We start from the raw sequence: 286,730 nt of genomic DNA, 5'->3' as shown, positions 1-286,730 counted from the left end.
ATATTATTAATGTTATTCGGTCTCATGGGTGGATAGATGGACGCGAAAGAGTGGCATAAATGTTTCAGCAGTGGCCATGTCTGGAAGAGAAATATCAAGACAGTGTTATTGAATCTAAAGGCAGAGCAAACTGAATAATGGAAACAAATTATGTGGGTGTGTGAAAGAACCTGTTACACATGGAGAGGCAGAGGATTAGCAGTGAAATTAGAGGGTTTACCTGTTGTGATTGTAATACAGAGGTTATGAAGATTAATTATTCATCTACTTCTTCAATCAAATTGGAATCTCTCAGCTTTACTTGTAGATAGCTTGCTGGGTTTTTCTCACCCCTTGCCTACTTAATTCCTACCGCAGGCCTCCATCCCTGAGATCCACAGTAATGGTTTTGACTCAGCACAACAGTGTTCAGCAGGTTCCCCATAAACAACGTATTCAACTCCAGGCTATAGAAACCACAAATCAGGTTCAGCAAAACAAATCAGGTCTTTTGAACATGTGGTTTAGTTTTATGCTGTTAGAGACGGTCGGGTTAGCGGATTCCAGCAGACTCTGTGCTATACTGTTCTCCAGATGGCACCACACGCTGTCTCTCACAGATTGCATTCAGCTCTGAGATCCTTCATAAGTTCTGATGCCTCCCTCCCCCACATCCTCTCCCTTCTGAACTATGCTAAATGATGATCATGGAGATTATGTATTGGTTAATTCCTGCCAGGTCTTTAGAAGAATGCCCATGCTGTGTGCTTAATACTCAGCGGCGGGATTATGCAGACCCCTACATGTGGTGTTGTGGCTGCATACCTTCAGTCAGACTAAACCCAATCTGTTACAGATTTGGACTAAAGAAGAGAGGTGCAGTGAGCACAAGGGGGTTGGGTTGGGTTGGGCTGTGCGGTGCTGTATTCATGCTTTACAGTAAATTCCCCCCTCTTCTGTATCATGGGGGATCATAGTTAAACCTCCTTTTGGAGGCTGTATTTTTATCTGTGTGTATAAGAGCATATAAAAAGAAACTTGGCTTGTGTCAAGGCTGTGTGCTTTAATATTTTTTTTCCTCAATACTCCTTTTTTATTTTCCCTTTGTGGTTGAAGAAAACCCCAATCCCCCTACAGTTTCCCCTTGAAGGCGGGCCCAATTAAACACACATGTGGATTTTCATATTGAAGCTCATAAAGGTAAAACGCCAGCTATTTACATTACATTAACATAAGGAATGCTGAGTGCCTACATGTGAGGTGTGAATATCTCTATCAGAAGCAGATGGTCATCACTATTCATTATTCCAACACAAGTTGTTTAATTGACAAAGAATCTCTTTGTCAGGCATGATGTTTGATACTTGTAAAATGTATATGTCTATTATTTCCTGTTTGGGAAAAAGCAAAGCTATGAGCATATGGAGGTTAGTGATCTGTCTGTGCAGTATGTATCATAGGTTGATTTGCTAACAGGTGGCGTCCTTTGCCCTCACTTATGTTATATTCCGTAAATCAGATACCTTATAGGACTTTAGGACATTTGTGTGTGGCACATAGTAATGTATTATCACATTTTTAAACTTGCATTGTCTTTATTTTGTACAAATATCAATTTTTATGTAGGGGTAATGGTTTGAGGTGAGATTCTCGAACGTGCCACAAGGGGACAGCACCGTCTCTGCTTCAGTCAGGCGAAAGTTAGATAATAGTTAACAACTACAGCTGATCCATGCAGCTTTTTATGTTTTTACAGCATGGTAAGTGAAGTTACTAACGCTCAAAACAACCTGACAATATATTTTAAAAATAATTTCAGCCATTGGTTGTACTTCTTTAGATAAATGTTAGAGATATGTGTCTGTTGTAACTGTTGGAAATAGTGTAGCGGACATGATGAATGCTAGCACGGCGAGTAGCTAGCATACAGCACCGTGAGTACAACATGTAGCTCATTTTCAAGTAAGACTCCCGTCTGGTTTTAGTTGGTGAAAAATGCTTCTGCTACAGTGTGAAAGAATACATTACATTATTTTGTTTATGTTAACAATTTTGCTCCTTGTATCAGTTAAATACTCATTGCTAAATTTGTAGCTCCTTCAGTTTAAAGCTGCTGTTGGTATTCATAGAGTAAACATCTGTTCAGAGAGAGGGACTTCTAATGTCAACACTATCCCTCCAAACCAGGTTTCCTCTCAGCCCCCCCAACACAGATCGGCGTTAGCAGTCATGATAGTGCCGGACTCATAACCAATCAGAGGAAGTAGTAGGGGCCGCCCCTTAACCAATCAGGACAGAGGATTGGAGATTAATAGTCTCAAATTACTCCACCCACCGATGAGTACCGATGGATATTATGACCTTTTCTCCAAACCCAGCAGAAAAAAAGTAACGTTTTTTTACACAATGCCTACCAACAGCAGCTTAAATATGGGTTTTACCATTGAAAATATCAAGTTGTGAATGCAAATTTGGGTAATTTTACCACGAACCGTTCATCTTTACATTGATAATAGTGGCAAGAGTACAAAGAGAATGTGTTTATTCTAATTATGTGTATGATTGATATTCATTTGCATGCAACATATCTGGTATGTGTTTGAAAAATATAAAAGTCTGGCAGAAATGAGAGGAAAGGTAACAACCACAGTTCACTGATGCCGCTGTCTTTGTTTTTCACAGTCATTATTTTTATGTTGTTAGCAGGTTTCATCCTGTACCCGTTGTATGCAATGTCTGTTTCTACGCAAAGCTTATATAACATCTGTAGTTTGATTTACTGGTTCCTATACACTAAAGTGTAAAAAGGCCATTTGGCAGTAAATTGCACTCTTCAAAACTTGGCATGAATTGTCTGGTTTCACTTTATGATGCAGGCCCAGATGAGCCAACATATGTAAAGGTTTGTGTGCATTTATAGTAGTTATTTATTATCATGGCTATCAGTGACACAAAGTGTGGCAGTGCATACTGAATATGGTGAAGAAAAAGATGGATGTGAGTATAAACATAAACTATGCTGTTAAGTGGGAGACATACAACAAAAATGGCAGGTGATATATACTTTTATGATCCATAAAGGTATAATATCCATAAAAGCAAATCTGTAGTTTTAGTAGGAGGCTTGGAAAATGATGCCAATTTTTCTTTTTTTCCAATTTTTAGTGACACACTTCAAAATCTATGCCTGCCAATATCCCATAATGAAGGACAACTTTACCAACTGTGGAAAATGGGTCCAAGTGCTCTTGACATAAAAAGTTTGACCATTACAATAGCTGCACTGTGTTACTAAGGGGAGCTCGGAGGTGCTCTGCTATGCATTGCTGCTCCCTAGTGGTGAAACAGCAGTACAGATTGATCCTCTCAGTGAGTGCAGAGGGTAATTATGAGCTGTTGAAAAACTGTCTGAAGCACAACTCAAACAGAAACAAGAACAGAATGAAACAGAAGGTGTTTATTGTAATTTAAACAATTTGAATTTATTCAGCGTTCATTTCCTTAATCCATTTTTCTCTTGCAAACATTCTGCCAGCAGGTGAAGTTTACATGAATCTAATCTGCTAATCGTTTCATTACAAGCGCTGCTCATTAACTTACAATCAAGCAAAGTTAAAAAAAAAAAAACTACTGTTTGCATGAGAAAACAACTTTTTACCAACAGCCAATGAGTCAATGCTGTTATCAGTCAAACCACACACGTACCCATGCACAAAGGGAAGTAAACACACACACACACACACACACACACACACAAACCCACACAAACCCACACACCCATCAGACTTGTGTATTTGAAATACAAAGTAGCACAAACAGAACCGCAGAGCAGAAACTAGTGATTAGCTGTGCAGCAGAGGTATAATTGGAGCTTGTAATTACAGTATTGCCTCATTGTTCCTCTCTACCTCTAATTTACCGCATTTACATCCCAGAAAAACAATAACTTTGGTTGGGATCATAATGCGTAAATTACAGAAAGTGTTCACAGACAGAAAATAAATCTGTGTAGTTAAACAAGCTCAGCTATAGAAGCAATTAAAGCTCCTGTGAGGTTTTTTTCAGCAGTTATTAAACAGGCTGAAATTAACATTGGTGCCTCTGTGTGACCTACAAATGCAAACCAGACCATCAGTGACAAGACTGATCATTTCTATATAGTAACTTCTAATGCTGATAACCACTGCAGCAGGGTAGGTGTCAAACAAGGCAAGTAACAGCACACTACCATAACAGCAGCAGAGATTCACTGTTAGTGATATGTTTGCCTGTTAAAAAGGCTAGTCAGAAAATACTACTCACACATGAACAGGACAGTATCAGCAAAGATTGGTGGTCCAGCTTTGTCAACAGGGGGCGCCAAAATCCAAGCAAAATGAACATTCCTCACAGGAGCTTTAAATAGTCGAGGCCTCTTCTTTTTTTCTCTCACGTAATGTTCATATCTTTTAAAATGTCAGCGATGTCAAGTTAAGCATGAAAGACGAAAAATAGCTTCTACAGAAAAGACAACATTGTCTGGTGCTGGATCTACATTAGCTTTATAAATGTACGCAATTTAGCCTGGCTACAAGTGCAAGCGTCAAAGATAAAATTACATATAAAGTGCTGGAGATACCAGACACTACTTAAGCAATAAGTCTTGCAAAACTGCATATAACAAAAATGTAAAAAACTTAATTACATTGCATATTTGTTGCTATAGAAACATTTTCTTGTATAAAGAAAATGAAATACAAAACAAAATCGCTGAGATATCTAACTTTTCGCTCTAGCTGATTAAATACATCACAATTACCAATTACATTCCAAATTACCATGTGAGCTCTGATCAGCCTTCAGTTGTTTAAATTAGAGACGCGTGTTTGGATGGTCACCCTTCTCACCGGGGTCTGATCTGCACTGCGATTGGCTACCAGCTCCTGCAGCTGCAGCGCCCCACCGCCAATAAAACAAAAAGCTGGGCACACGGGACCGGAGCAATCGACATGACCCTCCCACAAAGGTCGCAGAGAGTGGGCATCATAAAAGGTGACCCGACCCTTCTCAAAGTCCAGGCACAAGCCAAGCCGGGGCGGCAGCGGGTAGGTGACACCTGTGGGCGAGGAGGGGCCGTTGCTGATGGGGTCTCGGGCACCGTTGCTGTGGTTGTTGTTGTGGTGGTGATAGCTGTGCTGTGGCAGGTAAATCTTTCCCATTCCCATAGTGAGGAAGCAGAAGGGTGGAGCAGAGTCCAGGGCATCTTCTGCTCCACTGTCATGACCACTGTCGGGATCATAGCTGGAGATGGAGAACAGATTGAAAGAGGTGTGTGAAAACAACTATGGATGAGTCATCTTCTTTTCAATTTACCTTGTTTTTGCTATCATCACCCCAAGTGGAAGATGAAATATTCAAATTGTGCCTTTACCACATATTTGACCTCTATTAGCGGCACTGCAACAACTTACAGAGATCTGAAATGTGAAAAAAAGCTCTAATCCAACCCTACTCTTAAAAAATGTAAAATCCTAATCTGCAAACAAACTGGAGTTATCAAATGATGCATTGGAGGAAAAAAGAGAAAATTTTCCCTCTTAAATGTGGGATAAAACCCTACAGCTGCTCACCGTGGACTTGCCATGTCTTGTGGAAGGTGAAACCACTCCTGCAGTTTAGATTCCAAACCAACTCCAACCTTGTAAAGTAGAAGACAGAAAAAAGAAAGTTCATTCACTTAACATCTCTCTTATTGAAAATATTCACATAAGAAACTAATGTAGTTCTCTCTTTTCCTGTTTACATACATTTTGGGTCAAAGCCCCCCCCCCCAAGTCTCATTTATTTACTACTTCAGTCTGGTGAAAAATTTCAGCATAAGCCTCACATCTATAATTACTAATGCAAAATGCATTAGGATGGGTATGCATAGCTTAGTTTTGGTACATTATTCAGAGGAATTGCAAGAGATTATCATGATTTTGCAACACCACCGTCAAAATTAACCAATACATAATCTCCACCGTGACTACCAACCTTAGCTTTAAGGCCCACCTTAACTCCACCTCTTTGCCAGTTTCTAGATAAGTCAAAATTAGATGGGGATAGCCAATCCAATATGGCGGCCATTATTGTTGGTTTATGGAACACCTCTCTAGAAACCAATGGATGACGTCACTCTTACAAAATGATACTTTACGGTGTTTAGTTTAAAACGTTGTACAGTTCAATAAATAAAATATGTCCAATGGGATTTTCTTACTTTCACTAAGTAAGACCCTGGCTCCACTGAGCATGCCCAGTAGTGCCTTCCTTGTGTTATAGCAACATCCCCAACCAGAAGGTCTGAGGTCAGGTGACAGGAAGTTAGGGCATGGTCAGCAGCCTGCAGCAGGGAGAGACCAGGCACACTGCGAGCACAGCGTTGCTCTTTACTGACCACCAGCCGGTCAGCATGGAGACCCCAGCGAGAGTCCAAATAGAAGTTTAGCACTGTGAGGAGAGAACAGAAGAACAGCAGAGAAGAGGGGGAAGGAGAAGAAGATGTGAGGAAGACAAAGAGACAGATGCATTCAAAAAAGACACAAAAGGGTCTTAACAAGTGAGAGGATAAGTTTGGGAGGCAGCAGATTTACAGTCAGAAAGCAGCTAGGACAAGAGAAACGAGGAGAATACAAATAGAGAGGAGAGACTATGGGGAATAGAGAGCAGGCATGCACCTCCTCCCACCAGCACTGGCAGAAAATAAGGGACACTGATCCATAAACTGATGAGTCAGGGATAAAAATACAGAAGGTATCACAAAGAAGCTCTGTCTGTGGGGAGTGCAGATTTTTTCCAAAGGAAGTACATAATACAGGGAGAACATATGTAACAGCAGAAGGGAAAAAACTGCCTACAGGGACACAAGGAATCCACCAATCACTGAACTCGACCAGCTAAAAGCCCTGGATCTGAGTCCGATCCATGTTGTTAAGCCTCATGTCTTAACAAACTGCAAACCTCATCAGCATTCAGACAGATCTCATTAAAGAGCAGGAGGCAGAGGGGTCATGGGTGTCGAGATGGGATGCATGGGATGACCACAAAGAAAAAGCGAAGAGAGATTATTATGTTCTATAGAGGCTGGGAGAAGTGGTCAAGAGGTGAGAATACACTTCTTACGTTCTGTAGGAGGCATGAAGGTTGGCGGCGTTGAAGCAGCGCAGAAGAGGATGACAAGTGCAAAGCTGTGAAATGGGAATAAAATGTGAGAGGAAGATGCAGAATTGGAAGAGGAGGAAAGTGAGGATGTGTTGAAAGCGGAAGAGTTGAAAAAAAATAGGAAATTGGAAGACAGGAACGGGCAGAAAGGAAAAAAAATGAATTATTAAGTGCAAATCATGGCATCATCCTTATTCTTGTATTGTGTCTGTCAAAAAATAGGTGTGAGGGGATAATGGTCAGTAGGAAACATGAGATATTTTTGTAGCTACATGTAATTCACTGAAGTAGCACAACAAGTTTTGAATACAGTCTTAAGCTGATCATGCTCATTTAGACAGTGTCATCTCGGGCTCCCAAATAATCGTTCAGACAGATTTCAATGTGTCAAGTCCAGAAATACTAAGATAGAGTGTTCATCATTTTAAGGTGTTCCATAAGGATCAGCTCTGGGCCTTTTGTGATTAATCAGTTGGATCAATAACATTGGCTCTTTCATAAATGATGTATAATGCACTTCGTTATGCAGATGATACTACGCTGTATTGTTCTGCAGGCTGTGTACAGCTGGCTGTGGAAGAACTACTTCTTTCTTTTAATACTCTTCTGAATGCACTTATCAGCCCTGGATTAGTACTTAATACTGAAGAAAAATGAATTCATGTTTTTTTTACAGGGCAAGAGATAATAATTATAACAGCCTATAGCTATCAGTGCTGAATGGCGGACATAATGAAAGAGTCCCAGTGTATGAATATCTCGGTATTTGAGTTTATGACTCATTTGCTTTGAAACACTACACTGAAAATCTCATCAACAAACTCTTGCTTCAACTTAAGCAAGAAAAATGAAGCAGTCTTTCTTTCTGTCCTTGATTATGTTAATTTAATCTACAGACACACTGCTTCCTTTCTCAAAGCACAGGACTCAGTCTATTAATCTGCTCTTAGATTCACAACTAAAGATCTCTCTGACATTCACCTTTGCATTCTGTAAAATAAAGTGGGTTGTCTTCTCTGATATGGAGGTGTATATAACACTGGCATGAATCTTTTTATCTGGACCACTGAACCCTTCCAAACTTTTTCTACTGACAAAAGCGCTTCAAAAAATCCTCCTTCAGATTTTGTGCTCTAAAAACGTGACATTATTTACCCCAAAATTCTCAAGATCAACATTCTCATTTCACTTCAACAAATCAAGATGGTTAATTCCAACTCTGTCACCACAGTATGCAATCGTTTGCAATGAGCATTGTACTTTGTTTTTTTTGCTTTTAATTGAGCATTTCTGTAAATCTCAACATCAAAGTAAATAAGGGAAACCTATGATTTTTAAGGCTGTAATTAAGGTTTGAATGAATTAGTTAGGAGTTCATTGCAAAATCTTGCAAAGAGCTGCAAGCAAAACCCAACACGTTTTAGAGCTGTGCTGTTTCACACACTATAAAGTGTTCAAAAGTATAATCCAAACCTCCTTAGACCCCTTCACTCCATTATGCACTTCTGTTGTTTGGGTAGATTTTACCTGTAGCAAACTCAAAGTCTCTACTCGTTCATCACAATTAGCCATCACCTCTGTGTGTCTCACCTGGTGCCGGAGGCGTGTGCAGGTACACCTCCTCACTGTACTCCCCATAGCCCGCCTTGTTGCAGCCTCTCACCCGCAGCACGTACACACTGTCCATCTCCAGCCTGTCGATCACGGCGCTGCTCCCACTCACTTCATCCATTCGTTGCCAGCCCCAACGGGCGGCTGCCAATCCTCCTCTGATCCCGCCTCTAGATGCTCCACCTGGAACCACACCTCGGCGGCGATACTCGACAGAGAAGTGCCAGGCAGGGGCAGACTCTGGAGGGAGTCGCCAGCACAGGAAGAGCTGGTCATAGGCCAGGGTACGCTGGGTATCAATCACTGGAGCCTGGGGAGCTGGAGTGGTTAAAAGCAAAGTTTATATACTTCAGTCCAAATGTGAAGTCTGAAATATATGTAGTGCCACTTATTGTTGGTTATGGCATTTCTGGTTCATCAGGTCATATACGCTTTGAAAGAAGTGAACAAAGCAACTTGATATTTAACGGTGAGACCCATGCAGAAGTGCCTTACACCTGCATTCTTATTAATAGCCAGCAGGGGGCGAATGCAGCAGATAGAGTGAACCATCTGATTGCATTGAAATGAATAACAAAACTGCTTTTCAGTGGACTTATACCGAATTAAACATTTTAAAATATATTTCAGGGGCATTGGTGGCCTAGCGGTCTAAGCGCCCCACATACAGAGGCTACAGTCCTTGTCGCAGGGGTCGCCGGTTCGATTCCCAGCGGGTTGACCATTTCCTGCATGTCTTCCCCCACTCTCGACTCCCCACATTTCCTGTCTCTCTTCAGCTGTTCAATCAAATAAAGGCAAAAAGGCCTTGATGATAAGTAGAGTATGCTGTAAAGCTACTATCTTGGTGGCTAGTCAAACAGAATACAATAATGTATAGACCTGGAGATCAAATATTTTCAGGTGTGGCCTTCCACAAGCTGCCTAAAGCTAAAAAGGCAAACTCCAAGTTGACTTCAGGGTGATTATGTCTACTGAAATATTATAAGAATAAGAAAGTCATCATAAAGACCCTTTCTTCTTTTCCTTTTTCTCCTTTCAACCTTTCTTATTGTGTTCTCCTACACTGTTATCCCCTCTCTTTCCCTTCCTCCTCCTCTCTCACCTTGGATGAAGTTCAAATCCGTCAGGAGTTTGAGTTCTTTAGAGACGTCCAGCTGGAAGTGTCTGAAGGACGGATCAGCAGCCAAAGTGAAATGCTGCAGGTTCTCTATCGCTTTGCACAACCTGGTGAAGTAAAAACAGAGAGAGTAAGTGTTGGAGGAGTGAAGGAGGACCAGTGTTTACTTTATACACCCACTGATATGGTAGGATGGGGAGACAGACTGATGAAGGAAGAGGTGTGTGGTATGTTCTCAGAGATATGGCTGGCGTCATACAGTATGTTTCTCATTAGCGTGATTAAAGACATTTGTGCATTCCTGGGGGACTATTTCCAACTGCGGATTGATACCTAAAAGCATTAAAAGTATACAGTAGTGCAGAGCAGTTGACTACACAAACCACTGGGGCCCATTGAATATGTATTGAATATTTTGAAAGTGAAGTAACTTAATGGGGCAGATGTGGCTCAGGGGTAGAGTGGGTCATTCACTTATCAGAGGTAAGGGGTTTGATCCTCATTTCCCTTTTAGAAACATAATTAGGAAAGCAAATAAACTCCTTTTTGTTCTATAAGGAATAGCATTCAGTGTGTCAGTGTTGGTATGTAGTATGTACTATGGTGATAAACTACACTGCACCTTATGTAATGTATAGTAGTGGACGGTAACAAAGTACATTTACTTGAGTACTGTACTTAAGTACAGTTTTCGAGTATCTGTACTTTACTTGAGTATTCTTTTTGGGGGGTACTTTTACTCCACTACAATTGAAAGACAAATATCATACTTTTGACTCCTCTACATTTCTATCAGTGCTCTAGTTACTCACTACTTTTGCTTGGAAGTCAGCTGATGAATTTTCTTTTCTGAAATCAGATTCCAAGGACCGTAAACTGTTCTTGTACTTGTGTTTGGTTTGTCTAAACGGTGTAGTCGTACCTCGGTTGAGTGTAGAGCAAATGCAGAGCAAACATTATTCAGATCAGTCCGTTCATTTAGTCGTGGTAATGATTATTATAGCAGAGAAGGATGATGATTCTCTACCGGAGCACCATGGCCATATTTTAAACTCACGTTTGAGGTTTTTGAAATAAAGAATGATTTGTATTGTTGTAAATATATGTATTGAATATAAATATAATTATCTAAATATCTATTTACCACCCAAACTTCATCACAGCCTACAGAAAATCTCCATCTAACCTGAGAAAGCATGTGGAGGTCTGTAGCTAACACACTTGTTTTATTCTTGATGAACAATTTAAACTTGTCTGTTCTTGAAGTAACTTAGTTTATATTTCATGTTAAAATTTTTAGATGTGAAATAATGTTTTCTAGATAAACAGAACATAGCAGAATGTGAACCCGTGTATTCTTGACTGCACTCATGCTTTGTGAATAAACATTTAAGATATTTTAAGAAGTACTTTGAATACTTAAGTATTCTTAAAGGAAAGTATTTCAGTACTTTAACTCAAGTAATAATTTGACAGAACATCTTTCACTTGTATTGGAGTAATATTTGACATGCAGGATCTGTACTTTGACTTAAGTAATGCTGTACTTTGTCCACCACTGGTAATGTATGAATGCAAGTGAAAGGATGAACACTCACTTGTATTATTAAGAATTGTAAGCGATCAGTAGACTGGAGCAGCAATATAAAAATGCAATCCATTTACTATTTAGTCTACAGAGATTTAGCTAAATCAGGCTTTGGCTACCCAGACAGTACTTGTTCACACGATTACTTCGTAGCTGCTTTTGGTCCTTTTATAGGATTTGTTGACTGTACAAAAGAAGAATTAAATAAAGTATAATTTATGACATTGTTAAGCAGATTGTTGTTTTGCACAATACAATTCACTTGAAAGAGAAAATTATGCATCAAAGAGTAGCGTCTTTCAGTTAGATTCACTTGCTTGGAGCAAATAAAGTCATCATTCTTAAGTTGCTTGATCGGTCTTGTTGTCCCTTATTTGTTCCGGGAAGGCATGCACAGTGTAATGATTTTCTTATTTGGTATCTGTCGAAATTGTAGTTGTGAGCATACCTGTTCACATAATAAAGTAAAGCAAACACAGATACAATCGAAGGTCTGTTCTGTCAAGACAGACAGCCATGCAGAGACAAACAAACAGTAAACCTGTTATGAGTCTGGCGAGCAGCCTGCACAAAACAGGGCTGGTCTGTTTCTTTCAGCAGCTCCTGGGTAAACGCCATGAGCCCCGCGTGCTCCATCAAGCTCCGTCGCTCCGCCACTTGAGCAGCCAACGCCTCGCCTCGTTTCTGCCGCGTCGACTCCAGAGCCTGGGTGAGCGAAGCATGGCGCTCGGCCAGAGCAGCCGTCAGATCCCTGATGCTCTGAGCCAGCTGCTCTCTGGCTGATACACTGTTTACCTGGTGAGGGGAAACATGAAGAGACAGGTTTTAGCACTTAGAGACACTCAGGTGTGCTACATGACAGCACCACATGGATTCACAAGGCCTTTCATGGAGACTAATTTGACACAATGTAAAACATGTTTGAAGTACATAAAAAAGATGAATGAAAAAAAGTCAAAATAGGGGAGTGATATTAGACACCAAAAAGTAGACACATTGTTAAATTAAACAATATTGTTTTGTCCTTGGTCTTAATATATATATATTAACATTACAAACCCTTCCACTGTCACATAAACATCTGAGAGATAAACAACTCTTTCAGACGGTTGCACATAGTCATCTACTCTCCACATGTTTATAACCAGTTTATAACCAGTTAATAAATAATTAATAACACTGTAACTTAGTTTAAAAAACATTTGTAAGCATAATGACTGTACAATAGCCAACCACCAGTAATAGGGAAAAGTTATGAAATAATGCACTCCATTTTTATATCAAGTAACTGCATGTATTTAGTAACTTGGTGATTTGTGGAGTTAAGGATTATTTATAAATACCTTTTAGGAAACTATGCAAACAAAGTTAGCTAAAGGAACCATGAGGCTAAACTAGATGGTTTGAAACATTTAAACAGCTCATGAATTATCTTAACCGTCCTGTTATGTTGCGGGTCAAATTGACCCATTTTATATCCAAAAATAAAATAAAAAAAGTGTTAAAAGTATTATTTCACATTTATAATGTCACAGTGGATGAAAGGCTAGTGGTATTCAGAGGTTCCTTCCATCATAGGTAATATATGCCGTTGAAACCAGCTAAATACAGCATAAAAATCTGGGCTGAATGTGACAGAAGAGGTGTCTCTTGTTAGTTTATGAACATCACTACATAAAAAAATAATAATTTCTAAATGTAAAATAAAATAAACAAAAATCGATGTCATGTAAAACCATTGTATTTATATTTACGGCTTTTCGATGTACATTAAAAAAAGTTTTAACATGAATTTCATAAAAAACAAGTGAGTTATCCTCATTGAACCATGATCCGTGAGAATTAAAGGACACAGTTGAAATAAATATTGATTTAAATGGTTAGTAATGCAGTTAATAATGAGATTTTAAAAATGTTTATTGTGATTTTTTGGGGTTCTGACACTTTTGGATCATTGAATATGCCCGGGTCAAGTTGACCCAGTAACATAATTGCTGTCCCTAAGAACGAACATAACAGAAGGGTTAAGAAACATTTCATAAATCTTTCCCAACATACCGTATGATAACATGCTTTTGGGTGTATTGATTTATTATTAGCTATTTTATACTTCTCTACATTACTCGTTAGCTAAATGTTCATCTACCTGTTGTAGGGTGGAGTCAAAGTCTAATGACCATTTAATACAATGATAAAAACTATGTAATAACTACATTGTACTGGCTTATAAATAATCATTAGATTTTTTATATAGGGTTTACAAATAGGGGATTTTATAATGCTGCTGTTAATCTTTCCAAAGTGTTGGCAAACAGAAGCTGGCTGACTTCAATAGGCACTCATACAAATCAACCAGCAGGAACCCCCAACAGTTTTTGGTGATATTAAGCTGCTGGCATGTCTTGCTTCCATGTTGGGCAACATTTTGTGGGCTCATAGTATTAATCACCTCAGTCTGTGTGATGGAACTCTCCAGCTGGGTAATCTGACTGAGGACTGTGTCCTGGTTGGACAGAATGTAGTTCATCTCCTTCGTAATCTTCTCCTGTCAAATACAAAACAAAAACACATCATTAAAACAACAGATCACACACCAAGGGGCTTAAATGTTGCACAGAGCCTGCTCTATATTCATACATACTGTATATACAGCATGTTGATGTCTCAGATGGAAGACACTTTTTGCCTTTTTAAAAGAATGCACCTCCTAACCATCACAGCATCTCCTCAGTACAAAGTAAATACTAGAGAAGCAAATAACAGGCATGCACACTGTTAACTAAATATATTGTTATAAAGTTAATTTTAAACAATATTATAACAATATTATAGATAATTTCAAAGATGACCATCCATCAGGCCGTCATCATACAGTCTTAATCGATTAATTTATGTTTAAAGCTCCAGTGAGGAATTTTGGGTTTGTGTGGATATTGGCGCCCCCCTGTGGACAAAGAGTAACCTCTATGTCTCTGATCTCGTCCTGTACATGGGAAAGTCGTTGTTTTTAATGAAACATGCTGTCTTTAACAGTCAACAGCATCACTCACAGTTCATAAGGCTTTTCTCTTAAGCATGCTGTGTATCGTCATCAGACATCTACCCTGCAGCAGCTGTTACAGACATCAAAAATAACTAACCCTGTTACTGATGGTCTGGTTTGCTTTTCTAGGCCATAAAGAGGCATTATTATTAACTCCAGTCTGTTAAACTGTGTTTCTTTAAGGTACTGAGTATTAAACTGTTGATTTAATCACAGGACATTTTATAGAAGCCCAGTGTAGACCAGTGTCAGACTCAGAGTGTGTTACCTTTAGGGCCTGGTACGCCTGGGCCACAGGGAGCACTTTGTGTCCGGTGTGGAGGCGGCGTAGTTTGCAGAGAGGACAGAGCAGCCGCTGACAAGTCCGACAGTAGAACTGTAGTTTCTCCTGGTCATGCTCCGGACAGGTCAGAACCTGAGAACACGAGACAAGTTTAAGTATTTTATTCATAATACAAATTACCTCACACCATCACTTTGTTTATACAATCAATAAATAGCTCTTAAACAGCATAGCTCAAATCTGAAAGTATTACACTGTTTATTTTGTTATTTTGTTTCATATTGAAAAGAACACTGCTTCCTATTTTCGAACAAGTTGCTTGTAATGTGGATGTAGGAATACAGTATTTCAGTTGAAAATCATTTATTACAAACTACTTTTATTGCTAGAAAAAGTGTTACTACTGTGTCTAAAAAATTAGGCTTGGATACAAAATCTTTCTCAACAGACTATGATTATTATTTCAAGAGGCTATTTATCCTTCATTGAGACTGATCCTTCTGTCTTTGATTCAGTGCATTTTTTAAGAATGTTTTTTTTAATATTTTTAAATGCCCTTATTAAGAGAAAGGGACAGTGGATAGAGCTGGAAACTGGGAAACAATAGAAACAGGGACGAATGACATGCAGCAAGGGGCCTTATTTGGGCCACCAGCTACAAGGACTATAGCCTCTGTATGGGGCACGGAAGCTGCAATCTCGAGTGCAGAAATATGAGGCCAAGTGCAAACAAAACTGCAGTTCCTCGAGTGTCCACTTGTGGCTGGATGCAAAAGCATGGGAAGTCCCATTGACACCCATGTTAAAATTATCTTTTTTTTTATCATTTGTATCCACTGTACGATTGGTAACAGTTTTTACACCTCATTAATTTTGAAGACTTAGAGTTGTTTAAAGATTTGCATACTTAGAGGCACAGTTGAGTTGATTTACAGACAAGCGCTATGTAACTGTTTGCTAGGAGGCTTACAGCCTGCCTCAGCTCCACTTCTTAGTCTGTTTCTAGGTCGACTGAAAGCTAGGTTGAGTCTGCATTTCCAATATGGCAACTGCCTCCATGTTTAATACAGTCTATGGGGGCATCCGATTCAACTGCTGATCTGAAAAAAACACCTGTTGTTGTTGTTGTTTGTATGTTTTTTAAACAAGCTACACCAAGTCAGTTGCCTTTTATGAGATAAACACAATTAAATGAATTGATTTAAAAATTCCCAAAGCTTGACTGATCATCTAAAAGTTATGAACCACTTCAGTGTTGCCAGGTGTGAAAAGTCCTCCTCCTTTAGGATGAAACTTAGTTATAACTCTGCTATTCAAATCATCAGAAAGGCTGACAAGTTTATTCACTACTGTTACTTTTAAAACTACATAAATCTTAAGTATTATTAGAATATTATATCATTAATAATATGAAATAATATTATATAATTATTTTCCCAGTGTCTCACCTTTGGTCTGAAGTTGAGTGTGGGCAGGATATGTTCATGTTGCGCCCGTGGCGTCCCCCATGGGTGGTACAGCTTAAAACACTCATTACAGAAATTGGACCTGCAGTCGGCGCAGCCTTTGGTGGCCTCCAGAGTCTGAGGAGGTTTACAGAACTGACACATGACAGCCACACTGCCAAGGCTCACTGTGTGTCTGTACCTGGAGGAAGATGGGAGGAAGAGTAGCAGGGAGAGGGAAAGAAAAAACTGATTATGCTTTTGACTCTCTTTGATTATTTTTATAAAATAAATAAATAGCCCGGAGAGATTTGCCGACATAGCTATAATTAAAAATACTCTTCAAATACAGAACTATAATAGACACAAGAAAGATTCTAACCAGATACAGAAAAATAATGAAGAAACTTACAAAATAAGAGGCCAAAAGAATTACTCTGAGATGTAGTCATGTTGAATTGGTGATTAAGTAGCTACAATACCAAGCACACAGTCAGCCATGACAGCTACAGTGTCAGTGCACGCTCTGCAGGATTCTTCACCAGCTCAGCTGCTGCTGAATAATTACAGTGAGCATTGGAAATGATCCCACACCTTCTGTTTTCCAGGTCGGAGTCATCCAAACACTGAATGGCAGTATCAGTGTGTCATTTAATTTGCACCTACCTTTGCTTTTTTTATTTTGTTTGGTAAGCATCTATGTGTGTGAGTGTGTGTTGCACCTACCTCTCCACTATCCGCTCCAAGGTAAGGTTGCGCAGACAGTCAGTGAGGCCCTTTTCTCCCAGCTCCACATCTCTGCCGCAGGGCACACAGGGGAACAGCATCATCAGAGGTGGGCCTTCCTTGCGGCGTCGCCCTGGATACGACCCATATCCTGGAGACCGGGGCATGGACGGGGAAGGCGGGTGGGGACCTTAAACCAAGAAGAGAAGCCATAGGGAGAGATAAATAAACAGTTGATGGACAATTTTCCAAAACGAAAAATAAATTGATCATATGTCAAGAATTCAGCAACAAAATGCTTGATATAATCTTTAAAACGGTTCTTCCTCCCTTCTCTCCCCCTTGACCGGATTCAGATTTATGAAGAGGTGCCTCATACCTGCCCGCAGTACGCGGTCAATAGGTCTCTGCTCATGTTTGGGAGTAGGCCTGCGGGCCTGACGGGGTGAGCGCATGTTGGGCGTAGAGGCTGGAGAGTTTGGCTCTGGGGGGAGCTCTGGAGGCGGGTAGCCGTTCGCCACAAGGACCTCGGAGGCACACAAGAGGCAGATGCTGTGCTGGCATGGCAGGACCACGGGCTGTTTGACGATGTCCTTACACACAGAGCAGTGCAGCTCGCGCTCCAGGCTCTTCATGTTAGACTGTCGGAGAATAGAGAGACTTTGATTTTATTCTTCTCACACCAAATAATAATTCTTAGACCTTCCATAAGATGTCAGAGATGTTTTAATACTATCATTCCCTTCCATAAACCAATTCCAAAACCTAGTCTTGGGTTTTGCTGATACAGAGTGCCCCTATGATACTACTGTAATGGAAAAATAAACATCATTTTGATGGAAAAACACTCAGTGCTTACATTTTGCTTTGAATGTCATTAACATCTGCTTATACAACACTGTTTTTGTTTGTTATTGTTTCACCATAATTTTCCTGAACGTGCAGACTTTTCAGGACCTAGCAGTTACATTATCGAACAAGCACATTGATTAGCATACTTGCTAATGCCTAATACATTATCGTTGGTAGTAACAGGCCGAAAAATACAATTATAATACAGTACATTCTAAAAAAAAACTCATATTGTTTAACAAAAGAAGACAAAGATTGAAAAGTTACACTCTGTAGAAAGCTAAGCCAACATTTTTGCAATATTTTGATGTGAATCCGAATCTATTTCCTTCGAGAGTGAGTGCAGAAGATCATAAATCAGACCAGGCCTCCCAGTTAGCACATCTTCTCCACTAGGCAGTTTCTGAAACTCAGCACTATAGACACATTAAAAAGACATCAAGAGCATCAGGCGTTAGGGGGAAGATGGGGTGATGGGAAAATCTGTGCCGGACATGCGACTTAGACCATCATTCTTGTTAAATATGGATAAAGACCAGGTATTAATTATTCAAGCACTGCACAGAGTGCATCTCTCATGGTGCAGCTTTGTATGTGAATATGAGCTGTTATCAAGTTTGTTACATCTATTGATGTTTTGTAGTCATCACATGAACATATATGTGTACAAGAAGATTCAATGAGCCATGATACTAGGAGGGAAGAGGGCATAAATACAGAGCAAAGGCATTGTGGATTACACAAATAGCGTACAAGTTTAAGCATTTGGCAGAAATAGAATTTACTAGTGAGGTTATAATCAGCTTGATCACGCATTGCAGATTGTTTCTCTGTATTTAAGACAGTGCTACAACAATAAACCTCTCTGCTACCTTCAGGCTATATAAAGCTGCGGGTGAAGATTTAGAGCTGCACCTCTGGAGCAGATAGCGTGCACAGTCCTGCTCAAGGACATGGATTTGACAGGAAAGGACACACCGGCTGTTGCACAAACCTGTGACTTCACAGCTACGGTCAGTCTACCCTGCCACTTCAATTGTGACAAGTGTACAGAGACCTGTTTCTCTATCCTGTCTTGCACCCTGCTATGTGTTAGTGCAGAAAATTTTTCATTTTTGGTTATCAGGTTGGCCATGATTTGTTTTTGCTTCATGGATGTCCTTGACTCACATTCTCAACCTCAATCTATTGCAAGGTCAGCAGTCATGACGTCCACGTCACTGACAGTATGAGTCAACTTCAAAACCAGGAGCAGACAAACTGGCAGACCATGCTGCATTGGGGCTTTGGGATTTTTGTCACTGTACTGAGATGCAGCAGTGGGGCAGTTTATCACAGCACAATACAAACAGCATCTAAATCCCTGGATCTGCATGTGGAATCAGGTGGTCATATGCATTAGATTATTGCATTTATACTGGATTTCTAGAGGCCCAAGAAGTCATAGAATGCCATACTGCTGGATGTCATACCTTTCATCAAATGAGGTGATACAGCTGTAGGTGCGTTGCCAAAATGAGATAGAATGAGGCTGCAAGGAGAAAAACTAACCAGACCCTGATTGAAGCGTTAAATTGAAATAATTGGATTAGTTAATGTAACCTAATTTCTCCCCCAGTTCCCCTCTCTGTGTCATTCCCCAATGTCAACTCCTGCAATGGCCTGCCTTTCTCTCCTCGTGCAGTACTGCTGCCAATTGAAATCTCAGGCTACCTGCAGGCTATATCGACCACAACGAAAAGAAGCCCTATTGTACCGATCTGTCATGAATTATGCGCACTGCCTCCGCTGTGCCCGGCGTGGTGAAGGTGTGAAACATGCGATGCGACAGCGCATCCTTACCTTCACCTGGAATCTAGGCGCCATGGCAGCAGCAGATTACGCGTAGCTATATATTTCCTGCATCAAGAATCTCTTGAGGAGAGGGGAGGGGCTTCAAGATTTTTTTCCATCGTGAGCAAAAGACCCTTCACGCCGGTAAGATGGGGTCTGCGTGAATGGCTGTGGTAGCTGCTTCACCATCACCATAAGGATGCGAACCTCAGGACGCGCGTTTATACGCGTAAACGTATGCACAAGCCAGTCAGCTGTAGTCTGTTTTAACAATCTCTGATTTTTTTTTTAACCCTCTAGCAGCCGATGTCACAACCAGCAGTGCCACGTACACACACACACACACACGCACACGCACACACACACACACACACACACACACACACACACACTTCTTCCTCCCCGTGCCTCTGCAGCAGCCCAATCCTGCATCTCGTCTCCATGGAAACCACCATCCAGTGAACCCAAAAAAGAGACGTACCATTTCATCTTGCTCACAAACAGATTTGTCATTTTAAAATGTGTAAAACATCCTCATATCTCATCTGAGGAAGAGCGCGTTTTCAACCACTTGAATGGCTTGTTTAACACGAGCTGTTGCACCGAGACATTGGAGGACCACTAGCAGCATCGAGGGAGCATAACGAGACGACCATCGGTTTTCCATGACGAGGATTGAGACAAACCCACATTTTTTCCTATACTGGCAATTTAATATGAAAAGGCACCTTTTAATCTGGCACCAGTGAAAACAGGTGAAGGCCTGATTGTAAGCGACAGAAATGGTGGAGACCTGCCGTAAATGTAGTTCTCCATTTTAAATACAAGCTGGAGTCCTTATTTCCTCACATTAAATAAAAAACCTTTGACCATTGGCTACATCCAGCAACAGATACAATACACACAGGCATATAAGGCTATACTCACACTGATACGAACCAAAGCTTCCATCGTTGATGTGGCTGTTTTCAAATCCATCTCTGCCATTTTAAGAAGATAGCTTCCTCCTGTTTTCATCATCTGGATATAAATCGTGATGTATCACGGTCACACGCCATTTGATGCATATTGAAAAGTAAAAACTGTCTGAATGTTGAATATTTTGACAGCTTACCGTGTGGAAATGCCACGTTTTAGATTTTAATTCTTTTTTTTTTCAAAACAGCCTAGATCTTGACATTTTTACGCACAAACCAAAACAAAAAAAGGCTGCGAGAAGCTCCATCGTCAGGATGATAAAAAATATTTCTATTGGTGTTGTCAATATATATCCACGATGAATACTACCAGATGCCTGTGGCTCTTATTCCTCACGTAGACATCCCTCCTCCCAACCTTCCAGTCCCTTGCCGGTGTACGGATGCCTTCGAAGGATGTGACTCAACGGCAGGGCCGGAGCTAGATGTCATGGAATGGGGGCTCATCCCCCAATGCCCAACCCACCAACCACTTATGGTAAGAACATAACTTAAATTAATAGAGTTGCCAAACAATTGATTTTTCAATCATGATTAATAGTATGATTATCCATTAACTTGAAATTAAACAGAAATGAATCACACATTTGTAGCTCTTCTAAATGTACCGTAAAGGAATATTTTTCAAAATGTTGATACTATTATCAACATTGGAGTGAACAAATATGCTTGCTTTATGCAAATGTATGTCTATTATTATTGCAAACATCCAAATAATAAAAAAAAAATACTGTTCAGAAAATTATCCAGAATAAGCTCAAAGGTCCTGCTTGCTCAAAAATATGCTCTAAGCTTAGGATGGAATGTCAAGCCAAACAAGCAACAACAGGCATATTGACCTGAATCTAAATTTGCTTTGTAATACTAACACAATCTATTTGTAACGGTTAAGTAAACAACCCCTGTTTTTCCAAGCAGCTCAACACAAAAAGATGGAACTCATGCATCACAACGATAGACACATTGTACACCGGTCAGTTACATTTTCCATCTCTCAAAGACCACTCCACGGATCCTTCACCCTTTAAGCAAATAATCTCACACAATGTTATTGTGTCTGTCCAATAGACCGTATAAATATGGGGCGTAGTATCCGTGACGTCGACCATCTGTTCCTGAGCGCTGTTTTGAAGCCAATTGACGGTGGCAGGCATATTGGAAATGCTGATCTCAACCAGGCAGAGTGTGACATAAAGGGGCGGAGTTTGAGCCTCCTAGCCAACAGCTATGTGTTCTCATCCGGGAGTCAAGTCAGTCATGTCCTTATTTGGGCAAAAACTCGTGTGACGATAGAGAAATGAGCTACATAGAGCCAAGCTGTTTTTGAACAGGGCTGTAAACATGTTTATTAATGCTGCAAAGATCGTCTTATTTGAATTGATGTGTATGTGGTTTCCGGTGTTTCTGCAGCCAGCCTCAAGGGGATTCTCGATGAACTGCAGTTTATAACACTTCCACATGGGCTTCATATTTTGAGAATGGAGGTTGCCTCTTGGTCTGACCTCACATGGGGGAAAATACAGCCAACTCTGGATAGTTTGCAACAAAGGTTTGTTTCTGTTTGCCCTCGAACAGTGTTTTTGGATTGGATTGTAAAATCTTTATTGTTCCTGGGGACAATTTGGTTTGCAACAGAAGTCCTCACAAGGATCATATCACAACATAGGCAAGACATGAAATAAACAGACATCAAACACAAATACATCACCACCTCCTGTTGTTTAAGCCAAAGTACCCTGGCAGACGCTGATATAACAAGCTTGTGGTGTCATAGTTGGCTGGTGAAGCCAGGGTATTGAACTCCTGCTCCTTCCATCTGCTCTCCATGACACATATTTGAGTGACAGATGAAAGCAAAGATCCCTCAGGTCGGCAAAGTCTGCAGAGCAGATTCTTGGTTAAGGTTGAAACAAGATTAGTGATGTATTCCTTTTTCTTGGTTCATGTATGGCTCTAATGACTTTCATGCAGTGCACACATTGCCACATTTCTCAACCATGGCATTGTGCTCTTTTATATAGCATCAAGCAACTAATCTAAATTTAACTTCCCATAAAAATGATCACTCATACATAAATCTGCATGATAACCACTAACTACAATGACAAAACCAAGACAAATCAATTTGGCATGTATTAAGATGTTAAAGTTCCAACCATGTCCCCTTTATTAACATGGAGGAGGCAGGGTTTATGGCCAGGGGTAAGAGTAGGCCGGGACGGTTCGACACTGCATACCACTAAAAGATTCATTGTGGAGAGCTGCTGCCTGCCAAACCCACATTCAAAACCAGTCACGGTTGCACTTTCAGCAAGAAAACACACCTGTCCAGCTGCCTTTCATTACTGCTAGTCAACGTGGACAAGGGCGTCTGCCAATGTGCTGCAGCAGACAGCCAAAAAAATTACTTGATATCTCCAGATATGGCAGACATTTGTGGCAAAATCTTCAAAGTAAAATGCGTTGCAGAATACATTCTGATGTTTCATAATAGTTTGTTTTATTCCAAGGAAAGAGACAGCAACTCAGACAAGCTGTGTGTGCTGAGGGGAAGATGAGGGATTGCTCTGTAACTCAGTTCAATGCTATGGGATTGCATGCCTGTGTATACTTATCACAGCACCTGCGAAAGGGTGCGATTGATTTATTGTTCTTGGATGTTTGATTCTTTCACAACTAGACTATGGACTTTAATGTCATTTGCACTGGGACAGGATGAATGATAAATGATGAATCAAGCATTGTTGTGGTTGGCTGGCACTCTGTCAGCAAGTTCTTAATGCCTGTGATTGTTTTTTAGAGATAATTTCAGGAAATATTTTAGGGGAAAATGTCAAAGAACAAGAATTGGAAGAATGTAAGAGCATATAAAAAAATAGAGCAGATATTAAAATGTTAGTATGTTTCTAATTGCTCTCTACTCCATTCAGGTACAAGAATATTGAAACATTTTTTTCAAAGATGCATGAAGTCGAGGAGAGATGATTAATATGAAGCGATGAAGGTTATGGTAGTAGAACTGATAAGAATATAAAATATTTTCACCCCTGTTGTGACCTGGGCTACAGCCAGTTAAAGAGAGCTCCAAATATTTTGGATCCATTTTTGAAGGATTTTCATGTCATCCCTCAATACAGTCTATAGAAATGAAATTTCCGGTTGCATGCTTGATGATGACCTTTGAATTTTGCTTATTGTTGTGCGATCAATTGTCTCCTGTGTTTTGTTGAAAGTTAGACTATGTGTGTGCATTAAAACTAGCACATGGTTCCTCCTTGGAGTGTGTATTTCTGGTAGATAATTTCATAGAGAGATTAAAGACTCTGTGCCCAGGGGTTCTTACATAAACAGAATGCAAAATCTATTCTCTTTTTTCTCTCCATTTTTTACTAAAGATGGTGATACCTAATTAGTTTTAAATACATCCATTTCACATGTGATTTATAGGTTCACCTTCAATCTACATGTAATCAAAGTTGATTGTCGTGTGAATTTAAAAGGAGTAGTAGATGTAGAGTAGCTACTAAAGCAGAAATACTTTTTTTTTTTTAAAGTACCCTAAAATTGTTCTGAGATCAAGGACTTGAGCAGATTTACTAACTTTCCATCACAGAAGTCTGTATAGTGAAAAACAGAATGTCACTGTTGTTGATTGATAAACCAGCAGTTTGTTTTTTGTAATTAGAATGTAGGCCCTATGCCGCATTACCAGATATCTCCACAAGATGGTGCCAACAACTTATTGGGATTTATTTTGACTTATTGATGGAAATTAAGAACATTTGACAAAAATTGTATTCAACTGTTTACAATAGAAACAATTTGTTGATTGACCCTAACATTAGTATACACAAATACCCAACTATATCTATAATACCATGTCAGGGCTCAAATTTTTAAAGTATATTTGACTGTCAATAGGCCTTTGTTGTGCTTTTTGCACAAGTCAAAGTTTAATTGTAAGGAATTTTATTTGAAACTATTTTTTGTCTTTGTTTGGAGTGTGATGTTTTGTTTTGTTTTTACCTCAGTGTGTTAAGGGAATAATCTGGCTATTTATTCAATCACTGCTGAGGTCCACATTTCTTTTTCTTTTTTAAATCCTCCATAACTCAACCAGTTTATGTGCATGGGAAGAGATTAAGTGTAATTTAACAAAAGCATACATTTTCTCAGATAGATAACACAGATAGTGCTCTTACTCCAAATTACACCCAGCATATAAAACATCAGCACTTTGTAATACAAAATGTAACCACAAGAGGGTCCAAAGTTTGAATCCCTTTATATTGCAGCTGGTAATAGTAGGCCTTGTGTATAAACCAGTATAAACCCCTACTGGAGTCATTCAGGTCCTATTAAGGTAAAAGTATCACAGTTTATTTGGGGATCACCTTTTGGAGCATTAACCTGGAGCTGTTACAGTAATAACCAAAGTTATCAATATTTGTACAGTTTTGTGTCTCATGAATCAAAGTGGATTAAAAATACAAATATATGTAAGTCCCAAGCAAATAGAGTACATACTTGAGCCAACTTTTTGTGTGAGATTAAGGCTTAATCAAATCACATTTGTTAGCATTCACTCAGTCAGTGAAGGACTACAGCTCTTATCTAGTTTACTTATCATGTAGCATGTGATCAATATTAGTTTGACCACAATGAACCCATCTTTGATTCCATCATGTTTTGTTATCAGTAGTCCAGCACCTTTTCTTTTTTTTTTTTGCTTTTAAAACTTGTGTTGCTCATTAGCTTTTTTCTATTCTGTGATCACCTTATCTATTTGTATAGAAGTAAGTCTGTAAAGACTCAACAAAGAGCTGAAAATCAGTGTTGCATTGTAGTTTTCATCTAGAAAATATTATTGATCATCTCAATGTCACATGTTCTTCTCTTTGGTCTTTTTAAATTACTTATCACACCAATGGGAATGTTGTTTTACTACAGCCTATATTGCTGTTGCGACTTGGAATGTGATATTGCCTTTATACCACAGTTTTCCCTGTAAACAGGTTCCTTTACTATTATTTACAAATAATTTACTGCTCTTTACTGGAAACCAGCCACTTTGGGTTATGATTATTTATCATATCTAAGCTGTGAAAGAAGAGTTAGTTGATAGTGGTATATGATCCTGAGGTACCTGCTTGATCCACCCAGACAAACACTATAAACTGGAATAGATCAACTTGTCGGTTATTATTTAGAACACCCTGAGCAGAGTGATTCATGTTAAGTCTGAGTGCTGTTGTACCATTTATCAGCACACCTGGAATACCTCCTGTCAGTGGCGCCATATAGGGGGGAAAAGTTAGGATGATTCTAAGGGCCCATGACTAACAGGGGCCCCGAAAATAATAATTTAAAAAATAATAATAATAATAAAAAAACATAATTAATATTTTATACAGAATAAGGTAATTAAAAAAACAGCTGTGCAAGTCAGACAGAAGTTGCACAGTGCACAGAGTGCGCTAAAGGCAGCTAAAATGTCTGGAAAGACAAAGTCTGGGTTCCAGAAAAGAAGGGAAAGAAAGGAGAGAGAGAGGAGAGAGAAGAAAGGGCGACAGTATGTCACCCAGTTTTTCTCCAGGAAAGGTTGGTATAGTCTTTGAGTGGTTAAAATCAACCTGTTTGCTTGTTTGAAGTCCACAATGAGATGAACTACGTTGTAGCTAATTACACTAAATGGGTCCCCCCCTCCCTACCAGACTCAGCAGCTGATATGTCAGCACGTGCACTGTCTCCACACAACTCCCAACAACCCAATGAACAAGAAGGTGAGCAACGTAGCATGTCAAATAGCATTGTTGAAGGGGATCTGTGGGAATCTCTTTTTCTCTCTCTATCTGTACTATTACAAAAGCCTGTGAAAACAAAGCTATAGCTAAGCTACATAAGCTACAGCCTATAGTCTGTTTTGGATGCTGTGCAGGTTGAAGCATTGAGTGATTTAGTCTGTTTTAATGTCACAGAGATTACTCAAATAATACCTTAAAATCAGATATTATGATGCTGACTGAATTTTAGGCGGTCCCACAAGGGGCCATTTGTTTAAGTAGCTTTAACCTCATAATAATTGTAATTAATAAACTTGATCCGCTATTGTGATATCCGACATGTTCATTTTGGTTCCATGATGAAGCCATGAAAACATAATAAAAGAAGGGGCACCTTGTGTGCAGGGAATCCTTCATTTTTGCCAGTCATACAGTGAATATTTGACTCCAAGAGGCAAGACTGCTGTAAAGGTAGAGTAAAGCTTTGACTGGGTCGATTGGATCCTGGAGATGTGGTTACAGCAGTTGCACAGGGTTCTTGTGGCCTTTGGTGATGGGGCCCTATGTGATATTTTTTCATGGGGCCCAAAATCCCTGGCGGCGCCCCTGCACCTGGTATACCTCCTGTCCAATCACATTGTTTGGCCGGAATTTACTGTTGTGTGATATAGCAATATGAATCAACTTTTTTGTGCAGTTATAATAAAACAAGTTGAAGATTTTATTGTAGATTAATTTTCTCGTCATAAATTCTACGATTGATATTGTGGCACCAAAAAAATTATCTTTTTTTACAGCATCAAATATCTTACCTGTTTTACTCGCTCATTTGACAACTTTACTAAACTCTCACTGTTAGCAGACATGTAGGTTAAGTTTGCCAACATCAACTTCAAAACGTGTTACGTAAATTAAAATGTTATCACCGCCTTTCACCGGATCCGCTATCTGACTGTATGATAGTTTGACTCATGATACACAGCAGCAGCCAGGGCGGGGCTTGACTATAAAGTCTGTCTCACTTATTCCCGACCTCTGAACATTCCTGTCTCTCCTGTGCCAACACTCGTCTCGGCTCTGCACGGTAAGAAATAAGGGTATACTCTGGTCTAAGTGTTGTGTCTCTGTTTAATAATCCGTTTATAGCCTGCAGGTATCTAAAGCCTAAAATCAGTTTGGGTGTGGTAGGATTGTTAGTTCATTTTTTTCTTTTTTTTCCTACCATACAAAGTCTTCCTTTTTAAGGATTTTTCATTACTGTCTAATTCATTATGTGAAGAAGCGCCTGCTGTTTTTATTTTGGACTTCATCTTTAAAAAAATACTTCTATTAGTGTTGTATTTCTAGAGTTTTAAAGTGAAGTTTTGAACCCACACTGTAGCACTTTTTAACCAATAAGGATTGATTTTATCAGTCACCTAAAATCCCCATCTACAGCTTATTTTCTTAAGTTTATCTCATTTTGCTCCACTGCATGCCTTACTTTTAGTAAAAACAGTTACATTTTCATTGCCAGGTAGGTAAGTTAAAAAGGGTGTGGTTTGACTGAAGGCATGTTCACATTTGAACTCTATCTGCTGTAATGTTCTTTCGCTTGCTGCGTTGAATTCAACCATTTTGCTTTTCCACACTTTTCTTTCCCTCATTTGCAGGAATTTTCCATTCCCTCTTTCATAAAAAAAAAACAAAAACTGTCTTCCCTCCCACTTCTCATTTTTCTTAACTGTACAGCCCATTGGACACAGTGTTCTGATATAAAGTTAGAGTACTTAAATCTATACAGTATGTTCAGTAGTAGCTTCAGACAGTTTTTTTTCCAGATGTCGTAATAACAGACTGTAACTTCTCATGAGCATTACTCATAGGTGGGCAGGGCACTGGAGCAAAGACCTATCTGTTGCTTCCCTTTCATGGGGCTGCACCACAACCTCCAGTGTAATTATAAAGATGATCTCTTTAGCAGGATGGAGGCAGACCTTGTATAAATTAACGCAAATCAAATACTTTCATTTTCAAAATGTCACAATATCCTCCAATAGAGCAAATTCCCCTTGAGGTGGCTGTTGACTTGTCGATCGAACTTTTCAAGTTTTAAAAAAATGATTGCTGTGGGGATAGGTAGCTCATTTTTTCCAGATAGATCATTAGAGGGACAATTCCCCTGTGAAAGAGTCTATTGAAAGGCTAAGCATTAGCTATCTAGCCTTACTTCAAATAAAAACATCCAACACTTTATAACCTGTTAGCTTCTGCAGACAACAACATTTTAATGAATTAAGAAACTTTTTTTGCTAATAATACTCTTAGCTAGGAGTTGAATGCTTATCTTAACTCTTTAAAGTGTTAAAGAATACAAAAGTAATGCTTTCGATTCAACTTCGTAAAAAACTACAAATCTGATAACACCAAATGACAAATCAGCATTTCAGCTCCCCACCTGGTAATGCCAGGAACAATTGGCCACTATGTAAATATTGGGAACTTAATTTCTTTGCATTTTGGATTTTTTTCAGACCACCACACCTCAGTAACCATGCCTTCAGAACTAGAGGGTGCCATGGAGTCACTCATTACAGTGTTCCACAGATACGCCTCTAAGGATGGCCGCAGCGGCACACTGAGCCGACGAGAGCTCAGAGAGTTGATGGAGAACGAGCTGTCAAACTTCTTAAAGGTAAAAAAAAAAAAGAGTAAAAGAGCATAATCACAATGTCAAGAATGTACATAGAATTGTCCTGCATTATCTCTTGTTGATGCCAGCCTTACACCTCTGTTTTTCACCCCAGTCTCAGAAGGACCCCGCTGCTGTGGACAAAATCATGAAGGACCTGGACACTAATGGTGACGGTCAGGTGGATTTTGAAGAGTTTGTTTCCCTCGTTGTTGGACTTTCCATTGCCTGTGAGCAGTGCTATCAGATGCACATGAAGAAGCATTGTAAAAAGTAAATGACAGCAGCAGGAGAAAGGAGAAAAAATAAGAAGCATTTCAGTTTTTGTAAAGACAACTTTTGCCCATTAAATTGACTGGGGAGTTTTAAAACGGTTGTGTCTAGTGGTTATTGTTTGTCTTTGTTATTTTTTTGCTTTCAGATGATCACACATTCTCTTATAGCTGGATATCAAGCCTCTTTTTTATGTATTTACATATATGAATATTAAAACTGAAACAAAATGACAGCACCATACCACAGATATCTTACATCTTTTATGGGGGCTAATTTCCCCCCTAACCTGAAGCCTCCTCAAGACATCAATACTGGACACTTTGGCTGTTATACCAGCGTCACTAGGTGTTGTGTTGTAATTCCCACCTGTATTTTATGCCACCTTGGTATGAAAGGGCAGCCAAACCTCTCCCTCTCTGTCTGATAAGATCCAGCCTATCGCTGCACTGAGGAATCTGCAGAATGTTTCAGTCCCTAACACGCCTCTGTGTGAGGCTGATTTTGCAACTCTGTTAATTATGATACATTCATACAGAGATAAAAGTTCAGCATGAAGCTTGTTGGTTCATCCGGACAAACCCAGGCACTGTGAAAATATGCAAGGCCTGAATCATAGGGTTCAGTTCAACACTGTTTTTACACAAAATACTTCTCAGTGTGTTTCATGTCTGGTGCAAGATGAATAACACCAGAGACAGAGAGGAAAGCCCCTCATTTTAACTCTCTGAGATCAAGTACCATAAGCGAAACTTCTCTGAGAATGCTTACTGACACATTCAACCAAATCTGTTAGCATAAATGGTTAAAATGTGATATCAGTTATGAAGCATTCTTGGGCCATGATTGCAATCCGGTTCCAAGAATCCCAGTGAAGACACCAGAACTTTCACAGTCTGACAAGAAAGCTTGCCTGGAAGGCTAAACTCTGGGCAAAAGAAATCTCATGATGAGCCTCTTAAACCCTGCACACGCCTCCTTGTGCAGAGCCTTGTTCTGAGGCCTACCAGTGTTCATGGTTACAGAGCAAACACTATGGTTGCTAGATTACGAATCTGTGGGTGGGTGTGTGTGTGTGTGTGCATGTGCTAGAGTTCATAGTCAGCCCTGAGTTTACACAAGAGCCACTCCCATGTGATCCACAGTAGAGTACACAGACGAGATTTCCAACTTTGTGGACTGTTTTCTTCTGTTCTGTAGTTGATATATTTTCTATCACACGGTTCATTCAAATGTATGTACAAGATGTATGTTTATCATCTGATCTCAAACAACACAACCATAGTTTGAGATGAGATGAGTAACTTGCCCTTTTTGATGAAGCAAGAAATCAGAGCTGTGAGGTCACTGAGCAGGCTATAGCTTGTAACAAGACTTAGTAACACTGGGGTCACCATCTTTTGATGCAATTTTAAGATATGTCATTTATTTCACAATGAAGGTGTGTATCGTTGAAGCCTCAGAGGGCAAGCAAACATTCAGTTATGTGTGCCACACCTTCCCGCGACCCTATGTCCTCTTTTAACATCCTGTTTGAAACTGTTACCATGGTAAAATTACATCAAACTATTGTGATCTTTTTATAGTTGATGATATCACTTTTAAAAAGGAGCTCATGTCTGCTTCTCTGCTTCCCTTTAAAAGCAAGTGCTTTGCTACACATGTACAAATCTTTACCCACCATGCAACAGTAAATCAACGAGCCAAACTGCTCAAAGTTAAAGCTATCAACACAACCAAACACCAGAACGAAGGAAAACGCTGGGCATGTCAGAGCAAGAAGAACACAGGAGCAAACACTAAAATGATGACGCCTGAATTCTATGTAGTTGATCAACTCTCAAGGTATTGCACATGAAGGCTCACTTTCTTACACACAATGCCTTCTGTAGCTGAAGGATTGAAACATTGGGAGTTTTGTGAGTCCTGCAGCTTGCAGAAGTCCCGATTCTATACTTCAAAACTTTCTCATGGCAGGTAGTTGAAGGCAGAGTTTATTATCACAGCCTGAATTTCTTTCTTTCTTTTATTCAGTAGTGAAGTGTGACTCAAACCATGGCTGAGACCCTTATCGTGGGAAGTTGTATTGTAAGATTTGGCTAAAAAATGTAATTTCAATGTTTGACTGAGTGATCTAGGGTTTGAGAGGTCAAGCATTTACTACAGTGTCACCAGTTCCATTCTGACTCTATCTCCATCTAATACATGCATGAGGTGAAGCCTGAATTTCTATATTCTTCTGCATTATTACCAGATTATGTTACACACTTGTTTCTGATTGGTCAAACCCCCATAACAAGGTAATTAATTATCAACAGCACAAATAACACTAGGGACAACGTGATCCCACAGAGGCCGGCACTTTTCACCTCTGCCTGTTGACACTGTGGCAAAAACATTAGTTGCCATCTCAAGCTGGTTTTGAGAGTGGGGAAATAATGGCAGTTACCGAGCACATATGGGAGAGCAGCCTGAGGAGCTGGACTCCAACCATCTCTGATAGGAAAAAGTGGAACAACTTCCTGTCCTGCAATCTAGCAGAGTTGGTGAATGCTATGTTGCTGCTCACTACAAAGTAACCTAAACTAGCCATCATGATAGCAGCAACAATGTTAAAAGTTGTGACATTTGCCTCAAGTAGTTTTAAAGGTGTGAGACTGCAAAGCTCTGAGAAAGAGAGCTGAATGAGGACAGAGATGTCAACATAAATATTCTTGCAGATGCCCTGTTCTCCTTATTTGACATTTTCTTTAATGTAATTGTTCAGTTCAATGTGAATAATAACAAACCAGCGGGTGAATTGAAATGTTAAGTTTAATGTTGATTCATTCTGCAAGGAGGCTGACAGGAATCCAGTTCCATGGAAGCGTCACTGACCATGCAACAGGAGAGATTCTTTTTTTTAATAAATGATTTTCAAAAAATAATAAGAAATACAAAGCTTTTAGAGTGAGCAACATCTAGATGATCTCTAAAAGTCATCAACTATTTTTGGGGGGAAGTCTTCTTTGCATTTTCGTCAGGTTTTTTAAGTACTGTTGATGAGGCCTTCTGGTTCTGTTGCGTGAACTTCAGTTATCAGTTATCCTTTGGTTGTTCACTAGATGGCAGCAGAGTACAACTGTGAACTCAATTCTGGACAGAGTTTTAGATAAGTTATTAAAACTGCTGCAGCTGATCTGCAAATATGTGCAAATCAGAACCACAGCTGGACATAATAGAGGAGATGGTTTCCATGGTCTCTGTTTGAAAACTTTGTGTGAGAAGAGGAACTATGAAAGGGAAAAAGCTGACCAATGTTTCCACAAAGGCAGGGGAAATCCAATATGTACAAGTACCTAAATAAATGTAGTTTCAGAAAACATAAATGTTGCGTCACAGTGAGTCAACTTCAAACCTATGATCTGTACTTAACTGAAGTACAATGATGTTGTTAATGAAAGAGGGGAACAATCGTACACAGACCAGAGAGGAGGGACAGAAAAAGACCTTTGATATCTATCTTAGTCTTACAGCAGACCACACACATAGAGAAACATGCATGCAGATTAGCCACAAAGCTACATTTTTAGGTGCCTGATTTCTACTCTCTGCAGAGTGACTCATGACTGCTTCAGGGACATGTCTCTGAGTCACAGCCTTCACCACAAAATTGCAAAGAAGAGAGGACCCACTCAGGACCATAACAATCCCTGCTCAGTGAGTCACTGAGCCCAAGGCTTTCATTTCGGGATCATATGCATCTCAGACAATTGAACACAAATGGATAAAGTTAATCATCTTCACACATAACACAATTAAAGTGACCCCTTGGTACATACAAATTAAACTTTGAAAATACATAACTGTGTGTTGATTCAGCCTTTGATTTTCAAGTGGAAGCACTTGAAGGAGGACACTGCAGCAGAACACTCACCACAGTTGCTCTGACCTTTTGAAAAGTCAGAAAAATAACAACAATTTGTTTGGGATTTGTTACACAGATGCATATAAAGTATGACAGCCTGTAAACTCAAACAGATACTGGTTGAAGTGAAATTATAATTTCAATGGCATTTAAAACAAAAAACTAATCATGAAGTTAGATTGTTTCTGAACAACTCCACCACTGTGTCTTTTGATCTTGATATAAAGAGCTGGGGATTATTTTTTAATTTTGAGTCTTGGCTTAAAATTGTATATTTTATTTTGAAAGATGAACAAAGGGTGCCCTTTAAATGAAGAAACTGCTGGCCAGCATTACATAAAGTGATTCAGTCTACATCCATTGCTCTACTATCGTCATGTTGAAAAGTAGCAACCTTCAATAAGTATGTTTTTTGGATCATTTCACTTTAGCACAAAGTATGACACAATATAAATGTTTACATCATATAAAGTATGATGTCCTTAATGCACGATATTGGCAGTAAAATATTAGAGAAATAATGTAAGAGTAACATCATTGTAGAGTCAGTAACAGCAGAAATGAATAACATCAGCTGTTTGTTGATTGCATTCTTAGCAACACCGGATATCACCAGTTTTTCTTCAAGAACAACTTTGAAGAGAGTCATGGGGGCAGCCGTAGGAGTGGTTGGAGATGAAAGAAGCATTGAGGAGGGAGGGATGAAGGGGTGTGGTGAAGTATAAAGCATCCATAGCATCCATTTCTCCATCACTACAGCTCCTCCAGGACCAACTCCGACTCTCTCTTCTCCTTACATCTAAAAAAATCAGCTTTGGTGAGTAGAAAGTCTTAACAATGTTTATCTGTTGCTTAATTTCATTTGATTGCATTTGATTGCACAAGCGTTCTTCCAGCAGAATTTTCCTCGTAATGCAACAACTTTATTGTTGTCTTGGTGAGCCATTTATGACTTCTTTTTCTTTCTTGTGAGGTAAACGTTGCAGTAGACATCGCTCATGTTGCTCCGTTAAAAGATATTTGGTCAACTTTGGCCTGGAATGCTTTTTTTACTGATGCATTGGATATCCATAAATAAGCATCAAGCTTTCAGTCTTACTGTGTTCTCAAACGTATTTAAACATTAAGACTTTAAACCTGTTGGTGTTTTACACTGGATTCCTCTTTAATTCCCTTTTCTTCAAACAATTTAATGTCACAGCTCACCACACCCAAAGACAGAGCTGCACCATGTAAGTCAGAGTGTAACCAGAATGGACTCTCTTGGGATCATGGAGTCAGTGGAAAAAAAGCTTTCAGATATAACATTAGAGGAGCAAACATCACTTTAGGGACTTTTGTCAAGTCTTGACCTGCTTCTCTACCCAGTTCAACAGAGTTACCTGGAGAGAACAAGCTGTTGCCATAACACCGTCTTGTGTCATCAGCAGAGACTACGCGTTAGAGACAGGTGACAGGGGGGATGCAAGTGGCTGAGCCCTGGTGGAAACCCAGGGTTTATTTTTATCTCTAGCTCAATGGAAAACACAGGCAGAGAGGAAAGCAATATTGTCAGAAGCTTCTTATGGCTTAATTGCTCTTTATGAGTCTTTTATGTGCAGATTTTCCTGTCATACATCTTTATTCAGCTCTTTGGTCACACTTTTGTTTGAAGACTCAACTCAAACGAGTTCATTTTGCACATAAAACTATAGCTGGAGAGACTTATAATCAGTGTATCATTTTCCAGAGCAATGTTCTGTCTTTCAACACCATTAAAAAAACTTCTTCTCAACAGAGTAAATCAGTTACATCCCTCAAATGAAGTGCCTTACATTTGTTAATTTCCTCTCCCTTCCCTGCATCTATGTATCATGCTCTTTGTTTCAATGCATTCCTAAGATAACTTTCCAAAATTTGACCACAGTGCCACATGATCTGTTCTAATGTGCAACATGGAAAGCTGAGCACCGTCCTTCCAAACTTCTGCAGCAAGTGATGTGCTTTCAGATTGTCACTTTTAAAGTATTTTTGTTCTTTCTATCCTTTTAAAACTAGTTATCATCATGCCTGATATCCAGATGGCTATGTCCCTACTCATCAACGCTTTTGAAAAATATGCCAAAAAGGACGGTGATAATCATGTGCTGAGTAAGGCAGAGCTGAGAGATCTGCTTCAGGAAGAACTTAAAGAAATGCTGGGGGTGAGTGACCTCTGACTTCTTTCAATCCCTCAAAACTTACCTAACATTTTTGGTGTATACACTCACCCCTTTCCTCCCCTGCAGAATGCCCCAGACAAGACAGCAGTGGACAGACTCTTCAAGGAGCTGGACGAAAATGGAGACAACAGTGTGGACTTTAAAGAGTTTGGCAAAATGATCTTCTGCCTCACCGTGATGTGCCACGAGTGCTTTACTTGTAAAAAGTAGGGATCCAAGCGCCACCTTGGGGCTGACATAGAGAGCTGCCGTCCTGTGGAAAAGCTGAGAAAAGAAGAAAAACATGCACTATTTACTGAAAATCACAGAAACACATATGTTGTAATCCGTATGACATGAAATAAACTTTTCTTAACTTGTGCACTTTTTGTGTTTCTACATGGTGCAGGGACAATATTTGGGATCATATTTGATGGTTGCACAGATATGGCATCTCCATAAGCTCATAAGGCCTTGAATCTCCTCCTGCTGCAGTGGAAGAATAATGTCACTGTTATCACATACCATTATTCTTAAAATATTATATTCCTTCCTCATCTTAATACACTTAATATATTCAACCATACTTGGTGCATGGTTCATATAGATTGCTGATAGTAAAGGTTTACTTGCAAATGTGTATTGTGTACGCTTTTTGCCTGGGTCAGTTTGTTAACTAAATAGGTATTTCTTTCTTGTGCAAATGTACATTTCAGAATGTGATTCAGTAATTTAAGTCTCTGTCCACCGTGAGTTGTGTTCCTATGATTATAGACAACATGAAAGCTCCTCACAAGTGACACCAAAACCAAACAGCAACTTCTAGTGTTGAAAAGTGAAGCCAATGCAGAAGTAGAAAAAGTGCAGTTCCTCGAGTGTCCACTTGAAACTGACCCCAAAAGCTCAGGAGACCCCATTAACACCCATGTTAAAATACACAAATTAAACATTTAAAAACTGGTCCATTAAACAGTTAGGTAATTTGTTATTCATATACACTATACGGGAAGGTTTTTTTTTAAATTATAATATTGATTATACTGAGGCTAAGGGTTACAGATTTGCATATTTAGGAGTTGTAGCTGTGTGCCAGGAGGCGCTTTTGCTCCACCTCTTGATGTTAAGTGAAAGTTAGTATGCAGACAAAAAGCCTCTTCAGAAACCAATGGGTACATCAATGGACCGGCTGCATTATAGGTCCTAAAAACCTCCGTCTTTATGTTAACAGATGCTGATTTATATCAAAGTGTCTGCTTTTCTGAGGAGTTAAGTTAGACGCAGCTTAAAGCCTAATAAAGCCTATAGTTAGGGCTGGCTCAGGCTTGGACCAGCTCTTAGGTATGCTGAGGCTTACACACTGGGATCCTGTCTTCACCTCTCTCTCCTGTCTGCCTGCCACTTACTTTAAGTCTTCCTGTCCCATTAAAGTTACTAACTATAGACCTTTCTGGAGTCCCTGTGCTCCCTTGTCTCGTAGGTTCCTCTGGAACTCTGCTGTTGACATGCCAGACTCACTCTATACCTCTTTCCAACCACAACTCGGCCTCAGCACATGTCTGTCCAGCATGAGTCTGGTTCTGTTTGAGGTTTCTGCCTGTTAAAGGAAGTTTGTCCTTGCCGCTGTTACTTGCTAAATGCAACAAATGCACATGGTGGATTAAGATGAGATCTGTCTGAGTCCTGTCTGTAAGATGCGACTGGATCGTATCCTTTCTTGGTGTTGGGTCTTTGTTAGTAACATAACAGAGTACGATCTAGACCTGCTATGTTGTGAGGCGTCTTCAGATAACATTTGTTGTGATTTAGCGCTATATATGGGACATCAAGTCTGTACCTCCACCAGCAGATCCTAAATATGCATACCCTAGCTCCAAAAAACAGTTTGTAGGGTATGAGACTGTGTAGTTGCCCATGCTGACACCCTGTCTACTATTAAAAAGGCCTACAATGGACACATAAGCATCAGAACTGGACCACCACTGTACGTGGGGCTACATAATATTAGACAGGTGTTCATAATGTTATGGCTGGTTAAATATTGTATAAAGATAAGACATAACTAGTTAAAACAATAAAAGGGTAAAGATAAATAGATAATAAAAATACCAATACAAATCAGTAGTTAGATAATACAAATGGAAGAGTGCAAAATAATAAAAAAGAAGAACGTACTTTATTAATCCCCAGTGGGAAATTCAATTCAATTCAATTTTTTTTTCACTTGTGTTATTTTTAGGTCATGCTACACGCACAGTTTTTGGTATATACATACAATGCACACACATGCAGTGGGCATGCACTTAGGGAGAGATGTCAGAGTGAGGATGCTGCCATCAACCAGCACACCCCCAAGCAGTTGGGGGTTCAGTGCCTTGCTCAAGGACACCTTGGCAGTGCCCAGGCAAGTGAACCAGCACCTCTCCAGCCACCAGTCCACTTGCCAAACTTCGTCCATACTGGGACTCGAACCAGCGACCCTTTGGTTCCCAAGTCAAGTCCCTATGGACTGAGCTGCTGCCATGAAACAAACAAAACAATATAGTATCAAAGCGAATATAAAGTGACATTAAAATGAGAAATTATATGAAGTTACAAAAAAACCTAAGCCAGACTAAATAGATGGCTTTTTAATGTATTTGAAAAGTCTGAATAGGTAAGGAAATTATTGTAGTTATACATTATAAATATATATAAAGGAGGGGGCAGAGCTGCCTCTTTTTCTAAAGGAGGCTCATATCCTTAGACATCTGCAGTAAGATGCTGCAGATGTTTTATCAGCCTGTGGTGGCAAGTGTGTTATTCTATTCCGTTGTCTTTTATCCTTGAATACACTTAAAATACTTCAAATTGAAATTCAGTATTTATAAGTAATAAAATAAGCAATTATATGCAATAATGAGTTTATACGTTTTCAAGTGCAAAACAGGAAGTTGGTCAAGGGTTAAAGTGTGCCGATAAAGTATTTTTAAACCACATCTCCTGATTTGTTATCTGTAAATCTTAATAACACTTCAGTGATGAGTAAGTTTGCATAGAAGGATAAGAGGGTGTACACATTCCAGACTCTCAGTTCCGCCTCCGGCAGGTCACGTTGAGAGGCCGTGTCTCGTGACGCCACCGAGGGGCGTGTTATCAACAACAGAGTCTGTCTGTGGAGCTAACCTCACTGAGGAGGGACACAGCTCGAGTGTTGTTTTGAATCTGCTAGAAGACACCGACTGGAAAGGGGGGCTAGCAGGGCCTGTGGATAAGATGGCGGATGTAGGAGGCGACGAAACTCGGACCACTCTACCTTCGGCATCCCGTAATGGTCCTGTGGTGGGCTCGTCTGCGGGCTCAGCAGCAGGCCAGAACACCACCACCGTGGTGGTCACGTCAGGTCCGCGGATGGTGAGGATCGTGAAGTCGGAGTCGGGCTACGGTTTCAATGTTCGCGGTCAAGTCAGCGAAGGAGGACAGCTACGGAGCATCAACGGGGAGCTGTATGCCCCCCTTCAGCATGTCAGCGCGGTTCTGCCCGGAGGTGCTGCAGACCGAGCTGGGATATCAAAGGGGGACAGGATCCTGGAAGTGTAAGTCAGCCTCGATCCATGCTAACTACCCGGTTTAGCTCGTTTGAAGCCTTTTAAAAACATTAGCCATCAAGGTAACTCTGCGTCACCTGTGCGTAATGACAACCAAAGTAGCCATTGGCATATCCAATTAGTTGTTTGTCTACTTCATGTATAGTCCGACCTTATAAATAATGTTCCAGTGTGGATAAATCAAGCTAACTAGGAGGCTAACCAGCTTACATAAGTTGGACAACAGGCTGTGCATGTTGATTAGCTTTAGCTTGCTACGAAGCCAGGTAGCTATCGTCTGGTTTGCGCAGTGACTCTTCCAGCATCGTTTGTGAGGACAACATCTCACTGACAGGTTTGTTGACATTGCATTCTCGTTGGCACAATAGTAGGTGTGTGTTTTAACTCTGACAGTGTTTCCACGCTGATTTAATATCATATGGTGTTTGGATGTACTTGCCTTGTTGAGACAGCCTCACACTCCTCCTACATGGGACAGTTTACATCCAGTTCATTTGTTTTAAGTGAAATGCTCTTTGTACTTGAGTGGCTTTAATCATGGGGACATTTTTGATAATGTGTTTGGGCTTGCTCAAACTTTCATGTCAATTCTGCAAAATTAAGTGAAAAATGTACAGTCAGATATTCATGAAATGTATCTATTGTTATTCCTTTATTCAGATCCCCATTAGGTGCCACTAACGCAGCAGCTACTCTTCCTGGGGTCCACATAAAACAAACATAACCTACAAAATATACATGAAATACAAAACTAAAAATGCTACAAACATAAGATAGAAAAACTGAAAACTAAAAATGCTACAAACAGGAAAGTGTTGGAGTGTTGTCAAGTGTATTTTGCTTTAACTTAACACATACACTACTGGTCAAAAGTTTGGAAACACCTTCTCATTCAAGGGTTTGTATTTATTTTAATTATTGTAAACACTGTAGATTAATACCAAAGACATCAAAACTATGAAAGAACATATATAGAATTATTTAATTAACAAAAAAGTGTTAAACAAACCAGAATATGTTTTGTATTTTAGATTCTGTAAAGTAGCCCCCTTTTTCCTTCATGACAGCTTTGCACACTCTTGGTATTCTCTCAGTCTGCTTCATGAAGTGGTCTCCTGGAATGGTTTCTAATTAACATGAGCCTTGTCAAGAGTTCATTTGTAGAATGACTTCCCTTCTTAATGTGTTTGAGACCATCAGTTGTGTTGTTCAGAGGTAGGGTTAGTACACAATGGATAGCCCTATTTGACTACTGTTGTAATCCTTATTATGGCAAAACCAGATTATTTCATAGTTTTGATGTCTTCAGTATTAATCTACAATGTCGAAGATAATGAAAATAAATAAAAAAAATTGTATGAGAAGGTGTGTCCAAACTTTTGGCTGGTAGTGTACATATTCAACAATTAATGGAGCTTGGATGTCCAGACAATGCTTTGCAGGTTGATTTCAAATATTGTCATCATCCATTGGTAGACCAAACTGTGACTTTTTATACCACCATAGTTGTAAGGGTGAATATGCAGTGACACAAAAAGCTATAGGCAGATTACTTATAGTGATCGAATACAGTGTTGGGGCCTATTATAAGCCCTATCACATGCATGTGAGCAGTGCATTCCTCGTTTTAACTTTTCTAAAGGTGAAACTTTGAATAAGGGAGAAGAGAAAGTACAAGAACAAGGAACACAAGCCTGCTGAGGCATCAGAAAGGCAACTTTTTTAGCCAACTTGTGTTTACTCCACTGTTGCATTTCTCTTGCTTCAGTCATATGACAGAGCCAGTGCTTATCATGTGACTTGTTAACCAGCTTGAGCATATTGCAACAACTCATACAAAACCAGGAGTAGACTGTAAAATGTGTCTGCTGTTCGTCAGCATTTTACTTCACAGTTATAAAGACAAGGAGAAGGAAAAATGCTGCCTCAGTGACAATAACAAGACAGCGTACCTTGTTTATTTATTAACTAACTTTACTGCCACATCAGATTAATCAAGGACTGCTTTGGGAAGAAACTATATGAAAGATTAATCATGCTGTGTTGAGTTTTATAAGGCTCAGCATTGATAATAGGCTACAGACTATAAAGTCTACAAATATTTGATGCTGTAAAAGTCCTTTACGCTTTTAATATCTGCTAACAGACTCTCGAAACTAGAATTTTGTTTGTTTGCTTGTTTATTATCAGTATTATTTCAGGCATCCCTTAAAGTTCTGATGTCTTGTAAGTGGAATTATTGAGTGATGGAGGTTAATAGATTTAACTTTTAAACAATGTTCGCTTTATATAATCATAAATGAAAATCAAAGATAACCAGCAAGTTGCAATGATACCTTGGTTAAAGATTGCCTATTTTGATGATAATAATAATAATAATAATAATTATAATTATACATTTATTTTATATAGTGCTTTTTAGAAACTTAAACACAATAGTTACAATGAAAGATATAACAATGAGACACCACTCTGTGTTTCTGTTTCGTCTAAAAAGACCGTGATGGGATCAGAGCAGCATGAGACCAAAACTTCAGCTTTTATCACACCTTTTTGATCTCTTCAGTCATTTCCATAACTCTCTTTTAACACCTCCACATTTGTATCCATTATAGTGTGCTCCTATATATTGCCTATGCAGACATGGCATGTAGTGCACAGACCTATGCTCCCTGCTCTTGCATGCTCCCTCCTCTTGTATGTCTGCCCCCGCTGATTCACATAGGAAGATTAACAGAGACACCTGATGCTCGTGCCATCTGGCCTCAGCAGAGCCAAGAAGGGAGGGTCACGCCAACCAAAGGAAAAGGAGACATCAAAGCTGGCATGGTTTTGTTCAGTACCCCAAAATTGTGTCTCTGAGTAGGGGATAAATACTACGGAGGAATATTAGAGCCACTGGGGGAAAAAAAAAAATCAAGGTCAATTTTTTTTAAATTATTATTAAGAAAAAAGTCAGAATTGTGACTTTAATCTCAGAATTCTGACTTTTCTCTCAGAATTCTAACTTTAATCTCAGAATTTTGACTTTTTTCAGAATTTGGACTTTAATCTCAGGATTCTGACTTTAATTTCAGAATTCTGACTTTAATTTCAGAATTCTGACTTTAATCTCAGAATTCTGACTTTAATCTCAGAATTTTGACTTTTTTCAGAATTGTGACTTTAATCTCAGGATTCTGACTTTAATTTCAGAATTCTGACTTTAATTTCAGAATTCTGACTTTAATCTCAGAATTTCCCTGTTTTTATTGATGATGCGGAAGTGGACATTGTGAACAGGCACAAATATCTTGGCACTTTTATCGACGACAAACTGACATTTGAGCACCAGGTCGACGCTGTCTGTAAAAAAGTCCACCAAAGAATGTACTTTTATCGGAAGCTCAGGGGTTTTAATGTCGACACAACTTTTATGAAGATGTTTTATTCCTGTTTTATTGAATCGCTTTTAACCTTTTCAATGGTGTCCTGGTACGGGTCAACACGTCTAAAAAACAAAAATAGACTGCAGGCCATAGTTAAGATATGCAGCAGGGTTGCAGGCACACCCCTGCCTGACATGTCAAGCCTCCACCGAGCCAGGACCCTCAGCAAGGCCTGGTCCATCGTGCCTGACCCATACCATCCCCTTTTTCTTGAATTTCGCCGGCTTCCTTCAGGCCGAAGATTCGCGATGCCGAATAGCAGGACGAATAGGAAGAGGAACTCTTTTGTACCGACAGCAGCTAGTCTGCTTAACGTGCCGCATAACTGTTGTTTCCAGTTGTTACTGTTGTTGTTGTTACCGTTTGAATGTTTTGATGTTGGTGTTGTACTGTTTTGTTTGTGTCACCGCTGACTGAAAGACAAATTGCCCCCCGGGGATGATAAAGAAACCTTGAACCTTGAACCTTGAACCTTAATCTCAGGATTCTGACTTTTCTCAGAATTCCAACTCTTTTCAGACTTCCAACTCTTCTCAGAATTTGGACTTTAATCTCAGAATTCTGACTTTTTTCTCAGAATAATAATCATAAAAAAATGTTTGACCTTAATTTCTTTTTTATTTATCTGGTGGTCCTAATCCTCTTCCATACAGTACAATGTCATAGTGAAATCAACAGAATGCTCATCGCCAATGCACACAAAATACAGTTTCTTCATCAGAGTCATTATAAAATGTGGTTGCATTGTTGTTTCACTTATTGAGCCACAGCTTGCTGATAGTGTAAAAAAAAGATGTTAAAGGAATAAAAGCGTTGGATTGATACTGTGAGGTTTTGAAACTGTGAGGAATATTTGGATCAGTACATCTATTTCCACAAGAGATGAATTTAAGTGTATTTAAAAGCAGCATCCCTAAACGATGCTTTACTGATTTCACACCATAGCAGCGTGATATCCTGCTCCGATAAGTGCTAAAACTAAAACTGTTTCCTTTGTGATTGAAGCGTTAAATCATCTCACATTTAGTTGTGAAATTTGACCATGTCCAAAACAGTCGGGATGATTGCATTTCTGATTTTATACCTCTCCATCCCCCTTTTCTCTTCACTGCCCGTCCTTCCAGAAATGGGGTGAGCGTGGAAGGTGCCACCCATAAGCAGGTGGTGGACCTGATCCGTGCCGGGGAGAAGGAGCTGGTTCTGGCTGTGCTGTCTGTTCCAGCTCAGGAGGCTGACGGACTGGAAGGCGGAGAGGAAATCCAACCTAACTATGACTACAGCGACAAACAGGCTGTGCCCATTTCCGTCCCCACATACAAACATGTAGAGCAGCACTCCGAGAGGTTTGTGGTGAGTGCTGGTTTGACACATTATGACAAAATTATCCCCCATGCAAGCACAAAGGCTGTGGTGGAATAGCAAATCTATGGATTGCATGGATTCTTGTATGTTAATGACGTCCTGTCTCTGTCTTGATGCCCACAGGTGTACAACGTGTACATGTCAGGCAGACAGCTGTGCTCAAAGCGCTACAGAGAGTTCGCAATCCTCAACCAGAACTTAAAGAGGGAGTATTCCAACTTTAACTTCCCTAAACTTCCCGGTAAATGGCCCTTCTCCCTGTCCGAACAGCAGCTGGATGCTCGCCGTAGAGGGCTGGAGGAATATCTTGAGCGTGGTAAGCTGATTCAGAGAAGTCAAGTCTGTTTTGATTTTTCATCACGGACAAAGAGAATTAAGCTTTGGGTATAACCAGACACTTAAAAGTCTTTAAAAACCCCAAATAATGAATACTTGAATGCAAATGTTCAGGAATTGAGATGTTACAAAATATTTCAAGCTCCCTCTGTGACCAGTTTTTCCAGCATACAATAAAAATGCTGTGAGTTTGAACACAAGATAAAGACAACGTGACATTTGGCTGTCCTTTTGTTTATTTGATTAACTTCAACCGCCACACCCCTCTCTATCTCTGCTTCTGTCTTTGTTCTATGTTGTCTCTAGTTTGCTCTGTGCGGGTGATCGGGGAGAGTGACATCATGCAGGAGTTTCTCTCTGAATCAGACGAGGTATGCAGCCCCTTTGTCCTTGTCATGATATGGATATACCTCTGTGAATTCTACACTCTGAGCTTTGAGTATATCTGTGAGACAGGGACTCTACGCACTTTCAAATGTCTGATAAAATTGGAGCTTTCCTCGTGTATCGTTTAAGTAATGTATGAATCTGATTTTGAGCATATTTCAGGCTGATTTAGGGCAATTAAATTCTTATGATGAAATAATGAATAAATCTGTTTAACTGCCTTCGGTGTACAAAAGGAGGCAATTTTACCATAAACAAGCATCAGCAGTGACAGCAGAGTTTGAATACTTGATAAAGTGTGGCAGCCCATAAGGTCTGCCAGAATGTACTTTAAACAGGAGAGCCAAAACAATCCAACACTAATTGCACTCCCTTTGTAGTATTTCTGAGGAGTGACAGACAAACGATACAGAATTAATCCAGCACTTGAGGAGGATTAGGATTTCTAACATTGAGGAGTTTTGTTTGTTTGTTTTTGATCCTGAAGTAATTTCCAGTAATTCAAAGCAAACACATCGATACAAGTGTACACACACACACACACACACACACACACACACACACACACACACACACTTGTTAATCCACACATGAGTAAATGTGGCTTCACAGCTGTTGTAAATTTTTGTCCCTTCCCTGTGCAGAACTACAACGGGGTGACCGATGTAGAACTGCGGATAGCCTTGCCGGACAAGACCACCATCTCTGTCAGAGTCCGTAAAAACAGCACCACAGACCAGGTGTACCAGGTAAGAACATGTGATGGCTGTCCTGCTGTATGGATACCTGTTTTCTGTTTTCTGATTGATTTCTGGCAGATGAAAAGCTGTCTTGATCTTAAAGTCCTGAAATGTTTTTTTCTGTAACTGACTGAGTCTTGTTCCTCCTGCAGGCATTAGTGTTGAAGGTTGGAATGGACAGTATTATGGCAAGCTACTTTGCCCTTTTCGAAGTCATCAATCAGTCCTTTGGTAAGACCTGCTCTTGATGCTTATTAGTGTTTTGCTTAGAAACTCCCAGAGCATTTTCACATACACTCTTATGTTTAATCTGAAACCCCTCTTGGGGATGACATCATCACATGACCTCCTATTTTCTAAATAAAGACCTGTGTCACGCCACTAGTGAGTTAAATTCATTGGGCCTAGGGGTGTGAGTGTGTGTTGCAGTTTTGGACAGCTAGGGCAGGTAATTTGGTGCAGGCTGGAATTTTTTTAATGACTCAACAGACACTTGCCCTTCTTTTCATCCCTTCTCTTATCCCTCTCTTTCTTTCCATGATTACTTTCAGTGCGGAAGCTGGCACCTAATGAGTTTCCCCACAAGCTTTATGTGCAGAATTACACATCGGCAGTGCCGGGGACTTGCTTGGCGCTCCGCAAATGGCTGTTCAGCTTTCAGGAGGAGGAGTTGCTAAGAGACAACCCGCTGGCACTGCACTACTGCTTTCACCAGGTAATAACGATAAGTGAATCCCACTTGCCATGGGCTTAAGGGAACTCAGCACAAAATTCCATCCTGTGTTTTTTTAATTCACTCAGAGTCTTGTGTTATCCTTTCTGTAATGAAAGAGTTTAAACTTGATGGAGGTGGTCATGAACCTTTTGACTAAGAACATTTCTTATTCTTTTTTTGTAATTAAGAAATCTTAAGACAGGACAGCTGTGGGAAAAGTAAAAACAATTACTCATAAAAGCCATACACTTGATTTAACCCTCACTCTGGGTTCATCGATGCACCTATGATGACCCACTCCAAATCCTTCAACCTTTTGTGTTTTAAAGGTTAGCCTTTTTTTTTAGCAATACCTAAAAAAGCTGACTATCAATAACCACATTTGTCATTTGAAACACAGGAAATTAGTTATAGCTCAACAAAATACGTCAGAAGCAGAGTCGTTACTCGCTGATCTTAGTGCATTTGTGGTGAAATGCAGACTGCAGGCTTTGTGCACTGATAGTTATTTGCAGGTTTCTGCACTTCTCATTGCAAGGTTTAATTTTGAACTTGCAGTTGCAGGCCTTTACCTGCAACTCCAATCCAAGGTAAAGCCAATCTAAATCCAAATATCAAGCTACAACCAATCAGGAAGTCCCTCAAATGCCACACTGAATGAAAACAAAGACTCTTGTAGTTTTAAAATGTCACAGCTCACAGACTTAACAAGGCAACCAGGGGACCATGATATTCAACAAGCCTGGGCTCTCTTTTCAAATAAGTTTTAAAGTTTAAAGTATGAACTACGAAATAATCCTCTAATGCAAAAGCACTTTCATTTTCCACAGCAACCGCCAGCAATGAGCCGCAAAGTTACAAAGCTGCAGACGACCGTAGATTTTCATAATTATTTGTAGATTCATCACCACAATTGACCCGTTTTACACTGACCAAATCTTGTTTTAAAAACACTAATAGCACAATTAGAATATGAAAATAAGTAACTGTGGTTTTAGTCGAGCTTGGTTTCTGGAAGCAGGTTATCTTATAATTTTTTAATGGATAATCCTTTTTGTGCAGTGACCTCAAAAAATAAATTCTGTTATATCTCTCCTTGTCCATCCCAACCCCTCCACCCATCCCCCCCCTCTGTCTGTCCAGGCATTGGAAGATGTGAAGAAGGGATTCATAAAAACAGAGGACAAATCCTGCCAGCTGCAGAAGCTGGCAGAGCAGCGCAAGATGGCCACGGTCAGTCCCACAGACCAGTCTTTGTTCGGGGAGGGGGGTTCAGGCGACAAACTCTTTTTGCCTGCTGACCAGAGCCGTCACCAAAACGTTACCAAATAAAAATGGACAGACAAGTGTGAAAGCCTTACACAGCATAGAGGACAACCCTGAATGGTGTAAAGTACTGATGCATGGTTTCACTGGAGATAAAGTCACTGAGTGTGTATCGATGTTTGTAGAACATTAACTGAAAGTGGCATGTGAGTTTCTTTGTGTTGCTACAACAACTATGTACCAACCGAGGATGACATTTCGACACTTTTAATCAATAGTGTAGAGCAACACAAGTTAACGTGAGCCTAATAGATCTAATTATTACAAATGTTGGCAGCATCATATTTCAGATATGATCGTGAAAACTTAACCTTTGGTTCAATTAATTTAGATCAGGAACGGAGCAGAAGAACCAGGGGGACAGTTTGCACACTCCAAGTCCGACTTTGTTTGAAAAAAAATGCAGGGCTTTGCCTTTTTTTCAGTATTGTGTATGAGGAGGGAGAAATTATCCTGGCTGTGCAGCTTCAACCCAAAATAACGTGGTCTGAAATCTGATGGATGCATATTGCATTCATAGAGGGGGGGGGGGGGGGGGGGGGGGGGGGGATCTGCTCTGTTTTTCTGAATTAACAACATACTGCTACAGTAAAATACCAACGGTACCTCAAGGCCACACAAGGAAGTAAATGTGCCTTGGTTCAGTTTAATCCGGTTTTATTTTACTTTAAGACATAGGGAGACACTAGTATCTATAAGTAACATAGATTGTTATTAGTTTGTCAACTTTGCGCAGGCACCTGAGGACTCTGCAGTTGTTTAGACGTAAGGCTTGTTCTGATCTGCTGGATGTTACAGCATTTCTCCAGGATCAACTGAGAAAATATGACATGCTTCATTGATACAGTTGTGCTCATAAGTTTACATACCCTGGCAGAATTTATGGTTTCTTGAGTAGTTTCTGTTGTCTTTAAGATATAAAAAGAGTAAACACAGCTGTTTGATAAAAATTTTGCCTCACCCAACCACTAACCATAAGTGAAAAAAAAGTTTTTCTCTTATCATTCATATTCTCTGAAAAATGGCCAAAAAAAAATCACAAATTCTGCCAGGGTATGTAAACTTATGAGCACAACTGTATGCAAAGATGCATCTGAAATGCATTCAAGCTGGCTACTTTGTGACTCAAGAGACAATCAGACAATTGCTGAAAATACTGATCTCCATGGAGTGCAACTGAGGCACCGGGTATCTCTTTAATTCAGAAAAACAGCTGATTTTATTTCCTCATGTGAATGCGATCAGTTCCGTATGGATCATATTCACATTCAATTTTTTATTCTCAGATGCCTAGTTTTTTCTTTAAAGTCTTCACAGCCCAAATATAACCATCAAAGTGGTAATTCGGTGATTTGCACCGTTTTTATGGGCTGAGAAGCCTACATTTGGGAGACAATCAATACAGAAGAGCTATTATTATTTCCGCATTAGACCAGAGTATTTACTCTGGATAAAAAAAAAAGGAAAGCTGAAATCAAACGAGCGAGGGTAGACCCGCAGGTCATGTATGTGAGATAGCTGCAGGTTACTTCTCTTTGTGGTGCTTCAAAGCCACTCCCCCACTGATTGATTGGACAGATGGGTAAAACGTGACAGTGACAAGTGACGCCAAAGTGAAAAGTTGAACATTTTTCAACTCACGAGGAACAAAAAAAAATGCCAAACATGCAGCACTCAGCAGGAATAGACACAAAGACTCTTGTTATGATGTTTGTAGCGTCATTCAATTAAGTTGGGCTCCTAATGTGAAAAATTCTAAAAACATGCTGGTGTCAAGCTTTATGTCCAGAGAATTTATTTTAGCGATGCCGTAGTTTGGGGTTCCATTCCATGCTGGAGCTTTATGAGACTCTTGCAGAAGATGTATAAGTGATCTCAGTTATGTTGCTGAAGTCTTGTTTCTAGAAGAATCTGTGACCGATGTGTGTGTTATTCTTCTTGTTCTACAGTACCTGAGTCTGTTGCGGACATGTGAGGGCTACAATGAGGTGTCGTTCCCCCACTGCTCCTGTGACTCCAGGAGGAAGGGACACGTTATCACAGCTATCAGCATCCATCACTTCAAGCTGCACGCGTGTACCGAGGATGGCACACTGGAGGTGAGTGTTTGTCTGCTTGAGTTTGTACGTGTTGACATACAGAACAAGATGAAGATGCAGCTTAACATATTTTGAGGAAACATGTTGTATTTCTTTTGCACCGTTATTGGAGGAAAAATTGTCGTACAAATTTGTACATTGTTTTCAAACCAGCGCTCTCTCTCCCTCAGAACCAGGTGATTGCTTTTGAATGGGCCGAGATGCAGCGCTGGGACACAGATGAGGAGGGGATGGCTTTCTGTTTTGAATATGCCAGAGGAGAGAAGAAACCTCGCTGGGTCAAGATCTTCACTCCTTATGTGAGTTAACACAACTTTCCTTCAAATGTTATCAAAGCAGCTCTAAGAGGATGCATAGCTAACCAATCAAAATGTTACTTCTCACTGTGACTCTGCTCTCTAACTGTGCTGAATTCAAACACTGGAAGGCTGAATAACATTCCTCTGTGCCGTTTCCTCCCAGTTCAACTACATGCACGAGTGCTTCGAGCGGGTCTTTTGTGAGCTGAAGTGGAGGAAACAGGTAAGGACCACTCCTTTCCTCTTTCATTCTGGGAAGCACATGACGCGAACGCAAAGTTTGAAATACAATACAGAAAGCCACCTACATGTTTTTCTTTTTCAGCCGGTTGTGTAACGTTTTTAATTTTATCTTCTCATTGATATGTTTTCTGTCAGGTGGAGGAAGAGGCGTCTGACAAAGACAACAAAAACTGCAGCAACAATGGTAAACAGCGTTTTGATTATTTATTTTTTGTCCTAAATAGAAGCGATTATGTTCCTTATATCACAGCTGACAGAACAAGCAATGAAGAGTTGAAGGCTAGATTTTATCTGGGGCAAATCAGCAACAAATATGTATTCAGATGAGGTGCTGGTTGCTGCTGTGAATGACAGCACCTATCAAGCAGCATGAATTATGCAAATTCCTATCTGACAGAAACTAAAAGGGCAAAGACAGGGAGAGGATTTCAAGTTTGTTACTGATTTTATGACTGTAAGTTAAAGGCTGAAATACATCTAAGCATTTTACTCATTCATAAGATAAGTTCAGTGTCATTAAATTATACCCTGCACTAAAACTGATGCATTCAGATATGCGTGTGTTGTTTTATTATGTTCTTAGTGCAGGTTTGTTACATTTTAAAGAGCCAAACACAGTCAAGGGGGGAACAAAAGCCTTTTATAGACATTTCACCGAGCTTCTCAGTGAGTTTAACAACTTAGAGGTGAGTAAATTCCTCTCTAGTGCTGTTGCAACACCCTGAGGTGAGATGTATTTGTCAAACAGTGAGGAAAGTACCCAGGATAGATTAATGGAAAGACATGTGACCAGCTATCAAAGCCATCTCTGAGAGGGATGTTGAAACAGTTTCCCCCATGTGAGGCAACACGAGACCAGCGGTGCAAGTATGTGGATAAGCAACTGCATGGCATGAGGGTGAGAGAGCAACTTTTTCAAGTTTCAGGAGCACAGATTCAAAAAAAGGAGAGCTGAAATGTCGTAGTCACGAATGAAGCACAGTTCAGGGAAGTTTGTAAGTGCCTCTGTCGATGAGAAATGGCAAGATCTGTGTTTTGTTGTGGCAGCAGTTTCTTAAGTCACATGACATGGCAAGAAAGAAAAGCCAATCTCTCAGACTTGTCCCCTGAACCAACTCTCTGTGTTGCAGAGTATCTGCCTCCTCTAGAGACACAGCAGAAGGGATGGCGCCACCTTGGGGGGGAGATCGCAACTTCCTAAAACCATTTCTCACCACTCAAACTAGAACTGGTCCACTTGCATCATCACAGCCACCCCCAGAGAGCGCCCATCGACAAACACAGAACTGAGTGACGGACTGCGGCGACGCACGCCCCAGAAACGAACTGGAAGTGACCGACTTTTGGAAACTGGAAAAGTAACACTAAACCGACCCCAGGGACACGCACACACACACACACGGCAAGAAGAGCGATGAAGGAAAGCAAACAAAAGCAAACATCCATGTCATTTACTAGATCTCCATAGCGTCTGTTGTTTTCCGCCCTGTGATGTGGGGGCAGGACACAAGCAAATTCTCGCCTCTGGTTGAGATGTAACTCACACACAGGATGTGTGAGCCGTCAGGGTCAACACAGCTGTACGGGAAGCATTTGCTCGAAGGGAGCATCTTGAGGATGAAGAGCTGCAACGTGGGATCAGATTATGACCCCCCCGGCTCTTCCAACAGGATTCGGTCTGGTCCTCGGTCCTACTTGAAAGCCTTCAGTGTGGCCCTCGTCTTCCAAACTTCTTCAGCAGTTGGTGGTGAAAGCAGAAAGCAAAATCATGCTTTGCACTGTTGATGGACTGCAGTAAAAATGAATGTTTATGAAATGTTCTCTGTTAGGCCAGAAGGATTCTGTCTCTGTCAGAAACCGGAGCGACAAATGTGTAACTAACTGAAAACTGATGTGTGGGGGGAGGCAGGCATTTTTCAAAATTATGTTTAACATTATTACTTCTGGTAAAATATAGAATAATATATGAGCTATAATAATTGGTTTCTTGATGTAACACAGTGAAACACTAACTGAATTGCATCCAAGCAGCTCTAACCAATATCCATTTTTCACCTTGTCTCCTGGTTCGACCCACGCAGCTTCACTACGACGTCTCTTGGCAGTTTGCCATTAATGTCAGTATGTGTATTTATCCCTCCGCAAGTGTTTTATCGTGGGGATTTTGCAGAGCTTAGAAGTCTAGAAGAAGAGGGCTTCTCAGGCTAAATGCTGTGTAGAGATGATCTTTTTATGACGAGGTTGATGGGCCAAAGCGGTGATGATTTTGAAACGGCACTCGGCGTGAATCTGTCCGTTAGATTGTGGATATAAGGACAGGAGAGTATCTGAGCGTTCAGCTGCAGTTTTCTGAGCGGGCAGCAGAGAGCAGCAGAGGGTAAGACAGATTTGGTTGGTAGGTTCAGAGCAGAAATTGAAATCCTCTCAGAGCTTCTTAAAGAGTGATCCCTCGGGCTCTGTAACTCACCCAAAAGTATCACTCCTCTGCAGGTTGTCCATTAGCCACTTCAGCAGGAGGACAGATGGTGTGTATGTGTATGTGTGTGTGAGTGAGTGTGTGTGAGTTGCACGGAGAGTAGGTGATGCATAAAGTTTTGCGACTGCAGCCACAGCATACTTAGCAATGCAGGCAGCTGTCTGCGTGTTCCTGCAACTAAATGACTACAGTATTAGTTATGTGTGTGTGCACATGACACGATTATAAAACTTAAAAATGTGAGAATTTTGTTTCTTTCTAGAATGCATTTCAGATATTTTCATGCAAATATAGTTCTTTCTTTCTGTTGAATTAAAACCGGTTTTGTCTCACTTTAAGTATTCAGAAGCAGGTTGACATGCTGACAAAAAAAAAAGCTCCAGAATGAGACATTTTGTGCAAGTGAACCGCTTTCACCTGGATCTAATGGAGCTGTGTTTATCCCACTAAGGGCTACAAGTATATCTTGGCAGATCCATTACTGACTCATGCTTGTGCTTCACTCGCCTGATGGCATCAACCCAAAACCTTGAACCGAGAATAGAGAAGGTTTATGTCAGACTGACTTTTAGAGCACAAGTTCAAGTTTCACATCGTTAGCAGATTCTTTTGTACAGTTGAGTTTAGCTATCAGTTCAATAAAATGTTTCATTCATGCCAAGGTTTAGTCATAATTTGCTCATTTACCTTGTGGCAATCTTATGTGTGTGCGTGAAGTGTGTGTGTGTATGTCCTCTGTGTTTATCATTGACATTGCTGATAAGCTCTTAGGCTGTGATTGGTCATGTCTGATGAGCTGTCGGCGTGAGAGCCGACAAATGAAGATGAGGTTTTGAGTCTGTACGACAGCGCAGAGATGCCAGACAGATGGAGACAAATGGGAGGTGTCTTCTATTGTCTAGCAAACATTCACCGCTCCACACATGCTTTTTCAGCATCACACACACACGCACACGCACACGCACTTGTCTCCCTGCCACTCTGTGTTCATGGTTTGACAAGCTCTCGAAATAAAACATCAAATAATGTGATTTGTCAACCTGTTGTTGCCTCTGTGCACGGGGCTAAGTCATACCACGGCATAAAGCAATACATACTATATATTAGTAGCATGTCGTGTGTTTTACGCACACACATACAGATGGCTATATTAAGAAATAAACTGCAGTGTGCAGATTGCTGGATGTCATTTCGACAGCTGAAGTAATAGCCAATCCAGAGATGGATGACTTAAGAATTGGAGCCGTTCAACCATGATGTTGTTTTTTTTTTTTTTTATAAGAGGCAGATCGAGGGTATGTGTTTGCGTGTGTGTTGGCTTCTCTGTCCTCTGCTCCTACTCTCTCCAGGTTGCTCTCCCGTCATCACAGGGGGATGCGGTTGCCTTGGCAGCACCACGTTGGCTCCACGCGCTCAGTGCAGCCTCTGTTCCTTTTATTCCCTTCAGCCGACTGACTCACTCCTCCCAATAATGTATTCAAAGCAGTGTTTTTTACTGTTTGATGTTTGTTCTCTGTCCCTGTGGCTCATGCTGCTGTGAATAGGCTTATAGAAAGCTAGTTTTTTTTTTTTCTTCATTAGACATATTTTTTGTGTCTTGATTTGTATTGTCAGCGCCAGGTGCCATTGTGTGCTCAGTCTCAGTCACAGGCAGGTTTGCTCTGGCTGTCGGTTGTTCTTTGTTTCAGCCGTGGGTGAGATAAATGTCATAGTAACAGTGTGGAGGTGAGAGAGGGGAGAGATGACAGGAATGTTAAAAAGCACGTCTTTGTACGGTTGGCCAGTGTTTGTTGTGTATGCTGTGTTGTCGGCCACCTGTGTTTAGTGTTTGAGACGCTGGACAGTCTTGGCTCGTAAGTGAATGATTTTATACAAAAAAAGGATTGAATTTCACACATGACTTAACATAAAACGAATGTTGGAGGGTGCAGCAAACAGATGTGCATGTGTGTGCGGCACATGCCGCTCAGAAAGTTCATCAGGACTGCCACTGAAATGCTTGTCTGAATCAAGTTGTTGAGTTTCCTGCCAAATTGGCACTGATTCCCCTAACATTCAGCGGCAGATATTGTCAAGATTTTTTTTTTTAATTCTACAGCATTTCAGGCTCAGAGTCCGATGTTAGCAGCAGCATTGTGAGGCTGCTCGCTCACTCTCTCTCTCTCTCCTCTGACTCCTCTGTCAGAGCCGTTTGTCTCATCATCTGTGCTTTTGTGTAGAGTTGATGTTCGTTGATCTCTGGAACAAGCACCTGGCCGGGACAGCATTAGCTGCTGGCTTTCCCATTACAGCCGCCATGTCCTGCCTCTAACTAACATGAGGGTTGGATGTAAGTGTTTGTTTAAAAAAGTGTTAGCCTTTGTGTCATTATTTTGTTCATTGCTTAGAAACACAGGGCTTCGTTCCATGGCAAGTAGGCAGTGACATTAAATAACTAAGCCTTGTTTGTCAGTCTTCAACATAACCTGTAAATAGTTGTTTTAAAAAGAAAAAGAGGATATCTCTTGGACAGAATGCACTCTTGTTTCTCTGACTCAAAACCTTTATTTATTTAAACAGAAATTATAAAGTTTGGGGAAAAGATATAGTGTACAAGGCTGGAGCCACCTTTGATCATAGATTCTGTGCAGGGGCAACGGCTGTATGGAGAATTAGCTAACTACACAATGAAACAGGATGTTTATAAACGTTAATTAACATCTGATGCAGAACTAGGCTACAAAATGGAGTTTTATATCTAAAAACACACATGAAGGTTTACTAACCAATATAAAAAAGAAAAAAAAGTTTGAAAATGTTGTGTAGAGTAATAAATTGTAACAATATTTTAAATAAAGTTATATATTGGGAAAAAAGAAGTGTCAGTCTGCTTGCATGTACTCTGTATGACACAAAGTGTACCACATGATGCTATTTGTAGCTGTTTGCAACATGTTATCTTTTAAGAAAGGTTTGCAAAAAAAACATCACACACCCCTGTTCTGTGGAGGATCTGCAGCCTCTCAGTTTCTAACCACATTATACATGCAGTGATCTCGGTAGGCGGAAATGCTGTGATAATGAGGTGCTGCGCTGCTTGGCTGTCTGAATGTTGTCTGAGAGCGGAGGTTGCAGACGGATGCACCAAAAACAAACATAGTGAAAGCTCCAAATGAGCCTACTTTCTTGCCATGTAGTGTTTTTTTGTTGAAGCAGTCGGTGGGGAAGTTGTAGGGTCAAACAAACACATTAGCACCAACTGTTTCCGACACAATGTTGTTATAGATTTTTAAAAAAACAGTATTTTCTTTGGTCCTGTGTTGTTTTGACAGAATATTTAGGGCCCGAGCACCAACAAGGTCGGCGAAGGCCCTCTTGAAACCCGAGGAATTATTCTTATTACTATTATTCTTTCTTCTGCCGTTTGAATGCCAAATTGTCTTGCCTTAATAAAAAAAATCCTAAAATTGGCGAAACAGCACCCCCTTGAATTTGCAAATTTCAAAGGGCTAGCCCCTCAAGACGGTTCAACATACATGCATGACATTTTCTTTTAATAGGTATCATGCCAAGACCTACAAAAAAGCCTCTTGACGTCGTGGTGAAATCCCAACAGGAAGTCGGCCATTTTGATTTGAAATTCTGACACCGATTCGCAAGGGTACGTATTTATGTAGATCGCTCCTACAATTTTGCTCCAATCAACTCCCAACCATGCACATTTTGAAGTAGACACATTGACGATTCAAAGTTATCAAACAGGGTCCATCACTCAACACACCAATGGACTCATTTATCTACTACAGCCATAGCGCTACCCACAGGAAATACGTTGTACTGACATTTACATACAATACCTGATCTCTTCCACATTTGACATGTTTCATCATGGACCCAGCCTGAACTCATCTATATACACATGTTTGTCATATGAATAGCGCCACCTAATGGACACAATGAGTATTAACTCTCAGGACATGTTTTTAACATGCTTGTGATCACAACTCTTTCTATAATGATCTGTGATGAACAATCCTTCAGAACATCATTAGGGTCACAGCAGCACCGACTGGTGACAGGCAGTACTGCAATGTACACTATGCTGATAACTGCATGGGTATGCTCACAGTTTCAGCCTAGGCAACACAGCAACACCTGCACCACAGCAGGTGGTGGCTTACATCAGGCGGTGGTTTACATCAGGCGGTCGCACACATCAGGCGGTGGTTTACATCAGGCTGTCGCACACATCAGGCGGTGCTTGTCCGAGGGCCCGCACATATCCGCTTGCAGTTTTAATCTCTTTTGTTTTTGTGTGTTTTCAGACGTGTCTTATTTTCCTACGTTAATGTAGACAATGTTAAATCGATATGACTTCTGAAATGATGTCATAGTTTTCTGACAGCTGTTGCCATGGCATGATGTCATAATCGACACCATGACAACTGTTGCCATGTCATGATGTCATAATCATAGTAGACATCAAAGGCAACATTCCTGTAAGTATACATACCCAGCAGGATTTAACTGTCCAGGTACTCAGAGCAGCAGAGCAGCAGATCAGAAAGATCAGAAAGATCAGAAAGATCAGAAAGATCAGTTTTTGAAAAACAAAGATAAATATACAGCAAAGAAAAGAGAAAATGCAGAGCCCAAACACCGAAATGCAGGCTTTACCGATGATCCCAACAGAGATCCTTCGCCCTATTGTGGACTTGTTTCTACACAAGATCACTCTCTATCAGTGGGCCAATCTGGAGGAGGGCTCCAATGACAGGGACACAAAGGAGATCATTACAGCGATGTGTGCGGATGTAGTCAACACTATATCCAAATATCTCCTTCAGCTAGTGGAGAAGAGGAGAACAAAGAGTACACCTAAAATGGCCTCTTCTGGATCGAGAAAGTCCCAGAAGAGCATTACAGAGGAGGAAGTCCAGGAGTGCATCGGTGAGTCTTTCTCACTGACTCTTGCGGACGCGATGGGAGTTACACAAGACATCCGTTGCAGCACAACAGAGACGGTGACCGAGCTTGTGGTGAAAGAGGTGGCAGAGAGGATAAATTCAGACCGGGCCAGCCAGGGAGAAGAACCACCGGCCACCAAAGGCTTCTCCAAGAGACTGAAGAAGATGGCGGAAAAAGTGATTAAGGTCATGAAGAGGATTTCAAAAAACATGACTTTCTCGCCGGAGTCCTCAATTGAAAGTGCAGTCACAACACCAAGAGACACAGAGACACAGCTGGAGGAGGAGATGGATGTAGCTGTGTTCAGCTGTGGATCATGCGGGACCCTCATTGCCCGCATGGAGGAGACAGAAACTATTTCACCAGACAGTCCCAAATATCCAATCTTTGAGACAGTGAAGTCTATCCTGGAGGAACAGGCACAGGATATCAGTGTCCTTGACAAAGACTCAGACTTCTCAGAGGAGGAAGTACGCCTCCTTAACTCAAGCTCAGACAGGGACTCAGAAAGCGCAGCTTCTTTTATTGTTGAAGTCGTCTGGGGAGACATTGAACCAGAACCAGAAGCCAAACCTAACAGTGACAGCCCTGGAAACATTCAATCAGAGGAAGCTCCCACCTGGAGGAAGATCGTTAGGCGGATTAAAGAATTCTTCATCCGTAAGTTCGCGAAAGAGTCTATCATCAGCTTTTTTGCTAAACTGAGGAAAAGATTTTCAGTTTTGATACCAAAGAGCACCAAAGCATCCATGAAGTTGCTGATCGACGTGGTGGATGGCCTTGTGGAAGAAATGATGGGATTGTACTCAGAGGAGATGGAAAGGAATGACACAGATATGATGTGTCTTTACACAAGGATGGCCAGAGACATCACCTGTGGGCTGTTTGAATTCACAGAGAACCGGCTCGCTGAGTTCATCTTCTTCCACCTGTCAGCGGAGAAAAAGCAGAAGGTTCACTTCATGGGATTTATTAAAACTGAAGTGGACTCTTTCATGAAGATGATGTGGAACTGGCTCAACCAGCAGGCAGAGCTGCACCAGAGGAGTAGCGACAACGCAACTGCTGCTCTCGAACAGATCAACAGATTTCTGGAGGGCACACCAACAGAAGAAGAAACTGTTCCTGCAGAGCCAGCTTCGTGGGAGCACAAAGGCAGAGAGAAGTGGGACAGACTGACCTTAGAGATCATGGTGACTGGGCTGGCTAACCGGATTCTCAAAAAGATTATGATTGATCATTCAAACGAGGCTTACCGGACAACAATCACAGCAATGACTGAGCTGCTCTGGGCAGAGATGGAGAACGAATACATCAAGATCAACCTTAACCCGAAGAACATCAACAAGACCCTGAATGCAGTGCACAAGCAGCTCTGCAAGGACGGAGGTGAAGAGATGCTCTGGAGGTGCATGCTGCTAGAAGCTCCAAGCATCCTCCAACACATAGTTGACACGCTGAAGGATCACCTGATGACACCAAGAGAGACCAATTGTGTAGCAGACTTCTTTGAGTCCCTTTTCAAGACCATGACCAAGCCATTCACCGCCATCTTCAAACGTGGCTAAAGCAGCAGAGGATGGGTGAGTGGGTGGGACAAACCTTTTCCACAGCTGAGCCCGGCTGCGGAAAAGGTGTGCGGTTTACCCCGAGCACTTCGGTTTCCCGCACATTCTTTATAAAACCTTTAAAAAAATAAAAAAAAAAACCCAAAAAATAAGAACGTCTTGTAAAGTAATATTTCTCTCTGTCCTGTCTTATATGTATATACTGTATATATCTATAATGTGCAGAAATATCCTTTGTCTGAGAACCAAAAGTTTTCTAATGCTGTCCAGGGTCCTGATTTCTTGATTTTTTGCCTCATGTGTGAATCAAAAGTTATATATGTGATCTATTTGACCAGGGGTTTTTGTTTGCCTTTGTTTATGTTTGTAGTGAAAATAGTGTCCAAAAGGGACACAAAGGTGCAAAAAAATATTCTTAGGAATATCGATATCAACCAAAAATAGAAAAATACTAATTAATCCAGATGATGTAAGCCTTGTCTCATTTAAAAAGTATATTTATTGTGTCTTTGACTCAATAAAATAGACATCATTTAAAGTATTGAGATTTCTTCTCCAATCACTTTACCAAAAAACATATAAGATCTAAAAGAAGTCCAACAGTGTTTCATTTAAGATATAAGATAAGATATTCCTTTATTCCTCCCACAACGGGGAAATTTAAAGTGTAACAGCAGCAAAGTAGACATTACAAAACAGTATAAAGTAAACAAGAGCCTATAAAATAGTAATTATTAAAAAGTTATTAGCAATTAAAATTAATGAAGTAAAATAAGAATATCTTATTTTACTTCGTCCACATCCATCATGGCAGTAAAAAGCAATATCATATTAACATTAGTGCAGAGTAAGTGAACCCTCATACTCATACAAGAACATTATGTTAGTGGCATATGATTGGCATTCAGATGCTCTAATAGAATATTATAAAAGTTTAAATTGAAGGTGTTTCATTCAATGTGTGTAGTTTATCATCCTATTAAGACATCCCATGCATTCTGCTTGTGCATCACAAGTTGTTGTTTTTCATTTTTTTCATTTTAATTTGATGCTCAGACCATGATCACATGGTATGGAGCCCCATATATATATTGATTTAAATGTTACTTTATTATTTTATTAATTTAACTGTTTCCATCCATCCATCTTCTTCCGCTTATCCAGGCCCGGTCGGGGGGCAGCAGCCTCAGCAGGGAAGCCCAGACACTCCTCTCCCCGGCCACTTCCACCAGCTCTTCTGGGAGGATACCGAGGCGCTCCCAGGCCAGCTTAGAGACATAGTCTCGCCAGCGTGTCCTGGGCCTTCCCCGTGGCCTCCTCCTAGTCGGACATGCCCGAAACACCTCCCCAGGGAGACGTCCTGGAGGCATCCTGACCAGATGCCCGAACCACCTCATCTGGCTCCTCTCGATCCGGAGGAGCAGCGGCTCTACTTTGAGCCTCTCCCGGATGTCTGAGCCCCTGACCCTATCTCTAAGGCTGAGCCAAGCCACCCTGCGGAGAAGCTCATTTCGGCCGTTTGTATTCGCGATCTTGTTCTTTCGGTCACTACTCACAGCTCGTGACCATAGGTGAGGGTCGGAACGTAGATTGACCGGTAAATTGAGAGCTTTGCCTTCTGGCTCAGCTCTCTCTTCAACACGACAGACTGGTACAGCGCCCGCATCACTGCAGACGCCGCCCCGATCCGTCTGTCAATCTCCCGCTCCCTTTTCCCCTCACTCGTGAACAAGACCCGAGATACTTAAACTCCTCCGCCTGAGGCAAAGACTCCCCTCCGAACCGGAGAGGGCAGGCCACCTTTTTCCGACTGAGCACCATGGCCTCAGACTTGGAGGTGCTGATCCCCATCCCCGCTGCTTCACACTCAGCTGCAAACCGTCCCAGTGCGAGCTGGAGGTCACCGTTCGATGAAGCCAATAGGACCACATCATCTGCAAAGAGCAGAGACGGAATCCCAAGGCCACCGAACTGGAAACCCTCCGCCACTTGGCTGCGCCTAGAAATTCTGTCCATAAAAGTTATGAACAGAACTGGTGACAAAGGGCAGCCCTGGCGGAGTCCAACCCCCACCGGGAACGAATTCGACTTACTGCCGGCAATGCGAACCAGACTCTGGCACCAATTATACAGAGACTGAATGGCCCTTTCCCAGGGAGGCTGAGGAGTGTGATCCCCCTATAGTTGGAACACACCCTCTGGTCCCCCTTCTTGAAAAGGGGGACCACCACACCCGTCTACCACTCCAGAGGCACCGTCCCCGATGTCCATGCAACATTGCAGAGGCGTGTCAACCAGGACAGCCCTACAACATCCAGAGCCTTGAGGAACTCGGGGCGGATCTCATCCACCCCCGGGTCCCTGCCGCTTCGGAGCTGTTTGACTGCCTCCACGACCTCGGCCCCAGTGATGAACGAGCCCACCACCAAATCCCCGGCTCCAGTTCCTCCTCGGAATGCATATTGGTAGAATTGAGGAGATCCTCGAAATATTCCTTCCACCGCCCGACTATACTCTCAGTCGAGGTCAGCAGCTCCCCATCCACACTGTAAACAAAGGGCCGCTTCCCCTTCCTAAGCCGTCGGACAGTTTGCCAGAACCTCTTCGAGGCCTACTGAAAGTCTTCCCCCATGGCCTCATCAAACTTCTCCCATGCCCGAGTTTTCGCCTTGGCGACCGCCCGGGCCGCAGATCGCTTGGTCTGCCGGTACCTGTCAGCTGCCTCCGGAGTCCCACAAGCCAGCCACGACCTGTAGGACTCCTTCTTCAGCTTGACGGCACCCTTCACCTCTGGTGTCCACCATCAGGTTCGGGGATTACCGCCACGACTGGCACCAGCAGCCTTGCTACCGCAGCTCCAGACCACTGACTCAGCAATGGCAACGTTGAACCGGGCCCATTCCAACTCCATGTCCCACGCCACCCCCGGAACGCGGTCAAAGCTGTGCCGGAGGTGTGAGTTGAAAACCAGCCTTACAGGGTCCTCCGCTAGATCCCCAGCAGACCCTCACTGTCCGTTTGGGTCTGCCAGGTCTGTCCGGCATCCTCCCCCGCCACCTGATCCAACTCACCACCAGGTGGTGATCAGTTGACAGCTCTGCTCCTCTCTTCACTCGAGTGTCCAGAACATACGGCCGCAGATCAGCCGATACGACTACAAAGTCGATCAGCGATCTGCGACCTAGGGTGTCCTGGTGCCACGTGCACTTGTGAACACCCTTATGTACGAACATGGTGTTTGTTATGGACAAACTGTGATTTGCATAGAAGTCCAACAACTGAACACCGCTCGAGTTCAGATCAGGCAGGCCGTTCCTCCCAATCACGCCCCCCCAGCTCACGCTGTCATTGTCCACGTGAGCATTGAAGTCCCCCAGCAGGACACAACTGTTTATCTTATTTTATTTATTTATTCATTCATTTATTTATTTTAATTAATTTAATTTAATTGTTTTATTATTTTATTTATTTATTTTAACTATTTATATCCTTAATATTAATTTGACACTTTAACTTATTTTAATTACACATTTTATTGTTGTCTATGTGCATTAGTCTCTATTTTAAAATCCATTTATTTTTATTTTTATATGTCCTGCCATTATTAGGGCCCGAGCACCTACAAGGTCAGTGAAGGCCCTCTTGAAACGCGAGGAATTATTATTATTATCATTATTCTTTCTTCTGCCGTTTGAATGCCACATTGTCTTGCCTTAACAAAAAAAATCCTAAAAATGGCAAAACAGTGCCCCCTTGAATTTGCAAATTTCAAAGGGCCAGCCCCTTAAGACGGTTCAACATACATGCATGACATTTTCTTTTAATAGGTATCATGCCAAGACCTACAAAAAAGCCTCTTGACGTTGTGGTGAAATCTCAACAGGAAGTCGGCCATTTTGATTTGAAATTCTGACACCCGATTCGCAAGGGTACGTATTTAGGCAGGTCATGCATGATAAGTGCCCCAGCCTGAACGTCTCTATAGGCAAATATTCACCAATACCATATAGCGCCCCCTACTGGCAGCAGAAATGTACATGTCCTACAGTTTTTATCCAATCAACTCCTGCTTCGCTCAGAATGTTGTCACATTGAAGATGAACATTTGTCAAAGGGATCTTCCTAAGTCAATGGATGTGGGTTTGGCAGAGGGTCACAATTGGAGGTTTTGCCTACAACCTAAAACTTTTATTTTTTCTTAACACGCAATGTTAGATCAGGACCAGGGCGCTCATGCTTGATAAGTGCCCCAGCCTGGATGCCTCTATGTGCAATTATTCACCTATATGTATAGGCCCCCTACTGGCCACAGGAAGTCACATCTTACTTTCACAGTTTCAGCCTAGGCCTAATAAAGTGCAGCACAGCAACACCTGCTGCACATCAGGCTGTGGCGCACATCAGGCAGTGGCGCATACCAGGCGGTGCTTGCACGAAGGCCCGCACATTTCTGCTTGCGGTTTTAATTACATTTGTGATGGTTTCTGCAAACAGTTGGTGTGTCCGGCTCCAATCTTGGACATCTTGGCTGAATCTTAATGTCCTTCCTAAACCCTAAGCCCTGAGCCCAACATCAAGACATGATAAGATCCAGTCCTATCTTACAGGTCGGACTCAGTCTGATTTCATCTTAATCCACCATGAGCAGAGCACTTTGCAGCATTTAGCAAGTTACAGTGGCAAGGACAAACTTCCTTTAACAGCAGAACCAGACTTGTGTTAGACAGACATCTTCTGAAACTGTGTTGGAGTTGGAAAGAGGGATAGAGAGAAATAAATAGAGTGAGAGATGATTGTGGTGAGACAGATAGTAGTAGTTGTAACAGCTGGAGTCTGGCACGTCCACAGCAGCAGCAAACGAAAGAAACCTACGAGACAAGGGAGCTCAGGAACTCCAGAAAGGTCTATGGTTAGTAACTTTAATGGTACAGGAAGAGTTGAAGTAAGTGTCAGGCAGACAGAGGAGAGAGAAGGGAAGACATGATCCCGGTGTGTCAGTTACCCCAGCAGTCTTAGCCTGTAGCTGCAAAACTAAGAGCTGGTCTAAGCCTGGGCCATCCCTAACTATAAATTTATCAAAAAGGAAAGTTTGAAGCCTACTCTTAAAAGTAGAGAGGGTGTCTGCCTCCCGGACCATGACTGGTAGACTATTCCAAAAGAAAGGGGCCTGATAGCTGAAGGCTCGACCTCCCATACTACTTTTAGAGACTTTAGGTATGATGAGCAGGCCTGCATAAAGAAACTGTGCAGAGGCATTTTCTACTTTCACACTCTCAGGGTTGCTAAGGAGGGTGAGTAAAGAATAATGTATAGACAAGGACAAATTGGTTTTTCATTATATGGGACCTTTAAATGAGGTTTTTATCTTTAAGTTGGCAGGAATGTGAATTAGCATCCAGGAGGATTTTTAGCAGCTGTTAAATGATAAAGCACTCAGGATGTGTTTATCAATGTATGGATTCTCCTTCTTTCCAGCGGGACTTGGCCAATGTCAAGACTGTCCCCTTCAAAGAATTACAGAGAAAGCTGCAGCAGTGCTCACCTGGGACCAATTATCTTCTGAATGAAAAAGACTGGCACACATAATAAGCTTTTAATGTCTCTAAATGTGTATTAGTCATACTGCGGCTCTGAATAAATAGCTTTAACTTTTACCTTTGTGAGCTGCCAAGCAAGGTGATGACAGAGGCTCGTTCTGTCTGAAGTTTCAACGCCTCATGCTGGGAGACAAAAGTCCTGTAAATTGTTCATGTGTGGGAGGCATTTATGCAAATGTGGTTCTTAGTCAATCGCTGGTGGTGAATGTTGAGTTCACTGCAAGGAGCTGAAGTTAGTTTGACAGCAATGTTTTTGTTTTTCTCAGCTTCCAGTCAGCAGGCTGAGAAGATGGGGAGTGCTGATCATGACAAGGAACAGATGTGACAGTTTTCTGGCAGGAAATATTTCAGACTCCATCATCGCCTTGTCTGTAGCGTAGAGAGGTTTTTAGATGAATAGAAAAGTAAACTACTGCTTCTTATCCTGAGAAAGAAAGACAGAGCACACTGTTATTGATCAGTAGATATAAGTAGTGCTTGTCTGAATAGTCAAATGTCCATTCTGTTTTTAAAAATGTACTTCTCTCGCTTGAAAACCCCCCAAAGTATGCAGGATAATGAGAATTGCCGTGCGGTTCATAACAGCTCCCATGACAAGATCGTGGTGGCTAATAAAAGGTCTATGGCGGCACATTATTCTTACCCAGGAATAGGAAAAGTGGCATTTTGATGGGTCATATACTGCACAGATCTTTATGTTGTTCACTGTTGTAGTCCGTTGGGAGGCAGTGGTAAACTGAGGTGAAGCATTACTCAACCAAAAATACAGGGCTTCTTAATGCACCCAGCGGAACTCAGCCCATAAAATGCTGTGTGTATTGGCAGTGCTGAGGTGAAAATACTCATCTTATTAGAGCTGTCTCACGTGGGACTCTATGCTGAGGCCGCAACCTCGACTTCAGCACCTGCCCTCACTTTACATTTTTCTTCTGTCAGACTCAGTGAATTTAAATGATCCACTGTAAATACACATTATCCATCAGGTGTGACTATTGACTGAAATGTAATCCCTGCAAATCCTTGTTAATACTATTTTAACTCTTACTGAGCCTCATTTGTATTCATACTGATGAAATGTCTCAATACAACAATAGAAGCTGTAACAGTCACTTAGCAACAAAAAATGCAGCACTGCTACCCTGACCCCAAGAAGAGTTACTGCCTTTATAGTGCATATTAAGTCTAGATGCTGCTGACACCCAGGAAGCACCAGTCTGGGGATTTTCAGGTTGAAATGTATGCAGCGATCTAGTTTAGTTTCATCAGTTTTGATTTTATTAATGCCAAGAGTTATGCATAATTAAAGGCATTCCTGATTTAACTAACCGGCAGGCACTGTTGCTTTTTGCTAGGCGTCATCTACGGCCTGAACTCCACCTCTTCGCTCATTTCTAGCTTAGCTTTAAAGGTCCAGTGTTTAGAAATGGGAATATCTAGCTGTCATATTACAGAATGAACCTTTCTGTTCCTAACCCTTTGCATCACCTAAGTGATGCTGTGGAGGATCAAAAGCTTGCCTGAAAATGGCAATTAGTTATCCAACAATGTGTTGTGTTACCTGCAGACAAAAAACTAAAAGACATAATTAAAAGTCATAAACCGTTGGCATAACCGTTTGCTCTGTGAGCGGGAGCCACAAACTGCAACGTTTCTTTCCAATAACAATACAATTTAAAACAAATAAACATTGTTAAAAATATTACATTACAGCAGGTTGTACTTTTACCTGTCCAGCAGACAACAGAATACTTTTGCTTCATCTCTTCAAACATAACTCTGTCATTAACTAATGTCTGTGGTCCCCCATTCCTCAATTTTCTGCTATCATAAAATTCTATAAATACAAATTATTTTACACAAAACAACAACCGCTCTCTTTTCTTCTCCTTCAACAACAACTGCTCTTTCTTCACTTCCTTCAACAACAACCACTCTCTCTTCTTCTCTGCTTGTCTTCCAACAGTTGAATTTCTGGTCCGGCAGCTAGGTACAGAATAACAAAACATGTTTTGCTCTGTTTTGTACGGTGGCCCTGATGTGCAAATCACAAAGGCACATCAGAAAACACAACGCCAAATCAGATGCCCTTGTCCATGTCCTTCCGGGTCAAAGAATAGACCAGTCCAATCAGCGGCGAGTCATGTCCCCCGTCATCAGTAGTTCCAGCAGGTAAATCAGAGTTCATAACTATATATAAATAAAATAAATAACAACAGATGGAAAAAATACATCGGTGGCGTGTTGGCCAAGCCGTTTCAGCACCCACCCCTTATATTCCTCATCGCAATGGCTGCAGGTTCAACAAATAAGTGATTGTAGACCTGATGTGTCTTTAACCAATGTTTAAGATGGTTGTAAATGTGGAGTAAGTGGGGCATTCCCATATTGGGACCAGTATGTTGTTCCAGATCTCACCTGCCTGAACAGACAGCAGAGATTAGCTAAATGTAGTCGGCCTATAAGGTATCACACAGACACAGCCTTTGTACAATTGAATTTAACAACTCTCCAGATAATGAAAATATGCATAGAGCTTGTTAGCATAGTTAGCTTGAAACACTTTAACTTTGGCAGCCTCCATGCATGCAAATCGTTCTCTTACTTTAAGTGAATTTTGCATGCAGGACTTGTACTTGACGTAGAGTTTATTCATGCAGGGATATTGCTTAATTTGGTGAAAGGCTACTTCTTCCAGTACTGAGGATCAAAAATCATCAGAATGTCTGTGTTAAAGCAGATTAAAGGGAAAGAAGGCGACTTGAAAGATGTAATCAGGAACTGCTTCACAGCAAATGTATATGTTTAAATGAGCTTGTCTAAATGTTTTAATGTCTTTTAAACTGTTTCAAAATTAATCGACTCCTAACTGAAGGATAATCTGAAAATGTAGACCTAAATCTGTCTGGATGCTGGACATGCAGAGTAAAGGAGGGGAAAAGTGACACTTCTTTCTTAACAGTCGACTGATTTTTGCTGTCAGGTTAAAATAATGTCCTCAGACACACAAAGTGGCTGCTTACCCAGCCGTCACACCTCAGGGAAAATGTGTTAAGTCCACTTTACTTCCGCTTGTGTTTCGGCTCTAATGGAAACGGTGCAGCAGTCTCTCCAGCATGCCATTCTTACTTTCACACAGAAACAGCAAACAGCTCTGGTGGTCTTAAGCTGTTGGATTTATTCCTTGCGGGTCTTTTGTTGTGTGTTCAGCCACCGTGCCAAGCCGATTGCTTTTTTTGTGTCAGTTCCTCATCTGGCGCTCAGAATAGACGAATGGATCTGGAATCCCAAAAAATATTATGTAACAAAAACTTGTTTTAATTATTTAATGCATAATTGAAAGCCATAATAGTTTCAAATAAAAACTTCCAACACCTTTAATGCACGGAAGTCCTAGATTATCCCTGTTTGTTTTTTCACTTATGTTCTTCAAATATTTTGAGTTGCACTGAATTGCAACATTCTCCAGAGAGAAGTGGATAACAACCTTTTAAGCTTTATATCACTTAATGAAGAAAGTCTGAAACTGTTGAGTCGTATCACATGTCAGCACAGCACAGCCTTGTCCTTAAGTTTGAAGTCCTTTTTGTCCCTCATTTTATCTTAAGTTACAAAAACCATTGTTGTTGAAAATAACTAGTGTATGGATTGATCGCATGTTGGTCTAGCTTTGCATTTTGGCGTTTTTCTGTCTTATACAGGGGAAAAAAGTACCTCAACAATTTTTGTCTGGAGGCTGCCAGAACAGCAAATGAGCAAACTTTATGAGAGATCAAATATTTGGAACATGGATTTGTTTGAAACATTGGACTTACTGGACAGTTCTTAAGTCACATTTTCTTTTTTTTTTAACAAATATCAATCAATCATAAATCATATCAATCATATCAAAACATAACAGGTCTAGACCCATCATACAGGCTGATATCATCTTAATCAACCATGAGCAGAGCACTTTGCAGCATTTAGTAAGTTACAGTCGCAAGGACAAACTTCCTTTAACAGGCAGAAACCTCGAGCAGAACCAGACTCATGTTAGACATCTGCTGAGACTGTGTTGAGGTTGGAAAGAGGGATAGAGGGAGATAAAGAGAGAGATGATAGTGGTGAGATGCATAGTAGTGGTTGAAGCAGCTGGAGTCTACAGCAGTGATCCAGAGGAACCTACAAGACAAGGGAGCTCAGGGACTCCAGAAAGGTCTATGGTTAGTAACTATATGAGACAGGAAGACTCAAAGTAAGTGACAGAGGAGAGTCTGTCTCCCAGACCCTGACTAGTAGATGATTCAAAAGGAGAGGGGCCGGATAGCTGAAGGCTCGACCTCCCATACTACTTTTAGAGACTTTAGGTACGAGAAGCAATGTTGGTATGCTGTCAGGAGTGTAGTGTTCTGGAGGGGATAATAGGGAACTATGAGCTCTTTAAGATTTGAAGGTGTCTGACCATTAAGAGCTTTGTCGGTCAGAGAAGATAAATCAAAAACCTAAACACTCTTCATTCCCTGTAGTAAATGACAAAGACAGTCTAAAAATTCAATGTTTTAAAAATAGCTAAAATTCTTGACAAACAATCAAAATACTTAGTGCAATATGTTCCTATGATCTATCAATAAATTAACAAACTACTTTATAGCTTTAAGCCTGACAAGAGATTCAAGTCGGGTTATCCAGGGCTCTGTTGCTTGAGTTTTGATCAGTCTTGCTCTAATCTTTTTCTTGTGTCTCCCAGTTTGACATAGGTGAAATATCAGGACGCTGAAGTGCCTCTTTAAAATAAATAAATGACTCCAGGAATCCTAGATCATTATTTACTGTGCAAGTGACAAATATAAAAGGTTATTGATCACCTCAACATGAAAAATAAGTAACTTAGCTACACCTTTTCCAATACTTACGAGTCCCCGAGTAGAAATTAGTTGAAAGTTTGAATTAGGTGACATGTCACTTACCTTGGAGGTTCATTTTCCATATACCATTAAGCAGTCAAGTAAGACATAAAAACTCATGCTAGTTGTGACGAGACAATAACAGGCGGGTAGCCAGTTCTGTAGAGAGCGTCAGCCACCCTTGAGTTATTGGATAAGAGGCCTTTGTTCATCAGGGCGGACGCCTTGTGTCCACTTAACCTTGTGACCACGGCGGCCTGCGCTGGTTAAACAGCGGTCTGTAAAGTGACTGAATGTGGCTGGGCAGGATTAATCAAGCCTAACGACACAACTGTAGGGAGGCTGCTGGGGAGGAGAGAGCATCAATCACCGTCTCTCTCTCTCTCTCTCTCTCTCCTCTCTCTCTCTCTCTCTCTCTCTCTCTCTCTCTCTCTCTCTCTCTCTCTCTCTCTCTCTCTATCTCTCATTCTCTTTCATTCACTCTCCCATTCTCTCTTACTCTCCCTCTGTTTCTCGTCAGCTGTATCGACCAGCGCTTTGGGCCCTTGGTAATTAAAAGGCATTGATCGGCCTCAGCCGCAAGATGTGGGGATGCGATCATGCAGCAGAGCACACTGGGACTCTTAGAGAGAACAGGTGTGCATCTAAATATGTTTCAACATGTGTAGCTAGTATGTAATTGTATGAGGGCTATGTGTACATTATGGATGAATGAATGTGTTTTCATGCCATGTGTATATCTCTGGCTGTGTAGCTTTTTTCGTCCAGGTTGAGTCATAGGCTGCTTCATTTGTATGCTTTGCGCTTATTGCATCTTTTTAGCTTATATATGGCCACCTCATTTACAGTCACAGAGCTGAGTGCTGCCTAATGTGCCTCCAGTGAGGTTCAGTGGACTTATACATATTGTAAAATATCATAAGGTCTCAAGGTTGGCCCACTCTTTCAACATTGGAATTGAGGAAAGAAAACAAACAAAAACAGCTGATTGATTCAGTGCATACGCAAACCCTGGAGCTCATCTTCCCCACAGAGAACACACACACACACACACACACACACAGACACTCCCTCTCTTCTTTTATTCCATCTGAGTGAACACAGTAAATCTAAGTGCTGCTAGATTGCTAGCGCTGCACATTTTTCAACCTCGGAGAGAACGAGAGTTAACAGGGAGCCTTTGCCTGGGCTGAATAAGGACCAGCTTATACTATAAATACACCCCTGACTCTTTACTCTGTCTGACATACTGACTGGATGACAGCGAAGGCCACACACATCCACTGCCTCCATGCTTGATGGACTTCAATGAAAATATGTCTCTAATTTCTGTTTATTTCTGGAGTATATATTTTCCTTGTGCTGTGATGTACAGCAGTGGCCTTTCATTTGATGTCTGTGACTGAGTTATACTTGTCTGAGCCCCCATCTCCCCTGACTCTGTCCCTCATAAATCCGATGAATTACCCAGTATGCCCTCCTCTTTCCTCCATTAACTTTCCCCTCCTCTTTCTCCCTTCCCCTCCCCCTCCCTCGTCTCCCCTTCCTGAACGAGTGATCAATTAAGGCCCTGTCCAGCTCCCACTGCGCGTCAGCACTTTCTTTCCTCCTCTCTTACCCTCTCGCTCTGTCATTTTTCTCTTCTTTTTGGGTGTCGGGCAAGACAACACAGAGAGAGAGAGATAGCGTGCAGACCAAAGGTTGTATTATAAAAAGAGAGAATCCTTTATTTTTCAGGATGAGAGATGATCTGTACAGATGGGAGTGTTTATACGTCAGTATGTGCTGGAAGGAGAGCATCCTTCTGCAAACTGCACAGCAGGAAGTTTACCTTCCGCCTGCCAGGAGAGTTGACATTAGAGAGGAAGAGAGAGGAGACAAGATGAAGAGAGGTATAGAGATTAATTCAAAGTGAGAGAGTACATGTGTACAGCCGCTGGAGACAGTGTAGGTCAGGATGTGGTCAACTTTTCTCAGGTAGAACCCATCATAACTCCCCTCATAGAAACAAAAGGCTCTGGATAGTTTGTGATGCAACAAATTAAACACACAAGTGTGAGGTGATGGTAATGCAGAATGCATAATTGGCATCCTTTTGAAGTAGGGTTGAGAATGAAGTTGTTTTGGTGACTCATTTGAGTTGTGGGGGTGAGACGTTGCATTAAAAAGCCAAATCTTTTCAAAATGAACCCTTACATAAACATCAAGAGATGAACTGAGAATAGAAGCCTGCCTCATTTAAAGACCAAAATCTTCAGGATTATGAAAACAAAAACGGGCAGATAACAAAAGAGAAGGAAAAACTCTGTCTGCGTTAGGCTTCAATGGGCGGTCTATACCTGGTGAATCTGCCATCGGACTCTATGGGTTTTCAAAAAAGTTTAAAGTGGCGGTACAACGATTGATGTCGATACTAAATGTGGGCAAAATTTCAAATCATTAGGTTAATCCCAGGATGATACTGAAGGCAGCTCTAAACATCGAACACATAACGCCAAATATGAACAAATTTGCTTTAGTAGGCGTCATTCATATAATTACTTTGTAAAAGTGTGGAAGCCATTTCTAACATTTTTTGATGAGACTTAACTGTGTAACCCAGAATATTCGCTGTTATGATAATGATGAAATAACCTCCAAGATTCAAAGTATCCTTTATTCTGTACATTAACCAATGATCTGACTTTAACCCACTAATGTTTTTCTTTATTATTAACGTACTGTCCCTTCTTTTATTATTATGTATATAGTTTTGTTTCTTTTTTGTTTCTTTTTCTTTTTTAAGAAATGAAACTCTGTTAAACCCAGGAATCTTTAAGAAGGAGAGTCAGCCTTCCTTTTTGAAGGTGTTGCTGGTATTGGCAACTGAGGACTATCTGTGGGTCTTTTAGATCTGCAACCCCCTGCCTTTATTATTTTTCATGGTGTCGCTGGGTGTCTTGTGTCTATTGTGTATGTGTGTATATGTTAAGAAAACCAAAGAAGTTATACTGTAAATAATGTAAAGCTACTACAAAGCTACCAGAGGGAGGATATAAAGCTTGAAAATCAATATAATAACCCCTCTTAAGTTTGTCCATGTACATTGTTCTGCAGCTATAAATACTCACTGGAGCATCTAATATGTTTTAATCCAGGGCTTAAAGAGTCTCCGACAAATGCTAAATTTTGTTACGTTTGATTCATGTTTGCCAGAAACTACAATGCCCGTCTGAGTTATGAGATCATTTAGCCCTTTTCAAGTGAAACATATATTCCTAACCCAATTTTAAGGATTATGTCTTTATCAGAAAGAAATGGTATTGGGCTGTGTGCCATGTATAGTGTAGAGAAGGGCTGAGACGCAGATTTAATACTGTAGGTTTTGCTTTTATAAAGGGATTTTGACAATTTGAATACACAGAGTAACTCCAGCCTTCTCTATTGCACTGCTGTTTGGTTTTCAGGATTTTTCCTGGCACTGTCAGACAAACTGAGGAGTCACTTATTTATATCTCTGCTTACAAAAAGAATGTGTGGTTGGATAGTAAGTTTACTTTCCTCAATTCACAGGTATAAGCATCTCAAACGGAGGCAAACACAGAGGTTTTTCATCTTGTTTTATACAACAAACTGACTGAAGTGGGTTATGCAGGAAGGACTCAAAAAATCGTACATTTCTACGACTGTAAATCCCCAAACAGAATAAAAGATGCTGCTGAGGACATTTTTCTGATATTTCTTAACTTTCTTGGTGAGCCGTGCCCCAAAGCTGTAACCACATGATACCTGATATTGGAGAGTGTGACGCCCCCCTGAAGGCAGTGCAGCTCAGAGAGACTCAGCAATTATACAGAGAGAGTTGTTCAAGGTACACTTGCAACTGGATTTCTATTGCTTATAGCAATTTCAAATGACTCATCCTGCTTTCATAATCCTGTACCGTGTCTAAATCACTCCCTCAGTCTTTAACTCTTGCCCTTTAAGAATAAGAGCTAAATAGTTCACTCATTACGGAGCAGAAACTTCAAAATTTATTACAAGTATGATCCTTGACATTTTGTCGAGACATTTTCACCTGATATTTTTGTTAATTTTCCTGTGATGTTATGCTCAGAAGGAAAGGAAAAAGCTGTTAGAGCGCTGTACTGTTCAGTCCCTGATTTTCAAATCTCTTAAATATCAGATATCTGACTAATTGTCCACATTTCACCAGATCTTGATGATAAGTAACTGAAAAGACAAGCAACGACAATCTGTTGGGAAATTGGGTTATTGACTATTTTAATATGGTGGCCATTTTTATCCAACATCCTACTCTGGGGCTGTTTTTCAAACCGCCTACTCTACAAGCAGTACGTATTGATTTGTCCAACATGTAGTGTGCAATATGTGAACAAGAGCAAAATCTGCAGTATGCCAAAAGTACCCGAATGTCGTACTGATTTGGGAAAATTTCTCGGTATGCAGTGGACCAGTCTACTTTGAGTACTGTTTCCCACAATGTACAGCGCTAACATTCTTCTAACATTCATCTTTAGGTGCATTACTGCCACCTACTGTGGTGGAGTTGTACCAGACGTTTAACGGTCCGTTACATTTACAGTGAAGTAATGCTTAAGAAATGCTGGTGAATCTTGTCACTTCCAGTCATCACAAAGGTGACAACGATCTAAAACCACTTCTTAACTTTTTAAATCATATGTGGATACTACAGAAGCGGTTTTGATATCAGCTTGTCCGTTGTTTACTTCCACTTTCTGAAACTGAAAAACTAGCAACGCCTGACCCAACCTCCCGCTAAACAGATCTGTCATACTACATACTACCTTTAGACAACTGCATACAGCAGATGTAGCTAGTATGTAGCAGGCGGTTTTGAAAGCAGTCTGGGTGTAAAGCCCAAATGCTACTTCAGCGTCATGTTGCTGTTTTTCAGGTTGAACGTTGTTTAAATTTCCTTCTTCATCAATCAGCTTATAGAAACAGAATAAGCATTCAAATTCTGGAGGGAAAAGTGAGAATATTTCAAGTAAAACAATCTATTTGATAACCAATTAGATACTATCAGTTAGCCGCTAGCATTAGCATTCATCAACTACAGAGCTAAAACTACACTTAGCAAGTAAAAGACTGATATCCTTTGTTAGAGTAGCACTACACCTTTGGAAAGTCATACATTCTTAGATAACGTTAGCTAGGAATTTACTTTCTTGCTGGAGTAAACATAGCTTAAATGGATTAATGCCAGCAGTAGATACCAGCTAATGCTATTATTAAACAGTTATATATTCTTCTTATATCATTTAATTTATTTTTTTCTACTCTTATTCTTATTGTGTTACGCTCTTGCTAACCATGTCTTGTGTTGCTGCAACAACTCAATTTCACCTCTTCAATCAATAAAGTGTTATCTTATCCTACATCACTTCCTAACTTCTTGTTAGGGAGGAAGAGGTTGAGTGCTAATATCAATGGTTGTCTAACAGTACCTGTAGGTGATCAAATACGTTGTTTCAACTTGAATTACGGCTCAATCTTCCCCCGGATTCAATCGATAGACACTGTACTGATTTGCAAACCTTTCACACAGCAGTATGAGGTTATGCAGCATTAAAGGTTTCTCCTCAAAGTGAGATGTTGAACAACAATGACCACCTTATATATATAAAGAGTTGCAATGCTCACATTTTAGGGGCTCCATATTTTGCAAACATTTAAAGAGAATAGAGAAACTCTTCACCTTGATGAAAACACTAAGGCTTTGGGGGCACAGCCAGGTTTAGTATAAGAAAGGTAGATCCTGTTGACTTGTTGATCATTGATTGTTTGTGCGTAACACAACTTGTACTGTGAGGTTGGACGACCATCCCTCAGAAAGTTTGAATTAAAATCTTTTGATGCCAATGGATTGAGCTAAGCTAGGCTTGCATTCATTTAAAATGCCAGCAGAAACACGACACAGAAGACAGAGTTCAATCAAACTTAAACTCAGGTGAGACTTCTCTAAAGGTTGCTGTTTTCTTCAGATGCTCTCTGGCTGAAGGTCAAACTTTATGTTGAAACATTTTAAAACACTGCTCTGGTGACTAAAGTCAAACTCATCTCCAAAACAGCTCTGTTAAAGTTTTGACTTTAATTTAAGATGGATGTGAAATCACTCGTAAAAACACCTGAAGGCATATGACAAAAATGTGATGAAATGTTGCGCTCCATTCAAATTTGTGGGTTTGAATGATCTTATCCTTTCTTGTGCCTCTCGTATTCTTTTAAAGACTTCTTATCTGAGTCTTTAAACCTTTAGTATGAAATTCAGTGAGGCCTTCAGGGCCTGCCGGATACAGTCAAATAACTACTCCATGAGTAATCACTGGTACAAGCCTCCACTGTGGTGCAGCTTCTGGCCAGTGCATCATTGATGACCAGTTAATTCAGTTTCCTGTCGTGATAAGCACAGCACACTGTGACCGCTGCTGAGCAGCTTTTGATCTCTGCTGATTGTTGCAGATTGGCAATCATCTCAAAGAGATAAGGCCTCGGAAATTTAAATGCAAGCAGAGAGGAAACTTCATCTTTTAAAAGCTGATTAGTCTTAAAGATTAACCAAGGTCTTTCAATTTGACGGTCATTAAATGAATGTGATTGAATGATAGATGAGATCCTCTTCTTTTTCTCCCTGCCACAGCTCCCTGATCCTCAGTCCGCTTTTTGAATATCCAAACATCAGTCTGCTCACTCCGCCTAACATGAACCAATGTCAAGAGGGATGAAGTGTTGCTCCTCCACTGCTCTTTGTTGTCTGTCCTTGTAAAAGTCTCTTTCTCTTCTGCCCAAATGCTCCTCCTCACATCACGTTAAACGATGCAGTCTTTTCTCGACATGTGGGAGTGAAAGACTGTCTTCACTCCCTGAGAAAATAAAACAGCCAAATGTCTGTCTTATTTATCTAGTCCAATCAAAGGTCTGTCTCTTTTCTCTCTTGCTCTCTCAATCTCCTCCTTGCTTTAGAATCTTTTCTACCAGAGCTTTCATTAGACTGATAGTCTTTTCTCCTCCTGACATATCTTCCTCCTCATTTTGTCTGAAAGTCACTGAATTCACTGCAAAAATCTATTCCACCTTGTCAACAATCTGATGAAGCACCTTTCTCTTCCTAATCTTGCTTTAAGTTCATTTTGTATCCCCTCCGTCATCTGTTTTCTGCGTTTATTTCAGCTACAAAACAGAATGTATTGCAAAGAAAACCATTTATTTTTTTCTATTTCCCAGTTCTCCCGTGATCTTAAATCACAGAGCAAACAGTCCACTGGAAATTGTGTTTCCTTGGATCCGGGCCCACTCCATCCTTCATCCTATATTTAATTCTGTTCATCCTTTCCTTCACGCTCTTCCTCCCCCTTTTTCTCCTTTTTGCTTTCAAACGAAGTCCTTTGAAATAGCGTCCACAAAGTTTGGAGCGGACATGAGGATGGAGATGGTGCATATGATGTTGAAAACGCTGAACGCAACCAGACACAGGCGGTCGATTACAGCGCCTGCAAATTTCCACTGATCAGCCACACTCTCAGACTCGTCCTGCTCTCGGAAACGGTCCGCCATGTAACGCACCTCCTCCAAGATGGCCTGCAGCTGGGGGTCTCCTATCCCTGAAGATGAACAGCCTCCAAGCCCTCCAGCGCCACCTCCAAAGCCCCCGCCGCTGGACACAGTGCTGGGGCAGCCTACAGTATCCATATTTGGTGTAGGAGGCGGCGGAGAGCTGCAGAACTGAGACGGGAGGTGAGGAGGAGGGCTCCCTGCTACTCGTGGAGGCCCCGTGGACAGGTTATTCCTCTGGAGAGATTCTGAGAGTATCGAAGGGTCGTCCATGCTCTGGAAACCCATGTACAGAAGGTTCCCGTTGTTGTTGGTGCTCGACTGGGCGTGGAGGTGAGGGTGCCCCGCGTGGAGGGGTCCAGTCTGGAGAGGAGCCAGGTTCTGCGGGTGCAGCGGATGAAGAGTGGGGTCAGGAGGGTTCGGGATGCTGCCGCTCTGGGAGCCTGAGGAGCAGCGTCGCAAATGAGGGGCACACGGTGGACGCTCCGGGTCGTCGTTCTCTCCTGGACGCTTCATGCGCAGGAACCACGCCACCCACTGAAGCAAAACAAGCTGAACCTGCAGGAAGAAAAAGGGGGAAGGAAAGATATGTCAAAATCAAAGTTAGGGACAAGAAGAGGCATAAAATGAAAGCATACAGGGAAATTCTGAGAAAGCTCTAAAGCACTAAGAGCCACCCACACATTCTAACCTTCACGTGACATCAGGTAAGCTTGCTAAACAGCCTCATTTCATTGTAAGATTGACGTCGTGCTGTTTTCAACCTTGCTTCTTGTCTCAGAATTCAGCTGCACTTGTTTAAGCAGAAGTATGAGTTCCTCAGGGATGCTCAGTGAAAGCGCCCCTGGCTACGAAGATTTTTTTGAACTCTAAATGAATTTCAAGCAGAGAGGATACTTTAAAAGGCAGCGTTGAATTTAAACAGAGGAATCACAGAGATTGAGTGTGAGATTACCGTCTCTTGACAGTAATGAGCGTGCAATAATGCTCCAGTAAACTGCAGCATTAGGATAAAGAGAAGATTAGCTGCTGTTAAATCTTGTTTTCTTCTCTATTTTCCACTTTCCTCTCCTCCAATAAAATAAAAAAACAACTCCCTTTGAAAAACACTACATGTCCCTTGAAAGAGCATATTGGCCTAACAGCATCCAGATGGGTGTCTGGTATCTAATGAGAAGCTAATGTCCAGATGACTGCTCAATTAGCCTCCACTGAGTGTTTGTTAACCGGCCAGGTAGCAGTGCTTGTCGTTGCTGCTGCTGTTGTTGTGTCCTTCCGTAGCTGCGATTATGAACTGTGCCAGTTCGATGCACTCATTTGAACCACATCAATTATTTTGTTAATTGGCCATCGAGTGTATGAAGAGGCCATTCATCAACAGAGTGTCCTTGTAATGTATCAATATAAGGCACATCTGCAGTCTTATGCAACTGGGCTAATTGTGAATGCATCGATTAATGCAGACCTGCCAGCTTGTGTCATCTGTTTATCTAAAGGACAGAAATAGAAGAAAGGGTTCCCAAAGAAAAGAGCAGTCATCCTCCTAACCAATCCTATAAAATGTCTATATTTAATGATGTTATTTTAGAACCTTTTTTCACATTTTACTATTTCATACATTCACTTTAGAGCTAAACTTTTCCGGAAAAGGGTCCTGATGCATTTTTCAGCATGAAGCAGAAGGCAAGAAAAAATAAGACGAGGGAGTCAAATCGAATCCGCCCACATATCCAGAGCTCTTTGAAACACTCTCCTGTTGAAGTCTGCGCTGAAGCATCTGATGAACACTCAGGCAGACTGACACCGCCGCATGAGTCATAGCCGAAGAAGTCAGAGAAGAGAACAGTGAAGGGAAACTGACATGGAGGAGGTAGAGTCAGTCCTCAGCTCTGACAGTTTTAGTCTTATTTCATCCATGTGTGACAGTAACGCTGAACTAGAGCAGAATAAAGATCACATCTGAAACAGGGTGACCAGCCGTTAACAGGATTTAACAAGCTGTAAAGGATGATGTATGTATCGATAAAGCACACAGGGTTGTGATGAAATGTTGGAGCTCAGCCTCACCCATTTGGGCATGGTCCCTCCATTTGGATCGTGGTGATGATACTGCAGAACGATGACTGTGGCGATGACTGACATCCCAACGATGATCATTATACTGGCAAAGTACTGACCTGGGTGAAGAACAGAATCCGGCGTTGTTATATATCAATTTAAAATCATGACGCAATTTGATGTGCTTCTAGTATTCCCTGGATGCGCAGTATACGTGAAAGATCATTTTATGCCAACAAGATGCTCCTGAAAATAATTAAGACCCAAAAAATGCAGAAAAACCCAATGAATCCACCACAGATCTGAGATCAGAGACTGAACAACGTGTTCATTATATCAGATTCAAAATGCACCAGCTGAGTTATTTATATCAAAATAATATGCTGAAGGCAGCGCTCTGGTGATTATGACTCCACTCTTTTATTTTTTTCATTTTAATGACCAGGATTTGTGTCTCTCGGCAAAGATGGCCATGCATCTGTCTCTGGCTGCAAATTTAAGCTCAATAAACATAATTTCCGGCAGTGCGCCCGCAATCAATTTAGCCAATTAACTTTTAAGACAAACAGATGGCGAAAATAAATTACACTCCTCTGAGGTTTTTGAACTTTGGCAGTTCTACCGCTGTGGAGTGATGTGCCGGAGCTGTGCATTTTTTTGTCTGTGTTTATGTGAAGTGTCCATCAATCCAAAATGTGTATCACAGGCAGAATGCAAAGATTTCTCTACACACACTACAGAGGTTATCTCAGGCTTATCACTGCAGTCCTTTGGTGGTGAAGTCTTTTGGGCTGACACTTTGATTCAGACAGTAACATCTATACTGCCGGAAGGATTCTATGGTGCTTTTCGACTAGAAGTTCCAGGAACTAAATGGTTTGCCATTGTTGTTTGCGTTTCCACCGAGACCCAAAGTCCTGTGGAGATGATACAAATCAAGTCAGTGACATATGGAGAGAAAAAAAAAGTACTGCCAGATCAGTAGAAGACAGTAAGATAAAGACGAAGATCATTTAATAAAGATGACACCATAGGTAGGTCCGCATCATCATGAGCGACACAACAGTTAGCCTGTCAGCATGGAGGAGATTCATCTTGTGCTGTTTGTGCTTTATTGCATTGAAAGTGGATTCACCAATTCAACATTTGAAGGAGGCAAATTGTGCATGACTTAAAACAGTTTTAAAAGCCATGGCAGATCGACCAGTGTTTCAGTTTAAAAAGCGACCATGTTCACTCTCAGCCGGATGCATCTTTCACAAACGTCTTTAGATCATCATTATTTACTTAACTAATGAGGATATTTTCACATTTTAATAAAAACTAAAATAGGATGCATTCCAGAGGACCAATTTTGTGTTTCAACAGCTGTTTTAAACTCAACAAGCTCTGAAAAGTTCAGATGAAGGTCTCCAGTTTACAGGGTCACTCTTAAGCCGTTTTGACCACAGGAACTTTACGCTAGAAATAGTGACCGCAGGAACCAGGGTCTAATTTTAGTTCTGGGGTAGTTAATCTCCCCCCGCTCAATTGAAGGCTTCCATGCTGGTCATGTGACTGAAAACTATCAATACCATACAATTAAGCAAACACTACTTTGTCCACAGGGAGCGCCAGAGTTCACACAAACCAAAAATTCCTAACAGGTGCTTTAAGGGAAATGTTTTGGGTTGTATGGGAAAGCTCTGTACACAGGTCTTGTCAAAGGAAAGATGAGAAGAGTGACAAAAGAGAGTAATAAATTCCATGTAGAAAACAAACATGCAGTTCAACACTTACCTATAAGAGGGACAGAGTCAGATGTGGCTGGCATGATCTCTGCAACCAGCAACATGAAAACCGTGAGGGACAGCAACACGGTGATACCTGAAGATAGATGGAAGATACAAACAAGAACTTTATTCTGGATCTATGTTTTTTCAGGCAACCAACTTCATGGTTCAGTTCAGTTCAGTCCTCGGTCTGAGTGCCAGTACTTTCCTCTGAGTCACTACATCAGTCTGTTTTCTGATAAATGATCACTCAGGTTCAGTTTATGTAAATGACCAGCTAATGCTGGTACAGTGAATTAAATCTTGACATTCTGTACCCCTGCTGGAAAAAGCACTTCTGCACAGCAAATGGCCATCATGAATACACACACACACACACACCTTGCACACTCCTGCTCAGAAACTCATCTCAATCTTCATTTATCCGCCTCCACACGATCCATCTCACTTCTCAAACCTGGAGAATTTAAGGAGTGCTTTGCTGGCATAACTCAGAAGCATTCAATTAAAAGTCTCAGGTCCAGAGATAAATTATGAACTCTCTTTAAGGATATTAAGGAGATTAAAAATGCTTCTTTTATGTTGTCTTTGTTCACAAGAAAATGGCACTTATTCTATTTAAAAGCAAGACCCGCCCACTTTGTCCCCATGTCTCCTCCATCAGAGGAGTGACAGAGTATTTTCCTGGAAGGCAGTGTGTAAGCTCTCTCCCTAAAATCAATTCACTAGCCTTAATTACATCAATAGGTTAATTGGCCGTGTGTGTAAGGCTTTGCATTTTTTGTCTGTGGAGAAATGCTGCGTAATGCATCCTGTGTGGAGGTTAGGGGTATGATCTGATGACGCTGTCGCTACTCCCCCCCAGTTCCCTCCCACTCAGACACTGAGTCCAAAAATCCAGATTTTCATTGCACCTGGTGAGAGATACAATGCGTACAAACAGAAGTACAATAACATGGTGTTTTCATGGTGCTCAAGGATTTTATAATTCTCATTATTTGCTGACAATTATTTGATTATTAAATACTTTTGTTTGAGTCAAAAGAGGTCTGAAAAAACAGACTTTTTGACTCAAACCTTAGTTAATCCATTTACAGCCATAGAAAGAAGAAAAGGGCATCAGAAATTTGGCTTCTCTGATTTTAAAATGACAAAACAAATCATAAGTAACAAAGAAAGCGACAGAATACCTTGTCATTGATCGATCATTTGCTACTTTGATTTTTTTAATTAAGCAAAGGAGAGTCTAGAGTCTGTGTTTTCTGGAGTTTGAACCGCCCTGCAAGTTGAATATCATCCATCTAGCGCTCCCAACAGCCTGAAACAGATAATAAGATGTATTTGCAGCTGCTGTTGCCTCCCAGCACATCTTCCTCCATCTCTCCAACTTATTATAGTTTGATTTCATCGTCTTCCACCTTTTCTTTCCTCATCAGTCTTCCCTCTCTCTTTCCCGTCATCCTCATTCATCCCTCCAGAATTCCTCCCCTGTCTGAGCTCCACTCTCTCAACTCACTCTTCCCCCAGCCATCCGTCTCTGCTCCTCCTCCTTCTCTTCCTCCTCCATTTCATCCTGTAATCCGTCTCCTCTCTCAGCTCCAAACCTTTTCCGTTTTACTCTTTTATCCTCCTCCCTGCTTCATTGACGCTCCTTCATATTTCTGCTTTTATTTCAGGAGGTGAACGCTCAGTTTTTGGGTTTCATGCTCCACTTACTTCTATATTCCCATCTGAGCATGGCAGCAAGAGATTAGAGTTGTTCATGGACGGCTCGGTTGCCCTTTAGCATGACTTTTCCAGGTGGTCATTGATGGAAATCTATCCAAACAGAAACGTGTTGCCCCTCCACGGTACATTATGTTTGTCCACCTTAAAGACTTTTAGCGCTACTGTCTGAAGTAATCAGCAATGACAAATGATGTTAACACTAAAAACTGGAGCGACACCTCGAGTTCAGCGACACATACCTCACTCTTTTCATTCTCGACAATCATCTGCCAAACACAGCCGCCCAGGTTTGCAATCTACTTAAGCTGCAAGACTTCCCATCTCCCCCTCTGCTCTTTCAATGCCACTGCATCCTGTATCTGTACAGCCCCGGCACCGCCCAAGCATCCACCCGCTCGCTCCAGATACAGGGCTGAGATATTTCCCCATCTCTGTCTCAGTTTCTCAATAAAAATATATCTGCAGGATTTGAAGAAGTCAGAGCCTTGATGCCAAACATTCATTTCCAAAGTGAGTTATCAGACTGAACTGCAGTTCCTTGAAAGATCCCCAAAGACTCCTACATTCAAATTTTAAACTTTGCAGCAGATGAAAGCATGTTTGGAGCCTGGTGAAAGGAGGGTTTGGTCTTAAGCTTTTTTACCCCGCCCATGACAACTATAAGAGGAAATGTATATAACTTACTTCTACAGTTACTCAATTACAGTAATTAATTTAAGGCTGTTTTCAATCTTAGTGACAGACGGGGGATTTAAAGGTGTGCGCTCCCTGAACCAAAATCTCATCTCTACGATACAAGATAGATAAGATAATCACCTTTCACTCAAACTCACTGATTCCCTCTGTGTCAGCTCCCTGAGCTAAGAACTAAAACTTTAACCCTCCTTGCTTCTTCTTCTTCTGTTTTTTGCCTGCATCTGCCTTTTGTCCAAACATTTCCTCCATGATGGCTCTTTTTTAATCTGCTCACCCAGTGAGATCTTCTCCCCGGAATCGGCCGGCAGCACAAATATGAGCAGCGTCATCGAAGACAGCAGCACACAGGGGATGAGCAGGTTCAGGGCATAGTAGAGAGTCCGCCGTCGTATGGTCACAACAAATGTCACATCAGGATACGGCTCTTTGCAGCAATCGTAGAAGGCCTCGTTTCTGTTGCCTGGAACTCCTGCAAGCCCAGAGACAGAGAGGAAATGACTCAATCTGTCTGAAGCTGGATGTTTGTGATGTTTGGATGTCACTCACCTATCAGGTCCCACTCTCCATTGGGCATGTAGCCTGAGATGTCGGCATCGTTCATCTGGAGGTCAAGCAGCCAGCCGTCATACGTCCAGGAGCCAAACTTCAACTCACACCTTTGTATGTCAAAGGGGAACCAGCGGACATCCACATTGCACGTGCTCATAAAGATTCCTGACAGAGATAAAGAGACAAAAGAACAAGGAGAGTCAATCGACTAAACGACAACACTGACCCTGCAGCTCCACGTAGAGAGGTGACAAGGGAAGGATAAGAGCACCACTTGTGATGAGCAGAAAACCTGCACGGAATACAAAGCTGCCTGTCAGAAAGAATCTTTCATTCATTTCATATCTATGCTGCTTGACTGCCTGACTTCTTAACTCAGCCAGCTTACAACTTTTATACACAACACTGCATTCAAAATAAGAGTGCATGCTGGAGAAGGATTTTTATAAACATTGTGCAAGTCTACAGAGAGTTTACTGTTTTTGAAATTGAGTTTGGAGGCTGCAGACGCACACTAGATTACAAACAAACCTCCATCAAAGGAATGTGTATTAAAAAAAGCTGGCAGCAGGATTGTTTTTCACGGGTTCACATTACTTTCCTGCAAAAATAGATGCCGTTTCCAAACACGGCTGAAGGACGGGTAACAGGAACATATGAGTGACACAGAAGAAATGCAAAATAAATGCACGCGTAGGCAAGCACAAAGACACACGCTTGCACCAGATATCCTACCCACCGAAACAGAGAACCACAATGATCCTCACAGTGGACTCCAGCCCTCCAAGTAATTACTGAAATAAACGAATCAAGTCTGTCGAGACATTCGGACGCACACAGAACCAAAATGTCAATGAAGCCTCCCAGCCCTCAAAGGCGTTCATTATGAGGCCGCCGACATGCAAATAAGCCTTCAGAGTGGAGTGAAAGGCGATTTTGGAGAAGAGAAAGGAGGTTAGCAGGTTGGATTCTGGATTCAAAGTGAAGTAGAGGTTGTAAATTGTCTTTTATTAACTCGCTGCCCTCTAGATCAGGTGAATGTTACCAAGCTGTTGCAAGAGGTTGAATTTGCTCCATAAGGGATGATGTCTTCATAATTGCTTCTGTTATGAGCTTCAAAGGAACTAAATAACTCTGATAGGGTGAAAGCATTTCCTTTGCAGTCCACTGATCTGTGCACACTCATGCAATCTGCTTTAAAAGATATCCTTGAAGCACATACAAACAAGACACCTGGATTTCTCTGCAGCTTGAAACAATCTCCCTCCCTTTCTCTCTCTCTCTCTCTCTCTCAGCACATTTACCAAATGAAACTCCATCACTCTGAATAGCGCTTCCATGATGGCATTACAACACCCACATGCAGGATTCCTGTTTGCAAATGTCAACCAATAGATATGAGCTTTAAAAAAAAAAACCCTGTTACATTTTATCTCCTGTTTTACCATTACGCCCGAACGTAACAACAGAACACCTTCTGCAGCTTCAAGAGACGATCTTCAAATGATGGTGTGCGGTAGACACCTGGCATCCTCCGCCTTGTGAATTATTTACTGTGTGTCAAGCCTCCCGCTCCAAAACCTGCCACCCACAGACCTGTTGCCTTTTATTTACTGTCAGTAACAGCCTGGAAAAAAATACCTCAGGAATTGCAACTTGGCATGTGCGAGGGAGGCAGAAAAAAAAATCTGGTTTGCTGTTCATTCTTCCACTTTTCCTGCACGCTTACTCTCCTGCTTTCTTTCTCATTATTTCCTGTGTTAAAACCTCTCCTCCTCAGCACTATTTCTTTATGCTCTCCCTAATTGGAATGAATCCAGATCGCAGCATTGAGGAGCTGTATTTACATTCAGCTGAAGCTTATTAATAAACATGGCCGCTGAATGGAATTGATAAGATGGCTTTCCTCCGCTTTTCTTTCAGAAGGCCATTCAACTCAGCCCCCTGCTGACATCAGGCATTCGATCTTGATCTGTCGAAATCTGATGAACAAAGAAACGACTCAAAGCACAAAAAGACACGTGGAAACCCAGGAGAGTTGACTTTCACACGCTTGCACAGGTCTTGCGTTTGGGTGAAGACAGGAAACGGAGGAGGCAAGCGTTTCCTATTTATAGGTATCGCTGAGAATCTGTAACCAGTGAGTAACCAGGGATCTTGTTTTATACTAATAAAATATTAATGTCAATGTACAAACAGGGGAGACGTGCAGAGACTGCAAAATGAGATGCTGCCATTGCACCGTGGGGAGACGAGGGGAGTGATAGGAAAAACTAGGGAGGGAGGAAAAAAGAAGGTCAGGAGGAGCGTAGAGACTCACCTGGGGGGAGATATTCAGCGTAGCCGCTGGAGTTCACCAGGACGTTGGTCTTAAAGGTGGAGTCAAAGTCATCATCTGCACTGGGGAAGGACAGAAGAGGGAGTGACACTACTTGTTGGAATATGTTAAGAAAATATGACGTGTGTGTGTTCAGGTGTGTGTGTTTTTTTTACCTGTTGTACAGCAAGATGTCTGGCGTCCACACCTGATCCGTGGTGAAGCGGAGGTTTTTCACACCAGGGTGTTCGCTCTGGTTCCACTGGAGATAGTGGTCGAACCAACTCTGGAACACACACACACACAGGATTAATATCATACAGGACCAAAGATGCGCTGCTCTAGCTCCAGTCCCCTCTGATGTTCAGTTTACATCTACCAGATTCCATATGAATAATAGATCTGAATCATTTTACCTTTCTATATTTCTCTACTGTCAAAGAGTGGATGAGTTAAAAACAGCTTCAGATCAAAGGATTTATAAAGTGTAGGTCATCAATTTACAGGATGAAGAACACAAAACATAGATCAATCAAGATTTTACTCAACGCAGCATGTTATTGGCATTGTCTCAGGCATCCTTACCATCCGTAGCCATATGTTAGTGGTGAGCACCTGGTTCTTCTCATCCTGAAAACATAAAAAAAAGAACATTTGCACGTTTCTTTCACTTTTAAAAATGTTTGCGCAGTAAAATCACAAGGAAGAAAGTGGAATCTTATTTTGCATGCTTTTAGAGATTCAAAAAGTCACCATGTTACCTCAAAATTCAGATAAAAACGCACAACAGATAACAGCTCAACGACATTGTTATCACTTTGACTATCAATGTCAAAATCACAGTTTCAGGGCAATTACCACAAAAGTAATTAGGCACTAAGAAGAATTTCCATAAATTTCCGTATTAATTGACAAAACAGAATGGTACATTGAATGCACTTATGTTGCATTCCTCACACACATTCACACACTGATGGCAGAGGCTGCTGCACAACATGAACACCATGTTTAAACAACGTCTTACTATGCAACTGGGAGCAATTCAGGGTTCGGTGTGTTGCCCTAAGTTCACTCCAACATGTTGACAGTTGGAGCTGGGGGTTGAACCAGCAACCCTCTGGTAACAACAGACACATCCACTGAGCAACAGACACTTACAATAAACTAGAGGCTGTAAATGCTTTTTGTTCTCAAAGAATGTAGAAATAATTGGGGTGCCATTGTGTGCGCCCCATGTGCACAGGCTAAAGTCCACGTTGCAGTGGTCGCTGGTTGGACTGCCGGCCTCGAACCCTTCCCTCACTCTCTTCTCCCCACATTTCCTGTCTCTCTTTCACCAAGGCAAAAAAGACCCCAAAAAATACCACCAGAAATAATGAATAAAAGGGAAAAAAAGGAAGTAGAAATTCATGCAACAACCTGAACTTGATGTGTTAAAGCTCCTGGGAGGAGTTTTTAGCTGGTAGTGAAAAAGACTGACATTTAAATGTTGACCTCTTTATAGGCAACAAAAGCAAACAAGAATATCAACATCAGCTATCTCCATACGGTTATTTTATAAATTAAGCAATGAGATAACAGGTACCACTCTGTCCATAGGTAGCGCCACAATCAACATAAATCAAAAGTTCCGCACAAGAGCTGTAAAAAAACTGCATCAGTAGGCACTCACCACATCCATGATCTGTATCAAACTGAGGGAGAACACTACGGTGAGAGGATGGGAGTCATTGCCCACCGGCCGCTCCATCCGGTTGTAGTCCTTCAGAAGGTTTTTCAGCAGGTTCCTCTGATGAGGACCCTGCAGCGACACTGGGGAAGCAGAACAAGAGAAAAACATTTTAATTTAACCTGAAACATGCATGACATGTCACGACACTACACGATACGACAAGAAACGAAACAACCCGACATGAAACAACAAGACACGACATGAAACAACACGACATGAAACAACACGACACAGCATGAAACGACACGACATGAAACAACAAGACACGACATGAAACAACAAGACACGACATGAAACAACACAACACCGCATGAAACGACACGACATGAAACAACAAGACACGACATGAAACAACGAGACATGGCATGAAACAACGAGACATGGCATGAAACAACAAGACACGAAACAAAACAAGACACGACATGAAACAACATGAAACAACACGACATGAAACAACAAGACACGACATGAAACAACAAGACAAAACATAAAACAACATGAAACAACAAGACACGAAACAACAAGACACGACATGAAACAACACGACATGACATGAAACAACATGAAACAACAAGACACGACATGAAACAACAAGACAAAACATGAAACAACATGAAACAACAAGACACAAAACAACAAGACACGGCATGAAACAACACGACATGACATGAAACAACATGAAACAACATGAAACAACAAGACACAAAACAACAAGACACAACATGAAACAACATGACACGAAACAACAAGACACAACATGAAACAGCACGACACTAAATGATATGGCAAGACACAAAACAACACGACATGACATGAAACAACAAGACATGACATGAAACAACACGACGCAACATGAAACAGCACGACACTAAATGATATGGCAAGACACGAAACAACACGACATGACATGAAACAACACGACGCAACATGAAACAACAAGACACGACATGAAACAACACGACATGAAACAACACGACACCGCATGAAACGACACGACATGAAACAACAAGACACGACATGAAACAACAAGACACGACATGAAACAACGAGACATGGCATGAAACAACAAGACACGAAACAAAACAAGACACGACATGAAACAACATGAAACAACACGACATGAAACAACAAGACACAACATGAAACAACAAGACACGACATGAAACAACATGAAACAACACGACATGAAACAACAAGACACAACATGAAACAACAAGACACGACATGAAACAACGAGACATGGCATGAAACAACAAGACACGAAACAAAACAAGACACGACATGAAACAACATGAAACAACACGACATGAAACAACAAGACACAACATGAAACAACAAGACACGACATGAAACAACGAGACAGGACATGAAACAACAAGACACGAAACAAAACAAGACACGACATGAAACAACAAGACACGACATGAAACAACGAGACATGGCATGAAACAACACGACATGAAACAACAAGACACAACATGAAACAACAAGACACGACATGAAACAACATGAAACAACAAGACAAAACATGAAACAACATGAAACAACAAGACACGAAACAACAAGACATGACATGAAACAACACGACGCAACATGAAACAGCACGACACTAAATGATATGGCAAGACACGAAACAACAAGACATGACATGAAACAACAAGACACAACATGAAACAACACGACACTAAATGATATGGCAAGACACGAAACAACAAGACATGACATGAAACAACAAGACACAACATGAAACAACACAACACTAAATGATATGGCAAGACACGAAACAACACGACATGACATGAAACAACAAGACACAACATGAAACAACACGACATGACATGAAACAACAAGACACAACATGAAACAGCACGACACTAAATGATATGGCAACACACGAAACAACAAGACATGACATGAAACAACACAACGCAACATGAAACAACACTACATGAAACAACCCGACACAACATGAAACAACAGGACAGGACATGAAACAACACTGCATGAAACAACAAGACACAAAACAAAATCGAAACAACATGAAACAACACGACATGAAACAATACGGCAAGACACGACTTGAAACAACACAACATGACATTAAACAACAAGACACAAAACAAAATGACACAACATGAAACAACACGACATGACATGAAACGACACGACACGACATGAAACAACACAACACTACACAAAACAACACGACATGAAACAACACGACATGAAACAACACGACATGAAACAACACGACATGAAACATGACAAGACATTACAAGACAAGAAACTACTCGACATGTTACTACACGACAAGACACAAAACATATTGTTCCCTTGAAGAAGTTTGCCTTTCACTAAAGCGCTGCACTTTCTCAGCTGCCTTCACTAAATGATAACCTTCAAAGGTCAATCACAAAGCCCAAAGTGAAAGCCTGAGTCAGAGTTTCATTCAGTGGCAATGAAACTTACTTAACATCCCAATATTTCTCAGTGGGCAGGTGAACTACTGGATACTACTATTATGTGCATTAGAAGAGAATGATAACATCTTTTCCACTTCTTTTGACCTGCTATAAGCCTCAACTCTCTTCGTCTCCTTTTTTTTGGTGTCATTCCACTGAAGTGTGTTTATGCAGCCTGGAAATGAAAAGCATATAGAGCAAAGCTTGTTCTTTGGTAAAACCACATCACTTGAGAGGAAAAGCTTTAAGAAAAAAAAAAAACTACTACTCCAGAGATTTTGGGGTGCAAATACAGTCAGGCAAAAGTACTGAAAATAGATTTTTTAAAATGCTGATTAAATCAGAGGATTCTCACTCTGCGGAGCTGAACTTTCTTATCCATAAATACATCCAGAGAAGAAGTGATGGAGCAGGATTTAACGATGAAATTAGCAGAACTGAAACTGATATTTTTGCATGGTTAGTCACACTTATCTTGACTCATACGGTCTAACCTTATGCTTATGGAATATTTAGCAGAGGTCAAACTCTTTAGTCCAAATTTTTAACATTTGTATCAAAATATGCAAAATGAAAGAGCTGACCAACAGAAGACAGATTCAGAGGGAGCACACAGACGAACAAATAGTTACCTAATTAGACCATAACCGGGATAACTGGCAATAATGAGGGTTTATTAATGTTACTTTGAAATGCTCAGAGGTGATGTGGAACGCAGAATAGAGATGTCTTATAAATAAACTGGAGTGTGAGCAGAATGAGCTATAAACCACAAATGTCCGAGCATGTTGTGTTTGCTGCTTTATTACGTGTTGTTTGTCAAAGATAACAGACTCGGGCCTGTTCCAGACTCAACACTTTTTTTTGTTTGTGCTCTGCTGGCCTAAATCTTCCATGTCAGGGAGTCGACTTAAAATACAGATGTAGATGTAGGGTTTCTCTGGTTACTGCTATAGGGAAACAATTACAAAATGTAGGTCTAGGATTTGAAATTTCACTCAGACTGATGTTAGGATGTTATGTAACATCAATATAATGCTTTAAAGGAGATGCTGAACACGGACAGTGTGGGGTGATTTGATAAAATGTGGAGGAGTTGTTTTTTGTGACCTTTAAAGCAGGGTTACAGAGTTCAAGGAGATCTAGTCTGAAACTTCTACTTTATCCTCTCGTCTCTTACTCTCTGGACTTTGGTTTCTAAAAGAGAAATTGTCTCGCGAAAAATAAACAAGAAGTAAAGGCTTTCGCTGCGTGTGCCTTTAGGGAAACTCCCCCCCCCTCTCTCTCTCTCTCTCTCTTTGCTCTGTCATCCACTGTCAGCCTTCACATTCAGCTACGACTTCTCAAGCCCGGAGCTCCATCAGCTCGGTTGCAGCATCACATCACAACACAAGATGGAAGAGCCAATCCACACATAGGGTTCAATTGATCTGTGACCTGTTTTCTGTGGGGTGAGATCCCCTGATGTGCATGCAGATGTGGATGAGAGGAGACTTGTGGAATGAGAGAAAGAAAAGCGATAATTTGATATGACTGGTCCGATTCTTCTGTCATCTGCCTGGCCACACTGATCATTCAGCCTGTTAAAACACCTATACTGTAAACAGATATTTATATATATATAATGAGAGAGAGAGGCATAATCCTCTAGGTCAACTTATTGTGTCATGTATCCGTTAAAAAAGGGGATATAGTTGTGGAAAATCCCAGAAATGTAAACAAGCAAACAGGTGAGCCAATTTCTCACATTGTATTTCCTCCACTTTCAATTACTATTCCTCTACATAATGCACAGAAAAATCATCACAACTATCCAATCCCTGAATTTCAATAAAAATCACACTTTGACACAGAAGTGCCACTGCTGCATCTGATCCCCAAAAACAGGATGAAAGACAGACAGAGGGAGAGAGAGAGACATACAGACGAGCAAGCTCACCGTGAATCAAAGCGGAGAATCCAGAGAGGAGCAGTGCCACCGAGTGCCACATCCTGATGGGTGAGGAGCAGGAGAAGAAGAGGAGGAAGAAGAGGAGAAGCTTCGGACTGTTGAAGGAAGAGGAGGAGGAAGAAGAGGAGGTGGGGAGAGGAGGAGAGGAGAGGGAGGACAGAGTCAGGAAGCTGCTGGAAATCCCCCCGTCTGCATCCAGTCGGCATCAGAGGGAAGGGAGAGTGAGCATGTGTGGGTAAAGAGAAGGGAGCTGAGAGAGGAGGAAGAGGAGGAGATGGGTCTCTCTCTCTCTCTCTCTCTCTCTCTCTCTCTCTCTCTCTCTCTCTCTCTCTCTCTCTCTCTCTCTGTCTCTCTCTCTCTCCCTGTCTCTCTGGGAGGTGGGACTAAAATGGAGAGAAAAATGTCAGGAATGGGGGTGAAAGGGCTGAAGATATAGAAGAAGGTGGAGAAAGGAAGGGTTTTAATTAGTCTGGCAGCATAAGTGGACTTTTCTAGGGGGAAAAAAGAGAGAAACTTGAGGAAAAAGATGAAGCAGAAAAACTTAAAATGATCTTAACATCATTAAGAAATGATTGGAAGAGGTAGAAGTGATGAGGATGAAAAATGTGCAGAAGAAAAAGTGGAAAAAGCAGGCGACAAAGATGAGGAAACACACTGTTGTTTTCCTCTTATTTTTGGTATTGTGCAAAAAAAACAAAACTACAATTGGCACATTCAGTTAAAGAAATCACATATCACATTTTATATTTCTCTTCTGTCAATTCATGGGAGGAAAAGGAAGAAGATGGATTAATGGATTAAACCTCACTTTTTGCTTTTCCCATGTCTGCCAGTGTGTGCGTTAAGGCTGGTTACGTGCGTCACGACATATGTGTCAAATATATCTGTCATATTCTGACACATACTGCTAGACTGAAGCTGTGTGTCTGCAGATGCGTGTGCGTGTGCGTGTGTGTGTGTGTGTGAGAGAGAGAGAGAGAGAGAGAGAGAGAGAGAGAGAGAGAGAGAGAGAGAGAGAGCTCTGCAGGGGGCTGGGCTTTGAATCACGGCGGCAGACGGACTCCAGTTTAATTGAGAAAGTGCTGGGCTCTGCAGGAGGGCAGCGGGAATGTGCATAGTTAAACTCTACTCCTCATTTGTCCTCACGAAGTGCTGATGCAAGGGCAGAGGCAGCGAGAAACCGTAAGACTGAAGGAGAGAGGAGGAGGAGGAGGGGAGGAGGAAGAAAGAGTTGGACTGTATAATAGATTACCCTATTACTTCTACTGCCCTTCGGAATTACCCCTCTCCAAGGCAGCCTGTCACACATCCCGAGCAATCCCGGAGCTGCGGATTCACGCTCGGCTGCACACACAGGCTGGAGAGTGGCCCTCGGAGGCTGGAAAGAAGGATGGCTAAGTCACCGGTTCAACCAGATAAAACTGCGCCAAGCGTAGAACGAGGACGTACAATGTGCTCCTGTAATGTATCATCAGGGGAAGAACATCCTGTTGCTTGCCTCTGCTGCATCAATGCAATTCTGTTGCTCTAATGTGTGCAGAATTGACTGTGGGTTCATCTCTTTAAAAAAAAAAAAAAAAGCTCCTCGTGCTGTTATGCACCAAGCACTTGTGTGACACAGTGCCAAAACCAAAATTCATTACGCCTCATAAAAATACAGATTAAAGGCACTGAGGCGTGGGTGACATCTGGTGGTTTGTTGCCCAACTGCAGCTCAGCAACACACTTTCATTTTGGAGGGTGGTGTTAATTAAGGAGGGAAAACTGAGCTAAATGAAACGAGAAGATTATGGGAGCTAATGCTGTAATGAGTGAGCTAATTAGGAAACAATACAGATAGACAGTGGTGGACAGTAACAGAGTAAATTTATTTTGATTCCACTACATTTCTATCAGTGCTCTAGTTACTCACTACTTTTGCTTTGAAGTCAGCTCATAAATTTCCTTCTCTTTTCTGACCTCTGATCTCTAAAGACAGTAAAATGTGTTTGTGTAGTTCTGTTTGTCTCAGTGGTTTTAGTCGTACCTGTATATCGTGCTTCTCCACGGTTGAACTTGGAGCAAACACAGAGCTAATTTCACTCAGATCAGGCAGTTCATTTAGAGGTGGTAATGATGGCTATAATTCTCCACCTGAGCACCCATGGTCATATCTTCAGCCCGTGTTTGAGGTTTTTGAAATGAAGAATGATACGTATCGTTTGAAATGTTCTCCTTGTTTCCCACTCTGCCCAAACAAACAAACATTCACTGTCCAACCTGAGAAAGTGTGTTGAGCTACGTAACATTTGTTTCATTCCAGATGAACATTTCAAACTAAGTTGTCTGTGCTTGGAGAAACTTAATTGCTGTTTTTATTCCATGGTATATTTTTTAGAGATTTCAAGTAATGATTTCTCAATAAACATGATGTAACAGAATGTACTGCTATGTATTCTTGACTGCAATCGTGCTTTGTGAAAATACAAATTTTTTAGATTTTTTAAGAGGTACTTATACTAATACTGAAGTATTTTTAAAAGCAAGTACTTCAGTTCTTTAACTCAAGTAATAATCTGACATAGCAACTTTCACTTGTATTGGAGTAATATTTGACCAGGAGTATCTATACTTTGACTTAAGTAATGAAGCTGTGTACTTTGTCCGCCACTGCAGATAGATGAATGAAAACACGAGGAAAAAGCATATCAGTTATAGGAGGAGAAGAAGAGAATGAGTGTTATAAACATGGTGCCAACAATAGTCGGTGAATAGAGACTCTGTACAGTAGCTTTGTACATCCTGGTTTTAATAGCTCAGCAGCTGTCGTTGCCATTTGCCATCTCTATAACCTGGCATGACGACAGCTCCTCTCTCTGTGCTAAATGCTGAATTTCGCCCCTGACAATGCAGCCATCAGCCACGAGTGCTGCTGTGCTGTGTGTTTTTAATTACTCTGCTGATTGGATTAAGACCTCTCTGAGCTGACATGTCCCCTCCACTTAATACTGGATAATACTGAAATAACCCTAACCATAACTCTAACCCTAACCGTTAACCCTAACCTTAACCCTAACCCTAATCATAACCCTAACCTTAATCATAACCCTAATCATAATCATAACCGTAACCCATTTTCTTTTTGGGTGAAAATAGTTTTTAAAAAGAGAGACTGACTAAAACCTAGATATTCACTTTTTGGGGTTTAGATGATATATTATTAAAGGTACATCCATATTTCCACACTAAAGTGCTTTGTCTACTCAGTCGAAGCACTGACTGCTGTTATTTTTCTCTTTTCATGTTTGATATTTTATCTTAAGCATTATACTGTTTTAATTTAGCTTTCATTTTAGAGTTCTCACTCTCCTTCTGTGTCTAGGCTGATGTGGCCTCTACTCCTCAGTGTTATTGGGGTGCTTGGAGTTCAATCACTGATGTGCTTTTGGTCTGTGGTTACACTTTTCTTTATTAGTGTGGTAACTTATTTTTGAAGTATTTTGGTTTGTTATGTCTTCTGTTTAGGTTTATTTTTTGTCACAGATGGTATACACAAGGCCCTCTTCTCCAGTCCGCCACAGGATTGATTTTAAAATTGTACTTTTGTACAAGGCCCTAAATGGATTGGCACCATCCTACTTGGCTGATCTTCTTCATGTCCATAATCCAGCTCGAGCACTGAGGTCAAAAAACCAGCTGCTCCTGGATGTGCCTAAAACACGGTTTAAACCCCGGGGCGACCAAGCCTTTGCAGCAGCGGCCCCCAAGCTCTGGAATATCTAGCCACTCCAATTAAGATCGGCCCCCACTGTTGAATGTTTTAAATCTTTGTTGAAGACCCATCTCTTCTCTTTGGCCTTCTCCTCATGAGGAGGACATTAATATCCTGATATGTTGTGTTGTTTATTATTGTCTTCACGTATGTTTTACTTTTTACTTTGTACTTTGGCCAACACTGGTTGTTTTTAAATGTGCTTCATAAATACAGTTGACTTGACTTGACTTCTCCGTGGATGGTCTGCTTCTCTGCAGTAGTACAACTGTCTTTCCTCATGATTTCCTGCTTGTCTTTTATTAGTTTTAGCATATTGTGAATAAATTACGTGACTCACCCTGACTGTTGCGGCCTCTTTGTTGAAGCCCATGTGATGTATTCCTCTATACATGTTACATTAGTACTTTGAAAGTTAAACCTGGTGGACTGGAGAGGAGTTACATGACAGAATTTTCTTAAACTATCTATCCCTCTTTCTTACCCCAACTCAGTCTCAGCAAATGTCTGTCCAACATGAGTCTGGTTCTGTTTGAAGTTTCTGCCTGTTAAAGGAAGTTTGTCCCTTTGTCTCTGTAATCCACTGCCTCCTCCCCTGTTTTTATTGATGATCTAGAAGTGGACATTGTGAACAGGCACAGATATCTTGGCATTTTTATTGATGAATAACTGACATTCAAGCATCAGGTCGACGCTGTCTGTAAAAAGGCCCACCAAAGAATGTACTTTTATTGGAAACTCAGGGTTTTAATGTCGACACAACTTTTATGAAGATGTTTTATTCCCATTTTATTGGATCGCTTTTAACCTTTTCAATGGTGTCCTGGTATGGGTCAACACGTCTAAAAAATAAAAATAGACTGCAGGCTATAGTGAGGATATGCAGCAGGGTTGCGGGCACACCCCTGCCTGACATGTCAAGCCTTCACCGAGCCAGGACCCTCAGCAAGGCCTGGTCCATTGTGGCTGACCCGTGCCATCCTCTTTTTCATGAATTCAGTTTCGCGATGCCGAAAAGCAGGACAAATAGGAAAAGAAACTCTTTTGTCCTGGTAGCAGCTAGCTAGCTTAACAAAGCTGTTGTTTCCATGTTGTTACTGTTGTTACTGTTTTGAATGTCTTGATGTTGGTGCGACTTGTTGTACTGTTTTGTTTATGTCACAGCTGACTGAAAGTCACATTGCCCCCCGGGGATGATAAAGAAAACTTGAACCTTGAACTTGCTAAATGCTGCAAAGTGCTCTGCTCCCGGTAGATTAAGATGAGATCAGACTGAGTCCTGTCAGTAAAATGAGAATGGATCTTCTCCTGTCTTGATTTTGGGTGTTTGTTAATAATAGAACATAGAGTACGGTCTAGGCCTGCTCTGTTTGTAAAGCGTCTTCAGGTAAGATTTGTTGTGATTTGGCGCTATATAAATCAAGATTGATTGATTGAGAAGTGTATAGTCATTGAGTATGACCAATAACCATCTGTGTGTAAAAGAGGTACACGTAGTGATAACTTTTTTTAATCAATTTTCAAAGTTTGACACATTTTCAGTTATCTGTTACCCACAGTGTTGTCTGTATTGACGATACCTTCCATTAACTTATTCTAATATATTCGGAGCATTAACTGAGGATCAACCAGATTTAAGAGCGTCACCAATTTTGTCCAAGAAAATAAACCTTTATCCGAAATGTTCTTCAACCCAAGGACCTATGACCTCTACATAAAAAAAATACTTACTTCTTTTGGCAGTCTAATGGGACTGCTTTATCTTTTTACCACTGTTTCCCTTTATCGTGCTAAAGCAATTAAAATCCTGACCAGATGATCAACTGGCATTCACTTAAGATTCAGGGCATGAGGCAGATTTGCCATTTACCAGCCAGAGCAATTAGTGGACTCAACATCTCCAACTTTAATTTCACTTTCTTAGCAGCCAAAGGATGATTTGTAATGGAAGAGTCCAAATTGAAGACCTGCTGGAAACTGGCCACGGGGGCAAGACGAATTGACATACTTAGCTGCCGGCTATAGCAGTTGGGATTTATAAGCACTTGGCCAGGGGCTTGAATTAATTTGAAGCCTTGCAGATGTGTGTATATTCTATCAGCGTCTTGTTAGTAAAAGGGCAACATCATTTAAAAACATTTGAGGTCTCTATCATCACAGCAGAGGGAGTGCTTTGACTCTACGTCGTCAAACTAATTAATAATTTTTTAAGGATGTAGTTCTCTGCAAAGATGTGAGAAATAATAAGTATTTATTAGAACTCTATCCACAAGGATTTAATGCTGACAGTCATGCAATGAGGCGCAGACAGTTGGGAGTTTCCTGTCTGCAGGATGTCGAAAACAACAAACAAATCCAGACAGCAGCATCTGGCTGAGTCTCGGAGTACAGCAGAGCAGTTTGAGAATAATTAGTATATTTTACATCTGGAGGGACGCTTAGAAACCAGTCTGCCCAGACTAACAGTATGTTTACTCTCTCCCAACTGTGCACAGTCACAGCCCTCCTTCTGCGTCTCTTTCTCTCTTTAAATACATGTTGTCTTCAGATTAGATAATGCCGTTCTTTATCCTGCTACTATCCGGATCCACCCGCTCTACCATCCTTGCTCTTTAGGTCTCTCCGTTTTGAGGGGGCTTTATTATCTGCAGACCCATCTGTCACCAGGATTTAGATAAATAAATGATGCCGAATGTCATTGTTATGACTTTAATCCTTAATACTCCACCTCGCTCTGTGCATATTGTTTGGTTAAGGGGTGACACATTTGATGTTTCATAAGCTTATAAGTATCAGAACTCTGTCTCGCTTGATTAATCTGCAACTCTAATCTGATGAACTAATACTGAGGATCTTTATTCTCTTATAAAGATGAGACTTATTTATATAAAACAAGTTTTACAATGCCCTTGGAGTTCTTCTGCAATAATACTGACAGACGAATGAAAGCTGAAAATGATAAAGAATCATTTCTTTTTTTAAGTATAAGAATCTTCCAGGCTGAGTTTTGACACCATGTATAAGAATATGTCTCTGCCCTCATGTTCCTTATAGGGGGGAGGAAATCTGCCAATCCCAGCTAGAAAAAAACCTCTGACAGATGACTCTCAGATGATTCTTTGCCTGTGCTCTGCAACATCTGCAACTTGAAGTCTTCACTGTCATTAAGCCCCTCCAGCCCCTCGAACAAAGATGCCCTGATGCTGGACGATGATACAGGAAGAGCCACGAATGAACAAGGGACCAAATGTCAGGAAAATGTAATGGATATCCAGGAGTATTTGCCTCACATGTCGTCATATGCAGAAGTACATAACCTCTGCTTGGATGTATGGGAGGGGCAGTGTGATGCTGAGGTTGCTAATGGATTGCTGGAAGTTTGTGCATGCAGAACGAGGATAAGTATTTTCAACGGCGCACATCAAGACTCATCGGTTTTACAGCTGGATTAGATTTTACCTGAAATTTTATCTTTTTTGGATGAATGAAAGTTGTCTTTTAATTCACCGCTGTCACGTGATCTTATGTAGGATCATTTTGTGATGAGAGCAGATGTGACCTTCAGGGACCATAAGGAGATTGAGGTCTAAAATACGCAAGGGAATTCACAAGATTTAAATGATTTAGCACAAAACTGAAGGCCTTTTTTTCTCTTGGTAGACTAAAACAACCTGACGTTAAAGGTAAGAATAACAACCTTGGGATAAAAGATTATAACATATTTGCCTCTGAACTTCAGTAAAGTTTGTGCTGATCTTAAACATTTGTGATTGTGCAAATTATTGTTAGAGATCATTTTGTTGCTTTTCAGATTTTCAGTACTTTTAATTCAACTTTCGGGGGGTTGTAGTTTTTCAGTCTCTGTTTTTTGTCTAAAATTGTCTAAATTTGCTTCTCATTTCAAACCTTTTAAAAAGATTTGGTGCATTTATCATGGAGCACTCCCCCTCTATAAACTTGTCTGTGGTGGACGGAGACGACGTGGAGGACCACCACCCCCTCCTCCCACAGAGGATGCTCCCTGCTGCTCAAGCCTGCTCTCCACAATGTGGGATCCATCAAAACCTCCAAACACCCACCAACCAGACAATATGGCTAGACAGAACACAGGCAATGGCCACCACACCTATGTACAACGGGCACCTGTACGTCACATGTTCCCCTCACTCCAGCAGACGGGGAAACAAAGGGAAAGAGAAGAAAAAATCAGGGAAGAGTCGACAGAATCAAACACACGCTCAGCACAATCACCAGTGTAAGGCCAGAAATACGGGAGCTTTCATACTGCAGGAGAATGTCACCTCTTTCACGGACATCCCCATGTCTCCCTGTGGGTCTCCCTTTAAAGGCCCCTGCAGGTCACACCTGGACGTACAAGATGAGAGCAGAGGCCGCCGCAAATCCAACAATATTTCTTTAGAGATGCAGGACCGGCAGACTCTCCCAGAGATTATCATCACCAGCAAAGATGACGAGTTTCAGCCTCTTGATGAGACGACCCAGTATCACCAGGACCTGCAGGAGGTTAAAGGCCTGCTGCCCAGAGCAGAGAAACCCAGCAAGAGCCCAAGCCCCCCACCCAGCCCAAAAAACAAGGAGGACATTAAGGAAAAGGTCCATAACATCGGCTGGAGGCTGCTGCACAGGAGGTCTCTGTTCTTGAGGAGGCAGCGGCTGAACGACTGCGCTCTGGCCGTGGGGATATTTGGGATGTTGATGATGGTGATGGAGACAGAGCTCTCCTGGAGCGTCTACAGTAAGGTCAGAAAGAGAGGAAAATCAGTCTGAGATAGTGAAACATATTTTACAGAAATGTGAATGTTGTCATGGTTCATAAGGTTTGCAGTTTCAGCCTCCTGAAAAAAGCATTTCTGTATTTTTCATTGTTGTTTCTAGTAAATAAAAAACTCCATCAGTTGCCCTTCAGAGAAAATCTACTTCACATGAAATCTGTTGAGTCAGTATAGAAATTAAACTCTCACTGTTTCCTGAAAAATGCACAACACATCCATAAGATCATTATTATTACATCATTCAAGTGCATTATTTATGTTTTTTGTGTGTTTATAAGGTTACATACGATCACTGATGTAATTATATAAGATGAGCTTTGTGCTGACAATGTTTGTGCGTGGTTTTGTGTGTTTGTGTCACAGAGCTCCGTCTACTCACTTGCATTCAAGTCAGTCATCAGTTTGTCCACGATCATCCTTCTGGGCCTCATCATAGCATACCACTACTGTGAGGTGCAGGTAATGTAACTCTCATAAAGTCCTCTGTGGAAATCTCTCAGATGAAGTTTCTTTAGAAATCTTTGGCTTTGAAGTGACTCCACGAGAACTGAAAATGGTGCCACTGAAGGGAAGGGAGCTTTTTGGATCAGTGGATAAAAAAAAAGTCTTCTTCCAAGTTGAAAAGGTCATGGTGGCATGAGCAGTTCAACCAAAGATATTTTTCTTCTACAGCTATTTTATTTGAGAGATTTTTAATGGTGAATATGTGCTGGAAGAACATTGAAATAAAAAGAAACGGTAGCCTTACAACATTTCTCTGCCCTTCTAGAAAAGAAAATAATCCAAATCAAACACACATTTGTCTTCCTTGTCAAAACATAACTGCAACTACTCACACTGTGCAACTCAATCACTAACAGCTAAGCTGGAGATTCAGCTGTTAGTGATGCTAGCAGAGGCTGAGAGGCTAGCTTCTAAGCATAGATGAGGAACACGTTATAGAGGTTGTGTAAACTCACTTTTGTTCTAACAGCATAGTGTTTTCTAAATCGCCATCTGTCTTACATGACAGCACACAAGGCAAGTCAACATTTTGGCTGCCGCTTTAAGACCTGTGTCCACTAATGGCATTTTTTGCACTGGCAGCACCCAGTTTCTGTACAAAACCAGTACAGTTCAGCGTTTTCAACATTTAGTGTCCTAATTGCAAAAACGCTCTTGGCATCAGCCCTCCTTTTCGGGTACTGCACTTGCAGCGCTTTCAGCTGGAAGTTGTTCAACTTGGAACAGTGACACGTTTGTCAATGTCACTTGCCACCGTCTACCAATCAAAATCAGGAAGGGGCGGGACTTTGATATCAACTAACCATACTCATTTCCTGGAGGGTACAACTTCTAGGTCTAGAGCTGCTGCTAATGCTACGACACCATTTATATCAACTTTTTTTTACATCAAGTTTCTAAAATTGTATTGAATATAGTAAATAAGAAGCATACATAGCATTTTAAAACAGACTTAAAAGCCACTACTAAGGGATGTGGAAGGGCCTGAGGGAAACTTTACCTTCCAACAACCACTGATGAGAAGCGCTTCTGCAAGTGTAGAAAATGCTGCTAGTGGGCACAGGCCCTTAGACATCTTTTTTTTATTATTATTATTGTTTAAAATGCTCTCAGTACTGTCTGTAGCACAGTTCTGCCCATGCTTGGTGCATACTGGGTGAAAGATACATGCATGAAATATATATTTTTAACTATGCTCTAAATTTCCCTTCAGCTGTATTGAGATTCTGTGAATTTCACCCCCTAAAATGATGTCAATATTTCTCTCAAATTCCAATATCAATATCTTTTCAATCAATTACTCTTTTCTTAAACATAGTGACTTATGTTGCTTAATTGATCTTTTTCCACCTCTTAATAGCTCTATGTTCATGACATCGGAGCAGAGGATTGGTGGATTGCCATGACCACTGAGCGTTTGGCCCTGATCGCCCTGGAGCTGGCGGTGGTGGCCATCCACCCCTACCCGGTGGGTTTGATGGCATACTTTGAACAGACTCTCCGTCACATCACACCCCGCTTGTCTCTGTCAGAGACTGAGCTGGAGATCGTGCTGGCCCTGCCCATGTTCCTGCGACTCTACCTGCTCGGCCGTGCCATGATGCTGCACAGCCGCCTCTTCACTGACACGGCCTCACGCAGCATTGGAGCACTCAACAAGGTAGGAGGTCATTTTTGCAGAATCTGTCTTGGTGCTTTATAGGTTGGACTGTACTGTGATGAGATCATTCAAAACTTTTTTTATATATATATATAAAAGAGTGACCTATAAGCTTTTTCACTGTCAACTTAGATATGGTTTTAAAAACTGCGGAATATTAAAGTCAGTTTCAGGCAGTGCTTTGAGCAAGATTTCCTCTATGAACATTTCATGCACATCTGTTTATTTTTCACATCTAGGTGGGCCGAGAGGTCTGTAAAGGTGTGACACTTGAGGTGTGACTATCACAGTTTTGCTCTATGATTCCCAGTGGTTTCGCATGCTGATTATGTCCCTCTGCTGGCTCTCCTCTGCTTGTCTGCTTTCTTTTCCACAGTCGATAATATCCGTACGGCTAATCCCTTCCCTTATGAGCGTTATTTAAGAGTGACGAAAATGACCTTTGCCTCCCCTCTGCAATGCCAAACCTACTATCCATGTATCAAGCCAGATTGAGAACGAGTTTTCTTATCCCTCATGTCCTCTATATTATATAATCATAATCTGACAGGTGCTTTCCTAAATATGCTGGCTAAGTGGGCTCTGACTGTCACCATTATACCATAGATGCATCCTGTTTGTGATCTTCAGATACACTTCAACACCCGGTTTGTGGGGAAAACACTAATGACCACGTACCCTGGGACAGTGCTGATGATTTTCAGTGTCTCTCTGTGGATTGTGGCAGCATGGGGCTTACATGTGTGTGAGAGGTAAGTGATGATATGACTGCTGAATCTGTGAAGCTTCAGGCCTATGAGTTTGATGTAACTTGAATTTTCCACAGCAAACACAAGCAGTAACCGATAGAAATTCAACTCAGAGACACCTGTTTGTCCACAGGGGGCGCCAAAAACGATTGCCCTTATTTATATGTGGAGGTTTTCTTAACATTTATATATAATTAGTTTGGTTTGATGATTTTACTTGTTTACATTACCTTATATATGTCTTTTAGATATGGCCATTTACAGGTTTCTGCCACAACAATATACATGCTTTTACATTTTCTAAACGCATCAATCCTTTATATCCCTACAGACACCACAACTACAGGGATTTGAGCAGCAACTATATGGAGGCTCTGTGGATGGTCTCAGTCACCTTCCTGTCCATCGGTTATGGAGACGTGGTGCCTCACACATACTGTGGTCGAAGCATCTGCCTCCTCACTGGGATCATGGTGAGAAAGAGAGATTTTGTTTATGGTTTCCTTCAAGGCGAGTCAGCAGGTTTTTGACTTTTAATGTCTGACTGTGACTCTCACAGGGAGCAGGCTGCACAGTCCTGGTGGTGGCTGTTGTTGCCAGGAAGCTAGAGTTAACCAGAGCAGAGAAACACGTTCACAACTTCATGATGGACTCACACATCACAAAGGGGGTGAGTACAAATATCTCACTTAGAGTTTCTTTTATTAATCAATAAATCTTTATTTCTATAGTTCCAAATCACAACAAATGTTATCTCAAGACTCTTCACAAACAGAGCAGGTCTAGACTGTACTCTATGTTATATTATTAACAAACACCCAACATCAAGACAGGATAAGATCCAGTCTCATCCTACAGACAGGACTCGGTTTGATGTCATCAGACAGACATCTGCTGAGACTGCGTTGGGGTTGGAAAGAGGAATAGAGGGAGATGTAGAGAGATTAGATAGTGGTGAGACGGATAGAACTCTACGGCGGCAGAGGAACCTATGAGACAAGGGAGCTCAGGGACTCCAGAAAGTTCTATGGTTAGTAACTTTAATGGGACAGGAAGAGTTGAAGTAAGTGACAGGCAGAAAGAGGAGAGAGAGGGAAAGACACGGTCCCAGTGTGTCAGTTCCCCCAGCAGTCTAAGCCTATAGCAGCATAACTAGGAGCTGGTCCAACTATAAGGAAAGGAAAGTTTTAAGCCTACTCTTAAAAGTAGAGTGTGTCTGCCTCTCTACTTTTCAGAGGAGGCTTAAAACTTTCCTGAACATATAAACTTATTTCAGTCAAAAATATTTGTGATTTGTGATTGCTTTAGTCATAGTTGTTTTCTCAAAATAGTAAAGCAGCAATACTGAACTTAATGAAAAAGCCTAAAACTGAGAAATGCCATTCAAAAACAGCAAATTTATATCACCACATGAGCAGATTTTCTCTAGGAAAAAAGTTCTCTAGTTTGAATTCTTTATGTTTCTGTTATTCAATATGGGCAGTAAATATCTTTTATTTCCAGGTTATGTGCATAAGCATAAAGTAAGTCTGTCTGGATGATTTTCTACACCCCTTCACTAGATAAAAATTGCAGCAGCAAATGTGCTGAGAGAGACTTGGCTGATCTACAAACACACTAAGCTGTCAAGAGAAAGAGACCACACCAGAGTCCGCATGCACCAGAGGAAGCTGCTGCTGGCCATCCACCAGTAAGACACTCAGCTCTCTTATTAAGATGTTTGTGCACAAGACTCAGTGCTAAGAGACAGTTTCTCGCTTCATTTCTTAGTATCTGTGCTATAATCAGAATATTCTGTTTTGTAATTTAAGGTTCAATGTCAGACTTTATAGTGTTGATACCTTATGTAACACCCCACAGTAACTTCTCTACCTCTCAGTCTGTAAATTATATTTTATTGATTTGCAGCTGCTTACTTGAGTGCACTCAGTGTTGCTACGGCAGAAATGGTACATGTGGTACAGGAGCATCTTTACCATCGTGTGACATCACCTCTTCTTTTAAGAACACTCTGTAAACATTTGGGTTCTGAAGAGACCAGTTTCTGGAGTTTTGAATGTGAAATATTGTCCCATTCTTCAGCTCAACAGTTTTCCACTTCTCCTCAGTCTGTCTTAAATTTGCTCAGGCCCAGATAAGTCACTGATTTTTCTGGATCATATTTATATGTTGTTTCCTCTTTGCATGGTACAGCTTTTACCTGCAAACCTGAAAAGGTTTTTTGAAGTGATTTTGAGCCCATGCAGTGATTTCCACTTCAGTCATGTCTGTTTTTCATGCAGTGCTGCAAGTGCTGAAATCTGAAACCTACATATTCCTTTGTAAGTTAATAACGTTTCAATTTTTTTTTATTTCTATGTTTTTATCATAAATTTAGCAAAACATTTTGTGTATACTTTTTCAACAATGGATAAAGTATGCAACTTTAGATAATTCCACATTTTTATGTTTTTTCAAGGCATCTTGTGACTCCCCCCTATTAATGTCTTGCGACCCTCCAGGGTGTCCCGACCCCCACTTTGGGAACCGCTGCCTTAGTTGATGAAATCCCCAGGTTCTTTGAAATTTTACACCCAGGAATACTATTCTGAAATTACTAAACTTTTTCCTCACTCACTATTTCACAGAGCAGTGAATCTCTTCCCATATATACAGCGAAATGCTCTGCTTCTCTGTAATGACCTTTTCATACCCAGTCATGTTACATATATCCCAGTCATGTTACATATATGCAGCAAATTCCCCTGATAAGTAGAGAGATGTTTCTCCAGGGTTCTTTTTAACATTACAAAACATTTTCATTGTTTCGTTATCTCTGTCCCAACTTTTTAAAAACATATTGCTGATGTATATCTATATGCATTTATTTATATTTTATCACTTCAATATTCTTTTTTTGTTTTTTTCTGAACCTTTACCTCTAAGCAAGGAGCGAGTCCCTTTCAACGGAGGCCACCATCTTTTATCCCCATCTGTCTACAGCAGCACAAAACTGACAAATTACTAAGGGCCATGCATGTTTTTGTATTCAAAATACACTATTCATACTGGTCTCTACACCTACGCCTACAAGAAGGCAAAGAAGATGAGGATAGTGGTTGTGCAAAAAAGGAATTTGTATTTATAGAGGTTTTTGAACGTGACAAATAGAGGATCCCCACTTATGCATCACAGGAGCTTCTTGTCCTCAAAATTTCACACGATAGGGATGAGCAAGGGAGCATTTCAATCTAGAATCTGACCACTAGATATCCCTGAATATTACCATTTCCACACCCTTTTAACTGTGCACTAATTGTGTGCATGTTTCAACGTTTAAACTTCACTCAAAGACATCTAAATGCTTTCAAAGATACATCATATACAGCATCTTGCTTTGTTTAGGGAGAACTCTTTGAACATTTTCATTACCACTCTCTAATGAATTCATTTGTTTTCCAGCTGTGGGTTGCCCCTTCATTAGCACTGTGCAATGCATTGTGGGGATCTCTCAACAACACTCTCTAAAACTGGCTTTATTTTGCAAGTGTGGAAAACCTAACACAGCCCTGCTTGTAGAAGCATTTGAGGCACAGAAAGGGTGTGGTTTGAACTATAGATTCCAGTGGTTTACAGTGTATTTTGTTTCAGGGTCATTGTTTATTTTGATCTGCAGGCTGCGCCGAGTGAAGATGGAAAAGCGAACACTTGCAGATCAGGCTAACACTCTTGTTGACCTCTGCAAAGTGAGAGAGGCAAGTGAACGCACCATTTTAGACCACATTTTGTCACCACTTCAAGAAAGTAGCATCTACAATTCCCTGATTCCTTTCTTCTTTCTTTTATCTACACACAACTACATGTACACCACGGTGGGACCAAATGCAGATGCAGACCCTGATGTACGATGTGCTGTACGAGGTGCAGGGCTGCAGGGGAGAACTAGATTCACACATCCTCAGCCTGGAGAAGAACGTGGAGGAGCTGAGGGACGGCTTCAGGAGCCTGATGCCGCTCCTGTCCAGCACGCTGTCCACTCAGAACTCCTCCATCCGGCACCTGCTCAGGGAGAGGGAGACGAAGACGGAGGCTGCTGCTGCTGCCAGTGCGAGCGTGGATAGGTAGAGGGAGGAAGAGAGACAGGTTTCTCAGGAAGATTAATCCGTCTGTAATGCAGTTAAATCTATAAAATGGGACTTTTTCTTACGAGAGGACATGAGTTTATAACGATAGTTGTACAGATGCAAAATGTATCTAAATGTAGGTAGCACCATTTTCTGTAGCTGAAATACCATCACCTTAAAATGTTTGTCAGAATGACGCTTGTGTAAATGTTTATATCTTCCTGGAGCAACAGAAAATTAAAATTCAACATTTGGAAGTAGAGTTCCAATAATTCTATGCAAAACTTGAGTTATTCATTTTGTTGATCTTTATCTTACATTGAATTAAATTAAATAGATCTTGTGCATTGATATAATCAGCATCTTTGGAAGTTCCTAACTATTCAACAGGGTAGAATAATTGTCTTTATGCAAATAGATCTTAATTGGAAAACTGTTCCCACTCCTGTCTACCTACTACCTGTGAAACTTCCTGGTAATGTTGTTAAACGTCGTTCATTTGACATGTTTGGTTTTTAAATGTAAGGCCATCCTACAGAATATTAATGCTTTACTTGTACTTTATAATAAAATGATATAGCCTACACCTTTCTGGAACGTGTCTAATGAATCAAACACCCACGTACTGCCTATTTAGCCAAAACATTATTTATTAAGAGAGATAGGGTTGGAGGGCGGAGTTACAGCAACAACCAATCTGCCGACATCAACAGTGGAAATCCATCCGCTGTCTGGTCCACCTTCAAGTTTTCATCTTTGTTCAGACCAGCATCCCAGAGGCAGAAGACGCTGATATCAACCGGTCCATCCCCTCCTCTCCTTTTCAGCTCCAGGGAGGGCCGCTAGTGCTGCTTCCTCCTGAATGAGCATCCTGCCAGAGGAGACAATGACAGTCAGAGCGCTGCTGACAAAACACAAGCCTTACAGTACAGAAATACTGCAGGCACTGCACACAGCTATTGTCCTACACAGTGCTGATACAAGAGTCATTGTCTTCCACCATGGGAGGGATTCAACATCTCTTTCGCTGACTTCAATCTACTGTACAAGGAAAGGAACCCAATGCAACACCAGGCTTAACGTTGGGAGCTTTGACAGCAAAACTGACACAATTAAGGAGATCAAGCGCTTCACAGGAACCACTTACTACACCTCAAAATGTACGATACAGCAGCTTTAGAGTTGAATTAATGTTCTCAGCCTTCGAAAGGGGGGAGCCAGTGGTCTAGCTCAACCCTTCTGCAAACTGAGGTCAATCTGGCACTGGAATGAGATTGGAAAACCACGAAGCAGGAAGTCCAGTCACTTGGCAGTGCGACCAATAATTTCAAATAAGTTACCATATGAATGCAGCAAGAATGGAATTATTTAAGCAGCGGTGCCCAGATCGCTGATTTGGATGAAAATAATTAACACGTCTAAAGTTTGTGTTTCATTAGATGGGATTCAATACTGTTGGAAGATTTTTGAGAAGTGTAGTCAAAAGACAATATTTGACTGTTTTCAAAGCAAAGTTATAAAACATGATAATGTAAGACTATTTGAAGACTGATCACACGAGATGCAGCTAGGGGCCCAGGCATGTCATCAGAGAACAGCACATGACGGAAAGCCACTATCTTTAGAGTGGCATTGCGTAGGTCAATTTTTGATCTCAATGTCCTTGTTTCACATGATCAGAAGCCATGTTAGTTAACTAGCTGGTTGCTTCAAGAAGTCCCTGTTATTAAATATCGTTCACAAGTTTCATGACGCGCAAAAAGCAGGAAAAAAACGTTTTCCCCCATTTCTGTTTCCCTTAACAGCGAGGATTAAAAGTATAGTGGAGCAATTAAAGGTTGATTTCTAAAATAAATTTGAAGTCAGTAAGGTCAGGCATTTTAGTCTCAAACAGATCAAGTGAACAAAAAGCTCAAACAGAACTATTTATATTAATTTTATAAAGCCATTAATGAAAATGATTATGTTGCAGGAAGGGCTTCAAATATCTGTTTATTGGCAGGTCAAATGTAAAGATTTAGGTCTTACACTGACGCGATCAGCTGTTTGCTTTATGTTACTCATGAAATAAGGCGATACACACTTCTGCAGTGTGTTGACTCTTAGGAGGCTGTCCTCAAAATTTTGCATCCATTTTTGACTGCGACTAATATGCTGGGCCAAATATTCAAACAGAAAATTTCCTTTTTTGCAACATAACTTTGAGCTCCAACTGAGCCTTCTGAATGCACATTAAAGACCTGAGAGAGTCTTGTTTCAATACTAGAATATAAACGAGCACTGCACGTTAATACTGACCCTCTGTGAGACGTGCTTTGCCTCCAGTGGGCTGACACAGGACTGTTGAACAGCCGACACACAGCACGACTGTCTGAGCGTGGCTGAACACTGTCGTGATCTTGTAGCATCCTGGAAAAGACAGAAGAATTCATCACATACGTTTCTTTAAAATAAAGCACAGTCTAGACCAGGGGTTCCCAAAGTGTGGGTCGGGACCCATTGGGGGCACGCGAAACACAGATGGAGGGTTGTGAGATCGCTTCCAGAATGTTTATTTATTGCTATTTTTTACAGTGGCCCTGAAGTGCAAATCCCAACAGCAATTCAGAAAACACCAAGACATTAACTAAACCGGAAGACGTAGGTATCCTCGTGGGACATGACTCGTCGTTGATTGGACTGGTCTATCCTTTGCCATAGTGTTTTCTGATTTGCATTTCAGGGCCACCGTAAAAAATAGTACATTTTACCCATTATAGTAAAAAATATAGCAGCTGAACTTAAAATAAAACCTTAAAAATAGAGCATGTAGTGAGTTTTCTGCCTTTCTTTTTGCCAGATGACTCCTACGTTTAGGGTTAGTGACTAGTTAATTATCAAAAGCATCAGAAGGTTAATTCATAACGGCACAGGAAACAGACATGCTCATATAGGTGGGTTAATTTTCTGCAGACTAGCAAAATAAATTAAGTCATAGATTCATTATATCACTTAGAGGGACAGTGGGGGTCACAAGACTTTAGGTGCATTTCAACTAAGAGTTCTGGGGTCTTTTAGCCCCCAGAACTACCTTCCCCGGAACGAAAGGGTTCCTGTGCCCCCATTGTTGTCTGCGTTTCGACCGTGAGCTGAAGTCCCGGGTAGATTGTGCAAATCAAGCCAATGACGTGTGGAGAAAAAAAGTTATATTAAATAAGATTTTGAAATCTTAATAAAAAGCTAACCTAGGATGCATTTCCAGGAACTCCCTCTTTGTTTCAACAACTGTGTTAACTCCACAAACACCGTTACATTCAACCGAAAGTCCCAGGACCTTTGAAAAGTACTACCCCCCCCGCCGAAGCAGGGGCTTTTCAGGGGGGAGATTATCTACCCCTGAACTAAATTTAGACCCTGGTTCCTCTGGTCGAAACGCACGTAGCTCAGGGGTAAAGTCCCTAGTTCCGGGGTAAAGTTCCTGCAATCGAAAAACACCTTTTGGCACCAATATTTTGGGGGTCGAGGGCTGAAAAGTTTGGGAACCCCTGGTCTTGTCAGTCACCCCCCATTTCTAGAGATGTGAATTTGCTTAAAAATAACACCCATACCTGGACACTTCACATCCATAAAGTAAGAGTTGGGACTCTGTACTAGACGCTTCTTCTTGTGCCTCCTCTTCTCCTCCTCAGGGGATGGGTGCAACAAGTCTTTTGCGAGCTGTGAAAAGAAAGAGGAAATAAAAAATTAAAAAAAGAGATCTGTAAGGAAGTAAAACCCATATCCAGACCAGTTACATATATGTTTACTGATAACCGCACGGGTTACTTTAGTGAGAACATCTCGGCAGTAAGTGCTTCATATATTCCTTAAAAGGAAGATAGCTAGTGTTAGCTTTTCTGTTAGCTCTACAGAGCTCCTCCTGCGTTGGTAGGTTATGGCTGCTCGGCTGGCCTACACTTTAGGATTAGGTAACAACGCATTTTAGACAGCTAAAGGTGATATACAAATATATCCGGTCAAATTATTACGTAAACGTGCTACACATTTCAAAACAATACGACAATGTGCGTAACAACTTAAAATATAGGTTTTTAACGGTTAATGCTCAGATCCGCTGTGTAGCTGGGCTCCATGTTTGCGCCGTGTGCGCAGCCATCTTGTGTCACAACGCGCTCGCAATGCGCTCAAATGTGAACAATTATTTGTGTCAAACTGAGCGTCAAACTCAACGGAGTCACCCACAACTGACACGAGCCAGATCAAAAATTTCTCACGTGAATATAGAGCCGCGTGCTGGCTCTCTGGGACTCGATTAAAGGGTAAAACCGTCATTTTACAAAGGCCTCTGAATACTCACTGGCATGTTGGCGAGGAAATAGCCGCTGCCGAAAAGGAGGCATTACCGGAAGCGAGGGGTTCATATCGGTTGTTCCTCTGAGCAAAAAACCGGACGTGACGAAATTTACACCAACTGGCGGCCATATTGGAAAGGTCCAAAGTCCACCCTGCTCCCTCCACCGGGCAAAGTTTGTCAGAATCAGAATCAGCTTTATTGGCCAGGTACGCTTGAACACACAAGGAATTTGACTTGGTAAGCTGTGCTCTGTTTGTACAAGAATAAAAATAAAATGAAAATATAATAATAATAATAACAATAATAACAATAAACATTGTCATACCTGTCAGATAAATACTCTCTGTAAATATACATGTAAATATACAATGCAACAATTCTCCAAGCAGAATTCCATATTTCTATTTTTTGTATTATTTAACTACTATTTTTTTAATGTAAAAACTACCTCTGCAACTTACCACTGCTCTTTTAGCATATTATTTTAGACTGTACATAATAGTCATGCCTATTTGTTGTTCTTTTGTATTTATAGCTAAGGTTATTGTTATTATTTTTATTTTATTTTTATTTGTATGCCTTATTCTTATGTCTTGTACAAAGAGAGCACAGTTTACCTAAGTCAAATTCTTTGTGTGTTCAAGCATACCTGGCCAATAAAGCTGATTCTGATTTTGATAATAATAATAATAATAATAATAATTTTATTTGTAGAGCACCTTTCAAAACCAGGTTACAAAGTGCTTTACATGGGCAGCAAAATAAAACAGGCAGATCATAAAAACACACAAGTCAAGAAAAAAGAAATAAAACATATTTTAAAAGACATAAAATTCATCCAAATAACTCTAAAGGAATAAAATTATTTTAAAATATATTTCTTAAGATGGTTAAAATAAAATAAAGTCAAATAAAATTCAGATAAAATCCGGGAAGGCTCTGCGATAAAAGTATGTATTAAGAAGGGATTTAAAAAATAATAAAATCAACCATAAACACAAAAGAACAACAAGTAGGCATTACTAATATGTACAGGCTAAAGTAATAGAGAGGCACCCTACTGCAGGCAAGATGGCGCCGCCACAACATCCACACCGGAAGTCCATACCGGAAGTCCATACCGGAAGTGATTCTTTAACCCCCTCTCTACCCAATGCCGGATGCTTCGAACTGGAAGTTTCTTCTTCGTGTAGCGTATTGATTGCATTAGTCTGTCGCTGCTAAATCAATTAGCAGAAAGCTAATTGTGATAGAGAGAGTGAGTGAGAGAGATCCCGCTGTGTATGAAGAACAGAATAATGTAGAGTGTTAGTGTGTGTGGGGGGAGGGGATGAGAAGGAAAAGACTGTAAGTAAGAGGGAAAATACACTCAAGCTGTACACAGAGATCTATATTCACCACAAAAACAACAGAGGCTCCCCAGAAATGTGTACTGTACATCTATCATCAGTGGCTGACAGTGGTGCCTCAAGTTGAAATATTTTAGTCCTAATATTTTATGTTGATTTGGAGTTTGTAATAGCAAAAGTGCATTGTTCATTTTCAAGTACAACATTATCAATACTAAAGGGTTAAGACATCATACATATAACATTAAAAGAACATAAAATAAAGTATAATTCTACATTTCAAGTAGGGGTTGGATGGAAAGAAACAGTAGCTATGTATACATTTGCAGTTTTTCTAGTCATTCTAATTGAAGGTTCCAACTTCAATGTTTTCATGGACGCCAAATAAAGTGATCTTGTTAAGACATTGGTGTACATGCATCAAGCATTCAATCTGAATAAAACTGTTTGACAAGCTCAGAGTGTTTACGCCCATCTAATGTCTCAAAATAGAAGGAGAAACCATTCCCTCCGTTTGTTCTTGTGGTTAATGAACACCCCTGTCACTGTGTCATTGTAACGTGTTACAAATTATGTTAAAAAAGAAACAGTCACCACACACCTCTACATTTTCCTCCTCCACTCGCCCCTGCACCATAGATAACATCCTGCTCTTCTCTCGTGACTGTGGATCTACTCTGGATCTGTATTTCATTCATTCATTAATCTATACATGTGATCACATAGGCAGACAGCATGCAAGGTAATTTGGAACAAACACTACAGCAAACTGTACTGAGGTACAGTCAGGCTAACACAACATAAAATGGCATATGACCCAGACAAAACAAGAGAGGCATATGTAGATGTCATCACGGCAGCATCATAATCAGCTTTAAGTATTTCAACACACACTCGGAACAAAAGGCTGTGCATGGCTGAGACGTTAACACTATAACTTAGTGATTCGTGCAGGCTTCTAAGTAACTTCTCAAAACAGTAAATTCTCAACAGCCTATACACTTTTGGAGTCAATCAACTAGTCAATAATACTGATACGATTAAAATGTAAGTGCAAAAAAGTTCATAGAATTACGCGTAAACCTACGTGTTTTTGAAGGCTTTTATTTTGCGTTCACGTTCCTGTTTTTCAAGGCTTTTATTTTTGTAACTTTCGGTATGGACTTCCGGTGTGGGTGTTATTGCAACGTTTTTAGCTTTGTAACTTCCGGTATGGACTTCCGGTATGGACTTCCGGTGTGGATGTTGTGGCGGCGCCATCTTGCCTGCAGTAGGGTACTCTTGAAGTAATATGATAATAGTGCAGTGGTGAGTAGTGCAGAGGTAGTTTTACATTTAAAAAGTATATGTAGATGATAGTTAAATAATAAAATAAATAAATTATGTGAATTCTGCTTGGATAATTGTTGCATTGTATATTTACATGTATATTTACAGAGAGTATTTATCCGACAGGTATGACACTGTTATGGTTTAGTGTTCATCAGAGTGACAGCCAGGGGGAAGAAACTGTTCTTATGGCGGGTTGTTTTGGCACACAGTGATCTGTAGCGCCTGCCGGAGGGGAGGAGTTTGAAGAATTTGTTTCCAGGGTGTGAGGGGTCAGCGATGATGCTACCTGCCAGTTTCCTGGCCCGGGACCGGTACAAGTGCTGGATAGGGGGAAGGTCGTCACCGATGATTTTTTCTGCAGTCCTTATAGTCCGTCGCAGTCTGTGTTTGTCTAGTTTGGTTGCAGATCCAAACCAGACAGTAATGGAGGTGCACAGAACAGACTGGATGATGGAGGTATAATATCCCAAACGATCAACTGTTTTGACAACAACAGCAAATAATGCTTAGATATCACCATAGCTAAGTAAGATACACTCAGCAAAGAATATTACACTTTGATTTCCGGTGCAATACCTCAATATCCATGTGCAATATTGTAAATTAGTCCATAACATATCTTATTATTATATTCATCTACTTCATGTGCACTCTGGCTTAGGCTAATTTAACTTATTTAATGTCTTTAGTACTTCTATACCTTTCTTTGTACAGATAGTATTTTTATTTTTATTTAGGATGTTTAAGGTTAGTTTTTAGGTTTATATATTTATTGTCCTTACTGTCTTGTTAAGTACCAGTGTTCCATTCACCACATCAAATTCCTTGTGTGCAAGTTCACTTGACAATAAAGCTTTCTTGAATCTTGAATCTTGAATATTTGGAACATCGAAGAAGATCTATTGTTGGTATAACCTCAGATTGTTTATGGTACGATACAGTCTATAGGTATGAATAAACAATAATTAAAATCAAATACACAAATAAATTGTTGGTTTGTATTCTCTGCCAAGAAGCTCTGACTCAAATGAGGTGTTACTTGGTGTTTAAAAGGGAGCTGACTGACTGTGGAGGAGATTTTGTCATTCATCATCATGAAGGAGATACAGCCTTAAACTTCTAAAAGATAGGGAAACTATAAAAAGCTTTGAGTAAAATAACTGATTTATCCTCTCTGTTCCTTCTGTACTGATAGACTTTTATAAAGTTTTGTTATCCAAATTCATTATTAAAATAAAATGGAATGAGTCTCAAATGGTACAAAGAGCCAATATGAATTGTAGCACACACCTTATCAGGAGCATCATAGTTCCAAATAATAGGTAAACAGAAAAAAGTCAGCCCACTAAACGTCATTTTTAACTATTTAATCCAGGTACCAGGACAATGCCTTCTTCAGCGTTGCAGATCTGTTGGTGTTGCTGTGTAGTCGTGCACCTTTAAGGATGTCAATTTGAGTGTGCATCTTCTTTGCCTCCATCATAATAGGTAAGCCTCTATAACAATAGACGTTGCCCTTTTTTTGTGCCATAGCGTTACACATCTATTGGGCCTTTGTTTCAGGATATCAATAAAGCTGGACTTAAACCACATCTGCTATACAACAAAAGAACAGAAGTTGGGCATGTTTTTACTATCTAGGTTGTACTGAAAGCATGACAGCGTAAATTGTATTCACAATAATGTAGTGCTTTTATTAAAAAAACAAACAAACAAAAAACAAATATAAAACAAAAAAGTAAAAACCAACAGCATTTTTCATGACTCAAGAATCATAATTACAAACTTTTAACGAGTGGAAGAAGTTTTTTTTGACAAACTGTACACATCACAAAACGTCCGCCAGTCTGCCATTTACAATGCTTGCATCTTATTTTGTGATTGTCTAAAAATAACTAAACAAATCACACAAAAACACACAAATACAAGTACAAGCATCATACAATGACTGCTATCACAAAACGGAACCATTTCCTATTTGAAAGAAAAAAAAACAAAAAATAATAATAACATGATATCGGGCTGACAGCTTTCATTTTGCTTCTTTCACTGTTATTTAAAAATATCATAACATTTTTATGTTGGTTTGTTTTTTTAGTGTTCAACACTTTGCAGCAAAAAACAAGGAGTACATTTCTCCTTTAAAAGTTATATTATTAACAATATTCAGTGACAAAAGGTGTCGTTGCTGAGTCACTGTCATGTCCAGATGCCTTCTGTGTCCGTTTGACATTCTTCTCGTTCATGCAGTTCATAGATGAATTTCATTTATAGGCAACAAAAACTCAGCTTAAGTTTTTATGTCGTCAGGACATTAAGGTGAGATTTTAAGGACATTAAAAAATCAATTTCCTCCAAGCTTAAGTGTCTTCATAATAGTAATACAAACGGAAGAAATTATAATATTATCATTATTATAATAATCATAATACATTTAGGGCTGAGTCCTGTACAGTACAATAAACAAAATCCATTTTCAAGATATTGCTTTTGGAGACACTACTCAATGTAAAGTGTGTATATTTACAGAACTTGGCACTGTACAGCTTCCTGTTCCCCCTCTGTCTCCCTCCCTCTCTCTCGTGTTCCCTCCCTCTGTCAGTGTCTCATCCTCGTCTCTTTTCTTCTCTATCAGTTTATCTCACCGGGACATTGCAGGCTGTCCCTTCTTAGCAGAGGCATTTGGGGAAAAAACAAGAAATCTCTTCAAATATCACAATTTCTGTTTTAAAACATTCTGCATGGCAACGAGGAACATAGTCTAAGACAGAAAAAAAAGCATCTTCCCCCTCCCCTCAATATACAGTAGACACCTCCCCCAACCCTCACCCGTCTCACAGAATATAAGAAAATATGACCATCACGATACATTTCATGTTAAGTATTGTTTTCCATAGTTTTCTTAAAACTGTTAATTGCCATCGAGCCCTTGATTTTTTTTAATTTTTGTTTTTAAAAAGGTATATCTTCAAGAAATCTGGTTGACACACAATAAGTGTGTACCCACACACTTGCACACAAGGCAGTTAGGAGAGTACGGCTGTGTAAGGCGTTACAGTTAAAGCCGGTGTCCCCCCAACCCCGCATGCCTGATTTAGTTAAGCTGGTGAATCATGTTACTTCAGAAAAGAGGGGCGAAGCTGACTGCCTCACGAGAAAAAAAAAATTAAACCTCAACAAGACACTTTGACAGAAAGCGCACACTTATCTTCCCTCCCCTCCCTTTATTTTAAAAACAAACACACCCCCAAATCCTCTTCAGTTCCTACATGAGTTACTACAGTATAACAGGAAAGAAAAGATAATAGACTTTTTTTAACTCATTTTTTTTCAGACTGCATCATCCAATACTGTGAGAGTGTTAGTGTGTTTTCATTTTAGATACATTACACAGAGCTTCACAATATCCATGGTACCAAAAGTGCAGTTCACCGCCCTCCTTCTCTTTTTCTAATGAGCAGCATCTGAGCACACTGCTCAACTTACATTTCTCCTATGCCGTTCCCCCCGCAGCTCTTCTCTCATCTCATATATTTTGTCATTGCAGCTAGGTCCCACAAGGGGGAGCAGTTCTCCAGCATTAACATCCCCATTGACTGACCAGCCCCTTCCCTATTCAGTACCTCTTGTTTCATTTCTGTTGCTTGCTAGTGAAATTCTACCCATGTCTGTAATATTCAATGCATTTAAGTGCATGGGTAATTTCTCCTATGATCATTTCAAAAACAGGTTTTGCATCACACTACTTAAATATGCACAAAAGGTCTGGGTCAGCTCTCTTCTAGTGCTCCTTGAGAACTCTTAAAAGCTGAAATTGCAACGGAGTCAGCGCTTCCAAACCCCCTCCACCCTCTCAGAGATGAGATGACAGTCTTGGAGGAGGTAAACTGGAAGAGGCCCCAAGGGATGCATTGCGGTCCTTAATGGTCGGGTAACCAACAATGCTTGTTCCCCTTCTTGCTGTCTCTCCATTTTCTCCGTTGCCCCTCGCTCATAAAAGAGAAAGGCAGTGTGCTTGACAGGCACTCAGCGCCGTTATTTTCTGCCCACGAAATCCCCAAATCCTAGCGTCCGTCGCCGTAGCCGCCGCCCTGCGCCCTCCTCCAGGAGATAAGTGACGTCTATGGCTGTGGGGAGAGAGCAAAGATAAGAAGGGGGAGTTAGGAGCTTAGAGAGAAACAGCTGACAAAGATGATATATCAAAGGAACAGCAAAGGTAAAGGTTGGCAAAGCTTTTCTCTGTTACTGATGTATTAAACTCCAAAGTGTTGAAAAGGGGAACCCCTTTTATGTGTCAAAACTGTAAGCAACTCTGAAACCCCTTTTAAGTGTTCAGGAGACACTGGCAGCAAATTGCTGTCTGTCTTTTTAAAGATGGGTTCGACCATTCTTGTTCCAAGGAGTAATCCTCAATGAAAAATCGAACTGTGAAATGCTTCATCTATAAAGGTTTCCAGCAGCTGCTTTATTCTTAAAGATGAAGCATGGTGATGAATTAAAAAGGATGTCACTGTGAAGTAGCTGCAGGTTCAGGTTGGGAATAAGTTCTAATTTGTTATTGTGAAGAAATCCTCAAAAAAGATGGAAACGAAAAAAAGCTTTTTTTGTCCTTGGAATGATTTTTTTAACATTTAAGAAAAATGTTTGCCGGCAATTTCTTCCAACAGCTGGACTCCAAAACAGAAATAAGCACTTATTTGCTGGGACTACTTTCAGCAGCTGATGTATATGGTCTTGGACTAGTTTGTGAGAAAGGAATAGTGTCCACTGGACTGTGTATAGACTGTGAATGTTAGTACTGAATGTTGGCATTAAATAGTTTGTCTAGATCAGGGGTTCCCAAACTTTTCAGCCCGCAACCCTCAGATTATAGGTGGCAAAGACTTGTGACCCCCACTGTCCCTCAAAGTGATTTAATGTGGCTTCATTTAGCTGGTCTACAGAAAATTAGCCTACCTATATGAGCATGTGGCTGTGTTTCATGTGCCATTATGAATTAACCTACTGCTACTGATGCTTTTGATAATTAAGTGTTCACTAACTCTAAACTTAGGAGTCATCTGGCAAAAAGAAAGGCAGAAAACTCATTACATTTTCTATTTTTAAGGTTATACTTAAAGTTTAGCTACTATTTTTTGTTGATATTTTTACTGTAATGGGTAAAATGTAAAAAAATTTGATAACTTAAAAAACAAAAACATTCTCGAAGACATCTCATGACCCCGCATTTGTGTTTCGGGACCCTCCAGGGGGTCCAGACCCACACTTTGGGAAACCCTGGTCTAGATCATTGACTGTACAATACAAGGACCCAGTCTCTGTGATGTTAACCATTGGTTTCGGAGGCAGCGTTTTGGAGCCTATCATCGGCAGCCGCCATATTGGAAATTCTGACTCGACATTACCTTCAGTTGACTGAACAAGAGGCAGTGTGTGCCGATAGAGAAATTAGCTAATTAGAGCAAAATCATTATTTGTACCAGGCTCCAAATGTGTGTATTTTTGGAGTGAAGATCAACTTTTCAGAATGAGTGTGTATGTGCTTCTGTTGCGCCTGGAGCCAGCCTCAAACAGACTCTTGAGGAGTATCTTTAACGCCTCCGCATCGGCTTCATCTCTCAAGACTTTCAAGACTGACGCTCAGAAACAACAGACTGTTACACTGCATGGGAGGAAGTGACTTAAATAAGCAGATCTGAAAACTGAGGATCCCATCTGTTAGATGAATTAAAAAATTAAAAAAGGTTAACATGAGTAAGGATTACAACATGCAGATCATGTGTCTTCTTCTTCAGAGTTTTTACCCTGAATTAAAATGAGCCATGCAGAATCTTAGAAATGTGTCATACAGTTGATGTCTCAAAGCAGGTGATCTGAAAGTGAACCCTTGTTTATTGGTTGACCTACCCCCCTGCTTTGTTCCCGGTCCCTCACCATTCTTGCTGGGCGTTCTGTGCAGCAGATCCAGCAGGATTTTGTTTAGCCGTTCCCTCTGAGCCTCTCTCCTGCCCAGCACTGGGTGGTGCAGCGGCGAGGAGGCTGATGAAGAAGGAAGTTCGAGCAACTCTCCTATCCTCTCTGAGGAACAATCCTCCAGCTCTTTTCTCTCCTCACTGTCCCGCCCTTCATCTTCATCCTCCTCATCTTCATCCTCGTCTCCCTCTCCATCCCGTTCTAGTCTTCTAGGCTTGGCTGACAGAAGTTCGGGATCCTCCGACGCCATGTCCATGTCGTCGTCCAGTCCTCTGCCGTCTTCTCCTTCAGTGGGGAAGTCGTCACCTCGTTCACAGGAGGAGCCGTCGTCATCACAGCCTTTAGGTCGTTCGCTCTTCCAGGCTGAGCGGCCGCCATTCCTCTTGTAGTTGTCGGGAACGTAGTGAGGCTGCACAATACAAAAATACAAAGTCAGAAACAGCTCACGAAGTGCTTGAAAACATTCTTCATGTTTTTTAATACTGATCCCGTGTAAACAGGGTGGTAGACATTAACTTTTTGTATACTCATATAGTCTTTCATGGTGGTTAAAACTAACAAAAGCTAACAGGACTCAACAAAATCATTCCTGAACTGATGATGGTATGACTTTTTGAAGTCTAAGAGTGTAAAAAGAATTGCTGTGAATATTGAGTTCAGGATGCAAGGAAAGCTGACCTTTCTTTTCAAGTTTGTTAGCACTTCATAATCAGCCACACAAACACATTCTTACTAATACTGTACTACTAATACTACAAAATCCCCAAACAGCTAATTGAATTAGATCCGAATCAGCAACAAAGAGCTGCTGCGGTTTCCCTCATTTGTTTCTGGTTAGCCCCACCTTCCTTTTAAACGCTGTGAGCAGGCACTCAGGCAGTAAGATCTCCTTCTCTCTTTAAATATCTTTCACTGTTTATAAATCAGTAACAGATCCTGAGCATGGCAGACCCCCCCAACCCAACCCCCCCTCACTGCCAGGACTCTCACCGAGAAGTCCCTTTTGGGTGTGAGCCGTTTGGGGAAGTGGTTGAAGGCATATGGCTTGGTGCACACTGGGTAGCGGTTACGGTGGATCTTGTAGAACAGGTGAGCTGACTTGTCCAAGCGGTAATCACAGATGTAAACATCCTGCTCCTTGACGTTCTTGGGCCGCCCTGAGAAGAAACATACTTTGTTTTAACCAAGAGCAGCAATGTGAACTAATATGATTGATTTGATATGTTTTAAAACCTCTATATGAAGCCTTATGTTTATATCTTTTTCCCTGCAATAACAGTTCTGCTGACTTTGCCGTTACAATGTATGAGTCGGAATATGTGTGACGTCCCTCACCTTTGCAGTAGGTGTAGAGATCCAGAACGCAGCAGGTTGCCACAACTGCCTCCAGCGGGATGATCTCGTAGAGCGGCATTCGGAATAACTCGTTTTGGTAGAAGCGCCGGGATGGAGAGTGATGGGTTTCATGAGGACGGAAGTAGTGGTGGCCAAAGGCAAACCTTTCACCCCTGAAGAATTTAAATAGACGCAGAAAAGGGCAGGATATCAGAGAGTGTGATGAAACAGAACGAGCACCATATAAGTCCACTACCTCTGATTCACTTACTTTTCATTCTTCCATAGTTTCTCAATTCGGAAGATGTCCAGTTTGTCTCGGTTCATGTGAGACAAGAGACGGTACGACTGTCTGATAGGCTGGCCTTCGGGTGTGCGTCTGCTGTCTCTCATTAGGAACACACAGTCACCTGCACACAAGACAGGATGGTGACATTTTAAACAAAGCTAACAGTGTGATACAGAAAAGTTTTGACAGGTTGAGTTCAACATTTTGTAGGGGATCACAGTTTTGAGTCAGATGTTCCATTCCAAGAATTTGTGTTACCTTGATGCAGCAGCAGTTCATCTCTGAGTAGGCAGATGTAATAGACAGAGCCAGCCTGGGCGTAACTGGGCTGAGGAATCATGGGGACTTCCTGTAACAACGATGACACGTGTACGTGAGATTAGACAGACTAGGAGACATAAATCTTACAGTGCTATGATGAAGATCCTGTTGGACATACCCCGTCTATGGGCCGCGGGTCGCACTGCTCACACAGGTAATGCTCCACCTCTGTCTCCAGCCGCATGCAGTCAAAGTGCTGCCACACCTACAGGAACAGAAACACTTGTTTTGGTGCATGAAAGGAAAGATAAGGAGCACTGACTGTGACTCATTGTTTAATGATCAGGAGCAATGTTCTGAGTCTGTTCTACAAGCACTAACGCAATTGTAACCCTCTCCTCTATTCTCTATTGTGCAGGTTTAAATCAATACTCCTCTTTGTTTTTTATCGTCTAAAAATACACTCAAAGGATTGCTCTACACTCTTCTTGACAAAGCACTCTTTAGTTGGGTGAAGTCTCAAGAGAAAGAGCTCACTAAAACAGGTGTAACCTATCAGCCAGTGATGGGAAAAGCATCTTTCTTCCTCGGCTCGTATAAGTGCAGACTTTCCCCTCACTTTTTCAGTGGGTTTTTTTTAAATCATGTGACACTTTGCTCCTCACCATGCACTTCTCACACTGGATCATCAGGCCCTCGTCCTTGTACATTCCACAGATGCAGCGTATGATGTCGTCGTCCTTGTCGTGGGAGCCCGGTCCTCCTCCGTGGTGGTGGCCATGGTCCCGGTCCAGCGAATCAGAGCTGTCGGCTTCACTGGCTGTTTCGCCGACGATCTCATCAATCTGGACGGCGGCTTCATGACGAGCGCTGTAGTAGGCTTTCCGCAGCCGACACACGTCCCTGCCCACAGATGACTTCCTGCCGTAATATTTCTGAAGGGGAAACAAGGAGGTTGTAAACGCAGCTTCTGTTTTATTTTGCCAAAAGCAATTAAGCACAAGGACAACAAGACCTCAAGAGCAGCAAAACACGACGACAGAAGTCATATAAAAAGGCGGAACAATGCAAATGTGACCCCAGATTTATACCTGCATCATTCCATTACTCAGACAAGATATTGAGCAGCAGAACAAAGGTCACGGACACAGACTTTATTCAGCTGAGAATGCCACACCCCACAGCTCTCACTCTTTCCACATTCCCCTCACACTTTCATTCAGTGTGTTATAAAGGGTCTCGGGGCCACAGACTGAATCTAATTGAGACGTCCACTTCAAACTTCTTTGACTGGGAGAGTAAGCTGCTCCGAGGGGTTTCAAGTGCCACTTGTTTAAACTGCTAAGCTATACAGATGTAAATCAAAGAGGGCCTGCAGCATGCACGCAGAGGATCAGCGGTCATGAAGTTATATCCCACTTGGGAAGTGTTTGCATGTGAGACAGGCAGGAAGAGTGGGCGCTGACTGAGTTAAAGCTGCAGAGAGGACGCTAAAATACTTTATTTCTTTTTTTTAAAGACCAAATGTTGCAGCTGCCTTCACCTTCATGAAATCATCAAACTGGTCTTTGATTTTTGATATAGATCTGACAGGCAGAGGAGATCTGAAACATCCAAAGAGCAGTTAGTTTGATAGATCATCCTAAATGACGGATGGTGACCTATTTCACTAATGTTGGAATGCCGGCACTGATTCATTCTTATTCAAGGCTGTCTGTCTGTACTTCACTGCAGAAACTTTCTCAATAAGGACCAATATGCCTTCAAAGGACACAGGATCTAAACTTGTGTTTTAACAAGATAACATGAAGCAATAAACATAGGTCCTGACCCAATATGAGATTTAAAAAAAGGTTTGTGATGCATGCAAGACATAGCCCAACAACAACTTGTGTCACTTCATTGAACAAGAAGAACCAGAGCATCAAAATCATGTTAAGGGATGGACATTTGTTCCTGTGTGTATATGTTGAAAGGTGAAAACAAAGGAAGAGAGGAAGAACAAAGAGTGCAGCGGGTAAGAAAGCTGGCAATTGGACAGAATTGGACTTATTTCCTAATCCTCCCGACCGACAGAAATGTGCTTAAGGGAGTTTTATTTCCTGGTTTGGGTCTTGAGCACATGTCTCTACTACCACATTTTCCACTAAAGTAGCCCTGGTGCTAGTTCTGGGCTGGTGCTAATGCTAGTTCAGAGTTGGTTCAACTTGAGAACCTCCAAAGAACCAGAGAGCCACTTCGCTATAACCCCACCTCCACCCCCTGCTGTAAGCGGTTCTTTCTTCCAGCCCAGTAAGGAGTTGGTGCTACTCTTGAAACCGGTTTCTCTGGTTTAGGGCCAGCCCTTAGGTGGTCGAAACAAAAAGAACTGGTTCCAGATTAGGAAGTGGCTCCAAACGAGCCCTGGAACTGAACTTGGTGGAAAAGGGCCAGTACTTCCAAGAAACTCATGGTGTCAGAAGGATTTCTCTTTCAGTTTTGGTGACAGATTCCCTAAGTCTATCCTGTGGAACATTAACGGAACATCTTCTTACCTCAGCATTGCGGAACACTTTGAGCATGTCGGTGTCAAACGCTTCAACAGTCTTGTAGTGCCCGGTGAGGATCTGCTTCTCGATCGTGCTGAGGTCCAGAGGGTCAGACACTTTCTCATAGTACTGGCTATTCCTGATGGCACACATCAACAGAAGAATGAATCCCTGAAGAACTTGTTTAAAAACATTAAAAAAACAATTCCAGTCAGCAGAGGATAAATCTGAGAATCATCCAAACATTAAAGATAACACCGTGATCCTTCTGTATGGAAAACAGTGAAAGCTTTATGAATGAACCAAACAAAACGCAGGTTTCACCCACTCTTACCTCTTCTTGGAAGGGAGGTTCACCAGCGGAGCAGCGAGTGTCTGGCCAGCTGAATCTGAGGTCAGAGGTATAATAACACTTCTGTCAATGTTTCTCAATAAGAGCCTTATCTTGAAGTAGACATAAGATGCTATCATAGAGGCGCTGATGGATGTTTGCCTGCATGGCTAGAGGTCATACGGGTATGACCTCTAGCCATGCAGGCCCATACTATATATTATGGTTTAGACACTAACCCTTGTAGCTGGTGATCATGTCACAGATCTCCTTGAAGATGTGTGCAAGGCGAGCAGTGCGTGTGACTTCTGTGTTCTCCTCAGCGGCGGCAAGTCTCCGTGTGCGAACTGAGCGGGACGTCTGCAAAGCTGAGAACTGCGTCAGGAACACGTCTAGAAAAAAGAGCAGGATAATTTTGCTTATCATGAGTTATCGCATCTGTAGGTTTGTCACATCCATCCTCTAAAGCCTCGCATCACTTCTTCTCTTCTCTTCTTCTCAGCTTGTGAACCCACCTGACTTGATGTTGCCATCATCCCGTATAACTCCTCCCCATCGCGTGTAGATGGAGAGGCTGCTGGCGTCCCTCTCTCGCTCACCCTCTCTCTTCAGCAGTTCCTGTTTTTCCCTCATCTTCTCCCAGTTCCTCAGGAGAAAGACTCTGTGCTTCAGCACAAAGTTCCTGAGGGTAGAAAGGTCAAGGATATGAAAAAACATCACTTCAGACTGTTGGATTTTCTTGTCTGTGGCTTTATGTCAGTCTCTCTTGGGACTTTGTGTAACAACAAGAGACAAACAAACACTTGATCAGTGACCTCTCTCTGCTTACCTCTCTCTGTTGGACATGGGCTTCATGAGATGAGGGTAAAACTTGTTGCTGTCACTCGACTCCTCCTCCTAAATATAAATTAAGTTATATTAACTTAAAACAACCTTGTTACATCAACCTGTGTGTTTCTCTACTCAAGGCCTGATGCAGAAGTATAAGCTTGAAATATTCCGAGCTACTTTTTTAGGAACTTCGTGGCCCACTAAAGTGCACCTCAGAGACACAGACAATTTAATGCCCTATATAGACACTGCACCTGATACTTGATAAGACAGGCTTAAATCAGCTTAACTAAAACATTATGGTAACTATTCAGCAAAAACTAGAGGAAGAATCCAGACTCTGTCATTCCTCAGAAACTGACATGTCAAGCTATGTGCAACAAATGGTTCTTTGTTTTTCTTTCTATATCGGTTACTCACTCGTTTCTTCAGCTGGTGTTTAGACTTCCTTTTCTCTTTGAGTCGACCTAGCCGCCGAGCTCCTCCCGTCTTCCCAGGCAGGCCGTTTATCCGTTGGCTCTTCCCTCCGATGATGCCCCTGCAGCTCTCAGAGCCGCACTTACACACTTGCTGTAGAGAGCAGAGAAAAGAAAGTGCAGTTGGGTTATAAGTGAGAAATGGGCCTTACCAAAATAGAAGCAGCTGTTAGCATGAAATATTTAAAGTGCTATTCAATGAGGAGGTCAAAGCGGGTCGCTGGTGCTCTACCTGTTCTTCTGTGTTGAAAGAATGGAAGTTGTAGTCGTAGGTGAGCTCGGTGCCACTGCTGATTTCCTTGAGAGCAAAGAGACCGATTCTGTACACCCCGTTCACCGACCTACGAGAGGGACATCACAGAGAGGTCAAGTAAGAAAGTGCTGCACTCACATGATAGCTGTGAAAACAAACAACTGAAGCTAAGTTCTGAAAGTTAATGGATGCTGGGAAAATAGTTTTGTGCACAAGACATCAGGAGTGTTCTGATGTTATAGTGACGCTGCTGAAGTCAATGTTTGGAGCAGAACTTAAAAGATATAAGTCAAGATCACAGTCTTGTGGTAGATGTATTGGTAAGGATTAAGAATGTGACCAGCACAAGAACCCATTAAGAAACATTATGAAATCATCTAAAAGGTAATAGTAAGAACTCGACGTGAAATAATGTTCAACAAGCCCCGTTAGACTGACAATTACATTTATGCCTTTGAAAAGCTGGGGGGAAAAGAACAGTGAAGACTGTCCTGGTTTTACCACGTCGTCAGTCCCTTTTCTCCCCTCTCAACACGAAGCAGTACTCCAGCTTTTCACCATTCTTCTAAGAATAAAGCGCTCTATTCTGTTTGCCAGCCGCTTGATAATTTATTCCTTCTATAGGGGTAAAAAGCTGGTTCAGCGCATTGTCTTCAGCCACTACAGCTGTATCTAAGGCCCGGCTGCATGTAATCTCTCTTCTGTGACAAGATGGATGACTCGTCAGGCTTTGTGCTGAAAATCCTCCATCCTCGCGGAGTCTTTTATTTCAGCCCAGCCGCTCTGCACATGCACTGTCCAGTGCCCTAGATTATGAGCTGGTCTGTGCAGGAGGGCAGAGGGTACAGCAGTTTGATATTTCTCTCTCCTCAGGTTGTCGGCTGCCTAACATCAAACCCGCTGAGGGTTAAATTGCTGTGACACATGTTGCAGATTCACCATTTAGAGGTAGAACACATCCAGATGAAATAAAAGTCGGTTTCCACTTTAAAAAAAAGTCAGGCACAGCGAGGCCAGCTAAGGCCAGGTCTCCCATTGCTGTGGATTCAGGCATGCTGTGAGAACAATCCCCCCGGTAACCAGCGAATTGTTTTGGCGTGGTGCAAGGCCTTTAAGCCATTTAGGTCTCTGAACACTGGCAGGACTGGCTGAGGTGATCTCATCAGATTACCACCACACAACCACATTAAGGAGGCTGGGGTTTACACACAGAGCTTTCTCCATTACAATGGAGTGCACCTGCTACACATGTCAGAGATAGCCAAACTAGGGCAACACTATACTGCTGAACATACTCTGTGACTACTTATCTGTAGCTGCAACACAACTTCAGAACCTTCTAAATATAACAGAGGTCTAATCCAATGCTAACAAGCCCCTGTTTACAGACTGAGAAGTACACACACAGTAGCTTATGGCAACAATATGGATGATAACATGGTTAGAAATAGCATCTGATTTTTAAAGATATGGCAGCCTATCTTTGTTCTTATAAAGACCCAGCAGTTCAAATGTATACCTCGGTGAAGCTGGTTGTAGATTTTGAGTTTTATCTTTTCAGATAATTCTCCCTCCATCTTGGTTCTTTTTAGGATTTACCACCTTTCTGTAGCACAGCATCTATACTCAAGGAAGACCATGTTCTGTTGTTGTGGTTGTCCGTCATTACATGTGGTGTTTATTCTTTTTAATTAGGGCCCGAGCACCGACAATGTCGGCGAGGCCCTATTGAAACCCGAGTGATTATTATTATTATTATTATTCTTTGTTACGCGACTTTGATCTCAAATTTGCTTGCCTCAACACGGCCCAAAAGTCACCAAACTTTGCCCAAAATTCAGCCTTGAGAGAAATGATCATATTCTGTTGTTTGTTTCTCAAAATTTGCTCTATAGCGCCCCCTACACCCATGAAAATCAGATCTGGCACAGGGAAAGACTTACATGCATCAAATTTTTTTTGCATATCTATCATGTCAAGACAAAAAAAAAAGTATATTATGGTCATGGTCTAAACCCAACAGGAAGTGCACAAATTTAAGGTGAAGGCCAGATTTTGGCGATTTAAGGGTACGTATTTATGTAAACTCCTTCTACAATTTTGCTCCGATCAACTCCCAACCACGCACATTTTGAAGTAGACAGATTGACAACCAAAAGCTATCAGACAGAATTTCTCTAAGTCAATCGGTGTGGGCGTGGCCACGCCTCAAACTCTGATGTCTCGCCATGAAACAGGAAATACTTATAGCTCCTTCATACAGTGTTCAATTTGTTTGATCTTACATACACATGATCAGGGTCCATCCCTCAACACACCTATGGACTCATTTATCTACTACAGCCATAGCGCCACCCACAGGAAATACATGGTACTGACATTTACATACAATCTCCGATCTCTTCCAAATTTGACATGTTTCATCATGGGCCCAGCCTGAACTCATATACATACACATGTTTGTCATATGAATAGCGCCACCTAATGGACACAAGCAGTATTTACTCTCAGAACATGTTTTTAACATGCTTGTGATCCCAACTCTTTCTATAATGATCTGTGATGAACAATCCTTCAGAACATAATTCAAGACACAGCAGCACCTACTGGTGACAGGCGGTACTGCAATGTACACAATGCTGATAACTGCACAGGTAAGCTCACAGTTTCAGCCTCGGCAGCACAGCAACACCTGCAGCACATCAGGCGGTGGCTTACATCAGGCGGTCGTGCACATCAGGGAGTCGCGCACATCAGGCGGTGCTTGAACGAGGGCCCGCACATCGCCGCTTGCGGCTTTAATTATTATTATAATTTTAATTTTCTTACTTATTTATTTCTTCTATATTAAATTTTAAATTATTTATTTGATCATTTTTTTAATATTATTTTTTTTCCTTCTCTATCTCTTTAATTTATTTTCTATTCTTTTTTTTCCATTAATTAATGTATTAATTGATCTACTTTTTTATAGTTTGTTTCCAAGTCATTTGGCGCATGTCTGGAAAAGAAATTTAAGAAATAGCATCAGTCCTGTTCCGTGATAAACTTAGCAAGACTTCAAAAATTAACCAGCTACAGCAGGACTTATTGTGGTTCTCCGACCTTGTCTTTATTAAAACTGCATACTATCCAAGTGATCATTTCTATGTTGAAAATCGGTGTCTGCTTTCTGGTGCTTTCATTATACTTGGCTTGCCTCTTGCAGAGTAGGTAAGCCATTACCCAGCCCACCCCCATCATCAGGCTCACAAACAGATAGCAATTAACTGAAGCCATTTCAGTAATAGGCTAGTATTTTCCAGTTCGTTAACCGTAAATGACGGAAGCATTCTGAAAACAAAACACTGAATTATCAAGGTGGAACATTTTCCAATCAGCTTCTCCCACTCTCCTCTCGCAACAATGCAGCAAGGCTCCCAGCTTCACTTGTTTAAAACTGTCTGCCTCTTTAATAAACTCTGACTGCTGATGTACCCGGCAGTCCTTAAAGGCTCCCTGAGGAGTTTTTTAGAGGACACATGCACGGGAGCGCATGCAGATGATACAATAAACTGTCCCACCAATGGTGTAACAGTATCCCTCTAATCTACAGGTGGCAGTAACACGACAGTGTGCTGCAATGCACCATCAAGAATGAGACAGAAGGAAGCAGCCAGCGAGTGAACATGGACGCTTCATTTGAATGGTTCATGTGAGATTACTTTGAGTCTGCCATGGAAAACCATTCTCCCCTTGAAACCATTTAATAACATTTTATATCAAAGCCAATCACATCTTGTGTGAGACGAGAGGGTTTAGTCATAGGAAGAGCAGACAGTCAGACAGAGACAGACAGCAGAGCGAAAGATTTTTACAAAACCCCATTAGCTCTCCCGCTGAAGTCCCCTTCTTGTCAAACTTACGAATAGAAACACATGTCCTGTTTGGCTTCTGCGCAAGCCACAAAACCGAAATACACCACAAACTAGCGCCGTGGCCATAGCAATTTGCAGTTTGGACTACGCTACAGTGTTAACCCTGTGGTGAATTATCGACAATCTGGTGTCCTACAATCAGATGTCCATCAGATACAGACTCAAAAAAAGACTGTGCAGCCACTTAACATGAAATTAGCATCTCTGTTATTTTGAAATACTCCTTTCTGCACAGAGCAAAAACATTTTTAAAAGCAAACTCAGGAACTTCTTTTTTAGTCTCGCTTTTAACCAAGTTTTATTCTTAACAGTTGTATTTATTTATTTATCATCTAGTTCAAATTTTAGTCACTATTATTCTACTTTATTCCACTTTATTTTATTTATTTGAAGTATAGCATCTTATTTTCTTTTAATGGTTTAATATTTTAGTGTTTTATTATCTTAGAAATGTATTTTATTTTGGTGAAAAGCGCTTTATAAATAAAGTCTGATCGATTGAGTCTGATTAATTATTGATGAAAATAACACATTCAAAATACATTTAAAAAAATAACATCATTCCGTTTTCAAAACAGATTGTGGATAAAGAATTCGATTTCAAGTGAAAAGCTGACCAAAAAATGTTGCAATGCCCCTTTAAATGTGAAACTCATCTCTCATTGTGCCCCTAATTGAGCCTGGCACAATTATCTGTTCCTAACAACTTGCGGAAACTGCTCACGCCTAAGAGGGCTTAGCCAAATCTGGACTTTGGTGAGAGCCCAAAAGTCACACAAGGACATTAGCAGATTTAAAGGTGACACCCACCACTTCTGCATCTCACAGTTGGGCTCACAGCTGTGGTTTATGAAGCGTGCCTCATTGCCCATTCGGTAGCTGTCAATCACCATGCCGCTATCCAGGTTCAGACAGTAGTGGCCACTGTGGGAGAAGTACTGCTCCATCATACGGCTCCTGCGAAGTGGTGGAGAAGGGGTGGAACAATTATCATAATTATTATTACAAGAAGATATATTTAGTCCTGAGGAAGTGAAGGCATTTCTACAGAATCTGTGAAAGAATGTGTGAGCATACTAACTCACCTGAACTCCTGCTCGCTGACCACTTCGCCCAGGTACTCGATGATGAACTGTCCGGAGCGAAGCGACTCCTTGGTGCGGATGCCCCAGCCCTTCCCTTCAGCACGGAACCGCTCCAGACACTGGACCCACTCATGTCTCTGGATGTGCTGGTTGTCACAGTGTTCACCACAGGGGCAGGTGCTGGGGGAGCACTCAGCAAAACTCATTCTGGGGACATAGGCAGTTTAAAAATTAGAATGAGGCAGCTACTCCTCTGTCCTGGTTACATTTATATTTTATTAGATATTATGATATATCGTTGCATCATTCTTTCGCAAATATATAGATTATCGCAGTATCGCTGTATCGTGATATTATCGTCATATCGTGAGTCACCAAGCGATACCCACCCCTACTCTTTATGATTTTGTCTCATTACCAAAATAACATCTATACACAAACATAAAGCATGTCCAATTCAAGCAAACAGTTAGGGAAATATTCTGTCTATGCCTTTACCTATTCAGGCAGTCATCCAGGCAGGCTTTTTCCGTCTTGTCCTCACGAGGTCTGCAGTTGCATGTAGTTGTTTCATAACCAGAGAGGGGCTTTACGTCCACATACACATCTGTGACACAAATTGGTGATTAGCATTCAACTTTTCCAGTTTCTGATACTTTTACAAACTGTGACCAGCAGTCAGAGCATCACGTCTTAATACCTGATTGTATTCAATCTTAATCAAAAGCATCAGTGATGAATGCACATAAAGTGATCAGGATCTAAATTACAACCAGGAAGCATCGCTAGAACAAAGCTGGACACTTACTTGATCTGATCTTTTTATAAAGGGGGACATCGGGCCTCTTGTAAAGCTAAAACACAGAAACACAAAGTGGTTTAAAGACAAAATGAATCTTTTCCTTCACTGTTGTTGTGAAGAATCGCTCAGTAATTTACTGTGAGCATGGATGCTTAAAAAACTCAGTCAGATTGATCACCTGATCGTGTTTCCACAGCCACAAGATGTCGTAAGGCAACTGGAAATCAATGCGCTTCTGTCTCAGGTACTTCCCTGAAATAAAAAAAGAAAAAGAAAAGCAGAGGACATTGCAGTGAGGATAAAAAGCTTTAAAACACATACTGTAAACGGAAAGGACCTACTTGTTTGACATAGATCACAGAGATGTTCATATGATGTAGGTGAATTGGGTGTTTGAGTCATTATGATGCATTCTATTTATCAGTTTATCAAAGTAAAAGTGATAACACTAAAAATAAGGTTCTGGTTCCCAGAAACAGTCTGAGTTATTGTGATCATTTTGATGAGTAAACCCAGAAGCCCTTTAAGTTGGTTAGAAGTGTGTGGCTTTTACTGTGAGGTTTCACATAAAAACGGGGGCCATCACAGTGAGAACATCCCCACTGAGGTAACGACACCGATATGACTGATCACATCGGATATTTCACGAGAAAAAACATCAGAGGACGTTGTAAAATGTACAGAGAAACTTTCATTTTTCTTTAACAGTTGACTCCAGACGTGATTGAAGGGTAACCGCTTGTTTACTCGGTTGTGGGTCGCTCTTCTTAGACACAAAAAGTGTGAATCCAACTGTTGCCTCTTTGGGCTGTGGTTCTGCAACTGCTGCTGCACCAAGCGTCACTTTCAGATTATGATTGTACCTTCAATTGTATGAGTATAACATACTTTTAAACAAAGCAATGGACCCAAACTTTTTCAGGGTTCCCACTCTTTTCCACAAATCATTTTCCAGGACATTTTCAGTGATGATCAAGCTGGTATGACAGTCTAAAATGAGTTCCTAACTTAGTTCCTAAATAGTCTAATATGTTCCTCTCAGTGGAAGTCTACACTGAAACACGTGCAGTCTATGGCTATCCATGAAATCATCTCTTACATGCTTAAAAATGATGGCAAATTAATTATAGAACAATGCAACCACAGATGTAGCACTTTATTAGTGCAACCAAGTAACAATGATTTTAACCTCGTCAGGTCGCACGCAGTCATGTTGGAATAATTTTCCAGGACAATCTGTAATTTTCCAGGACTTTTTACTTTTTACTTTTTCTCCCATTTTCCAGGTGTTTTCCAGTACTGGAAAACTGGTCAACTATTTTCTAGGTTTTCCAGGACGCATGGGATCCCTGTTTGTATTACACCCGTAGCACCAAGAACTGCGGAAAGGGCAACAGAAACAGAACCAAAACTGAATTAAGACTTACCAACGTGTATAGGAGCTGGAAACAATCCATAGTCGTGTTCCCCTGGTATGTATTCAAGCTTCTCTTTCTTTAGCTGCAGAAGCTGACTCCGGGGGCTACAAGGAGGAATTTAGAGAAGGTGAAATGTTAATGCAGTTGACAATCACACCAGAACAATTGAACTAAACATTTATTTCACGGGGAGAAAGGAAAGATTATATTTCAGCTTTCTTTCAGACTCACTCTTCAGTCTTGTACACATCAGAGTAAAGTCCTGCCTTCTGAAACTTCTTCTTTGGAGGTCTGGCTGGTCTCTTCTCCCGTTGGTTGGTTATAGGTATGGGCGGGGCTTGTTCTCTGGCGGTGGTGCCTGGGAGTTCCGGGGGGCAGGGACCATCTGGTTTGCTCTCCATTGAGCTTAAATTAGAAACATAATTTGGTTTCTACGGGGAACTGAACTATATAATTGTACCTTAACATACAGTATTAGCTTTGAATATAAACGTATGGATGCCCTGTAAGTGTTTGTCAGAGTCCAACAGCTGAGACTTTTCAGTGAAGATTAATGTAGTGGGTTAATAACTTGCTTACCCGTGAAATTGCTGAAGCTCGTCCTGGGTAAGCCAGCTTCTTCCTGTCCCAGTTTTAGACCTTGCCATGGGGTTGCCAGGGTTCTCCTCCCTGTCCGGTAATCTCTCCTCAGTCTCCTCTACCTCCCCGTCCTCTTCTTCCTCCTCTTCCTCATCTTCCCCGCATCTCTCCCAGTGTTTCCTCTTTTGACCTTTTCTTCGTTGGCCCTGGACTACCGACTCTATAGCATCCGTCACAGTGTCCCCCTCCTTCCCTCTCCCCACTGCTGGTCGTTCCCCCGCTCTGTCCTTGTGCCGGTTCTGATTCATCTCAACCACTGGTGGCGGTGGGGATGGTGGAGGGGAGGGTAACGGGTGTTTCCTGGGGCGTCCGGGGCCCCTCTTTTTCACCATATTGTTTCCTGTGCGAGCCTGCCTCTGCAGCTTCTTGGCACGCAGGATTTTGTTGACGTGATGCAGGCTGTGTTTTGAGGGCAGTGTCCGATGGGAGTGGTGGGACAGAGAGGCATCCAGACAACAGTCCTGAGAGGGGGAGAGGCAAGAAGAGGAGGCAGAGCCGTGGGAGTGAAATAGGGAAGGTTGGTGATGGTGCTGCTGCCGATGGTGTAGGGATCCTTCGGGCCCTTCAGGGGTCGAGAGGGAAACACCTCTCGTCTGGATACCTGATGGTCCTAAACAAAGAAACAGAAAATGAATGCCACATACTGTATGTACCATGAATGGCTGGTTTAAAACATTTGTTAAGTGGCATTATAATACAGTGAAACGGCCAACTCAGAAAACTTTGTGATACTGTCCTGTAACAGGTACAATAAAAATACATGTAAGTGGTCTACAACTACTATCAAGGGTGCTGTAAGGGGAGAAAAGTTGGGACGATTCAAGCTTAGAACTCAGAAAACTTTAAATGTAGTCAAAGAGGTAATTTGTGAAACAGGACAAACATTTAACAATAAAGGCCCTATGACTTACAAGGGCCCAAAGTAACACTAGAATAAATGTGGTGGGATGTGGGGCCTAATGGGATGTTTTTCATGGAGCCCAAAATCCCTTGTGGCGAAAATATCAATACACTTGAGTATCATTTTTTCACTGTTTTCTGATTCTGTAAAGATTTTCAAAAACACCATACTGATTTTTAATGAAAAGTTACCATGCACAGATTTTGTCTTTAAACCTTCCACTGCCAAATTCAAGTGGTGTGATTTATTTTAAGTAATTTGACTCCTCCACTAAAACTCATAAATGCAAATGAGACAAGACGGAGTAAGCACATATTGCTTTCATAAAAAAATAAAATAAAAAAAAACAGATATAGAAGGTGCAATATACACCACGTTGACTAAAACAATACATCACAATGTATTGAATCATGTACCCTGTATCCTGATAGGTATCATTAACACTAGATTACTGCCAAAATGCAATCGTCGGCTTCAGGCTTAAACAAGTAATTCATAAAATTGACTATAAATCACATTATACCGACCAGGTGGGCATGTTTATCAGACATTTGTTTTACCAGGTAAAAATGTTTGAGAACCAATTCTCATTTACAAACATGACCTGACCATGTGTAACAAGTATTCAATGTAAAACCGATCACAAGCACATTTGATGGTTTTCTTCTGCTCACCATCTGTAAGCTGCTTTTCATTTTTCTTAAACACCTTCCACATCCTACATCCGAACCTTTCACAAGACTTAGCCTCATTTTCCACACATCATCCCCATATTTTTCTACTTTTTATCCGTTACAAACATTGTTCTCCAGTTTCTTGTCATCCCAGCTTTCTCAGCCTCATCCTCTTTCCTCCGCCATGTACAAAACAGCGCTGAAAGTGGGGAAAAATTAACACTTTACAACCATCCTTCACTCCCTTCACTGGCTTCCCATTGACCACAGAATTAAATACAAAAAATCTTTTCATCCACAACAACGCCCCTGCCTCTGTCAAAGAACAGTTAGCCTCCCCAAACCATCACCAGAAACCTCAGAGCCGGCGACTCTAACCGTCTCCATACCCCGAAAACTAGTAAGCTCTGTACGATGGGGGGTTGGGTCTTCTGCTCCATGCCTGTGGAATGCTCTCCCCTAACACCTGAAGGCCCCACTGACCGTTGTATCCTTAAAACCTCTCTCTTGAAAAAATCTTTGCCTGATAGGAGAGCCCGTGACAGGCACATCAACCCTGAATGCCTTTTATTTAATTCTAATAACCGCTGTTGTTGTTTTTATGCTTTCTTTGTTTCAAATGCAATGTGTGTTATAAATAAAATGTTATTTATGTAAATGTTATTACTCATCCAACATAAAAAAAAGTCCTCTCTTTTATATTTCTGTCATGACTTGATCTTGTTAAGTTTCGATTTGTTATTGTTCTTTATCCGTCTTTAATTTCCTGTTTTATTTTGTAGTTTTCTTGTTGTGTTTGTTACAATGTCATTTGTTACAATGTCATTTAGCAGACGATTTTATCCAAAGCAACGTACATTCGAGAACAAGAACAACACAAGCAAAGATCTAGACAAGAGGAAACAAGATCAGTAAGAGTAACAAAGTGCTTCAAGTCAATTTGGGTGCAGGTACTGCCAAGCAGTTTAAAGGCAATGCACAAAATTAAATAAGGATTTTATTTTTTATATATATATATATATATCTAAACCATACTAGTGCCATTACTCATGTAAGTGTAGTTTAAAACTAGGCTTACATAATAGACATGAGTCCTGACTCAGTGACAGAGTGTTGTCTCTTCTCTTAAGACTAGCTACAGTTGGATCAAAACATGTTGCTCAAGTGCCAGGGTCTTAGTGGGACATTTAAGCTAATTATGTAGCTGATCAAGGAGGACAATAGATTTAACCGTTCCCTGACCACTTTGTGCCTTAAGATGCATTTAGACTAAGAGTTCCGGGGTCTTTTAGCCCCCAGAACTACTTTCCCCAGAACTAAAAGGTTCCTGTGCCCTCATTGTTGTCTGCGTTTCGACCTTGGGCTGAAGTCCCAGGTAGATTGTGCAAATCAGACCCGACGTATCGAGACAAAGAATTATATTAAATAATATTTTGAAATCTTAATAAAAAACTACACTAAGATGCATTACCAGGAACTCCCTCTGTGTTTCAACAACTGTGTAAACTCCACAAACATCGTTACGTTCAACCGAAAGTCCGAGGACCTTTGAAAAGTACTACCCCCCAATTAGGGGCTTTTCGGGGGGGGGGGGGGGGGGTTATCAACCCCTGAACTAAATTTAGACCCTGATTTCTCCAGTCGAAATGCACGTAGTTCAGGGGTAAAGTCCCTAGTTCCGGGGTAAAGTTCCTGCGGCCGAAAAACGCCTATAATAACACAAATGCATAGCATGAAAACTCTGCTTACTTGACAGTAGTTGCTGAAAAGTTAACTTTCATTTTCTTCTGTAAGATGGAAAACATACATAACCTCCTCTCTCTCTTTCATGTCTCACTTCATCCTTAGCCTTCCTTGCAGCTCGTTTTTTTCCCTCTGCTTCAACCTTCACACATACCCTTCTGTCAGTGTGTCTCTGTCTACCTCCATCAGTCCCCACTTGTCTCGCGTGGCAGCCCAGTTCCCACCCTTTGCCTCCTCTACATTAATGGCGCTGTCTGTGACCGCTCGGTGACCCCATGTCCAGAACTCTAATCCTGGATTACCCTGCTGTTGTTTGAACTGCATCACGCTGTCAATGGGAACCATACTGCCTCCCATCTCACTTACTGGCATGTCAAAAGTAGCCATATCGATCATTTTTAGAGACAATGTGTTTAAAATAACCCTTTTAATTCAAATTCCAATAGTATCATAATATCAAAGGGGAATAAACAGACACATTTTAATTTTAATTTTAAATTGAAGAGCTACCGCCAGCAAGAGAGTGCAGTGGTTGATCAACTTTAAGAGGAAGTGAAGATAGAGAGCACATGTAATTACAGTAAAGATAAAAAACATAATTTTTCGGTTGTTTCTCTATGAACGTGTCCCAAAGAATAATTTAACATCAACACACTTCCACACAATCCTGCAGGAAGGTGCTGGATTTCGTTTATATGCAGCCAAAGCCCCGTTTCATCCTGCCTGCATTGTGAGACCTTTTTACTTTTTTGTTTTTTTTAGCAAGGTTTCCTGTTAGTTTAGGGCTACATACAACTCCACACTAAGGTCTGTCCAAAACAAAGCAAAAGCATTGACCAGCCAAGCAAGTTGGTAAAAAAAAGAAGGCAATGATTTAGATTTGTGCCTGCCTACAAGATCTGTTAATTACCAGGAAACTTAAAGAGGTATCATTTAAAGTCATTTTCACAGGGTGCTGTTGGCCAAGCGGTTTAAATGCGCCCCTTATATAGAGGTGCCCCATATGGCTATAGTCCCGGTGGTCACAAGTTTGACTCTCGTCCTCAACCATTTGCTCTCTACTCTAGGGATAGACCGATATGTTTTTTTCAGGGCCGATACCGATATAGATTATTAGTAGTCAAGGAGGCCGATAACCTATATTTGGAGCTGTATCTGCTGCAGGCAGAAGAGCATGTCTGTGTTGCGGCCGTAAATAGTGCAAAAACGAACAGACTTTCTGGCGGCAAATTAAAGTGCTGAAAAAAATCTAATCTGCTGGAGCGTACACCTAAAACAGAAGTGAGTGCTCGGGATGGAATCTTTAAAAATTGGCTAAATCACAAGGCAGAAATGACACCGTCTGCAGAAACTGTAGCCTATCTTGTGTTCCATTTCTCCCTGCAGTTTCTCATTGGCTGATTGGCAGTTGCCCGTGCCGTTGCTCTGCGTGTAACCCATCAGATGGTGTAGTGACAGCAGACAGAGAGGTGCGGCTGCAATAGAGCCAGAATAACCCAGTTTTAAATCTATCTCATATCGGCCATTTAAAAAAAAAAGAAGGCTAATGCCGATATGCATCAAAATGCTAAATATCTGTGCAGGTAATCGGCCCGGTCGATAATCGGCCTATCCCTACCTTACTCCCCACATTTCCTGTCTCTTTTCAGCTGTCCTATCAAATAAAGGCAAAAAATACCCCAAAAATATCACTTTGAAGTAGTTTCCACAGACATACCAAACCTACACACACCGACAAAGATGCAAATAAGTCATAGTGAGAGTGAACTCACTCACACCAGTATAGCAAGAACATGCTGACTGCTGAGGCCCTGCGTCTTAGATCAGCGACACCAGCTCAGCCCAGGTGCCCTGTGGACTGAAGGAAGGAACCAGGCCTCACACTGTGGGCTTTTGAGGAAAATGTCTACTAAATATAGCATGTTAACAAAACACTCCACCCCTTTGGCTCTGGCAGGAATGTATTATCAAATGTGGCCAACTGCAGGCATCCACACTCACACAGGAGCCTGTTTAAATCATTGCACTTTTTTTTTTTTGGGCCAAGCCCATAACCACTTGTAAGAGCTACCAAATGTCAGACGAAGTGGGCACAGCGGATGATATCAAAAAGAGGGTTTTCTGTGCTTGAAGAAGAAGTCTATTGCACTTAGTAGTATTTTCTCTGTACGAATGGGGAATAGTTGAGAGGGCTACAGAGACGGAACAGATAATTTCCAGTGTTGTTTGATCCAACCACAACTGATGTGTGGATGGTTCCAGTTGTAACCACTTCACTGTTTCTCAGCGCTATGAGGGATTTTCAACAGGCTTCACTGAGCAGAGATCAAACAAGATTTGAGAGCCCCCTTGCTGTGCCACATGGCACGTCTAAAAGAGTTATTGCCGAAATACGGAGTCCTGGAACTGGCGCTGGATCTAATTGATTGCACACTGTGCCAGTTTCACCATAACTGTGCTGGGCCATAAATGCTCATCAGACATAAGCCAATCAAATTCAGCCACAGGATTCTTGTTTCACTCATCCATCTATTTTTGGAAAATGAATTTGGTGCACAGTTGACTCCACAACCTTTACCAACACTCACTTTAATTTGGGTCAAACAAGTTTCTGTGCTAAAAAGCTCTGCATGTAAAGCTACATGAGTGTTATGGGATTAAACACTGAGAACTGAATGTCAAAGAACAAAGGACTGCAAACAACTTAATGTGGCTATTGTTACTGGTTACTGTTATGTCTTAACTCCCAAGAAACAATGTAGATGCTCTCTTAATCATCACTGGATTCTCCAATGCAGGCAGCCCTTTCATGAAGATCAAATTTACATTTAACTTAAATTTATTGGACTTACCTATCTCTCTCCTTTCTGCTGATGTTGAGCGGTCCTTCCTCATTGGCCGGTCTACACGGGAGAAGCTGGAACTCTCTGCAACCACCTCAGTCTTTCTGCCCCTACTCCCCTTCAGCGAAGTGCGGGTGAGCGCAGAGGCAAAGAGATTTGTTAGATTCGGGGAATCATGAGCTCCAGGCTCTACATCCTCCGTGGGCGTGAGAGGCTCCTCATCCTCACTGTCCGAGCAGCCTGCTGGGTCCTCAGCACGTCCATCTGAGAAAGGACCCTGGCCAGGTGCAACATGACTCCGTGAGAGCTTAGAGTATTCCGCCTTTGAGCTGCCCATCCTGAACCAGGACTCTACTGGGTGGTGGCCTTTAGAGCTGCTGCCAAGTGCGAGCCTGGAGGGGCCTAGGCAGGACATGGAGTTTTCCTTACGCTTGTACCTTTCTGCAGATGAAGATGAGGATGAAGAGGGAGAGTTGGCAGAAGTGGTAGCAGGTTGTTTGCTGGCACTGGTGCTTGAGTTGTCTCGACCAAACCGGCATCGTTGTAAAGACTCTGCCATTCCTAAACTGCTGACTCTGTCTCCTTTCCCTGTTGCTCCACTGTCGGAAATCCCTGCACTAGCCCGGCTCCCTGATCCTCCTCTCGCTGCTTCCTCCCTGTCCTCCTCAGCACAGCGCTCTCTGTGTTTGTGTCTGTGTTTGTGTTTGTGGTGCCAATTGAAAGAGAGCTCAGAGGACATTGGTGGGTACAGGACAGGGGACCTTCCTCCTCCCAGGTACTCCTGCCTGAGCAGCTTATGTTTTTTCTTGTGAAATTTGGAAGGATTCAGCAGGAGATGAGAAGGGTGGTGATGATGCATGTAAGAGGTTGGAGGAGGAGGAGGGAAAGAGGGTGAGTGGTGAGAGTGGTGGGATTGGGCTGTGTGGGGCGATTGGTGGTGTGGGTGGGGATATAGAGCACTAGCTGGAGGAAAGCCTCTGTAATAGCCCAACCCCAAGGGCCCTGATGAGTAGGGCATATAGGAAGGATGGTAAAAACCTCCGCTTGAGAGTGGAAATCCAAGCCCCGGTACAAAAGGAACCTCGGACATAGACTCCCTTAGTTTGGGAGGCCGCCCGCGTTTCTTTTTCATGTCTGGTTTCCGAACATAGTGCAATGGGTCACAGGAGTAAGCAGGATGGGAGTAGAAGCTGCCAAAGTTAACCCTGAAGATGGTAGGCAGGAGGTCCCTGTGTATATAATGATGTGGAGGAGGCCCACCTGTGCCTCCTAGGCCACCACTTGGCCTGCTTCCAACCCCTGGCACTCTACTTGTTCCTGCCGCTACGCCAATTCCACTGCCCAGCCGGTGCCCTGGGGTACGGTGTGCTATCCGTATTTCACTCAGTCTCACAACAATCTCATCCAGCTCTGCAAGGAAGTCTGGGTCGAGCCGTCGAGAGCGTAGCTGCAGGTACTTCTTCTTGCGTTTCCTTTTCTGTCTCTTCAGTTTGTCGTAGCCAGGGCACCCATGGCTGCGGCGTTTACACTTGTGCTTATGTTTCTCCTTATGTCCCATTAAGGAGGAGGTGGGGGCTGCTGGGTGAGGTCTCCGGGGATCAGGCGATGACCTTGCCCCATGTGGCGATGGAGAAGGTGAGGGATGTTCCATGAGCACAGCAGAGTGTCGCCGCCTGCCTCTGGAATTAAGGCCCGCCCCTGGAGCCATGGCTGAACCAATGACTCCTGGCATTAATAATCCACTCCCCATCCCGTGTGGCATCCCTATTCCGCCCAATCCACCTGCTCCTCCTGCTTTCTCACCACGATCAGAAGTACTGTTATTGTCCGTTCCTATACCACTGTCGCTGGGCACTGTCTCCTCACTGTGTGACTCACTAACTGGTGACGGAGTGGCTTCTTTTAGCTCACTGAGGGGGGCAGGGGAGGTGGGATGAAGCGGCCTGGGAGGGGAAAGCTTATGATAATGGTAGTGCTGCCTGTAATGGTGGTGATGGTGATGGTATCCACGGCAAGATGACTTTTTCTGGGAAGCTGCTGCAGCCATGGATGATGAGCCCAGCCCTTGGTTACGAGGATTAGGGGCAGAAAAGGTTGGGGGAGGGAAGGAAAAAGTGTTGTGGCTATGATGGGGGTTAGAATAGAGAGGGTGACTTGCAAAGTGTACCGAACCAGGCTCCACAAAGCTGGCATCGCTGATGGGACTGTGGCCTCCGCTAGACTGTGAGAGGGAGGGGGAGGGAAAGACTTCTGAGGAAGAGAGCTGATGCTGGGACCCTAATTGATGGTGATGGAGGGGGGAAGTGGTATTTGGGGATAGGAAGGGGTCTGGTGGTGGCGTTGTAGCATTTGTTGATTTTGGTTTACGGCCTCTCCTTTTGCCCATATATATTGTGCCCTTTTTACTGACATTAATTTGTGGCCCCAGTTTTCCCCCAAAAGAAGCAGCCAGAGAGGATAATGATTGGGTTGAAGCTTCTGCAGGGCCAGCCACCCCACTGGTGGTGCTTTTGGGGGGTTCCTCTGGTCTTGGGCCTAACAATATTTGACTGAGAATGCGTTTCCGTTTCACACTCTTCATCTTATTGATCTTGCCTATAATGGTTTTCATGATAAGCTGCCCATTTCCCCTGTTGCGAAATCGTTTGTCTCCCATGTCTCCTGCCTCTGGAGCCAACGTGGGAGGCTGACCCTCCTGAGGCAAGGTAGGAGGAAGGCGCTTGGGGCGTCCACGCTTTCTAGGCATAGGTTTAGGGGGGTTAAGGTCTATCTCTGGGTGGAGAACGGGAGGGTCCTGCTCTTCTTTGGACTTTAGCAAAGATGAAAAGACCTTGGAGGGGGCAAGCTTGTTAGGGAGGCACCCATGGGGTGGGGCATCAAGTGTTGGCATTTTAGACTTTGGCCTTCCCCTTTTCCTAGGCTGGAGTGGGAAGAGCTGAGACGCTGTACTTTGTGGCACAGGATTTGGTTTGACCTTATTAGGATTTGGTGGCCTGCCCACAGGTCTTTTAACTGGTGTCAACTGTGTTTCCAAGCTTGAAGATAAAGGCAAGATGGTATTGCTCTGGTCAAAGGGACTGTCTTCACCTGTTCTTTGATTCTGTGCCTTGTTCATAATACGGGACCAGCGGGGTTTCCTTCCCCTGCGTTTTTTAAGGGGTTTGCTGTCCTGCTCTTCAGGAGAGTCCACAGATGAATCAGGAGAAGCATCTCTAAGGGGTGTCTGTGGGTCTTCGTCACCATCTGGCTCTGGTGAAGAAGACATCCTTTGTCTTACAGATTCAGGGGGACTGCTCGTCCGACCAGGACGACCTCCATCTTGGTTGGGACAGCGCATACTGGGGCTAGAGCTCTTTCCCCTCTCTCCTCCTGACTGATTACTGCCCCCCTTTTCTTTTCCCTCTGACTTCCCTGTTCCCCTTGAAGGGGAGGACTTGGTTAAGTCTCTGGGTCTGTCGCTGTCCTGCTCCACCTCACTTGCGCTACTTTCATCTGCCAAGGCCGGACTTTCTCGTGTATGATGTCCTTGTGAGGCAGGAGAGCTCATGTGACTGACTGCACTTACTGTCCTTTGCTCATCTGAGGTGGTGGAAGAGGATGTAATGGGACAAGACAATGATGTGGTATGGGGTGGGCAGTGAGATGGGCGCGACTGTATCTTAGAAATGCTACTGTTGCTGTTGTCACTGCTGCTGTCCTTTGACATGGCTGACAGGCGGTTATTGCCTAAGGTGAGTGCAGGGCTGCTGCTGCGACTACTGCTGCTGCTGCTGCTGTTCATGTTGATGTTGTTGCTGATGTTGTTAGTGCTGCTGCTACTAGCTTTTCCCAGCCCTTCTGTTTCCTCCTTTCTCAGAGGTGTCAGGGTGGGTGAATTTTCCATAACACTGTCTTTGTTCCTAGAACCATAGGGCCGACCAGGTGGTCGTGAAACAGGAGGTGGAGGAGAAAGGTGTACCATTCTTGAATACGTGTTCCTATTGGCCATAGCCCGATCTCGCTGCTTGGCTGTAGGGGCCATAAAGCCAGAGCTTGGGAGAGCTGGAGTGGCGTCATTTTTTGCAGATTTGGCTGGCTTGGGGGTTTTTGATGGTGGACATGTTGCTATGAGTTGAGCTAACTTCTCAGTGACTGTGGGTGCCCCCCAATTTTGAACACCCTTGTCCTTATCTTTCTGACTTTCAGTGCTGAAGGTGTATTGAGGAGGCTTCACACCGTCAAAGCTGAGTTCCTTTGAAACGGGTAGTGGTGGAGTGGACGTTCGGATGTTGGATTGTGAAGTTGGTGTTTTCTTCCCGGAGGGATGTGTTTTGCTGTCTGGTGGAGGGCGGTGAAGGTTAAGAGGCCTCTCAGACGTGTTTATGGATGCTTTTGTGTCTGACTTTGTATCTGACTTGCTATCCATCTTTGGTTGACCCTGTAAAAATGGACGAAATTGGAAGTTATTAACAAAGAACTCATGTTGTTAAGCCCATGTTTAGCCCTTCTTTGTTTTACACTGGTTAAACTACAAAATATTGCAACAATAAATCGTTAAGTTATTTGTTCTACAAAACTTTCAAAAGTTGTGAAAAATGCTTTTCACAAGTCCACAGAGCCAAAACATAAAAACAGAGTTATTAGCGTTGCTTCTTTGTTGAATAACAGCACAAAACCCAGACTTTACATTAAAAAAATTTACAAAAAGCTCAAGAACTGGGAGTACTTTGTGAACACTAATACACCTAAAAGAAATAATCTAACCTCTAGCCAAAGACAGTCCAAGATAAAAGAACAAACAATCAATCAGGAATAGGTTTTCATTCCCCGTTTATAAACTGCAATTCATTGATGGGATTTTCTGCTCAATGCTGCCTGTTGGCTATGCCCATGGGGGAAGTTACTTTCAACTAAATAACACTTCAGATCAGGGTCAGATTGGGGACAGAGCGGGAGAGCTGGAGAGAAGCGGGGGGTCATGCAGGGGAGGGGGGATGAGGAGAACATGGCCAGGCACAGATGAGGACAGACAACACAGACGGAGGAGGACTGGAGGGGGCAGCACATGATGAATAGAGACAAGACAACAGAGAGCACAAAGAGTAAAGAACAATTTATGCTCTGCTCTTTATCTGTGCAATAACATGTTAATTACTAGGGTTATGTGTCAGGGACCATTGCCTTACTGATGACCAACTATAAAAAGTTTAATTAAGTAGTATAAATGGACTCAAGCATGTACACAAAATAAAAATAATATATCTGTAGGTATGCCGACAATCAAAACACATAAATCATTTATATTCTCCCATCTTACCCTTTTTGCTGGAGCACTCCCATTCACTTGTGATGGTGTGGTTGTAGTGCTGCTGGGAGGTGGAGCAGGAGGAGGCGGTGTAGGAGCTTTAGCAGAGGGGGCTGATGATGAAGATGATGAGGCTGGTTTGTTGACACTGGGACTCTTCTCCCTCTCTTTTTCCCTCGCTTGTGAGGGACTCTGGCTCTGACTTCCTGGCCCGTCGCCTGTAGCTGCTGCACGGTTTCCACGAGCACCACCTCCTCCGCGCCCCGTGTGCCTCACGGTTGCCCTGAAGGCTGGTCGGCAAACATAATTCTCCAAGATCTTAGGGGGCTTCTTCATGCGTTTGGCTTGAAGGCCTATCTTCAGCTTGACGTTGCCCTCAGACAGGCTGCTCTCTTTGATCGAGAAATGGGACTGGTCACCGCCTGCACCTACTGGCCCACTTGCTCCTGCTGCTCCTGCACCTGCAGATACAGCAGCAGCTCCTTCCTTCTCTCTGTCCCTCTTCTTCTCCTCATCGTCTTCTTTCTTACCCCCACCTCCCTCCTTCTCTCTCTCCCCTGTTGGGGCACCTGAGAGAAGAGGGGGTGGAGTTGAAGCCCCCCCCTGAATCTTCGGATCCATGAGAAATTTATTGGGTGTGGAGGTTAACTACGTAGGTGATGTTGTAGAAACCAGCCAGACTTATTTTGTAGAGGGATGGGTTGGGATGAAGGGGGGAAAGGGGGAGGGGGATAACAGTGAGGGTGAAGCTCTCCTTGTGTTTGGATTGCTTCTCTTCCTTCCTCGGCTGTCCAGCCCTCTTTCTCCGTCCTTCAACTGTAAGAGTAAAGAGAGAAAGAGATAAGGAGGGAGGGGAGGGCAAACCAAATCCACATTACTCACCTCCAAACAGAACATCAACCAAACACTGACAGTTTTAAAAAGTGTCAGCAACCGAGAAGTATAAAAATGTCTTTTAATGAATGATGGTGGAAAGCAGATGGAGGGCAACGTTTTTTATCAGCTATTTGGTTAGAGGCTGTCCTTCATTCTGTCTGGGTGACTTTTTATGGTTTGTTCGTCCTCATGGGCTATAACAATGTGTGACCCATTTACACAGCAAAGGATCTCCTACCTGAGAAATCTAACCTGAGGCTGAAGGACTCTGAATTGTCCACCTGAGAACAACAAAGCCCTCAAAGTCTAGAATCAATAGTTAATCCCGTAACGCTGCCACATCCTTCCGAGGTGTTAAAGGATAAGATGCCAAGCGAGCAATCTCTTAAGTTCCCCCATTAGCCGCAGTGAAAATGGTTGCATGTGATAGTGTTAGACTCTTCATCCTCTACGTTAGCAAAGCAGCAGCGGAGAGTAGCATGTTTCTTAATTGTGCTCCTTAGAGGACAGGACAATTCAATGAAGTTGTCTACAGCTCCCAGTGGCCACTGAGTGATTTAATGTGGATTCGCCCCCAAGCAGGTGCTTTCTCCGGGTGAAGTCATTTGGAGGTAATTCAGAACTGTGACCTCAGCACATTGGGCCCTCTGGGACCAGACAGAGGATCAGACCGCCTTTCCCAGCCTTTGCCAGCAGCAACTGAGAGTGAGTGATAGAGCGTCAACGTGCCGGCGGTTTCTCTGCGCCCTACATTAATGGAGAGCACTAAAGGAGCCACTTAATGGAGCCTCTGGAAAGTCATACAAGTCGTCACATCAGTTAAGTGTCAGAGGTAGAGAAAAAAACAGAATCTGCCTTACGCAGAGTCTTAGACCATGTTTGTTTTGGATTACGACTCTGGAAAACAGTAGAAGTCATTTTTCTTTTTGTTGAACCACACAGTAAATGCAGCCGGATTTTTGGAGTCCGGCCCGAAGTTCCCCCACGCCCTCTTCTTCATGTTTACTTCAATTACTCACTCCATTTCGCCTTGAAACTGCAGACTCCCCCTCGCTACACATACCAAACTCAAATCGCACCTCTGTCTCTTTCTTTAACACTCCATCAATCTCTGTGCACTTTCACCATTTTCTTAGAGCTGTCCCGTCCTCTTCCTGTCTGTATTTCGCAAACTTGGAGAGCAGTAGTAACGGCACACAAACTGCAGCGCCTGTGTTCCTGCTCTAATACAAAACACATTTCACCCACTGCCACCCTCCTAACTCTGTTCCCTGTGTCCTTCTCTCATAGTGACAAATGTTCCCCTCGTTCTTTTTTACTAAACGCTCACAGATATACAGGCCACTTCCGCCGCCTGACAGCAACTGTGCCAAAAATAAGCCACTGTAGTACCTTACACTGTGAGAGGCGGCTGACACAAGTCTAGAGAAAAACCTCCTGGAGAGTCAAAACATTCCTTTCACCTTGCAGGGAGATTTACTGGCACTTGTTTTCTTGTAAATGATACGATAATCTTCCCATTTGCTACGTATTTAGTGACTGATAAGGCTGCACACTTCAGTCAATCATTTTCATGTTTGATGTCGAGGTACTTCTCTATTAACTAAGCAATCAAAGAATAGGTTACTGAAGTCCTACTGTGAAACATGATGAGAGCAAAACAAATGTTAATGACTGATAACTACCATGCCTGTTTGTGTTTACTCTCAGAGTTACTACCTTACTTTACGTTATGCCCTGTTGTATGAATGTAACACTATGTCATTAAAGCCTCCACTCTTTATTCAGTTATGCACATGATGTGGATTATTGTTCGGTATTTCAGAGTAAACTTTGAAAGATCCCTTTGCAACATCTTACACACTCTTGCACAACCTATACTCAATGAAACTCAACTTGCTTTATAGAGCACCTTTCATAAAAGAACAGAGAAAGAAAATAACAGAAATAGGTAAAATAATAAAAGACATAATCATAAAAAATACTTGAAATAAAATAAAATTAATACAGTAAAATTGATCAAATAATATTAAAAATCAGTTACAGTAAAGTAGATCAGATAAAACAAGAAATAAATGGATTACTAAATAAATAAGATAAATAAATGTTAAATCAATTATTATAATAATGCAATCCAGGGCTAAAAATAAATTACTCCACATCAAAGCAAGATAAAAAAAGGTGAGTCTTAGGTTAACTTTTAAAAACACCAATTGACCTTGCCATTTTGATGTCCAGTAGCAGAGAGTTCAGAGTTTTGGTTCATAAAAACAGAAAGCTCTCTCTCTCTCTTTATGTGACACACATAAGGAACTTTTAAAAGGGAAGTATTCGAGGACCTCATTGATCGAGCTAGGACATAAAATGACAGGAGATCTCTGACGTATGAAGGAGCGAGGGTGTTCAGAGCTTTAAAAACAAGTAAAATAACTTTTAAATCAATTCTAAAAGAAACAGGTAACTAGTGCAGAGTTTTAAGAAGTGGAGTTATGTGACCTGTTTGTGTTTAAACTCTAGCAGCAGCGTTTTAAGCAAGCGCCAGGTTTCTGAGAGCTTTTTGGGCGAACCAGTAAAAAGGGAGTTACAGTAGTCAATATAGCTGGTGACAAAAGCATGTGTTAAAATTTCAGCATCTTTCTGAGATTAAAAAAAAGGTTTGACTTTCGCTATGAGTCTTAGATGATAAAATTAATTACCTATGACCTTGTTAAAATGATTGTTAAAATTAAAATTAAACAGCTCTTTTGATAAACCATCATATAAACTGTGCATCTTTTAATGTCTTGAGTATTAATTTATTGTATTCTAACAGTTGTAGTTTACTTTGTTTTACTCTATTTCCTTTTATTGTGCATGTACTACAACACCAACACACATACCTTGTGTGTTCAAACTTATTTAGACTTTAATTCTGATTCTGAAAATCAGTATATGCAGGTATATAAAGCAATAACAGATAAAAAACAGAGAATCAATAATCGATACCAGGCTAAGAGGCTGAGAAATGAGCAGCAGAGCAGGCAGGAACGTAGTAAACAACTTCCCGCGCCCCCTCCCATTTCTTTCCCCTTACTCCCTCCCTCCTTTCACTCCCTCCTCACTTTTGCACACGTTGTTCATAACTGCTGATTTCCCCTTGGCCATAGCAATAGTATCCAACCCACCCACCCCCCACCTCATTCACACGAAGGCTGGCGTCTGCCCTCAGAGCGCGGTGTCACTTCCAGGTCTTTTACTCCATCAGTATTAGTGAAGAGCAGTGCTCAAGTGGGAGGAAGCCAAATTCCTTTACTACTACTATCAGTTTGTGTAATCTAACAGGGAAAGTGCTCCAACCTGACTGTGCATATTAAGCTGGAAGGCTTTTGCATCAAAGGGCTGCACTGAATTAGACCAGAATGTCAGGTGTCATTCAGAACAGCAGCTCCATGCACACATCTTCTTTCTGTATCAGTTAAGGACAGTTAATCCTGTGTTTACACTGCTTCAATACAGTGATACCACTTGAATATACAATTTAAATGAAGTGAACCTTCCCTCATCCAATGCAAAAAACGTGGTGGGCTGAAAAAGCTAACAAACGTTGTCTGCTTTCTGTTTCCTGTACAGTCAACTCTGCCCTTCATGGTAACAAGTAATGAGTCTGTGAACTCATCACTGTTTTATTTTCACTTCAAGAGCTCCTATTGAGTCAGCAAATTCATCCAGTGTTTAGTCATGATTGCCGTCTCAAACGAGAGGAAACGGCAATGAAAGACATGCTTTTGCAGTCAATGAAAGGCAATGCATGCAGAAGAGGAATCATTTTGCAAGCTATATACTGCTGTGTAAACACCAGCTGAAGGGGACAAACAGCTAAACTGATTCAGTGAGTCTACACTGATGTCAACAGCAACAACAAATCTATGACAGTCACATTCAACTCACCTCTGTAAATGTCCAGAAACGGTGTTCACATTATTTGGCTGGGTCCTCCCTTTAGTGTGTATCAACGTGGTGGCCACATTTTATATCTTCCAAGCGCTGTGTTCCCAAAACCGAAAAAAAAACATGAGAACAAAATGTCAGATTCTAGCTGCCTTCATTGTTTTTAAAATGTTAAATTCAAAACATGTGGCATGGGTAGTCACTTTCAAATATTTAAGCTGTATACACTGCAGCATTACAAAAAAATCAGTGTCAATGCATACTGCAGCTACTGACCACCTAAGAGATTTGATTAAACTTGCAACCTGCAAAACACAAACTTGTGATGTTGTAAGTTGAGTGTCAGCATGTTAAGCATCCCAAAATATTGTTTTTCAATGTAAAGGGGGCAGTAACAAGCAGGGTGTTAGGACTATTGATGCTTATTACAACTCATGCATTGTGAAAGGGTTGTGTTTATCTTGTAACAAGGTAGTAGCTACCCTCCGTCCTATAATAATAGACAGCTTCTCCAATTTGTATCAATGGCACTGGCAGCAGCTAACTAGCCATCTATCAGAAGCCTCGATTTTAGGCTTTATAGCTTTACCTTTTTGCTGCATTTAGGGCAGGAAATGTGTCGCTAAACACGGACAGGTTTCAAATAATTTGCAAAGACATTAAGTGCAAATATGACACACAACCTTGTGCAAGTGATGCACATAATCTTACATCTCCGTCACATTCTCGTAGGCACTCGTGTTACTACATCTCAGCTACCAAGGGGCTAACGATGCACTAGCAAAGTCGGATACACAAGAAAAAATATTCCAACGCACAATTTGAATAAAGTGACACACACAAGAAGAATAAAAATACAGCTAGTTATATTCCCGGGGTGTAAAATAACAGATGCAGCGCCGCGTAGGTTATTAAAAAAACACTAACTGTCAACAAAATGGCGGCTGCGCTGAATCAACACAGACCCGAAATGAATCTCCCTCTATTCCTTCTTCTTTGAGTGGTTAAATCCCTTTTCCCTTACAGCAGCAAGTGGTATCCGTTATATCCCTCCGAGTTGCTCTGAAATCCGCTCCGGCACGCCGTTAGCTGGGCCTGGATGTGTCAGCACGGGCCTCTCGCGTTAATCGGGCCTCCATGTCTGCTCAGCCCGTATCGCTACTGTGTCAGTACAACACGGGCATTCTCAGTCCGGAGAGGAGGGAGGGAGAGAGGGAGGGAGAGAGGGAGGAGGGGGAGGACGTACCGAGGAGGGCGGAAGGGAGAGAGGAGGGGAGAAGAGAGCTAATGTCGGTAGTGCGCGGTTGTTGCGGTCCATAGTCATTGAGAGAAATGTCTGTGTTTCATTGTTTTTCTACTTTCGGTAGCCATTGAAGGCTGTGTTTCAGGCAGCAGGTCGAGGGTGTGTTCACTGGTGCTACAGAGGTCAGTGTCCACAGCACAGACAGGGGCAGGCAACGGGAGCCCTTTACCTTATAAATAAATCATCCTGTTTGCTAAAATGATAAGGTGCATCTGCAGTTGAATAGTTAATGAGATTTGCCGATTCTATTTTTCTTATTATGTGTTTTTGGATGTTGTGATTTTTAGCTTATTCCTCATTTTAAAGTGTGGGGATGTTCATATTTCCTCTTCCTCATTGCTGGACTGATAGAAAATATCACCTGGAGTTTGTTTCATTTGTTTGTTTTTTTTTAACCCACGATGGCCCTGAAGGCCAAAACAAATTAACATTTAAGAAAACAAATTTACAATACTGAAACACTTTTACAAAGTTGGAGACAAATTTACATTTGGGAACATTTTCACATTTTATAAAACAAAATTACATCAGCAAAACACTTTTACCAAGGCCAAAACAAATTTACATTTAAAAAAACAAATTTACAAAAGATGAAACACTTTTAAAAAGTAGGAGACAATTTTACAAACGATGGAACACTTTTAAAGGCTTATTTATACTCCTGCGTCTCCCCTACGCAGCAGCAGGGGCCGACGCGGACATGAGCACCACATACTTGTGCGTCGATGTGTGCGCAGCAATTCTCCGCCGAAATGCTTGAGGGCAGTGTGGTCTCTCTGATAGCCAGTCGCCTTCTTCCAGTCCCGCTACGATCTCTGTTTACTTTTCCACAGTGATTCAGAGTGTGTTATGTTAATCTACAGCTGATACATGTTGCTGTTTATCATACAGACATGATTACTTGAAGAATGGAGAGGAGGAGATGAAATACACCGCCGATGAGTGGCCGATGTCCGGGATCCCGGAAGTGCTGTAAATGCGGGATACACAAAGCCGCCGAGCGGACCAATCACAGGGCTTGCGGTCCGTGTCGATTCTGCGTGTAGTTACACTTTGGAGGATGTGCACGTCAGCTACGTGCGTAGGCCTCTGCGTAGGTACGGAAGCCACGCGGACCCCTGGCGTAGGCTACGCCGTTGATTCGACGCAGAAGTATAAATCAGCCTTAAGTCTTACTCCTTTTAGCCTGACCCCGTTTAGCCTGAGGCGATGTGGTCTGAGGCAGTTTTAGCTGAATTCTGACACATGATGAAGGTTTTACGGAGATATGACAGAGCTTTTCCAAAGACATGATGCTTTTTCATCTGAGGTCTGACACCTCTCTCTGAGACCCGAGGATGTCCTAATATGTAAACCATGTCCATCTCTGTTTGGTTTCTCTCCATCAAAACAAACTTAATGACCCCTCACTCGATCACTTCTGGATCACCTCTGGTATTTGGTACATTCCCTTTCTGTAAAAATGAAATGTTAATTTGTTTCAGAAATGGTAAAAGGGTTCCCTCGTTTGTAAAATTGTCTCCAACTTTGTAAAAGTGTTTCATCTTTTGTAAATTTGTTTCCTTAAATGTAAATTTGTTTTGACCTTGTTCAAAGTGTTTTGCTGATGTAATCTTGTTTTATAAAATGTAAAAATGTTTCCCAAAATGTAAATTTGTCTCCAACTTTGTAAAAGTGTTTCATCTTTTGTAAATTTGTTTTGTCCTTCAGGGCCATCGTACAAGTCTGATATTCCAAATATCGAATAATCAGTCAACAGTGTCAATTCTAATGTTACAGGCCCAAGTCATGCCTGTCCTGGCTTTATTATAGAGGAGAGGAGTAGAAGTAGAGAACGATAGAGCAGGGAAAAGAGAAATGAGTTGGGGGCATTTGAGGAGGTATGTGAAAGGAAAAGAATGAAAGGATGACAAGAAACACATAGATAGCAGAATGAATTAAAAGTTGTGAGGAGCTAAGGAGGAAAGGGAAGAAGTAGGAGAAGGGAAGGAGAGACGTAAAGATGAATAGGAGGAGGGAGGGTAGGGGAAAATAGTTGGGTAGCCGTGATGGTATTAGTAGAGATCTTTAAATCCCTTCTTAAAATATAATTCACCCATCCGATATCACATAAAACTAATATAAATTCAAAAACTTTCCCCATAGCTCAGGTCTTTGTCCAACATCATGTTGTGAGCATTAAACTCTAACTTTTGCAATATGCTTTTGACATCTGATCCTACCACCCCCCTCATCAAAAAGGAAAACTTCAAAATGTAGTTGTGTAGTGTGTCCCACTATCAGTTTAATGTAATACCATTCAGTGATAAAGTCATTTTGCTGCTGTAGTCTGCATTAATCATTGTATTTAAATGCTATCTGTAGCCTAAAAGAAAAGACAAACAAGCAACTGGATGGGGATAATTTTGGGGGAAATTATTATTGAGATGGGATCTGGTCATAATAGCAATCAGTTGTTGCATTCTTTTTTGAATGCACTTTCAATTACCTTTGTTTGAAGAAATATACTGTATGTAGCTGAATGAAGCCCCAGAATGGTCACATAATGATACTTGGAGGCCTATTATTGCATTCCCTCGCAATATTTTCAAGTTCCCTCACAATATATTTGCCTTGATACACTTCTGCATTTTCTGCACAATACTTTTGTGTTCCCTGCAAAACTTGTGTATTCCTCTCACTACTTTTGCATTTCCTCACAATACTTTTGCATGTCCTTGCAATCCTCCTGCAGTCCCTTGCATTGTGCTTCCACTTCTTGCTATATTTTTGCATTTCCTTGCAATACACACAGCGTGCCGGATCAACTTCTTAAACTCTTCAAACTCCTTTCGAGTAATATATGTAAGATGTTTACGTAACACTGCATATGTCAAGCTGTTTCCAGTTCGATGCACCTGTACTGTTTAGCTCATAGAATTTTACTTTGATCAAGGCATTAAGTAAGATGAAAGCAAACTTTCACATATTTTAGTTCAAGAGGTATCATGTGTAGAAAACAGCATGGTAATCTGAGGGTTGCTGTCACTGTTGTGTTACGGTGGGAGGAGTATGGCTGAAAGAGAAGGAGAGGAAGAAGAAAAGTATGGCAAGGGAACACAAATGTATTGTCGGGGTATGCAAAAATAATGCAAGGTAAGGCAAAAGCATTGCAAGGGAGAGCAAAAGTTTTGCAAAGGAATGCAGAGTATTGGGAGGTAACACAAAAGTATGCTGTAAATTACCCTAGATGGTGTATTTGAACTCTTGTTAAATGTATGATACACCTGTTACACTTTGTTACTTTGCTATGTTTGATTCAATTAGGGTAAAATACACTGTTCTTTGCTCATAATGCTGTCAACTTTCTATCTGTCTTTTCTGTGAAGGTCTGTAATATTTCATGTAGCAAAGAACAGAGAAAAGTATTGAATATTCACTGAAAAGAATTTTGCTGTGAGATCCACAGATTTAAAAAAAATCCCATTGGTATTCAAATTATTATAGCTGCTGCAAATATACAGTGTCTGCCTCCGAGATAAAGAAGGTTCAGAGGATGAGGATCACAGGGTCAGGCTTTAATAACGGCTTCGATGGAGAGAAAGCCAACGCTGGAGCAAATCAAAATATACTGCATTAAGAAATCCTTATACCATTAACCACAGCACCAAAGTGTTACTTCATAATTCTGCGTGTTCCCATCACTTTGAACACCACTGGCGGCTGAGTGGTGATTAGTTCATGACATCCAAGATGTCGTCATGTAGAAATCCGCCTCAAAGGGACATACAGCAAGGACACTGCACCTCCACCTCGATGAGCTTACTTAGTGTTGTGTGTGTGTGTGTGTTTAAAGGAGATCTAAAATGAGGATGTCGGAGCAGAACACATAGCTGCAATAAAGTGAGAGTTGAAGCTGCAAATGATGACTGATGCATGTAATGTGTTTTATTTAAAAGCAGTCTCTGTGTCTCTTGAAAACAGTGAAGGAGGTAGAGTTGTTGACCCGTTTATCAGTTGGCCTGCCTCTCCTGTTGCTCTGTCTGGAAGGAGCGGGCGTCTGGGGGTTCTGCTGTCGGTGGGAGGCTGTTGTCAACACCATTAAGGCTTTTTCGGCAAACAGGGCAGGTATCATGCTGTGACAGAGAGGAGATAAAATCTATTTAGCTCCATTTTAAGGCACACAACATGTGCACAGCAGCCTCAGAAAACAAAAAGGTTTCTTTTTGTCGCGATGTGTGACAGACTCTTAAAACTTTCATGACAAATCCAACAGGCATCATCCTTACCAGCTCCAACCAAGGTACTATACATTCACTGTGGAAGATATGAAGGCAGGGTAGTTTCCTGACAGAGTCCCCTAATGAATACTCTTCCCTACACACCGGACACTCCAGTCTGCAGTCTGAGACACAAAAACAGAAACAGAAGGAGAGTTAAAACAGATACATGGCTGGTGCTTTTACTGACAGTTTATAACTGAATAACAAGTCATGTTATTTATCAGTATAGCCTCTAAATAAAGCTATTCTAATGTTACAGGCCCAAGTCATGTCTGTCCTGGCTTTATTAGAGAGGAGAGGAGAAGAAGTTGAGAACATTAGGGCAGAGAAAAGAGAAAAGAGTTGGAAGCATTTGAGGAGGTCTGTAAAAGCTCAAATAGGCTAACTAGTCTAATAGATGTATTACCATAATGTGATGTGTGGTTTGTTATGTTGCGATCACTACCTGTTTGTTCTTGAGAAATGCAAAATGCCGGCAGGGATGAGATCATGTCCTTCTCTGCAGGGGGAGGACCTGAGCTCTCCCACTGTCCTAACAGCTGACTCAGTGATGAAGAGAAAAACACAAAGGGATATGTGTTTGAGAAATGATGGGACAAAGAGGCAGTAAAACAAGAGGAGATAAAGAAAGATGGGTGTGTAAGGACTGCAATAGGACATGTAAAATTATTTAGGGTTCAGTGTAAGAGGAAACAATGCCCAGACTAAAATTCAGGCCAGTTTGCTTACGAATCACCATCACTGACCTCTGTGATGACAGTGTCCAGACCTCCCTGACCCCACGCATAGTCTCCAGGGTTTCCATACAACAGTAGCATGCTGGATCTAAAAGGAAAGCAGGCAATGCAGCAGAGAGAGTGGAAGTGAGAGGTTGGCACGTAGCATTAGATGAAATCAAAAGTTAATGATGCAAATCCAAATAGTCAAAAGGTGCTTACCGTGTAGCTGGTGCAGCACCAGGGTTTCCGTTGCTGTCAAACAGGCCGGACAAGAACTCCTGCACAATCCTTTGAAGAAAAAAAGAAAGCAGATGTCTGCATTAGTGTGCTCTTATAACCATATATTGAGCTTGTTTAATTCAAGCCATGCCTCAATGATTTTTATGAAGACAGTAAGTGAATCAAATGATGCATGTTGTTCCACTGAGTACATCATACAGTGTGTGCAGTACTGAGACAGAGAAGAAAGAATCCCATAAAAGAATAATTTCAAGTTTGATATATTGAAATTGATGGGCATACATAAAACACAAGAACTATGTATTATCATGTTAGAAAGTAACTCAAGTTTTATTGGGGACAAGTCAACTCTTAGAAATGAAAATTATCATTTTACAAGTGAAATATTTCCCTTTTATAGACAACGATAGTAACCTATTTAACACTGATCAGTTTAACGTTGCATCCTAACATTAAGATCCATAAATCCCAGACTTGTAATACAACCCTGTTTCAAAAAAAGTTGGGATGCTGTGGAGAGTGTCAATAAAAAAAAAGAGTTTGAAAACCTGGCCCGAAGTCAACATGTCAACTGTTGAAACTGAAAAATGTTATTGTGTTATACAAAATATATACTCCTGCTTAATCAATGTGCCGCTGCTTTCCAAAACATACAGTAAGATATGTCTGACTAACTATCTATATGATATTTTTCAGCACACACTGGTGTTTTCTTGTGTACCATATCCACACACCCTTCCACTGCAGGCCAATGTTCAGGCCTAGGCGGCCTCTCATGCTCTGGACGGGAGAAATGCTCTGGTCCTCTGGCCTCAGCAGCACCGGGCGTTGTTGGAGACGGACAGCTCTGACCTGCAGACATCTGCTCGCTGTCGTCTGGATCCGACTCTGAGGAGGGTGGGTGTGACAGCAGATCTGAGCGCTCCATAAACAGCAGCTGCCATAACTTTGGAGAGAGACCAGAGAAAATATGTCAAACAAAACATCTGAGAAAGAGGAGTGTTTCTAGTACAACCGCACTTTTCAAGGACATACTTCCGAGATCAATGAGTTTGAATCTTCACCGGAGGATGGCACGCTGCCCTGCAGGAGACTAGAAAGCAAATTAAAAAATCAGTTTTAATGACAATGGAGCTAGAGCCACAAACTTCTTAGACTTGTCCTTTCAGTATGATCATTCTTTTAAATACTTTTGAATGTGCTCAAAAAAAGTATGTGCCAACACCAAAGCTGCTGTGTACCTGGAGTCTTCTGCTACCTCCTCAATGAAGCCGGAGTCACATCTGGGACAGACTAAATCCTGTCAAAGAATTAAAAAAAAATCTGATACAATACCCGGCCATATGTATGTTGACACAAAAAGGTCTCATCTCATTCCAAAGAAGTGGCCGTCAGTCTACTGCTAATGCGCAAGCCAGGACCTAACTGTAGCTGTCGCATCAAGTTTTTTTGTTGCATGCTTTTAGTAGAGAGTGACAGTTTAGACACAGACAGGGAGGACAGAGAGTTGGGGCATAAAACAGGAGGACAGACTTGCTTCTTTTTGTGTAGTTTTGTAAGTCAATCACTGCATGGATTTTTTTCTTTTGTCATTTGTGTAAGGTTATGTTATACAATTCTGGTTGTTGCTCATATTATATGTGTTTTTGCCTGTGCTGTTGTAGACAACCTGCTGCTGTAGACGTGCCAGACTCCAGCTGCTGCTACAACTACTACTATCCGTCACACCACTATCATCTCTCTCTTCGTCTCCCTCTAGCTCTTAATTAAGCTGCTATAGGTTTAGACTGCCTTGGGAACTGACACACTGGGATCCTATCTATCCCTCCATCTCCTTTGTCTTTTTGTCCCATTATAGTAACTGACCATAGACCTTTCTGGAGTCCCTGAGCTCCCTTTTCTCGTAGGTTCCTCTGGATCGCTGCCGTAGATGGCCTGCTGCTGTGGACGTGCCAGACTCCAGCTGCTACAACTACTACTATCAGTCTCACCACTATCATCTCTCTCTCTTCATCTCTCTCTATCCCTCTATCCCTCTTTCCAACACAGTCTCAGCAGATATCTGTCTATCATGAGTCTGGTTCTGCTTGAGGTGTCTGCCTGTTAAAGGAAGTTTGTCCTTGCCACTGTAACTTGATAAATGCTGCAAAGTGCTCTGCTCATGGTGGATTAAGATGAGATCAGACTGAACCCTGCTTGTAAGATGGGACTGGATCTTATCCTGCCTTGATGTTGGGTCTTTGTTAATAATAGAAAATAGAGTACGATCTAGACCTTACATGAAAAAAGTTGACTTTACGTTTCTAAAACTGTTGAAAATAAACTAAATTAGGATTTAAGCCGCTGAAGTATTTTTATTTCCCTTGGTTGTAGAAATAAAAGTTGCTTACACCTCAAAGAGAAACAACCATAAGTGTTATAGTCCCAAACTGTTTACAAAAAAGGAACGAGAAAAGACATTGAAACTAGAGTATGGTCACATGTGTGTCCACATAGTTTTGGCTATATCAAGCAGATCCATTCAAACTCTCACTATTTCGCACATGGGAACACACGTGCGCTTAGCTCTATCACAACAATATCGGTGTAACTGTGCCATAAACAATGCCAGCTGCGTCACTAATACAGACTGGAGGAATTCTTTTCCAATGAAATCAATAAGTGTTGAGCAGTAAAGAGACACATTCACTCTCTTTGGGCTTTAATAGCGCGCATTTGCGGCATCCCAAAGTTAAGGCAGCCTTGTTTGTGCGGCTGCTGGCGCATGTGGTGACACCCAGCCAGCCCCTCTTACGTCTCTCTCACGCAGCTGACAGTAGACAACTGGACACACAGTCACCTACGGTGGTGCTTCTAAATATGGCAACGTGAATCGCCAGATTTGTCTCTCTCTCTTTCTCTAATGTGAGATCTGGGCGCATGCTTTACGCGTACAAATACACCACAACATGATGTCATATGTGTGCAGCAGTGATCCCATATATATATAATTCAAGTGCAAATACTTACAAAATCAAACTGTTAACTTTTTTTTCTTTTTTTTTTTTAGAAAAAACAAAGGAACTGTGGTCTCGTAACTGCTCCCTCTGTGGTCGCGTGGATGATTCCCAGAACAAGCACATGTGGAATAAAAAGCACTTTCCGATTAAGTGACTCACCGGGAGTTTGGGGTTAGTTTCACATTTACAGCAGTGACAGAAAAACCGGTGTTGTGGTGCGTCCGCAGCCTCCGCCATCTTCACGGTGCAGCAATCGGTGACGTATCGGCAGCAGCCCATAATAGTCTCACTCGGCCTTTCTGCGTCCCACATGAAAGACACCAGGTCGCAGATGGCACATTTAAATCATTTATAGGCAGACCACATATTTATAGGATAGAGATAGAGTCTGATGTTTTTCAGACTGGTTACGTGACCAATACAATATTGGATTTACCTTAGAGTTCATGAGGAGACTTGGATCGGTCCACGTTGCAAAAATTAGGCTGTAAAGGAAACCTGCCAGCAGCTCATAAAGTATCAAGTTTTTCAGTAGAACATCAAACGTGAAAATGATAACAGAAAGTATTTAAAAGGCAATTTTCTGTGGAAAAAGTAAAGGCAGAAAGAGAGAAAACACGTTCCTGGCAAATGTAGTTAAGCGTTTTCATTTCAATACAGAACTGTCTCTGAGTGGTTACCTAGCAATGAACTTAATTAATATTATTATTATTATTATTATTGTTACTCATTTCATTTATATTTTATTTCACTGTGTATATACGTTTGTAACATAATGCTCATTTCTACTTCTTTAATTTTAATTGCTAATAACTTTTTAATAATTGTTATTTTATATGCTCTTGTTTGCTTTATACTGTCTTGCACTGCCTACTTTGCTACTGTAATACTTTAATTTCCCCGTTGTGGGACGTATAAAGGATTATCTTATCTTGTCTTATTCATTTTATTATTATTAATTTATTATAATTTTTTAGCTGAGGTAAAAAAAAAAGGTCTGCCTCTAATTACGTTTTCAATAAAAATGAAGCATTAATAACAGTAGTAGACTGTGTATGCATGACAATATATTTTTATTAAAACCAAGACAGTGACCTGTAATAATCATATGAACCACAAGCAACACCAACAGAACAATGACAGATACATCAAAACCCAAACACATGTTCATAATCTTTACAGTTTGAGGAGTTTTGGCAATAATGTAAGTTGGCATTCTCATAAGAAATAACAATAATGATAATAATAACAAAAACAAACTCGTTAGTTTTTACAGTGAAAAAACAAAACAAAAGCGAAGCTGCTCAGGTAAGGATCGGATGTTAGTATGGCGGCATTTCAGTGCTCAGCTCTGGACTTTGTCTCAAACAAGGCTCTTCATTAACACAATCTACAACCGAGTTAGTTAAAATGGGGAACATCCAACCAGAACTGCCCCCCACATGGCACACAGCTTTTGTTTTCATACAAAAAAAAAGAAGTGTTTTCCCTGCATTCACTGACACAAACTGCACAAAATTTTACACAGCTTCAGCACCCTTTTGTTTTCACCTTCATCTTTCTGTTATTTTTCACTCATGGTTCGGAGACTTAGCTTACTAGTCCTGTACACCTTTAGAATTAGACAACCCTACCTCTGTCTCATGCATGTGCCCTGGAGCTCCTATGCTTAGGGGTAATTATAAAGCCCCCCCCACCCCCCCGCCCACCATTTAATTCTAATCACTTGTGGGGAAATAGATACCAAACTGATCCTCTATCCAGCTGAAAGGGCCCTCTTCCTCCTCCTCCTCCTCCTCCTCCTCTCCTTCCTCTCTATCGAGGAGCGGTGAAAGCCCCCTGTGCAGCAGTAGTGGCGGCACTAGTTGCGGCAGTAGCAGCGGCCTGGCGCACGGCCTGATTGGACATGACTCCGGTAGCAAACTCAGCCTGGGCCTTCTGGAAGCTGGCGTCGGTCTGCCTGTACAGACTGTGCACCTGAAGAGAGGAAGAGCAGAGGGAGCTGACACCTGATACACACCGCAGTTCTTCATCATATCAAGCACATTGTGACGGTGAAAAGGATACGCAGAACCTGATATCATGTCTATTCTTCAGGCTGTTTGTTATCTGTGGACCGCTTAACGGCAGGTGGACCACCTGAGTATCTAGGACTAGGTGGAAAGTGCAAGTACAGCTTAACAGTCCTGAATCCCCTCGCTTCCTTTGACTAATTTTAGGAAATAGGACCTCCTGGATCATGCCGCATTATCTTCTACATTTCGTCCATTCATTAGTAGCCAGATGGAAAACAATTAAAGCACAGTGCTCATAAATAATTAAGCTATTTTTTCCCTGAATGGGTTTAATAGACTAAAATTCATGATCACTTTCTGCTGTTTTATGTGATTACATACAAATACTACATATAATAAGTTTTCTTAACTGTTAAGAACTTTGACAGGACTTAAATAACTAATAAGTCCACCTGGTTTTGATTGGAAAGTAAAAATTCAAGACTCAATGTAATGTCACTTCTGGAATACATGCTCAACATACATGGGAGTGAAATACAGGGACTGGTAAAAGCTGCTTCATCCAAGTGCCGCCATCTTTTTAAGTAATCTGGTTCCTGCTGTTTGTGTGCACATACTTTTAAATCCTCAAAAAAGAGAGTGCTTTAAAAGTTTTAATCTGGATAAGAATTCCAGATTAGGAAAAACACTGTTTTGATATAAATAATCAGGTAATCCATCACACTTAAGCGCTGTTTTTTCAACCTGATCCAGACTTATAAGAATCACCAGTGCTGTAAATGAGACTGTATACTGCATACTTTGTCCACAGGGGGGTGCAACAACCCACACAAAATACAAGCTCCTGACAGCTGCTTTGAAACTAACTTTGTCTGTTTACTATTAACAGGTAATTAGTGAGATATTTCATTGTTACATAATCATTCTTTTAGAGCCATCAAGTGTGCCTCGTCTACTTTCCCAGGGTAACACTTCAGCAGTCTAGGATCAAAGTATTTTCTGACTGTCTCAAGTCTCAACAATAACAAGCTGTTTGTATTGATACAATTTCAAAGCTTTAAAAAACTGAATTCCAGGATTATTTTTTGTAAGTCAGGAATGTTTGAAAAAAAGTTTGTCTATGATTAAGGACATAGCTGCATCATTTGTCTCTACAAGGGTATGAATGAGACCAAGATGACACTCAATATCAGGATGCTAAATAGCATGCCTAATAGCTGTGTCCTTTAACGCCATTTTATTTGCTGACAGCGCCCACCACCCTAATTTCAGAGCGCTTCTCACTGAGTGTTATGAATGTTGTTCCACAGCACTTCTGGCTTTTAAAACACTCCATATATATCATATTTGCAGTCATTGAATAGCATTTTATAAAGAAAACAAACAAATAAAACCTGGACACTCATGCATTAACTGCAGCTCTACCTGGAAACTGTACCTTAAAAAAAAACAATTCCACACAGAGCAGCGCCTTTGATGTTGAAGCAGAAATTCTCACAATAATGGCCCTTTCTTGATTTATGTGGTCGGGGATCAAGACGTGACATTGAACGTGGAAGTGAACTATTTTCTACTCGGAGTGCTGAGAGCGCAGCGACAAAAATCCGCTGACACTGAGGGCGATTTAAAGACTGAAAACACGTAGCTGCATTCTATGAGGAGCACTCAGTTTGGTTTCTCTGACAATGGTGAGGTAATCATCACAGCACAGGGTCAGGTGTGTGTGCCTGATTCCCCCTGATTTGGAGCAGGTGTGGGAAGTTTCTATATACTCAAGGGCTCCAGTTTCTTGTGCTGACTCATTAGCTCAATGTCTGAGGTAGTGAGAGGTCGCGCTTGTGTTTTCAGCGTAGTGTGTGTCTGCTTGAGCACCTCATTCTTCTTCAATGTCCGGCTTGCCATTTCCAGTTACTCCTAAAAAGTAATCTTTGCGACTTGGCCTCTTTTGTGGTTTTGTTTCTTATTTTCTGAGCTTTTTTTGTTTGTCTCGGCTTAACATTATCTTGTCTTTTCCTGCTCCCCTTGTAGGCATTTGCGATTTTAGTGATTATTATTTTGGGATCACTTTTAGAACTACTTGGTCCCAAATTTTGTCCCACTTTCCTCCCGATCCTGTCACCTTTGGGTTTGAGCAGAAAATGTTCAGTTCCAGGGCAAAAAAAGGTGTTCATGGACACAGTTCCTAATGGGACATTCACACCAAATGCAAATAAAATCATTCGTATGAGTAAATTACATGTAAAGTCAATGATAAGATGCGAGTAGACGCAAGTTCTGGTCAGGCGGCACAAAATAATTTGTGAGAGTTAAAAAAATCTGAACCCCAGCAAATCTGGGATAGCCAATCAGCCTGCTGATCCTACAATGATGTATTATGTAGTGTTGTAGTCAAGACCACATTAACTGAGACCAAGACATTTAGGAATCGAGACCGAGTCATGATCAAGACCAAGACCAAGACCATATATATCAATGAAAAATCATTATGAGAGCTAACAAAATAAAAGACTTCTGTTTATTTTATTTAAGTTTGCTTTGAAAACTATTGACAGCAACAAACAAGGTTTGGTTTTGTCTTTGTTGCCTTTCTTTTTACTCCTTAAGTTTAATTTACTCTTATCACAGTAATGACAGGGACACAGAGTGCATCAGTGGTGGTCTCGACCGGTCTTGATATAAAATACGGAGTCCGCCCAGTCCGAGACCGAGACAAGACAGAGTAAAAATGCTTTCGATTCTGAGACAAGACGAAGACCTTAAATAAGCGGCCTCTAGGCCGGTCTCGAGACTAAGACTGGTCTTGAGTACTAAAACACTAGTATTATTTGACATACAGGACGGCGGAGGTTCATTTATCTGGAATATGTAGGAAAAATGCAATATATCTCTGTGCGGCTCCCCAGAACTTTGTGGCACTAACTACTTTTTATGGGAACAGGAATAAACAGAAGGTCAAATTGAGGAAAGTAAGTGAGGAGGTCGGATTATCTGATAAGTCGAGAAAACTTTTGTCTATCACTTGATTCCAGCTATCGGTTGTACTAGGAAGTTAGCACTGCCACTGTTTGCATAACTGGCTTTCCCATTTAATGAAGTCAAGCTCAGCCTTTTTCGATGACAAAAGACTGGTGTGGCATTTCAAAGGGACTCCTCCCTTCTTGTAAAAAAATGTAGTCTTGGGCACTCGCATACATGCAAATTTGAAGCGAGAATAAAGCAAGTAAACACAAAAGATTCTGCAGAATAATGCAATTGTTTGCATTTGGTGTGAACGCAAGATTTAGTATGATGATGCCATTCTGGATATTCTGTTAGTTGGTCCCTAAAAAGTCAATTCAACTGAATACAAGTTTTTCTGTGTGAATTTTCATGTATACAATGTACTCTATATTCACCTTCTTCAGCATGAAAACCCCCATGGCAGTTTGGGCAGTGAAGAGAACAGCATTCATCATCATGATCGCACCAACAGGGACGCTGGTCTTCAGAGCAGCCAGGCTCACGATCCATCCACTGATAGGGGGAGAAAGACGGAGGAATAAAAATAAAAAGAATAAAAAAATCTGAACTGGAAAGAGTAGTGCAACAGAAGAGCAGCTCGTACCTGAAACCCCATCCAGGGATACCGATAGTCATGATGACGTAGGTCACCACTTGGGCAAAGAAAACGAAGAAGAAGACAAAGAAATTGAAGGAGCTGTCACTCCTGAAAGAAGAGAGGAAATATTAACACTGAGTAGGACAAAACAGTTCAGTTTGATGTGTGCTTCATGCCATAAGTTACACAATGGCCAGTTAAAATCACAGAAAGTTTGTAGTCTAAAAAATGATGGGTAAGATATCTTAAGCACCATCAGAAAACTACGTCTGTTGTTGTGCCCAATATGCCTCATAAACACTGGGCCTTATTCAACAACCAACCTCAAAGTTTTAAAAGATTCTGACATTCACCAAAGTTTTCTTATCTGGGATTTTGGTTCTTAGCTAAGAACATAATCCAAGAACACTCAAGAGCACTCTTACACACATTAGAGTGCTGAAATGTTTGAGTACAATTGAAATAATGAATGCACCAGATGACATAAGACAATAATATAGGTTTAAGTTTAAATAACAATAAATGGTTAAACTAAAATGTATTCCCACTGATAAATTACCTTCACACGAGTATTTAATGACTAATCTGTCACGTGTTCAATCATTTTACAGCTTTTAGAACAAATATTTCAAATTGTTTAAATTCTGGGAGAAAAAGTCTAAGATTCTTCATCTCAGGAATATTCCTTCAGATTTGAGATCAAACTTTTTATATGACTTCATCTGCTGTGCGTCCTTTTATGGTTACAGCACAGCGTTTCTAATGATGGCAATCTTTGAACGAATGATATCAGCAAATACATTTGTTTATATTCACTACAAAAGCATCAAAATATATATATTTTAAATAAACTTGTCTGTGTTTCACTTTCAGCAGCTCTACCTCTGTTTCAGCACAACTAAACTTTTTACCTGGGAGTGCGCAATTGGTTTAGTTTAATTTATGCACTCCTGATGTCTTAACTCGTCCTCTCTTGATCCTCGTGAGTTCTGTATGTGGCAGTGCAGTGTGGTGCCCTTATATGGGCATTTAAAGGGTGTATATCTATGCTAATTGTGAACATCGAGTACAAGCTTCAAACTTACGAGGACACGGCATTCATCACTTTAAGAACACAGGTGTTAACTATTCTGCCGTTTAAGAACCGTTCATGAATCTGACAAACTTCTCTTAGAAACATTAAAATGTAAGAAAAATCTTAAGAAAACGATGAAGAATGAGGCCCACCTACTGTAAATAAAAAGGTTACAATGATGATTCATGCGACCACACAGAGATACAGCTGTGTAAAAGGAGTTTTGATCAGTTCAACAGCCTTGTAGTGTGAATGGCAACACAAGGTTTTGATGTGTGCAAAACTTGAATAACTACATTTTTCTGTGTGAGCTCTATCTAACAAAATATTTTCGCAGCCAAACTGACATTTTTTGGGCATCTTGGCATCGATTGCAACCGTCCATTTAAAACAGTGCCAAAGCTTACGGCTGTCTTTTCCTGGTAACAGATGGCAGATTGAGGTCTTTAAAACAAAGACCTTACAATAGACACAACAAAGTTAGTAAATATTAATGGTCTTGTTCTTGTAAAGCTACTGTGTTTCATTCGCTTCCCTTTGATTGCTCCTTGTGCTAGTGCTCTCACTTCCACTTCATTTCCTATCCATCACATTTAGTTCCTGTTTTTCTAGAGTTCCCACCTCCTGACAGTCATGTGTTCGATAAAAAATATTAATAACATCATCAATGTACTCTTTACCACTTGAACAATCTACCAAGACTCCTTCTGTTACTCTATGACGTTTCGGCTACACACCTGAATGCTTTGTACACAGGTCTGTACCAGCACACGAAGGAGCAGGGGGTGAAGAGGAGGGCCCAGAGGATGGCGAGGCCAAGGCCTACACCGCCGGAGGGGTCCACGCAGAACATGGCCAAGGAGGAAACCAGGTTGAAGAGAAGAGTGCATGTGCAGACTGGACACAAAATAAAGATTAGAAGAAGACAGTGGGTAAAAATGGATGCATAGGAAGGGGACACAATACAATGCAGGTTATTACATTTTTGAGCTGCTGCTACATTCAGAGGTTAGACTTTTGGTTGTCTCCTGTGCCACACTCTTAATAACACAGATCTCAAGTTGTTTTGATATTTTAATTCATAACAGTTATACAAGTTCTTACACATGAAGCCCCAAACCCTGAGAACAGGACTGCCACAAGGAAGAAGAATAGTCTACAAGTTTATACTTTTATTTTGTAGTGGAGGGGGTTCTTCTTGAGAAGGCTAATTATCTAAGTAGCTCATAAATATGTGAGGTAGCCAGACTCCAGCATCAGCAACTTTATGATGCAGACATCAGATTAAAACAGAGTAGACTATGGAAAAAGAAACTGCATTAGTGTCATCTTCCCTATCTATCTCCAGTGTGCTCAATTTCTGCTTCACTTGCAGGTTTTCTCTTTTCTTCATTCTGCATCTCTTTCAAAACTCAGTGTTAAGGTTCAAGTGCAGTTTCATGCCCTTATATGGGCATTTTCAGGGGCATATATCTTTGCTAATTGGGAACATCGGGCACTAGCTTCAAACCAAAACCTAAAGCATGGCATTCACCAATTTAAGAACACAAGTGCTAATGATTCCGCTGTTCAAGAACCGTTCATGAATCTGACGTAGACTTCTCTTAGAAACCTTAAGATTCAATTTAAGAAAAATCTTCAGAACATGTTGGTGACTAAGGCCCACTCTTTTTGTTTCACTACTGCTGATGTTTTTTGGTCCCTGTAAATATGAAAGCCCTTTTTTATCATTCTTATCTTGATAAAAGAAGTTTATGTCAGTGCTGGTTAAACTTCTGGAGCTTCTCCTATGACAGACAATAAACAGTGTTACACATGTTCAATACGCCTGCATTTATGCAGAGGGTTTAGTACTAAATCATCCCTATTCTACTAAAGTAGCCCTTGTGCTAGTTCTGAGCTGGTGGTTGCTTTTCCACAGGCAAGGGCCACAGGAGAGCCACTTCACTATAACCCCGCCTCCACAACCTGCTGTAAGCGGTTCTTCCTTCTAGCCCAGCAAGGAGTTGGTGCTACTAAGGAACTGGTTTCTCTAGTTTAGGGTCAGTTCTTAGGTGGTAGTGGTTACAGATTAGGCACTGGCTCCAAACCAGCCCTAGAACTGACTTAGTAGAAAAGGGGAAAATGAGGCAGCCCTTCCTCGTGAGCATGCAAACAGAGTAGAGGTGTGTAGGGAGTGGTTTGAGAGGGGCCCATGGTTTGGTGACCTAATCAGGTCTAAAGTATTGTCATGGTCAATATGAATACCTACTTTATTTTCAAAGCTGGCCGTGTGCTGACTCCCAGCTTAACAATGACTCCAGTTATAATTTTAATCATTGCTTTAACATTTATTTATCTAATTTAATTATTTATTTATCTATTTATTAATTTATTGTATTCATCTGATCTTGTTAACGCTATTTTATTTTTAAGTTTTCTTTCCACTATTACTTATTTTATTCATTTTACTGTATTGGTTTTATTTTATTTTATCTTTAAGTATTTTATTCATAATAATTCCTTTTATAATTTTACAATTGCTGTTGTTTTCTGTCTCTGTTATTTTGTGAAGCACTTTGGGCTGCATGTTTATATGTATGAAAGTTGCTATATAAATAAAGTTGAATTGAGTTTGCTCTGGGTTAAGTTCTCCTCCTTGCAGTGAAGTGTCTGAGTCTTTGTACAAACATCCCAATACAAGAGCACTGACTGTCTCATACAGCTAAAATGTCAACAGCTGTAGACTGAACAAGTTCACTCCAGTTATTTTACATAACAGTGGTTTTGCTGCAAGAACTCACACATCCAGAAGTAGTACATGATGGTGACGGTGCGCTGGAAGCGCTGCGTGATCTCCACATTGATGTCCTGGTAAAAGCAGGGGCCTACAGGGCAGAATGCCGGCAGCGGGGGCCAGTTATTCTGACGAGCTAATGAAGACAGAGGTGGGAGAAATGTCACAAACACTGACTTCTTTCATGATCTAAAAGCATAATCGCTGCCCTCCCCCTTCTTACAGGCTCCAGGTCCAAGGCTGTGTGACTCCAGCTCCCTCTCTCTCCTCTCCAGCTCCCGGGCCTTCTTCTCCAGCTCCTCCTGCTTCCTTAGGAGCTCCGCTGTGGTTGCATTCACGGCAGTCTTAACACAGTGAGACGCAAGGTAAATGATGCATCAGAACTGTCAACTTTCAAAGAGAGGGTGAGTTTGCATCTTAAATAATGAATGATATTATGTAAAAGATCTGCTGTCAAGAGGTTCAAAGAGGAGATAAGAATTTCATGGGAATGTGACTATCAGAAGTGATATCTTAGTGATGTTTAAAGAGGAAAAATAAACACTAGCTTATATCAAATCAAGTAGGAGCCATGATGAAGCTCCCCCCACAAATGTGACTGTGGCCATAACTATTGAGGCATTAATAAATCTTTTAAATAGATTGCTCTCCTGTTGACCGTTTGGGATTAGTTTTGAGGACACCAGCTTGCACACAGTAAAACTACGAGGGTTTAATGATTCTAATCCATAAAAACACTCTCCATGACACTAAAGGACAGACTTCATACTCTGGGCACAGTTCTTCTTTCAAAGACCCATAAATAGTGTGAGTACAATCCAATTTTTGTGCAACCAACTGCGACTGAATGCAGCAATATAAAAGTCAGGTGACGAGACCTAGCATGAAAAGTTCAGCATCTAGTGTCTTCACTGTGTGGGGGTTACCTGGTTCGTGTAGGAGCCATAGTTGCGGGGCTCTGTGGGTGTTGTCCTGCTGGGTGGGGTTTGCGCAGGCACAGGTGGGGCAGAAGGAGAGGTGGCTTCATATGGTGGTGGCGGCTGGAACATATTGGGCCCGACAATGAAAAAAAAACATCATTCATGAATTTGGGAAAATGATGCAACAACAACAATGACATTTTGGAGCCCTGTATTTGACAAAATCCAAAAGATTGTCCAGCATCTTCATCTCTTAAACAGCTCATAGTGCCCTATTACACCACTAGAACACTACGCTCCCAACATGCAGGCCTGCTCATTGAACCTAAAGTCTCTAAACATAGTATGGGAGGTCAAGCTTTCTTCCATCAGGCACCTTCTGCTTTTGAATCATCTAACATCCAGAGTCCGGGAGGCAGACACCCTCTCTACTTTTAAGAGTAGGCTTCAAACTTTCCTCTTTGATGAAGTTTATAGTTAGAGCTGGATCGCGCTTGGACCAGCTCTTATTTATGCTTCTATAGGCTTAAACTGCCAGGGGAACTGACACACTGGGATCCTCCTCCTCTCTCCTCTGTCTGCCTGTCACTAACTTTAAGTCTCCCTGTCCCATTAAAGTTACTAACCATAGACCTTTCTGGAGCCCCTGAGCTCCCTTGTCTCGAAGGTTCTTCTGAGTTGCTGCCGTAGACGGCCTGCTGCTGTGGACGTGCCAGAATCCAGCTGCTACAACTAACAGTATCCGTCTCACCACTACAGTCTCAGCAGATGTGTGTCTAACATGAGTCTAGTTCTGCTTCAGGTTTCTGCCTGTTAAAGGAAGTTTGTCCTCACCACTGTAACTTGCTAAATGCTGCAAAGTGCTCTGCTCATGGTGGATCAAGATGAGATCAGACTGAGTCCTGTCTGTAAGATGGGACTGGATCTTATCCTGTCTTGATGTTGGGTCTTTGTTATTAATATATTATACAGTATTATGAAAAAGTGGGCATGAGGCCTGTGTTCATGCATGCACACTCATAATGACAAGAGTCCACGTTTGGTTCTTCTTTCTGCTGTATTTGCTAATTTCCTCAGCTGACAGGAAGGACCAGAGCTGTTTCCAAGCTCCAAAAAGAAGACTCAACATAAAACTGAGATTAAGCAATGTCTACAATTCAGCTCTTTTCTGGTGGTCTATTGGTTTTAGGGTAATTTAAGTAATTGGACCAGCTTTTCTGTAGTGTTTTTTTTTTTTATAAAAACAATAGTCTCAAGTCTTTTGAACAATGAAAGCACAAAATTAGCTAACAAATGTGTTTGAACTAATGGGAAAATGTAACCTCCTATCTTAGGTCTTGGGATTAATCTTGTCTGGTCCTGGGCATATAAATTGCTGCTATGTTCATCAATGATTGTTATTTTCTCCTTTCAAACAGCAGCAAAATAGCTCTCTACAACATGACTCTGCATATATACAAGTACAAGTTGAAAACTATCATATAAAGCACTTAATGAAATAGAAATTAGTTTATATCAGGTTAAACACCCACAATATTAGGCTTCTACGTTCTTATACTTGTTTTTAAAGCTCTTAACAGCCTTGCTCCTCCATACATCACTGATCTCCTGTCATTTTATGTTCCAACCCGATCACTGAGGTCCTCAAATGCTTCCCTTTTAAATGTTCTTTGTCCCACACAAGCACTGGCTAGAGAGCTTTCTGTTTTTAGTGGATGCTTTAGGACTCTCTGCCTCTGGACATTAAAACGGCCAGCTCTGTGGGTGCTTTTAAAAGTAAACTTAAGACTTACCCTTTCAATCTAGCTTTTAATTTGGAGTAATTTATTTCTAGCCCTGGACGGCATTATTATTTGTATTATTTCTATTATTATTTTAATCATTGCTTTAACATATATTTATCATATCTAATTATCTATTTATTTATTGTATTCAGCTGATCTTGTTAACACTACCTTATTTTTCAACTTTTCTTTCCAGTTTATTAATTTCACTGTTCTGATTTTATTTTATTTTTAAGCATTTTTTTTTAATAATCCTGCCTTTTATAATTTTACCATTGCTGTTGTTTTCTGTCTCTCTGTTATTCTGTGAAGCACTTTGGGCTGCATGTTTTTATGTATGAAAGGTGCTATATAAACAAAGTGTTGAGTATGTTGTATAATTCTGAATAGCCTCATATATATTCACATTTCCAAAGCAAAACAGAGATCTAGGTTCTTTACAGACTTAAATACACCTTACACGAGAGAATTAATGGTTGATATTTGCCCCTGGAGGCCATACTTTCCTGAAATGAAACACGCCCTCATGAGATCACTGTTTCTTTCTGTTTCATTATTCTATAACTAAGTTATAGAATCTCACAGATAAGGAGGAAATATTGCTCACCCCAGCCGCGTTGGTATTATTATCGAATGGGTTGTAAAGATCCAGTGTGGCATATCCTGTGTTGCTGCTGTGTTGAGTCACTGCAGGATCCTATAGCAGACACAAACAAAGGGTCATTTACTTTATTTGCACAGTAACACGTTTGACTTGCTTGTGCATTAATTCTTATTTGAACTGGGTTATTTATTATTCTAGGGCCCACTGTCACCCAATGTTATTAAACCTACAAGTTGGCAACGATTAGAGGCTCAAACGTCACATGAGCAACAACACGCCTGCTATTACACGCATGCACAAACGGTGGTTTTCATCCACTAAAACACACCATGACTCCAACACAGGCTAATGTTAGCTTCATGTCTGCATCACCCACCTGAAAAGGGTTGTGGTCTTCCATCGGCTCTGGAAAGCTCGTGTATTTTGACATGTCGATGACTGGTTGTTTAGGAAAAGATGGCTAACGTCATGTAGCCACCGCTTTCTGTTTATGTTACCGGAAAAAAGCAGCTGTTCACGCCTTTGCTAAAAGATAAAAAGTACTGCGTTTGTTTTATTTTCTCAATCAAAAGGGCGGGCGGTGTAGTATATTAATCTAGTGAACTAGCTACCCGCCCCTCCGATGGGCATCTCTCTGCAGCTAGGATAACTAATGAATAATCAATATATATCCAGCTTGATAGTTGTATTCCTCTCCAGTCCTGACTAGCAGGCTTCTGGATAAAAGGTACGGTGCTGGAGAGATAGTCAATCCGTTATATTCTCCTGCAGGAAAAACAACCAAGGAACAGGAAGTAACGAGCAGAAGATTCAGTCATGTGACAGCTGCTGCGGCAGAGAGGCACGTGGGAATGGTGAGAATCTGGGGAGTACGAAAGGGGCGGGGCCAACAGTTGTGTCTCGTCAACCTTCCAGTAAGTTAGGTTAAAGGCACTATGAGGAGTTTTTAACTGGCTGAAAAACAGACTGAACCTGCTACTGATGCCTTTTTATGACCCCCAAAAGCAAACAAGACCATCTACAACAACACTGATACCTTCTCTTTTGTCATTTTAATGCCTGAAACTGCTCCGAGGGGGCAGGTGTCACAACAGATGATTGACATCTCGCTTTAGAAACACCCCTTTTTTTGCCTGTTTTCATTGCAAATAATCACATTGTGCGAATCATCTAAATGTTCAAAGACAACAGGATGAGGTTATTGTCTGAAGACACTTATTTTGCATGTACAGGACAAGAGATAAGAGGTATCACTTTGTCCACAAGGGGGTGCCAGAATCGATACAAGCTAAAAGTTCCTCACAGCAGCTTTAAAATCTATTTTATACTGTCTATGGTTAAAATGCAGGATGAAAAGTAAGTGGACAAGCAAGCTGCAGTTTCTAGAGTTGCCACTAGAGAACAGTTCCAAAAGCGTGTCATGTTGGTGTTTCATTCAGTTTTTGACACATCTTATTAAGAAATAGTCAAAACATCTTTTTCCTTATCATGTAAACAATATAGATGTTTCACAGCTTGAAGGATGGATCAGTGTAGTGTCAGTTTGTTTAGAAATACGCCCATATTTTCTTAGCAAACTGTCACACCTTAAAAAAAGAGAAACACACCCACCAAATCTTTAAAATATGCTGAATGAGCTCAATCTGATCACTATTTTAGATGAAATTACTAAAAAGCCTGACAAAAAAAACAGAGAAACAAGGCTTAAAAGTGCCTGTTGGAGCTCAGTCTTCATTCGGTATTAATGTGGTAGTTATAATAATAATAATAATAAGAAGAATCATAATACTATTACTATTACTATTACTATTACTATTACTATTATTATTATTATTATTATTATTATTATTATTATAACTTTATTTATATGGCACCTTTTTTTTTAAATGGTTTACAAAGTGATTGACAGACAGCAGGACATACATATTATAAGAACCCAACAGCAAAAAGAGCTTGAACAACAATTGCACTCAAACATCAAGAACACAAACACAAGAAGAACGTAAACAATGATTTACCCCATCATCACAAGAACCAAACACTAAAAGAAGGAGAACCCAGGCAACACAAGAACCCAACAAGGTAGGAGGAGGTAAAGACATAAAAAGAGATAAAAGCATTCTGTGCAGATAATAAAAGGCAAAATAAAATAAAATAAAAAACTCAAGATGAATAAAAGCAATACATGCAGTAAATGAGGTATTAGATGGATAATGCAATTTAAGTAAAATAAGATATGGGATAAAAATAAAATGATAATAATAGTCATGTTGGCTCAATTAGTTGAATTGGTTTTCATGCTGCTTTTCATGGGAGATTCTTTCTCCCCCTCGTCCAGTAGATGTCACTCTTGTTCTTTAAAGGGATCCTTTCCCCCCACTTCTTTGGTCTCAGCTAACTGTGATGTTCAGGAATGTGGGATTTTGGCCTCAGGTGTAGATCTCAGGTAGTACAAAAGAAAACATTTTCTTCAATAAAAACCATAGCATTGCATTTATCCACAGGCCTCCATATTCATCTTTAAACGGTATCACTTTTGCTCTAAAATGGCATTTTTTATCATGACCCTCATTGCTTTTTTCACAACAGTTATTGAGATTCCTTGAGTTCATTAAACGACTCTTGTTTTTGTTTTGTTTTTGTCATTGTTTGTTTGTTTCTTCTCATACATGACTTCTTGGTGATAGGTTTAGCATCATTAGCAAAGATTACACTCTCAGGGTTTCATGCCCTCTTACAATTCACCCAGGTCTCCTTTCAGTCTGTTCTCCTACAAATCACATGGGGTCACATGGGTGAGGGTAGTCATATGATTTCATTAAAAGGCATAGGTCGGAGTCACGCAGATATACATCACACATACATCCATGTTCATACTCATACTGTACATTTCCCCATAACTTCGTGAGCTGATCTTCATACAAAGTAAATGCCAATGCATGCATGAACGGCATGAATTGATGCACCAATTAATAGTAATTGTATGGGAATTGAGATAGGGCATTTGGAAAATATATTTTTTCAAATGTAACAGGATTATTCCAACGATTATTCCAAGTCGTACAGCTTCAGACACATTATACAGTATGTTTTGTTATTGGTGCCTCTGGCTCTTTATTAAAACTGTTTTACTCTGAGTAAAATTATGTCTTATAGTTGCAACATTTCAGCAATTGAAAATGCCAAATGTTTTCTGCATCATCTTAAACCGCTTTTCTTTTTTTTTTTTTACAGAACTCATCTTGAGATTTTTTTTCTGTAAAGTGATGGTTCTCATGGGTTCTTTAAAATAAAGCACTGTGTTTGACTGTGCAGTATGAAAGTGAACATTGAATGTCCACAACTGGAATGGATCTTAGGTCAAAATAAATCAAATAAGAGGAAAAACAGTCTGAAAATATTGATAAGATTAATCATTTTTGTCATGTCTCACTGCTGTTACAAATGCTAAATATTTGTTGTTACAGCTTCTCCATGAATGATGCACTTTTTCTGAGGGGTTTTGGACTTTTTGTGAGATTAAGAAAATAGGTTGTAGACAGTGGCAGAGCCAGGGGTAGACAGGGGTGGCCATAGCTACGGTGGCCCTGAAGGCCAAAACACAACACCATGTCACAAAACTCCTTTTGAGAAGAGAAAATTAATATCCCAACAGATTTGACTTGATTTGACTGTTTTATATAAATATGTTGTGTTGTTTATTGTTGTCTTCTTGTACGTTTTACCTTGTAAAGCACTTTGGCCTACGTTGTTTTTTTTTAAATCTGCTATATAAATAAAGTTGACTTGACTTTACTTGTCAAGACTGTAACATAACCACACCTGAAAGTCATGCCCCAATTTGGCCATTCCAAGCCCAAAAAATGTGGCTCCACCTCTGTCTGTAGACATCACACCAGGCTAGGACAAATTGTGACAGCTTATTTGGATATTTTTCATGTTTAAGAGAAAATAATAAATTAATTAGATTTTTTTATTTATAATCAGTTGATACTGAAAATGATCCTATGTTACAGCCAAGAAAAAAAAACTATCCACAATACAGGTCTAATTTATAGACAAGGACAATTTAAAGTTAAGTGTTACTACTTATTTGAGTTAAGCTAAGTTAAAGAATCATAATCACTAAAACGACTTTCCACTTTTTGTTTGTTTGTTTGGTTTCCATGTCACATCATTTCCCTCCCTTGCATGAACATGTGAGCTTTGTTTATTAATGGTCTTAAAATTCATCTTTATGGTTACATTGATGTTTGAATTTCACTTCATTGACAGTAAATGTTTCTTGCAGAGAACACCAACATTATCTTTTCATTTTCCATAGCCATAAGTGTCTGCTTTATATCAACACAAGAATCTGTACTGCTGCGGACTGTACAGACTGTTTATAAGTTAAATGCTTGTCTTGGTTAGCAGAGAGGGTGTGAAGTCAGTCCCACTGCCAGGCCACTTTGGCTGCACCTTTGCAACATGTCAGCACCTATCTTGGCGGTCTTTTAGTCTTTTAGCTTCACATCTCACAATAGGCTGAAATGAAGGCACATTGTCCTGCTTATGTGTGGTCAATGGACATGACCAGGTTTCCCCATTTGACATCCTTTGTGTACCTGAACCTACTCCCAGCCATTCATTCAGAAGCATGTATAAGTTGTTACCACTGCTCATCATTTCCTTCAATTTCCTTGTCATGATTTGCCTGCATGGTCTAGATTCACATATTGGACTCCGGTACCTGCAGGCCCTAAGACCTCAGCATTCCTCAATCAATCGAGCAATGCAGCTCTCCATGACGTCACTGCCTGAGGAATGAACTGGCATAAATGTGTGTGTACATACAAGTGATCCAGCTAAAAAGCTGGGTGCGGCTGGTTTGGACTTGCTCCTAGGAGGCTAACTGCCATCAGTCAAAGGGGTCATTTAGGCCTAAACCAGACCTCATGGGTAATTGGATGAGTATGTGCAATGCCAATTTAGTTAGTGAGCAAATAGCAAAGAGTTCTCCCTCTCCTACAGAGTGCAATTAAAGTACTGTGGTTGTCATGAGTGCTTACGCAATAACACTAGCTTCACTGGGGCCATTGAAAACATACTTTGTGCCTGGCAGACATAGACGCACCAATATAATGAGCAAAGTTGTGTAAGCCACTTGGCTCCACATGATCTTTTCATTCTCCTTTTCTTGTCCACTGTTTGAAGATCAGCAGTGGAAAAATGCATTAACCTAAATACTGTACTTAACCCTGCTGACTGTCCAACATAGAAAACACATTACTGAAATAAGTCACAAGCACATCAGTCATGAATTCATTTTTAACGCATTCCAATCATGCAATATTTCGACAAGTACCACAAAAAAAACATATATTCAACTTTTTTTTCCAGTTTTTGTTTGCTTTACTTCTTTGATGCGTCACATCTCATTCACTGACCAGTCAGATTTATTTGGTTATCTTTGGACCAAATAAGATTCATCTGAAGTCCATAATACAAGCAACAGCATAGCCAAACACAACTGTAAAGTACCGTCTCTGTACCTTTACTTTTGCTTAAAAAAAAATAATACCCTGTACCTTTATATAAAGTTTTCATGAAACAGCTAGCATAATTACCTTGGTTTGCAAATATTTATTCATTTCCTTTAAGCTAAGTAGATTGCCTGATTAGATTTTGCAGTAGCTAATTAGCAGTAATAAGTAGCTTATTGTTAGAAAAGTCAGCTAGCTGGTGATTAATCCTATGGATTAAATAAGCTTGATGGTGGTTGGTGTGTTCCTTAAAATTTAGCTAGCTAACTCACAAGCTTTACTATCTACCTAATTTTTACATTTTTTATGTGTTTAGCAATCCAGATTCAAATAAAAGGCTAGCTTGCATGTAAGGGAGAATGTATGGTTACCAGGTGGTTATGGGAAATAGAAGCCCAACAGGATGAGATGAGTATCTGTGACGTCACCTATCTGTTTCTGAAGCGCTGTTTTGAAGCCGGTCGTTGGCGGGAGCCATATTGGAAATGATAAACTAAACCTAATATCTGTCGCGCTAGTTTGAGGTAAAGAGGCAGGCTTTGAGCCTCCACGCTAACAGCTACAGTGTTCCTGCCTGTCAGTCAAGACAGCTGTGCCTCTTATTATGCAAAACTTGTAATCTTAATATCTTCTAAACTGGTGAGTTATGAAAAAAACTGATCCAGAATCAAGCATTTTACACAGCAGGAAGATCAGTATAATGTCAGGTAATAAACCTAGCTAATAGACAGAATTAAAGTGTACACGGCTCTTAATTCAGTAAACCTAATGTGGAAATTTCTACTTCCCATTGTTGTGCCAAGATATTAATGCAAAAGCACCAGTCAACACAAGACGTGTAGAAAAACATATACACATTGATCGTGATTTCACAGGAACTTTAAAATGCTGCGTTCAGAACTTGTTGCAGCTTCGATAAAGTAAGTGGAACTTGAGTCGCTCCTTTGCCATTGATTTAGAAGAACACACATTTACACACAGTGCTTATTGAGAACATTCATCCTTGAGGAGGCCCAGTCCTCCCTCTGCTTGCTCAGCACAGTATGTTTAAACCGGGATGCACTTCACAAAGGCGTTTGTCTGCAAACTGTCTGAAAAACCTGGAAAAACTATCACTGCCTGTGAACCGTAAGAGCACTCTCCACAGGAAGTGAAGAGAGACCCTGAGGTCCATTTTTCACAGCCAAGTGAAGCCTGATCTGGGAGGTTCAGTGTAGAGTAGAATAAAACTACAGAGACCTATATGTTCTTTTTTATGTAATGATGCTTTCCATCTTTTCATAGTTCATGTTAGTACATTGTCTTTGAACCCACTACGGTTAAAACTGGGATTCAAGAGGCAGCAGCTGAAAATGTCCTTGCACAGTGTAAGCAGAGGGAGCCACTAAACACTTTGTACCTGGGTGCAAAGCCAAAGCAAAGGGTTGGGGGAAGTTCTTATTGAGCTCATTCTGAAAGTAGGTACATCTGGATAGGGGAGCATATAAAGTGTAACCTCTCCCGACGCTATGAAATCATTTTCTCATGACCACCCTCTTTCATTTTTCCTTTCCACTCCCTGTTTCCCCCTCGTCTCTGCCAAACGTCTGTCAAAGCAAGGTTCAAAAAATATGAATTGTCTTCTGGGGTTTTGGAACTAATTGACATCATATTGTAAAAGACAAAAAGCACACAGAGGACAAAGTATGGACAGCAAAGGAGGAAAGGGCGTGGAAGAATCTGGAGAATATGAGCGGTGGACAATGATGTAAAGTGATACGCTGAAGGTTGACATGGGAAAGGGAGGAGGCAGCTTAAGGAAAGATTGTTTGAAAGGAAACATCAAACAGTAAATTCATACAAAACTGTTTATTGACATCTTGAAAAAGAGTTTAGGTAATGCAAAAAAGGAATGTGGGACATTTCTGTGTGAAATGTACAGAGCATGATCAGCTTTAGGGTTATAGAAGCAACTACTGGTCCGACAACATACATTCATGTAAACTGAAGCCTTCTCCACAGTGAACTGTGTGAGCTACATCTGACCAAAATCTGACAGAAGAAAACAAGGGCGAGATAATGTAAACCATTCATGAGGCACAAAAAAGGAGGATTGTGTGACAGACTTGAGGAAATTTCCTCATTCCCTCCGATAAACTCTGGTGCAGACGACATCCTCAGCAGTCATTGTCTGGAAGAAAACAGCAACAAGGGAGAGAGTTTTAACATTTGAGAACGCCTTCTAAAGGCATTTTATAAAAAGGTATCAATGTATAAGGAGAACTGTATACAGCATCATATGCAGGAACTATGCTCCATCCTACCAAAGCTTTGCGGCATACATCACTGAAAAAGTTCCACTGTGTGACTCGTTTCACACGTGCAATGAAAATTTCCAGAAAATTTCAGGGCAGCCTGCCTCTGAAATTTTCCAAGGCTGCCTATTCACACAACTCCCTCACATGTCAGATGGGAGAGAGGGGAGTCACAAGGCAGAATATAACACAAAAAGGACTCTGCGGAAACCACAGTGTGTTATTAAAAACAAATCCAAGATGGCGGTTGAAGCTGAAGTCTAAGATAAGATTATACTTTATTGGTCCTTGGGGGGAAATTCGGTTGTTGCACGAACACAGACATAGTAGCAAGTATGAGTGTAGAAAAAGAGGTGCTAAAGAAATGCTAACAAAAATTCTACAGTAAGATGGTGGCCTTAAAAAATATGCAGTTGTCACCTAGACTATTTCACCTTGCCTATATTCAGTTTATCCCACAGCCCTTGTTTGATTAAATATATCCCTACAAAGCTTCTAAACAACACTTTTAAAAGGCTTTTGTTTTGTTTTTTTACATAATATAATGTTTGTCCAGCTGAAACCATTTTACTAGTTTGTTGCTTCCTGTTTCCTGTTGTGTTAAGTGTTTGTCTTCAATGTTAAATGTGTTACTGTCTCTCTGTAAAGTCGGTGCTGTTGACAAAATGATTACCAGTATCAGTTCTCCATCGTTGGTCACCTCCCGGGTCCATGATGTCTTGGGTCCATCGCCTTTCTGTACTGTCTGTTCACAGCTGATCTTGCTGTCTGTTTCCCACTTAGGAACACTCTGCAGGGATTATATAAGCAGATAATTAATAACTGACCTCACTGAAGTGCTTTGGACACAGTTATGTTTAGTTTTCAATGTAACTGGAGCTCTTTGTACTGATGCCTTTATGTCAGAGTATTTTTTGGACCTGTCAGAGCTTATGTCCTTCATCTTTCACTCAGCATGAATAAATGAAGAACAGATCCATGTATTACCATCAGAATCAACTCTCTGGGTTTTCCTGGAATTATTGCCATATGTTTCTGCAGAGCTCTGACTAGTTATGCTGTCCTTGGTCAAGTGCTGGTATGCATGTATTATAATTTTACAGGAATGTAATATGAAAAGTGTACCGTGCAGGGGCGTCCATCCACCGTGGTTTCGTTGAAGGACTGACCCACAGTGAATGAGACGAGGGTGGTGCGGACACTGGTGGACGTCCTGATGGACAGACTCTCGCCCTGCTGGGTGATTTCCACTGCTGGGCTGGAGGCTGCTGCAACAGCAATCTTCCTCAGGAATACATTCACTCCTGTTAATGCACAAAAATGTATACGGTTTATTTAATGTGATAATTAATATAAAGCAGTATTATTATGCAAACTTGTGGTCATCGGTCAAAAGGTCCCTTGCATCACGTTACAGATTTGCAGTTACATTAGGTAGTGCAGCAGCAGAGGCAATGAATGCTTGGAATATTTTCCTTTCCGGACATTCAATTAGACCAAGTCATCTGATACTGTAGAGTCAACAGATGTTCAGTAACAAGAAAGTCACCCCTTCCTAAATGTACATATATTAATATTATTTTCAGCTTGAGATTCTTACTACAAAGGTTATGACTGTAATGCAGACAGCCAAAGGAAGATGAAATGTTTTCATAAGTCTGTGCTTGTGTTTGCACAACATAACTATATTTTTTAATTAACAAATAGTGTTGCTTCATGTCTATGCATGCTGATATCTTTTTTTTTTTGCATTGAAGGAACACCAAGGAAAGTGATAACAAGAATTCACTGTCTGATTTCTTCAGAAAATGAGTGCCAGCAATGATAGACATGGGTGATTTGTACATCATGGGTTACAACATACAAAACCACTGCTATGGTATTTGAAACCACTGATTCCTGTGGTCTTCAAAACACATTCTGTAACTAACCCCTGGTGGTGTTTTGTTGTTGTGTGTCCCTTTTTTGATTGTTTTGAGCCTCTTAAAGGTTTTCTTTGCAATCCCTGGTCATCATGTGTCTCTCTTTTAAGTCTTTATAGTCATTTCGTGTGTCTTTGTAGTTCTTTGAAGTGTTGGCTATATCTCGGTGGTTATTTTGTGAATCCTTGTGGTTCTTCTGCAGTTGTTTAGCATCGCTTTGAATCTCTGTGGTTGGTTTTGTATAATTTTGTGTCCCTTTGCTGTAATTTAACTGACTTCGAAAAAACATACCCTTAACACACAAGCAATATGACCGCAGTCAACAGAGCTTATGCTAGATTCTGCTCCCCTGTAGTTCCCAGTGGTGTAGAGAGTTACCAGACTACATTCAATCCACAGACTCCCATCCTATATCTGAGAAAGTTACAGACCAAGCTCTTCTGTGAAAACCACATCACTTATTGATACTGATGCGATTGAAGATGGTCGAGCCTTCAGCTATCAGGCACCTCTCCTTTGGAATCATCTATCAGTTAGGGTCGGGAGGCAGACACCCTCTCTACTTTGAAGAGTAGGCTTCAAACTTTCCTTTTGATAAAGCAGTTAGAGCTGGCTCAGGTTTGGACCAGCTCTTAGTTATGCAACTATAGTCTTCGATTGTCAGGGGAACTGACACACTGGGATCCTGTCTTTCCCTCTCTCCCCTCTATCTGCCTGTCACTTACTTTAACTCTCCCTGTCCCATTAAAGTCACTAACCATAGACCTAGACGGCCTGCTGCTGCCAGACTCCAGCTGCTACAACTACTAATCAGTCTCACCACTATCATCTCTCTCTCTTCATCTCCCTCTAACCCTCTTTCCACCCCCAACAAGGTCTCAGAAGATGCCTATCTAACATCAGTCTGGCTCTGCTTGAGGTTTCTGCCTGTTAAAGGAAGTTCGTCCTTGCTGCTGTAACTTGCTGAATGCTGCGAAGTGCTCTGCTCATGGTGGATTAAGATGAGATTAGACCGAGTCCTGTCTGTAAGATGGGACTGGATCTGATCCTGTCTTAATGTTGGGTCTTTGTTAATAATAGAACATAGAGTACGGTCTAGACCTTCTTTGTTTGTTAAGTATCTTGGAATAAAGTTTGCTTTGATTTGGCACTATATAAATAAAGATTGATAGATTTGTGTATTGCCTCTAGTGCAGCATATCAGCATTTGTGTCCAATCTGACTTGAAGGACTTAGTGACACTTACTAGTATATTTCCCTCCCTTCTACATCCCTGCTTTTGTTGCACTTACTCTCAGATCACTTTGGACAAAAGCATCTGCTAAATGAAACTGTAACAGGTTTTATAACAGAAAACCTGTTAACGATGTGTAAACTACAACTAAATTTAAAGAATTAATAGCTTACATCAACTTCTGTTTGCCAGGTGGTTGGAGATATGGCCTTTGATAGTTGTATAACAAATGTAAACTACCCATTGACCTTTTAGTTTTTTGCTCTTAATACATGAACGCTTGACAAGCTCAATAAGATCAAGACCACCCTCAAATAGGATTTAGCTCAGACCATATTTGCTCATGGAGGCTTACTAGCAGATCAACATATAAGCGCACACACACACACACACACACACACACACACACACACACACACACACACACACACACACACACACACACACACACACACACACATTCACACACACACAGAGCCACAGACTGGGTCGAGGAGGCCCAGGGAAGTGAAGGAAAGTCAGGCTCAGAGCCGGCTGTCTGCTGGGGCCCATGTCAAGGCTTAGTTCCGTTTACACTGGCTCTAATTACAACCGCATGAGGAGGACCTTGCTTCAGATGAGTCTAATCTAACATTCCTCCACAGGCTATTTGTCTTCAGATTTTTTATGGATGCCACTGGCTGCCCCTCACCTGACCTCCCTCTTTTCTTGCTCCCTCTCTTATACAACCCCTTCAAGTTTAACAAGACCTTTTCCCCAGGAACACAGACAAACACGGCTGGAGCAGAGCAATTAAACCACAGAGATCCACTTCACATCGCTTTGGTTCAGCAGTTGACCTCTGTGCCAAGTGGATTTCCGGATGATAATGCACTTGACGACATGATAGGTTTTTGCAGCTGATGCTTCCCTTTTCCTAACTTTTGGGGGGTTTGCATTTCACTAATGCTAATTAATATTGAGCCTCTAAACTAGACTGTGTTACATTAACACACATTGGAGTTTTATTGTCTGTATACACTGCACACTGTTTCCATGCTTGATACAGTAATGTCAATTATCATCATGCATATTTCTGCACAACTTTACAGCTCCTTCACTTCATCCATTGTTCTTGTTTTGGATGGTGTTAGACTCTTTCTTTTGTGTTTGCATTCTTTATTGTTACAGTTAAGTCTGTGAGTAGTAATACGGCCATGCATTTGCTTGCAGCTTTTTTAATTCTTCATCCATGTTAATTGTTTTGCACCAAAAACACAAAGACAAAGTCCTTCAGTGTGATAACCGTGTTGCCTCTAATACACATAATACATTCTGACATCAATTGTCTGTAAAGTTGCAATCAAGCACAAGGATTTTAGTATTAAAAACCAAAAGCTTTCTTTTCTTTTTTTTTTTTACATTTTCAGCCACCAGAAAAAAGAAATACTTTTTTATCTTTGCATGCATTACTCACCTAGGGCTTTCAAAAGTTCCTCAAAGTTGTCCGAAGACTTCATCGTCCACTTTCCTGAGAAATCTGTGATTGTCTTCTCCATTTTAATGCTTGCAGAGATGATTACTTTGCACAATAAAGGTCTTTAATGACTGCAAACTCTCCGGGTCGTGTCTGAGTATCTGATCCTCTAAGTTAACCAGGTTGGGAACCCGTCTCCTCTGCCAGCATCAGTGCCTCCGCTGATTGGCTGACAGCTCGCCTGGACCTGATGAGAGTCCAACCAATCCAGAGGCCGGTATCAGGGAGGGACTTTCCCTCTGGTTCTGACTGAAGCCTCCACTTCTGTCAGCATAGTGAAAGATTTAGATACGAGCTGGAAAATGCGCTTCCAGTAAGAGCTTTGATGTTGCTCGGATACTTAGGAAAAGTGTTAATTGATTTCTTTTTTGGTTGGTGTCATATTAGACCCGAATATTTGACAAGAAGTCCAAAAGACGTGATGAGACAGCAAGAAAAACAAGGAATGAATTGAACAGTTTATTCCTAAAAAAAAAAACCTGAGGCCAAGTTTGAAGTTTTCCAAGTTGTGGAATGAGAGATCAGATATCATATAACACCATGTTAGCCAGCATGTATAAAAGTAATAGTAACTTTAAAAAGTAATTAAAGTTAAGAAACTTAAAATAAGAATATATTTTTTAAATTCCCTCAAGAGCTTTTCAAAGAAGTTAAACTTATTGTCAAAGACTCTGTGCAAAATAAACTTCTTTAGGGTGTAGTCTTCCTTTCTCTTACTCTCTCTTACACAGAGAGCTCACACAGCCAAGATTATTTCATCAGGTCTGGATCAGAAGAGAAGCCTCTGGAAACATGATGCAGTGCATTCACCCAACAAAAGGAGTCATGATGTTATCTGCGGTTGTCTCAGCATTCCTCCCTGTGGCACCATGTGTCTACTGTACAGTATAGGATTACAGCAGCATGGTAATAAACCTCATTGGGTATTTATTTTTTTATTTATTTAAGAAAGCTGATAAAAGAAAAAGCACCTTTAGATGTAAATTAGACATACCACCCAGTCCTGTACTCACCGCTGACTGACCTCGGACAGAGGCACGCAGGGGACAGCTGCAGCTCAGTGATGAGAAGAAAGAGAGGAGAATGGACCTGATGAAAACACAACACTGGACACCACTGTCTCAGTTGTTATGTCAACCAATGTGGTTTCATACATCTGTGAATGTCCTGATGGTTATTTTCCTTTAGTCTCCCTCAAAACTATTAAACTTGCTGCTTGTTTTCCCTTTGCTGCAGAGCCTTGGAAATGTTCTTTATCATAACTTTTATTAACTTTACACACCTTTAAGCTACATTTAAAGGTACACAATAATATCAGCACATATAACAGACTCTGGAACTCCCTCCCCCACACATAAGACAGTCAGACTCCATAACATCATTCAAATCTTAACTCAAAACTCACCTGTTCAAACTGGCATATTCACTCTAACTGGACTCTGTGCACTTCACTAGTTTTTCTTTCTTTCTTTCTTTCTTTCTTTCTTTCTTTCTTTCTTTCTTTCTTTCTTTAACCAGGTAAAAGACTCATTGAGATGTAAAACCTCTTTTTCAAGAGTGACCTGGCCAAGACGGCAGCACAAAACAGCTTACAACACACAACAAGCACACAAAACAACACATTTTATTTATTTATTATTTCTTGTTTGTTTTAATGATGTCTTAATGATGAATGGTTTTATTATCTGTAAGGTGACCTTGGATGACTTGAAAGGTACCCCCAAATAAAATGTATTATTATTATTGTTATTGTTATTGTTATTATTAAACCTTTATAAATCTTCCCAATAACTAACAATCTAAGAAACAACAGAAGATATTCACTAAAAAGATTAGGAAAGGCATTGAAGCGCCACCTAGCGTTAACTTTACCGACCTATTTCCTGGGAACCTTTTACAATTCATTGTTTCTAGTCGGGCAGTCATTGAGCAAGGACCGGTCGCATCATGTCGAGACACCTTCGCTTCATCGCTCGGACAGTGATGGTCCAGGACGGCAATGTTGATGCGGCATATAAGACTCTGAACAAGTAAAGTCATTTATTTATCATAAAACACAAGATACATTTTCTCGAGAATGATAAGCTAACTTCGGCTATGTTGACGTTAGCTTTCTGCTCAATGTCACAGTGCTGCGGCTGCGCAGAAGTGCCACCACTCATGATGAGTATGTAACGTAGAATTATGGTTTATTTGGATGCCTCCAAAGTTAAATCAGTGACATGTGGCGTGAAAAGATGTTGTATAGTTGGTTGTCCGGTACTATTCAGATCTTCAATAATGATTTTTTTTCTATACTCATTTGTATGAACCGTTGTTTCCTCATCCACACTTCTTCCAAACAGCCTTTGTATTATTTCGTCTGTGTATTTTGAGGCATTTTGACTACTAACACAATTTATTTTGTTTTATTATATTAGTTAACTCTTCTATTAAAACTCACCAGGAATTCTGGCCCCCCTGAAAAGATATCTCAGTGGGCCCCATCACCACAGCCAACCCTACAAAATATAACATTGCTGCTATAATACTGGTTTATTTTGCATCAATATATATATACATATATATAAATATATATATATAGTTGTTTTTTTTTACATTTTCTCCAAATGTAACTGCACAATATTGACCTTCAGACTGTCCACCTCTGTAAACAAGATTATTTGAAGCCAAGTGACTTGTTGAATAACAAAAAGGGGTTATTATTTGGTGTAATCTAACCTCACAAAGTCAAATAAAACTTTGAAAACCTACAGTTTACTTTTAATTAGTTTCAGCCACACTTGATGCTATGAAAATATGACAATCCCCCACTTTAGGCATGAGACTTGCGTCTCACAGAGCCCATCAATCTAGTCGACAGCAAGAGACTCCCCTTTTTTCCAGAAAGGAATTCTGAATGTTTGTTTATTTATTCAGACAATTTTAGCTATCTTATTGCAGTTATAATAAAACAAAAGAAAAGTGTCGTAGAAAACACATTTTATTTCAGCCCATTAAGGGCCTCCCTCTCCACTTGGGCCCTACGTAGTCCGTTCCACTTTTCCTCCCACTACGATGCCCCTGCAACTCACTCAATGATTTTGAGTTGTAAAATTATTGTTAGTTTGTTATTGTAACACCTCCCTTCTGATAGTGTAACTTTGACTATTGATACACGTTCTATTTCCATTTGTTGGTATACTAGCCAATCCAATCTACTTTATTTATATAGCACATTTAAAAAAAACAATAAATTTACCAAAATGTTGCACAGTGAAGTAAAATAAGTTAAAACAGACAGAACTTAAAACTCTGTGAAAAAAATACTATAATAAAATAATAATGATTAACACCTAAAACACACAAGAAACTTTAAAGAATAATTAAAAACACATAAAACCTAAGATAGAAGGATATATTTTGCTAGAATTTGCAACATTTCACATCTTTTAATACAATTTAAATAGATACAATTTTAACTTATTAAGGATTCTGAAGTCCAGACTCTCAGCTCCTCCTTATTAACCTGTTAAACAGAGTTTCTTGGACTTTAAAAGTCTCAGTATTTCTAACGTTTCTGTCCTCTCACATCAGGGTTCTGACTCAGGATGGGATCATTGAAACAGTGAAGCGCAAACGCTACTTTGAAAAGCCCTGCCGGGAGCGACAGCGGAAGAGCTTTGAGAATTGCAGGCGGATCTACCACATGGAAATGGCCCGAAAAATATCTTTCATCGCCAAGACGAACAGAGAGGATCCCTGGCTCGGCAACTAGCCAGAATGGAGTGTGATGGAACAAGGCGATATTGGACTGGTTGAGACAGGGCCAGCAAAGTGGAAGAAGCAATCAAGACCAACACTCTACATGGACTTTGGGAAACCTTTGGAGAGAAGGCTCTCAAGTCACATCATTTTTCATCAGTAAAGGGAGAAAATATGTGTCACTTTTACGTCAATTTCGGACATTGTTTTTCATTTTCTTCATAACATTCTCCATGAGAAGAGCAGAGCTTTTAAGGAATAAACTTGTGTGATTGTTCCTGGTTGTAATATGTATGTTAATTATTACTTGTTGACATTTTGTGCTTGAATCCTTTTAGAAAATGATGCAAATGAAAAGGACAATAAATGTGAGACAATTTCTGAAATATTACATGTCGAAAATATATTAATTACAGGTGAACTTCGGTCCAAGCAACAAACACACAATGCAAACATTCCCATTTATAAAGACAGTGTGAAGTCCTACTTTGTCCATATATGAGCACAAGAAGTCATTAGAAATTACTTTTTCTTTTGAAGTAAATTCAGGGCATTGAAATCAGTGGATATTTATATTAATGGTGTTTAAGCTCAGCAGCAGCTCTGTGTTAATACATTCAGAGTCACTGCACCACAGTTTGGTATTATTGTCCACTGATGTGTCCCTTAAGTGAGACACCTCAGCCATGCACATCTGTCAGACATGTAGCTCCACCACAGGGAGTGTGAAAGTGTACTCTCACCCTCACTACTTTCACACAGTTAAAGTTGAACATTACACCTGGCTGACTTGTCTGTCAAGTCACCAGGTCATGTTGATGGTCTGCCCTGTGGCTTGTAAGTGAAGACAAATTTAATCTTTCTTTCTAGTAAATTTGGGGTTATTGGTATCAAAAATTCACAAAGCTATCCCAATAAAACCGGTTATTATGTTCTGTGAAGTATTCGGAGTAACAGGGATGTTTCAACTTTCAAAAATGTGTCCATGGTTTGAACACCGCTGCAGCAAAATGTATAATATATAATCTATAATATATATATATATATATATATATATATATATATATATATATATATAATATATGTATAATATGGACATCTTGACAGTTTAAAGAACTGAGCAGCTTATGGAATCAGACTAGGGGATCCTTCATACAGTCTGTTAATATTTGTATCATTAACAGACAGAAGCGGAGCACTTCTGTTTTTAAGTCTGTTGCACTGTCTATGCCACAGACTATGTGAGAGTCTGAGGGTTTGATTGATTAAAAACATTAGCTCTCTTCATTGGGCCACCATGGATGGATTGAAGGTGGTAGGGGGTGGATGGATAGTATATGGATAGATGGTTGTTGGATGGATGGGTAGGTAGGTAGGTAGGTAGGTAGGTAGGTAGGTACTTAGGTAGGTAGGTAGGTAGATAGATATGGTAGGTTGTCGATGGTAGGAGGATAGATGGATAGATAGATTGAAGGTAGAGGATGGATGGATAGATAGATAGATGGACGATAGAGGATGGATGGATGGACCCATGGCAGATGATGGATAGATAGATGAATGGATGGATTCATGGCAGATAATGAATGGAAGGATGGATAGATTAATTTATGGTAGATAGATGGATGGATGGTAGATGGATGGGTGGATGATAGGTTAGTAGATTGTCATTGGGCCCCCATCATATTAAAACTAATAGCTAATAATTATAACTAATACAATAAATAACACATGTGGCTGCTTTTCTTACTTCATTAATTACATGTTTTTTTTATCTTTAACAACAGCTAATCACATGACACCCAAAAAATGTGCTGAAGTTATTCACAGAATTTGCATCAGATTTTTTATTCAACACTTTATTTTGACCTCTCCAAAGGATAAAAGGATTACATATGCCATGTGATCATGACTGCAATAGAAAAAAACTCAAACGCTATAATTCTCTTACAGATAATATCTTCAACATTGTAACATATAGAGAACTTGCATAAAGCTTAGCCAAATTCCCATTTTGCAGTTTTACATGCAGATGAAGTGTCTGCATCACTACAAGTCTGTAGAGTAACCCGCCTACTGCTGTTTCAGTGTCATGGTTATATGCATAAAGCTATACTGGTATATTTCCCTATTATGTCCATGGGTTCTCTATTAGCTGACAATATTATTTGCTGAATGATAACATCCTTGTTCCATAAAAAATCACAACTAAATGACAGTATACAAACATCACAAGCATGTATCAGTTGTAAAGAGTAATTTGTTTTCCAATAATAGCACATTTCAACACTATACTGTTGTTTGAACTATAATTAGCCCAAAGTTTCACACCAGTCTCCAAAATTATTTGACCAGCTGGCTGAGACAAACTCTCCCTCACACTTAGACTAGTGGCTACATTTAATTTGTTTCATATCATGCAAACATTGATGCTTTGACAGCTAATTTGATCTGCAATACCTGTTCATTGTAACCCTAAAAACAAGTCTTTACTCTTCTTTTAACAACCCTCTTAGCTTATCAGTAGTTGACAAATCCTCCTGCAAATAGCAGCATTCTTTTTTTTACATGGGTCAATAGAAGTCATTCTTCAGCATAAAGCAAGCTCATTATGTAACTTTGGAACACTGCGTCTAAAGCTGTCTGTCTATCGTCCTATAGGACTACGCTGCCATGTTTCATAATCGTGTCTGTCATCAGTTTCAACGTGGTTTCAATTGAAAATGATCACACACACTGAAGTATTAAGTCTCCTTTGACTTAATTTGCTGCAGGTGTACACCAAACTGTAACTTTTTATTATTTTTTATTATTCACTGAAGTATTTAACAAAAGTTCCTTTATTTCTTGATTTTTTTTGGCATGGCTAATCACAGTTTGGCAGTGATGTTTGAATAAACGTGTTTAAAAATGGTTTGTCATGCATTGCCAGGTTGAACGACAATTTGATTTGTTGTTTAGTGTTAAATGGGTGATGTTTTATATGTTAAAAGGGTTTTATTTCTGTGTTTCAAACATGTTATTTGACCACAGTAATCCTTTCTGGTGCACGTATCTCATTTAATATATTATTATTAAATATAGGCTCACTGGAGTATGTATTATTTAATGTTTTGAAGGGAAATAGAGACTAAAATGAGGGTAAATTCAAACAAAGTTAAAAATAATAATAATAATACAGACACACTTTAAGTGCCGTCATTTTGTCCTGTAATGCTGATATGTCTTCAGAAGAACACTCTCTTACCAACAGGACAGATGTATCCTAATTTACATACACAAATTTTCAGCACATGCTAAGAGCCGCGTGCTGTTCCTCTCGTTCCCTCTCCCCACACACAGCCACACCATCTACACGTGCTGTTGTTGCATGTAAGGAGGGATCATCGGTTTTACCAGCCAATGGGTGTTGAGAGCGTCCCTGATTGGTCTAGACTCCCGGCCAATGAGAAACCACAGAGCCTCTCTCCAGCCAATCGCAGCTCTACAGTGTTTCAGCACGTGTAGAGTGTGTTGGGTACTCTTTGAACAGGTTGTACGTAAACGAAACACGAGCGAGGGACAGGAGAAGCACAGGGGGGCCTGACTGAGCGCAAACTGGATAACAGGCATAGCCACAGCGTTTTTACACATCTGTGGTCATAGAGGTAGACGTGAGCTTCATCGCAGGATATTCTGTGGACATCTAACTCTTTTATTTCATGTAGCGTTTGACGTGCCTTCTGAAGCTTCACTGTTTTTGTTTATTACACCGTCTTCGTAAAAATCTCATTCTTCCCCCAGCCGCAAGGTAAGACCTCCTTCATTACACTTGTATTATTATGCTTTAGATAAAGTTGTTACTTTTTTTTGTCAAAGTCAATGCAGTTGTATTATCATCCTGTGTTTAATGTAACTACTTGGAACAACTTGCAACATTGTACATTTTCAGACACGTTGAGTTTCAACGGTGTGACATAATATGATAAAAATATATCACGTGTGTTTCATGATTCATCAACATTAAGATAAACAAAGTCAAACCAAAACAGAGCATGAAGCTGTAACTATCTTTGTATGTGTGTATCTACTCTTATCACCATATTTTGCAACGTGCTGCTCCTTCAGTCAAAATAAATCCCAAAGCTTTTCATCATTAAATTGGCATCAATTGAGCCGACAACAGCTGATAGCTATAGTCTCACCTGACTAAGTAAAGATATTGTGAAGCATGGCTTTTTTTTTTTTTTAACCTAGGCCTTCATCCAGTCGGTGAAATAAACACATGTTAAGGAAGAAATATATTCTTGTTTACATAGAATGATTTGTATTATTTAATGCAAGTACATGTATTGATTCATTACTTGCACAGCACTTTAGTCTTAATGCCTGATCAGTCCCAACTAAAACAGCAGTTAAAGGATTTGTTATTTATGTTGAAGTCAGACGAGGTAACAATGGGTGTACACACATATATCCTCGGATGACCTAAGTGGTTTTCTCTGTCTGGACTGGAGCAGGCACAAACACACACACACACACACACACACACACACACACACACACACACACACACACACACACACACTCTTGCAGTACCTAAGTTGACGTACATATTCATAGAGGAAGGGCAGATCAGGTTTATGTTTGCGTTCTTCCTTTGTGATAGTGTATCAGCATTGATCGTGTGCTCAGTGCTTGTCTTGTTTATATTGTACGTGCTGGGACTTGGTGAAGACATTACTCACAGTTTTTGGCATCAAGTGCTCTCTTAATTTGGACTGCATGATACTGACAAAGAGACTGTGTTTTAGATCCCTCAGCTGTTTTTTTAGTCTGGTATACAGATGCCCTTTTCTGAAATGACGGTTGCCTGACATATTCATGTAATAATAACATTGTAAGACTACACAGGGAGCGATTAAATGTGTTGCACTGAGTGTATAAGAACAATATATTAGTTGTTTGCAAATTTGATTATTGTACCTGTATGAAAAATGAATGTATGCTTTTTTTACAATAAGTATTTCTGATGATCTTCCTCTTATTTATGTGATTTATCTCCAATCACATACATAGGAACTCCAACCATTGTTGTTTACTGTGATACTGTACAAACATGTAACCTTACCTGATAGATGTTACTCTTTGCCAAACACTGTACTCATTACATTTGGTTTGGACTTCCTGTCTCCACAGATGAATGTGCTCGGCAGTTCTTCCAAATGGCCATCATATGACTCGCTCCCCTCCACCCCGAGCTTTCTCCACAGTGAGAGCGAGCACACTGAGGATGAGGCTGACGTCCTCTCAGAGGGAGAGGGGGACAGTGTGAGAGCAAGAAAGACACTCTCAGGTGTTGAAGAAGTCACGCTTTGTGGAGCTTACCTTGGTTTCCCTGCTCATCCAGAACACTTGATGTCCAGGAGCAATCAATCTGAACTCTGCAGTGACAAAACCATACACCCCAGCACTGTGTCGTCTCTTGGAGTTGCCTCATTAGGCGTGTCTTCAGCGACACCAGGCGACCTGGCCTTTGCGCAGAAAGTGAGCATGCTCATACAGATTCTTAGGTGTTACATTTTTTCTTGGTATTTTTGCAATCCACATTGAAGGTCTCTCAAGTAGCTCAACCGGTCTTTCTTCTTACTCCCTCAGTGTGCAGATCTGCGTAGGTTTATATGTCCTTTGCTAGATCTTCTACATGGACTAAAGGCTGGTCGATTTGACAAAGGTATGTGGATGAACATTCAACTTTTTTAGCATCTAGTATATCTCATCCTGTATTCAATATGTTATTAGTGTCTATTCGCCTCTAAATTTGGTTGATATTTTTACATTTGGCAGGTTTATCCAGTTTCCAGCAGAGCGTTGCCATGGACAGATTGCAAAAGATTCTTGGAATACTGCAGAGGCCTGAGATGGGGTAAGATTATAACAAATAAAAAGCCTGTGATGGAAATGGGAATATCTTCAGTGTCATCAGTACCTGTCACTTTGATTAATGGTTGTTTTTTTCCTGCAGCGAGAAGCACCTCCAAAACCTGCTGCAGATAGAGATGATGCTCAAAATCTGGTTCCCTCAGGTGGCATTTCAGTCTACACACACGCAAACAACCACTCCAAGGCTCTCACCACGCTGGCGCAAAAATCAGCTCAACATCCCTGTTAAGGTGAGCTTCATGCGTAATGTTAGCTTTGTTACCATGTGATTGTGCTCTTGTAAGAGTGCATCATCAAACCATGAATCTCATAGCCTAGAGATGCAAAACTACAACTTTGTGCCGTAAAAAAGCTTGTTGTTTAAAAAAATTAATAAAAATTCAATTCTTTTATGAAGGTGATATAGTGTGTTTTTATTAGATGGTTAGAGGTGTTAAGACCTTGGTTTAATAATAATTTTTATTTTTGGTTCCAGAAGAGAAAACTGAGCTCACCAGACCCTGATTACTCTGACACCATCCTGACTCAGCATAAGCACAAAAGACATGGAATACAAGGGAGCTGCCTAGCTGTGAATCCACTCCACACCATTTCTACATATTTACCTGGATCAAATCAGAAGACTCCAGCAGCAGCAGAAGAAACATATGAACCAGCTGTGAGTGGACGTACAGCTTGTCACACATTCACAGACTTTGGCATCTTCAAAAGGAGGTTGTACTTAAGAAGCAAGAGAGAAACTGAGAATCTGGAAAGGCCGGAGATTTACCTTCACTCCCCTTGTGGCAGCCCAGCTGCACAGGACAGTTCAGTGTCCTCAAGCAACAGCGTTTCTTCATCTGTCTCATCTTAGCTGGCTCTAGCTGACCACGCTAACACACGGGAGTGCTACAGCATGCCAGCAAAGTTACTGCAGAGGGCACGCGCGGTTGCATAAGCCTAAAGCTCTGAACAGAGTCAGCCTGTGTTGGCTGCAGAGCATGAGGAAGCAGAAGAGGAGGAGGAGAAAACACTGAGACACTCGTTCACCGTGTAACTACCATGTGTTTTGTTTTCATCACACAGGAATTTTTGCACTAAAATAGAAATGATATATTGTTTTCTGTAAGGGTTTCCCTGTTGTTCACTTTGACTTTTACTACATTTGAAAATATTGAAAATACTTTACATGTAATGCATTACAGCCACTGTGCTCTGTTTTCTTTTTTAACAAAAAACCCCAAAAGTAACTGTAGGATCTTTACAGTGATGAAAACAATATTAACAAATAAAAGTTTATTTAAATTAGGAAAAATAGAGTATTTCTTCTGGACATTGAGAACATGATTTGCAGTTTAATTTATTATTAATATAGCTCTAATTTGGAAAGTTACAAAAAACGGTTCAATCAGGAACATAGATGATTAAAAATAGGATGTAGTATCATCAAGTGATCTAGCATATGATGTAGAAACAGACACATTGTGCCAAACAAAAGCATTTTATATAAAATTCTCACAAGCACCTTGTTGCACACTCACTACTTCTTTTGTTATTGCTTTGCACACATGTTTTTTTCTATGATAATAATAGGTGTAGTTAAATTTGTTGTGAAAAAGCACAAGTGATGGGCATACATACCTGTTGATCAAAAATGACCTACTCTATTATTATGGCTGTTCAGGAAATAAAGGATGCTTGGCTTTATGTCAATATGTCAACTATTGATAGTGAGTGAGCAAACATGTTTTTGGCAGCAGGTTTGAACGTGCAATGATTTACTTCATCACAGATTTATTAATGTGTATATATATAGATATATCATAGGCATGATATATTTGATCCTGTGTACCATGGAAAAGATTGAGTTGCACTTTGAATGACATGATGAGGAAATGTTACACATTTTCAACATGAAAGTTTTATTTATTAGAGATTGTTTTGAGGGATTCTATCAGCAGACGGGAGCAAAAACGATATCTTATAATAACCTGAATTGGAGGCAGACTTGTTCTGTACTTTATTTTGGTGTCTTGGACTTTGGAGGCATCAAATGTATACTTGGCTTGCTGCCAGGTCTACTGTTTTCACAAAGAGCCCATAATACAAAGGGTCATTACAAAGGTAGGAACGGCCCCTGTGTCTCATTTTCATCACTATCATGGTGTGTCACTCAAAGTGTTTCATTATTTATAATGTGAAAAGCAATATCATGGAGGTTAAGTAAAAAAGCTCTTTTCTTTCCTGAACACATTGATTCCTTTTAATATATTGAATCAGATATCATTCATGTTGAATGCTGTTTCATCTCTGGTTTGTCACCAGTCAGCCTTACTTCAAACAAAGGTAACCTTAGTATGCCTGAAATTACATCATCAATACAAAAAATGTATTATTTTTATTTTGTTTGGTGAAATTATCATCTCAACATATGTCATTTCAAACCAAATATCGGAACAATATTGTAGTTTAGTGTTGTTGTTGCATTAATATGCATCACCCTTTAGTACAGGTCTTGCTGTGCTGGGTTACCCAAACATTGAAAGTAGAGAAACCTTTTTGTACATCTGCAATTTTCCTTGTTATAAAGTTTCTTCTGTCAAACGTTATTTCTGTGTTTGTCTTACTGGAGTTGTCATCATTGGTGATTGGATGATAAATTGATAATAAATTATGTGGTTCAGATTTCTGATGAAATACACTGAAATTCAAAACACATCTGTAGTTAGTCACTTTATTTACACTTATTTTTTGCTGTCTCATTATTTTCAGTTAATATCTGGGTTATCCATCCACATGCCACCTTAAGAATTTAATTACCTGAACTTCATACTAGAAGCTGGAGCTCTTTTAGGTCAGTTGTTACAATAGAGAGCAGTTTGATAATGCACAAGTATAGTTTAATATGGAATCATTTTGATTCCAACTGTATTGCTTACTTATTGTAGTTAACTTTATTCATTGATTTTGATTCAATTAGGAGTAATTCTTCTAGTGATGACTGCTAGTTTGGCAGCTGTGGTTATTTATTTTCATATTAGAATTTCTCATAAATTAGGCTACTTTCTTATTGATATTTTTCCCTTTTCGTATTCAACTAGTAACATTTTTCTCAAATCATACGTAATAGACCATATATAAAAAATGATCACCTTTCCACAGACCATGCAAGATACCTTTTATACCATATGGAAAAAAAACATACGTTCCTTAACCTGGATTGAATTTGAAAGGAAGTAATATTGTACAGTGGATAGCAAAAGTCTACACACCCCTGTTGAAATGCCAGGTTTTGTGATGTAAAAAAATGAGACCAAGATAAATCATGTCAGAACTTTTTCTACCTTTAAGGTGACCTATAACATGAACAATTCAATAAAAAAAAATTCAAGTCTTTTAGGGGGAAGAATAGAAATAAAACACTACAATAATCTGGTTGCATAAGTGTGTACACCCTTTAACTAATCATTTTTTGAAGCACCTTTTGATTTGGTTACAGCACTCTGTTTTTTTTTGTAGGAGTCCATTAGCATGGCACATCTTGACATGATAATATCTGCCAACTCGTCTTTACAAAAAAGCTCCAAATCCATCAGATAGTGAGGGCATCTCCTGTGCACAGCCCTCTTCAGACCACCCCACAGATATTCAACTGGATTCAGGTCTGGGCTCTGGCTGGGCCATTCCAAAACTTTGATCTTCTTCTGGTGAAGCCATGCTGTTGTTGATTTGGATGTATGCTTTGGTTTGTTGTCGTGTTGAAAGGTGACATTCCTTTTCATCTTCATCTTCATCTTTCTAATGGAGGCCTGGAGGTTTTGTGCCAAAACTGACTGGTGTTTGTAAGTGTTCATACTAACCTCCACCTTGACTAAGGCCCTGGTTCCAGCTGAAGAAAAACAGCCCCAAAGCATGATGCTGCCCCCACAATGCTTCTCTGTAGGTATGGTGTTCTTTATGTGATGTGCAGTGTTGTTTTTATGACAAACACACCTTTTGGAGTTATGGCCAAAAAGTTCAACCCTGGTTTCACCAGACCATAAAACATTTGCCACATGCTTTTGGGAGACTTCATGTATGTTTTTGAAACATTTTGCCACGCTTAGATGTTTTTCTTCATAAGAAACTGTTTCCATCTTGCCACCCTACCCCATGGCCAAAACATATGAAGAATACGAGAGATGTTGTCACATGTACTACACAGCCAGCACTAGTCAGAAATCCCTGCAGCTCCTTTAATGTTGCTGTAGGCCTCTTGGAAGCCTCATCAGTTTTGGAGGGATGTCCAGTTCTTGGCAATGTCACTGTTGTGCCATATTTTCTCCTCTTGATGATGACTGTCTTCACTGTGGTCCATGATATATCTAATGCCTTGGAGAAGTATTTGTGCCCTTCTCCTTACTGATACCTTTCAACAATGAGATCCCTCTGATGCTTTGGAAGCTCTCTGTGGACCATGGCTTTTGCTGTAAGATGAAACTGAGGAAATGTCAGGAAAATCCTCCTAGAACAGCTGATCTTCATTGGGATTAATCAAAGTCACTTTAAATTATGACAGGTGTGTATTGACTACTTTTTGTCATGAGTCTTAATGTGATTGGTTAATTCTGAACACAGCCACATCCCCAGTTATAAGAGGGTGTGTACACTTATGCAACCACATTATTTTAGCTATTCTAGTATAAACAAGCCACTATGCATTGCGCTCCTGCAACACTTTACAAATGTGTGTTCCCCATGTTCGGACAGAGTTCGGTAAGAGAGCATTTGGTTTTGCTGCTCCTACTGCTTTGAGTATGCTCACTTGATGCCTTTGGCTCCATCTTAAATGAAAGACAGACTCCAGATCAGTGCCTGTGTTTTTAAATGCTGTTTTTGTGACCACAAATTTCACTTTATTTACAAATTAGTTGCACTTTTAAATTATTGATTGTTTCTACACACTGTCTGCATATATGCTCCATGCTGTTGAGTTGTGCTATTTATTTTGACGTGTGCTGCTGACCTCTTGGCCAGGTCCCCCTTGTAAATGAGGTCTTGATCTAAATGGGTCTCATCTGGTTAAATAAAGGTTTAAAAAAAATGAAAAAATGTTATTCTTCCCCCTAAAAGATTTCCTTTTTTACAATTGAGTTGTTCATGTTATAGGCCACATTAAAGGTAGAAAAAGTTCTGACATGATTTATCTTGGTCTCATTTTTTTACATCACAAAACCTGGCATTTCAACAGGGGTGTGTAGACTTTTGCTATCCACTGTACAATATTACTTCCTTTCAAATTCTATCCAGGTTAAAGAATGTATGTTTTTTATTTCATATGGTATAAAAGGTATCTTGCATGGTCTGTGGAAAGGTGATCATTTTGTATATATGGTATATGACGTATGATTTGAGAAAAATGTTACTAGTTGAATACAAAAAGGGAAAAACTTCACTAAGAAAGTAGCCTAATTTATGAGAAATTCTACTTTGAAAATAAATAACCACAGCTGCCAAACTAGCAGTCATCACTAGAAGAATTACTCCTAATTGAATCAAAATCAATGAATAAAGTTAACTACAATAAGTAAGCAATACAGTCAAAATGATTCCATATTAAACTATACTCACGCATTATCAAACTGCTTTCTATTGGAACAACCCACCTAAAAGAGCTCCAGCTTCTAGCAGGAAGGTCAGGTAATTAAATTCTTAAGGTGGCATGTGGATAGTAACTGAAAATAATGAGACAGCAAAAAATAAGTGTAAATAAAGTGACTAACTACAGATATGTTTTGAAAAACCTCACATCACAAAACCTGGCTTTTAACATGGGGGGTGTAGACTTTTTCTATCCACTGCATATTCATCTACCTCAACGACGTTGTTGTTACAGCTTTGTTACTTCTATTAGGTAACCGAGTTTAAGACTTAATCCACTGCTGTGAGACTCACTGCACAATAAATAGTTTACTACGTCACCTATAACACCCAGTAGAGGGCACTAGTAATGGTGTGCGTGCAGTTTAATAACTTCCGTGGCACTGGGTGGCGCAATATCCTCGTGTAGTTTGCGGAAGTGTTCTTGTTTCTCGCGGTAAGAGGAGTAAACAGACCCACACAGAGAAATCACCAGTATGCTGCTCGGCGCTAAGCACAAGTGCTAAATGTGACGTGATATTTATGCCTTAAGCTGCGATACAGAAGCCCACAGTGTGAACCTCACGGGTATAAAAAGTGTTTAGAGCAACTTCTGGAACATTTAAAGTTTAAAATGTCAGATTAAGCAGCTGCTGAATGCGATAGTATCTGTGCTAACCTAGCACGCTGAGCTAAGTGCTAGCCCCGGTTATCGCTCTGTAATGATAGAGAGCAGCAGGAGCTCCTTCTTCGGACATGGCAGCAGGCGGATCGTTAGAGTCCACTTTAGACAGGAAGTTTCAATCTGTCACAAACACCATGGACTCGATCCAAGGACTGTCAACGTGGTGCATCGACAACAAGAAGTACCACAGCCTGATTGTGCGACACTGGATCAAGGTCTTGAAGAAATGTAAGTAGCTCTCATAATCTGACAGATGAAGCTTCAGCTTGTTTTTCTGAATCATGTGTAATCATTACATTTTTCTGAATAACAAAGCAACACATTTGTTCAATATGTATGCTTGTTTGGTGAGCACTAGGAACTTTGGACTTTAAAATGTGCAGTCATCCTGATTTAGCACCTGACTGGCCAATACTGCTTGAATACTGAATCCAAAGAGACATGCTGTCAGGTCCTTTCAAGTGGGATTAAATCTGCTGTTGGTAAATGATTTGTAAATCACGCCCTCATGGTCCCTCCCTCCCTCCCTGTCACCACGCCGAAACGGTGACAAAAAGTTGAAACTGAAAAAAACAATCATTGGAAAAAAAAAACAAGCATTCAAAAAAAGAAAAACATCATCGAAAAAAAGAATCTGTCATTGGATTTTTTTTTTTACATCAAATAAATATAATATGATTGTCATTCAAGGACATATTAGAATGCAATAAATTCTAGAAATTAATATAATATAACATTTGATGCCTGTGATTTTAACTTCAGTTGAAACGTTTTTAATGCCAATACCTGTTTTGATGCTGTTACAATTTTTTTTCTACCATACAAGTGTTCCAATGCCAATGTTTCTTTTTTTCAGTTTCAGGGTGTGCTTTCAATGCCAAATTTTATTTTCTATACCAAACATTAAAGTTATTGTTTTGGCTCCATAGGAATGGTGTAAAAAAAAAGTTACTTTTTTTCTGCTGGGTTTAGAGAAAAGGTCATAATGCACATCAGTAAGTAATTTGAGACTATTGTGAAGTCTCTGCATTTTCCAATGACCTATGTATCAAGCAATGTTATTATTCCCCTAGTCCCATTATGACAGCCCAATCATAGCTAATCTCCAATCCTCCGTCCTAATTGGTTAAGGAGTGGCCCCTGCTCCGTCCTCAGATTGGTTTTGAGTTCGGCACTAGACACGGCGGTCTATGTTGTGGGGGCTAAGAGGAAATCTGGTTGGAAGGGATAGTGTTGACATTCAAAGTCCCTCCCTCTGAACAGATGTTTACTCTGTGACTACCAACAGCAGCTTTAACTCTCTTTTGAGAAAATATTTGAATCTTACTGCATGAGTTACGAGTTCGTTTGTTGTAGCGTCTTGAACAGCAGCTGGCAGTTGCTATTCAAAGTAACCAGATGGGAAAAGCATCCAGGGTTAGAACAGAAGTCATGGCATTTGCATCCTGGCACATTTGCTCTGATAATTGCAGCACCCCCAAAGAACAGTATCATCTGGATCCTGCACTTTTACATAATGTTGTAGACAACGGGAGCCTTTATTTGAATCTCATTCAAATGTGTATTATTATTTTCTTGATGTTGTGCTCCCATGGTGTATTTCCATTACAGTCAATGTGAAAAAAAGAGCATGTCAGTGTTGCAATACTACATGGTCTTGTGGTCTAAATGTTTGCAAAATGTGTGTTGTGTTTGGTGCACTTGAAGGAACATAAGATGAAGCATTGATTACCCCGAACAGGTTACTCTGGTTTAAAGATAACTTCTTAAGTCTTGCCTTGTTTGACGCGTCTCTTGAGGATGGTTGCTATGTAGTTAAATCATCAAATCTGTTTTTTTTTTTGGTTTTTTTGCCAGTTATGATTCTTGAAAAAGAATTCAATGACATTACAATTGGCACGTTTTTACATTTTCAAAATTAGTTCTTTAAATGTAGAAAAGCAAAACATACAAATGAGACTGGAGAAATGATACTGTTGTCAGGAGACACAAGTGTGCATAATCATACATGCAAACCCATACAGGTCCATAGATACAGAATCACTTGTAAATTTATCATACAAATATACAAGTCTCAGAATGTAGACTTCCTCCCCAGCCCAGCTCAGTAGTGGAAATGAACACACACAGATATAGTCTTATCTTTGAAAGTAGTGTAGATCAGGTTCTTGTTGTCCGTTGTCTGGTGAGGTAATGGTTGAAAGAGCAAGCCTTCAGTCTTGGTTTTCAAAATGGGATTTTAATCTATCAATTAGGGATCCAACAATATCAAAATCTCACGGTACGATATCGTCATGGTATTAAGGCCACGGTATGGTATTATTGCGGTATTGTCAAAAAATAAGATGACTTTGAAAAAATGTCATACTGTGGAAAATGAAGTGCCGGGAATGATAAGGATTAACACACTTACTGTAATTGAACACAAACATAATGCTCAAGTGTTCTAATCACATTTATTACTACCAACAAGTCTTTATATGTGTGTTTCAATAACAAGCAAATAAAAAAAACTTTCAGTTGAGTGTCTTTAAACTGACTGGAATTTTGTACCTTGGCTCAAGCATGTTCATGAACCTTTTAAATCCCTCATTGTCCACCACTGAAAACGGCTGCAGGGGGATGATTCATCAAGTGCCTTCTCATATTACTTGTATTCCCCCGACTCGTGTAGACGATCGCGGTCTGGCAGTGTCTGCTAACAGTTTTTTATAACTAACAGTCTGTCATGTTTTCTCCTCGATCGTTTTTGTTTACTGGAAAACCAAAATGCGTCCATACTTCTGATTTAAACTTTGCAGGAGATTCCACTAGTTTAAGTTTTCCGCTCTGCTCCACCTTCTGTGCTTTCCGCCATCTCTTCCTGCACTGCGCAGGGGATCATGGGAAATTATGTTTGCTTCTCAGACCGGCCCACTCAATAGTGCCAGAAAAAAACTACACTAGCAGGAGTACTCCGAGTCCCTGTTTGATACCGTCACACGCCACGCCATTATTGTGAGAATGTTGAAACCGAGATACCGCAATATTTACAATACCGTTACATCCCTACTATCAAAGGTGCATTTTTCATGATTTACCATGAACAAGTATTTGAGCTCAAGTTGTGAGTACAGGTAGAGATTGTTGAATCAATACCGGTATCGGATCGGTCCAGCATCGGTATCAGCAGATACCAAAGCCCAGGTATCGGGACCTAAAAAGTATGATTGGTGCATCCGTAAGTACAGGTGGTTTATCTTATAAGCTGTATATCTCATAGCATCTTCAGTGAGCCGTTGAGAACCAGCATGCATCTGTGCGCAGATAGTGGAAGAACAACTAGGACGGCAAATAGAGGTGACTGTGTCATACACCACAGATCTTCTGTAGTCGGCAAGTCAGCCCTCTCTGTTAGAGCAACAACCTCTTGAACTCATTATCGAGTGAAATCAGAGAGTGCTGCAGCTTTGTTGAATTTAAGTCAAGGATTAAATCATGGCTAAAATCTAGGGATGCACCGAAATGAAAATTCTTGGCCAAAATGGTAAACGAGGAAACCCAGGCCGACAACCGAAACACTGAAATAATTTATTATGCCAATTATTAGTAGGGAGACCGGGGACAGTTGTAACACGGGTCAGTTGTAACACTTACACTTGCTCCAATCAGGAACAAGTTAGGAATCACCTGATTCACTCTGCACATGCTCAGTTTAGTTGCAGCTAGTTTGTATAGCAGTTTGAACACACTGCGTTAAAAGAGCTCAAAGTTATAGACAGAAATGTCAAAAATGTTACAACTGTCCCCGGTCTACCCGACCATGCATGTATTTATGGCTCTGACTGTGTACTAGCCTCACTAAAATCAAGGATCTCATTGAACATATCAGACAACGAAGGTGCATGCCCCTCATCTGGATCGGAGAGACGAGTCCTTTTTAATGCGCTCTGTTCCCCTTCTCCGCATCCATCGCGGCCTGGATCATTTCTCGTGCGTGCTGCTTTATTCCCACATCCACGTAATGATCTTTATAACGTGGATCAAGCACAGCCGCGATGAAGTGCAGAGGATCCGAATAGATCTCAGTGAGCCGTGTGCTGACAGACTCTAAGAGTGTACTTTTCATCGTTTTCACTCCGTGGTCCATCTCAACCTCTTTGCTTAGAAGACGCTTTAGTGCTGCGATTAAAGGAAGAACAGATGCAGACATTTTTGGCCCTTATCCAGACAAGTGCGTACTGCCCGCAGTTTTGGCTTCGGTTAATCACAATATTCTGTTTTTTCGGTGCATCCCTACTAAAATCAACTCTATCATGTACTCATCGCACTTAAACACAATGAACTTTATAGTGTAGTGCTCTTTGCTTTTTATATTTTAATATTGTGCTGATCCTTTTGATGTGAATGTATCCCTGTTTTTGTATAGTGGTTATATTATTGTGTAGCTGTTTAAATGATGTACTGTTTGTTTTTAACAGAGGCATTGTCTCTGTCTCCTGCCCAGGGACTACAGAGGTAAATAAGCTCTTAGCTAACTCTGGTACAGTTAAATGGCCGTACACTGTTCCTGTAAAAATAAACAAATCAAATAAAAATGAAAAATAAACGTGTTAGTCGATTATTAAAGCAACTCGCATCCCTGCTCTGGCTGCTTTCCTTGATGGATGATAGACAGAGGGCATGCTAGTCGTTGTAAAACTCAGGAGAACCAATTAAACAGACTCTGTTCTCAGTAAAACATGAAAATCAATTAATAGTTAGCGATGTACTTAGAAGAAGATGATAACAAAGTTTAAAAGACTGACATGTTTTTATTAGAGCAGTGTAGGAATAATGGCAAGTGATGATAATGACAACATTGCTTTTTAATAACTGCAGAATATAAAGAATGACATTTGCACTGTCAACCCTGATCTCCTTAGTATGCTGGGTTTTTTTTTTCTTTAAAGCTCAGAAAAAGTCAGTTCAACTTGTAGTTACTCATAGTTTAAAATTACATTGTGATTACTATTAACAGCTTAAATCTGACAAATGTTGTTTCACTCTTAATACCAAAACACATTCCCCCCTTAGCTGTTTAACTTGTGTGACATTCACTTGAGCTTGAGTTAACCTTTTGGAGCTCTTATCGCCTTTGTTTCTGCCTTTGTTTGACTTTGTGTTGTAATGTTGTGTGCTTCCGTGAGCAAAGAGCAAGAGAGGCTGATACAGTTTTTGTTGTTGTTGTTGGTGCAGCAAGTTGTCCAGGCTGTTCTTTCAAAGTGTTTAAAGTAAAAACAGTTACAGGTTTTGTGCCTCTCAGTCTGCTGCTGCAGTATAGGGTAGTTTACTGAAACACTGTCTTCTTGTGGCCCTCTTGTTGCACAGCTGTTCAGTTGTGGTTCATTTCTTGACCCAGAGATGTGTTGTGTAAGCCTTTGCTACATACGGTGGCCCTGAAGGACAAAACAAATTTACAAAAGATGAAACATTTTTACAAAGTTGGAGACAAATTTACATTTCGGAAAACATTTTTACATTTTATGAAAGCAAAATTTCATCAGCAAAACACTTTTACCAAGGACAAAACAAATTTACATTTAAGGAAACAAATTTACAAACGACTGAACACTTTTAACATTTCTGAAACAAATTAAAATTTCATTTCTACGGAAAGGGAATGTACCAAATACCGGAAGTGATCCAGAAGTGATCGAGTGAGGGGTCATTTAGTTTGTTTTGATGGAGAGAAACCAAACAGAGATGGACATGGTTTACATATTAGGACATCCTCAGGTCTCAGAGAGAGGTGTCAGACCTCAGATGAAAAAGCATCATGTCTCCAGAAAAAAAAGGGGGGGTGATCAGTGATATTGATATCAGTGTTTTACCAAGTATTCAAATCGTACCCTTGTGGGACATGACTCGTCGCTGACTGGACCGATCTATACTTTGGTTTTGTTTTCTGATTTGTTGTAGTGTTTCCTGAATTGCCGTAGTGTTTTCTGATTTGTTGTAGTGTTTTTTTATTTGTTGTAGTGTTTTTCTATTTGTTGTAGTGTTTCCTAAATTGCTGTAGTGTTTTCTTATTTGTTGTAGTGTTTCCTGATTTGTTGTAGTGTTTCCTGAATTGCTGTAGTGTTTTCTGATTTGTTGTAGTGTTTCCTGAATTGCTGTAGTGTTTTCTGATTTGTTGTAGTGTTTCCTGAATTGCTGTAGTGTTTTCTGATTTGCTGTAGTGTTTTCTGATTTGTCGTAGTGTTTTCTGATTTGCTGTAGTGTTTTCTGATTTGCTTTATGACCTGAAAACATGAACAAATTGCACAAACTGAAAGCCTCTGCTATCAATTTGTGCTACTCTTGCATTTGTCAAATAATCAGCTGAACCAGACAGAACACCAAGTACACCATATAAACATCACCCCCTTCCATACTGCTTGCCCCCTGCTTACAGTGAATTCTCCTGACTCCCAAACTTTACCCAAAAGGATATTAGGGCTAGTAGGACATTTTTCTGTGTGGAGTCAGGTTGAAAATTTCCCACATTTGCGTTCACACTTGCACCCCACCTGGTGTAAGTTTGGAAATGTATAGTCATGAAGTGCATGTGTGAACGGGACTGTACATATAGTGGTTGAAGCTGTTGGTGAAAACATGAAGGGGGTTTATGATCTTTGGCCTCATTGTTACGGTGGCCCTGAAGAACAAAACAAATTTACAAATTTGGAAAACTTTTTTGCATTTTATAAAACCAAACACTTTTACCAAGACCAAAACAAATTTACATTTAAGAAAACAATTTTAAAAACGAAGGAACACTTTTACTGTTAAGTCTGACTCCGTTTAGTCTGAGGCGATGTGGTCTGAGGCCGTTTCATCTGAATTCTGACACATGATGAAGGTTTTGCGGAGATATGATGGAGCTTTTCCGGAGACATGATGCTTTTTCATCTGAGGTCTGACACCTCTCTCTGAGACCTGAGGATGTCCTAATATGTAAACCATGTCCATCTCTGTTTGGTTTCTCTCCATTAAGACAAACTAAATGACCCCTCACTCGATCACTTCCGGATCACTTCCGGTATTTGGCACATTCCCTTTCTGTAGAAATAAAATGTTAATTTGTTTCAGAAATGGTAAAAGTGTTCCAACTTTGTAAAAGTGTTTCATCTTTTGTACATTTGTTTTGTCCTTCAGGGCCACCGTACATTTTGCCCGGAGTTCCTACATTTTACGTTTGAAACAGAATGCTAATGTAAAGAAAGGATTTGTGGGAAGAAGGTTTACTTAGTCAGTGAAAATATGAATCGGGTATCTGTCGGCACTTGCAATGGTTGTCATTTGAAATTTGATCTATTCTAATGCTTGTTGAGTTTTATTCATGAGAGCATGTTCTCTTATTGCTGTAGATATATGATAAAACACGTTATTTAATTCATAAGTAAGGGTCTTTAAACTAGATTAATTATTGAATTATTGTACAGTATTTGAAGTTAACTATAGTGGGGATTTTTTCTTGTTATGAAAGATATCAATAACAGCTTTGATGGGTTTGTTTTACCTGCAACCATGACATGATCTTGTTTTGGCTGCTGGTAAGACTGCTTTAAAATAAATGAAGGTTCTGTTCATGAGTGATGAGTGCTTTTCATTTTGAAGCTGTACAGAGAAGCACAACTAGCTCAGCTGGAGAGAGTCAATACATTGAAGCATTATTGACGTCTACAAATATCTGAAAATTATTAAAAACATAAGCCTCTTACCTGATTATTTGACCACAGCAGTTTCCAACATATGTCTTTCTTCTCCTCTCACAGCTGAGTCCGCACGCAGACTCAACCTTATTTATCTCGCCAATGACATCATTCAGAACTGTAAAAGGAAGAATGCCATCGTCTACCGCACCGCGTTTGCCGAGGTGCTTCGGGACGCCTTCGTGCTCCTCAAGTAAGTAGTGTTTAAAAATGTTTTTGTATTTAATGCAGTCATAAAGTTTGTGCAGTTTTCCTCTCCTTCCTTTCCTTTGTTGTTTGTCCCCTCTGTCCTAGCCTTTGTTTTACTCATTTAAAGAAATCCCTCACACATAAATAAGGACATGTCATAACGACCTATAACATGAATTACTCTGCCTGTCTCCCATGTCTTTATTATGTCACCCCCTTTCCTTTCTGCAGCTCTGAAGGTGACCCCAAGGTAATTAAATCAGTGGAGAGGATACTGTCCATCTGGGAGGACAGGTCTGTGTATTCAGGGACACTCATCACCGAGCTGAGGAACAGTTTAGTGAAGGAGGAGTCTCCTCCTGAGACGCCTGTGGAACAAAAAAGTAAGCGTGTTTACTAATTTCATTTCCCACTTTCTGTTTGACATTTTTATTCTTACAGTGGCAGGTTCAAAGTCGCTCCTCAGGAGAACAGACTGTTTGGTATGTGAGCAGAGTGATATTACGAATGAGGTTTATTCTGTGTGTTTTTTGTCCTGTTTGAGGACATAAGGAAAGCACCTTTTAGTGAAATGACTTCTATTTCAGATATTTTATCAGGGCTCAGTTAGAGCTTTAAAAAAAAAATGGTGCTACTTGTGCTTTAAGTACTTTTCTTCTCTCCGCTTTTGAGAGAAAGAAGAACATTTATTATAAGTCAGATCTGTAAAGTAACAAGATCTGAGGGCTGCACAGAGCTTAAACTTTTTTAAGAGCAAACTCAAGACCTACCTTTTTAGTCTCGCTTTTAACTGAGTTTCATTCTCATAACAGTTTTATTTATTTATTTATCATCAAGTTCAAATTTTAGTCACTTTTTATTCTATTTTATTTTTTTTAAGTATAGCGTCTTATTTCCCTTTTATGGCTTAATATTTTAGTGTTTTATTATCTTAGTAATTTATTTTCTTTTATTTATTTGTTAATTTTAAGTATATCATCTTATTTTATTTTAATGGTTTAATATATATATATTTTTTTATTATCTTAGTAATGTGTTCTATTTTGATGATTTTAATTTCTTGTGTTGAGTTTTAACATCTTATTTTACCTCCAGGGTTTCCTCATTAAGATGTCATGAGAGCGTTTGTTTACTCAGTTAGTTCAGCAACTTATTTTTTATTTTGTATTTATTTATTTTATTTATTTTGGTTTTATTACTATTGTTGTATATATTGTGTTCTTCACCTTAGGATTGTGGGGTGGGTTTGGGGTCGGGGCTGCGTTGGGATTAGGATGGATTTTACAGCACTTTGTGTTACAATATCATTGTATGAAAAGCGCTTTATAAATAAAGTCTGATTGATTGATATATAAATTATGAGACTTATTAAGAATTTGAATCCTGAGTTAACATGCCAAAAAGTTCACAGATTTAGAATATGGTGGTCAATATAAAGAACTTTCAATCTGGCATGTACACTGGCCTTTTCATGTGTCTTGTGCAGCTGTATTAGATTTATATGACCATGCACGGGTACTCAAGAGGCCCTGAACGATTTCATTAATCATTTATTAAATTCAGAAAACAAAGACTTTGCTTTAGTTGTGTTTTTCTTTCGGCTACAGTTTGTTTTTGTGATTGTTATTCGAGCCTGTTTTTAAAACCTGAGTGTTGTCCATGATGATACAAACAATGTTTAGCTGTTTGATGTGAGCTGTAACTTATTTATTCTTCTTTATTTTGAAGCTCCTGTTGAGTCTAAAGCAGATCTGCGCTCCAAGGTTCTTGCTGAGTTTGTGGTAAGCACAGCATGCAAATTTGAAGATAAACTATGCCTTTAAGAAACTTGCAATGTGACAGATATGTGTATTTAAAGTCGTATAGCACATAGATGTCTATTTATCTCCCTTACACTATTTGAGTGTGTCTGTCGGACTTGTGTGTGACTTTGTGGCTGTCTGCTCCTTCTGCTTTAGCCGCAGGCACTTATCGACCAACTGTCTAAGTGCAAGAGATCTTTGGAGGATGTCGACCTGAGAGAGAAACAGCTGGCAGCTATGAGGGTTGACATCTGCAGTACTGAGGCCCTCAGAAAACTCAAAGGTGCCTTCTGAAGTCATCTTCGACTGTGCAACAGACACATCTTCTTGGCCTCAATGTCAGCATTGTGCCTCCTCTTGCTCACACTGCCTCTAAAGCCAACCTTTCATGCTGTTTCTCTTACAGATAAAGCTGGAGGAAAGAAGTTCTCCAAGGACTTTGAGGAGGGGAGTGCACAGCTGCAGGAGTTTGTAAAGTTCCTTGACAAAGAGAGCAAAAAAGGGCCTCCACTCATGGAGGCTCTCAGCAACGCAGATGTCTTCTATGAGATGCAGTACAAGGAGGTCAAGATTGTTGCTAATGTGAGTCAACTTTCTTGTTTCTCTTCTTGCTCACAACAAGCCGAGAACCACCTTTGATCATTGTGGGTAGATGACAAACAGTAAAGTGTGTATTCAAGATGATTTCCTCAGTTTTGAGCCAAATTACACTTAAAATGAGCAGATGTGTATGAAAATGAATCTCATGGTGGATATGAAGGCATGTTTTTGTTTATATTTTCTCATTACCTCTCCTCTGAAGGCCTACCAGACATTTGCAAACCGTGTTACCCACCTTAAGCGCAAGCTGGACGCCCTGAAGGCTAACTTACCAGACCTGGACGAGTCACCCATCCCCTCCCCCTCTGCAGACGCACCGTCTCCAACCGGCTCAGAGTCCCCTTTTCACGAGATGGAATTAGCTCACCCAGATCCAGACCTCGACGGCTCTGCTATGGACGATGATGCAGAGCCCCCAGCCCCGAGCCCCCTGTCCTCTCTTGGCGGATCCCCCAAACAGACGGAGGCTCACGGGGAGAATGACAGACTGGAGGTTGAAGACATGGAGCTCTCCGACGAAGAAATGGACACCGGTGGGATTATAGGTGAGGATGCTGTTTGTGATTCATGCTGCTGGCTGATAAAATGTGTAAAATAATGAAATCAAGAAGCGCCACCAAAAATAGGTGATCGAGTCGATGAATAATGCAGAAATCTCTCCAATGGCAGCTTTCATATGTCAACCATCCAAGCATTCCTTCCAATTTGTGAGCCAGCTTATTTAACTGAGACTTTTTTCACACCCACAGATTGATCATATTAAAATTAGACACATTTTAACAGCCAAATATCCATCATCCTCCTGATTTTTATTCCTGGCTAACTTTTTCTTAGCCACAACCAAAGCATCTTTGTTTTTCTGTTTGTTTGTTTGTTTGTTTGTTATGCATGTTCTGGGTTAGATATCTCTCTAAACTCTGATGTGAGAGATCTTGACCATTTACCAGCTTACATACGAGGAAAACATCTGTTTATTAGACATGTAAGAATATTTTTATTGTAATTATTTTTCTCTAATCATATTAATCATTGAACTCAACATCAAGAAGCACATTGCCTCATAACCATTACAGGATCATATGTCAGTAAAAAATATGATGGAGTTTTGTGTTTTAACTTGTCTTTTAAAGATTGCTGCAAAAATAGATCTGCCCTCCAAATGTTATTTTTTAGCTCGATGACTGGCACAATTTTGTTTTTCACAGGAAGCTTGATCGACTGTTTTTAGCAGCATGTTCCCCTCCATTAATTTATTGGCAGTGACTCCTCTGGTCCCATAAATAATCTCCTTGCAGATACACAATGACAAAATTAATTCTGTTGTCTAATACCCAACCCTAAATAACTACATTTGTCTTGTTTCATTACATAAAGTGCTTCTCTGATGGTGTCCAAACTGTCCCTCTCTACCACATTTTTGTCCTCAGTTGAGGAGGAGATAGAGCGCCCCTCCCACTCAGAGGTGCCCGATCCAGTCACTGCGAAAACAGAGCCATCAGTGGCAGCAGAGCAGCCCGTTACACAGGTCACGCCCCCCGTAGCAGCTCCCACAGTGGCTGTGGAAAATGTTGACCTGGGTAAAATAGGTTCCATCCTTAGCAGTTTAAAATCAGTCATGAAGAACACAGGTGAGTGAAAGGGGCTTTGAATATATATATATATATAATTTAACTTTTCACCTTTTGGTCATAATTGTCCTTAAATCCTAACATCCTCCTGTAATAGTTTTGAGTGCTTTGCTTTTCAAACACGACTCTTTAAAGTTAGACTTCCCTGTCTCGCAGGACCAGCAGTGGAGAGTCCTCCTGCAGCTACCTCCTCATTGAAGACTACACCCGCTGCCTCCTTGATTCCTCAGGATGCCAGTTCAATTGTAAGCCTCCTCTCCAAGGTGGATGTGTGTCCTGCCGATCTCCTTGGTGCTCTCTCCAAAGTACACGGCAAACGCAGCCATGAGGGTGAGAATCAGGAGTTAAAAACTTAACCTCATGTCAGGAACTTGTTTCCTGTCATGCGTTTATTGATTTACTCTCCCTGTCTTCACTCAGGTATAACTTCTCTTCTGAGCAGCCCGGCTGTTAATGTCTCCTCAGACTCCTCCAGTACAGGCAAGGTTCCCCCCTCTCCCTCTCGCTCATCCACATCTGCATCAACAGCCCCCTCTCAGAGCCTGTCTCTCTCCTCGGTTGCACCCTCTTCAATCAGCTCCACTGTACAGCAGAGCACAAGCTCACAACCCAAACCGCCCCCTCAGACTGCAAACCCAGCCTCTGCCCTTGCCCAGGCTCTCCACAGAGACATGGACTTGATCACAGATCCAGAGCCGTCCTCTTCTTCTCAGAGTTTAGAATCTAAAATCCACAATTTCCTGCAGGGGAACTCTGCTTTCTCTGCATTCGACCTGGACTTTCCTGCACGGCCAGCGCAGGGAAGGAATAACCTCAGCCCAGTACCCGAGCCAGACACACAGGAGGGCACCCCAGTGCGCGATGAGGGCGGAGGCACCCCAACTCAAGATGAAATCATGGACACGCCTGCGACAGCCCCATTCAGTTCCAGCACAAATAAAAAATCATCTGTTAGAGAAACATTTGGAACAGCCTCTGTTGCAGCACAGCAGAACCCCAGCCTCCCTCACCTGCAGCCAGGAGTGGCTCAGAATGGTCAAGTCCACCAGCAGTACCAGTATGGTGGACAAGAGCGTTCAGAGCATGGGATTACTGCACCTGTTGCACATTTTCAGCAGGTTCCTGCACCATCAGGAGGGCCAGTGCCTGGAGAAAGAGCCCCAGGCGGTGCCAGCAGCACACACACAGCTGAAGGCTTTCATACGGGGCGTGAAAGAGGTTGGTATGGGGACAACTACCCTGAGGGGGGCTCTCAACAACCCAGAGGCTACAATGTTGCTGTGCCTGGAGTGAACCAGACATCAGGACTTTATCCGTACCAAACATGTCCAAGTCAGAAACCTCCAGGGTTCCAGCAGGGCCCAGAAACAACCCCTAGTTTCTTCCCAAGTTCCCTCCCTCCTGTCCCAAATCTTCCTCCGCGTCCTCAAGGCTTTGACAACTCTCATGCCGCAACAAACAGTTCCATTATCCCCCAAGAGCAGCAGCTGATGCCCCACCCGGACACAGCCAATGTGATTGGACCCAAAGCAGACAGCGTCATCAGCGGAATGGTGGTCCACGACCATCAACACAAATCCATGTTTAATCCAGATGATGCGTCATACGGCCGAGACCGACCTCACCTTCCTCACTTGGAAGAGTTCCGCCCTCACCCAGACGATTTGTACCATGGCAACCCCCACCACGAAACCCCTTTCTTTCAAGACGACCCTTACCACCACCCTGAGGATCCATATTACAGACCAGCCAGTCCTTCACACCAGTACCCCAGAGTCCGAGGCCGCCTCACTCCCTCTCACTCCCCCTCAGAGGACCCTTACTACGCTCATGAATACCAACGCCACAGCCCCCCTCCTCCTCACCACTACACTCCAAGACGACCGCAACCACCTCATCATCCAGAGATCCATCATCCCGGTCTGCGGCCTCCGCATCGACCTCCTCATCCAGCACACCATCTACGCCCAAGAGGTCCGCCTGGCCTGCAACGCCCCCCACGTCCGCCATTTCATCCTCAATTCCAGCACGGCCCTGATCCGAGGTTAAGAGGCAAACGTCCAGTTCCAAGAGGAGGGGGGAACGCTGGTCCAATGTTCCCCCCGAAAAGACCCTTTCTTCCCCCGAGGTACTGATGGGACATGTAGCTTTGAGCTCTTAAAATCACTGTGGACGTCATGAAGGCAGAGGGCGGGAACTTTGTGTCCAAACAATACCTTGAGAATGGAAAACATGAGCAAATAAATATGGAGAGATTGAGGGGGGCATCGGCAGAAGAGGTGATACTGCAGAGTAATGAATTCAGTAGCACACCAGGAGAAGCATGGCGGGAAAGAAGGTTGGGGACGAAACAGAGACATCACCAGGAGGAGTGAAAGAAATCGTAATCTCTGAGAGGGCTGCTGGGCTGAAGAAGACAGAAGAGAAAGAAAATAAGAGGTGGATATATATAATTCACTTTCTGTGTTATTTGCTCTAGTTTGAAGCATTGCATTATATTTGTAAATGAGATTCAGTTTGATACAGGTCAGAGTGCGTGCATGGTTCGTGTGTGCATGCGGTCATGTGAAAGTTAACCAGTCACAGACGTTAAATCATGAGGATTATTTTTGCTAAGAGACAGAATGTAGTCGATGCAATGTTTCTGCTGTTATTTAGTTGTTCCACGAGCAGTTTTGACCGTTTCTTTTCCACATCAGCAGTATCTCAGTAACTCCTGATAAACATACATTTGAGTTTCACTTTGAGTAGCAAAAACTTTAGTAGAACTTGCCATAGAATTTATGTTCTAGGGTAGCATATTTTGGGATAATTAATTTCATTGTTCCAACTCCAAATGTTTTATCTGTGAAGCGATGCTCTCTCTATTAGTGCGCAGTCTTCCTCCGGCGATAGTTTTTCCGTCTCGTTAAGTTCCTTGATTCAGAGCGGCACAAGTCTATTCAGAAGGGAGAGAGAGGTGTGAGAGTTACTCTTTTCAGCCTCCCAACAGCGACGCAGAAGAAATGCATTTTTTGGAGGAGATGAAGAAACTCGCCTTCAGTTTCGTTTTACATGTACTGTCTAATAAAATCTGGGTTTGAAAATGTGTGTTGTTTTTCTCTTTCCACTGTCGCACCACTTTCCTAAAATATAAGCTACCGTGTGAACATCACATATGAGCGTGCCCAAACGAAACTTCATCGGTCAGTGCAAAACCAGAGAAACTAGATGTTCTTTATCTCGTAGAAGTCTACTGTGATTCAAAAAAAGGTAGCTTATATGATCTTAAACTGTTGTGAACTCTACTTTGCCTTTCATGACAATATTTCATCACACTTTAAAATGCAGTTTCCTGTCATATCTTTAATAGAATTACAAACGCTTTACAGGCGGGCCTAATTTCATTACTCCAGTGTCATTTGCTGCATTTATATATTGAATACATTTTAAAAAATGCAAGTTTTGTGCCACTAAGGTACTTGCTGTTCCTACAGTGAGGTAGTAAAACATAGAAGTATCTATTCGGACAAATCATAAACAATCCAAATTCAATATATTTATAACTAGTGCGTTTAAATCCTCAACTTTTCTTTTATTGATAAAGGAATGTCCTCTCAGGTTACATTTTACAACCTGTGAGGACATTTTATGTCTGAATTTGTTGAATCAAATATTCAAGTACTTTTTCAGCCACCCACCCCCTAAGAGACCCCAAATTAGTAACAAATACTAAGTACATTTAAGACAAACGGATCTCTTGTTTTAGATATTTTTGTTTTAGTTTGCTATCTAGCAGTTTTACAAATGTTTAACAGACTGGCCTGCAAGAATGAAGTTTTCCTTAGATTGCTTTCAGTGACATTTGTTATTCTTCTCATTTATTAAGTTGGCTGGTCTGATCTTTTTTAACTCCAAGTAATTTCTAAGTTCTCAAAGCTGCATAACTTTGTCCTCGTCCAATCTTTACTTAATCAATTAACTTGGTGCCTTTGCAAACATTGTGACTTAAAACTTAAATCGGTCCCGACAGACTGTTATCTTTCTCTGCGCTTGTGGAGCCCTGACAGAGGGAAAGACTCCTCAGACAACCTACAACATTAAAAGAGGAGTGAGATTTAGCTTGAGGCCTCACTTTATCCACTGATAGGTTCAGTGAGAGATCAAGGTTGTGAGACAAATTGATGATCAATAAGAGTGATTATCAAGCTATTGAGGTCTTTCTTGACTAATTTACTCGCAAGAAACACGCTTAACTAGACTTTTGAGGCCGTAAAATGTAAATTACATTTGATAAATGATAAGTAATCAAATGTATTTTTAGTTTTATAGCTTTCATTTAATTTTGTGAAATTAGATTATTGTAAATATTTACAAATTCATCCACAATACCTTCAGAGTTAGTCTAGGTTAGTGTATTTAAGTACATTACGTACACCAGTATTATTATAGTTTTATGCAACTTTATCTTCCTGGTTAAATCCCAGAGAAAAGTTGTTCATTTCCCTTCTCTCCATTTTTTGACAGTTGAAGTCACTCAGTTTTTTGGACATTTCCCTGTCTAGTCATATTTAAACATATCTCATAAATTTGAATTTTAAAGACTACTTGAAGGATTAATTGCACTTGTATAGGCTTAGAATATAAATATATTTTAAAACATAAACTTTTGAACCGAAGCTAAAATTAGAGCTACCTTTTTAAGCATAGGGACGAGTTGACTTCTCACGGTGATGCTTTATTCATATGGAGTATAATTCAGTACAGTAGATTTAACTAATGAATGGAGCAGGAAGTTGTTGGCTCGACCTTTATCTAACATGCACCATACAGGTGCATATATCTTTGACTTTCACTATAAAGTAGGCTAATAGTACTAATATTAGGGTCGAAGTATGACTGATACAACGAGTGCAGTATTGTCACTGCGTGATGTTGATACTTTAATGCAGGGTTTCCCAAACTTTTCAGACCGTGACCCCCAAAATATAGGTGCCAAAGACTCGCGACCCCCACTGTCCCTCGAAGCGATTTAATGTGGCTTCATTTAGCTGGTCTGCAGAAATTTTGCCTACCTATATGAGCATGTGGCTGTGTTTCCTGCGCTGTTATGATTGAACCTTCTGCTACTGATGCTTTTGTTAACAAACTGTTCACTAACTCTAAACTTAGGAGTCATCTGGCAACAAAGAAAGGCAGAAAACTCATTACATTTTCTATTTTCAAGGTTTTATTTTAAATTTAGCTTCTAATTTTGTCAATATTTTTACTATAATGGGTCAAATGTACTATTTTTAGATAACTTAAAAAAAAAAAAACATTCTAGAAGACATCTCACGACCCACCATGTGTGTCTCTTTGGGAACCCCATATATTCCAACTACTTCCAGGTCACCTTTGGATCACTGACTGGTCGCAAAATCAAACGTCATGGCCTTAAACTCAGGCAAAAACACGCACCTGAATAAGTTTGACTTCTTTTCTGACTGCCAAGTGCTTCGAGTGAGGTTGCCCTCGACAAAGACGTGCTTTAAGCATTGAGCAGCCTTTTTAGGCCAATAAATATCGATTATGTCCAGGACACAGCCATTTTAATTTAAAGGGGCCGGTGTTTGATTTTAAAGAGAAATATAAGTAAAGCAAAGTACACCACGACACAGGTATATTCGTGTTTTCGGCGTAGTTGTGCTTTTTGTTCACTATACGGCAAATTATGGACAGATAATGTACCAGCCTTATATGAACACTGTGTGTAAAGAGCACAGAGGAGCCAACCATCGCCAGGTGTCAGTATATCTTATTTAGTCTGCTTTGAGGGCCAAGGAGAGACCACAGCTCATGTAGTACACATGTAACCAGGCTACTTGAATGTTTAATTATGATATTCTGGGTGAAAATGTTTATTTTCTGTCATAATTTTTTTCATGAGAAATGTCGTCATCCTCGTAGCTGAAAGTGTCTCCTTTTGCACATTCAAGTTCAGTGTTCTCTTTTAAATATAACAGATTTTCTTTGCCTTGAATTTTAACCTACTTCCTGTTTCATCCTTCCTCCTCCTTCTGTTGTGCTCCTCAGGGATCCAGAGTCACACTTTGATGTGTCTGGTAATGTGATGGAGGGGACCTCTTTGAATCCTGCTCAGCTTGCAGTGACAGGAGCTCTTCTTCATGGTCTGACTTCAATGCTGAGCAGCAGCAGCTGATGTGAGTAATCTTCCAGTTGAATACATCAGAAACAGAGTGGTACCAGCAGGAAATCACAACAATCAATACAAGGTATGGAGAAGGATAAATGATGAAATAGTTTCTCTCTCTCTCTCTGTGTCAGTGTGTTGTCTGGGTTTGTTTAGAATGAGCCACAGGGGAGAAAGAAGGTTGGACAGCGATGCCCCAAGTGAGTAAGTACAGTCAGGACTATTAATCTTTTTAAACTTTGTTCACTCATTAAAACACGCAGTAACCTAATACCTCCATTGAGCACGGTCGTTCTCAAACCTTTAATATGACAGAATTACTCTGTAATCTGCAGGTGTGTTGTAAAATAAAGTTGTAATCATTTAAAAATAAACAAATTGTGTTGTGTGTTGATTTATTTTACAGTGCATCAAAACAAGTTACTTCAAGTGCCTCACATCTTTAAAGCTTTACATTTTGAAATAAAATTAAAATAAATTACTAATAAAAAAGTAGGTCCCATTCTTTTTTTTCAATTTCATTTTTATAATTTATTTTAATTTATTTTTTTTATTTTTTTGAAAAAAAAAAAAAACTCCCAAAAAGTTAGTATAAACTGAATTTGATGGTTTGCAATAGTCCAGAGACAAAATATCAATTGTCCTCACTGAAAAAAAAAAGTTTTTTTTTTAATAAAAATTTTTGCTTATTTGAAATTTAAGGCAAGCATCATGTTTCCAAACAAAGATCCATGATGGAATCAGTGTTTCATAGAAAAGCTGAGTTGAGAATGCTTAGTCATTACCTTAAAACAGTAGTAGAACGTAAGTGAGTACATCATAATGAAGTACTATTATGTTTTAACATTTATTACTTCCACTTCATTTCCAATAGGAATATGGACATGTTTACAGCACTGAAATCATTTAACTACTCCAGCTGGTTCACTTATATAAATTGATTATAATAAGCAAATTACTGCTTTGTGAATGATTGAAAATTCATTTGAAAAATCCTGTTCTTATCATTGAATCCAGTCCATTACTCTATTGTTACTCTTTTATTTTAACTCATTCTACACTCATATTTTTATACTAAGTGTTGTGTACCTCCTCCACTTTAAACAAATAATAGTAAAAATGTGTTTGAAAAGTCACATTTTTAAGCACCACCAGTGGCGTAATTTTCTGTTTGCAGCTGGTCACCAGATGTCGTTGTTGTTCAGCTGCATTCTGAAATAAAAACACCATCCTTTGTGTAAGTCACACAAATCACGTTTCTGGAGCACAGATTCTTCTTCTTTTTTATTTTTTTCATCGTTTATACCTGATCAAAGCCTGATGAAGTGAGTGTTGGCCCCAGCTGCACTCTGGGCTTATATATTGGGGTTGAAGGGCGGAAATAGGATTTAGTGACTGATGGCAGATGGCAGTCTTAACATCAGAGACAAGCCGAGGAGATATTCTGCTGCTGGAAATAAAGGAATTAGCGGTGCAGGCAGAGCCAGAGCCGTACTGCCTTTTTTAAAATAAATACTTTAATGCTGCCATCGTTGCTTTGGTTCACATCGTGACTCCTTTGAAGTGTCGTCGGGTGTGTGCAGCCTGCTGTCATGTGGGCTCATTGTTTACATGCTGTCCAGATTTCAGAGAGGGCGTGTGTGTGTGTGTGTGTGTTCCCCTGCAAAAATTACGCGCCCTGCATTTGCTACAACACACGCTGAAACGCATTTCCCCCATTCATTCAAAGAGTGAATATTGTAGCCATGTTGATAATGTGTCACGAGTTTGAGAAACCCATTTCAGCACCATGGCCAGCTCCACGGCGAGAACAAAAGGCGGATTTGCATCCCTTGATGACAGGGACCGTCTGCTTTTTACAGTCCTCAAGAAAAACGAGAAATAAGACAAAATCCCTTCAGAAAACAACCACTGCCATTTTTTATGTCTGTGTGTTCTCTATTTTTAATGTTGAGCCACTGGCTTCCAAATGTGGAGTTTGAGAGAAGGGGGATGACATATGCACCAAATTATACCTGTAGCAGGAACTGGTCCTGTGATGAGTGCGGTGAGGACCCACAGAGCTAAATCATCGCCCCCATAGAAAATGCTTTATGTTTGATATTAGCATGTATATTTTGCATTCTAAAATGAAGTTAATGCTACAGCAAAGGTGAAGGATCCTTTCTCTGTTTACTGAACATAAAAGTTTGGTTTAAGCTGATAACCATTTCCGCGAGTAAGTAAATTATTATCTCAATTAATCAATTTAGTGTTGGATCTATGGAATATAAGAAAATAATCCGAACAGTGATAAATATTTTCAAAAACTGAGGCTCAATGAATGAATGAATGAATGAATGAATGAATCAACCAATCAGTCAATCAATCAATCAATCAATCAATCAATCAATCAATCAATCAATCAATCATACTTTTAAGTAATTTGATTTACTATGTTCTATTATTGACTAAAGCCCAACATCAAGACAGGATAAGATCCAGTCCCATCTTACAGGCATGACTCAGTCTGATCTCATCTTAATCCACCATGAGCAGAACACTTTACAGCATTTAGCAAGTTACAGCAACAAGGACAAACTTCCTTTAACAGGCAGAAACCTTGAGCAGAACCAGACTCGTGTTAGACAGACATCTGCTGAGACTTAGTTGGGGTTGGAAAGAGGGGTAGAGGAGATGAAGAGAAAGAGATGATATGAGATGAGATGTACAGTAGTAGTTGTAGCAGCTGGAGCCTGGTAAGTCCACAGCAGCAGGCCATCTATATGGCAGCGATCCTCCAGAAAGGTCTATGGTTAGTACTTAATGGGACAGGAAGACTTAAAGTAAATGACAGGCAGACAGAGGAGAGAGAGGGAAAGACACGATCCCAGTGTGTCAGGTCCCTGGCAGTCTAAGCCTCTAGCAGCATAACTAACAGCTGGTCCAAGCCCGATCCAGCCCTAACTATAAGCTTTATCAAAAAGGAAATTCTACAACTAAGAAAAATGAATTAGTCTACTTGCTTCAGGTCTACTTAACAGACTTATTTCAATGGATATTATTTTTTTCTGATGACTGTCCTGGCCCATAACAACTTCTCGTTATGCCCCACCCTAAGGCACCCCTATAAAGTAAACTCCAATCAACAAACTTAATCAACAAAACCACATAAAACCCTTTAAAAGTTTAAAATCAATGGATTTATAATAATGATAACAATAATAATGATAGTAATAATAATACTTTCATTCATACAGCACTTTTCAAAAAAGCAGGGAGGTAAAATGTTCAATATTACCACAAATTCACAAAATAAAAACTTTATTATTAAGGCGTGTCTTGAGTATGAAGACACAACTTTCCACAAATGCCCTGTCACCTTTAGTTTTCAGTTTAGATCTTGGGACAGCCTGCAGAGCATTGCCAGAGGACCTCAGACTGCATCCCAACTCAAAGGGGGATCTAAAATAACTCAGATCTTTTTTGCTGATGTTTTCACATGATTTGATCATTTATCTAGGTTTTTTCTTTATCTGGGTTCTTTTTGCCGCCAGACCAAGTAAAAGAATTTCAGATTTTGTTCTCATTGAGTTGAAGGAAGTTGCCTGCCATACATAATTTTACTTCTGTAAGACATTTGTGAAGAATTGTGATGTTGACATACTAAGAACTAACTCATTACACAACCCTTTCAAACAGAACAAAATCAACCAGACTTTCAACAACCTATAACCAGGGTTTGAGCCACCAGAACACACCAAATGCTGGGAATTCACCTCAAGAGCCAGAGACACCAAGGGGAAAAGGAACAAACACAACAGGATAACATACAAATGCATCGGATGCACTTTTGCTACTCTTATTAACTTGAAATAAACCGTGAAATAAACCATTTTCACTTTATATGTTGATAATGCTACTTAAGCCAAGCAGAATAAGTTTCATACTGAAAAAATACATTCAATTTTATTTTATTTTTTTGATTTTTGAACTTTAAAATGGGTCAATATGCCCTGCATCATCACAGGAGGGTTAATTCAGCCAAGTGATGTTTTTTAAAAAAAGGAAATTTTAAAATAAAAAAATACAATAGTAATAATTTTCTTTATGTATATATATATATATATATATATATGAATTTGTATTAGGTTTTTCTGCTGTATACATCATTCAAAAAGTGCATGTTACCCAGTTTTATATTTTTACAAACAAACAAGAACACATCATACAATGACAACCACTAGAGTCCAATCCAATGTGTTTTGAAATGTTATCTTAAAAATAAGAAAGCAGGAAGGACTCACGAATCAACTAGAAGATATGATACACAAAACAAACAACAAGAAAAACAAACAAACAAAAACAAATAATAATAATAATAAATACATAAATAAATAGATACAATAAATATTTTTCTTATTTCTTACAAACAAAATCTTGAAATGAGTTTCCACAACTTGGCACACGAGACATACATCACATTAGTCCTCAAGAGAGGGAATAGAATTTACAAATGACAGAAAAGGACCCCAGGTCTTTTTAAAATTATCTGAACAACCTCTAGAACTATACTTAACTTTCTCTAAATAAAGGAAGGACATATGGTCTTGTAGCCAGGAATACTCAGATGGCGGTTTAGGATCCTTCCATTGTAGAAGAATGCGTCTGCGGGCCAGTAATAATGATATTAATAATTCATGATAGAAAATAAATTAAGAAATATACACAAATAGAGAAGACAACAATAATAATGAAAATAAAATAAGATACAAGTTAATATTAAAAATAGAACATGATATAAATAAGAAAGGTAAAAACAACTTACATTTTTAATTATGTCTTGATTGACATATGGGGAAATATTGTCCAACAATCTTTTTAATAAGCTTTGGAATATCAAGCATTAACCTATAGAATTGGCATCATCTTATACTATATATTATGTACTGTTCTTCCTCTCCTCCGTCTGTACGGCTGTCACGGAGCCGGAAATTTAGCGACGGTCCCTGGCGCCAGACATCACGGCTCGTACAGCCCAGGGGAGGAGGGATGGAGCTGAGATGGACAGGGAGGGAGACACCGGCTTACGACGTCAAAGGAGTACAGACACACACTCACACACACATACACACACACACACACACAGGCAGAGAGGGAGAGAGGAAAGAGGAGAGGACAAGCAACCAGACTGCCAATTCCCCAGGGTCTACTGAAGGAAGCCTGAATTCATCCATCATAACACTCTTCATTCAGAAGGTGATGTGTTTATTTGTATTCTAACAGGGGAAAAAATACGGAGCATCAATCGGGAAAGAGCGAAAAACAACAGGCAGATCTAGGAAAGACGCTCATGCCGAATAAAGGACCGTCGCTGGATGTTACTTCTGTCTTAAAGGCCTAACTTGTTACAGGATTTCAAAGACGCTCTTGCACACAAATGAACTGAATAACTGAGCTTTAACTAAACAGCAGAAGAAAAGGCAGCCTCTGATCACGCCGATTCTTTGACACGAGCAGCACCACAGGTATGTTGATCATTTTGTCCCCTCTTTTAACTCTTTGTTGTATTTTGAGTAAAATCTCGCTCGGGTTATTGTTGTTGTCACACATGTCTTGACAAAGACAGCGCAGGTCTCCAGCTGTGTTGACAGGCAGAGACACTGTCATGTTTCAGTCTGAAAATAGGCGGCCTCGACCGAATTCAGAGCGAGGGAGGAGTGTACATGTGTACCAGTATTTACTACAATACAATACAATATGTATGTTTTAACCATTTTATCTTAAAATAAAGATTATATATGTTTGCTCTGTAGCTATATGAGCACGATTATGGATACTAGTTTTTCATGCGATGCCAAGAAAATGAACGCAATGACATTATATTTGTAATTTCTACAATTAAAGATATTTCATTTTATGTTTTCTGCAAATAAAAACCAAGATATTGGTTTCAATTGTCAGAATGATGCCAAAAAACTTGTGTCAATGCATAAAATCCCCTCTTAAACAAAATGACATCACTCATTAATATTACTATATCCATACAAAATCCCTCAGTGATTGCTTTTATAAGATTTGTATACATTTTTATCTGAATATATTAGTGTATATTACAATCAGAGTGCTACATATGTGTTTTTATTGTCATTTTTGCGAAAACAACCAAACATCTTCCACCAGCACAGAACTAGCTTCTCTCCGAGGGTGTAGAAACTATAATTATTTCAGCCTCCCATCTGCACCTCCATCCCCGGCCTCCTGTTTGCACCTCCTGTGCAGTGTGAATTTAAGCCCCGCAGGCAGGCTCCTGTCTGCTCCTCCTGACCGCCTCCTCTACTCACTCACTCGCTCTCTCTCTCTCTTTTCTCTCTCTCTCTCTTTTCTCTCTGTCTCTCTCTCACTCCCTCACTCTCTCTCTCTCTCTCTCTCTCTCTGTGTGTGTGTGTTTATTTCCTCCAGACTTCTCAATGAAGGAGCCTGATGCAATCAAGCTCTTCATCGGGCAAATACCCCGAAACCTGGAGGAGAAGGACCTGAAGCCCATCTTCGAGCAGTTTGGAAAGATCTATGAGCTGACAGTGATAAAGGACAAATACACAGGGATGCATAAAGGTGAGGGGAGGACCAGCAACTCCTATGTGATGAGATTTAATTTCAGGCTAGGAAAAAAAATACTGTTAATTGTGTATTAATCATGATTTCCAGTTAATAACTTATTACCTCTAAATATCACTGAGTTTAAACAGTTCCTTATTAATTTGTTGTCTCTCTTGAGCCTTTAAAAAAAACAGTTTAGCAGCACAAGTCTTGTACAGTAATGTTATTCACAAATAATGGAAGAGTTTGAGTCCCTACATTTTACTGAATTACATTTCCCAACAAACACTAAATACTTAAAGTTTATCCTTAATAAAACTTTACATTTTATAATCAAAGCTATTTGAGCAGAACTGGGCCAACATTTTTTTATTGCAACAGGCCATGTCCTGTTTTAATTTAAGACTTTTAATGTAAGACTTGTAACAGAGTACTGTGTAGACCTGCTCTGCTTGTAAATGGGATAGCATTTGATGTGATTTGGTGCTATATAAATAAAGATTGATTGAGATTGATTGATTGTAAGACTGCTTATCAGGAGAAATATTAAGTTTTGGGTGCCGTTGGCTAGCAGTCTAAGCATCCCATATACACAGGCTATAGTCCTCATCGCAGCAGTCGCAGGTTCGACTCCCGCATATCTTCCCGCCTATTCTCTGCTCCCGGCATTTCCTGTCTCTCTTCAGCTGTCCTATCAAATAAAGGCAAAAATGCCCAAAAATACCAAAAAAAGAAAAGAGTAATATTAAGTTCAGTGAGCGAGGACAGGAAAGTGAGTAACTAACTCTCAAATGGATGGCTTATTCTCTATTTATCTGAAATTAATATGCAACCACTCTCGGGAGCTTACAAACTTTATAAAGATATAAAAAATCTAAAAACAGTAAAACATTGTAAAGCACAGTGTAAAGAACAAAAGAAAATGAATATGAGAATTTAGGAGGTTAGTCCCGCCTCTTTTTGGGGGCCACATTGAGACTACTTCAGTACCATACTATGCATGGGTATCATTGGTCATAATATTGTTTGCACATTTGGTGTTTAGCCAATGTAGAAAAAAATATATGTTTCATTTCGGGAAAATCAGTTTTTCTTTAAAAGGATGGAGTGAAAAGCTCTTGTGGAACTAATACTCTTCTTGCATGTTGCTACAACTCTCAAAAAAGTGTACTTTTAGTGATTATCACTCAATTCACATTTACTTCTTTCTGGAAGAGGTAGATATGATGTGACAAGCCATGTTTTGAGGATTATTGAAGGAGACTACACCTGTCGTTCAATGAGCAGTTTCACAATTAAAAAAACAACTAAATGGTGTTTTATTGGGGACTGTATGTGGTGATACAATTGACCACATCATGTGGGTCTGTTAGTGCAGAATTCAAATGCCAACATTGATTAATGTACTCATTTTGCCAAAGTAAGGTCCTAAGGTTGTCCATTTCAAAGGAAGGCACTTTCCTCTGTTCACAGCTGTTGACATGAAGAAATTTTAATAAACTGACAAGCAATTTCAGACTCTCAGAATGAATAGTACATGTATTGATACGTATGATATTTGAGATATGAATATTTCCCAGCATTTTCCATTCTCTCCAGATTGTTTTAACCAGGATAGCGATGTTAGATCAAACTTGTGAGAAGTGTTTTGTCAGCTCTTAATTGTTCCCCTGTGGCGATATCGGTCAACATGTAAGAGCTGGTGTCACCCACTACTACCACTGGATGTCAAGTGGCAAACGCGAGTCTCATATTTTTTCGGAGTGAAGTCCCAACACATTCAGATTTGTGTTAGACAGATGGGCCGACGCTGCTCTAAAGAGATCTGAGCTAAACAATGATCCTGTCCGTCATTTCTAATGCAAATCTGCGCACAGAAAATAAAGGCTCTTATAAAGCCGCATAAACAATCAGTCATTTGGGAGACGTATAGGCCAGGTGCTATCAGTCCTCTTACACCTATAACACCTATTCTGCATACATTTACATATTCATGATTTGCAGGAGCCCTAAAGGTTAATGAAGGCCTTTCTCTATTATGTGGGACTGCATACATTTAGCTTGACCAGTGTGATATTAAATACTCACTCAGACAGCCTGCTTGTGTCTGAACAGTCTCCAGGTATTAGGAGATATTAATCCCATAGATCTCCAATGCTGCTACTAGGACGAAAACTCTCCAAATCCATGGTTCCTTACTGTGTTTATTGTGTTCTGTTTCATGCAAATTAATAACCTGGCCTAGTTTGAGGCATTTTTGGGAAATTTTGAGCATATGCTGACCTAAAACTGTTAAATAAAAGTAAAACACATATATCAAACAGCAGATTTATATTAAAACAATAATCTCAAGCAGCATGTTTGTGCCTTCAGGCCTTCGAGGCAAAGGGCCAATTAAGATGATTAAAAAATAACCTAGTCCTGCCAACTCTGACAGTATTAAAGCATATAAATCTAACATTGAAATAAATTACATGGACTTCTAGTTTGGTGATTTTCTACCCCTTTTCTTTGTCTCCAGGATGTGCCTTTCTGACATATTGTGCACGTGAATCTGCCCTCAAGGCCCAGAATGCACTGCACGAGCAGAAGACGCTACCAGGGGTGAGTGTGCCTCTTTTTTTTTTTTCAACATCCTCAACAGCTCATCTCCTGTATATATATATATACATATATATACATATACATATATATATACATATATATACATATACATATATATATATACATAAACATATACATATATATATATAAAACAGGAGCAGAGTAACTGGCATGCTAGGCTATCTGAACGCACAGGAACACACAGTGACACAAGAAAATTAACGCAGTTTGACAAGCAAGGCCTGACTCCCCCTTCAGCTGATACGCTGGAATAAAGGTCAGAGGCTGCTCTCTCTCTTATGTTTCATATGTGATGCATCCAGACATATCCATCCAGTTAAGGCATGAGTCATCCTGCAACATGTCACGGGTCGAAACAGACAGCTATGAGGCTCGCTGCTGGAGTGACTTTGCCAGATCTTATTCTCTCTGATGTTTCTCTTCCTCCCTGTCTCTCTCTCTTTCCCCCCTCCTCTCCCTTCTTTCCATCCATCTCTCCCGCTGAATTCTAATCAAAGTTAAACCTAGCTTTATTAGCATAGCCAGGCAGCAGGTGTGCTGCCAAATGACATTTCCAGGGCTAAATATGACATGACAGCCTCGTCTCTATAATAACCTGCTATATGAGAGACAAGGCGACAAGGCAAGGAATTACTGAGACAGAGTGTGCTCCCAGCCTCGCTGCTGCTTCCTCTTTTACTAACAAGGCCTTACCCTTGTTTCCTTTTGGTTATTTTTGGTGAAATCTACATCATTCACTTCTTTTTTTTTCTCTCCATGCTGAATGGCGGCTCGTGACCTGAGTGTGTGAGGGATGGGTGAGGGTGCAAGTGAACAGTATGGGGCTGCGCTTAACCATATTTTCCGTATTGCTAAACCAGTCAATCCTAAAGATTGAACTTTTAAGTCTTAAAGTAGGAAAAAAGAGGCCAATAACAATTAACCATAACCTACCAACAATAAAAATGCAAAGATAGTTGATTTGAGAACATGCAAGACAAAGAAAAACAACTCATCTTCTCACTTAGGATCATTTAACTGACTATTGTGGGATCTTTGAGTGAAATCAGCCTGCAGCTTTGCTAAAATATACATTTATATAAATTTACAAGCAAAAACACAAGATTTTCTTTAGTTTAAGCTCTTTAATGGTAAGAGTCTGGAGCTTCCCTGTTTCTGTTGTGATAGTAAATGGAATATCTTAGGGCTTTAGGCTGTTTACCAGAAAATTCAAGAAATATAAGAAATTGAAATGGCGTAAACTTGGACTCTTATGCATTTTGCACCATTGTTTAAAAGCTCAGTTCATTTATTGGAGAAAAAAATCTGTGGTTAGTACCTCATGCAGACACAAGCACCAACCCTGTGCGTTAAATTTCAGCCATTCTTAATTTTTCAAGCAAAAGCGTAAAACTACAAAAATGTATTCTTTGTTTTTGCTTCTGTGAGAGTTTTGGTTGTTTGAAGCACATAAAATGATCATGTCAGCTTGTACTACTTGATGTGTTTTACAGTTTGACAGATGACATAATTAATTGATTAAAGAAAAAGATCCTTTATTGGAACCTCGTTTCATTTTGACAAGCTTGAGCCAGCAAATATTTCTACTTTTTACTCCTTTCTTTAAACCCGTAATGTCCTACTTATTGATTGGTTCAGCATGGGGACATTGCACTGGCAGGTGCGGGGTTACTGGTGGATGTGGAGTCAGATTTGAAGCAGGCTGGTATTAGTGTGGCGACAAAAGAGATCCCATTGTTAGCGTGACAGTAGGGTGACCTTTCTGACCTCTCGTGGGGGATCAGCAGGGCCCGGTGCCCCTACGGCTAAAACCCTCTTCTCCCCTTGTGTTTCTACATCAGCAGCTCTCGTCCTCATAACCTCATACCTCTAAGCTGTGTGGAACAAGCTAACCCCCCTTCTCCAGGCTCCCTCAATCCTTTGGCCCTGCCCCCCCTCTCTTACCAAAAAACCATCTTATCAGCTGCGTTCACGCCCACACGGACAAGAACAGCTTCCCACCCCTGCTACCAGCTGTGGTGTAATTGTCATCTAATTGCACCTGCACTGCCAAAGAATAATTAACTTTGGCATCTCATGGCTGCAGTGATACAAAAGAAATAACATGAATGCAATTATAGGACTGAGGGGAGAGAATGAAAGTACACCTGAAAGTAGAGTAAGCTGAATGATGTCATTAACACTCAGCGCTGCTTTTTTTCAGCGTTTCACCTCTCTGCAAAGTAAGAGTCGTTCTTAAGGCTTTTTTTTCCCTCTCCTCCGCTATTATAAGGATCTTTTTCTCTGTGTTAACAATGGAAAAGAAAAGAAAAATGGAGGAAGAAGTCAGTCAGGGGCGAACAGATGGTTGTTTGAGAGCGGCACCTGGCCTTGTGTTTAATTTCAGGTGAGAGAGCCCCGTCTCAAAAGCGGGGAGAGGGGAAGAAGAGTGTTATAAGCACATTCAGCTGAGAGCGAGGACAGAAAGTGAGAGGATAGTGTAGCAATAAGCTAGACTCACTCCTAGGAAGAAGTGTGGAAATGGAGGATTGTGGAGAGAAAGAGATTCACTCCTGAGCTTGCACTTTCGTTCAACCCTCGGACATCTTGTACTTTTGTCCTCTCTGTTCTTATCTCTTTATCTCTGGCTTGTTTGTCTGGCCAAGTTAGCTGTCTTAAGCCTTGTAGAGACAATAACATCCACTTAAGACACAAATCAAAATAGTCATTTTGCAACCCAACCTCTCAAACAGAAAATATATACTTCAAACAAATAACCGTTAATAAACTAAGTTATGTTCTTTTGCTATTAAAAACTATTGGAAATGTCATGGTTTGACACAGTTAACCAATTCATCAGCACATACTCTCATATTCCTTCATCACAAATGTTCACCGTCTTCCTCTGTTGAATCTCTATCTATCAGAGTTTGGTACATGATGTTCTCTGTGGTATCCGGCTTGCAAAATCTTTTGTTCTCCCTGCAGCAGCAGCGCTGTTAGTGGCCAGGATGAACTACATGCCATTTCTGCTTTTATTTCTAATCTCCGCCTTCACTGTTGTTTCAAATAAGCCATAAGGCAACGCAATAAAAACAGTTAAAAATGACTGCCTAAAAATTTGTGCAAAGGATAGAAGGAATCAACACCACACTCTTCTGAAGAAATAAAAGCCTCCATCCATCCATTTGGTGAAAATATGAAAAACATAGATGAATCATGAAAAAAGAACGACTGAACAACAATCTTCATGTGACAGCAAAACAGCCTTCATCAGAGTTCCTGCATGCAATTATAAATATTTAACCACGGGACCAAAAAAAAGTAACTGAGCAAGGCTGCAGCTAGCCTTCAGTTGTTTTTATATCTAATTATTTTTTTTAATTGGCTGAAAAATTGCGGTTATGTTGTTTTTGCTATGGACCACTGGATGTTTTAAAAATGTTCAGATGGTCTGTGGAAACGTGTGAAGTGGATTTTTTTCCATTCTCTTGCACAGTAGGAACAAAACAGTCAACCCATAAACAAGATATAATATAATAATAACAATAACGTTTATCACCTACAGAGCGTCTGTCTCCTAAATATTAAAGTCATAACTATCAAGCTAAACTTAGCATGAAGACTGAAAACGGGGGAAAAAGCTAACATGGCTTTTTCCAAAGGAAACACAACTTACCAGCCTTCCAGTCTGTCAAGCTTACATTTCTTAACATTTACTATTTTACTGTACAATAGGATACCATATAATATGATGTGATGCGATAGGATAGGATACAATATGATATACTGTATATGATAGGAATAGATCAGGTTAAGGTTCAGGTTACTTTATTTGTACCCGTAGGTAAATTTGTTTTGCAGCTAGTGAGATGTTAGGTCAATACAGATTTAGAAGACAGATGTCAGACAGAACAAACTACTTAATGTGCAAAATATACAAAAATATCCTAAAACTAATCTAACAATAAAAATGATAAAAAAATTAATAGACATGATAAAATGATAAGAGTGCTAAAGGTTCAATTTAAAAGATATATATACTATACTATATGATAGGACACCATGTGATACCATACCATATCATGATACAATACAACGCGATATGATAAGATGTGATACCCACATACGATATGATATGATACAATAGGATATAGCATACCATGCAATATGACAATATGATACGATATGATACAATACCATGCAGTACGATAAGATACCATGCAATACTATAACATACCCTTCCGAATCATACACACAACTCGAAATTTAAAAAAAGCCATATGCAGATACAATGCAATGCAATATGTTCAGATCTTGGCCAGGTCATTCTTGAAAAAGAGGTTTTAAATCTCAATGAGTCTCCTACCTGGTTAAATAAATAAATAAATAAATAAAGATCTGTTTTTGATATGATAACACATAACACAGTAAGATATGATACGATAAATAACAATGATATACGGTACTCTTCAATAAAATAAAATACAAAATAAAATACAAAATAAAATACAAAATAAAATAAATAAAATAAATAAAATAAATAAAATAAATAAAATAAATAAAATAAATAAAATAATACAAAACAAAATAAAATAAAACAAAATAAAATAAAATAAAATACTCTGCAATACAATGCAATACAATACATTAGAATACAATACAATACAATAAAATACAATATGAATTTCCAAAGCTAAGCCAACCTAACAGGCTAACTGTAGCATTTTATCAGGTTTACAGCCAAGAGAGTTTATCTATCCCGCTATTTGGCTCTATTTTTTTTATTTCCCAAAATGTCAGACTTTTCTTTTGATTGATTGATTGATTGAGAAAGACAGTGTTCAGTTTCAAGCCTCTAGCTAGCAGTACCTGCTTTAGTAGAGACTGTATGACCCCCATCATCAGCGCTCAGTTACTCTAGTTAATATTTCCAACAATGCCTCACCATTAATTTTAAATGCAATAAGTGTTTAATAGTGCAACTGTGCCCCAGTGAGAGAGTAGCTGTGTGTGTTTGGTGTATATTTGCATGAGCTGCGGGGGAAGGGAGGGCAGGTGTTCGCACTAACACCGTTTAATGAAGGCTGTGTATGTGCACTTTTGTGTGTCTGTGCACGGCTGTGTGTGTGTCTGTTTGCTTTTGTGTATGTGTGTTTCCTTGGAGAGTACACACTCAAAGATATGGGCGGAGGGATGGGTGGGTGGAAGTTGTTGGTTTTATTATACACTCCTCTCAGGTTTCTTCATTCACTATCTACTGTGTGTGTGTGTGTGTGTGTGTGTGTGTGTGTGTGTGTGTGTGTGTGTGTGTGTGTGTGTGTGTGTGTGTGTGTGTGTGTGCATGTGTGCGTGTTTGTGTAAGAGTAAAATCTGAGCTGCGAGGCCTTCTGTGTTTAAGCTGCCCATACGAGAGGAAAGAGCCCTCTTTGAGTGGAACATCTGACTAAGCCTGACATTTACTCAGCCATAAGGACTCAGACGGAGCAGACACAGGGGTTTTATCAATAGTCTGAAATAAATGCATATGCTAAATATAGCTCAGGCTTTTTAGGCAGGATATGAGATAGGAAGTAGAAGTGCCACGATGTTGTGCCCTTAATGTCTGCAAACGCACTGCTGCAGAAACACATGATTGCGAACAGTTTCAGACTGTTAACACACTCTTATATATTGTAGATGCATTCAGTCTTTCACATCTGGGTCCCTTTTTATAACATACACAGAAAAACCTAAAAAATTATATGCAACAAGTTTAAAAAATATTACAAAAACACAAAGTCACACTCAGAATTGGTTCACTCAGGCTTTTAAGCATTCTTTTAATCAAAATGTTGGAAATGTCATTGATCCTATCTTTGTTTTTTAGCACACCTGTATGGTGACCTTGAGTGCTTAGAAAGGCGCCTTCAAATAAAATGCATTATTTGTTATTATTACATAAACCTTAAAAAAATCGACTATTTTTTGCACAGGATTAATTAGTAGAAACCGACTTTTGATTTCTAACAAAGCAATATGAGAAAAATACAACCAGATCTTATTAACTGAGGCTCTTTAACATGCACGCTCTTTAATGTACCTGTAACCAGATTTCTGCATTTAAGATCCTTGTCATAGTACATACAATTATTAAATATCCTAAAAGGCAAGGCAGATGCTAAAACACATTCAGTCAATGCTCAGATTGACTAAACATAAACCTGTGAGATATTTCATGGATGTTAAAACTCATTCATATACTTGTTAGTACTGTTGGCAAACCCAATCCTCACATTTAGTTTCTTAAATTTTCTTCAATTCAATTTTATGTTTATTATATTTCGTCGATCGGTGCCCTCCTACTTACAGGGATTCAATCTTTAACAATTCAGACTCATATTTTACAGCACACACACGGTACTAACATATATTTGTATTAGGGCAGAAATATATGACAAAATCATTGAGTTGTGGGGTGCTAGTGTAGTTGAGTGGCTCAATCAAACCCTGTGCACAAAGACTTATTAAAAATGTAAAGCAATTCTAACCATTGTCTTGATCTGGGAATCAGATGGATTCCATGAAGTCTTCACAATGTTGACCGACCTGAAGTCAGATGCCACCCATTTAGTGAGCACTGTCACCTTCTATGATTGTCATCCACAAGTCTGCCATGATTTTCACAATAGAGCTCTATTGGCTTTTGTGATCATCAGTCCAATTAGCTGCATCTGTCTGCTTAGCTTGTAGGCTGTGGCTCAAACTCAAAGGACTTCAGTGATATTTTATTTACTTTTGACACAAAGTGCATGTCACCTTTAACATGTACACTCTGCCGTCTGGGTTTCTTTTAGAGTGAAAGGACGTTATTCCAAAGTGCAGTGGTCTCATTTATTTTTTTATCATAGCAACAACAGGAAGCAGGAAGACCTTGCAGAAACTACCTAGTGCCGTAAAGGACACAACAGCATGCGATTTAAAAGAAAAAAAATCTGACCTTTACTGCATCACAAATAATGCCCCTGATCTTTTTTTTTTTAACCTCCAATCACTATAGACTTGTTTAATCTCTTAAAACTATAGTACACAAAGATGGAACAACCTCCCCGAGGAGATCAGATTGGCAGACTCTTAATCCTCTTTTAGATCCCTTTTAAAAACCCACTTTTTTGGGACGCCAAATTGTAGAAATAGATAGAAATGAAATGCTCATGAAACAAGGCAAAAATCTAAACATGTGGGTGATGCTCAGATTTCGTTCACTGAGGCTCTAAAACACAGTGAGATATTTCATGTGTGTTAACCATTTTTATACCCTTGTTAGCACTGCTGACATATCCAATCATGCACAGTCAGGTCTGTTATTTCAATGTCAACACACACATATGGAAGGAACTGAAATACAATGTGAAACAAGGCCAGACATGGAGCAGAAACAGATATTTGAGGCTCAGGGTTTTTTTCACTGAGGCTCTAAGACATTCTGACTATTAGCAAGTGAGACACTTCATGGATATATACTATATTAAAGATGTTGAAACTGACATATGATGTGCAATGACAGAAAAAATATGTAAAACACTTAAAGTTAAATTCTCAGAAGGCTCTAAAGCATGTTTTGAATAAAACATGTCTAGAAAACATACCTTTAATTGGAGCAAGTCATGAAATATGACAAAAACCTAAAGTCGGTACTCAGAATAGGTTCAGTGAGGCTCTCAAAACATGCTAAACATAAAGATGTGAGTTGTTTCATGTGTCTGACTATAAACAGATAAAGCTTTGCCCCCATATGTAGCTTGATGTCAGCGAGTCGCTGGGATGATGATGGCAGCAATTAGTGCGCTCAGAGCGAGTGTGTCTGTTCACTTGATGAATCTATCTTTAGTTAAGTGTGCGTTCATGCGTCAGTTCATTTACATACGCATGCATATCAATGTGCTATAGAGGGATGATGCAGAACGATACAACAACGACAAAAAAAGCTTCCCATCCTCTGTACGTTGCTGTGGGGCCACTGTAGTGATGAATGCAGATTGGATTTATAGAGGAGATAAATGGGTGTGAACTGGAGAGAAATTGGATAAATGAAGGTGGGGTGGGGTGGATATGAGAGGGTGGGGGAGGGGAGGTAGAGATGAGATGAGATGAATGAAAGTTTGTCATGATGAACAGTGGGTGGCAGCAAGGGTGAGGGGGGCGGCTGGAGGTGCATTGAGGACGTGTGTTTATCAGCTTAAATGCAGACATCTGTTAGGGAGAACTGGTGTGTTATTTGGGGGGTAGGGGAGCATATGTGTGTGTGTGTGTGTGTGTGTGTGTGTGTGTGTGTGTGTGTGTGAGTGTGTATCTCAGTGTGTGGAAGACAAACACACACTAAAGTGGACACTAGCTGTTGCTATAAAACTCATTAAGCTTTTTGAGCTACAGTGTGTGAAAAAAACATGTGGGTTTAAAAAGTCAATAATAAAAGGAGAGAAAACTAGGACATGGATTCTAACTGTACACACACATACACACACACACACACACACACACACACACACACACACACACACGCACACGCACACACACTCAAAGAGGAGTTTCTGTGATTCAGTTCTTTTCCCCTCCTGCTCCACTGAATCGAGTGAAACCAAACTTGTCATGAATATTTAACAGTCAGAAGAGTCAAAACAATCGAGACTCAACTTGTGTGTTGTTATAAATGTACTCTTTGACATTCACTTTCTTTGCTCAAAAGGATTTTTGTCAGCATCCAAAAAAAGGCCGAAGGTAAGCTTTGAAATGTGACGCCGGCCTTGTCTCTTTTGTAGGCTCATTTTAAGGTCATTGTCATACGATCATTCACAATAAATATGGAGAAATGTCAGATACCTTCAGATTAATTTAGTGGAGGTAAAAACTGCTTTTGGCTCGTAATGCAATCACAGGTAATGTTTTAATGTTAAGAGCAGCAGATAGACACAGAAACAGGAAGTTGTAGGTAAAACGTGCTCTTTGAAGGTACTGAGAGGAGTTTTAACTGCTGCCTCTTAATGATCGACGTAGTAAAATGAGATTATCAGCAACAAGCTTGGTTATTTCCAAGCAGCAACCTCCGGTCTCAAACTATGAAGCCCATGCGGAAGTGTTATAAACTGCAATTCATCCAGAATCTGCTCGAGGCTGGCTGCAGAAACACCGGAAACCACATAGACATGAATTGGAAAAAGACGATCTTTGCAGCATTAATAAACATGTTTACAGCCTGGTTCAAAAAACGGCTTGGCCCTACGTAGCTAATTTCTCTATCGGCATACCCTGTTTGGGGTGTGAATTTTTTTCTAACACGACGGTTCAGAAGATGTTAAGATTACGAGTTTTTGCCCAAATAAGGACATGACTGACTTGACTCCCGGTTGGGAACACATAGCTGTTGGCTAGGAGGCTCACACTACGTCACACTCTGCCTGGTTGAGTTCCACATTTCCAATATGGCTGCCACCGTCGATTGGCTTCAAAACAGCGCTCAGAAACAGATGGGTGATGTCACAGATACTATGTCCATATTTTATACAGTCTATGATCACAACAAAAGATACCTCAGGACACTTTACATAAAGAACAGATCCAGACTGTACACTTTGTAAAGTTATCTAAAGGGACCTGACAGTAATCCAATTGCACACTAACTTCAAATATGAAAAATAATAATAATGTTATAATTCTTGATGGGTGACGTCACGGATACTACGTCCATTATTTATACAGTCTATGGTTATTTTTTGATGTGGAATTTTCGTGCCTGCTCATATCATCCATGAACAAAGCCAGGTCGATACTCAACACCGGAAGTGTCTACGTTTAGCTCTTCTTATAACGTTTCACAGTGAGAAGTAACTTAGCAAGAAGGAGGAGTTTTTTCCTTTGGGTAAGGGTTACCTTAGGCAGGATTAGCAAAAAGACATACGTATTCTGTTGAAGTATAGATTTAGACAGAAACATTAGTCTCAGGGCTTTGCTCAGTAGAAGGGCAAAATGGCTGTGAACAGGATTTAATGTTTAAGCTGGCGTGTGAATGCTTCACTGCTCTTTAAGGACAAACAAGTTAATTCAAGTGCATATTTACGTTATTCTGGCATTTATTGGGACACCCGAGCTTACATCATGACACGGGGTTGTGATGGGTAACATCGAACTGGTACATTTTGTAAGCTAACGGTAATAAATCAGTGTTTAGAGCTTTTGTAGGGGTGCTAGCAGTCTAAGCGTGGGCCCCATGTACAGAGCTGATGTACAGCCTCAACAATTGGCTGCATGTCTACCCCACTCTCTACTGCTTACATTTCCTGTCTCTCTTCAGCTGTCCAACCCATTAAGGGCAAAAAAGCCCCAAAATGTATATTTAAAAAAAAACAGACAGTTAACTTGGTGAACAAATGCACACTTTGGCTCAAATCACATCTTTACGACAGTGAATGACGGCGCTCCTGACGGATCAGTCGCTCTTCATTCCATGAAATACATTACCATCCATCCAAAGGGGTCCGCGGAATCAGCACAGCATTAATGCTTCTCACTGTGCCTTTAATAGAAGTGTATTTATCAGATGTAAAATCTTTATTGCAGAATTGTACACTGTAGCTGCACTTTGCATGTTGTTATCACATTATGCAGGCCTGTTCTGGACGGACCAGTGAAGCAGCTTTGACACTGAGGATCATTGATTAAATATTATTGAACAGTACAAGTGTTGCTCCCTCAGTCTCTTTGTGTTTGATTGATTTAGTGACTGGCTGGGTTCAGGAGAAGGCAGAGTTTCTCTCTTGGCTGCTTTTGTGCGCCTGTTTGCCCATGTGTGTGTGTGTGTGTGTGTGTGTGTTTGTGTGTGTGTGTGTGTGTGTGTGTGTGTGTGTGTGTGTGTGTGTGTGTGTGTGTGTGTACACCTGCATGTAGAAACATTAACTTGTGCACCTCAGTGGTTTTCGTCCTGACTCTTTGCACAGTCGTCATCATCTGCATCTATGAATCCGCTTCCCCCACTTCATCCTTTTTCTCTCTTTTCTTTAACCACCCCCCCTCTTTTTTTTTTTTTTTAGATCTTATACCAATTTCTACCTTTGTTTGTTCTTCCCCCTGGGTGAATTCACAAGTTTCCTCAGCATATAAGTGCATTTGTGACAAGAAGAGAAGGAGGAAGAGGACGTGGAGGAGCGAAGGAGTAAAATAGAAGCAGCACAGAGCAGAGAGAAACAGAGAGAGAAGGAGGAGAGGGGAAGGGAGGAGGATGGCGAGGGGGGGGGGAGTGGCAGGTTGATTATGGTCGCAGGTCTCGTTGCCTGGAGACGGTGGGGACCAGGGATGCCAGGTTGCTATGCAACCAGTGCGATGCAATGACCAGCGCTGTATGTGTGTGATGGAGCGGAGGGGAGGGCGAGGAAGGGAAAATTGTCTTTGTGCCCCCCCTCATCTCCCCCACCACCTCGCCTCGCCCCACCTACCTACACCAACACCCCCCTTCCCCTCCCTCCTTCACACACAGACATGCAAATATACACACACACACACACACACACACACACACACACACACACACACACACGCACTCACACACACACGCACGCACAGAACTCTGCCTCCTGCTGTAAATGTTCTTGAAAGAGCAGGGGAGATGGTCCGTGCTGATATATTTACCATTCAGAGTGGCTGCTTTTCAGGGCGGATGAGCAGAAAGGATTGAAAATGGAGAGAAAATCAGGCAACAGAAAGTGTCCCTCACACACATACACTCACAGCAGCCTGATGCTATATAGACTTAACAACAGCGACTGCTTTGAGCCACACGCACAGAGACTATCATCTGCTCTGCCGGCCACAAAAGAGAGCCGAGAGAAACATCATCGTCTATACGCTGCTCTCACTCAAAATGTAAACACTCCTCTATTTAAAAGACATTTTCTCTGTGTTGAATGCTTAAAACTGGAGCAGGTGCCGATCCTCTGTGTACATAGATGTCTGTGTTTATGGAAGGGGGTCATGCTTTATGGTGAAAGGGGTCGAGCTGTGATTTGATTGGATAATCTATGGATTTAATATCTCATAATCCGGTTGAAATCCCCTGTGGCATCACAGTGGAAAGATTAAGTATGTGTAGATGTAGCTTGGACCAACAGAGACAGAGGGATCATGTGTGTGTGTGTGTGTGTGTGTGTGTGTGTGTGTGTGTGTGTGTGTGTGTGTGAGGAATAAATGCGGTGATTGTATGTTATATTTGTGTTTTTAGATGAAGCATAAAGACAGAGAAATCAGGTAGTAAAAACACGCCGGGCTTTTGAATGGACAGGCTGTTGTCTGTGCACAGTATGGGACTATTTTTGTAAACAAGCCTAAGAGAGAAAAAGGGAGGGGAGGGGGGAGCAACAGGAGGAGATGGAGGAGGACTGGGAGGAGGGGGGAGCAGCAGGAGGAGATGGAGGAGGACGGGGGAGAGGGGGGAGCAATAGGAGGAGATGGAGGAGGACTGGGAGGAGGGGGGAGCAGCAGGAGGAGATGGAGGAGGGTGGGGAGGAGGGGGGAGTAGCAGGAGGAGATGAGGAGGAAGGGGAGAGGTGGAGCAACAGGAGGAGATGGAGGAAGACAGGAAGGAGGGGGGAGCAACAGGAGGAGATGAGGAGGAAGGGGAGAGGGGGAGCAACAGGAGGAGATGGAGGAAGACAGGAAGGAGGGGGGAGCAACAGGAGGAGATGGAGGAGGATGGGGAGAGGGGGGAGCAACAGGAGGAGATGTAGGAGGAAGGGGGAGAGGGGGGGTAACAGGAGGAGATGGAGGAGGGCGGGGGAGAGGGGGAGCAACAGGAGGAGATGGGGAAAGAAAGGGAGGAGGGGGGAGAGAAAAAATTACACCAAAGTGTGCACGTTACTGGTTCAGGCTTAGATGGAGATATTTTTCTTCCCTGCTTCTGCATCTGCTCTCGAGGCGGTGCCGACATTCAACAGGCAGAAATGCTCCCTCCTTTTTTTTTTTTCCCTCCTCTCCTCCTCCCTCATCTAATCCCTCTATCTATCACTCCTTCCTGACCTAGAAGCACCCTTTGTCCTCTTCATTTGTGTTTTTTTTTTCCACCCGTCCCCTTCTGCGCAACGCTCGGTTCAACCTTGTTTACCTGATGTGGGGTATCTCATCACCACGGGTTGCCATGACAATGGCCATGCCGAGCGCGGCCTTCGTCATAGCGGCGGGGCCTGGTTGCCGTGCTGATGTGAAGTGGCACAGCCTTGATGGCCTCCACTTCTTGCTGCTTTTTCCCCCTCTTGTGTATTTCTAATTCACAATCTCCAGAGCCATCTGCTGCGCCGCTCCTTATCTCCACCTCCACCATCACCACTGCTGCTGCTGTTTGTCTTCCCGCTCTGAAATATGAGCCAGGTGTCAGTCAAACATGTCATAAATCAAACATGTCACATTAAACCCAGCTTCAGCTTTGAATCTTTATGTTATTTCACTAGCAATGACCATTTATCTCTGCAGAAGAAAAACAGCTGACCTTAATCCTATTCTGAGTCTGATGGAGATGCTCTGCACATGTTGTACATTTTGATGTTTTTATCTTGTATACTGTGCAGAAAGCTCAGGCTGTTCAGGCAATTCAGACTTTAATATAATTTGAGTGAGTACTGGGTGTGGAAAAAAAGAAGCTAAAAGGTGCTTAAGAAAACCTAATGTTTAGAAAATTAAACCCATATCTGTATCATGTTCTTTTTTGGGGGTAGAAAAAAGACAATGTCACCTATCATAGTTTATCACTAGTGCAAGAAAAATATGGATGCAGCCTTACTTATCAGACTTGATATTATACACACAGAGCTGCCTCTTTTTTTTTTTGCCTTCTGTCTCCATGTACTCATCTACTTTCTAAGTGTATGAGTCCAATGTCAAATGTCCCCCTAAAATGAGGACTGCACCTTCAGATGTTGAGGTTATAGCCACAAAGGAGCATCATTACTTTATACAAATGATACATATGAGATAAAAGAGACAACAGATTGATTTTAAAAAACACACACTGGTCAATAAATCTTTATTTATATAGCACCAAATCCCAACAATTGTTCCCTGAAAATTCTTTATAAACAGAGCAGGTCTAGACTGTACTCTTTTCTCAACATTCTTTTTATTGAACATTTTCAAAATATTAACAGTCCAGCACAGTACATATACGGGTTGTTAGAAATATGCAGCAAATCCAAATCCAGATACATCCGCAGCAATGATCCCAAAATTCCTTATTAGGTCTAGCATTTCAGGCAATTGCCTCTTGAGTTCCCAGGTACTCCAACACCATGACAAACTTTGCTGTAAAAACGTCCATCTGACCTTCAATACGAAATCTTAATTTTTCCAGAGAGATATATTCTGATATCATTGATTTCCACATATGAATTGAAGGAGGTTCATCTCCTACCCATTTGGTCATAACAGCCTTTCGGCCCAGCATAAGGGAAAATTTAACAGTGTTCTTATATTCTTAATGATTCGGGGACACATCCCAATAGACGCAATAGTGGTTGGGCTGTAATTGTTATTTAATTGCGACACTAACCTCAACACATATTGTTTGACAAAACTGTTGAACCTTTTCGCATTCCCAGAGGCAGTGAAGTCTTGTCCCTAATATAGTCTTACATTTTGGGCAGTTTGGAGAGGCCCCTGCTGTGTACTTACTGTACATGTATGGAGATATATAGACATTTTGTAAGATATTATATTGCATTTCTATGAATCTGTTACATATGGATATTTTTGAAGGTAAAAGTAAGATTTCCTCCCATATTTCAGTATCTATTGTTGTTTCCAACTGAGTTTCCAATGTTTTCTGTAGGAATGATAGCCTGACCGTATTCATATGTTGCAGCTTTGAATAAACTGTGGAGACAAAGTGACCTTGTTTAAGACTTTCTAGAATAGTCTTTTCTAATAAGTTAAAGTCTAGACCATACTCTTTTAACAAAGACCCAACATCAAGACTGGGTAAGATCCAGTCCAAACTTACAGACAGGACTCAGTCTGATCTCATCTTAATACACCATGAGCAGAGCACTTTGCAGCATTTAGAAAGTTACAGTGGCAAGGACAAACTTCCTTTAACAGGCAGAAACCACAAGCAGAACCAGACTCATGTTAGACACACATCTGCTGAGACTGAGTTGGGGTTGGAGAGAGGGATAGAAGGAGATAAAGAGAGAGATGATAGTGTTGAGACGGATAGTAGTAGTTGCAGCAGCAGGCCGTTTACAGCAGCAATCCATCGGAACCTACGAGACGAGGGAGCTCAGGGACTCCAGACAGGTCTATGGATAGTATTTTTACTTAGTAAGAGAGATGCAGATCGAGGGGAAAGATAGGATCCTAGTGTGTGAGTTCTCCCAGCAGTCTAAGTCTATAGCAGCATAACTTAGAGCTGGTCCAAGCCTGAGTTACTGAGAAACTATACGCTTTATCAAGGAAAGTTTGAAGCCTACTCTTAAAAATCGAGAGGGTGTTGGGTTATGGACTTTACACATTTACACACTGAAAATAGAGGATGCTACACCATCACTATTAACTAATTCCACTCATACACATTCACACACCACTAACTCCGTCACAGAGAGCAATATGAGGTTGTGTCACTTGTCAGGGCACTTTGGCATGTGACTGCAGGAGCTGGGATCCGATTGAGAGACGACAGACTCTTCCGCTGAGCCTCAGCCGCTTGTCTGGATCAGTGGTTAAATCTTACAGTCCTCTTAGTGAGCAGCCCAGGTTCAAGTCCAACCTGAGGCCCTTGGCTGCACGTCATCCTCCACTTTCTCTCACCACTCTACTCTGTCCACTGTCCTAACCTCTGAATAAAAGCATCAGAATCCCAGAATAATCTAATAAAAAAAGAGTCAGGGTCAGCTTTTCAAATAGAAGGAGTTTGACTCTGGTTTATATGGCTTTCTGTGTACAGACACAAATACACATTAAGGCAATGTTGCATTGACAATGAGTGCACAGGATGATAAAAAAGATGGCATAATGTAGCTATATAAACTCTGGAACTCTCTGTCTTTAGATGTTAAAGCAGCAAGCCTGCTCTGAGTTTTTAAAAGGAAACATAAGACCTACCTTCTTAATCTGGATTTTAACTCAGAGGGATTTTACATTTTTTTTACTGACCTCACAATCATTTTGTTGTTTGGTATTTATTTTGTTTTATTCTAATGTATTGTTTTTAATTACATTTTCTGACTTATATTTATGTAACTGTTTTACTCCATTGATTATAACAATATAATAATTATTAAATATTGTAAAAATACTAATTATTTTTATTCAACATTTGTTTTGTAACTATCAATATGTCCCTTTTTTCTTATCTCATACAGTGATGCACTTTGGGCTGCATGCCATTGTGTATGAAAGGTGCTATATAAATGAAGTTGAGTTGAGTTTATAACCAGACTGCTTATGTATTCATAAGGTAGATGGTTCCTAGGTATATACAACATTATTCATGACATTAAAACATCATGACAACGGGGAAAAGAAAAACGTTAAAAGAGGACATTTAAAAAATTGCAAAATATAATTAGACAGTATCAAAATATGAATGAAAATGAAGTATAATAATATGTAAAAAAATAAAAAAATAAAGTCAAAATAATTGGGCAAAAGCCAGCTGTTAATTGTTGAGTCCTCACCCTCAGTTTAAAAGACCTTTAGTAGACCTGCAGTTTTTTAGCATGGTGGTTACGTTCTGCACCCCATCTCAAGAGAGTGTAGTCCTTCTATGTGTAGCCAGAGTTTAATTCCAGCCTGCGGCCCTTTGCTGCAAATCACTCCCCACACACTCCCACAGTTTCTGCTCTGTCCAATGTCCATCATCTCTAAATTAAGACATAAAAGCCACAATATAAACTTGATGTTTTTAAAAGAGTACACATTTGATCTCAGTTCACATAGTGAGAATCTGCAGAAAACATAATTGAAATGAAGAACTTCATATTTATTCTGCACATACTCCTAGAGTAAATTTGTTGCAATCAGCGTTGTTGATTCATAAAAAGGTGGCAAAAAGAAGTGAGTGATATAGCTGTCAAAGTAAAAAAGCAGAAAACACATGTATTCTTTTAGTGATACTTAATTGTTTTTACCCAAAACACCAAAAACACCACATAAATTGTAGCTTGTTGGATCAGTGAGGACAATGGTGTCTGTTCTGCAATCTAAGGAATGCAAATCTGATTTTCAGTAAAGATGAGCTTTAATTCAAACAAAAATCACTATTCACAGACTGCAGGAGAAGAAGCGCAGATTTGCTTGACTGATTACATGATGGTTTGAGTCTTTGCCCCCTCCTTCTCTCCTCTATCAGTCTTTCAATTGGTGTGATCAATTGGACGCTCAGTAAGAGGACGTGCCCCCCCCCCCCCCCTCTCTCTCTCTGCAGCAGGTGTTGGTTGTATTTCAGCCGATGGTTTTGGTTACGGGACGACTGGTGTTTGTGCATGCGAGTCCTGGCAGAGGAGCGCGATCACGGCACTGATCGATAATGTCTCCTGGTGACCAATCACAGCGGATCAATCAGTGACACGGAATCAGTGACTGGCTGAAATGTCACCAGCTCCATAATTAAGACCTTCATTAAGCCACAGTTAACAGAGTGTCACTCTGTTGCTCTCACCTCCACTCCTCACCCACATCAGCCTCCTTCCTCCTCCTCCTCCTCCTCCTCCTCCTCCTCCTCCTCCTCTTCAAACACACAAACCTCCCCCACTTCTATATTTTCCTCCATATGCTCCTCTCATTCATCTCTTAGTCCCTCTCAATCCCACTGTTTGCCCTCTCTTGTCCATTCTTTGCCCCTCTATTCACCGTTTTTGTGTCATTTGACAAAAGAGGCAGAGAGAAATGAGGTGTGCAGGATTTCATCTAGAGGTTTGGTTAATTAAGGGTTCAATAACAAAAAAGGGAAAAGAAAACAGTTTAATCTGCTTTCTTTTCATAAATCATGAAAATATCACCAAATCCTTGTGCTCTCTTAATTTATCAACATATCACTCCCTCTTTTATAACCCTGCACACCCCCTGTCCCTGTCTCTCTGTCAGGCTCAGAGTCGTTCACTATTCTGATGCTGCGTGCTCCTGTAATCCAGATTAGCCGGCGAGTGTGCTTAATCTTATCACTTCCCCAATCCCACGTGGGTGTGTGCTTTTCCTGGTTTTGTGCGATGGGGGAGAAGGAACGATAGACGGCAGGATTAGAGCTGACTCTGGGAGAGGAGGAGAGAAAATAGGAGAGAGAGAGAAACTGCAGAACAGTGAGAATTTAAAATCACACATATCAGTGTCAGCTGTGTTCTGCTGGCAAAAAGAAGAAGAGAGAAATTAGCAGGGGATCGTAGTAGGATTGGGCACATGTCAAAAACACTAACATCCATACATGCATGCATATTTCATCATTGCGCTTTTATTACAGCATCCACAGTGTTTTTAAAGGGGTAACATGACGTTTGAACAATTGAGTGGAACGTCTGTCAATTTTGAAGACAGCATCGGCCTTGTTGAATATCTTCCCCTGGTGTATCCTTGCGTTAATGATCATCACTCATGTCCTGCAGTTAAACTGACAGTCCACTGTTGCTCTGTCTTTCTAGATGAACCGTCCAATCCAGGTGAAGCCGGCGGACAGCGAGAGCAGAGGGGGTAAGAGACACCTGGCCCCACCCTGAAACACAGCACCTGTTCAAACAACACCACAGTGTACACTAACATTGTCATCTATCGTCCACGCTCAGATTCTTTTATTTTTTTTAACAATCCAAGTGTAATGGTATCAATCCTGGATGATTAAACAAGGATCAATGTAAGATTAAATTTCTCATTAAAATGGATATGTCATCGCTGCCAAACTAGACCTGTACATCACACATAGTGCACACTTTAAAAGCGCAGTGTTTCATCTACCACAAACCGAAACACTTCTGCAACTTTTTGCACCAACATCTTCTCTTTTAGTTTGTTTTCAGTGTTTAGTTCACTTAAATTAGGTTAATTATAAGAGCCCTTAGGGCCTCAAAAATGTCAAAACAATTTAGATACTTAAGCAGTTGGCTCTGTTGTGATATTTTTTCACAGAGTCCAAAATCTCCAGCATTGCCCCTGGCCTGAGGTGACTCCAAACAGTCTTAATGTTGTATAAAAGCACAGATTCTCTCTAGTTTACAGAATGAATGTTGACGTATCACAATGGTGTTAGTAATCTAAGAAATAACAAGCTCCAACTTGTTGCGCCAATATCAGGATCCTGGTTTTGATCGCTCAGAGCTATAGGACCCTTGAATAGAGCAGAGCCTTTGTGCATTTAATTAGTCACTCCTGTGCTTTATGTGTTACGTAATCCATCGGGGATCAGTCTCATAATATGCTTACTTCCAACAACTCTCTGCAGCATTTGAGGACACATTACAAATGAAGCCTGAATAATCTTTATTTGACTTGTTGACTCAATCCACATATAGTACAAGGAGGCAGACTCCTTCCTTTTCATTATAATATGACACTGAGCTGGCAGACACTTGATATTTGCTTCAAAGGAAATCTGTTGTCTTTAAAGCCCAGAAATATCGTGTCTGCTCTCATACCTCAACTTTTTATACAAGACACTACAAAAACTGACCGTTTCTTTGCTTCATTTTTGGAAATTTTGCAGAATTATAGTTTTAATTTTGGATTATGCAGCTAGCTCTAAAATGAACACATGAAAACACATAACAGGACACTTTTTAAATAAATAAAAAAAAAACTATATATTTCACTCACAGATGTTATTCCCTCAATTGATTCTGCACCTTAAGCTTTATTTAGTCTCACAGTTGATTTTAACACCACACTGGTATGAATAGAGGAGCAATGGCAGCCTCAAAGTTAGAGAGAAACAACCCTTAATTCAGCGCTACATTTTGGTGAGTAGTCTGCTGGAATGTAACATGTTTGTGATTTGTAGTGACGGGGCTAAAACATGCAGAAACACTGGTCTGATCCTTCACAGACGGGGACAGACGGAGCAGCTTCTCTGACAGCACAGAGGGTGACAAACATTTGAGTCACCGCCAGATGCTGTTTGTTTGTTGTGATGTTCATGTTACTGCACTCTGGTGGCGCTCCGAGGCATCGCAGGCTGACATCCACCCTGCTTTGTATAGTACTTGTTTATCACTCTGATGTTAGTCATGCATGTACGGTGACATGGCACTTCTCCCTTTTCCCCCCATTTTTATCACCTCTTCTATTAAAATATCTACTCCCACTTTCCCCCCCTTTTCTGTAATCTTTCCCATGTTTTTCCTCACATTTTCCTGCTCTACCTCTCCCATCCTGGCAATCTCCTTCCCCTTAGAAGACAGGAAGCTATTTGTGGGCATGCTGGGAAAACAGCAGACGGACAGTGACGTGAGAAAGATGTTCGAGCCCTTTGGCAGCATAGAGGAGTGCACGGTGCTCCGTGGGCCTGATGGCACCAGCAAAGGTAACATCAAAAATCACAACTGAGAAACACAAGAAATCTGGTGTCATCTAACATCTAACAGACATGCTTAAACAAAAATCTAACTAATGGAAAATCTATTATCTTGTGTTTGCTTTCAAATAGTAGCCCTATGCATTGAAATTTCAAGAGGCAATACTGCAGTTCATTCAAACGTCTGTGAATACTCTGACACCTGGTCATTGATACACAGGCCTTGGTGTTATAAAAGGGTTTGCAATGTGACACACATTAAAAATATCATTGTTTCAAGGATACAGGACGACACAGCAAACTTTAATTTAAGGCTGCAGACTCTGTTACATGAACCCAGTAAGAAGTGAAGAAGTGAAGCGAGAGGGGAAACATTTCATACACATATCCTGAGTCATGCAATGGAACAACATAGTCATGAAGGAGATGAGTAACTATGTTCCTTTTATTGTAAGCCTGAGGAGACACCTCACCCTTCTGTTTGCCTGATAAGCACATGTATGCTTTTAGCTTTTTTATTCTTTCTTCAGCCTTTGTTTTCTTCTGGTTTCTTAAACTATCTAAAGGGGCCGTTAAAATACCCGTGAAAATAACTGATAGTACAAAGTTAGTTGTGGTAAAGGTATAAAAACTCACTTGATGATCAGTTTGGTTTTATTCTATGTCTTTAATAAAGTAGTTAACTAGTTTTCCCTTGGTGCTGTTTAAGTAAGGGATGAGGTATGGTTAGCAGGGGGTTATGGGATATAGAATCCAGACGATGTTGCAGTCAATTTAACATTAAACTGTCCTCATTCAGCTCTACTTGTTCTCTGAGCTCTGCGGTTGACATACCTTAAAAAATAAACAAGACAAATGTCACAACTTTTAACATTGCTGCTGTCATCACCACAGCTCATAGTTTAAGATTTTAGCCACATTGTTTACCAATACGATGCAAACCTAAAGTAACGGTTTTACCTCACTTTAATGCCTATGGTGTCAACTAGCAGAAGCAAAATGTGCCGGAACTCTTTTTCCGCGGGTTGATTTGACAAGATGTGGGATCAGTTTGCCTCTGGCTTTGTTCATGTTAGTGAAGATTAATAACCACCGTCAAGGGGTTTTGACCAATCAGAATCAAGCATCTTACACAGCCAGAAGATCAGTAAGAGAGCAGAGTAATAACCAATTTTAATAACTGAATTAATTATGCCTTACAACCACAATATATCTACAGCCATACAGTATTGAAAAGTTTCCTTTATTTCAAATATTAAGTGACATTAAATAAGGTGTGTTTCACTTGTAAACTCAAATAAGGTAATTTTCCTTAACATTTTAAAAGGAATAGTGTTTTCGGTGTCATCTGCCTGTGGTGATGAAATATGAATAACACTACAGGAGAGACCTTATGGTGACTGCAGTTAGGTGGAAACTGAATTCATGTTTAGATATATATACAGTTTTATGCAATCTGATTGTTAATCAGTCAACAATATTCACACTTTACAATACTCTTACAATAACTGTGCAATACACTGTGCAAAGTCCTTACCACTTAATATACTTGTATATTACTCTCCATTCACAGCGCTTTTGTACATAGCTTATTCTAAACCAGGGGTTCCCAAAGTGTGGGTCGGGACCCCCTGGGGGGTCGCGAGACACAAATGGGGGGTCGTGAGATGTCTTCTAGAATGTTTCTTTTTTTTAAGTGATCTAAAAACAGTACATTTAACCCATTATAGTAAAAATATCAACAAAATTATTAGCTAAATTTCAAATAAAACCTTGAAAATAGAAAATGTAATGAGTTTTCAGCCTTTCTTTGTTGCCAGATGACTCCTAAGTTTAGTGTTAGTGAACAGTTAATGATCAAAAGTATCAGTAGCAGTAGGTTAATTCATAACGGCACAGGAAACACAGACACATTCTCATATAGGTAGGCTAATTTTGTGCAGACCAGCTAAATGAAGCAACATTAAATCACTTCAAGGGACAGTGGGGGTTGTGAGTCTTTGGCACCTTTATTTTGGGGGTCACGGACTGAAAAGTTTGGGAACCCCTGTTTAAATTATTCCTCTTGTCTGTACTTACTTTTATTAGTATGTATATCGTATTTTATTCCTTCTTTCCATTCATATTCTGATATTCCTACTTTATTGTGTATAAGAGCAACTGAAATGACTGAAATTCCCCCCCAGGATAAATAAAGTATTTCTGATTCTGATTCTTATAATGGTATTGATAGTCAACCAATATTAAGTTTGGGAATAACAGCACCTCTGATGTATTAAAAACTCATGTTGTGCATGCTTAATTTAATGATAGAAATTATATTTAACAAGAGTTATAACTGAAGTTATACAAAGTTTTAACTCGTTTGAATTATCCCAAAATGCTGAATTCATGTTTGTCCAAGAGAGGAGGATTGTCAGTGTTAAGAGCTTTCCACTCGTTTTCCTATCACTCTTTACTCAAGTCCCCTGAAGCTTTTAAAGATCTGTTGGATCAAGTTCTGGTAAAAGGAGTCTACTGTCAATTGTGACTGTAAAAGTGACATTGACTGAGACTGTGGGTATTTGAATCCAGCTCTGTGAATTCGGCCTCGGGCACTTCACCGTGGCTTAAATGTAAATATCTATTGTCGCTAACTATAATGCTAATGATATTTGCTGTGTAAATCAAAGTCTGGCCACAGTTCAAACACAGATGCTGGATTTCTGTGCGTTTGTTGCGAGAGCCCTGACTAATGGTGCGATAGGTTTTATGGGTCAGGGCTAATGATGCGTTTGGTGGTTTACGGACTGTGATTGATGAAGCAATGAATGTCCTGTGGACCATGTTTAATGATGCCACGGTAACTGATGAAGCACTAGATCTAAAACGGCTCCTAATGTGTTTTTAAAGGGAAGTAGTTTCTGTATCGTGTGTGACTGAATGTCTGTGTGACATTTAATTGTGTGTCATTTCATCTAGGTTGTGCGTTCGTAAAGTACCAGAGCAACGCAGAGGCCCAGGCTGCCATCAATGCCCTGCATGGGAGTCGTACTTTACCTGTGAGTCCCCCTTTGCACACAAACACTCACACACACATGCGGTCAAACATACACACATTTAGATCCTCCAAATACAGTCATTTAGACACTCAGCAGGGTGACTCAGCTAATAGTCAGCACTTCTCTTTTTCTGTTTCCCTCCTCCACACCTACACACAACACACACACACACACACACACACACACACACACACACACACACACACACACACACACACACACACACACACAAAACATGAAAGGCGATTACTACAAAGACCCAGCAGCACTCGTACACTATTGTTTTATTAAAGGACAGCAGGTTTTTTTTTAATTATGCTTATCTTTTGTTCATGCTATGGTTGTTTGGTCTGTGCTTTGGTGCAGGGCGACTTAATTAATAGAACAACTTACCTCATATTAAACAGCTCTTTAATACAAGTTTGTGACTTTTTATTTAGTATATGTAAATAATTTTCAATTTTCCTCAGTTATTTCAAATTGGGTTTAAATTTGAAAGCTAAAACAGAACATTTTCCAAAGATCTTTGAGTCATAACCTTTTCTTTTGAATTTATTTTTTAATTTTTTTCAGACATTTTTGTTTTATTTGAGGGCAGGTGGAGAAAGACAGTAAAACATATAAATATAATTATCTAGAACAACCTCTCTTAAAAACAACCCTGCTAAAATCACTTAGAATAGTACAAAAAAAACCCAAAGTCTAGAACCAGGGACACTATAATAAAGTTTTCAGCATCATAGACTCCCACACAACCAGGATGCCTCTTTTTTTTCTTACCAGTAATACTCTCATCCAGGGTGGTGATTCTCTCTTTCATTCCAGATTGACTGGTGTTGATGTGCAACATGACAGACAGAAAAAGTTGAGAGATTGAATATGATTCTTTTTTCCATATCCTCTTCAGGGTGCCTCGTCGAGCCTGGTGGTGAAGTTTGCAGATTCGGAGAAGGAGCGAGGGCTGCGGAGGATGCAGCAGGTGGCCTCTCAGCTGGGGGTCATCAGTCCCATGACCCTCCACCTCGGGGCCTACAACGCCTACACACAGGCTGTGAGGAACTCATACTCTCACAAGCGCACACACATGAGGGCACCTATGCGATGCTGAGATATCTATTTCTTCTTTAAACAGATATCTACATTAAATTCAGAGAAAATTACTTATTTTTAAAAGTTTGAGAAACAAATTTTTGGGACTGGTGAGTCCATGAGAAGTGTCGACATAAAAACAACTTGTAAGCTCTGAATCAACTCATGTTTTACTGAAGATCTGCAGTAAAACTGATGTGACTGAAAAATGAAAGTATTTGTTTAATAATGTCCTCCAAAACATGACGCAAAATATACTGTCATGTGAGCAAGCGTTACTCAAAGCATCATGTGCCTTGTTAGTCAAATAAAATCAGCTTTAATGTCTTCTTGGGTGATTTTAACTGGAAAAATTGCAATTTGCAGCGTTGAGCAGAGCCACATTACTGTTCATGTCATTGCTAATTGAGCAGTTGCCGCAAATGGATTCAGACTCCGCTCGTTAAAAAATGCTCAATTTTTGAAGCTTAAAAAGGCATGACACCATTTTTGCTTGTAATGGATGTGTTGATATGTAGTGACGTTAGAAATAACACACAAAATGTAATAGCCCATGGATAGGAGAAAATCTAAAAAGGAGTGCAAAGCAAGATTTAATCTAATCTTGTTATCTGTGTCATGATTTGAAGACCAAATATTGTTGTGACTTGGACACAACATTGAATCGAGTCATTGCTCATGCTTTGGCTGCTGCATGCAGAGATGTGGCCTTTAAACATATTGACTCATGGTTGAGGTTCAGACTGGAGCCACTGCAATTATATTAAACATGTTCGATTTTTATGACCGGGTCTTGTCAGTTAAGCTCTGTAATTATGGAAATCTGAACAAATTATTTCAATCTACATTTATAATCTACAAGTTTTTCAGGTACTGTAACGTATCTCTATGTGCGGCATTCATCCCTCTAAACATTCTCCACTCTCTCTCCTCGTCCTCCAGCTGATGCAGCAGCAGGCCCTGGTGGCGCAGTCGGCCTACCTCTCCCCTGTTGCCACAGTGGCGGCGGTTCAGATGCAGCAGCTCGCCGCCCTCAACCCCAGCAGCATCATTGCCACGCCGATCGCATCCATCACCCCCTCCTCAGGTAATGAGAGGCAGAGATGTCTGGCCCTGGCTGGCCTTGATTAGATTTCTGCTTGAAATATGAGGACAGACGTGCAAGGAGAGGTGGACCTAAGAGGACGAAATAACAAACATCTATTTTGTAGTGTTTCTGCTTTTTCTAACTGTCATGATGTTAGCCGCTTTAGCTTTTACATTTAAGGGGAAATAGACGGTAAAATGTTAAAGTTCTGGCACAAAGATCATCTATAGAAGGGCCAGATTTATACTGGAAAGACTGTTGTCCTTTTGTTTGGATAGGAATCACTCCAGTTAGTTAAGTTATACAAAGTAAACTATGCATATTATGTGTTATGAGCTTCAATTCAGGTATCAATACAGTAAGCAAAAAGCAGTAATTAATACATATATTTGGCTGTAGTCCACATTCAGGCTGCATGTTCTGTTAGTTTTTATTTTCCATTTAGCTTCATTCTAAAATATCCAAGCCTACGATACTTTATCTCATAAATGTAGATGCGTTTATTTCAAAATGACTTGAGTCCAACGGGATTTCTTTAAAATTGGTGTCTAAACTTTTTCAAGGCAGCCAAAAAAAACAGCCCTGAAGCCATAACTGCTAACTAATGAAACTGTAAACAACAAATGCACGGACATTCAGTTCCCCCTCAGGATAAATAGTAATATCTTTGGTGATGCCTTCACTTTTCATCTTGTGCTTTCATCACATGCTAAAATTTCATTTGGCTGATTTACGACAGTCGCACGGCAAAATTTGGGACCTTCAATCATTGTGTTCATGTTTACTGCCGTTTAGTGAGTGTTAGTATTGTACACTGAGATGGTTAACAAAGCAAACCTGCTTTTCTTCACAGATATGATTATATTTTAAATAACTGTTGCTCACTTTGAAGTATTTTGTGCATCCCTATGGTCTAAGAAAAGTGTTGGATGCATTTCCTCACCCATAAAATATTTGGATAAGTGGATCATATTCATATTCATCTTGTTAAATGAATTGCAAAGAAATTAAGACAAATCATATTCTGTTAACAGATGAATCTTTTTTAACCCTTGTTTGCATTGGTCTGTAATGATCTCTCACTTCTCTTTCAGGTTCAAAGGTTTTCATTAAAGCATCTGATTCATATTTTTTTAATGAAAATATAAGCCTTTTATATGTCCGCAGGTACCAGCACTCCGCCCTCCATCGCCGCCACACCTGTTCCTGCTCTGCCTCCACCCCTCACAGTGAACAGCTACCCCTCTGTGCCAGCTCCACCCAACAGCCAATCAGCAACTGAGGCCCTGTACACCAACGGGGTCCACGCCTACCAAGGTAAAGCCCTGATATGTGTAACCACAAAGTGAAGAGTAACTGTGCTGCTGTCATAAAATATTCCCCGCAGACTCTTCCTGTTCCGACGTGTAATTAAGAGGAACTGAAATGAAACCAAAGTGCTGAATGTTATTTGAAGCGTGCTGCTGTGCTCCAAAAAGCATGTAGGGTTACTGTGTGTGTGTGCATATAGCAGTTTGTGATGATGTGTTTACTCTGCCACAGCTCAGAGTCCTGTACTGGACCCCCTGCAGCAGGCATATACAGGCATGCAGCACTACACAGGTGAGTCTACAGCCTGGTCATTCATGAGTTTAATATATCATCATTGACTGACATGTTTAATGGGAATGTATTGATAGGCTTCATATAATGAGAGGTTGTTGTTTGTGGAAGGAGAAAATAGATTATGTATTAGATTAAAACTGATTTAAGATGCACAGATCATTTCACAAATATTCTCTGTTAGTTGCAACTCAATTTATTTTTATTCATCACTTGTTTGACAAGCATGCTGCCAAAGTATTTCACAGTGTGGCAAACAGACTGCAAAGCTGGCAACAGTGCATTGAATTTGGCAAGACAACAAATGTTACAACGGTAATAACAATAAAATGTTTGAAAACAATTAATACATTCTGTCAAAGTTAAATTATGATGATTCAAACTGGGGCTCTTACAATAATGCTCCACATTAAAAGCCAAATTAAAGATTTAGGTTTTTAATTTTCCTCACATTTTGTATAAAATGAATCACTAAATGTCAGATTTTTAGAGTTTTACTTCCAAGAAATAACCGTCCTGCTTGTGAATCCAGAATGCAAAACAGTTTTATGTAACAGAACTGCGTGCAGCTACACCTTACACTCCCCCACTTTCCAACACTGCATGTGTAAAGTACAAATTTACATCCAAAGTCAAAGCATGCACATATATAGCAGAATGTAAATAACCTGCAGCTCTAAAGAATGAGTCACGTATAGCAGAAATATGCAAAACATCTACCAGTCTTAGCAAATCTGTAGGAGGAGACGCAGCTCTGTCAGATGTTGTTTTCAGGAAATATCTTATTAGTTTGCAGTCTCCTCGTGCCTCACTGCTGCTCTCTTCACCTGTTCCTGCTCTCCCCTCAGCCACCTACCCTGCTGCGTACGGCCTGGTGGGACAGCCGTTCCCGCATCAGCCCACCCTGGTGGCTCAGCAGCCTCAGCAGCCGCAGCAGCTGCAGCAACGAGAAGGTAGACTCACAGGTCTCACACAGAGCGGGGAAAACTTTGGCATAATCTTATCTCAGGCAAACATTCCGGTGGTCTTGTATGTTTTAGCTCACTCACCACAAACCAAGTGTTGTACCACAAATCACACGTACTTTACACCACAGATAACACATCTGAAAAGAATTCTGGATAAATGTGACCATAATTTTCTTGAAATATCTCGGTTTTCATTCATTTCTATTTGATTTAGACAGCTCTGAGGATATTTAATTTAAATGATGAACATCTGGTGAAAAACAGTAACTCCTTACAGCATTGTTCCTGTGTGTTGAAAAATAATACTTTATTGATCCCTGGCTGGGAAAATTAGTTGTTACAGTAACAAAGACATAGTAGCAAGAATAAGGGCAGAAAAAATAGAGTACAAATAATGACATATATAATAATAATAATAATAATAATAATAATAATAATAATAATAATAATACTTATTATTATTATTGTTTGTTATTATTATTACTACAATCAAAATCTAAATAATAATGACAATGAAAATAAGAATGAAATAAAATAAAAACAGATCAAATAATGATAATAAATTAAAATAATTATAAACAAAATAAAAATAAACAGGTATATGCCTAAGGTATATACAAATGTTACACATGGTATTCATAGTTACAATTATACAGGCAGTTTGGACGTGTTATCACTCCAGAGTGATTTAAAATTACAAACTAAAACATTCACTGAGAGACAGTGAGGTACAATATGCAATATGAACAAATAAATATGTATGGATAAACAGATGTGTCTGTTTCTCAAGAGATTGAGAATAGTAAAAAGTAGTATATAATAATAACATTATTAGTTTTGATAAACAATAATATGCAATATTATAGCAATACAATGTGATAGAATAGAATAGTATGTATTATAATATTTAGGATGACTTTGTCTCTCTTGGGTTTTTATTGAATTGGTCCTACATTTTTGGAAATGTGCCCAGTGTCTATTCAAAGAAGAAAAAAAGTTAAAATGATTGTCTGACTTATGTGCCTAATACACAACTTGAGCTCAGTAACAGCTAGCTTAGCATAACAAAAGGCCTAAAAATTATGGTTACAGCTAACCATGCAAAGTCTGCAAAAGCTGCCTACCAGTACCTCAGAAGTTCGATTTCTTTGCACTGATACACTGATTTTTGAAACTTTGTGCCATGCGAGATGTCTTCTCCTGTTTCAAATGTTTATGCTGAGCTATGCTTCTGTTAAAGCTGCTGGTTGTAGTTTTGAAGCTCACTGCAGAAAGCACCTCTAATCATCAAGAAAAGATCAAATGTGTCATAATGTTGGCACATCACTTAACTTACTCATCTTTCAACTTCACGTTGGATAACCTGTGCTATCTTGTCTTATCGTCTCTGCCATCATGACTCTCCTCTACTTGTGTTCAGGTCCTGAGGGCTGTAACATCTTCATCTACCACCTGCCACAGGAGTTCACCGACTCTGAGATCCTGCAGATGTTCCTGCCCTTCGGAAATGTTATCTCTGCAAAGGTCTTTGTTGACCGCGCCACCAATCAGAGTAAATGCTTTGGTGAGTCTCCACGATGGCTGTCGTCACTTAAAGTGATGAAAGACATGCTTTGTTTTGTTTGTTTTAATGTTTTATACTTTCTTTTGGCATATTCAGAGGACAGCCATTTCCCTCTGAGGTCATGCCCAGAGTGGGAAGCTCAAATGCAAGTAAAATGTTGTACTACTGTTCGCCAGGTTGAAAGTCACATGAACGTGGGGTGCATTTGAAAACGGTCATGAGGTCCTGATGAATCAGAAACTGAATATTAGAATATTGAGGAACATTTGAACAACTTTCAAAGTGAAAGCATATTTAACCCAACAGCTACATCTACACAACAGCTGATGTTAGCATTAAATATATTCCTAGCTAACGCTTCGTTAACAAGAAAGTCAATTCTTGTTCCTATCTTATAAAACAGCTTCTATGAATGTATGCCTCTCCTTTTGTATGTGTTAATCTGCAAAATAGTCGAAGAATCGTTTGTTTTTTTGTGTGTACCGGAAGCGCTCGCAACTTCAATTTCAGAGTGCTTCTCACCAGCGTTTACTGATGCTAGGTTACAAAAGTTGTCCCGCGGCACTTCCGCTTCCCTAAGTTTAGAGCTGTTAATAACAAAATGACACAATGTCTATCAATAGTTTTTAAATTTTCTTTTATTTCTCTGTATCAGCAATAATGCTCCTGGGTCAATTTGACCCGGGGCATATTCAATTATCCAAAAGTGTCAGAACCCCAAAAAGTACAAATACAATTTTTTTAAAATCTAATTTGTAACTCCATTACTGACCATTTAAATCAATATTTAGTCCATTGGTGTTCTTTAATTCTCACAGATCATGGTTCAATGAGGATAACTCACTTGTTTTTCATTGAAATTCATGTTAAAACTTTTTTAAAGTACATTGGAAAGCCCTCGATATAATACAATAATTTGACATGACATAGATTTTTGTTTAAGTGATGTTGATAAATTAACACAACTCCTTTTCTGTCACATGCTGCCATGGTTTATATTATATTGTATTATGTTATATTGTTTAACTTGAAATATGGACAGATTTCCCTCCAGAGTTTCCATCCAAAGTTTCCAAAAGAAGTTATGGCTTAATAATGGTTTCTAAAACATTATTATAGCTAACACAACCTGCACCACAGCAGTATGACGTCATATCAGCATTCCAGCTTCCCTTCTTGAGCATCCCACCAGAGGTGAATGAGTGCGAGTATGATCAAAACTGTCGCTCCCTACCTCAGGTTTTGTGAGTTTTGACAACCCATCCAGCGCCCAGACTGCCATCCAGGCCATGAACGGCTTCCAGATTGGCATGAAGAGACTGAAGGTGCAGCTGAAGAGGCCCAAGGATGCCAACAGGCCTTACTAAAAGAGGTGAGTTATGGTGGTGTATTGACATATTGGCGAGTACAGGGAGGGACTGATGGGCAGCTGGAAATGTGTCCGTGAGTTAAAGGGGCAGAGTGGATGTAATTGGTGCTCGTTACTAAACCGGCTGTCTTTTGTATGGAACTGAAGAGTCAATAACCCTACAGTAAATTATCTTTAATGAGGTTGAAAATACCATCAATTTGCTCTGTGTAAAAGATGCTTCTTCTTCTTCTTCTTCTTCTTCTTCTTCTTCTTCTTCTTAGAGATTGAAAAGTATATTTTTACTGGGTTCAAATGTTTTGTCTAACCAGTGTTCTGTCGCAGGGTTGAATGCCAACTACTGTCCGTCATTAATTTTTTGTTTTACTTTTTCATTTTATTGTTTTTGTGCTGTGCCACATGCCATTTTTCCTGAACAAAACATCACACCACTCTCAAGACTGTCCCCCCGTCCATACATATAACGTGGGAGACGTGCCTAGCAACCGCTAAAACCTCTCCCCCTTCCTTCTCACTGCGTTGTAAGTTAATTGGCCTGTGTTGGTTGCTGTGGCGATATATTGCCTGTGATGGTTGCCATTAGCAATTTTTTATTTTTTTTTTGGGCCGTTGCCTTGATTCACCATGCTCAACTGCATGGCGGGTTACTGTGGCGACCATGAACTGTGTTTGGTGCGTTGTGAGTTTCCTCTTATTATTTTGTCCTGGTTTTTAATCCTTGCAAACACTGATCAATAACTGTCACTTTACCTCAGCATCTGTAAGTAACTGATTATCATGACACGCTGTTTTTTTAAGTCCTCTAAAAGCTTCAAAGCTAAGCCTAAATTAGCCTGCTGTCCATCAAATATGGATGTATTAGGATTTTTTTCTTTTGAGACTTTTTGGTTTTTGATTAGTTTCCTTTTTGTTGTCTGTCATGATTATCATTCTTACACATCCCCTCTGTTTAGTTGTGGTAGTTTTTTGGTGAGTGCGGGGTTTTCGTTTGGTTGTAACTCAATTCCAAGTGACTTTGTGCCTGAACTTTGTTTGGTTTTTGTGAGATTGAAAATGTACTGAACGTGCCCCTGTTATTGGTTGCTATTATAGCGTGTGTGTGTGTGTGTGTGTGAGAGAGAGAGAGAGAGAGAGAGAGAGAGAGAGAGAGAACGACAGAAGAATGAGACTGCCAGTCCAGAGAAAATAAGTACATTTATATCTGTGTGGGGTGTTTTGTTTCAAATAGATGTAAAGAAAAGTATCTGTGTGTAAGTGAATGTGTGTGTTCTTGTAAAACTGAGACACTAACCTTACTTTAGAAAGGTTTTGGGTAAAGCTGTTTGGTTCCTGTGACACGTGCTGCTGGCTGAGGAACTGCATTCCTCTGTAGGAATTCTGGGACTCCAAAAAAATACCCCAAAATATAAACATATATCCCCCAAAAAGTTGCATAGTATTGAAAATTGTGCATTTAAACATGTCCACTAATTTGAAAAATTTTATACATGACATTTACAGGGTATCTGCTGGTCGATTACCAAGCTCTTAAAAAAAATATATCCCCAAAAATGTTCATTAAGGTAAATCCAAAATTTGTAGATGTTTGTGAAACTCCATTTTGACCTTTAAACTTAATACATTGTTGTAAGATAATTAAAGCTTAATAATACTTGCAATGAGAAACCTTAACGGCTGCATCCCTTGTCAAATTTATGAATTTCTGTTATGTTGCTGTTAATCATACTTTCTCATATAAGTTCCATTTTATGAAAAAATAATTGGTTAGAATAAAACTTGATAATATCTTGACTGGACGTTCAAGTTATTATTAATAGAGTAAATACTTCTCAGGTACATATAATTTTGCTCCAAAATATGTAGTTAACTTTAATAAAACAGCTCTTAAATAAAGATTTCTCTGGTCTCTGCAGATGCCCTGTTTGCAGTGACCATCATCAGAAGTCAAACTTTTTTGGTGCAAACTGATGAACATCCTGGTTCGAAAATCATTTCAATAAACGCAAAATGAATGAATCCCTTCACTGTATCCTTAAAATAATTGGACATTTGATCCCCACCAGAATTCCTATTGTGCATGTTCTGAATTAATTTGCCTGCCAAAAGAGATATTTTTCTAAGAACGTGCATACACTTGCAGCAGTATGACTGTCACTTTTTGATTTGCATGGACACTAGTTGATTTTCTGAGACTCTCCTGAGGCATCAGTGCAAGCAGTGTGTATTGCAGACACCACTACACTTCCAAAGTCTTGAATGTGTGTGTTTTATTGCTGTGATTTGGTTAAATGAACTCTCTCTTCTTTTCCTTTTTCCTCTCTTTTTTTTTCTTCCTTTTTTTTTACTTCCAGGAGAAACCTAAGAATTCAATCAAGAGAAACCACTCGGGATGTCCCAGCCTTTTTTGGTTGTTTGACCAACCGTATAGCACAGGAGCAACACTTCACAAAAAGCAGTATCATGTGTATGCGCTTGCAAAACGCAACCACAACAGCAGTTATATCAGCAACAGAAAACTTCAACTGAGTCAGCATCCGCAGTATCAGAAGTGCTCCAGATTTCCTATCATTCCACAGCTGGATTCATTTATATTATGTACATACTCTATTGTCGGCAACAAGATCTACATGTTAAGAAAAAGCATATCACTGATGTTATTCTACTGAACAGGGTTTACTGTATAGTGTGATTTGTGGTCTATGGCGTAAACAGAAAGCAAGTGTGCACAGTTGGAGGCTAAAGAAAATACTATTCTGTATGATTACCACTGGTAATATTGTTATGTAGAGTTAGTTTTATTATTTATACGTAAATTAAAATCATGGGGTAATGAAACTGAAGGAGAAAAGGATTTCCTCTCGCTGTACATACCTTGGTTTGTAAAAGACTTCTCCAGTAAACATCTCTGCTGCCACTACTTTTCAAATTAAAAGCGGAAGGAAGGGCTGGGAATTTTTCTATCTTGATTTTTTACGTTTGATTTATTTGGTAATCAATTTGATGAGGGTGGAGATGTGACAATTTCTTTTTTAATTTAAGAAGAAAAAAGAGGATTCCTGTGGTCTTCAAGACAATGAACACACTTATAATAGAGTTTTTAATTACATAAATGTACCTATGGAAGTAAACAAAAAAAAAAACATAATGTTTCTTTATTTATTCTCTACAATCGCTGTTTTAAAACATATGTCTTTAAAAGAAAATAAAGTACAATTTAGAAAAAAAAGGCTCTACATAACTGTCTGCTTCACATCATGTAATTTACAGAAACATGGCATCTTATCTCAGCACCACAAATGAAATACAAATCACAAAAGACATTCTTTTTTTGTTTCTTTTGCTTAAATAGAGAGAAGAATAGATAAAGGCTGTGTCAGAGTTTGAGGGTTTTATTATAGACGTGACATCCAGGGGAGTTTGCTGCTCTCTATAGGCCTGAAGGAGTATTAAGGAAAGGGAAAAACATCTGCCCTCAACTCTTTCATGCATTACAACCTGTAGATCAAAACTACCACGACTGGCATGAAGGCAAGTTTAGAAATATGCTCATGTTTTATTGGGTTTTCCTTGAATGAGTTATCTGTGATAAATAACTTATATTTACAAGCTGGTTGATAATCTCCTTTATAATTTCACATAATCATGTTAAATCACACATAATCCCACCTCAGCAAACTCCCATCGTGACTTTTTTATGACACAGCATGGATAACTATCCAGCTTAGATTTGAAGATGATGGAAAAGCTGAGGTGTGTGTAACCACAGCTGAGTTGTGTCTACATTTTCGGGTTGGTCTGATGTGTCCAAACACGCCTTGGCCTTCATTGGCATGCCTAGGTGTATGAGGGGTGGTAAATGCCACAGACACAGCTTAAAGAGGAAAATAAATATTCTATGGGACTAAGTTGTTATTTTGATAACTAGCTATTTGAGGAGAGAAAGGAGCTGCAAAACAATAGTTTTATAATTTAGCTTTGCATTTCGGTTATGGATCCAATTCATGAGCTATGAGGTAAATTAAACTATTAGTGAGAAGTAGCATGATGATAATGATAATGATCCCTCTAGGATGCTCACTTTGCAGTATGTTCAATACTGTGGACTTATAATACTCAATGCAGTGCCCTCATAGATATGATCAAGTGGGATTCTGGATGTTCTTTAAAGGATAGGGGTGTGCTACAAAACCTCAAAGATTCCCACTGTAGCTGGTAAAACTTGATCTAATGACCCCAAGCATGCCCTTACACTCAAGAAAAAAGGATGAGGAGCAGCAAAAGGCACTTTATAGTGGTGGAAATGAGCAGAGAGTGCAATAATGGGTTTCCATATAACCCATAGTTTAATCCATATTAAATGTAATGATTTCCTAGAGATTACAAAGGTGTAGCTGTTTTATGTTAACCTGGGTAACAACATATTTTATTTAATTTTAACTAGGGATGCACACAATTAATCGGTCATCGATTCATTGATTGTTAAGAAATTACTCGAAACACACATTTTCGTTTTCAATTTTCCGTCACGTGGAACAAACATCATGTGGTCTCATATTTCATTCAGCTATCAGAGATGTGTTTGAAGTTTAAAGCATGTTTCGATGTGGCTGCGGCTGTACGTCAGGTCTCCATGTGCGCTTTTTAGAGAGGATCAATGTGCAACTGCTGCCAACAACGACACGGACACAAAGGTTAACAACTTTAAACAGGACATTTCCCCACCTTTAGATACAAAGCCAACAGACTGTTGGGAATTGCTAGTACGCTGTGTTTGCAGACCAGCAACATCAGAGCCGTCTGACCTTTTCTGCAGCTGGACTGATCATGACCCGGTTGCGCTCCCGGCTGACACCTGACCAAATACACGTTTATTTTTCTCATTAAGAACGAGTAGACAGAAAACTGGACACTGTGAGTCTGAAGAACTTTTATTACGCTACTTTGTTCCAGTAGGCCATAGGGCTGAACGATTAATCAAATTCAAACCGACATCGCAATGTAATGGAATGCAATTTGAATCGCAAATTGCAAATTGAAAAAAAAAAAAGTTTCTAAATAATCAACACGCTGAATATCAACATGTGGTGTAGGCTTATAAATCTCTGCAGACGCAGAGTCAGTGAAGACCCAGACAACATGTGGATTTACTGCAACAGGACAACTGAACAGAATCATATTTTAGACTCACAGTGTCCAGTTTTCTGTCTACTGGTTCTTATTGAGAAAAAACAACATGTTTACGTGGTCAGGTGTCAGCCAGGAGCGCAACCTGGTCATAATCAGTCCAGCAGTGGAGAAAAAAAGAGACCTGTCACTCAGCCGCAGCCCCCAGCTGAGCGTCTCCGCTGTGTGCAGTCAGCTGATTCATATTGAAACATGCTTCAAACTGAAAACACTTGTTTGGCAGAATTTTGTTAAGTAGTTGTGGTGAACGCTTACAAGACTGCAAGTCAAAGTATTTAGTAAGTTTACAACTGTAATTGAAGTAGATAAATAAAACATGTTTCATATTAATTCATGCTTCATTTGCCTTTATCTTAACATAAGTCCAGCCTATGAGAAAGAACAATGTGTATAATAAATTTGATATTGTTTATTGTAATACAGATTGATTTATTGCTTGTGTTTGTTGTAAAATACATGAGAAGAGGACCTTGAAAAATTAATTGCATTTTAAATCGCAATCACAATATCAAGGAAAATAATCGCAATTAGATTTTTTTCCAAAATCGTTCAGCCCTAGTAGGCCATACAAGTGCCTCTCTGCAGCTGGTGTACTTTCAATTTTCTTTTTTTTTTTTTTGCTTTTGCTCCTAAGTCTACAAGTAAAAAAGCTCAGTGTTTACCATTTACGTTTATTGGAGTTGATTAATGTGGAAATACTCAAATTAAGAATAAGTACATCAAAGACTCGAGCTTAGTGGTGTACAGCTTCCATCTTGTGGCACTAACCACTCCCCATACAAGTAGAGGCTCACGTCACTTAAAATAGCCTGCTCCCAGCACGGTCGACTTTTAACATAGCCTACCACCATAATATTCACTACATCCGTCCAGTTCAATTACCCGGCTGCGAACAAAAAAGCTGCGAGAACTTATCATATACGAAAAAGTGAAAAACGTAACATTAGTTTTACTCCCACAAGAAGAGTTTAGGAGAGAAAGTGCGACACAGCTTTGTTCCTCTGAGAATGTGGCAAACCTGAGGTTAAACTTCAGAAAAGAAGAAGGAGGCGGATTGCAACTTCATTGAACGATCAACAAGTTGTGGAGTGTGTTTGATGGCGAGAACTACATGAAATCCGCTCCACTTCAACAGGAACAGAGGACAAGCAGCAGTCGATTCGACGTGCATTTAAAGGCTCCATTACCTGCCCGCGTGAGAGTGAAGACAGGTAAGTCACCGTTACATGATGCAAGATGAAAGATTGAACAACCTCTTGTTTCGGGCTCCGTTAGAGCCTCAGATGATAGACGTCTCGACATGAACACACATTATTGGGCTGCTATTTTTAGACAGAAATGTGAGAGTGATCGTCTCAGGAGAATTTATGTGAAGTTCTAACCGCGGGATGGTCTGAGTAGAGTCTGCTGTCACACTTTTACTGAAGCTCTGTCGAACCGAGCCATTTGGAGACATTACAATGTATCGCGTAAAGTTTGGATGGCTTACAGGCCTTTGCTTGCGCTGTAGTCGCTGATGTTTGTTTAGTAACACCGCGATAAGAGGAGGGCAGTAATACATTACAACATAACTATCAAAGAGTATCACCATTGACAAAATGCAGAAGTGGAAACCTCATGGTATACGGCTCTTTATAACTGTCATGGAGGTTATAATGAATGCGTAAAGAAGTTTTCGAGCGTAAACCGGAGACATCGCCGCCGGGGAAAGTCCCCCACCCCACTGGCTGACTCACAGGAAGAAGTGTTAACTTGCTCTGCATATTAAATGTTTGAAATGAGTAAAGCCACTTTGGTGTTTGGAAACTTGTTCAAAGCTCCATCTCGCCGCCTGTTCCGCTATGTCCGGGAGACTCCCCGCTTGCGCCATGCACTCAGCCACTCAGCCACTCCCTGCATGAGTCCACGCAAACAGCGTAGAGAGCTGAGACTGACACACACTGCAAAACTTTGAATGGTGAGCCGTACCCTCAAGGCTGATATCAAACAATGGCCTCGAGCTTCACTTGGCACACAGGAACCAGGACTCTCTGACATTAGATACGACTAGCAGAGTTTGTGTCATCGTGTCTTATTTGCATACCTCAACATCACACTTTTGTTTTAACTACTTTATGACAGTGTGGATTTACGAAGACAATAGGCCTTTATATTATGAGCAGCATACATAAGCCCCCATCCTTCCAGTTTGAAGTTAAAAAAGATCTTACCATGTAGGCTTCTGCTTGGCTCTAAAGGTGTCCTCAGGGCTGTAATGATCAGGGTGTGAGACTTTCCCGGTTAAAAGGTGCCTGGGGACTTTTCTCGGAAACAAACACATGTAATGTGTACCTGAAGTGTTACTTATCTGGACACATTGTTTGTGTCCCAGGCCCCTGAAAGCTAACTCTGTATTCAAGCCCTCTATATTGGAATCTTGTCTTTACCAGCCTTTTGCTGGTTAACTGTTGCATACTGTAAATTGAGTGATTAATGTTCAATTATTCTCAGAACTTCCATCCCTGTGCTCGTGCCCATGTACGTGCCCTCAAGCGTAGAATACTAGAAGCCTGTAATGGAACGTTTATTTGAAGTTACATTATGTGAAGTGTTTGATTTAAGATGCTACACCTATGTCATGACAGGAAATGTCAACCTCTGCTGCACATAATTTGACTATAATTTTGCATTTTGACTTTATTTGACTGCGATAGTTAATCACTTATTTACCAGTCAATGTGTATTTAAAAAGTTAACCTCACGAAGAGCAACAGAGGAGAGATCCAGATTTTAGGTAGATGTTATTTAAGCTAAGGCTGCCACAATATCAGTTTTTCACCTCACGATTATCACGGCCCAAAAAAGTTACAATAACAAGCAACCTCATATGGATTGTTGACAAATAAGCCTCAAAAAAGTCATCTTTTAAAAGTATTTCCAGAATGGTTGCAATGCATATTTTTGTGTCTAGAATAATGTGTTCAACAAGGCTTGTTTGAACACATCGCGTTTTTTTAAGTGTTTAAATAGTTGGTTTTTTTTACCCTTTTCTTAACTTGAACACCCAAAAATGTCAGGTGGCGCAGCCAGATATTTGTCAAAATATATGTACTTACCTATCATTTATTCTAACTGAAACTTTTAGTAAGTATCCCTTAGAGTGGTTACAGTGTTTTACACATTTGTATTTTGTGAGTATATTTTTTTTATTTACAATATATATTAGGATTTTTGCATTCTATTGGCCAGGTATAAAATATACATTTTACAGTTTTAGGTATGTTGTACTACCTGACATGGAAAGTGTTACTGTTCACCTATAAGTTGATAAAAGATTTTCTATTATTATTTAAGAGACATCTACAAACCTTTTAACTCAGCCATGACAATTAGTAGGGTCCTCTGAATGATTTCATATGTTGAAGTCCATTATAACTACTACTACTCAAAATCAAAGGTCCATGAGTACGGTGGTGCCACCCTGACATTTGAGAACATGCAAATTGCTGGACAAAAGTTTTTAGATAACCTTAGGTGCCTTAAAACTATTGATATTTATGAAATTATGTTTATTTCAAAGCTCTTATATGTAAAATCATGCCATGGTGTTTTAATTTGAATTTATTATTATTAAAATATATTTTTTATAGTGTTTTAAGTCAGTTCACTTGCTCGCACGGTTGCGCCACCTGACATTTTCAGGGTTTGAGATACTTAAAAATAAAATAAATCTCAATATTTGAATGTACTGAAATTGTATTCAAAATAAGCAGGTTTTATAGAATCAATTGATGTATGTCTTAAAAATAACAAATTATTTCAAAAGAAAATAATGGATTCGGACACAATGACCCATATACCAAACACTGCATATAATGTCAGCAAACTTATTCATAATTTGCTTCTACAGTGCTTGTGAGATGTTCCTGGTCCTCAGGGGTCAGTGCCTACAAAAAATAGTCCAGGGAAAACTGGTGGGCCAGCAAGAGGTGTTATTAGCAGACAACACTGTGCATCACAGTTTGTTTTGGCTGTGTCGCTGCACTACAGTCATGCTGACCCATGCCCACCGCTAAATGCGCCAACAATGCGCAAAGGGCAATGTAGTTAGCTCGAGAAATCGAACAAGTTCTCCAGATCTCCGACCAGTTGAGCATCAATGTGGGCGAGACTACCAAGTCTGACGTACGGAGGCCCCACTTTGTAACCTTCCTTGACTTAAAGGATCTGCTGCTAACAGCTTGGTGCCAGATACCAAAGTACACCTGCAGAGATCTAGTTGGATCCATGTCCTGTCAGGTCAGGGCTGTTTTGGCCCAGACCTGGTGGGAAGGAAGCCTACTTACTATTAGGAAAGTGACGGCTGATCAGTATAAGCATATCAGAGGAAGTTACCAGGCAGGAGATGGTAAGACAGGAAGTAGCAGTTAAATGCAGATGGTAAATAGTGGCTTAGTATTCAGACATTATGAAAGATGGTAACTTTTCTTTCCACTATGAGCTTTGAAGAGGGAAATATGAATAAAAAATAAAAGTGGATGTGAAGTCACTCATTGGTTCCTCTCCAGGAACAACACTGAACCATTAACGCTCCAACCGTGCACTTTGATCTTTCCAAAATCTGTCCTTGAGTTGGAAATAAGTCAACACTAGCTGAGTGGCACACGATTAAATGACATAGTGATGCCAAAGTAGAAGTCAGCCAACCTGGGAACAGATGGAGGACAATACTACAATCATTTTAGTACAGATCATATTGTCAGTTAGAGATTCACAGAAACAGTCTGCACATGCCTGTTGTTTTATGTCCAAGTGGAAGAGCATAAATGGCGTGTGATATGTGCTTTAAGCTAATCTGCAAACACCAGTTTACTGTTCTTTTTTGCAACATTGCATGTGTATTAAGCCGACCAACAGTAGCTTGGCTAACAAAACAAAACGGTTTACTTTAGCTTGCAGCAGTTGCACCAACTGAACCAACATACTTAACTCTAACTGCCACAAATAAACATCTCAGGGCATAGGGATGTTTACTGTGTATAAGCTGTACACACCTGACAACCAGTTTCTTGTAAAGTTGCCTGTTTGGGAATGTATCTCAATCTGCTCTCATGCAATAGAATTGAGCCTTTACAGGAAAAAATGTATCCTTAGAAGTGGGATATACCCCTGAGAACTCCTGCAGCTCCAAGGTTTATAACCAGTTCCCCCAGTTTAACAGAAAAGCTGTATAGTCACTAAAATTGTCATAATTCATTCAAAGACTGAACACAACGCAAGGGCTTGTTGTACATTTCTGACATGAGAGGCGACAGACAAGAGGCACCAGGCTGACTTCAATCCCCACACTGATTAACTTTAAAGGACAGGGTGGTTGATATTTCACCACTGTTGTTTCAAGATGAGGTGATCCATCTTGTAAACTGCTACAAATGCCCAGTTTAAGTGAACCTCCTCTGCTAACAAAGGCAGCAAGCAGGAATTATTGTGCATAGTGAAGTTAAAGCTGGTCAAAGTCCACACACGCAATCCTTGTAAAGGGATCTCTATCAGGAAAACAAATTCGCTCTTTAATGATTTGCTTCATACAAAACTTTGACTGTGGAGGCCAAGGTGCAGCAGTAACATGAGGCAGTATGGTGATTCGAATCTGCTGATCTGTTGTCGTAAAACTCCGCAGGTGACCTAATGTTCTTTAATCATGTACTTACAGCAGCACTGATGTCATAGGTTGTGTGACTGCTGATCCTGTTGCTGTTTCTGGACTCTAATAACAAAGCAGTGAAAATGTCCTGTGGGTCCAGGTGTCTGATGTTGCTCCTTTTTAGTCAGAGCTCAACTTCAGCACTCTAAGTCTCATTGTTAGTCTCTAATTACCCTGAAAGACCTGAAATCTGTGAGCCTGTACTTAATAGCTGTGGTGCTTTAACTAAACTAAGACACTTTGTCATTATATTTGAAAGTTTTTTGAAACTCTAGTGATTGGATGAAACACAAAAATATGAACCTCCATGGTGACACTGTGGAAAAGTCAGGAGCTTACCAAAGTGGATTTAATTCATCCTCTGGTAGGCCTGCAAGATACGAGGAAACCACCACCATTGTTTAGTGTTGTAATCAAGAACACATTAACCGAGACCAAGACATGTCTGAGACCAGAGTGCACCGAGACCAAGACAAGACCAAGACATTTAGGGGTCGAGACTGAGTCAAGACCAAGGCCAAGGCAGGGCAAGACCGAGACAAGACCAAGACCATATATATCAATGAAAAATCATTATGAGAGTTAATAAAATAAAAGACTTCTGTTTATTTTATATTTAAGTTTGCTTTGGAAACTATTGCAAACAAGGTTTGGTTTTGTCTTTGTTGCCTTTCTTTTGACTCCTTAAGTTTAGTTTTTTCTCTTATCACAGTAATGACAGGGACACAGTGCATCAGTGGTGGTCTTGACCGGTCTTGATATAAAATACGGAGTCCGCCCAGTCCGAGACCGAGACAAGACCGAGTAAAAATGCTTTCGATTCTGAGACAAGACAGAGGCCTGAAATAAGCGGCCTCTAGACCAAGACCGGTCTGGAGTACTACAACACTACCCATGTTTACATTACTCTGCGTCTCCTGAATCCAAAATGAGTCCAAAAAAAACAGAAGAGATGGTGACACCCAATACTCTAAGGCTAAAAGACAGCTAGCCGGAGCAACATGTCAAATGATGTAACTGCTAGGACCATGCTGCATCAGATGGGTCAGCTGTATTCAAACTGACTTTGTATCTTTGTCATGTGAACATCACAGGATTAGTTTTTAAGCAGCCTGTTGTGATTGATTAGTTACAATAAATCTCTTTTTGCAGTATAGATGTAAATTTGGTTTGCTTAAGTTCTGGGCATTATACTCTGGGGACCATGAACGCCTGCATGTACAAAGTTGCCAGCCTTTCCATCCTGTAGTCAATCATCCAACAGGGATCTTGAGAATACCATGTGCAGCACATTTCATTGCACTCCACCCAAAAGTTGTCCCTATCTTACCCTTTGGAACCACTGTAGATATTGGGATGCATCATCTGGAAACCACGAATAACTGCACACAATTTTGTGCCATTGGAGTTTATCTTCTTGGGACCGTGGATGTAAAACAACATCATAGCAAAGCATCCTTAAGTTAATGTGAGAAGCATGTGAGGAGCGTGTGTATGCCACAGTGGGAGATTTTAGGAGTCATCATCTTGGGACTATGAATTTCCGTAACAGTGCTTTTGCTTGTTTGGGGATATTTCTTTCAAGAGTGACATTGTTCATTTTCCCATTGATTCAAAAATACTGCTATTAGTTCATAAAGCACTCTGTGGTTTACGAAAGGGCATTAACCCCAGAGCCAAAATCCAGCTCTGATCTGTTTAAGCTTTAAGTTTTATTGCTTTGGAACATATCTATCAAATTGCTTACCTGGCCTTCTGTTATTTGACGCAGCACTGATTAGTGTGGTAATAAAGATAATGCCAGCACATGCGGGGTTATAGATTAGTTGCTCAGAGTTGTGGTGAAAATGACTCGCTCAGGAGAATTTCACAAGAAATCTTGCTCAAGAAATTATCAGTTACTGGCATTCAAATTGTGCAACTTCCTCTGCCTGATTCAGATGTTATGAATTAATAGGCAATTATATAATTATATATTGTAAGAATCAAGAGCAGCTTTCAGTTAAACTGGTGTTAAAAATGTTGTTGATAGTCTTCTTAATCCTCAGAAAATGCCTTCATGTTGACAGTGAGTACAATCATGGCAGCTGATCAAAATGGGATTGGTATTTTAACTCAAGGCTTTATCTGAAACTACTTCCTGTTTAATATTTAATGCACTACATTTACTCTGCACTGTCTTGTTTTAGAGTACAAGCTCTGTTTATGAATTTGTATTCCTTTTAAACTTTAGTGGAGTGACAACTCACCACTCAATTAACTACACCCGGTCCATTATGTAGTTAAAATAAAATGAGTGAAGTGAACATTTTTTAAGGCATTAGGAAAAAAATCCAGACTGAAGTCCAGCTTAAAGCTCTAAATTATTCCTCACTGGTTTTTGTGACTGTGTTGTGTGCAGTGTTACAAAATCCTCCCCTTCGTCATCCCCCCTTTTCATCTGGATCAGGAAGTATCAGATACGATTGCCTGTTGCAGATGCCCAGAGAGATTAATCACCTCCAATCAATACTCATTTTCTCTCAGCCTTCTCTGTTTCCTGTGCTTCCTCTCAGGATATTGTCACAGCTGAGTGCGTTTCTAAATTGATCTAATAACCCTAATGGAATATCTGAAATGGAGATCACAGAGCAGACGCTCTTTTTAGTATTTCTTAATTTCCTTCTAAAAAAAACCCCCAAAAGAACCTAACAAATCTCTCTCTCTCTCTCTCTCTCTCTCTCTCTCTCTCTCTCTCTCTCTCTCTCTCTCTCTCTCTCTCTCTCTCTCTCTCCCTCTGTTTGTGTTTAGGATGTTGTCTCAGCTGAGTGAGATGATATGGGCCGACTGGATTTGGTTCCCTGAAGGCCACGGCTGGGCTGATCTGACGGATCACGACGATGTAGTCTTTCCTAAACCAAGGGACCTCTGGGCCTGTATACCTATTGCTCTGTGCTTCCTGGTCATCAGACAGATATTCGAGAGGTGACTTGTCACTTCTTGTCTTGCCCAAGTGTCTTTTTTCTTTTCTTTTTTTTTTTTACCTAAACTGCTTCATAAACAATATTTTCCATCCTGTTTGATTTCGTCTTCACAGGACGGTAGCGCTTCCTATCGCCTCCCTGCTGGGAGTGACTGACAAGCAGCGTGTTCGTGCTTCTCCAAATCCTGTCATGGAGTCTTATTTCTGCAGCACATCAAAGAATCCCACACAGGTAACCATCCTGCACACTTCAGCAAACCAGCACTGCCTCATACATACTGTGTGTCCTTTGGCAACAGCACAGCTTGAGCCAAATCAGAATGCACAGGTGTTCAAAAGTGATTTCAAAATGGGAATTAATCACACCTTTTATGTGACCAGCGAGCTGCCATCGTTTTATGACTGCAAACATCACAGCCAGCAGTAACCTTTCCCTCTTTTCCTGTGCTGCTTCTGTTGTCAGAGCTCTTTAGAGAGTTTAAGTAAACAGACGGGCTGTTCAGTGCGGCAGGTCCAGAGGTGGTTCAGGCGGCGGAGGAACCAGGACCGGCCAAGCAAGCTCAAAAAGTTTCGGGAAGCGAGGTAACAACACATATACTTTGTCTGTTTTAAAGGCCTGTGATCATAGCTTGGATGTCAAAAAAGCTTTCTTCCACTTATCTTGAATGTTTCCCCATTTTTAGTTCAGAATTTTTCAGTAATCATGTCGTTTTATAACAAATTCCAGATTCTTAAAAGCAGAATTTCCATAGTTTTGGGTCGGGATATTGTTAAAGTTACTTATTAGGGGTGCCATTGGCCTAGCGGTTTAAGCGTGTCCATCATATGGAGGCTATAGTCCTCGTTGCAGCGGTCATGGGTTTGACTCCCTGCCTGGACCATTTGCAGCATGTCTTCACCTACTCTCCACTCCCCACATTTCCTCTCTCTTCAGCTGTCCAATCAAATAAAGGCAAAAATGCCCCAAAAATATATATATATATACAAAAATGTTTCACAAATTCGATTTTTTTTATTTTAGGCATCATGCAAATGTATCTTTGAAATACAAAATAATTTAGAGTTTATTTTAAAAGTATAATGCAACTACAGAATATATCAAAGTAGATTTTTGTATATTGTCTTATGCCGGCGAATGGATACAACATCAGCAGCATACCAGGTTTCAACACGTACACACCCGTACACTGGAGCAAACATTTCTCATCTTTGGTTGGAAAAGAATCTGCAGTGATAGGAAATGTACCGTACAGTCATGCCAAAAAGTGCAAAAGTATGTAAGCCACATGGACAGTCATCCAGGTGTTTCCCATCAGCTGTTAGAGGGAGTTTTGCTCCAAGTGAGGGTGATTCATTTTTTAAATTTGTTTTCATTATCATTCATTCGTTCATTACCTTTATTACCATTATCCAGGTTGATGACTTTTGAAGACTGTATTTGTAGCTGTGTCGTGATGTTAACCTCAAACTGTATTTCTGAGCTGCTGTGCATTCTCTTACAGTTGGAGATTTACCTTTTACCTTCTTGCTTTCTTTGCTGGCCTGGCAGCCCTTATTGACGTGAGTACTCTAACACAACCTGGAAATTTAAAACTTGTTTATTGATCTTTTTGCATTTTGTTCAACTGCATGCTTCACAAAAGTCATTTGTAGAAACACAAACCCCTGACATTGAGACTGTTTGATGCCACACAAACATTGTCTTCCATTTTCTTGTTCTTGTTTGTTCTTGTTTGAGCAGCAGAGTGCTTGTGGTATTTTTCTGGACACTTGCACCCTCATTAATATCAAGTATGTCTCTCCTCTCAGAAACCATGGTTTTATGATATGAAGCGGATGTGGGACGACTTCCCGAAAATGGTACGCCTGCTCTAAAATCTGCAAGTTATATCCATTATGCGTTGAACTAGCTTCCCTTCCCTTTTTCCTGTTTAGTTATTTGTACATTGCTAACTTAAGGAGGAAATAACTGTAATTCTCATAGCTTCTTCTTCGTTTCTTCTAGCCTCTGTTGCCTTCACAGTACTGGTACTACATGATCGAGCTGGGCTTCTATGTCTCCCTTCTTGTCAGTGTAGCATCAGATGTCAAACGTAAGGTAAGTGATGCAGCGCTTTCTCCTTAACTTTGTTATCTGTTGACTATAAAGCCCCTCAGAAACCATCCCATCAAGTGAGATCACTCACTGGAAATAATGAGAATGATCTTTATTGTTGTGAGTGTATTTTGAGGTTATAGATATTGATTTCTCCCCTGTTAAGATGCCCAGGCTGTATGCGTTGCATTGAGTGAAGCTGTCAGCATTCACGGAGCCATTAAAGATAATGTTCAATTGCACCCACCCAGTCCATTTAAGGGGAGTCAAGTCTAAACTAAGCTGTGACTCCATGTCCAAGATGTAGCGTGTGGAGCTGTCCTGTGAGTTAAAATATGACTAGAGCTCTGTTGGGCGGGGGGGATCACACTTCAGGAAGACAGACAGGCTGCCCTTTTTCTGCAACAGGTCTAAACATTGTAAAAGGTGGCCGACCTTCAAGCCTGTCAGAAATCTGTGAGGCCTCCTCTCTGTGCTAAGTTCTGTTTTATAACAGCAGCTTACGCAAATGCAAGAGCTAAATCTTTAAAACCAAAACAAAGGTTTCCTGGTCTCTGTGTCGAAACCAGCAAAAAGTTACAAAATCAACCGTCACATTAGAGAAGCAAAGTTTCCTTTGTGCCCCTGTATGTGGACGTAGTTTATTTTTATAAGCACCGTGCTGTATAATCTGCTGTGCGGAGAGTTAATCATTTGTAACATCTCTCAGACACAGACTGTCGATTAGTGACCAATCTCTGCAGCCTGATCAATAAGTCACTAAACATTGTTTCACACCCCCCATTCTGTCTCGTGTCTTCTTTTCCCTCTGCAGGATTTCAAAGAGCAGATAATTCACCATGTAGCCACCATCTCCCTTATTAGTTTCTCCTGGTTGGTCAACTACATCCGGGGAGGAACTCTGATTATGGTCGTGCACGATGCCTCTGACTACCTGATGGAGGTACGGAAGCATGCATGGGTTTTAATGTTTTGTTTTTTTTTCATTTGTAATCAGCGCATTGGTCTATTAAACTTTTTTCATGTTAGTACAACATAGAAGTATTAAGCAAACAAACCCCAGGATGCATCATTGAAACACACGTTCTGCTCCTGTGTCCTTACAGTGAAGAATAGCTGAGTAACTTGATGATGATGATGATGATGATGATGATGATGATGATGATGATGATGTTAAGTTTAAACAAGTGTCCACCTCACACAGTTCACTGTCTGCCCTCTAGAGGTAAACGAGTGGAACTCTGATTTAACTCTGGTCACTTTGTCTTTCATTCCAGTCAGCTAAAATGTTCAACTATGCAGGATGGAGGAAAACCTGCAACTTCATGTTCATATTGTTCGCTGCAGTTTTCATCATCACACGCCTTGTAATCCTTCCCTTCTGGTAAAGACTCAGACTTCTTCATCCTATTTGCTGTATCTGTTAAGACTTCCTCATGCTCTGTACAACATTGCACACGTTTTGGCTCGATGCACATATTTTTAAAAGTGCAGTGTTGACCATTGCTAGTATTTTTTGATAACCTTTATCTACATTATAATGAACATGTGCATTGCAGTTTATTTTGAGTCAATCCCACACACACTAACATAACGTGTACAGCCATTGAGACTTAATCCACTGTTAAATTCTCTTTGGTCCAGCCTGAACAATGTTTTTCAACCTATTTTGTAATTAAGTGACCTAAATATTTGTAATTCTCTTTTTTAGTTTTATAAGTTTGTTGGCAAAAAAAGTTTGAATTACAACAGTTGCATAATTTTTAGGGTAGTATTTTTTCCACTACTGTAGATGCAACATTGACAGTATGCTGCCGCCCACCCTACATGCCATCACTCAACAAATCCAGTAAAGAAAAGAGAAGATAGTGCAAGCGGGGGTGTTCATGACATACCGTCCCAGCTTCCAGCTGGTTACAAAGAGACAAAGGAATTTGCTCAGTAAAAAGCAGTCTTACTGTATCAAGCAACATGTTCTTGATGTTTATTATAAAGCAACATGCCCTCCTGAATATGTCAGCTTATCTGTTATGAATTGTGACATGCACTGGATCATTTTGCACAAATTTCATGTTTTCTGTAAATACAACAACGGACACATTGTGCACAGTCCTGGCGCCTCTCAATGGGCTTTTGATGGCGAGTGTAGGTGGCTCTGACTGGACTCTCTGTTCTGCCTTTGTCCTCTCGTCTCAGGATCATATACACAACGTTGGTGTACCCTCTGACCCTCTACCCTACCTTCTTTGGCTTCTACTTCTTCAACGGGCTTATGCTCGTGCTGCAGACACTGCACATCTTCTGGGCCGCCCTCATCTTGCGCATGGTTGTCAAGTTCCTACCGGGCAATGTATGAAACATTACTTTTACATAACCACTCTGACATAAAACCTCTGACTGTGTTAAAAGATGGATGACATTACAAATCCTCTATAGTGAAGCCAAAATGTTTAAAGCTCCTAAAGTCCTAAACTCCACCTCCTCCATGTTAACAGAAGGGAAATGAGTCAAACTCTAACATCATTTTACCTACACTACCAGTCAAAAGTTTGGAAACACCTTCTCATTCAAGAGTTTGTTTTTATTTTAATTATTTGAAACACTGTAGATTAATACCAAAGAAATCAAAGCTATGAAAGAACATATATAGAATTATTTAATTAACAAAAAAAGTTTTAAACAAACCAGAATATGTGCAGGTGCAAAACATTGATATCATGGCTCCACTAGCCAACCCCTACTGCACAGGCTCTTGCTCCTTATACACAAGATACCAGCCCCTCTCACAGGATATTTCGGCTTTGTTTTTGTACAGTAGGAGAAGGAGTACACACGTCATCTACCTTTTATATACAGTCAATGCTTAAACCAACTACTACAGGAATAACACCTTTTTTTCTTACCTGATAGGAAATTGTGGAGGACGAGCGGAGTGACAAAGAGGAGACAGAGTCAGAAGATGAAACCGAAAATCGCGAGCAGAGGGGAAAATCTAGAAACGGCCATGTGCAGAACGGCCACACCCCCCTCAACAACAACCACCGTAAGGCAGACTGATGGGACTGTGACAGGGAGGAGAGGAGACTGTGTGAGGGGAGTCACATGTGGCCTTCTCTTGAAAGCCAAAGAATGGGAGCATGGCATGTGAAAGAGGCAGCAGGCAGCACACTTACATACACACTTACACCTATGCAATCCTTCCTTGACCTCTGGATAGCTTCACCTCTGAGGATTTTTGTACCAGACTACGATGGAGAACCGCTCTGGTCTGCTTGGGAGCGGAGTGGTTTTCTTGTTACCTACGCTTTATCGTCCTCCCTTCTCTTCCTTAGTCTGGTTTTGCCCTTCTTGTGCTGTTGGCCAAGTCACCATGTGCCTAATCTGCCTGCTTGTAGCTTTAAGTTTTGTTACTGGACAAGTTTTAATGAGATGCTGCCAGGACAGCCCTTAAATCCGACTGATTTCTCTTGCTGTTAATAACCACACAGCGGCATCATGCGGAGAAGAGGCATTGCCTTTCCTTTGGACCATAATTAGATTCATCCACAGACTTGAGTGTTAACAATGAAATTCTGCAGGTTAGTTTTTGAAACTGCCATTTAGTCACTTTGGCCCTTGCCATATATTTGTTCAGGTAATGTTTAAAAATAAATCATTAGAAGGTAAATAATGTGTTTTGTAACAGTGTGAATAGCTATCTTGTCGGGGGCAATTGCCCCTGGTAGGGTTTCCCATGGCAAACGGGTCCTAGGTGAGGGGACAGAAAATGTTGGGCCCAAGACACCTGATGGAGAAAACCACCAAGAACAAGTTCACCCTGTCCAGAGGGTCACCGGAGCCCCACCCTGGAGCCAGGCCTTGCTCCGCCGAAGCAAAAACTTGGGCATTGTAGAAGTTCATTGAGACCATGGAGCGCGACTTTCAGCCGGCCTCGAAGAAATTCTGGCAAACTGTCCAACAGCTTAGGAAGGGGAAGTAGCCCTCTGTCCGCACTGTCTACAGTGTGGATGGGGAGCTGCTGACCTCGACTGAGCGAAGTCGGGCAGTGGAAGGAATACTTCAAGGATCTCCTCAATTCCACCAACATGCACTCCGAGGAGGAAGCAGAGCCAGGGGACTTGAAGGTGGGCTCATTCATCACTGGGGCTAAGCTCGCTGAGGCAGTTAAACAATTCTGCACTGGCAAAGCCCCGGGGATGGATGAGATCCGCCCTGAGTTCCTCGAGGCTCTGGATGTTGTAGGGCTGTCCTGGTTGACACACCTCTGCAACATTGCATGGACATCAGGGACAGTGCCTCTGGAGTCGCAGACTGGGGTGGTGGTCCTCTTTTTTAAGGAAGGGGGACCAGAGGGTGTGTTCCAACAATAGGAGGATAGTCTACTCCAGGGTGCGGGAGAGGAGAGTCTGCTGATGGTTGTACTTTAGATTCAGCAGGATCATTGGGGTTTTCGTCCTGGCCGTGGAACACTGGACCAACTCTCTACCCTCGCGAGGGTACTGGAGGGGGCGTGGTAGTTTGCCCAACCAGTCCACATGTGCTTTGTGGATTTGGAAAAGGCTTATGACCGTGTCCCCCGAGGTATCCTGTGGGGGTGCTCCGGGAATATGGAGTAGATGGCCTATTGTTATGGGCTGTTCAATCTCTGTATTGTCGGAACCAGAGTTTGGTTTGCATTGCCGGCAGTAAATCAAATGTGTTCCCTGTTGGGGTTGGACTCTGCCAAGGCTGCCCTCTGTTCACAACATTTTATGGACAGAATTCCCAGGCGCAGCCAAGTGGTGGAGGGTGTCATGTTCGGTGACCTTAGGATCCCATCTCTGCTTTTTGCAGATGATGTGGTCCTATCGGCTTCATCAAGCAGTGACCTCCAGCTCGCACTGGTACGGTTTGCAGCCGAATGTGAAGCGGCAGGGACGAGGATCAGTACCTCCAAGTCTGAGGCCATGGTTCAAGCCCTGAAAAGGGTGGATTACCAGAGGGAAGAGAGTTTTTGCCCCAAGTGGAGTTTAAGTATCTCGGGTTCTTGTTCATGAGTGAGGGGAAAATGGGCAGAGGGATCGGGGGAGCGTCTGCAGTGATGCAGATGCTGTACCGGTCTGTTGTGGTGAAGAGAGAGCTGAGCCTGAAGGCAAAGCTGTCAATTTAACGGTCAATCTATGTCCCAACCCTCACCTCTCGTCACAAGTAGTGGGTAGTGATCGATAGAACAAGATCCCGAATACAAGCGGCCGAAATGAGATTTCTCTGCAGGATGTCTGGGCTCGGCCTTAGAGATAGGGTCAAGAGCTTAGACAACCAGGAGAGGCTCAAAGTAGAGCCGCTGCTCCTCCGCATTGAGAGGAGCCAGGTGAGGTGGTTCAGGCATCTAGTAAGGGTACCTCCTGGACGTCTCCCTGGGGAGGTGTTTGGGGCATGTCCGTCTGGGAGGAGACCCCGGAGCAGACCAAGGACACGATGGCGAGATTATACCTCTTAGCTGGCCTTGGAACACCTCTGTATCCTCCCAGAGGAGCTTGTGGAAGTGGCTGGGAAGAGGAGTGTCTGGGATCCCCTGCTGAGACTGCTGCCCCCGCGACCTGGACTCGGACAAGCCATAGAAGATGGATGGATGGATAAAAGTGAGAGAATGAAAGATGGTGCTACAACTGCCCCGGTCTGTTCAAACGTTCCTTTTGTTGGAGTTTGTCTTAAATGCTTAGCCTTTTAAGAAGCAGAGCACACAGAAGATTTCAGTTTGTAAAGTGTAAACAGTGTTTTGTTTATGCACAATAGCCTTTTTTTAGTTGTCTGATTTTACTTTGATTTGTGTTTTATATGTTTCCGGCCCAGTTGACCGTTAAAGTTTGGGAGCAAATCAGTTTGAGTGTATCTCAAATCACTCAATAATTGTTTATGGATTCTTCATGGGCTGGAAGAGTCAACAGCATTTCCATTCAGTGTTGTTTTTTCCCATCCATCCAAAAAGATGCACTTTACGGTTTTCACAAAAGATCAGCATTGACCTCATATCTTACAAACAAGCTTTGTGATAGTGTTTGGTTCAAAGTCAAACCTGATTTCGTTTAGAAAGGTTTGCAGTATAATTTAAAATTTGTTTTATATTTATTCTCAGAATTTTAATCAGCCCAAGATCCTCCTCTTTGTCAGTGTTTATGTCAAAAGAAAAAAAGTAAAGAGGTAAAAAACTGAAACACCAAAGTTTACATTTTCTACTTGACTTTGTAATTTCAAGTGCCTACATCATTTCAAGTGTTAAATGTCCCTTTGTCTTTGTATCTGGCGTCTTTGTGTCCCAACACATCAACACTTTTTGCACTATAATGCTCTGGGCCTTAAAATTCCCCATACGCTTGGCTCACCCACAAATCACCTGCAGCTCCCACTGCAGAGCTCTGCTTCTACAGAAAGTGTTTTTACTGTGCGTTTATGTGTTCCTGAGATGTAAAATTGTAATGACCATGATGATAAAGATAATTGTGAATGACTGACTTTTCCTGGTCTTTCTTTGATCGGATATGTTCACTTTAAGTTAGTTAAAACCCCTGTGAGGAGTTTCTAGCTGGTTATGGAACAGATGGATATTAATACTGATTTCTCTACATGACATAATAAAGCTAAAAAGACTAACAGGGACAAGATTATTTTTTTTCTGTATTGTTGTCAATGCCTAAAACCACTGCTGCTTGTTATGAGTCAGATAAAATGATCATCAGCATGCAACCAAACAGCCCCTTATATTTTCACGGCAAATATTCTCAATGGGTGACACATTTGAAAAACCAATATGCAATTTTTTGTTTAAAAAAAAAACCATGTGAAAAAGCAGAAGAGATAAAAAAAAGTCTGCTTTGTCCACAGGGGGGTGCCAAAAGCCATAAAGTTGAAGTTCCTGACAGGAGCTTTAACATTCAAGTTCTAAATCAAGCTGATTGAACCCCTATAACCTTCATTTATGGTTAGACGTGATAATCGGCTTGATCAATATATTTGTTGACAGAATATTATCTGGCAACAGGTAACTATGTGATTATTTTTTCTGACGTGATAGCTCTCGATCCACAATAGATACAAAAGACAAAAAAGGCATTGAAAGACTATCTGTAGAAAATTAGGATCTCCTTTTTGAGAAGCATTTTTTTGTTTTTAAACCATTAAATGATGAGTGAACTTTCCAATAATGACGTATGAAAAATGACATGCACCTAAATTATACCTTTATATAAGGTATATCAATCTGGCTCTATTTATAGAGCACCTTTCAAACAAATCAAATGCAATTCAAAGTGCTTTACAGCAACTGAAAAAAATCTATTTAAAATGTATAACGACTAAACATAAAACAGAAATGCATTTAAAAGTAAAGATTTATGCACACCAATTGCAATACATCTATATAAATAAACAACAAAGGGAAATAGTTAAGAAATAAGTGAATAAGAGATAAAACATGACTAGTTAAGACAATAAAAAGGTAAAGATAAAAGTCAAAAGTTTGTTAGACAAGAAGAATGGTTAGAGTGAGTTAGAAATAAACAAAACAATAGAATATTTAAATAAATATAAAGTGACATTGAAATGATAAATTATAAGAAGTGATAAAAAACCCTATGTAAAAGATTAACTAGATGGGTCTTTAATTTGCTTTTAAAAGTCTCAAATGCCTTAAAAACCAGCAAAATCATTTTAAAATCAATACGAAAAGAAAAAGGCAGCCAATCTAAAGACTTGATAATAGGCTTAATGTGGGCTCTCCTATATATAACATGTAAATCATATTTGTCATTACAGGCTGGAATCAGAACATTTTTGGCATGTTTGGTTGAGAAAATAAGAAATTCATTTGGAATCTAGCTTGATTGATTGTGTCATATGTAATCAGTTAAAGCTCCTGTAAGAAGATTTTAGCTGGTTTTGAAATGGACTGCATATTGTTACCTCTTTATGACCTTCAAAAGCAATTGAGGCTATAATAGCTTTGAGTAATTGAGATAATAGGCACTTTGTCCACAGGGGGCGCCTAAATCAACGCAAACCCAAGTATCCTCACAGGATCCTTAAGCTTACTGTTTATGACTAAGTAAACCTCTCCAAATGTTTAAGTATATTGATCTTTTGTAAAACAGGAGCCAATGGAGAATCATTCATGCATGCATTAAACGACCACAAGTCATGCATTAGCAAAGCTTTAATTCAGTGTTTGAGTTGCATCTGCTTTTATTACACGTTATCTTCTTTCCTACTTTTTAACTCCTGTATTAAATGAAACATTATCTTAATCACATACCACTTTAACATTTTGACAATGAGGGTAATTTTGCGTCTTGGAGTGTGTGTATCCCAAAGGGAATGATAATTTTGTTGTCATGTTTCCGGAGCTGACAAATGTACCTCTTCATAAAAACTCTGCCTCAGAGATATTGTATCAGAGTGGAAGTGGAGCAGATCCAGCCTGGCACGATGAGCCCCATCCATCAGTGCTGCGAGTGTAGAGTAGACCTGAAGGCACCATAGGGCCATTAGAATATCAGATGGCATGGGCAGCTGCACCTGGCTGGCACACTTTTAGAGGCCGAGTGTTGCCAAAAATGTTTTTATAATTATCACAAAGTGGAAAAAGTTGGACTTTATTCAGAGTGATGATCCTATTCATCCATTTTTTAAGAGAAACTAGGTCTTGTTCTTTTTCTTTCCTCCACCACTTTCTCTCACAGTATTTTGGATACTGTGTAAAAAGGCCTTCTTGGCTAATTACAGATGGAGTGGGATCACTTTACCCCTACACTGTTCTTGTCACTGCCAACCTCACTGTTACAATCTCCATTTTAAAGCGGCTGGGTCAATTTCCATCCTCTACAGTTTAATTGCTAATGCATCTCCTGTTTCTCCTGCTCCATCATCTGAGCTTTCCTATCCACCCTCCCCTCCTCCTCCTCTTCCTCACCTATAACCAGTCCTCTTCCTCAAATCTTTGCTTCTCCTTTCTCATTACATCTCGCCTCCTTCCTGTGCTGCCATTTGTTGTGTAACAGATAACCACATTGTCGCCCAAGGTGCTTGAGTTAATTGTGATGTGTAGACGAGTTGGTGACAGTGATGAAGGTCCCTCTGACAGGTCAACAAAAGCTTCTGGGTGTTTGATTCACATGTGAACTGTGTAGACTGTTATTCAATTCCTGCTTAAGTATTAATAAAGGCTTTACACACCGGGGGGAGGTTGCAAGGTGCAAGTGTGCTCTTGTGTTTCTAGCATGTGTGTGTGTGTGTGTGTGTGTGTGTGTGTGTGTGTGTGTGTGTGTGTGTGTGTGTGTGTGTGTGTGTGTGTGTGTGTGTGTGTGTGTGTGTGTGTGTGTGTACAGGAGTTAATTTGTGGGCTGCTCATTTTTCCTGTGATGATCATGAGAGGAGCAGGGACAGTAAAGACTTTGGTAACTTAGACCGTCTTAGGTAACTCAGAGGAAGCTTGGAAGGAACCAAGACCTCAGTGCAATGACAGCCCCTCAAAGGTTTGGATGGATGTTGGACAGAGTCTGTAGAAACATACAGCTAGATCACTGTTTACAGCACAGAATGGTGAGTTTGAAGTGATATCCTTATATTTATCTATAATATGCGTTACTCTTTTTCAAATTAAGGTCACTGAGAATTTGTTTTTGTAACTTATTTTGACTTGTTTTATAAGGGTAATGCTCAATTTGACTTAAATTAAAGCATATCTGCTGTTTTGGGGGACTCTGTGCTTTTTCCCTGCAAATGATGAAGAAATGGTAAGTGTTTATTAATTTGTCCCATATCAATATATTTCAACTGACAGGACTACTTCATGAATTGAATAATTATTCAGAGTTTATTTGGATTATTCTGAATAATTTGTGAACATCTTTTAGTTCCTGAAAAATTGAGCGTTTGCACAATTCTCTGTGATGTCTGACCGCAAACAAAATTTTTATTTTGTACAGTTACAGAATCAGATAACAGTGTTGTTTTGTTTAAGACCAGACATTATTTCAAGACCATTTAATCAATCACGTTTAAAAAAGTTCTCAATTTTTTATTTCACTGGATGGTGACCTGTGCTCAATTCATGTATCCTAAAAGGTTCTTAATGTGAAAGTTATTAAAGAGGAACTAGACCTTTTTTATTTGTTTATGTTGCAAGTTTCAGGGAGAACAACTTTTTAAGTTACCATGACGGCAGAAGATTGAAACTTCTGAAGAAAGGGCATTTAATGCTGAATAGCTGACTACTACTGCTGATCTAACATAAAAGTTAGATATAAGTAATGTATGAAGATGATTGATATATTGTGGAAAAA

At 40.5% G+C, this 286,730-nt stretch overlaps 16 protein-coding genes, 1 long non-coding RNA gene and 1 other non-coding gene across 25 annotated transcripts; 10 read left to right on the top strand and 8 right to left on the bottom strand.

Annotated features, from left to right (window-relative positions):
• Positions 1–3,421: 3,421 nt before the first annotated feature.
• Positions 3,422–21,083, bottom strand: trim46b (tripartite motif containing 46b). Of its 3 annotated transcripts, none has more exons than XR_004634241.1 (13): positions 19,672–20,094; positions 17,357–17,618; positions 16,978–17,167; positions 16,255–16,453; positions 14,792–14,938; positions 13,930–14,025; positions 12,022–12,275; positions 9,878–9,999; positions 8,752–9,090; positions 7,123–7,187; positions 6,221–6,450; positions 5,589–5,656; positions 3,422–5,259 (listed from the first exon to the last, which is right to left on the bottom strand). XR_004634241.1 is itself a non-coding variant. In XM_034704213.1 (13 exons), the coding sequence occupies exons 2-13, from the start codon at positions 20,680–20,682 to the stop codon at positions 4,818–4,820; spliced, it is 2,442 nt and encodes an 813-aa protein (XP_034560104.1). In that variant the 5' UTR covers positions 20,777–21,083; the 3' UTR covers positions 3,422–4,817. The 3 variants fall into 3 exon arrangements, 2 of the variants coding, with proteins under 2 accessions (XP_034560104.1, XP_034560105.1); XM_034704213.1 differs by lacking the exons at positions 7,123–7,187; positions 19,672–20,094 and adding exons at positions 20,590–20,682; positions 20,777–21,083; XM_034704214.1 differs by lacking the exon at positions 7,123–7,187 and having other exon boundaries at positions 19,672–20,087.
• A 6,291-nt stretch (positions 21,084–27,374) lies between these two features.
• Positions 27,375–29,464, top strand: s100a10a (S100 calcium binding protein A10a). Its single transcript, XM_034704062.1, has 3 exons — positions 27,375–27,506; positions 28,936–29,096; positions 29,209–29,464. Exons 2-3 carry the CDS (start codon positions 28,956–28,958, stop codon positions 29,368–29,370), a joined length of 303 nt encoding a protein of 100 aa, XP_034559953.1. The 5' UTR covers positions 27,375–27,506; positions 28,936–28,955; the 3' UTR covers positions 29,371–29,464.
• Positions 29,465–33,968: 4,504 nt separating this feature from the next.
• LOC117827636 (ictacalcin-like) lies at positions 33,969–35,837 on the top strand. Its single transcript, XM_034704257.1, has 3 exons — positions 33,969–34,090; positions 35,311–35,456; positions 35,541–35,837. Exons 2-3 carry the CDS (start codon positions 35,319–35,321, stop codon positions 35,682–35,684), a joined length of 282 nt encoding a protein of 93 aa, XP_034560148.1. The 5' UTR covers positions 33,969–34,090; positions 35,311–35,318; the 3' UTR covers positions 35,685–35,837.
• Positions 35,838–38,543: 2,706 nt separating this feature from the next.
• snx27a (sorting nexin 27a) lies at positions 38,544–53,476 on the top strand. 2 transcript variants are annotated; one of them, XM_034704710.1, is made up of 13 exons: positions 38,544–39,025; positions 43,590–43,815; positions 43,951–44,143; positions 44,470–44,534; positions 45,195–45,299; positions 45,443–45,521; positions 45,842–46,005; positions 47,149–47,238; positions 49,281–49,430; positions 49,601–49,729; positions 49,893–49,952; positions 50,108–50,156; positions 51,103–53,476. In XM_034704710.1, the coding sequence occupies exons 1-13, from the start codon at positions 38,706–38,708 to the stop codon at positions 51,171–51,173; spliced, it is 1,701 nt and encodes a 566-aa protein (XP_034560601.1). In that variant the 5' UTR covers positions 38,544–38,705; the 3' UTR covers positions 51,174–53,476. The 2 variants fall into 2 exon arrangements, with proteins under 2 accessions (XP_034560601.1, XP_034560602.1); XM_034704711.1 differs by lacking the exon at positions 51,103–53,476 and adding an exon at positions 50,721–51,089.
• A 12,844-nt stretch (positions 53,477–66,320) lies between these two features.
• On the top strand, positions 66,321–86,294 carry LOC117828491. Of its 2 annotated transcripts, none has more exons than XR_004634408.1 (2): positions 66,321–66,729; positions 85,745–86,294. It is a non-coding gene; the product is annotated as an uncharacterized LOC117828491 (long non-coding RNA). The 2 variants fall into 2 exon arrangements; XR_004634407.1 differs by lacking the exon at positions 66,321–66,729 and adding an exon at positions 76,620–77,725.
• Positions 72,792–92,596, bottom strand: chrna11 (cholinergic receptor, nicotinic, alpha 11). The gene is made up of 10 exons (XM_034705663.1): positions 92,272–92,596; positions 87,811–87,950; positions 86,724–86,768; positions 86,315–86,424; positions 86,142–86,221; positions 83,819–83,986; positions 83,547–83,741; positions 80,856–80,942; positions 79,086–79,195; positions 72,792–77,576 (listed from the first exon to the last, which is right to left on the bottom strand). The coding sequence occupies exons 1-10, from the start codon at positions 92,321–92,323 to the stop codon at positions 76,839–76,841; spliced, it is 1,725 nt and encodes a 574-aa protein (XP_034561554.1). The 5' UTR covers positions 92,324–92,596; the 3' UTR covers positions 72,792–76,838.
• A 7,357-nt stretch (positions 92,597–99,953) lies between these two features.
• On the top strand, positions 99,954–108,423 carry LOC117828131 (small conductance calcium-activated potassium channel protein 1-like). The gene is made up of 9 exons (XM_034705135.1): positions 99,954–100,795; positions 101,191–101,286; positions 102,692–102,991; positions 103,622–103,743; positions 104,072–104,213; positions 104,300–104,410; positions 105,303–105,430; positions 107,396–107,474; positions 107,608–108,423. The coding sequence occupies exons 1-9, from the start codon at positions 99,968–99,970 to the stop codon at positions 107,842–107,844; spliced, it is 2,043 nt and encodes a 680-aa protein (XP_034561026.1). The 5' UTR covers positions 99,954–99,967; the 3' UTR covers positions 107,845–108,423.
• A 46-nt stretch (positions 108,424–108,469) lies between these two features.
• Positions 108,470–112,310, bottom strand: rps27.1 (ribosomal protein S27). The gene is made up of 4 exons (XM_034705136.1): positions 112,180–112,310; positions 111,431–111,539; positions 110,142–110,252; positions 108,470–108,714 (listed from the first exon to the last, which is right to left on the bottom strand). Exons 1-4 carry the CDS (start codon positions 112,183–112,185, stop codon positions 108,686–108,688), a joined length of 255 nt encoding a protein of 84 aa, XP_034561027.1. The 5' UTR covers positions 112,186–112,310; the 3' UTR covers positions 108,470–108,685.
• On the bottom strand, positions 109,032–109,161 carry LOC117828592. The gene has a single exon (XR_004634454.1). It is a non-coding gene; the product is annotated as a small nucleolar RNA SNORA35 (small nucleolar RNA).
• Positions 112,311–116,525: 4,215 nt separating the features above from the next.
• ash1l (ash1 (absent, small, or homeotic)-like (Drosophila)) lies at positions 116,526–152,429 on the bottom strand. Of its 2 annotated transcripts, none has more exons than XM_034705185.1 (27): positions 152,268–152,429; positions 151,244–151,339; positions 146,453–147,256; positions 141,166–145,573; positions 134,936–135,605; positions 134,588–134,761; positions 134,366–134,460; positions 133,117–133,190; positions 132,945–132,990; positions 132,635–132,743; positions 132,137–132,343; positions 131,862–132,008; positions 127,114–127,222; positions 126,826–126,975; positions 126,404–126,471; positions 126,090–126,256; positions 125,814–125,966; positions 125,578–125,632; positions 125,250–125,382; positions 123,381–123,650; positions 122,894–122,980; positions 122,713–122,803; positions 122,437–122,575; positions 122,166–122,338; positions 121,821–121,987; positions 120,765–121,239; positions 116,526–118,984 (listed from the first exon to the last, which is right to left on the bottom strand). In XM_034705185.1, exons 3-27 carry the CDS (start codon positions 147,059–147,061, stop codon positions 118,893–118,895), a joined length of 8,868 nt encoding a protein of 2,955 aa, XP_034561076.1. In that variant the 5' UTR covers positions 147,062–147,256; positions 151,244–151,339; positions 152,268–152,429; the 3' UTR covers positions 116,526–118,892. The 2 variants fall into 2 exon arrangements, with proteins under 2 accessions (XP_034561076.1, XP_034561077.1); XM_034705186.1 differs by having other exon boundaries at positions 120,792–121,239.
• Positions 152,430–156,448: 4,019 nt separating this feature from the next.
• Positions 156,449–161,431, bottom strand: si:ch211-81a5.1 (E3 ubiquitin-protein ligase RNF115). Of its 2 annotated transcripts, XM_034704073.1 has the most exons (10): positions 161,203–161,430; positions 160,926–161,065; positions 159,009–159,067; positions 158,803–158,860; positions 158,502–158,713; positions 157,747–157,815; positions 157,555–157,633; positions 157,254–157,347; positions 156,815–156,930; positions 156,449–156,661 (listed from the first exon to the last, which is right to left on the bottom strand). In XM_034704073.1, exons 2-10 carry the CDS (start codon positions 161,043–161,045, stop codon positions 156,539–156,541), a joined length of 930 nt encoding a protein of 309 aa, XP_034559964.1. In that variant the 5' UTR covers positions 161,046–161,065; positions 161,203–161,430; the 3' UTR covers positions 156,449–156,538. The 2 variants fall into 2 exon arrangements, with proteins under 2 accessions (XP_034559964.1, XP_034559965.1); XM_034704074.1 differs by lacking the exons at positions 158,803–158,860; positions 159,009–159,067 and having other exon boundaries at positions 161,203–161,431.
• Positions 161,432–161,820: 389 nt separating this feature from the next.
• scamp3 (secretory carrier membrane protein 3) lies at positions 161,821–174,372 on the bottom strand. Its single transcript, XM_034705170.1, has 9 exons — positions 173,915–174,372; positions 173,542–173,631; positions 171,157–171,270; positions 170,454–170,574; positions 170,238–170,366; positions 168,192–168,351; positions 166,386–166,487; positions 166,177–166,294; positions 161,821–162,743 (listed from the first exon to the last, which is right to left on the bottom strand). The coding sequence occupies exons 1-9, from the start codon at positions 173,966–173,968 to the stop codon at positions 162,582–162,584; spliced, it is 1,050 nt and encodes a 349-aa protein (XP_034561061.1). The 5' UTR covers positions 173,969–174,372; the 3' UTR covers positions 161,821–162,581.
• A 6,524-nt stretch (positions 174,373–180,896) lies between these two features.
• On the bottom strand, positions 180,897–186,206 carry crabp2b (cellular retinoic acid binding protein 2, b). The gene is made up of 4 exons (XM_034705097.1): positions 185,970–186,206; positions 182,483–182,661; positions 182,031–182,147; positions 180,897–181,233 (listed from the first exon to the last, which is right to left on the bottom strand). Exons 1-4 carry the CDS (start codon positions 186,049–186,051, stop codon positions 181,183–181,185), a joined length of 429 nt encoding a protein of 142 aa, XP_034560988.1. The 5' UTR covers positions 186,052–186,206; the 3' UTR covers positions 180,897–181,182.
• A 1,721-nt stretch (positions 186,207–187,927) lies between these two features.
• On the top strand, positions 187,928–190,161 carry mrps21 (mitochondrial ribosomal protein S21). The gene is made up of 2 exons (XM_034704840.1): positions 187,928–188,059; positions 189,606–190,161. The coding sequence occupies exons 1-2, from the start codon at positions 187,977–187,979 to the stop codon at positions 189,784–189,786; spliced, it is 264 nt and encodes an 87-aa protein (XP_034560731.1). The 5' UTR covers positions 187,928–187,976; the 3' UTR covers positions 189,787–190,161.
• Positions 190,162–193,260: 3,099 nt separating this feature from the next.
• Positions 193,261–198,280, top strand: LOC117827561. Its single transcript, XM_034704152.1, has 6 exons — positions 193,261–193,560; positions 194,949–195,296; positions 195,408–195,483; positions 195,597–195,675; positions 195,775–195,922; positions 196,168–198,280. The coding sequence occupies exons 2-6, from the start codon at positions 194,949–194,951 to the stop codon at positions 196,543–196,545; spliced, it is 1,029 nt and encodes a 342-aa protein (XP_034560043.1). The 5' UTR covers positions 193,261–193,560; the 3' UTR covers positions 196,546–198,280.
• A 3,180-nt stretch (positions 198,281–201,460) lies between these two features.
• On the top strand, positions 201,461–220,455 carry rprd2a (regulation of nuclear pre-mRNA domain containing 2a). 2 transcript variants are annotated; one of them, XR_004634330.1, is made up of 12 exons: positions 201,461–202,203; positions 209,754–209,883; positions 210,111–210,262; positions 211,608–211,660; positions 211,838–211,964; positions 212,088–212,263; positions 212,484–212,826; positions 213,709–213,909; positions 214,066–214,239; positions 214,330–216,348; positions 219,964–220,091; positions 220,216–220,455. XR_004634330.1 is itself a non-coding variant. In XM_034705089.1 (10 exons), exons 1-10 carry the CDS (start codon positions 202,047–202,049, stop codon positions 216,042–216,044), a joined length of 3,228 nt encoding a protein of 1,075 aa, XP_034560980.1. In that variant the 5' UTR covers positions 201,707–202,046; the 3' UTR covers positions 216,045–216,997. The 2 variants fall into 2 exon arrangements, 1 of the variants encoding a protein (XP_034560980.1); XM_034705089.1 differs by lacking the exons at positions 219,964–220,091; positions 220,216–220,455 and having other exon boundaries at positions 201,707–202,203; positions 214,330–216,997.
• Positions 220,456–238,011: 17,556 nt separating this feature from the next.
• On the top strand, positions 238,012–263,710 carry celf3a (cugbp, Elav-like family member 3a). The gene is made up of 12 exons (XM_034705090.1): positions 238,012–238,021; positions 247,909–247,957; positions 249,651–249,779; positions 252,732–252,811; positions 253,719–253,862; positions 254,843–254,987; positions 256,137–256,304; positions 256,530–256,589; positions 257,438–257,542; positions 258,978–259,121; positions 260,361–260,493; positions 262,842–263,710. The coding sequence occupies exons 2-11, from the start codon at positions 247,909–247,911 to the stop codon at positions 260,486–260,488; spliced, it is 1,152 nt and encodes a 383-aa protein (XP_034560981.1). The 5' UTR covers positions 238,012–238,021; the 3' UTR covers positions 260,489–260,493; positions 262,842–263,710.
• Positions 263,711–266,470: 2,760 nt separating this feature from the next.
• Positions 266,471–282,905, top strand: cers2a (ceramide synthase 2a). Its single transcript, XM_034705092.1, has 11 exons — positions 266,471–266,885; positions 274,148–274,321; positions 274,434–274,551; positions 274,783–274,901; positions 275,822–275,879; positions 276,129–276,179; positions 276,325–276,417; positions 277,229–277,357; positions 277,692–277,798; positions 278,611–278,764; positions 279,325–282,905. Exons 2-11 carry the CDS (start codon positions 274,149–274,151, stop codon positions 279,469–279,471), a joined length of 1,149 nt encoding a protein of 382 aa, XP_034560983.1. The 5' UTR covers positions 266,471–266,885; position 274,148; the 3' UTR covers positions 279,472–282,905.
• Positions 282,906–286,730: the final 3,825 nt, after the last annotated feature.

This window comes from Notolabrus celidotus, chromosome 16 (genome assembly GCF_009762535.1).
Source record: "Notolabrus celidotus isolate fNotCel1 chromosome 16, fNotCel1.pri, whole genome shotgun sequence".
NCBI classification, from domain to species: domain Eukaryota; kingdom Metazoa; phylum Chordata; class Actinopteri; order Labriformes; family Labridae; genus Notolabrus; species Notolabrus celidotus.
The sequence above is the reverse complement of the archived record's forward strand: the minus strand, read 5'-3'. Positions and strand labels throughout refer to the sequence as shown.

Coding starts and splice junctions, on each gene's coding strand:
- scamp3 (XM_034705170.1), bottom strand. CDS start 173,968: ATGTCAAAATACACGAGCTTTCCAGAGCCGATGGAAGACCACAACCCT. Junction 171,271..173,541: donor ATAATACCAACGCGGCTGGG/GTGAGCAATATT, acceptor AATATGTTCCAG/CCGCCACCACCATATGAAGC. Junction 170,575..171,156: donor ATGGCTCCTACACGAACCAG/GTAACCCCCACA, acceptor CACTGTGTTAAG/ACTGCCGTGAATGCAACCAC.
- celf3a (XM_034705090.1), top strand. CDS start 247,909: ATGAACCGTCCAATCCAGGTGAAGCCGGCGGACAGCGAGAGCAGAGGG. Junction 247,958..249,650: donor GGACAGCGAGAGCAGAGGGG/GTAAGAGACACC, acceptor CCTTCCCCTTAG/AAGACAGGAAGCTATTTGTG. Junction 256,305..256,529: donor CGGGGTCCACGCCTACCAAG/GTAAAGCCCTGA, acceptor ACTCTGCCACAG/CTCAGAGTCCTGTACTGGAC.
- si:ch211-81a5.1 (XM_034704073.1), bottom strand. CDS start 161,045: ATGGGCTGCTGCCGATACGTCACCGATTGCTGCACCGTGAAGATGGCG. Junction 158,861..159,008: donor GAGGTAGCAGAAGACTCCAG/GTACACAGCAGC, acceptor TTTGCTTTCTAG/TCTCCTGCAGGGCAGCGTGC. Junction 158,714..158,802: donor CAAACTCATTGATCTCGGAA/GTATGTCCTTGA, acceptor CTCTCTCCAAAG/TTATGGCAGCTGCTGTTTAT.
- LOC117827636 (XM_034704257.1), top strand. CDS start 35,319: ATGCCTGATATCCAGATGGCTATGTCCCTACTCATCAACGCTTTTGAA. Junction 35,457..35,540: donor AACTTAAAGAAATGCTGGGG/GTGAGTGACCTC, acceptor CCTCCCCTGCAG/AATGCCCCAGACAAGACAGC.
- rps27.1 (XM_034705136.1), bottom strand. Junction 110,253..111,430: donor TATGGATGTGAAGTGTCCAG/GTATGGGTGTTA, acceptor TGTCTTTTCCAG/GATGCTACAAGATCACGACA. Junction 108,715..110,141: donor CAAAGCACGTCTCACAGAGG/GTCAGTATTAAC, acceptor CTCCTCTGGCAG/GATGCTCATTCAGGAGGAAG.
- cers2a (XM_034705092.1), top strand. CDS start 274,149: ATGTTGTCTCAGCTGAGTGAGATGATATGGGCCGACTGGATTTGGTTC. Junction 276,180..276,324: donor GGGACGACTTCCCGAAAATG/GTACGCCTGCTC, acceptor CGTTTCTTCTAG/CCTCTGTTGCCTTCACAGTA. Junction 277,799..278,610: donor CTTGTAATCCTTCCCTTCTG/GTAAAGACTCAG, acceptor CTCTCGTCTCAG/GATCATATACACAACGTTGG.
- LOC117827561 (XM_034704152.1), top strand. CDS start 194,949: ATGAATGTGCTCGGCAGTTCTTCCAAATGGCCATCATATGACTCGCTC. Junction 195,484..195,596: donor GGCTGGTCGATTTGACAAAG/GTATGTGGATGA, acceptor TACATTTGGCAG/GTTTATCCAGTTTCCAGCAG. Junction 195,676..195,774: donor CTGCAGAGGCCTGAGATGGG/GTAAGATTATAA, acceptor TTTTTCCTGCAG/CGAGAAGCACCTCCAAAACC.
- ash1l (XM_034705185.1), bottom strand. CDS start 147,061: ATGGATCCGAAGATTCAGGGGGGGGCTTCAACTCCACCCCCTCTTCTC. Junction 132,344..132,634: donor CTGGATGACTGCCTGAATAG/GTAAAGGCATAG, acceptor CTATGTCCCCAG/AATGAGTTTTGCTGAGTGCT. Junction 121,988..122,165: donor TCTCTACACCTACTGCAAAG/GTGAGGGACGTC, acceptor GTTTCTTCTCAG/GGCGGCCCAAGAACGTCAAG.
- LOC117828131 (XM_034705135.1), top strand. CDS start 99,968: ATGGAGCACTCCCCCTCTATAAACTTGTCTGTGGTGGACGGAGACGAC. Junction 103,744..104,071: donor GGCTTACATGTGTGTGAGAG/GTAAGTGATGAT, acceptor ATATCCCTACAG/ACACCACAACTACAGGGATT. Junction 105,431..107,395: donor CTGCTGCTGGCCATCCACCA/GTAAGACACTCA, acceptor TTTGATCTGCAG/GCTGCGCCGAGTGAAGATGG.
- chrna11 (XM_034705663.1), bottom strand. CDS start 92,323: ATGTGGCACTCGGTGGCACTGCTCCTCTCTGGATTCTCCGCTTTGATT. Junction 87,951..92,271: donor ATTCTCCGCTTTGATTCACG/GTGAGCTTGCTC, acceptor CTGCTTCCCCAG/TGTCGCTGCAGGGTCCTCAT. Junction 79,196..80,855: donor TGACTCTGTCCCTCTTATAG/GTAAGTGTTGAA, acceptor TTCTTCACCCAG/GTCAGTACTTTGCCAGTATA.
- s100a10a (XM_034704062.1), top strand. CDS start 28,956: ATGCCTTCAGAACTAGAGGGTGCCATGGAGTCACTCATTACAGTGTTC. Junction 29,097..29,208: donor AGCTGTCAAACTTCTTAAAG/GTAAAAAAAAAA, acceptor TTTTCACCCCAG/TCTCAGAAGGACCCCGCTGC.
- crabp2b (XM_034705097.1), bottom strand. CDS start 186,051: ATGGAGAAGACAATCACAGATTTCTCAGGAAAGTGGACGATGAAGTCT. Junction 182,662..185,969: donor GGAACTTTTGAAAGCCCTAG/GTGAGTAATGCA, acceptor GTGCATTAACAG/GAGTGAATGTATTCCTGAGG. Junction 182,148..182,482: donor TGGATGGACGCCCCTGCACG/GTACACTTTTCA, acceptor TAATCCCTGCAG/AGTGTTCCTAAGTGGGAAAC.
- mrps21 (XM_034704840.1), top strand. CDS start 187,977: ATGTCGAGACACCTTCGCTTCATCGCTCGGACAGTGATGGTCCAGGAC. Junction 188,060..189,605: donor GCATATAAGACTCTGAACAA/GTAAAGTCATTT, acceptor CTCTCACATCAG/GGTTCTGACTCAGGATGGGA.
- trim46b (XM_034704213.1), bottom strand. CDS start 20,682: ATGATGAAAACAGGAGGAAGCTATCTTCTTAAAATGGCAGAGATGGAT. Junction 17,619..20,589: donor AAGCTTTGGTTCGTATCAGT/GTGAGTATAGCC, acceptor ATTCTCCGACAG/TCTAACATGAAGAGCCTGGA. Junction 5,657..6,220: donor CAGGGTCTTACTTAGTGAAA/GTAAGAAAATCC, acceptor CTACTTTACAAG/GTTGGAGTTGGTTTGGAATC.
- rprd2a (XM_034705089.1), top strand. CDS start 202,047: ATGGCAGCAGGCGGATCGTTAGAGTCCACTTTAGACAGGAAGTTTCAA. Junction 211,661..211,837: donor AGGTTCTTGCTGAGTTTGTG/GTAAGCACAGCA, acceptor CTTCTGCTTTAG/CCGCAGGCACTTATCGACCA. Junction 212,827..213,708: donor GGACACCGGTGGGATTATAG/GTGAGGATGCTG, acceptor TTTTGTCCTCAG/TTGAGGAGGAGATAGAGCGC.
- snx27a (XM_034704710.1), top strand. CDS start 38,706: ATGGCGGATGTAGGAGGCGACGAAACTCGGACCACTCTACCTTCGGCA. Junction 44,535..45,194: donor TTCTCTCTGAATCAGACGAG/GTATGCAGCCCC, acceptor TTCCCTGTGCAG/AACTACAACGGGGTGACCGA. Junction 49,431..49,600: donor CCGAGGATGGCACACTGGAG/GTGAGTGTTTGT, acceptor TCTCTCCCTCAG/AACCAGGTGATTGCTTTTGA.